The 286,812-nt window shown below is 46.7% G+C and overlaps 4 protein-coding genes, 4 long non-coding RNA genes and 1 pseudogene across 65 annotated transcripts; 5 read left to right on the top strand and 4 right to left on the bottom strand.

Moving 5' to 3' along the window:
* Positions 1-91,324: 91,324 nt before the first annotated feature.
* HIF1AN (hypoxia inducible factor 1 subunit alpha inhibitor) lies at positions 91,325-186,963 on the bottom strand. Of its 5 annotated transcripts, none has more exons than XM_077947345.1 (8): positions 186,771-186,963; positions 186,244-186,494; positions 182,126-182,274; positions 178,179-178,324; positions 177,231-177,337; positions 176,700-176,763; positions 176,005-176,141; positions 91,325-91,935 (listed from the first exon to the last, which is right to left on the bottom strand). In XM_077947345.1, the coding sequence occupies exons 1-8, from the start codon at positions 186,945-186,947 to the stop codon at positions 91,758-91,760; spliced, it is 1,209 nt and encodes a 402-aa protein (XP_077803471.1). In that variant the 5' UTR covers positions 186,948-186,963; the 3' UTR covers positions 91,325-91,757. The 5 variants fall into 5 exon arrangements, 4 of the variants coding, with proteins under 4 accessions (XP_077803471.1, XP_077803473.1, XP_015003440.1 ...); XM_015147954.3 differs by lacking the exon at positions 91,325-91,935 and adding an exon at positions 169,394-175,185 and having other exon boundaries at positions 176,031-176,141; XR_013398299.1 differs by lacking the exons at positions 91,325-91,935; positions 176,005-176,141 and adding an exon at positions 168,087-168,541 and having other exon boundaries at positions 176,516-176,763.
* Positions 126,341-127,237, top strand: LOC710595 (large ribosomal subunit protein eL8 pseudogene; annotated as a pseudogene). The gene has a single exon (XR_001447263.3). The product of XR_001447263.3 is annotated as a large ribosomal subunit protein eL8 pseudogene (transcript).
* LOC144331277 (uncharacterized) lies at positions 140,879-147,820 on the bottom strand. Its single transcript, XR_013398315.1, has 2 exons — positions 146,282-147,820; positions 140,879-143,623 (listed from the first exon to the last, which is right to left on the bottom strand). It is a non-coding gene; the product is annotated as an uncharacterized LOC144331277 (long non-coding RNA).
* On the top strand, positions 165,441-168,937 carry LOC144331288 (uncharacterized). The gene is made up of 2 exons (XR_013398326.1): positions 165,441-165,592; positions 168,781-168,937. It is a non-coding gene; the product is annotated as an uncharacterized LOC144331288 (long non-coding RNA).
* Positions 183,050-186,770, top strand: LOC144331298 (uncharacterized). Its single transcript, XR_013398336.1, has 2 exons — positions 183,050-183,752; positions 184,327-186,770. It is a non-coding gene; the product is annotated as an uncharacterized LOC144331298 (long non-coding RNA).
* A 6,379-nt stretch (positions 186,964-193,342) lies between the features above and the next one.
* NDUFB8 (NADH:ubiquinone oxidoreductase subunit B8) lies at positions 193,343-199,389 on the top strand. Of its 3 annotated transcripts, none has more exons than XM_077945298.1 (5): positions 193,343-193,376; positions 193,726-193,852; positions 196,163-196,262; positions 196,693-196,848; positions 199,201-199,389. In XM_077945298.1, the coding sequence occupies exons 2-5, from the start codon at positions 193,734-193,736 to the stop codon at positions 199,291-199,293; spliced, it is 468 nt and encodes a 155-aa protein (XP_077801424.1). In that variant the 5' UTR covers positions 193,343-193,376; positions 193,726-193,733; the 3' UTR covers positions 199,294-199,389.
* A 4,593-nt stretch (positions 199,390-203,982) lies between these two features.
* SEC31B (SEC31 homolog B, COPII coat complex component) lies at positions 203,983-238,178 on the top strand. 50 transcript variants are annotated; one of them, XM_077947261.1, is made up of 26 exons: positions 203,983-204,071; positions 206,903-206,989; positions 207,650-207,773; positions 214,865-215,060; positions 215,283-215,378; positions 216,332-216,472; positions 216,812-216,954; positions 218,255-218,354; positions 218,476-218,637; positions 219,179-219,313; positions 222,175-222,399; positions 224,689-224,763; positions 225,017-225,115; positions 225,473-225,572; positions 226,066-226,244; positions 226,474-226,600; positions 226,989-227,134; positions 227,837-228,010; positions 228,710-228,868; positions 233,942-234,119; positions 234,510-234,824; positions 235,069-235,127; positions 235,434-235,580; positions 235,869-235,985; positions 236,731-236,802; positions 237,033-238,178. In XM_077947261.1, exons 2-26 carry the CDS (start codon positions 206,911-206,913, stop codon positions 237,210-237,212), a joined length of 3,528 nt encoding a protein of 1,175 aa, XP_077803387.1. In that variant the 5' UTR covers positions 203,983-204,071; positions 206,903-206,910; the 3' UTR covers positions 237,213-238,178. The 50 variants fall into 50 exon arrangements, with proteins under 50 accessions (XP_077803387.1, XP_077803368.1, XP_077803377.1 ...); XM_077947242.1 differs by having other exon boundaries at positions 236,684-236,802; positions 238,007-238,178; XM_077947251.1 differs by having other exon boundaries at positions 236,684-236,802.
* On the bottom strand, positions 203,992-208,674 carry LOC144331264 (uncharacterized). Of its 2 annotated transcripts, none has more exons than XR_013398273.1 (2): positions 206,453-207,247; positions 203,992-206,277 (listed from the first exon to the last, which is right to left on the bottom strand). It is a non-coding gene; the product is annotated as an uncharacterized LOC144331264 (long non-coding RNA). The 2 variants fall into 2 exon arrangements; XR_013398274.1 differs by lacking the exon at positions 206,453-207,247 and adding an exon at positions 207,361-208,674 and having other exon boundaries at positions 205,261-206,277.
* An 818-nt stretch (positions 238,179-238,996) lies between the features above and the next one.
* WNT8B (Wnt family member 8B) lies at positions 238,997-264,698 on the bottom strand. Its single transcript, XM_077947288.1, has 6 exons — positions 264,471-264,698; positions 245,756-245,789; positions 244,820-244,958; positions 243,690-243,815; positions 242,761-242,903; positions 238,997-242,544 (listed from the first exon to the last, which is right to left on the bottom strand). The coding sequence occupies exons 1-6, from the start codon at positions 264,536-264,538 to the stop codon at positions 241,999-242,001; spliced, it is 1,056 nt and encodes a 351-aa protein (XP_077803414.1). The 5' UTR covers positions 264,539-264,698; the 3' UTR covers positions 238,997-241,998.
* Between the last annotated feature and the right edge of the window lie 22,114 nt (positions 264,699-286,812).

Below are 286,812 nucleotides of genomic sequence, written 5' to 3'. Positions count from 1 at the left end.
ATTTCCTTAAGGAATGGGGCAGAGGTGGAAGGAAGACTGTTTTTCCCTGTATCTCCTTTGGTATGTTTTGACTTTTGCACTAACCGCATGACTTACCTATTTACAGTGCAGGCTGAGCAAACCTGGCTAAAGGCCAGCTATGGCTTTTGAGCCACATGTGCACAAACTGATCCTTATAGGCTGTCCCTTTGAAGTAGGTGTTACTGACTCCATTATACAGATGAGGAAGCCGAAGCTCATTTGGATTAAAGTATGGCTGCTCAAGTTTATACAACTGGTTAACTAACTGGTTAGTGGTGAAGCTTCGATTTTAACCCAGGTCCCTCTAACTCACAGGCCAGAACACCACATTGCCTCTTCCTGGAAGAGGGGAGGAATCATGATGATAGTAGCATCACTGCCTTCAATGGCAGTATTCATAGAGAACTTGTTACCTTCCAGGCACTGAGATCAATATTTCAGGTCACATTATGAACCTTATGAGTTAGACACCATTATTATCCCATTTTACAGATGAGGAAGCTGAGGCAGAGTTACATTGGGCAGGAAGTGGTACAGCTCAGAGCCTTACCTGGGTATTGTAACTCCAAACTTACCTTGGTCCTTTAACCATTGCAATGCACATAGAGAACTCTATGTCCTTTTTTTGTATCCCACTGTGGGCTCATCCCCAAAATGCCCTGTCACACCTCTCTGGGGCCTGCCATGAGTGTACACTGATTTCTCTAGTGTGGACTTATGTACACATGTATTTGCCCAAACGCATATGTGCAGCACCGCAGCAGATGCCCTTGGGGGACAGACTTCCTGTGTCCTCTTCTGTAGTGAGGAGAAATGGATATCTAACCTCCAGCAATGCTCCTTTGGATTCCCTGTGACCCTCCCTTCCTACTTATACTCTTGTGCTGCCGCATGCCCAAGAGCAACCAGAGTTGTTAAATGAGAGTTCTTGGCTCCAGGGCCCCAGGCATTAACAACACCAAATGTTTATAGAGAAAATCTCTCTTTCTCTGTTTTTTTTTCTTTTTTTTTCCATTCTTGTCACCCAGGCTGGAGTGCAGTGGCACGATCTTGGCTCACTGCAACCTCCACCTCCTGGGTTCAAGTGATTATCCTGCCACATCCTCCCAAGTAGCTGGGATTACAGGCGCCCACCACCACGTCTGGCTACTTTTTGTATTTTTAGTAGAGATGGGGTTTCACCATGTTGGCCAGGCTGGTCTTGAACTCCTGACCTCAAATGATCCACCTGCCTCGGCCTCCCAAAGTGCTGGGATTACAGGCGTGAGCCACCATGCCCCTTCTAAGAAAAATCTCTTTTGATTATCTTAACACTCTGTAAGGAAAGAAGGACAGGATTAGTATTCCCTTTTTGTGGATGAGGCAGCTGTGGCTCACACATCACATCACATCACATCGTATCACATCACATCACATCACATCAAACACAAACACAAACATACATGCACACACATACTTGTAAGAAATAAAAATCTATTGTGTCTTGGCAACATGGATGGAACTGGAGGACATTATGTTAAGTGAAATAAGCCAGGAACAAAAACTTAAACATTACATGTTCTCCCTCACATGTGGAAGCTAAAAAAAGTTGATCTTATAGAAGTAAAAAGTAAAACAGAGATTACTAGAAGCTGGATAGGGAGGGGTTTGTTAAAGGATTCAAAATTCCAGCTAGATAAGAGGAATAAGTTCTAGTGCTCTATAGCACTGCAGGATGACCATATTCACAATAATATATATTTTCAAGCAGCCAGAAGAGAGGATATTGAATGCTTCCAATGCAAAGAAATGATAAATATTTGAGATGACAGATATACTAATTACCTTGATCTGGTCGCCATACATTGCATGTATATATCACTATTTATACCATAAATATGTACAATTATTATGTGTCAATTAAAAAAATAAAAAGAGCAAAACTAGAACAAAAAAAGTATGTGTTATGGTGAAAGTTAACTGAATCATCCCATTTTCTCATATCAATGCCTCCAAGTCCCTGTCCCAATGAAGGAACCATGGGGGAATCATTTACACAGGGGCCCTAAGCTGGAAATGGAGGGAGACAGAAACAGAAGCAAAGAGGTAATGGAAGAACCATGGTCTTTGAGCAAGAGCTCATCCCATTGGTGGCTTGGGTTCTATGGCTAAGACTGTGACTCAGTGTGGCTCAAGGTCTGGTGTAGCTTTCTGTGCATGAGGACATGTGTATACACCACTGGCTGTCAAGGCACCAAGTTCCTACACAGGTTTCCCTTCCATCACAACAACCTTGCCCTCCTGCCAAACCTGGTCAAAGAGCAAGTGAACAGGAAGGCCCAAAGATTCTCAATCTGCCCCCCAGCCCCCTCAGCCACAGGCCTAGATCCCTGGTACTAGCCCCTACCCTAAAGCATGCGTAAGGAAGGACAAGCAGGCAGATATCGAGGGGACGTTCCCCTCGCCCACCCACTACATGTGTTCATGCTTATGTTGGCAAAGCACATGCTCTGGCAGGATCTGGAATCTTGGAGGGTTGGGGGCAGCCAGAGGCAGTCTCAGATGTGGATGGCAAATCTGGCAACAGACTAACCAACCAGACCTCCCCTAAGGCCTCAAACATTACCTCTAAGAAATTTATTTAACACACTTTTTATTTATTTATTTATTTTTTTGAGACAGGAGTCTCGCTCTGTCTCCCAGGCTGGAGTGCAGTGGCGCAATCTCGGCTCACTGCAAGCTCCGCCTCCCGGGTTCACGCCATTCTCCTGCCTCAGCCTCCCGAGTAGCTGGGACTACAGGCGCCTGCCATCGCACCCGGCTAATTTTTTGTATTTTTAGTAGAGACGAGGTTTCACCATATGAGCCAGGATGATCTCGATCTCCTGACCGCGTGATCTGCCCGCCTCGGCCTCCCAAAGTGCTGGGATTACAGGCTTGCGCCACTGCGCCCGGCCTATTTAACACACACTTATGAGGTACTTGCTATGTACTTGACACTGTTCTAAGCACTTTAGATAAGTGTGCTAGTTTCCTATTGCTGCTGTAATAAGTTACCAAAAACTTAGTGTCTTCAAACAACACAGTTGTTATCACACCTTTCTTGAGTTCAGAAGTCTAAAATGGGTTGGCAGGGCTTTGTTCCTTCAGGGGGAGAATTTGTTTTCGTGGAGGCTAAAGCAACTCCTTCTTGGATGCTAATCTGCCACGCTGACTTCTGATTAACCGCAGTTCCAGAAAGCCACTAAGACTTCCAGTTTATTTATTGTTCTTTGTATAAAAGCAGGTACTTACTGTAAATTCTGCCCTTATGTCAAACAACCTTGATATTATCATATTTCAATTGTCCTATATATCCCTTCTGAATCATGCTTTCCTCATGGGCATATAAGCCCCGGGTCTGGGGGATAAAGGCACAGGGATCCACCATCTCTTCTCACTGCTGCCTGAGATACACACATGGCTTCTGTTCATAAGTCCCTATTACATGTTTTGTTCTAAGAAACTGGATTTCTTAACCTCTTTCCTTGTCTTCTCAACTTCCTCGGACTTTGGGGGTAGGTTTGAATAGACCTGCCTACCATGAAACAGTTTCTTTGCCTTTTCCATAGTCTAGAAGCTACCCACATTCCTTGGTTCATGACCACATCATTCCGGTCTCTGCTTTCGTTCTCACATCTCCTTTGACTCAGATATTCTTGTTTCCCTTATAAAGAATTTTTGTGATGACATTGGGCCCATCTGGATAATGCAGGATAATCTCCTCAAGATTTTAAAAATTAATCACAGCTGCAAAATCCCCTTTGCCATGAAGATAGCATATTCATAGGTTTTGGGGATTAGGATGTGGACATTTTGCAGGGGGAAGCCATTATTATGCTTACCACAGTAACTATTAACTCATCTAATCCTAATAATAACTCTATCAAGTAAGCACTATTACCATCCCCATCTTGCAAATAGGGAAGCTAAGAAGCCAGAGGTTAAGTCATTTTCCCAAGGTCACGGGCTTAGTACATGACAAAGCTACAATTTAATCTGCCTTCAGAGTCTATGAGCTTAACCACCATACTACAAGTATTCAGAAGCTGATAGAAACAAATGCTCTGTTTCTGCACCTGCAGACACCCTACATACTCAGACAACTCACACAATGTCTGTGTATTTTTTATACATATATACACATGCCTTTCATATATAGATATATTCTGCTCAAATATATGTGCTACAGACACATGAACAAAATACCTGGACACACATATCCACAAACATCCCTTCTGCTCACATACACTCACACTGTACACATGTACACATGCCCTGCACACACATATACACATTTATATATATTATCTCATGCAAGTCTATGCATAAATACATACTCTGTGGACACAACCAACATATTATATATTTTTCTTTCTTTTTCTTTTTTATTATGGCCTGTGACAGCCTTCTCAGGAGGTCTTGAGAACGTGTGCCACCATATTATATTTTGATACTATTTAAACATTCTGTGTTCACAACCACATAATGCCCTCTAATATATACACCTTGCACACACACACATACACACAGAATGAGGCAAACATATATCCTCTTTATAAATACACCTTGCAAAAAGATACACAATATGCCTGCAGTGGCATATATATCTGTACATGAATACACCATGCACACAGCAAATGTCTACGCTATCTAGACACGTATCTTAACCACACAGACATTCTGTGCATACACATGTATATCCCACATAGCGACTCGCTTGGTATACGTACATATTATGAACACACACCCTTCATCTCAAAACAGCATGCCCGCATACCCTATTTACATTCACTTTTACAAACCATGCATTGTTCTCAAGTACTATGCACATACATACAGATACCCCGGATACACATATCCAGCACACACACACATACACATACAAGCTTTAATAGATGTCACACACGAATCCCGCAATTATAGAAATGCATATCCTATTCGACAGGTCTAAATCCACGTTGAACTCTCTGCTTTAATCAGCGCTTCGCATGAAAGATAACCTCGTAAGTAGGCAGCCCTGTCTGAGGTTCTGAGGGCTTCCTCAGGCATTTCCCAGCGCTGGACCGTGTTGTGCCCATTTTCCCGGGGAGGAGGCCGAGGCGAGCGGGGGGCGGGGCTAGGCCGGGGCCGCCAACCCCGCCCCTTCCGCGGAAGAGGTGTGACCAGCCCCCGGCACGTATCCCTCAGCCTCCACAGAAAAGTAGTTCCAATCCCATGTTTGTTAACTAGGTTATCTAGGCTGTGGAAGATTTTAATGTTGAATTTTATAGCTTTACCACGCTCTGCCGTCCTTGTGAATATTGTAATATTGCATTTTTTACAAGTTACTCTTCTGTTAATGTTCCAGCTAGTAACTTTTATAATCCTCCTCAATGAAATTTTTTTGTATTCTTCCGCACCGTTAACCCCAATGGCGGCGCCTCGGCCCCTGGCAGGAGGCAGATACGAGATGAATTCCTCTTTAATCAGAAATAATAATAATAAAAACACACACGCGGCTCCGCTGCCTCTCGCTCCGGCTTCCCTCACTGCCGCTGCCGCCTGTCAGGGCTGCCTGTGGACCCTGTGGCCTAGGCCCCAGGCGGCTTCCGACAGACGGCGCGGGCGGTGGCTGGGGCGGGGCTGGGCTTCGGACCGCGGGGCGTCCTGGGCAGTCCCTCCCCGGCGCCCCTGCTCCCTGAAGCCGAATCTCTTCTTGACCTAGTTCTTCGGCCTCGGGCTCTCTTTCTCTCTCGCTCTCTCTCTCTCTCGTCCGTCTTCCTGCCTGTGTCCATCTGTCTGGGCCTCTTTGCATCTGTCTGCCATTCACTCTCCCAGGCCTGCCTTTATATCCGCTTCTTTCTCCTCGACCCCACTTCATTGGTCTCTGTCTCTGCCCTTCTCCACACCTTTCTCTGTTGTGGATCTCCTCTTTATCCTCCACGTTTCCAGTCTCTACATCCTCCCCTCCTTTTTTCTTCCCAGAAGACCCTAAGCCACTTGGGGTGGGGAATAGGGAGTCCCATGTGATGGGATGGTCCCTGGTGAGTGAAATGGGCTTTTGGACCAGGTTGTGGCTGGGCTGGGATTGGGGTATGTTTGGAACCGCTAGGTTAGGGGAGCATGAGAGAGGGTGGTGGTTCTGTGGCCATGCAAAGGGAAGAGGTCAGCTGGGGAGGGATTGGAGACCAAGGGTTGGGGGTGAAGGTTAAGTCAAAGGGGCCTAGTTTCTGGGGCCTGAGGAGAGAAAGCAGCTGGCCAAAGAAGGCCTGGTTTAGTGTCAGACAAACTCTTGCCCCGGGATTCCTTCTACCTAATAGGAAAGATCCACCATGGAGGTGGGTGGGGCAGTGGTGGGGGGCGAAGGAGGCTGTTACCTAGAAAGAGGGCTGCAGTTGGGGAGGAATGTTGATATAATGGAGTGGTGTACGCATGTTTTTGTGCTGGGGTGATGAGCCTGTCTTCATTGGTAGTAGCACAAAAAAACATGTTCCAAGATTACAGTAGACCTCACAAATGCCTTCATTCAGTCAACAAATATTTATCGAGCATCTACTATGTGCTAGGTCCTGTGATAGACCCAGGGAACACAATGATGAGTGAAAATATAGTTCTTGAACTCATGGAACTTATGGACTAGTGGAGGTGACAGACATTAAATAATCACACAAATGTATATTTGCAAACTGGAATCACTGCTAAGGATTGCTGAACTGGGAAAGAATATATTCCTGGGGCTTTCAGGGATCCTATAGGAGCGGGGAGAGGGGCTAGTAAATTGGACTCAGGTCCTGCTATGAGCTCCAGGGTCACATTCCTAGGCTTCTCACCTTCCTGCCAATATTCAAGCTCCCAAGAAGTGGGAGGGACTCCAGAGGGCTGAACTTCCCAACTGAAGTGAGATTTTATCAGCTTCTCTAAAAGACTCCATGCCACTAGATTTTCCTAGCAACTCCTAGATCTGACAGCTACAGGACTCTCCTTCCTCATCATGCTGAAGGGATGGCGATCCCAAACGTGAGAACAGAGGTGCCCAACATCTGGAAAGCGGAGCCCTAGCGCAGCCGAACATCTGGAGCGCTAATCGCAGGAGCCGCCGGCGGACCTGGACCTGGGGTCCTGGAAGGGGATGGGGAGTGGGAGGGCTCAGCTATCCGGGCACTCGATGCTCTTGCCCTCGCGCCCCCCAATATGGACCTGGCGGGGAATTTGTCTCAGCGCAATTCCGAGTGTCTTCGCCCCGCGCCGCCGCCAGTGCCCCTGCGTGTACCCCCGCCAGCGGAGTCCCAGGCCCTGTTTCCCAGTCCTACCTCCGCTGCGGGCAAGGAGCGTGCAGGTGAGGGGGATAGTGTTAAACGGGGACCCAGGGAAGGGAGAGGAAGAAGAACCAGAGGGGGAGAAGAGGGGGCGGGCGGGGCGGGGGCGATCGGCGCGCCTGTGCGGAGCGCGGAAGCTGCGAGCGCCCGCGACAGTAAAACATCTGTAATGTGCCATTCGCCGCTGCTCGCTGATTGCTCATGGATTAAAGATTAAAATCTCGGCTTTGGCAGATGGAGAGAGAGAGGAAACTCTTATGAGCACGTTTTGCATCTGCATTTCATTCTGCTCTGTTCCCTGCGCCACGCCTGGTAGCGCCTGCCCCACCCCGCCCACCCAGCTCCCGGTTCCCCCTGCGCGGCCAGGCTGGCCCGCACCCGTCGGGCCTGCGGACCTCTTCCCACCCTTCCTGTCGCTGCCAGCCCTGGGCTCCTGGCACCCTCGTCTTGTTCTCATCCGGAGTTCCCGCCTCTAATCTAGCGTTGGTCACTTCTCCGCTCCCTTCTAGACTCCAGGCAGGACGCGTGGAACCTTCCCAGAAATGGAGTACGCTCCATTCCAGGAGCTGGGGGCTCCACCCACATGCCTACCGTGCTAAGCAGGCTGCCTCCCGGGTGCGGAGGCTGGGGAGGGCTGGGGCGCAGAAGGTGGATGCAACAGTGGTATTCCAGGGTATGATGAAAAGTAATTGTGGCATAGCCAGGTGGGCTCACCTGGGCAATTGTTTCCCCTCTGCGTTTTTCACTCTGAGCTGCTGTGGAGGCAGGGGATGGGATAGGAGAGGGAACAGCGTCAGAAGGACTCCCAGGAGTTCACAACCCAGGGGTTGTGGCAGGAGGGTCCTGGAACAGGGCCTGTTCTGGTCTTCCGATAATCCCTGTAAATTAGCGTGGTCCTGGCTTACTGAGGAGTTGAAACACATGCTCAGGCACCTGGGGTAGATCCACTGGCTTCCTCATTTGCCCCTTCCTCCCAGAATATGTCCCTGGCATCGAACTTTGTTGGGGAGGGAAATCCAGGCAGAGAGAACTGGAGACAAAGGACTGTCAGAAAGACAGACGGGCATTAGAGACACAGAAAAAGGAACAAAAAGCTGCAGAGCAGCGTGGCAGATGTGAGCACCTGCATCTGATGGTGGGGGGAGAAGGCTGGGGCCATGGACAGACAGGGGCTCTGCCTGGCTTTCAGGCTCCAACTGGGAGGAGGAGGTTGATCTAGTGTGAGCAGAAGAAAAGCTGAAGAAGGATGAGCGAGAGGAGGGTCGCTGTGGCAGATGTAATTAATTACTGCATATTAAAATGTTTGTTTACAGATATGAACAGCGGCCGGAGGTCTGATGGTAATTAATTCACAGCATTTCCCAGCCCTCTTTGAGCCTGAACACCTCTGGGGGGCCTGGTGGAGGGGTGGACTGGGCTGGGTGAAGTGCTGGCTTGTTCTTACCCTCCCCTCACCAGAGACTGGAGTCCTGAATGATTATGCTAGAGGGAACCTCAGACATCATCTACTCAAGCCCCACGCCACCACACATGCTTGGAGAAATCGAGGCCGGAAAGGAGTTGTGATTAGTGATTTGCCCAGGACCACCAGCTAGTCAATGGCAGAACCAAGATCACAGTCAGCTTCCTGTCAAAGTGTTCGAGGCCAAAGGAATATTGAGGCCATGGTGAACTTGGGCAGAGATGATATAACAGAGAGAGCAGAGAGGGGAATTAGGGCTATAGAAAGGGCTTGAAAAGGGGGAGATCCATTAGGGCTCTTTCTGGAGAGAAGATAAGAGGTCCACTTATTCTGGAGAGGCGGGGTGGGGCAGCATGGTTATCAGAAGGTAGCTTCTCCCCACCTCTACACCAGGCCATGAGGAGAGAGGCAGAAGCTGTTAGCATCCTCAGCCTGAGGTTCTGATAGTCTGGCAAGCTTTGTGACCTTGGGAAAATAATGTGACCTCTCTGAACCTTCGTTTCTTTATCAAATGGACACTTCCCTTGTAGGGCAGTTAGGAAGCGTGCAAGGGTTACTAAGACTTTCACAGAGGAAACACGATAGTGGCACTTACCCCACTATAGCTGCCCCTGCTCCCACTTCTTCACTCACACACAGTCACCCTCAATAGCAGAGGCACAAGCCAAAGTCATAAATATCCCTCAGCTGATTCACTAATTCACGAAGAAGTGGCTGGGGTCACTGACTGGAGAATGCAGTGCCCGTCTGTCTTTCTGTGCAGGAGTGGGAATGCAAGATGAAGAGGAGACTTGCCTGTTTCGTAGGAGCCCACAGGATTCACAGCTATGAAGAGAGAATCAATGGTGAAGGCACAAAAGGAATGTCAGTCAAGTGAGGGGTACAGATAGGAGTGGGGGCCGAGGGGAGCCTGGAGAAGCTGGGCCCCAGGCTAGGCCACAAAGGATGGGTGGGAATAGGGTAGGAGTAGAGGAGGAGGAAGTTCTGTTGCAGAGCTGGGCATAGCCAGGGTTTCCTAAGTAGAAGGCAAGGGAAGCCTGCCTGCCCTGCTTAAGCCCTGGAGCCCAGGGCAAGCCCACATAGGCCTCTTATTTGGTGGGGCTGAGTAGGAGGACTCCTCATTTTCTCCTATAGGCTCTGCTTTTTTCATACCAACTCTGGGGCTGGTGGTAGAACAGACAAATTTCCCCTCATATCTCAAGACCAAGAAATGGAGTAGCAGGCTGGGGGAGAGGGACAGGAGAGCAGATCTTGGGAGAAGGAAGAGCTGGGGTGAGCAGAAAGCCAGCTGTAGAAGAATGAATGAGGGCATCTGAGACCAATGGGGCACTTACTCTCTGAAGGGGCTGGGCTGGAGGAAGATGAGAACTAGAGGGCTATGTATTTGTCTGGGGCTTTGAAGGACAGGGGGTGTGTGTGTGCATGTACAGGAGGGCACAAGTGTTCATGCGTTCTTGGGCCGGTGGCCATCACTACAAGGATGTGCTGGCAGGCATGAACGTGCATGTGAGTGTGTGTGGATGTGTGCTCCTGGTGTCTGAGTGTCCATGTGTGAGGAAATGCAGAGGGGCTACTTGTGCACATGTGGGCTTTTCTCCTACAGCCAGCACTCCTCCCCACACCCCTGCAGCTTCTGCAAGGTGAAGTGGAAGGAGACCCAGGGTGCCGGGATGGAGAGGGGTCACCTTCACCTTCTGGCCTGGTCTGCCCCCAGGGCCCTTTCTGTCTCTCTAGCCTTCCTCTCAGCCGGCTGGATCAGCTCCAGGGCCTGGAGTCCGGGTGGGAGGCGGCAACGCTCCTTCAAACAGCCTTTCTGCTCTAGCTTGTGTTTTATGGGGGTGGGAGAGGGTGTTTACTATAAACGGACACAAAAATACAAAACAAGCCCAGGAGACACAGATTCGCAAAAAGACAGGAAAACCCACCTGTCACCTCACACTTGGGGAAGCCCCTCTACATGTTGCTTTCTTTCCTGTCTAATTTCTATGTCAACACGTAGAAAACAGAAGTGGAATAGTGTAGCTCCAACTGTGGGCTGCCTCTTCCCCCGCCCTGAGCCTGCCCGGCGCACCTCTTTCCCCCATCCTTGTCACCCACAACGGCCGGACAGAAGCTCCTCCCGCCCTAGGCCACATGGGAGGGCTCGGTGGCTACTTGTTGGGCAAGGACCAGCGGCTGGGGCGTCCCAGGACGGCTGGGCTGGCAGCGGGCACGCGAGACGCGGCGCCCAGGAGGAGCCGCGGGAGGGCAGAAGCGGAGGGAGGCGGGGCGGAGCTGTCGCTTCCCATCAGGCGCAGGATTGTTCCCGACACGCGCAGGCCCCGCGGCGTTTCTGTGTCAGGGAGTTTTGCCGGCGCCGTGACCCATACGAGGGGGGTCGGACTGCGCACGGGAAGCGGCCAAGAGTGACCAGCGCGGCCGGCCGCATCATCACCACCTGGCCGGGTCACTGCTTCCCTCTCCTGCCGGGAGCGCCGCGGAGGGAGGAGATCCTGGGGGATGGGGGAGCGGGGTGAGGGTTTCTCCCGGTGTCACTGTCCCCCAACCCTCAGGGAAGGGCAAGCGGGAGAAGCATTTCCCATACAGAGGAGGTGTGGAGAGACAGGAGAAATCAGCACCCTGGGCCTCAGTTTCTTCCCTTCGAAATTGGGGAGGGGGAGGTCCGTGGTCCTGAAATGAGAATGCTTTGCTCCCTGAGAAGTGGCTGGGGTCACCGACTGGAGAATGCAGTGCCTGCTGGTGGGCAAGTCCCCTCAAGAAGCACGAGTAGGCATCTCCCCTCGGTCAACCCCAAAACCAGAGCTGCTCAAATAGGACTGGAGCCTGGACTTCCATGGAGAGATCTGAGGGACCTGGAAGGCTGGGGTGGGGGTGTCTATGCAAATCAGATGATAATTGGGGTGTGAGTGGCCAAGTTTCCAGAGCTGGGATGGGGTGGAGGAGGGGCTGCAGGGAGGGAGGGGCAGGCTCCTGACCTCTTCCCCCAACCCACTGGTCCCATCTGAAGTCTGCCGGCTCCCATCTTCCGCACTTAATGATTTTGACGGGCCCCACCCGCGCACCATCGGGGCCTTTGTGTCTGCCAGACCAATGGCCCCTCTCCTGGGCCTACCCATCAGTCACCCGGAGCTCCAGCTGTTCCCAGCCTTTAGAGCAACCTCGGCCATCACCACTACAAATTGGCTCTCAACAGCCGCTTGGAGACCCCCTTCTCTGCCATTGTCTCGGGACAAATGGCCCTTCCCCTGCACAGCGCCCCACAGGCCCAGCCTAGGCTTCCTGCTGCTTCTGGGATGGGAGGGAGCCCACCAGGTTCCTCCCGGAAGCCTCCTCCTCCCCAAAACCCAGTAATCTAGCCAGTCTGGACCAGCACACTGTCGCACTGCCTAGACACTCCATATCCTTTCCTCAGTCAGTTCTGATTTAGGAGCCCCAAGACTGAATCTCCTTCTTTTTCCCTCACAGAACAAGGGCTGAAGAAGTCTAACTACATAAAGATGCTCCTTGACTTATAATGAGGTTACATCAGATAAACCAATCACAAATTGAAAATATCATAAGTTGAAAATGCATTTAATATACCTAGCCAAGTGTATGAAACTTACTTTAACCTAGCTTGCCTTAAACGGGCTCAGAACACTTGCATTAGCTTACAGTGTAAGGGCAAAGTCATCTAACACAAAGCCTGTTTTATAATAAAGTGTTTCATATCTCATGCAATTTACTGAATATTGTACTCAAAGTGAAAAACAAAATGATTGTATGGGTACTCGAAACATGATTTCTACTGAATGTGTATCATTTTCACATCACAATAAAGGTAAAAAAAAATTGTATTGGCTGGGCGCGGTGGCTCACGCCTGTAATCTCAGCCCTTTGGGAGGCCAAGGCGGGCAGATCACCTGAGGTCAGGAGTTTGAGACCAGCCTGACCAACATGGAGAAACTCTGCCTCTACTTAAAAAATGCAAAATGAGCAGGGCATGGTGGAGCATGCCTGTAATCCCAGCTACTCGGGAGGCTGAGGCAGGAGAATTGCTTGAACCCGGGAGGCAGAGTTTGTGGTGAGCCGGGATCATGCTATTGCACTCCAGCCTGGGCAACAAGAGTGAGACTCCACCTCAAAAACTATTATATTAATAAGTCAAGCCAGCATGAGTTGGGGGCTTGTGTACTTGTTGACTGAGGCTCAAGTAAAGGGTAAAAGAGGAGAGAGGGAAGGATTGGTGGAGGAGGGCCTGGGAACAGGGGGCCAGAGTTCCCAGGAGCCACCATGGCCTAGCACAGAGCCAAGAAAATTACATGCCTAGTTTTCTGATTGCATTAAAATCATGAGAATGAGGGGTCTAGAAGTCATACATTAAGGCATAGAATTAGAAGGGGCTTTAGAGACTGGCACAGGCATCCCCAAAGTGAATCTGATACAATTAGCTGGAACCATGTTACACAAGCAAGCTCTTTCATGTACTGGCTCAATGGCTTTCTTGGCACTCTCGCCATCGCCAAACTCTACCCCATTCTCCCCTTCCTTCTCCTTTCTTCCCCCCCTTGCAGGATCTCTGCTCAAACTTTCTCCTTACTCTGCCTCCTCTTTTGGTCTCTTTCTCTCTCACATTTCTACCTTTCCCCTCCAGCACTGGCTTGCCCAGGGTGTGCTAAGGAGTAGGCCTGAGAGGAGACAGCAGTGGGGTCTTTAGCTTTGGGGCTAGAAGACAGACAGAGCAAGACATACCCCATGGAGTCTGCCCTCAGTCAAAATGCCTATCTTGGCATCTGTCCCAGTGTCAGTGCCAGGGCAGCAGAAGAGTTAAAATGGTGTGGTTTGGGATGAGGATGGAAGTGGGCCTGTCTGGGTGTCTGTGTGAGAGGAGGCTTGAATGTCAAGATCTGGCTGAGATTTTGAGTCTCTGGCTGCCTGTATGAGAATATCAGTGTGTATATATTGTGTGTGTCCCTGCTGAGGCTTAAGCCTGTATGTAGCTGGTCTTTCTCCAATGGACATCAGTTAGAGTTCTGGGAAAGGGAGCTGGGTGCATCTCTTTAGATCTTAAGGAGCGGTGAGTGGGCTGGGGGCTGGGCTGTACTGAGGTGGGCTCAGGCCCAGCTGGATTGGGCTGGTGTGGGGAGAGCCTGTTGTGGCAGTGGTGAATGGGCCTATCTGGTTAGGGGAATGGTGGAGAAAGGATGGGGCGTGAGTGGGGGTGGAAAATGGAATTGCCAGCCCGGAATGAATGGATGGTGGAGTTTCTCTTTTGTAACCGGGAATAATTAAGATAGATGTGCGGATGGATTAGCTGTCCTGCAAGGTCAGGAGCGCATTGCCGGATCACTCTATTATTTTGCTGCGCCACAGCTACCCAGCTAACGCCTTTTTCATGATATTTTGAACATCCACACAGAAAAAACCAAGTAAGTGCACGAGAGATACAAATGGATCGTTTGGTGGAGAAATCCGTCTTCGTCACCGCCGCCAGGCTGGGATTAATGCGATTGAAGGCTCCTCCAGGCTCCGCCAGGGAGACGGCTCAGGAAAGCAAGAGAAATTGGTTTGTACCCCTGGGAGCACGATTGATGGACCAGGCCTGCCAGTCTGGGCTGGGCCACTGTGTTCTCAGGCTGGACTGGGGGTGGGGAAATGGGTCTGGGGCCTGGCCTTGGCCTGGGTGGTGCCTTGCCCTGCCAGAGAAGCCTAGACTGGCCTAGAACCCTCAGGAATTCGCTTTGGAGGCTGTGGATGGAATGACAAGGGCAGTCTCAGACTCTGATGCCCCAGCTGGGCTGAGGGACTTTGGGAAAAGAACATGAATGGAGAACCCTATTCCCCAGTGACACCCCTCTTTCTGAGTGGCCAAGGATAGGCTCCAAATGCCTACCAGGATGCAGGACCTCAGGGAGACAGTCTGGACCCAAGGAAGATGTGACCCATCTACTCTCAGAGCCAACATTTACTGAGCGTGGGCCACATGCCGGCACTGCAATGAACACAAATGATGTCTGTCCTCACGAAGCTTGTAGTCTAACTGGGAGGACAAACATTGAACAAGTCATCCCTGCCTGGGTGATAGGGCTGTGATAGGAGCTGATGGAGAACTCTTCATCGGCCTGATGGAGAGGACAGAATCTACCCTGAGGGAGGTCAAATGACTCATCCAAGGTTATACAGCTAGTGAATGGCACAGCGAGGACTAGAAAGAAAGTCCTTAGGTCCTTAGCCTAAAAGTTACTGCAGAATCCTACTAACATGATGGAGGAGACAAGGTCTTCAGTCTCCAACCATGGTAGATATGTAAGCCTCATTTGGGGAAGCAGGACAGGGAAGCAGTGCACACTTATGTACCAGGAGGTATGCACATGTGTGGGCACACACAAACACACACACATTCACATACATGGAGTGAAGATGGCCTCAGTGAGATAATCAGAGAAAGTATGGACCTTTTTTTTTTTTTAAGGTAGAGTTTCACTCTTGTTGCCCAGGCTGGAGTTCAATGGCACAACCTCAGCTCACCACAACCTCCACCTCCCAGGTTCAAGCGATTCTCCTGCCTCAGCCTCCTGAGTAGCTGGGATTACAGGTGCCCATAACCACGCCCAGCTAATTTTGTATTTTTAGTAGAGACGGGGTTTCTCCATGTTGGTAAGGCTGGTCTCGAACTCTCTGCCTCAGGTGATCTGCCCGCCTCGGCCTCCCAAAGTGCTGGGATTACAAGCGTGAGCCACCATGTCTGGCCTGTTTTTGTTTTTACTTATTAAATATATATGGTAAGAAAGAATTTAAAGATTATACTCAAGTGAAAATTAAGTCCCCTCTCACTCTTCACTTTCGGTCCCTTAATTTTCCCTCTCAGAAGCAACTGCTAGTATCCTTTATGTATGTGTGTATGTATCTTTTTTTTTTTTTTTTTTTTTGAGATGGAGTTTCGCTCTTGTTGTCCAGATTAGAGCTCATTGGTGCCACCTTGGCTCACTGCAACCTCCGCCTCCCGGGTTCAAGTGATTCTCCTGCCTCAACCTCCAGAGTTGCTGGGATTACAGGCACCCTCCACCATGCCGGGATAATTCTTCTTTTGCATTTTTAATAGAGATGGAGTTTCACCACGTTGGCGAGGATGGTCTCGAACTCCTGACCTGAGGTGATCCACTCGCCTCGGCCTCCCGAAGTGCTGGGATTAGAGGTGTGAGGCACTGTGCCCAGCTGTGTGTGTGTATCTTTGTAGGAATATTCTCTATATTGGGCCAGACGCAGTGGCTCGCGCCTGTAATCCTAGCATTTTGGGAGGTCAAGGCAGTGGGATTGCTTGAGCTCAGGAGTTGGAGACCAGCCTGGTCAACATGTGAAACCTCATTTCTACAAAAAATACAAAATTAGCTGGGCGTGGTGGCCTGTGTCTATACTCCCAGCTGCTTGGAAGACTGAGGTGGGAGAATGGCTTAAGCCCAGGAGGTGAAGGTTGCAGTGATTGTACCACTGCACTCCAGCCGGGGCGACAGAGCCAGAGACTGTATCAAAAAAATAAAAAATAAAAAATGAAAATTAAAAAAAGAGAAAGGCAGAAAGGAAGAAAAAGGAAATATTCTCTACGTTCACAAATGATAGCAAACTGCAGACTTTGTTCTGCATATTTTTGTTTAATTTAAAAAATTATTTTGGAGATTATTAGAGATTTTTAAAATCTCCCTTTTTCTTTTTTACCAGCAGTGTAGTATTCCACTGCGAGGATGTCCTGTCACTTATTTAACCAGTCCGGACATGCGTTTAAATTGTTAACTAGTCTTCTACTGTTGCCATAGTGATTATCCTTGAAGTCGAATGGCTAGGTTGAAGAGAATGTGTAAGAGGGAGTTTTGGCTTGGGTTTGAAGGGAGAGAGATAAGAGGAGTAAGAGGAGACGGAGAGGGCAGAGGGGCCAGGGTGATGGTGGGCATAGTGGAGACAGCGAGGGGCTCTGAGCCAGGGAGGCTGGAGGCTTGTGTCTCAGTCTTGGTTCTGTTCTTTACCACTCCCGTGTTCTTTACTTGTTCTGTGATCTTGAGAAAATTACTGCATTTATCTGAACCTCTTTTTTTTTTTTTTTTTGTAAAATGGGGAGAACAGGCCGGGTGCGGTGGCTCATGCCTATAATCCCAGCACTTTGGGAGGCCGGGAGGGGTGGATCACGAGGTCAGGAGATCAAGACCATCCTGACTAACATGGTGAAACCCCGTCTCTACTAAAAATACAGAAAATAAGCTGGGCGTCGTGGCGGGCACCTGTAGTCCCAGCTACACAGGAGGCTGAGGCAGGAGAATGGTGTGAAACTGGGAGGTGGAGCTTGCAGTGAGCCGAGACTGCACTCCAGCCTGGGTGACAGAGCGAGACTCTATTTCAAAAAAAAAAAAAAAAAGGTGGGGGGGAGAACAATACAAACCTCACTGATTCATTGTGAGGTTTGAAAATAATTTCCATGATTATATATAGAAAAATAGATGGACTTACTCTATAATAAAAGCAGCAATTCTGGATAGTGGTATCTGAAATGTTCTATTTTTTCTTTTATATCATCTGCATTAGCTGTGTTGTCTAAAATTTCTACAGTATAAATGCATTATTTTCACAATCGGAAAGAAATAATATGGACTCCAGATGATTCTGGTGGGGCAGGGGGAGAGGTAGAGGTAGGAGCCAACGTAGGCTGAAATATTTGGTCAAGATTACTTAGCAGAGACTGCAGGGATGGGTTGGATTTACAGAAGAATAGAGTTGGCTAGAAAGACCACATCACTGGAGGACATAAGCAAGCAAAAGTGTGGAGATGACAAAGCATCAGTGGGCAAAGTCGTCCAGTTGAGCAGCAGCAGAGTCTTCTCGTTCGTTTCACAAGCATCTACCAAGCACAGATTCTGGCCAGGCACTGTGCTCTGCCCTGGAGCTGTTTTGTGTTATGGTGATCATAACAGAAGCTTTGTGGAGCTTATGACAATTGGAGACATTCACAGAGAGGTATAAATTGCTCCTGTGAAATGTCGACAGGAGTGGCTTGGGCCTTCTGAGAGCCTCGAGTACAGTGTGGCCTAGTTAGGAAGGTGAAGAAAGCATTCCTAGAGGAAGTCCTCGGTGAATTAAACCAAGATTGGAAGGACAAATAGGTGTCAACCAAGCAAAGATGAAAGATAAGCCTGTTTCAAGAAGAGGGGGCAGCAAAGTGGATGGCTCAGTTGCAGAGGAAGCCTGGTGAGTAAAAGGGATGAGGTCAGAGGGCGAAGGGAAAGGGTCCGGAGGCATTGGCAGACCAGGCAGTCGAGGTCCTCGTGGCTTGTAAGAATTTTGGACGTGAGAGCAGTGGGAGTCATGGAAGAGTTTAAGTCCAGAGGGACATGATCGGGCTTGTGTTTTGAGCAGTCCCTGCTGGCAGCAGAGTGGAGATAACGTAAATCAGTGAGGAGAGCCCTGGGAATGGAGGATGATAATGCAAATGAGGGGAGTGATGATGAAGATGGAAGGAAAAGGAAGGGATTAGCAGAAAAGAAGTGGGAGAAGAGGCTGGAGAGATATAGCGGGGCGTTGCTGTAAGTCCCAGCTGAAGAGTTTAATCACCAGTTAGATACCTGGAGCCATCGATAGTGATATTCTAACAACCTCCATTCATAGAGTAGAGTGTCCATCTATGCTGGACCATGCACAACTATTTTTTGCATGCTTATTTCATTTAATACTTGTGGCTACCCTATGAGGATGGTACTATTACTCTCATTTGGTGGGTGGATTAAGCAACTTGATCCGGGTCACCGACCACTAAGAGGTAGACCTGGGATTTACACCTTGCATTCTGGTTGCAGAGTATAACCACCAAGCTACACTGTCACGGGAGCTTTTCAGCAGAAAAAGGATGTGAGCAGGGTTGTGACTTTGGTGGTAGTGAGCAAGATGAATGGGTTTGGGCAGAAGTGAGATCAGGGAGTCTGGGTCATGGTGAGACCAAAGGAGTGGGCAGGAAGGGATGGATGTGGAGGCCATTGTAAATAGATGGGATTGAAGATGTGTATTAGTTATCTATACATAGGATTGAAGATGTGTATTATCTATTGCTGCTGTAAAAATTTACCACAAACTTTGTGGCTTAAAACAACAGCTATTTTTTTTTAATCTTATTTCTATAGGTTGAAAGTCTTGGCAGGCATAACTGATTTCTCTTAGTCTTACAAGGCTAAAATCAAGGTGTCAGCCTGTCTGAGCTCTTCTCTGAGGCTCTGGGGAAAGAATCTGCTTCCACTCTCATTCTTGTTGGCAGAATTCAGTTCTTTGCTGTAATAGGACTCGGGTCCCTGTTTCCTTGCTGGCTGTCAGGTGGGGGTCATTTTCCTAAAAATCACTCTCTGGTGCCTGCATGTGGCCCCTCTGTCTTCCAAGCCAGCAACAGTGCATTATTTTCGTGCTTTGAATACCTCCAGTTGCCTCTGTCAGCAGCCAGAGAAAACATTCTGCTCTGAAAGGGCTCCTGTGATTAGACTAGACCTACCCGGATTATCTCCCTTTTGCCATGTAACATAATCAGGGGAACAACACAAGGAGGCAAAAGTTGTGGGGTCATCTTAAAATTCTCTGTAACCATAAGACCACTTGTCTTACACGTCTTGGAAAGCTGAGTGGGGAGGGATGTCAGAAGGGGTGGTGTGGACACAAGATGGCCCTGAGGTTTGGAAACGGAATAATTGGGGACCCAGAAGTGTTGGTTTGGGAGACTGGGAAAGATAATGAGGTGGGTTTCGAGGTGGACACATAGAGCAGTTAGAATTGGGAATTGTACTCGGGCGTGGTGGCTCAGGCCTGTAATCCTAGCACTTTGGGAGGCTGAGGCAGGCAGATCACAAGGTCAGGAGATTGAGACCATCCTGGCCAACATGGTGAAACCCCATCTCTACTAAAAATACAAAAATTAGCTGGACATGGTGGCGGGTGCCTGTAGGCCCAGCTACTCAGGAGGCTGAGGCAGGAGAATTGCTTGAACCTGGAAGGCGGAGGTTGCAGTGAGCTGAGATCGCGCCACTGCACTCCAGCTTGACGACAGAGCAAGATTCTGTCTCAAAAAAAAAAAGGAAAAGAAAAAGAAATGGGAATTGCCTGTCAGCAGAGTGTTGATATTGCATTCTTTTCTACTTTGTTATTGAGATACGCCACACAGACAGGAAAGAACACCAATCTGAGTGTACAGCTCAGTGAGCTCTCCCATATGTGGACACCTGTGCCAGTACCCTCAGATCAAGATTTCCAGCTTGCCTCAGCCAAGTTCCCTGTGCTCCTTCCCAGCCATGGTTCCCCATGGGTGACCACTATTCTGACCACTATCGATTGCCATAAATTTGTTTGGCCTGGCTTGAGTTTCATATACACAGAACCATACAGTATATTCTCATCAAATATTAATAATTTATTGGGTGCCAGGTATTGTGCCAGGCTCTGCAGATGCAACAAGATAGACAAAGTCCCAGCCCTCATGGAAGTTCTGCCCAGAAGGAAGACATCACTACTGTTGGAGGCAACAGGATGACCCAGGGGGAGAGTGTGGACAAAGAAGAAAGATCTTAAAGGTGAAACTGGGAGAAATGCTTAAGTATGGGGTGGGAGTGGGGCAGGGTGATCGGAGGATGGAGGGAAGCTGGAGTGTACAGCAGTGCAGAGACCGAAGAGAGAGCACTTCAAGAGGGAGGGGCCCTCAACAGTGTCGCATGCTGCTGAGAGGTTAATCAACACATATTTATGGAGCACCTGCTTTGTACAAGGTTAGGGATGGAGTGGAATAGAGAGTGGCATAAAACTCCCTGTAATAAGGATCTCTAACATGCCTATAGAGATAAGAGAAGACCCTGGCAGAGGGTGGAGGGGGGTGTGTGTGGAAACACTATAAAATTCAAATATGATCATGTCATCGCCCTGCTTAAAACTCTCCTATGGTTTCCCACTGCCACTGGGACTAAGATCAAAACTTCACCATGGCCTCCCCGGCCCTTGTGGTCTGACCTTTGTCAACTTCTGTAGGTTTTGGCCCTTACCTTTCTCCCTGTTACTGTGACTTCCAGGCATCCTGGCTGCCTCTTTTCTCCTTGTTCTGCTCCCTCCTGCCCCAGGGCCTTTGCATGCATCATTTCTTTTGCCTAAAATACTCTTCTTCTCCCTGCTACCCCTCCGAGAGACCTAGTTAACTATGCCCACCATTATTCACATCTCAGGTCAACTATCATCTACTTAGAGACAGCTTCCCTGATTTTCCTGCTTGAAATAGTTCCCTATGTTTTGCACTCCCATGGCCTGCTTTACTGACACTTACCATGGTGGGTCATTAAATATCTGCTTGATTACTGTATCAGTGTTTCCCTCTCTCATGTATCAGAGACTTTCAAGAGAGCAGGAACCTCATCTGCTCACGATGGTCGTGATTCCCCAGCAGCTAGCTTAGCGAGGGCTCGACAAGTAATTGCCGAAGGAATGTGTTTATGAATTTGAAGTCAGAAGGTCTGTCTTTGAGCTCTGGCTATGTGACCTTGGATATGTAACTTTCTTTTCTTCCCTGGGACTCAGTTTCATCATCCATAAAGCGAAGGGATAGACTCTCAAAGGGTTTCTCTGGCTTGATGTCCTTGGATTCAAAGACTTACACTCATAAGAATGTCACTGGGCTGCCTGCCAGCACATTAGCATTGATATTACTAAGTGCTGAGTAAGAAGGTGCAAAACATCTAGTACTTTTAGAGACAGGACAGAGCAGTGTGATCTAGGATGTTCAGAGAAGACTTCCTGGAAGAGGTAGGTAGGAATGAATTAACAGATGGAGACAATAGAGATTTTTAAGAACCAGAGAAGGGCTGGGGCACCAAATGTGACAAGAGGCAATAAGGAGACTGGCCTGGCTGGAGCCTGAGGGAAGGATCCAGCTCCCTTTAAATAGCAGGGGCCCGATGTATTAGTTTTCTGTTGCTGCAGTGACAATTTACCACAAATGTAGTGGCTTAAAACAACAAAATTTATTATCTTACAGTTCTGGAGGTCAGAGTACAAAGTTAGTCTCACTGGGCTAAAGTCAGGATGTTAACAGGGCCTGTTCCTTCTGCAGGCTGGAGGGGAGAATCTGTGTCTTTTCCAGTTTCTAAAGGTCGTCCTCATTTCTTGGCTTGTGGCCCTGAATCACATCACCTTTTTTCTTTGACTTCGACTTTGTTGCCTCCCTTGTGGTTATATTGTGCACACTCTGATAATCCAGGACAATCTCAACATCATTAACACAGTCACATCTGGAAAGTCCCTCTCATCATGTCTTGCCTGCCTTTCTTTCTTTCTTTCTTTCTTTCTTTCTTTCTTTCTTTCTTTCTTTCTTTCTTTCTTTCTTTCTTTCTTTCTTTCTTTGTTCTTTCCTTCCTTCCTTCCTTTCTCCTTCTTTCTTTCTCTTCCTTCCTTCTCTTTCTCTTTCTTTCTTTCTTTTCCTTCCTTCCCTTCCTCCCTTTCTCCCTCCCTCCCTCCCTCTTCCTTCCTTCCTTCCTTCCTTCCTTCCTTCCTTCCTTCCTTCCTTCCTTCCTTCTTTCCTTTCTGTCTTTCAGAAGGAGTCGCGCTCTGTTGCCCAGGCTGGAGTGCAGTGGCACGATCCTGGCTCACTGCAACCTCCACCTCCTGGGTTCAAGTGATTCTCATCCCTCAGCCACACAAGTAGCTAGAATTACAGGCATGTGCCACCATGCCTGGCTTTTTTTTTTTTTTTTGTATTTTTAGTAGAGACGAGGTTTCACCATATTGGCCAGGATGGTCTCAAACCCCTGACCTCAAGTGATCTGTCTGCCTTGGCTGCCCAAAGTGCTGAGATTATAGGCATGAGCCACCACGCCAGGCCAGTAAAGTCTCTTTTATCATGTAAGGTAAATATTCACAGGTTCTGGGCATTAGGATTAGGATAAGGACATCTTTGAGTGGCTATTTTTCAGCCTATCGCACCCTAGTAGTTATTCATGTGGTCTCCGGAGCCAGAATGTCTCAGTACAGGCATTGGCTTTGTCACTCATTCACTAACTCACTCATTCATGAAGACATAACGGGGTTAAATAACGTACCTAGGCCTAATCCTAGGATTCTAGCACTGATCACGGTGGGTCATAACTTACCCGGGCTTAATCTTAGGATCTCAACCCCTTTATGCCCCGGTTGTCTTATTTGTAAAATATGGAACTAGTAGGATTCACCTAATTTGTTTTGATTATTGATTGTTGTATGACATAGCACCCCAGATTTCAGTAGCTAAAACTGATTTTTTAAATGTTTTGTGAGTCTGGCGGTTGGCTGGGCTCAGCTGGGCATTTCTTCTGCTCTTTGTGGTGCTGGCTGAGTTCCCTCCCACAGCTGCATTCATGTGGAAACTCAGCTGGGATTGGAACATCCAAGAGGGCCCCACTGACATGCCTGGCAGTGGCTGCTGGCTGGAAAACCTTGGCACTCCTTCATGCCGCCTCTCATCCTGCAGGGCCTTTCTGTCTCCACTGCTTCTCCAGCTGAAGAGTTCAGACTTCTTACATGGTAGCTGGCCTCCAAGGAGGTGACTGTGGAAGCTGCGAGCTCTCTTAAGGCCTGAGCCCAGAAAGTGTCACTTCTGTTGCATTCTGTTGGTCAAAAAATCACATGGCCAGCCCAGATTCAAAGGGAGGGGAAATAGACTCCACCTCTTAAGCAAAGTAATATGTCACAAGTGGGATGCACCTACTATGGCAGTTGTAAGAATTCCATGAATTGAAACCTGTAAAAGAACTTAGAACAGTGCCAATTTCCTAGAAAGTGTTCAATAGTTTTTAAAAAGCTCAGGCTTGGCCAGACACGGTATCTCATGCCTGTAATCCCAGCACTTTGGGAAGCTGAGGTAGGCAGATCACAAGATTAGCAGTTCGAGCCTGGCCAACATGGTGAAACTTCATCTCGAAAAATACAAAAATTAGCCGGGTGTGGTGGCAGGCGCCTGTAGTTCCAGCTACTCGGGAGGCTGAGGCAGGAGAATTGCTCGAACCCGGGAGGTGGAGGTTGCAGTGAGCCCAGATGCCACTGTACTCCAGCTTGGGTGGCAGAGCAAGACTCTGCCTTGGAAAAAGAAAACACAAACTCAGGCTCAGCCAGGTGCAGGGTGTAGTGGCTCAGCACTTTGGGAGGCCAAGGTGGGTGGATCACCTGAGGTCAGGAGTTCGAGACCAGCCTGGCCAACGTATAAATCCCATCTCTACTAAAATATACAAAAATTAGCTGACCATTGCACTCCAGCCTGGGTGACAGGGCGAGACTCCATCCAAAAGAACAAAACAAAACAAAAAACAGAAACAAAAACAAAAAAACCTCAGGTTCTAGTGCTTGGCTGCCTAGATTCAAAACCCAGTTCCACAGCTTATGGTTTTGTGACCTTTGGCAAATTACTTCATGGTTCCAAGCCTCAGGGTCATCATCTGTAAATGAGATTAGTGGCAAAATTTACTTTAAAGGGTTGCTGAAAGGATGAAGTATAATCATATATGCAGGCTTGTAGCTCAGGTCCTGTCATACAGTTAGTACTCAATAAGCCTCAGCTTTTGATGCAGGTACCGTGCAAGCACTTTCTCATATATTCTTTTATTTTAGCCTATTGTTAACCCCATGTGGTTGAGATAGATAAATATTTATCTATGAAGAAATGGAGACCTGAAGTCTTCAGAAATTTGGGGAAGGAAGTCATATATGCTTAGGACTGGGGCCCAGGTTTGTGTACTCCTTCTGCTTTACTAATGATTTCAAGCTTTTTTGTTTTTTTGGAGAGAATCACCTCCCACCCTGACCCATCTTTTTCAAACAAACTTAATGTATAAAACTGAGAAGACAGTATTTTATTAGCACATATTATGAAGCCTCAAAATTTAGCTTTTTACTTATTAAGAAATAATGTCAATAAACACACATATTTGTCATGATGGTAGCTTCTAATGTGTTCGAATTCAATTCATAACAACATTTCTATGAACATATGATCTCTTATTTAAAGTTTCAAAAATATACCTATATAAAAGTTCAGGCCAGGCATGGTGGCCCACACCTGTAATCCCAGCATTTTGGGAGACCTAGGTGGGAGGATGGCTTGAGCCAAGGAGTTCCAGGCTGTAGTGAGCTATGATCGCACCACTGCACTCCAGCTGGGTGACAGAGCCAGACCGCATCTCTAAAACAAACAAACAAACAAGCAAACAAACAAACAAACTCTGTGGACCCTTTACATACTTTACATACTTCCAAGGAATTTTAAAGTTCCATGGATTCCAGGTTGGAGACCCCTTCATCAGACCACATCCTTCTATATGGGGGTGAAGGAGATGGACAATCTGGGTTCCAAGCAATGGAGGTCTTAACCTGGCTAAGGACTTTGGAGTCTTTTTGTAAGCAATGGGGTATCATTTAGTGTATTTTTTTAAATCCATTATCTATTGGACTTTTTTTTTTCTTTTTTTTTTGAGACAGAGTCTTGCTCTGTCTCCCAGGCTGGAGTACAGTGGTACAATCTAGGCTCACTGCAACCTCCGTTTCCCAGGCTCAAGCAATTCTCCTGCCTCAGCCTCCTGAGTAGCTGGGATTACAGGCACATGCCACCACACCCGGCTAATTTTTTTGCATTTTTAGTAGAGACAGGGTGTCACCATGTTGGCCAGACTGGTCTCAATCTTCTGACTTCAGGCAATCTGCCCACTTTGGCCTCCCAAAGTGCTGGGATTACAGGCATGAGCCACGACGCCAGGCCCTGGACTTTTGAGGATTGTGATCAAGAAGAATAAAGGCAGAGAAAAATAATAACTGCCAATATTTATTAAATGCCGACTGTGTACCAGGTACCATGCTCTTTGCTTATTTTATCTCATTGAGTTACAGGAAGTCAGTATTATCATTCCCATTTGACAGATGATGAAACTGAGGCTTAGGCAGAATAAGTAACTTATCAAGCTAGTAAACAACAAAGGTGGACTGCAAGTCAATGAGAAATCATTGAATTTTTTTTTTTTTGAGACTGGGTCTCACTAAGTTGCCCAGGCTGGAGTATAAAGGCTATTCACAGGCACAATCACTGCGCACTACTGCCTTAAACTTCTGGGCTCAAGTGATCCTCCTGCCTCAGCCTCCTATGTAGCTAGGACTACAGATGCACACCACCACACCCAGATAATTTAAAAATTTTTCATAGAGACAAGGTCTCAGTATTTTGCCCAGGCTGGTCTTGAACTCCTGGCCTCAAGTGATCCTCCTGTCTTGGCCCCAAAGTGTTGTGATTACAGGTGTAAGCCATCATGCCTGGCTGGAAATTTTTTAGGAGGAAGATATTGGTGATGTGGTGAGTGGGAGCAGAGGGGTTAGGAAAGGAAGAGGTGGTGGGAGGTGGGGGCCACAGATGTATATCCAGGAATGGTTGACAGCAAGGGGAAGGGAAATTAGGATAGAGGTCCAGAGGGTAAGGGTATAGAAGGAAAGCTTGTGGGGAGAGGGAAAGATGGGGAATGCAGGAGGAAGAGGAGGGTCACTGAAGGTGCATGTGGATGGAGCATTGCTTCTCCCTGTGTCCCTGCTTCTCCTGAATTCCCAAGGGTATTGACCCCAAGAGAGCCACAGGTGGAGATTCTCTCTGCACCAGGCCCTTCTATAGGAATGGCCCTGGCAGTCCCAGAGGTGGTGCTGCACGCTTAAAAGCAATGACCAGTGTGGGGCAGTTTTCCCGTCCCTTTCACACGCTCTATGCTCCAGACAAACTGGGCTGCTCTTTTCCCAAACATGCCTGGCACTACAGTGTAGAGGGAAGGGCATGACTTTTGGAGGCAACCAGTTCCAGGTTTGAGGCCAGACTGCTGCTTACTAACTGTGATGTTGGGCAAGTTATTTAACTTCCCTGAACTTCAGTTTCTCATCTATATACACGGAGATTACAACACCTATCTCTAAATATGTTGGGAACGGTTAATGAGATAATATGGATGAAAGCTGCCAGCGTATTCTCGGTACAGAGTAGATGCTCCTGAAATACTGGAGTCCTCCTTCTCTGCTCCTCTGTTCACGCACCTCTCTCCTCTGGCCAAGCTGTTCCTCCAGGCTCCACCTGTTGAAGCTCCGCCCAACACCTGCCCAGCTCCAGTGGCACTTCTTCCACCAATCCTGCCTCTGACCCTGCCAGCTTGCACAGATCTGTCCCTTCCTGGGACACTGGAACACTCTGTATTACTCACGAAGAACTTAAGGCACACTTATCACTTTGTAGTACAAGTTTTGGTTTTGGCTTTAACAAGCCTGTAATAAATATTTACAGAAAGAAGCAAAGGGTGTATTGGCTTGAGCTTTGGGAGAAAGAACAGAACCAGTTGTGCATCCCTATTCTTTTGTGGGATCTGGAAGGCCTCTGGCAGAAGCTGGGGGGACTGGTAATGACATTTAATTGGTTTTGGTGGGAAGCAGGCAGATCAATGACGTCCTTGATCAGTTGATCTGGCGGTGGAGTTGCAGGGGTGCAGTGTTAGGATCAGTGAAACTTTTAAGTCTGGGAGAATCAATGACAACTTTGGCTGAATTGAGGGTTCAGGAAGGCTCCATTATTGGGATAGGGTTACCACAGAAAGTCTATGTTCCTAGAAATTAACCAGAGTTTGATGCTGAATTCAGTCAAAGTTGAGAGCAGATTGGGGACTGGTTGAACCTCGGACTGGAGATGACACCACTTCTCCTTTTAAGGAAGAACCTGGAATCTCAGCCAGGGCTGAAGGCCATGCCCACTGGCCTCTCTGGGATGGGAGTAGAGGGATACAATATCTGGGACAATGGAAGAAAAGGAAGATAGCCAGTATGCCTGGGTCTTGGAGAAGTGACATCTGATTTCCCCACCCTGCCTCCTTCACATCCTCCTGGGCCACCTGGACCATCACCCACCATAGCCCAAACTCCCCAGGCCTCTCTCCTAGGACAGCATTTCTGTTTGTTCTCAGCATCTCCATGTCTTCCACTCACCAGTGTTTTAAGACTGACAACTGAGACCTAACTGGTCCATTACTATCTCTCAATCCTTTTTCCAGGGGAAAGTTTGTTTATTAATCCCTGATGCTGGTTTCCTCCAATGGAGATAAACAGCAGGAGAATGTTTTCCTCTGCCCTACTAACAGGACAATTTAAATACTGAATCAGGCGGGGCACAATGGGTCACGCCTGTAATCCCAGCACTTTGGGAGGCCAAGGTGTATGGATCACCTGAGGTCGGGAGTTCTAGACCAGCCTGGCCAACATGGCATAACTCTGTCTGTGCTAAAAATACAAAAATTAGCTGGGCGTGGTGGTGCACGCCTATAATCCCAGCTACTCAGGAGGCTGAGGCAGGAGAATCACTTCAACCCAGGAGGCGGAGGTTGCAGTGAGCTGAGATAGCGCCATTGCACTCCAGCCTGGGCTCCAGAGCGAGACTCTGTCTCTAATAAATAAATTAATTAAATTAAAATAAATAAATAAATACTAAATCATATAACCAATGCGCCACTTCTTACCGGCCTTTGAGTAAGCTCAGAGTCCAGTCAGGGAGATGAAACTCCATGACAATAAGCTGAGAGATATCTCAAGGCAGCTTAGGAGTAGAGGGCCAAATGTGGGGGAATCATAGCAATAATAATGTTTCCTCAGGATTTTCTGCTTTATAGAATAATTTCACTCCCATTATCTACATTTGACAGATGGGAAACTGAGGCTCAGAAAGGGGAAGTCACCTGCCAAGATCAGATAGCCAGTAAGTGACAAGACCGGGATTCAAATCCACACCACCTCTGAAGCCTAAGCACTCCCAGGAAGAAATGCAGGCGTTTCTGGGTGGTGGACAGATGGGATGGGGAGCTCAGCGGAAACTTGCAGAGGACGTAGCCTTTTTGGGTGGATAGGAATTCTTCTAGGGGAAAAGAGTGGAAGCAGGAAGCAGCAGGGGGCCTTGTCTGGGAGTCTTCAACCTGCTAGATCCCGTCTGTGACCTGTGGGCTCCGCAGCTTGGAGCTGCCCCTGGAAAAACCCTACCCTTACTGCAGAGGTCCTAGGCTGGGGAACAAGGGAGTCTCTCAGGCTCCCAGGCCTCTTCTGGAGCCCAGATTCTTCCCAGCTCTAGCCTCAGGTTGATCCCTACAGCAATTTGAGCCAAAGATGCCTTCAGCATCCCTGTGCCCCCCTCATAGCCCTGGGGGCCTGTCTGCACCCCTTGCCCATATCCTGAGACCCTGAGAAAAAACCTCAGCCATCCGTGCGGGTCTCCTCCCAGTAGGTCAGTGCTCCCCCCGCCATAGACAGGCTCCTGCGATGATGGATCACTGGCCCCAACGCACATATTATTATGAAATGGGTTTATTACACTCTAAATCTCTCACTAATGTGCCGCTGTTTAATCCCTTTATCCAATTCTCAGTCTCTCAGGCTCGGCCACAGCTCTCTCCACCCAGGAATAGGTCTGAATGGTTTATTGGATGATTTCTGACTTGGGGGAACTAGGGTGGGGGCTGTTTAGAGGAGGGGAGGAGGAGAGTGAGCCATGCAGCCTCCAAGAGAAGTTCAAGGGCTTGTCTGGGGTCTCAAACATGGCAACTTCCTGGGGCCCCTTCTGTCTATGTTTCTCTCTCTCTCTGACTCACACTTGCTGCCACCTCACTCCATCTCTGCCTCCTGGCTTTCAGTGTCTTGTCACCTCCTCTCTGGCTCTCTATCTCTTTTTGTCTCTCTGTCTTCTCTTGAAGCCAGACTGTGGTCAGTCCTCCCAATGGACACGGCATCCCCTACCTCTCCCATCCCACATCGAGCCCCCCTTTTCTGGAGGTTCCTTTCCTTCTGCTGGGTTTCTGTACTCCAAGTCACTTGTTCACCCCAGCCCCACTAGCCAGCTACTTTCGTCTTTGGGCACCTGCTCCTTGTGTGCCCCTCTGGCTTTCCTCTTCCACCCTCAGCCCCTCCCATCTGCCCTGCTCTCAGGCCCACACCCACCCCTGCTGACCCCAGCAGCCTGCGCCTCCTCTCTTCTGCCCTCAGTCTCATATGTCTCCCCACCCTGGCTGACTCTCAGCTCCGAAGGCCTCCTCTCTGCCCTCCTCGCCTGGCTTTGGCCCCCTCTGCACTGGCCTTCTCTCCCTCCCTCGGTCTCTATCTCTGTCTCCCCCAGTGTCTCTCCCCAAGCAGTCCCTCCCCACTCTGACACACCAGCCGGTAAGGCAGCCAAGGCTTCCTGCTGTCAGCTGGGGAATAGATAAAGATAAATGATATTATGTTAAATTCCACTTAATGACAAATTTTTAATTTTCTGAACATGGTCATTTTCTGGCTAGTGAATCAAGTGGAGGGAGCTAATTACATGAAGATCTGAACAAAAATAACTCCTAATTTTCAAGGATAATGGAAGAGAAATGTTGGAGATTAATGGCACTATTTATCTTTTTTAAATTTCTATCTTTCTCTGTGATAGCCGTGCTCCCCAAGGAAAATATTCATAAAATGAAATTGAAGTCGTAACTTAATAGGTTATTAAAATTTTTGAGTGCATATCACTTTCCTTCCGCAGCACTGTAAATTTAAATTGAAGTTTGCGGCTCCCCGAGTCACCAGCGGAGTTTTTTTTATGATGGCACAATAGAGAGAAACATGCATCTTTGTCAGGAGGTATTTGCTAGTCTAATTTTATGGCAGGCCGGATTATCAGACGGGAATGGCAGCGCCGGGGGAAGCTGACAAGCCCGCAGCCGGCAGCCATGTGTTTCCATTAGCGCCCCGAGCCGTCCGGGGCTTCTCTGGACTCTCATTTTCCACTTCAGTCTTTTATCTTGATTTAAAGTGAGGGCGCCCAATATTCAGGGCCTGTCATTTTTCTCTCACACACACTCTCACTCGCTCTTCCTCACTTCTCCCCTCCCACTTCCTCTGCTTGGGGCACGCTCCCTTTCATCTCTGGGGTCTCCAGCGTGGGCGCTGCCCTCCTTCTCTGTCCTCACCCAGCCCCACGGGCTCCTCCCTGGGAGAAGGAAGGCAGAAGAGGCAGGGGCCGGCAGGGCAGCCGCCAGAGTTAGTTATAAATTTGAGTGAAGCCTCCACCTGGTGGGCTCGTCAGTTGAACATTCAATGGGACACCCTGTGTGCAAGGGAGGGAGGGGGCTCTCCAGGCTCAAACCCATCAGGCCCCCTAATTGAGTGTTAATGGAGTTTTGAGGAGGAGGGGGCACAGCTGTTGGCCCAGGGGACCAGAGGGCAGTCGGAGTGATCGCCAGTCTCTCTTCCCCTCCCCGTCTCTGTTTCCATCCAGGTCTCTGTCCCTGGCTTTGTCTCTGGGTCTCAGAATCATAGACCTAGAGGGAAACTTAAAAAGAGCCCAGACCAACTCCCACGTTTTATAGATAAACAAACTGAGGTCCAGAGATGGGGAGTGTCTTGTCCAAGGTCCCATAGCTAACTAGTGGCAAAGAAAGCACAAGAAGTTGGATATCAGAGATGCTTGGATGGCTGAACTTCTCGTTGGGCCACACTGCCTCCCACAGCCTCTTTGTTCTCAGGTGGAAGCCAGTATCTTTGTGTCTGCCTTAGCTCCCACCCTGCTTTGCCTACTGCGGTGGTCACCAACATTCTCGAAGGCACTGGCCTTGACATCCAAGGCCATCTTTTACTCATGTCCTGTCTTCATTCCCATACCCTGTCGCTTACCAGGTCCTGCCATCTCTTTCTATCTCTCGCATCCTCTCCTTCACTCAGGTTCACCCACCCTGTTACATCAGTCCCCCACCTGCTCACTTGTTTCCATGCTCTCCCCTAACTCCTGTCCCATGGTGACCTCCCCTAAATACCCCAAATCCCCACATACTCTTCTGCCTGTGCTCAGAACCCCACTCTGCACCCTCCATCCCACACCTACAGAGTTGAGTTCCGTGTTCTCATTCAAGCCTCAAAGCCTGCAAGACCAGAGTCCACTGTCTCCCCTCTGTCCCCCTCACCCTTGCCCACCATATATCCATATAGGGTCAATTCTAGCCAGGGTGGCACCACTGCACCTTTGATCTTGGTGTCCCCACTAGGAATGTCCTCTTCCGTGGTTCCAACCACAATTCATCACCCATTTCAAACTACACCCTCGCTGGGCTCCCCTAGTCCACAGTGATCTTCCCTCCTCTCTGGCCTTTCCTGGCCCTTACCACCTAGGCATCCATCATCTGTGAACTCACGGCCTGGGACCATCACTGCACTTTCTGTGACTTGTATCATGCTGCACCAGGGACCCTATGTTTAGTTCACATACCTTATTCCAGTAATTGCAAATGCTCACCTGGGTCACATAGCATAATCCCTTATGTCCCCGATGCAACAGGGACCCCTGGATAAGACATTAGACAGGAAGTCTGTCTCATTCACTCACTCTGTCTGTCATTCATGTTGATGCTAGCAGAGATCTGAGACTTCAGTTCCCCATTTTATAGATGGAGAAACCAAGGCCCAGCCAGAGGGGTAGCATCCAGGGTTCTGCCTGAGTTGAGACTCACATCTGGTTCTCTGGCCTCACCATCCTGCTCCAAGGGTTCAGGTTGTCACTGTCACTCATGTGTAAGTTTGCAATAGTACTTGTCATCTCAGGGCCTTGGGTTTCTCCAGGATGGAGAAAAGCAATGCTGGACCATGATACCTTCTTCAAAGTGGGATCAGGAAATTGGGGAACCCTGTGGCAATGGCAGGACTTTTTAACAAAGCATCTGCTTCCCCTCTGGTCCTCCTCCACATCTGAGACTGTTCAGCCTCTGCCCATGTGTTCCCTGGCCTGGCCATTTCCAAGGGCTGTGACCCCTCCTCCTCCTCACCCACCACAATGGTGGTGGCCTCCCATTGTGTGGGGGGCCATGTTACAGGCATGTTGCAAGCGTGTGGCAGGCATGTCGCAGGCATGGCCATTTCCACTTGGCTGCCTATGCCACACAGGTCAGGTGGCGAGTGGCCCAGGCCGCCCCCACGCCGTGTTTAGCAGTGAAGCTGAGCGGAGGCGGTGCCTGGTTCCCCAGCCACAGTCTCTCGTTAGAAAGAAATTAAAAGCCACTCAATTTTGGCTAATATCCCTCTGAAGGCCTTTAACTCCACCTGTGACTAACCCATTCATAATCGCTCCGTTTTAGTGGCTCAGGCTGATGTAGCCTCAATTAATTTGGGAGGAGAGATAAACGGCCATTCCTCTTTGTCTCCCATCCCTTCCTCCCTTCCTGCCCTCTCTGTCGTCTCCCCCACAGCCTCTCTGTCTCTCTCCACCTCAGGCTCAGTTTTTCTTTCTCCCTTTCTGTGTCTCACCTTTCTCATCCTGATTGTGGGGGTCTGTTTCTCTCTCCTGGAATTTCTGTCTTTCCAACTCTTTCTGTGTCTCGTTCAAAGCCTGAGTTTTTTTTGTTGTTGTTGTTCTGTTTTGTTCTGCCTTTCACTCACTCTGTCTCTCACTCTTCCCAACTCTTTCTTTTTCTTCATCCATTTGTCTGTCTGTCCGGGCCTCTGTTCTTTTGTCTTTGTCTTCCTGCCCCGTTTCTCCGGGTCCCCTGCTTCTGGTCACTTTGTGCATTGCTCGCTCGGCTTCGGGGCTAGTTTCCATACCCACGGGTGCACTGTGTGTTTTGTCTTGCTCTGTTTCTGATACAGTTTTCCTGGCTGTCTCTCTCCTCATCTCTGTCTTCTTTCCCGTCTCTATCTCTTTGTCTCTGCCGCACCACCTCCGAATCTCTTTCAGCTGCCTTTAATTCCCCTCCCAACTTCTGTCTTAACCTTTCTCCCACACCTTCTCTCCTTCCTCCTTTTTCTCCCTTATTTCTCTCCTTCCTTTCCTTTTCTTCTGCCTCTATGTCTCCATTTGTCTCAGTTTCTGCTGTGTCTCCCTGAGTTTTTCTCTCTTATCTTCTTTTTCCTGTCACAGAAATGACTTTTCTCTCACCCCCTCCCCACAGCGCACGCACCTTTTTTCCTGGGGCCTCAACACCCCCCCACCCAGCCCACAAGTCCTTTTGTCTTCCCCTCCCCTCTCGATTATTATTAATGATAAAAGCTCAAACATCACATCAGTAATTTCTGAGTGAGTTTTGCAATGAAACTGGGGCCTTCTCAGCCCCTCCCGAGTCCCACAAATTTTACTTTTGTAATTTCACGCCTCTGGTTATCACCACGCTGCTCCGTCCCTCTCTGCCTCTCAGCTCTCCTCCCCTCCCCCCTCCCCCCCGGAGAGAGCACTTAAACTTGTTTTCATTCCCTTATTCTTTATTTTTTTAATGTCCATTCTCTCCGGAGTCAGTAATGTTCTTCCTCTCTTTCCTCTCCCATTTTCTGTTAATTCTGCGCCATCTGCCTTAGCATCTGTTAAAAATAAAATTTCCCTCACACAATGAGAGGCCTCCCTGCTCCTCCCCTCCCCCCTGCAGCCCCCCAGGTTTGGTGCCGGGGCCGTCAGATGCCACTTCCTCTCTTGGGATCCTCCCCCCTCCCCCCGTCCCTAGTCTGGTTTTCAGAGAAGAGACACAGCGCCGGGCAAGCAGGCGGCAGGGAGGGAGGGGGCTGCCCAGGGGGCCTGGAGCTGGAGGGGCAGCTGCAGAGGGAGCTAGAACTGGGGGGTGCAGAGGATGGAACCAGGCTCCACCCATTTGCCTTCGGGACCCTGCCCAGGCTGGAGCTTTGAGCTGCTGAGACAGAGCACCTGCACAGGTAGGTGACAACAGGTGGGGGAGAGGTTTGAGGAGACAGTCCTCACTCCCCAGGGAAGGAGTCCCTGATAAATCCATCAGCCCTTTTCTGAAAAATAATGCTGGAGTATGAGGCTGGGGTGGTGGGGGAAATGAATTGGGGGATGGGAGAACAGCCCCCAAGTCCCAGTAGCTGGCCTCAGTTTGGGCTAGATATGATGCTAGACAAGGTGTCCTTAAGATCGGCTGCCCAGGGTCCCCTCCCCATGTCTTCTGGGGGACTGTATCCCTGCTGCCCTAGGCTCAGCTTGGAGAAGGGAGGGTAAGGGAGTCAACTGATCCCCATACCCTGAAGACTTTAGGAGGCAGGACACTCTTGGGTTGAAGCCAGCTTCCCAGAAGATCTGAAAGGAGACTTGGGGTGTGTATGTTTGTGTGCTTGTGAGATTATGGTTTCCTGTCTCCAGTGATCTGTGTAGGTGTGTGTACAAAGTGTGTGCATGTGGACTGGGTTTTCACTGATTTTCTTTCTATGTCACATCATGTCTGGCTACAGCTGTTAAGTGTGGGTGTATTGTGGGTGTTATGGTGGGTGTGTAGCTATACCTCTCCATGAGATGGTGTGTGCCAGTGGCTATGTTGTGACTTTGTATCTCTGTGGGTATCTGTATAAATGGTGTCTTACAAAAAAAAAAAAACCTATCTTCCTGTGTATGTGACTGTGCGCAGTTGTTCTTATCTTATTATCTTGGTGTGTTTGTACGTGGAAGTGTTACATACCTTGTGTATCTGTGTATTTGTACATTACATCTCTTTTGTGATGTTGGGTGTCACTATTTCTCTATGTGAAACCTCTTTCCCTTGTGATGGGGTGCTCTGAATGTGACCAATGGCAGATAGGCGCTTGTGTGTGGCTTGCTTTACTTCTGAGTGAGATCGTGATTTTGGGAGTCTCTCTCTCTGTGGGAGGGTGATCCTGTGTGACCGTCTCTGGTGACATATGCACATTTGTGTATGTGTGTGTGCACATGTGGGCTGCATGCTTCCTTTTACTCAGTGCCACACAAATTTGTGGGCTCTGGAGGTGGGCTTGGTTGAGCCAGACATGGTTGGGATGAGGCATGTACAGTTATGGTGGTGGATCCAGGAAGGTGGACTAAGAGAAGATCACAAGTGGGAAACTGAGGCAACTCAGGAGTGGGATGGTGAAAAAGCACAGGCTCTAACACCAAACAGTTCTGAGTCCTATTATTATTATTATTATTATTATCATTATTGAGATGGAGTCTTGCTCTGTCACCCAGGCTGGAGTGCAATGATGCAATCTCAGCTCACTGCAAATTCCACCTCCTGGGTTCTAGCAATTCTCGTGTCTCAGCCTCCCCAGTAGCTGGGACTACAGGCGCTTGCCACCACACCTGGCTAATTTTTGTATTTTTAGTAGAGACAGGGTTTCACCCTATTGATCAGGCTGGGCTGGAACTCCTGGCCTCAGGTGACCCACCAGCCTCTGCCTCCCAAAGTGCTGGGATTACAGGTGTGAGCCACTGTGCCCAGCCCCTGAGTCTAATTCCTAGCTCTTCCCTTAACCAGGTCAGTGACAGCAAGTTACTTAAACTCATTGAGTCACAGTTTCTACATCTATGAGAATAATCATATTTATACCATAGAGTTGTGAGGAATAGAGAAAAAAATATGTCATACAACTAGCCTGCACCTAATGGTAGTAAAATAATAATAAAAAAGCAAACCATTATTAAGTGCTTACTATTACATGTTGGCTTCCTTTACTCCTCATATCCATTCTAGAAGGGTCCTTACTGTTTTAGAGATGAGGAAACTGAGGCACAGAACATAAATAACCAAGATCAGACAGCTAGTAATGACAGAGTACTTTCTCAGCAAATGATAGCTTTATTTGGAAAGTAGATGCTTCCAGCAACTCCTGCTAATATTATTCATGTGAGTACTGGGGAGATGAGTGTACATAAGACAGACAGCACTTTGTTCCCCCTTATAAAAGTGGTCTCTTCCCAGGTGATCTCAAACCCTGCACCCTAGAGGAGCTGATGGCTCCTGGGACTGTTTTGGAGACTGGACAAAAGAAGGAGGCTGAAGAGGATACGTCCTCATCTTCCTGGCTGCCTCTTGCCAGCCTTGATCAACACCAAAGACGCAGTAATCTCTCTCTGGCCCGAGGGGAGCAGCAACGTTTGTGAAACAGATTTTTACAAAATGTTTTGACCCTGCTCTCCCCTCCCCCCGCATCCCTGCCTGGCACCGTGTCACCTAATTAAATCAGCCTTCGCGGGCGTCTCCGCTCCCTGCTAATTGTGCCCTGGGCCGGCTTCCGGAGGAGGCTGCTGTCTCCATCCAAACACCGCCACCCGCTCCCCAACCCAACTCGCAACTCCACCCGCTCCCCACCCCAACTCCCAACTCCACCCGCTCCCCACCCCAACTCCCAAAGGCAGTGAAGGCTGAGTGTGTGTGTGTGTGGGCGCGTGTGGGTGTGTGTAGGGGAGGGGTTGCAGGAGGGATCCCTAGGGGGTCTCCTGCAGCGATTTCCGCGGTCCTCCCCTGCGGGCTTTCCTGCAATCCGGGAAACTGAGGCAACGGCTCCAGATCTTCTCGGCCCAGCTTCTGCCCAAGGACCAGGGCCCACATCTGAAATGACCCGGGGCCTCGGGGAGGCCAGCTGGAGCGTATCCGAGTAATTGTCTCCGCCAGATGCAGAGCCGAAGCAGGCTGCTCGGAAAATCCCGGATTTCTTTCCCTTTCACCGGCTGCACCGGACTCGCCGGAAGCCGGGCAATTTTATTTACAGATCCCAGCCCGACCGCGTGGGGAGGCTGGCCCGGGCTGGGAGAGCGCGGGCCGCCACCACCTCTGTCCAGGGTGCTGAACGCGCACGGGCCTGGACGGCTTTTCTGCGTCTGCCGGCATCATAGCAATGACGAAAAATAATTACAGGCGACTTTTATTGAACGATTACGTGAGCCAGGCAATGAGCTAAGCGCTTCCAACCTCTGTAGAATTAATTCTCACTGCAACCATAAGAAAGGAAGTTTTCCCATTTTACAGATGAGAAGACTGAGATTTAGGTTAAAGAGCTGGCATTGGGGATGGTCAAGGGAGACATTCACTTCATCTGTAGTGCCTGATTTCCTTTCTTTTCTTTTTTTACAAACAATAATATATTTATATATTAGTTGTGCATTAAAAATAAGTTTTTTTAAAAAGTGAATTTTTTAAACTGTGAAACATTCTTTTGGGCATATAACGATTCTTCAAAGAGAAAAGAGATTCATACACATTTTAAAAAGAGAAAGAGAAAGAAAAAGGCAATAGAATACGTCATTGGGTGGAACTTGTTTGGTTTCTTATTTGAACAAACCAAATGTTAAAAAAAAAAAGGAAATTTTGAATGTGAATTCGGTAATTGATATTAATGAATTCTTGCCAATTTTGTAGGTGTGATAGTGGTATTGTGGTTATGGTTGCTTGTTTTTTAAGTCTTTAGTCTTTTTTTTTTCTTTCTTAAAAAGAGCTGTTGGCCCATCGCGGTGGCTCCTGCCTGTAATCCCAGCACTTTGGGAGGCCGAGGCAGGCAGATCACCTTAGGTCAGGAGTTCGAGACCTGCCTGACCAACATGGAGAAACCCCATCTCTATTAAAAATACAAAATTAGCCGGGCATGATGGTGCATGTCTGTAATCCCAGCTACTCGGAAGGCTGAGGCAGGATAATAGATTGAAGCTGGTAGGCAGAGGTTGCAGTGAGCTGAGATTGCACCATTGCACTCCAGCTTGGGCAACAAGAGCGAAACTCCGTCTCAAAAAAAAAAAAAAAAAAAAAGGCTGTTAAGTGACTTGTCCAAGGTTACTTAAGAGCCTCTTTTCAACTACGCTGACAGCCTCCTAGCAGATTTGAGCAAGTCTACAGTCTGGTGTGTTATGGGGGCCTGTCTACAGGTTTTTGTGACTGTCTCTGTGTGGGTTGGTATGAGGTGCTGGTATTATATCTTTGTGGGAGGGAGACTGTGAGTAGCAAGTTTTGAGTGCTAACTATAGGCCAGCCTTTCTATAATAATATCTTACAGCATTTTAAACTCAGAACAATGCTGGGATGGAGGAATTACTATTCCAGTATTGCAGATGCAAGAACTGAGGCAGATAAAGTAATTGCTTGTGGTCTTACAGTTAGAAAGGAATGGAACTGGATCCCATGTATTTTCACTCCGTATCCTAATGGTCTTGCTAATTGATTAAGCCACAGTGGCCTTATAGCCTGTGTAAGAAGTGTGCCTGAATATGACTTCATCTAGTGGGTGGAAGTGAACAACTGTGTGTATGATCACAGCAGGGACTGTCTTCCTGTGATACACCGGGGTGGGAGATGCAGGGAATACAGATCTGTGGAAGGAAGATTGACTTTAAATAATCCAATTAGCCAGGCTCGGTGGCTCACACGTATAATCCAGCACCTTGGAAGGTCAAGGTGGGCAGATCACAAGAGGCCAGGAGTTTGAGATCTGCCTGGCTAACATGGAGAAACCCTGTCTCTACTAAAAATGCAAAAATTAGCTGGGTGTAGTGGCACACATCTGTAATCCCAGCTACTCGGGAGACTGAGGTGGGAGAATCACTTGAACCTGGGAGGTGGAGGCTGCAGCAAGCTGAGATCATACTGCTACACTCGAGCCTGGGCAACAGAAAGACTCTGTCTAAATAATAATAATAATAATAATAATAATAATAATAATAATAAACCAATCAATGGGAATGGGAATGATCAGATCCACTAAAGATTTACACGAACTGAATAATTTACCTTGTGGCAAAGTACAGCTAAATTTGCTTTTGAAGTTAGAATCTCCCTCTCTATAATGATAAAAGATACTGTCCATTAAGCACCCCCAAGCTTCTGTCTCCTTATCTGTAAAGACACAGAGAAACCATGCATATATAGCACACTGTCTGTGACAGAGTAAGGATTCAATAGAGTGACCTTTTTATTGAAGGAAGCATAATGTAATGCATGAAAACCAGAGCAGGGCATAATCTTGGTCTCAAAATTCACTAGCTGAGTGGCCTTAGGCAAGTGACTTCACTTCTGTGGACCTCACTTCCTTCTTCTGTTATAGCAAAATAATCGTACTTTAAAAGTTCATAAAACTTAAATGAGATAATATACAAAGTTCTTGGCATAGTGCCTAGCATATAGTAAGGGCCCAGTAAGTGTTCAGAGTTGCTACTTTGTACCAAGTGTTTTATATACATTCTCTCCAAGCCTACAAGCTATTTGATATTCCTGCTCAGGCTCTTTTTGTATTCCAAATGCATACTTGTTCCACTCACCCAGCTGCCTGTCTTTCCAAGAGTGACTTCCTCTATTTGAATGTTTCTGAGAGTCAGTGCAGAGAGCTTGGCACAGGGGGCTGAGGGGAAGACCGAGAGAGAAGGACTCTGGCCATAGGAAAAAGCACTATTGTGTGAGTTATGAGATTGGAGTTAACATCTTGAACTTGCCGTGAACTAATTGTATGACTTTGGTCAACTCATGATTTTCCTCTCAGAGGCTCAGCTATCCTACCTGTAAAATAAGGAGGGTAGACTAGACGAGCTATGATTTTTTTTTTTTTTTGAGACAGAGTCTTGCTCTGTTGCCCAGGCTAGAGTGCAATGGTGTGATCTTGGCTCACTGCAACCTCCGCCTCCCCGGCTCAAGTGATTCTCCTGCCTCAGCCTCCTGAGTAGCTGGCATTACAGGCAAGCACCACCGTGCCCGGCTAATTTTGTATTTTTAGTAGAGACGGTTTTACCATGTCAGCCAGGCTGGTCTTGAACTCCTGACCTCAGGTGACCCCACCTACCTCGGCCTCACAAAGTGCTGGGATTACAGACTAGAGCGACCGTGCCCGGCCTGATGAGCTATGATGTTGCAAGATTCTCTGGGTAACTGCATGTGTTCAAGAGATTTGAGGAGAATGTGAAAGTGACTGTGAATTCTGTTGGACTGTGAGAGTGTATGAAAGAAGAGTGTTGGGTGAGTTGTAGGGTTGTGGGTATGGTTTCAACAACATTAATGACAATGATTGAAAGGAACTCATGACTACACTTCCTTAAGATGAAGTGTATCAGTGTGAGACTGCACAGGAGTGAATATTGGGCACCTGGGCACATTTATGTAGGTGGGAGTGTGTAAGCATCAAATTCTGTGAATGTGCTGTGTGCAAGAATGTGGGTGTAATGGTGTGAAAATTATAAGACAAATTATGTGAGAATAAGAGGGTATGGGTGTGGTTGTAAGGGAAGTATATGGGTTGTGGGATTAGATGTGAATGTGTGAGTGCAGAGGTGACACATGTGTGAGGGATACTGACAGAGAGAGGGGAGTGGGGGAGGGTTCTGCAGAGCAGGCACCCCAGGCAGGAAGAACCTTAGACATTTTACCCTCCCCGCTTTCCTCCCCTTGTGGGGGCCTCTAGAGTGACCTATAGTGCACTGTTTCCACCACAGTTCTATGCCCTTCAGCCATGGTATCTGGTGCATTTTTTTCTTTTTTTCTTTTGAGATGAAGTCTCTCTCTGTTGCCCAGGCTGGAGTGCAATGGCGCTCCACCTGCACTCACTGCAAATTCTGCCTCCCAGGTTTGAGCAATTCTCCTGCCTCAGCCTCCTGAGTAGCTGGGATTACAGGTGCGTGCCACCATGCCCAGCTAATTTTTGTATTTTTAGTAGAGACGGTGTTTCACCATGTTGGCCAAGCTGGTCTCGAACTTCTGACCTCAGGTGATCCACCCACCTTGGCTTCCCAAAGTGCTGGGACCACAGGCATGAGCCACTGCATACAGCCCAGGGATACCTTTTGGGGAAAACCGAAGTTAACACTTGAGGTCCCACTGTGGGCAAACCCAGTGTAGCCTCCCTTTCTATCCTCTCCCTAACAGCCTTGGCCAGAGACTTCAGAGATAGTGGCAAGACTGACAATGGGAGAATATCCTTGGAGTTGGAGAGGCTGAAACAGACCTCATCCCCGCACTGAGGTGGTTAGGGAGGATTTGTTGGGAATATAACCCTTTCTTAAGAATATTCATGCAGGACTTCAGCTTATGAGGTAGAGATTTCTGACTATACAGAGAACACAGACAGATATACAATTACACCCGGAAACAAGGCTTACCTAGATCTTCATAATCACAGATGTGTCCACATACACATACACACACACACACACACAGAGAGAGAGAGAGAGAGAGAGAGAGAGAGAGAGGGAATTGCTCTGAATCACAGTTTTTGTTCTTGTTGTTTTGTCTTTCAAGAAAGTGCTCATTCATTTATGCCAGGGTGTTCGATCTTTTGACTTCCCTGGGCCACATTGGAAGAAGAAGAATTGTCTCAGGCCATACATAAAATACACTAACACTAGCTATAGCTGATGAGCTAAATATAAATATATATGTGTGTGTGTGTGTGTGTGTATATATGTGTGTGTATATATGTGTGTGTGTGTGTGTGTGTGTGTGTATACATATATATAATGCTTTAAGAAAGACTACAAAGTTGTGTTGGGGCATATTCAAAGCCATCCTGGGCTGCATGCGGCCCACGGGTAATGGGTTGGACAAGCTTGATTTAAGCAAAGGATAAAGGACTAATAATACCCTCTTTGGATAGGAATACACAGAGATACAACGTTTGGGGAAGGCAGTTTGACAGTGTGTGCCCAAATATAAAATATCCTTGTTGCCCCTGTGTCCTTAAGAAAGGGTCCCTGTGTCCAGCCTGAATCCAATAATTCCATTTCTAAGAATTTACCCTAAGGAGATAATTGTACAAGTGCAAGAAGATCTGTCTGCAAATACATTCATCTCAGGGTGTTTTAAATAGTGCAAAACTGTCTGAGCATGGTGGCTCACACCTGTAATCCCAGGATTTTGGGAGGTCAAGACAGGTGGATCACCTGAGGTCAGGAGTTCAAGACCAGCCTGGGCAACATGGTGAAACCTCATCTCTACTAAAAATACAAGGATTAGCCAGGCATGGTTGTGCACACCTATAATCCCAGCTGCTTAGAAGGCCGAGGCACGAGAATCGCTTGAACCTGGAAGGCAGACATCACAGTGAGCCAAGATTGTGCCATCGCACTCCAACCGGGCAACAAAGCAAGACTCCATCTCAAAAAATAAAATTAAATTTAAAACTTGCGGCTGGGCGCGGTGGCTCACGCCTGTAATCCCAGCACTTTGGGAGGCCGAGACGGGCAGATCACGAGGTCAGGAGATCGAGACCATCCTGGGTAACACGGTGAAACCCCGTCTCTACTAAAAATAGAAAAAATTAGCTGGGCATGGTGGTGGGCGCCTGTAGTCCCAGCTACTTGGGAGGCTGAGGCAGGAGAATGGTGTGAACCCAGGAGGCGGAGCTTGCAGTGAGCTGAGATCACGCCACTGCACTCCAGCCTGGGCGACAGAGCGAGACTCTGTCTCAAAAAAAAAAAAAAAAAAAAAAAAAAGTGCAAAACTGCGAACAACCTAAATGTTTGTCAACAGAAGACTGGCTTAGTACATAATGCAATGGACTATAATGCAACTACTGAAACAATCATATAGCTCTCTTTATTGAAAAGGAATGGTGTTCATGCTATATTATTGATTAAAACGGTAGATTATGGAATAGAACATAGAATATTAGTCTGTTTATATTGCACACCTTTATCCATGTTTATTTAAAGGCAGAAAGAGGTATCTGGTAGGATGGTCACTAAAATAGCAATAGTAGTTCTGTGACTCCAGTGGGCTTTATTTCTGGCTTTCCTTATATTTTCTGTATAGTTTACAGTTTTTACAGTGATGATGTGTCTTTCTTTTTTTTTTTTTTTTGAGATGGAGTTTCGCTCTTGTTGCCCAGTCTGGAGTGCAATGGCGCAATCTCGGCTCACTGCAAACTTCGCCTCCCAGTTTCAAGCAATTTCCCTGCCTCAGCCTCCTGAGTAGCTAGGATTACAGGCATGTGCCACCACACCCAGCTAATTTTTTCTATTTTCAGTAGTGACAGGGTTTCTCCATGTTGGTCAGGCCGGTCTCGAACTCTCAACCTCAGATGATCCGCCTGTCTTGGCCTCCCAAAGTGCTGGGATTACAGGCATGAGCCACTGCTCTTGGCAGTCTTTTTTTAAAGATAGAAAGAAAGAAAGTTGCTTTCTGGGTGCTGTGCCCTCTCTGTGCCAGTCTCTGCTTGGCACAGACAGCACAGCAATGAACAAGGCAGTGGTTCCTTAGGAACTGCCCAGGATTACACCTCCACAGCCAAGGTGCTGGGAGTCACAGTCACCTTGATGGTGGCATCCCAGATGCCCTACAACTACAAACTGTGTCCTCTTCCTCCTGCCTGCCCCTTGCCTGTGTTCAAATGATCTGTGTTCATTTTTTGGAACCACAGTGAGAAGATGGGGGTCACCTAGAGAATCTGTGGGCTTGGAGATAGGGGAGGGGGGCGGTTGGGCAAGACTGGGACAGCTTCGGAGACACCCTTTGGAGAGGAGAACTAGGGAGGCTTCTGTCCTTGGTGCCCCTATGTCCATAAGAAAGGTTCCCTGTGTCCAGCCTGAATCATTTTTTACTTTCTTGGTGAAAATAATCCTCCTGAAAGTGCCTGAAATCATTCTTCTCTGGGGACACACTCCTTAAAACCTTGGGGCTGTAAGTGATCCTAGAAGCCAAGGATTTCATTGTTCCCCACACTAGTCCCATTTTGGGGAGCTTTAGCCTCTGCTTAAATACCTCCACGGCAGGAAACTCACTCTCTCTTGAAGTAGGTCTCTTCTGTTTCAGACAGCTGTAATGATTAGAAAGTTCTTTCTTAAGTAAAGAGGCCAGGCCAGGCGAGATGGCTCACGCCGGTAATCCCAGCAGTTTGGGAGGCTGAGGCTGGTGCATTGCTTGAGTCCAGGAGTTCGTGACTAGCCTTGGCGACATGGCGAAACTTCATCTCTACAAAAAAATAGAAAAATTAGCTGGGCATGGTAAGTGTGTGTCTATAGCCCCAGCTATTCAGGAGGCTGAGGTGGGAGGATCCCTTGAGCCTGGGAGGCAGAGATTGCAGTGAGTCAAGATCATCCCACTGCACTCCAACCTAGATGACAGAGCAAGACCCTGTCTCAAAAAAAAAAAAAAAAAAAGAAGGAAAAGGAAAAGAACCTGAATCTGCCTCCTGGAAGGTGCCTGTTCCCTATCCCTGCAAAGGAGACGTTCTTCAAGGATCGTTGTTACTATGATCTGACTGTTTCTGTCTCCCCCAAATTTATAAGTTGTACATGCCGCTGACCTTCATGTCCACGGCCACAATCTCAGACTTCTCAGAGTTGCATTTTGCACCTTGTTATGTGGTTGATTAACTAGTGTAGGTCTTCCTTACTAGACTGGACTATTCCCTGAGGATAGGGTCTACATCTTATTTTTGTACCTCTAGCATCAGCTCAATGCGTGACACCTAGTAGACATGCAGGAAATAGTTGAATGAACGTGGAGTTGTTGAAGAGGTGGGGCATGACCTTTGTGAAAGGCAAATTCAGCCTTTTGTCAAAGTCAGTCTTGGAATGGGGGGTGGAGGGGCGAGAGGCATTCAACTTCATTTAATCTCAATGCTAGATGGTTGTGTGTCCTCCAGCAAGTTACTGGGTCTCTTAGAGCCTTAGTTTCCCATCTATGAAGTGAGGTACATAATAGTATTTGTCCCACATGGTTGTAATAACAAATCAAATGTAGCAATTAGTGTGAAGTGCCTGCCACAGTGCCTGCCACAGATTAAGTGCCATTACTATCAGTTTTATTGTTTTGGAGGGGGGAGTACACATGGAGTATTATTATTATATAGTAGCTAATTTCTATCAGCTAGTAAAAACTCTGCCCCATCCTTCAAGCCTCCAGCTCAAATGCCACCTCTCAAATGCCCAGACATCCTCAGGAAGTCATTCTCCACTCCCCTGTTGAATAGACAGCACTGTATGTGTTTCTCTTTCAGCACTCACCAGGAACTGCCATCATTTGGAGACATCAGTCCCCTCCTCGACAGTGAACTCCAGGAAGGCAAGGGTAGCCTGGTAGGATCAATCTCCCTTTGCCTGCAGTAGGTCTGACCTGTGGGAGAGGCTCAAAAATGTTGGGTGAACTTAGGGGAACTTCAGAGCTCCTGGAAATCTGAAAATGTATTGAAAATGGATGAATATGTGATAAAAATGGCCACTCTTCAAGGCACTGACTTGCCAATGAATTTCATGGGTGTCAGGGGCTAAAATACAATGTAAGTGATGCCACGATCTCAATCTATTTAGGGCATCCCTCCCCAACTTTTTTCTTTTTTCTTTTGTTTCAGATGGAGTCTTGCTCTGTTACCCAGGCTGGAGTGCAGTGGCCCGATCTTGACTCACTGCAAGCTCCACCTCTTGGGTTCACGCCATTCTTCTGCCTCAGTCTCCCAAGTAGCTGGGACTACAGGCACCCACCACCACACCCGGTTAATTCTTTTTTTTTTTTTTTTTTAGTAGAGACAGGGTTTCACTGTGTTAGCCAGGATGGGCTTGATCTCCTGACCTCGTGATCCACCCGCCTCAGCCTCCCAAAGTGCTGGGATTACAGGCGTGAGCCACCCGGCCCGGCCCCCTCCCCCTTTTTTAGGAAAGAAAGGGGCCAGGCACGGTGGCTTCTGCCTGTAATCCCAGTACTTTGGGAGACAGAGGCAGGCGGATCACCTGAGGTTGGGAGTTCAAGACCAGCCTGACCAACATGGAGAAACCCCGTCTCTACTAAAAATAAAAAAATTAGCCGGACATGGTGGTGCATGCCTGTAATCCCAGCTGCTCGGGAGGCTGAGGCAGGAGAATCGCTTGAACCCGGGAGGTGGGGGTGGCAGTGAGCCAAGATTGTGCCATTGCACTCCAGACTGGGCAACAAGAGCGAAGCTCCATAAGAAAAAAAAGAAGAAAGGAGAAAGAAAGAAAAGAAAGAAAGAAAGAAAAAAGAAAGAAAGAGAGAAAGAAAGAAAGAAGAAAAAGAAAGAAGAGAAAGAGAAAGAAAGAAAGAAGAAAGAAAGAGAAAGAAGAGAAAGAGAAAGAAAGAAAGAAGAAAGAAAGAAAGAAAGAAAGAAAGAAAGAAAGAAAGAAAGAAAGAAAGAAAGAAAGAAAGAAAGAAAGAAAGAAATTAGTCTGATGTTTGTCTGGAGATACCATTACCACAAAGGGGAGAGGTGTTCTCCTCTTCCCCTTCTTCCTCTCTCCTGCCTTACATGGTCCCTCTACAGATTCCCTAGACAGTGTTATCAGCCAGTATTTCTCTGTTCTGGTGCAGGCATGCTATAAGAGTGCATTTGCAGGGGCTAGCCTGAAACACTGTTTCCTCTGTCATGCTAGCCCATAGATATTAATTTACCTGAAGTGTGACTTAATGGGAGCACAACTAGGAGGGGTGGGAAAAACGACCCCCGAACTCGGAGAGAGCTATGATCGGGATTCTATTTCCCATGCGCTGGTGCACCCACCTGTGGCCTTTGTGCACAGGTATTCACTATGGACTCAGCAGAATGTTAATAATAACACTTAATAACAATACTCGTCACTTGTACTGCATTGAATGGTTTCTCAGATCACTTTTACATAGTCTCACTACTTTAATCCTCAGGGAGTGAGGTGTGTAGGGGCAGATATTGTTTCTACCTTGCAAATGGGGAAACTGAGGCCCACAGGACTTGCCCACAGCCACACAATTAAGGCAGAGCTGAGAGGTGAACCCACGTCTCAGGATGTTGCACAGACCTGGGCACTGGCACGTGTAGGTGTTACCTGCACACACCTGAGGGGGCTTTTTAAATTAAAAAAAATTTTTTTTTAATTTTGGAGAGCAGATCTTGCTATGTTGCCCGGACTGGTCTCGAACTCCTGGCTCAGGTGATTCGCCCGCCTCACGCCTTGCAAAGTACTGGGATTACAGGTGTGAGCCACCGCGCCGAGACCTGAGGGGCTTTTGAAGGCAGAGGCTCTAAAAGAGCTGAGGCTGAACTGTCCCAAGCCTCAGCTAGAACCTCACAATTAGGCCTTTTCTTGTGAACCCATGGAGCTGACCTTGGTGACCCCACCCAGGCCCCCGCCTCCCCATCGCTCTCTGGGGGTGCCGGGCTGCTCCTGCTGGGCAGAGGGGCCAGGCAGGGAGCCGGAGCCGGCGGCGTCGGGTGGGCCCGCACCCACAGGTGCGAGGAAGGCTCGGGTCTCCCGCCCATCCTCCGGGCCCGCACACCGAGGCTTGGGCCGCCCGCGGCCGCCCCCTGGTGGACGTCGGCGTGTCGGGCACGGCGGGGTCACCCGGCCCCGGCGGAGGTGGCGGCTCTCGAGGCTCTCTCGGGCGCCGGCTCCCCCGCCGCCTCCCCCGCTCCCTCCACTTTGGGGATAATTTAACATGTTTCACAGTAACTTTCCCGTAATGGCCGCGGAGCCTTTGGAAATGCAGCCTCCCGCTTTATCGGCGGCCGCGCTAATGGTTATCTCGCAGCCGTGCCCCCGGCGATCCTGTCAGGAGTAAATAGAAGCTGACACAGTCATTTGCTTAAATCTTCTCCACACTTTTGCCGCATTTCCCTCCAGAGGATACCCCTGAAACAACAATTATTTGAAATGTCACGCGTTTCTGCCCCTGGGCTACCAACAAATGAACATTAAATCTATTAGCAGGAAAAAAAAAAAATTAAATGTTTACTTTTCGGAAGGTGTGAGGGGCCTGAGTCAGGGAAGGGCCTAAGGAGAGTCAGGGACAGGGACAGAGGCAGAGACAGAGACAGGGACAGGGACAGAGGCAGAGACAGAGACAGGGACAGGGACAGGGACAGAGGGAGAGACAGAGACAGGGACAGAGGCAGAGACAGAGACAGGGACAGGGACAGGGACAGAGGGAGAAACAGAGACAGGGACAGGGACAGAGGGAGAGACAGAGACAGAGACAGGGACAGAGGGAGAGACAGAGACAGGGACAGGGACAGAGGCAGAGACAGGGACAGGGACAGGGACAGAGGGAGAGACAGAGACAGGGACAGGGACAGAGGGAGAGACAGAGACAGGGACAGGGACAGAGGCAGAGACAGGGACAGGGACAGGGACAGAGGGAGAGACAGAGACAGGGACAGGGACAGAGGGAGAGACAGAGACAGGGACAGGGACAGAGGCAGAGACAGGGACAGGGACAGGGACAGAGGGAGAGACAGAGACAGGGACAGGGACAGAGGGAGAGACAGGGACAGGGACAGAGGGAGAGACAGGGACAGGGACAGGGACAGAGGGAGAGACAGGGACAGGGACAGAGGGAGAGACAGGGACAGGGACAGAGGGAGAGATGGGACGGAGGGAGAGACAGACACAGGGACGGAGAGACAGGAACAGAGGGAGAGACAGGGACAGAGGGAGACACAGGAGACACAGAACAGGGACAGAGGGAGAGACAGAGACGGAGAGACAGGGACAGGGACAGAGGGAGCCACAGGACTGGGACAAAGGTAGAGACAGGGACGGAGGGAGAGACAGACAGAGTGAGAGACACTGATGGGGCACCAGAGGCAGAGAGGGAGGCAGACACCAGGCAGACAGCTCGGAGCAGGCGGACAGGGTGCCGGGAAAAGGGAGAGACAGACAAACAGGGATATACCCATAGATATATAGATATAATCCATCTCCGTATCTATCTATTTCTCTCTCAAATTTAGAGAGATGTGTGTATATATACGTGTGTGTATAGAGAGAGAGCCCAAAGACACATAAAACAAGACAAAGCAGAAACTGAAACCAAAAAAAGACCCTTGTGGAAAAACTGACTCCAAGAGAGAAGGGAGGAGGCCAAGGCAGATGCCCAGAGTATGAGACACCAAAAAAAGCAGAAAGAGGCACCCTCCATCCATAAATGGCAGCCCTCCCACCCCACATTTTTAAAAAGTAAAGTTCAAACCAGAACCCACAGCACGCTCTGCTAATGGTGCTCACCAGCTTAGGGGTCTCACTCCCGCAGCCTGGTTCCCTTTGGACCTTAGCGGGGCTTGCCTGGTCAGCCTATCCAGGAGGGGGAGATCTCACGCCCCTCATCACTGGTCCAGCAGCAGAATGGGTGGAAGGCGTGGAGACCCGGAAGCAGGAGATTTTGGGGACAGCAGAGCAGGTGTCGCAGCAAAGCAGATAGGCCACTGCTGGCCTCACAGCGTCTGGGGCCCCATGGCCATGCTGGCCCACGCTGCAGCTCAGTTTCTCCATCTGTACAGTGGGAAGCAGGTCCCTGAACTGCTGCAGGTGACCCCAGTGAGCCTGAAGTGTTCTAACAAGTGCAGGGGCTCAGTTGTCCTGCCATGGGCCCATGTGACAGTGGGGAGAAGTCACGCCTGGTCACGTGGAAGGATCTGGGGTGTGTGATCTTGTGCTTTGGTTCCCATAGGTCAGTGCCTCACTCATGCAGGTGTCTGTGGCCCTAGAGCACCCCCAGAGGGAAACCGCCCAGGGCGGGGCAGGAAGTTCTCTGGTCATGGAGGGCCATACCTGCCACCAGAACCAGGGCTCAGTGAGGGGCCTTTGAAGGGTTTGAGGGGCAAGCAGTGGAAGGGTCAGTGAGGGGGGTCAGAGAGAGTGTCCTGGGAGAGGAAGGACGGCTGGAAGAGCCAGTGGGTGGGTGGGGCTGCATGAGGGGGCTGGTGTGAGCTGTTCTCACCTCCTGACTCCTCCTCCCTTGGCGTCTCCCCCGCCAGGGGACATTTTCCGTGACATTTTCAGTTGAAATATAAATGGGTTGAATTTCATTGTGTGAAGTGGAGGGCTCTCTGGGTCCTGGGTCAGGCGCCTCTGGATCCCTTTCTCGCCCCCTCCTGAGGACATTGTGTCCAAGCTGGGGCTGCACCACCGGGACCTTTGTTATACGTTACTGGGTATGAACACTGGCTTCGTACACTCCATGCACCAATAACTCATGTTCAAACACAAAAGCAAGGCTGTGACTGCTCTTACATGACTGCTTTAAATTTGCACATTTTAGCTTCATATGAGCCCACACTCTGAGCTCTACATGCCAAGCACACTCAAGTGTACACACAGATGTTCACCTTCCACATTTGGACATCATCTTGCACACTCAGACACACATCCAAGATGTTCTTCCCCAGTCCTCCACCCTGACCATGCCCACCCCCATCCTCTCACTCCAAAAGAGAATGGCAAAGGGTACGTATGGCTGGGTCACTGAGGCTGTGTTCCTGTCTGCATGCAAAGTTGTACATGTGTGCCTGTGTGTGTGACTGACAAAGAAAATATGCATGTATTTCTGAGTCTTTGAATGTGGACATGTTGCTGCATACAAGAAGATTCTGTGTGTGTGCGTGCGTGTGTGTGTTGGAGGGTTGTGTGCTCGTGTGGTTGTGTGTGACTGAGAGTGTGCGGTGGGGGTGTGGGGGGGTGAGTGCTATTTAAATAAAAAAGAAAGGAAGTGAATCAGGGTCGTTTCCATTTTAATTGTAAAACAGATAAGCACTAAACACTTTGAAAAAGTAAATGACTTGAGAATAATTACTCTCTATTACCCAGCGTCCCAGGGGGGCAGTTGGAGGAGCCCAGATGGCTACAAAAATGGGATTTAGCAGAAAATTGAAGACATTATTCACCGTAACACATTATCAATTACCTTCATATCAATTACAATAACCTTACATTAGCGAGGGGCCCTGAGACCCTCAAGCCCTGAGACTGTGGAATCACTGCAGCCCCGTGGGGGAGGGGCGGGAGGAGGGGTAAGAGGATGGGAGGGGACTGGGAGGGTCCTGCCTCCTTCTCTCTCCAGGAGATGCTGCCTGCTCAGGTCTCATACCCCATTCCAGGTCTCCATTCCCCAAACTCCTCCCAGCCCCAGCACCCTGGGCTGGGGGGTCATGTGGAGGATGATGTCTGAGAGCAGGAGGTAAGCTGAGGAGGTGAAGGGCTGGAAGGAAAGAGATGGACAGAGAAAGTCTGAGGCCAGGAGGTGGAGGTGATGAGAGGCTGAGCAGGAGGGAAATGAAGGGATGGGAGGAAAATAGGGCATGGTCTAGATGGGTCCAAGAAATCTGAGAGGATGAGGAGACAGAAAATTCAAAAGAATAAGGGGGACAAGGTACTGAAAAATCACCTTTTAGAAATGCTGCACTTACTCTGTGGTTATTTCCTAAGCCACCCACCCCTCCTTCCCTCCCCGCTCCTCCTGAGCACTTGGGGCTTTTCTAGTCTTTCATGTCTCCCATCAGCCCCACGTCCTGCCCACTTAGTTTCTATGTGATTCTCTCCTCCTCCCACCCCAGATTATCTCTGATGAAGAGGATGAGGGGGTCCTCATGAGAATGGGCTGACTGTCACCTGCAGTGGGAACCTCAGAAGCAAGACAAAAGGAAGAACTTCCTCGAGGAAGACTCCAACATTGAATCCACGTGTCTAGGCTGTGACCATCAGTGGGGAAAGGAGCCCGAAGGCTCCACAAGGGCAGGGTCTGAGGAAGAGTGAGAACGAAGAGTGTAGTGATTCCAACCCTCACTGCTCCTTGCTCCCCTAGCCCCCACCAGCACACACACCACCCTTCACTGGCTTGTGAGAAACCAGCCAAGCCAGGCTCCAGATCTGTCCTGCCCAGTATGGTAGCCACTAACCACATGTGACTATTGAGCGGTTGAAATGTGGCTCATCCAAATGGAAATGTGCTATAAATGAAAAATACACACCAATTTTTAAAGATTTACTATGAAAAATGTAAAACGTATTAATTCTTTACAAAATATTGATTACACGTTAAGATGATATTAACTTGGCTATATTGTGTTTAAATAAAATATCTTATCAAAATTAAGCTGGGGCCAGGCACAGTGGCTCACACCTGTAATCCCAACACTTTGGGAGGCCCAGGCAGGAGAACTGCTTGAACCTAGAGTTCAAGACCAGCCTGGGCAACATAGCAAAACCCCATTTCTAAAACAAGTTTTAAAAATTAGCCAGGTGTGGCAGTGCGTGCCTGTAGTCCCAGCTACTCTGGAAGCTAAGGTGCGAAGATTGCTTGAGCCCAGGAGATTGAGGCTGCAGTGAGCTATGATTGCGCCACTGCACTCCAGCCTAGGTAACAGGGCAAGACTTGTCTCTAAAAACAAACAAAAAGTTGGCTTGATGGTCAACTGGCTACTCTGGAGGCTGAGGTGGGGGAATTACAGAATTGCTTGAGCCTAGGCGTTCAAAGCTGCAGTGCTCCATGATTGCACTTGTAAATAGCTACTGCACTCCAACCTGGGCAATATAGCAAGACCCTGTCTCTAAAAGAAAACATAAATAATGACATTTTTTTTGAGACAGAGTCTCACTCTGTTGCCCAGGCCGGAGTATAGTGGCACATTTTTGGCTCACTGCAACGTCCACCTCTTGAGTTCAGGTGATTCTCATGTCTCAGCCTCCTGAGTAGCTGGAATTACAGACATGTACCACCACACCTGCCTAATTTTTCCATTTCTAGTAGAGATGGGGTTTCACCATGTTGGCCAGGCTGATCTCAAGCTGGTCACTGCCTGGTCAGGATTACTCCTGACCTCAAGTAATCTGCCCACCTCAGCCTCCCAAAATGCTGGGATTATAGGCCTGAACCACCGCACCTGACCAATACATACGTTTTTAAAAAATAGGCTGGATGTGGTGGCTCATACCTATAGTTCCAGCACTTTGGGAGGCCCAGGCAGGAGGACTGCTTGAGCCCAGGAGTTCAAGACCAACTTGGGGTACAAAGCAAGACCCCATCTCTAGAATAAATAAATAAATAGGTTTTTGTTTGTTTGTTTGTTTGTTTGAGATGGAGTTTCACTCTGTCGCCCAGGCTGGAGTGCAGTGGCACCATCTCAGCTCATTGCAACCTCTGCCTCCCGGGTTCAAGCGATTCTCCTACCTCATCCTGCCTCAGCCTCCTGAGTAGCTGGGACTACAGGCACATGCCACCTGGCTAGTTTTTGTATTTTTACTAGAGACGGTTTCACCATGTTGGCCAAGATGGTCTCAATCTCCTGACCTCGTGATCCACCCATCTTGGCCTCCCAAAGTGCTGGGATTACAGGCATGAGCTACTGCGCCAGGCCTAAATAAATAGCTTTACCTATTTTTTTTTTTTACCTTTGTAAAAGGAAATGTAGTCACTATAAAATTTTCAATTGCATATGTGGCTCACGTTATATTTATATTGAACAGTGCTGGGCTAAAGCATCTGGCAAGGAAAGGGTTAAAGGGAGGAGCAAATTCTGGGTCTCCTCCCTGGGATTCACCCCAGTGGGGTTCCAGTTTTCCACTTCAGAGAAAGGAACTCCCCAAGGACCAAACTTTGTGAGATGGAGCTGAGGTAGGAATGCCAAGATCTACCTGTTCTTTTTCCTCTCCTGAAACCCAGCGCCAGATGTCAACCACCCAGGCCAGGATGTTCGTGGACACAGAAGCCCAGGAAGAACAGTCACAGCTTCCCACATACAGCTCTTCCCCACCCAATGCCCATCCCCCAATATGTGCACACAGAATTTTTTTTTTTTTTTTTTTTTGAGACGGAGTCTCGCTGTGTCGCCCAGGCTGGAGTGCAGTGGCATGATCTTGGCCCACTGCAAGCTCTGCCTCCCGAGTTCGTGCCTCAGCCTCCGGAGTAGCTGGGATTACAGGCGTCCACCACCACACCCGGCTAATGTTTTGTATTTTCAGTAGAGACAGGGTTTCACTGTATTAGCCAGGATGATCTCAATCTCCTGACCTCGTGATCCACCTGCCTCGGCCTCCCAAAGTGCTGGGATTACAGGTGTGAGCCACTGCGCCCAGCCTAGATTTTCAATCCTCACAAACTCACCTACACATTCCCACTTCTCCCACAGGGCATGCATGCATGCACACACTTCCTGCTTTTTTGCACAATCTCACATTCCCACAGGCCAGACACATGCACTCACACTGTCTGCCCTGTGACATCTTCATGTAGATACACATGCATTCACACATCCATGTGGACACGTGCTTCCCACCCCACACACAGAGCAGGGTAAGGAAGGCAGGCTGGGCAAAGTTGTCAACTTGATTCATGGTGTGTGTGTGTGTGTCCAGGAGAGTGAGAGCTAATAGTGTCCCCCTCCCCCAGGCTGGGCCCAGAGGACTAATTGCCAGTAATGAGCTAAAAGGAGCTCAGAGCCGGCCTCAGGCACCGGATGAAGATGTTTCCAGAGACCAGCCAGATCTGTCCTGCTGTTTTGTTGATAGAAAATCCTTCTCCCCCGGTGTCCCCTCTCTGTCTCTGTCTCCCCTCCTGTGGCTCCCTCTGGTTCCTGCAGCCTCTGAGGGGTCCAGCCATACCCCACCCACTGCCTCTCCCATCAGCCTCTCTGCCTCCTTCTCCCAGTCATCCTGCCCCATCATGGCATTTGCCCTCCATCCTGCCCCCTTCTCTTCTCCCTTGTGGGAACCTCTCAGGGTATCCATTGCTGAGCAAGCAGATTCCCAGAAGCATGCTCCAGGGCTAATGGGGAAGGTTGCAAGGAGGTTGATTGTAACTGATTCTAAGAAAAATCTGTCCCGTAAGGAGATCTGCTCAGTAGTAGAATGGGACAGAGCTGAGTTCCTTACTGTGGATATAGTCAAGCAGCGCCCATTGAGGATGCTGCAGAAAAGACTGCCCCACTGGAAAGGTATTGCACAGAATGACCCAGGGGCCTCTTCCTGGGATTATTGTAGTTACTCATAAATTATTAATACGAACTTCACTAGTATTAATTATTATAGTTACCATAGGTTAAGTACCTATAAAATGCGAGGTACTTTACATTTTTAGTTAGCTCTCTTCATCCTCACAAAACCCCTGCAAGGTAGATGTTATTATCCTCATTTTACAGAGGAGTAAACTGAGGCTCAGAGAGGTTACACTAAATGGTGAAATCACATGGTTAGTCACAGAGCTGGAATGTGAACCTAGTCTGTCTGACCATAATGTCCATGCCATTTCCACTAACACTCATTCATTCATTCTCTCAACAAACATTCACTCATCAAATAGAGATCTTAAGATGTTGCAAGTAAAGACTGAAAGTGATAGGCATCCTTAAACTAAAAGGAAAGTGATAGGCATCCTTAAACTAAAAGGTGTGATGGTGGCAACCAGTGTCTCAGTTTAGAATTGGAAGAAGAAAAATCTCCACGAGAAGCTCCCTCCACCTTCCCTAGGTGGTTGTATGTGTCTGGTGTACACACTTGCTCGCGTGTGTCTACAAGGCAGGCATATCTGGATGTATGTGAATCCACATGGGGACACTCAAAGAGCCAGCAGCTCTGGGGGAGAGCTTGGGAGCATGATAGCCTGGTCTCCCAGCCTGATGGTTACTGGGGCAAATGTGTTTCTAGGGCAACCCAGTCCCTGCTTTTGGCACATCCGAGTCATTCAGTGAGGGCCAGGCCCAGGTCAGAGGGACTCTGGGGGCAACAGGATCTGAGGCCCTGTATGTACTCTTCAGTTCCCCTTTCTCCACCCTCACCCCTATATTAGAAGCAGAGGTGGGCAGAGGAAGGAAGGAGAGAAAAGTAGGGACAATGGCTAGTGTAGGAGAGGGCAGGGATAGCACCCAGAGATTTGGAAGCTCTTTATGATGCAAATACGTGTAAAAGCTCTGCATTGCCTCCCCTGAGAAAGAAGCCTAAAATTGAAGTCTAATTATAATGAATGATTGTTAATGAGTTGTCTAAACATAATAGATGGAAAGAATTAAACACCCAGAAGAAACAGGGTTTCATTAATGCACAATAAAGAAACCACAAGTGGGGTGAGCAGAGCCCTCCCCTGTCACGGAAAACATTGCCTCTCCTCTATATGGGCCTGACAGGTGGGAGCAAGGCCAGGCCCCCAAAATTGGGAAGCTTGGGATCTTTAGGTGACCCTGAATGCTGGGGGCACTCTCTGCAAGGGTGGGCACTGCCTGAGCCCACACCTGCTTGGGTGTGCCTCTGCATGGGTGCCCACTTTAGGCATGCTCTCTGCAGCCTCTGAGAGTTTGGTCATAGCAGGTGGGTGTGGACGTGAGTGAGTATGTCTGTTTCTATAGTAGGCTCCAGTCGATGGTGCCATGTGGAATCTTGGAAAGGCATGCCCCTTCCAGGTCAAGAGCAGCCTTTGGGCTTTGGTGTTCCTGCCCCTGCACCTTGGCAACCTGGGAGGAAAAACAGCTAGGAGAGGACACACACACCTGTATACACATGTGTGTACAATTCTGAAGGTCACATTCACCTGAACTCAGAAAGCCAGAAGGAAGAACAGTAGAGATTATCTAGTCCGAACCAGACCACCATGCAGATGAAGCCCCTGAAGCCCAGAGAAGGAAGGTGGCAAGTCCAAGCACACACAGCTCAGAGCCGGACCTCATACACCTCCAGTTTGCTCTAGTTTTTAGAATGGCCATTTCTCACGCATGCATGGTTTGGAGTAAGGCCACACACACAATAAGATACTGATCTACATAAACACATATCACACACCGGCAAGACAGGCCCCAGGCTCTCCTGGGTAAGGCATGAACATTTGGGGGTTCCTGGGGAGGCAACAGAAGCCATGCTTCTGTAGGGAGAGGCTGGGCAATGCCAAGTGGTCCCAGGGTGGCACATTGTGCAGGAACACACATAGCATGGGCTGATGCAGGGCAGAGCCTGAGAGCTGGAGAGAAGCGGGCTTTGATTGACAGGTTAATGAAGCACTTTATACTGGTGGTGTAACTGCAGAGGCAGGCTGTGAGTAGGCTCGCACACACACACCCACACACAAACATGCACACCCTGACACACAGGCGACACCCAGCAGGGCAGGAGCAAAGCTGGCCAACCTCCCGAGTGGCCTCCGCACACCCAGCAGGACACCCTCAAAACACTACCACCCTTTACTTCCCTTGGTTCTTGTGGGTTTGGTGTAATTCTGGAGTCACATTGATTTAGTCACATTGATTAGGTTGTGCATGGATGGGGAAGTGGGAGAACCAAGGGCACCCAGTTCTCTGTACTCCCTGTTGGGGTGACCTCCTCCACGGAGGGATAAGGAGAAGACTCCCTCCAACACTGAGCCCAAATACCCAGGCCCAAATACCATCTCCTTGCTGGAGTTGGGGGTTGTGTGGGCATGGGAGTTATTCTGGATGGACATGCAGGTCTTTAGCCCATCTTGTCTAGACCCACCCCAGGCAGGGCAGCCTACCCTCCCCACACCTTCGCCCTTCTTATGACCCCACCCCCCTTGGAGCCAACACTGATTGGCTGCCATGTAGGCAGTGCTGGCCAACCAGCCCCCGCAGCGCCAGGAAAAGTTAATTTGGAGTTCTGGTCTCCTCCCAGGATGCATTTGGGCGGCCGCCCATAATGAGATGCATAATTGCGGAGGCCTGCCAACAAAAGCAGGCTGGATTTAATTGAGTCAACGCATGGCCATTAATAATCTGACGGCAGTCCTCCCCTACCCCCACCTCACCCCCGCCCGCCATCATCCAGTGCTTTGCAGCCCCCAGTTAACTGGGCTCCCATCCCAGGCTGGTCTCCTGTTCCAGGGAAGCAGGTCTGACCATTCCCCAGCCTGGCCCAGTACATAGAGGCTGAATGGAGAACCCAAACTCTCCTAGAATATCTCATGGTAAACCTGCCCGCCTTCTAACCAAGAACACTACCTTGGTCTGCACCTGTACCCAACCAAACCCTTTCCCCATTCAGTCATTACACAATGATGTCCTAAGCCCCTACCATGTGCCAGGCACTGAGCTTGGATCTGGGGAATACAACAGCCAACACAGATATGGCCAACCCCATGGAGTTTAGTGTCACCATCAATTGTCTTGTTACACCCTTTTCATGTTCCTGACACTCATACCTGTCCCTATGTGCCCATATCCACACCCACAACTCCACATACCAGCCCTCACACCACATCTCTACTTGCCTGCTCCCTATACCTGCCCTCATGCCCGGCCCCATACTCGTCCTTTTTGACTCATTCAGATCCTACCCACAATATACCCTTTCCCATATTCCTGTCCTCAGCATCTATTCTCCCATACATGTCCCCAGAACTCCTGCCTATCCTCATATGCACGATTCCCATAGAGAGCCCTGTCCACTTCCCCTCCCCACATCAGCTTCCCTCCAGGGAGTTCACACTGGGACAGGCTTTCAGGGACCCTGCCAGGCCTGCTTCCCTGGCATCCTCTCCTGCCATTCCCAACCACCACCACCCCGACCTGATCCCCTTCATCAGCCCACCTACCATCACAGGCCCCCAAACCTCATCCACCCTCTCCAAGTGGGCTGATTTCCTTGAGGTGAGCCTGCATCTGTATAATGGGAGAGTATTTGTAAAGGTCTCATGGGCTTGCTGAGATGATGATTTTATGAGATACTGCGGGTCACGGGCTTAGCACAGAGCCTGGCACGCATGAGCAATCCCCAGTGTTAGCTGTTGACTTTAGCTGGGAGGAAATAATGGGGTAAACTCCCCACACCAGCCTCCGGACTGCCTAAACCTCTCAGTGACCTTCAGGATGATCTGTTTTTCACAGGATTTGCTTGAAACTCAAATGAGAGGAAAACACCTCCGGAGAAAGCCTGCTTGTTTGTGTTCTCACCTATCCCCACTCACCCCGCTCCCATACCTTATATGCCTGTTTGTCCACTACTCTCCCTCAAAGTGGGTCTGGAGTGTGTGGAAGGAGGGAACTGGACAACATTCTCCTACCCACGGCTTTCCTTCAGTAAATCTCTCCTAAGGTAGAGCCAAGTTAATCTGGCTTTGGAATGGGGTGTGAGTGGGGTCTTGGGGCCCTGGGAGCCGAAATTTCTTATGAAAGGACAAGAAGAAGGCTCCCCTTCCCACAGATTCCTCCGTTTACACTGGAAAGTCAAGGAGTCAAAGGAAGATGGGAAAAAGGCCATCTCTTGGGGAGAGGAGGTGGCACAGGAGAGCTAGGTGTAAGCCAGGTACTCTCATCTGCCCCTCTAACCTCCCTGGTTGGGGGTAGGGGGCGTCTGGGCCTGGACGCTGGGGAAAGGAAGATGCCCTCCGTCCCACTCCCTGAGCCTCTCCTTCCAAACCAGGGTCCTGCCAGCGGGCTTCCAGGAGGAGGTGTCAGGGCTGCGCTCTCTGGGGCCGACAGGCGGGAGCGCGCGGGCACGCGACTCCTCTGAGAATCCCTGTCACCGCCGAAATCGCCGAAATTGGCTGCAACTAGTAAAGATGCCAGGAATTTGCACCTTGCTCTGTGACCTAAAGCAAAAATGACATGAACATTGACAAATTTGACAAGGAAATTTGTGCAAAAAACAACTTCTATTTGGCTAGCCAAGCAGCAAATATGCCGGATGATACGCTTTATTAAGCAATCCATTTCTCAGCAATAGCGGCGCCATCTGCAAAGGTTACCGCGCATCAGGCTCGGCACAGAATTTCATCTGCGTCTGCAGTCGGGGCCGCACGCGGACACATTTTTCATGTACATGCGATTCCGGATGCAAATGGAATCCGTGATGAAGGAGGTGACCTTCCGGGCGGAGCCGCGCGAGCTAAAGTCACGCGCAGGCCCGCAGGGAGCGGGCGGGGCAGGCGACCGTGAGACACTGCGTGGACCTGGGGCTGAGGCTGGACGGCCAGGGGGTGAGGGAGGGGTCAGAAGCGAGGGTCGTTGGGGGACAGATCACAGATCTTTGGGTCTTTTCGTTGGAGGTCTGGAAGGAATTTAGGAGGGCATTGGCCCAACCCTCTCACAGATGTGGAAACTGAGGCCCAGCACGGGAAATGGTCTTGGCCAAGGTCATACAGGTTAGTAACGGTAGGACTGAAGCTAGGCCCAGGGAACCTTGACTTTCAGTCCAGCTGGCAGGGAGGACTCAAGACTGCAGTGGTTTACATATCTGGGTTCAATTGTTTCATTACTGCTAACTGTATAACTTTTGAGCAAATCAATAAATCTTTCTGCGCCTTCGTTTGGTGTTCTGTAAAATGGAGATATGTTATTGCCCACCTCATAGACTGGTTATGAGGATTGAGTTAATACGCATAGTAATAAAATAATAATAATGTGTGGCCAGGCATGGTGGTTCACGCCTGTGATTCAGCACTTCGGGAGGCCAAGGCAGGAGGATCACTTGAGGTCAGGAGTTCGAGACCAGCCTGGTCAACATGGTGAAACTCCATCTCTACTAGAAATACAAAAATTAGCCAGGCGTGGTGGAACATGCCTGTAATCCCAGCTGCTCCGGAGGCTGAGGATCCCGAGTGTGAGAATCTCTTAAACCCAGGAGATGGAGGTTGCAGTGAGCCAAGATCTCACTACTGCACTCCAGCCTGGGCAACAGAGCAAGACTCTGTCTCAAAACAAGCAAACAAACAAACAAACAAACACATAATGTGGTGCCTTGTTCTTGGGTTAGTCCAGGCCCTTTTCTAGGTAATCTTATGAAAAACAGGCAATCCTAAAAGCTGACTTGCAAGGGGAAGGCACTAAATGGAAACCTCTTGTGGAGGCAGAATGGGTATAGGTGGGGAGAAATGGGTGAGTCACAATAGAATGGTGGCAGATGCCTTATCTCTCTTAGAGGGAATTCCCCTGCTGCCTTCTCTGCTCCCTCCACCCCCTGTTTATTTTACCCCATTTTATAGCCACCTCCCCATGAAAAGAAATAAATTTCATCTTCGTTTCTTATTCCCAGTCCTGTTCAGTTGTTCACATCTTCTCCAATTTGGCTTGTGGTCCATTGGGACCCCAAGGTCTGTCTGTCTTTCATGATTCCCTATCATGCTTGTGCTCTCAGTTATTGCTCATTCTTTTTGGTTTTCTATTGAGTGAGGGATCACTCAGGGAGGTGCTGTGCTTCTCACTGATAAAGTCACCCCATGATGAAGTCCCCTTCTCCCACCATGAGTGACCTAACCCCCACACCGTTGGTAACAATTTCTGATTTCAGAAAAAATTCCACTTCTCTCACTGGTCTACATTATTCACTCTCATGATTTTCCTTTTCTTTAAAGTCCCTCCACCGCCTTCCCAACTAAGACTAGTGCACTGATGGTACATATAGAAATTATGGTGTTAATTTTGCTCTCTGGTGGTCCCCTCACCCCCACCACCTCAGCTGAGGGTCCCTCTCTACAGTTCTTAAAACTCCTAGGGAGGGTTCAAGAACCAGTCCCCACACCTCGACCCCAGTGTTTTTGGAATGGACAAGGTTTACTGCTCACCGGGTGTGGTTCCCCTGTGCCTCTCGCACCCTGTCTCCCCACCATCCTCCATACAATTCTCAAGCCCACAGCACTGCCCCCCAAGGCCCATAATTTTGGGGAAAGTTTGGAGTATGACAGACCTGGCCTCCAAGGTAGGCTTCCAAACCTAGCAACACTGTGATCATAAGCCCATCACTTAACCTCTCCGAACCTCACTTTTCTCATCTGCATAATGGGGGATATTGATAGTAACAACCTCTAAGGTTTTTGGAAGGATTCCATGACATAAAATATGATAAATCAATTATTAAATGAATGGATTTCTTTTTTTCTTTTTCTCTTTTTTTATTTTTTAATTTTATATATATATATATATATATATATATATATATATTTTTTTTTTTTTTTTTTTTTTTTTGAGACAGAGTTTCACTCTGTCGCCCGGGCTGGAGTGCAGTGGCGTGATCTCGGCTCATTGCAATCTCCACCTCCCGGGTTCACGCCATTCTCCTGCCTCAGCCTCCCGAGTAGCTGGGACTACAGGCGCCAGCCACCAGGCCTGGCTAATTTTTTGTATTTTTAGTAGAGACGGGGTTTCACGGTGTTGGCCGGGATGGTCTCGATCTCCTGACCTCGTGATCCGCCCGCCTCGGCCTCCCAAAGTGCTGGGATTACAGGCGTGAGCTACTGCGCCCGGCCAGATTTCTTCTATCTCCATTTGGCTTCCCCTACTCTCAGCGGCTGCTCAATCTCTCCATCCCTTTGCTACCCTCCACCCCATACATGTTTTTGTTTTGTTTTGTTTTTTGCTTTTTCCCAAAGGGCCTGGTTTTCAACCAAATGAAGATCCAATACTACTCCAAGTCCTCACCCTGGGACTCAGCCTGGATTATACAACAGAAGTCAGAGCTATGTTTCTTGGGTTTTTTTTAACTTTCATTGAGCACCTACAAAGTGTTAGCTGAGATGAGCTCTCATCTATTTCCACCTCTACCTCCAAAGTAGCTGCAGGCACAGGTCAGCCACGCCAGGAGGTGGCATTGGAGTGCCCTACCCTCTCCAAGTACCCTCAAGCATGGCAGCTGAGGTCTTGACCCTGGTAAGAGATGATGGGGCTGGAAACCACCAGAAAACATTCTAGAGGTAGAAGGAGGGCCCTTCCGCAGCCTTCGATCTCCTGCTGTTCTTTCCTCTCCATCTTCTTTCCACCCCCCACAAACCCCCCGCCTCTAGGGTTCGCATCCAGCTCGAGGATTCCTTGACCGCCCTATGCAGCAGTTCCGAGGGTCAGAGAACCTCAAGCCCACCTCGGGGGCAGATGCAGGAGGTGCCCGCAGAGCAGAACAGCCCTTCCGCGGCACCTCTTAGGTAGGGAACCCCCGAACCCCCGCCCCAGCGCCCTGCAGTTTCTCACCCGTCCAGGAGGCCGGTGGGGCGGGGCCTGGGGCGAGGGGCGGGGCCACGGCTCTGCCCGCCCCTTCGCCCGCCGCTGCGCCCCGCCCCCCGCGGCCCTATCCTGCCTGCCCGCCCCTTCCCCTGGCCCGGGCACGCTACAGTAATCCAGAATGTGTATTTCTGCAGATGATTAAATCAATACAATCCTGACAGGACTTGTTGGAACATGCTTCTTTATTTTGCGCAATTCCTTCCCCGCGTCGCCGGCATTTATCACCCGCTCGGCTGTCAGCGCCGAGATTGTGCGGGGTGAGGGCGGGGCGGGGTGGGGGAGGGACGCGCCGCCGGGTGGGGGCCGGGACCCGAGGCGGGCCGAGCGGTCCCGCCGCCACCCTGCACCCACGCCGAAGAATAAACTTAGGGGTCGAGCTGCGCCCCCAACCCACGCACTGCCCGCGCCAGTCTCCCTGTGTCCGGGTGGGTGGGGTCGGAGGACAGGGAGACTTGGGATAGGGCTGGGAGGCTGGGGAGGCCGCAGAGGCAGGAGGCCGAGGGCCGCACCCGTACACCTCTTTACACGCCGAGCCCCCACTCGAGGTCACAGCTCCGGCGAAAGAGGCTCCTGCGAAGCCTCTCACCCTCCTCTGACCTTGGTCCCTGCAGCTGGGGACCCTTGGAGGTGGGATGGGGGAGAGGGGAATGCGGCTCCACTGCCCTGGGGATCGGTGGACCTCGGCTCGCTGGCCAGGGAGAGAAGGGTGGGGGTTTGAGGCAGGAAGGGGAGGAGGAGGGTAAAGAAGAGCAGGGGGATGCGGAGGACAACTCGGAGGAAGCAGGGGAGGAGGGAGGGGAGCAGAAAAGAGAAGAGGAAGGCTGGAGGGCGATGAAGAGGAGGAGGGGAGGCAGGAGAGGAGGAGGACGGGGAGGAAGGCTCGGAGGCGGTGGCGGCCGGTGACAGGTGCCTCGCGGTGGCGGCCCTCGGCAGACGTGATTGCCGCGGTGGCTGCGCGCCGGAGCGTGACTTTACAACTAATCCTGTTTGTAAGTTATTATTTATCTTCAGGAAAGTTTGTCAAACTTGGGCTTTGATTTTTCGCCCTGATTTCCCTCTTGTGGCGCGCTCTCGCACGCGCTCCCATATAATTTATGACTGCCTCTGGTCCTGATGACAGATTATTAAAAGTAGAATTAGTTTTTCGCGCAGAATTTTTCCACTGGGAATTGGGAAGGCAGCGCTCTCCGCGGAAGGTCTCCGGCGAGGTCTCCATTACTAATAGAAGTTTTTTGATGGGGTGAGGAGACTAATGATTTGAATTTACTGTGGCAGCAGTCACGTGGGCGGGAAGGCATCAGCCGAAGAGACAAGAGGTTAACTTTCTCCCTGTGGAGAGGTTTATTGGATTGTTTAGCAGCAGAAGGATAATGTTTTTGTCATAGACTGCTGGTGCCGCGCTGCAGTGCGGTGGCCGCCAGCGCCGGGAGAGGGGAGAGGGGAGAGGGGAGAGAGGGGGAGAGGGGGAGCCGAGGAGACCGCAAGAGGCGGACAGACGGACGGACGCAGCCCGGGCGAGCCGGGGAGCTGCAGGGGCAACCGCACCGAGACACAGCGAGGCGGGGGAGGGTGACAGAGGCAGAAGGACTCCAGAGAGACCGAGACGCAGAGTGACAGACAGGAAGACAAGAGCCCCAAGAAACACGGCAGAGAGAAAGAGGGGAGGGCTGGGGGATCGACAACCAGGGGGCAGAACCACAGAGTGACAGGAAGGAGTGCAGGGGCGGGAGGGCCGCTCCCAGCTGCCGGGGACAAGAGAGAAGGCCCGGGAGGAAGACGGGGGCCCGGGGGCGTCCAGGGCCGCCGTCGAGCCCCCGGGTGGAGGGCGATGGTAACCCCAGGGCCGGGCTGCTTCCACCCGGGCTATCTGCCTGGGTTTCTGGGAGGCGCAGGCCGCGGTGGCGTCACCAGCCCGACTGGGGTGGGCCAGGCGGGACCCGCGGGAGGGGGCTGGGGGGGGGGGCGCGCGGCGACGGCGGTGGCGGCGCGTTCACCTGGCCGTGCGCTCGGAACTTGTACTCCCAGCATGCCTCGACAACATGGGAACCGGAGGGGAGTCGCTGCGCAGCTGAGAGCCTCGGCTTAATCTTATGCACCATTAAGCACTCAGCAGCAAGCCCGTCCTGTTCATATACATCATCCACGCTTAATAAACATAATGATGACATAAGATGTAATTCTAGATGAATTTTCATTTTATAGGGAAATGGAGAATTCCTGTAGAAGGGAAAAAAAGTAAATTATCTGGGAAGTGCAAAATAAATGATGTTGCTCCCAGAGATGAATAGAGGTGTTAGAGAGAGAGAGGGAGAGAAGGAGGAAGGAGGCAGGGAGGGAGAGAGCGAGGGGAGAGAGAGAAAGAGAGACACAGAGACCAGGAGAGATAGAGTCACACAGAGAGACAGAGACCGGGCAGAGAACGCCACGCGGGTGTGGGGGTGGGGCAGGCTGCGGCGACGTGGGGGAGGAACCCGGAGGGCTGGAGGCGGCAGGCGTCTGGGTGGGAGCCGCGGGGGGCCGGGGCCAGCGTTTGGCGGAGTGGCCGAGGGCTGGGGGCGGCAGCGGCCCGGGCCGAGGCGAGGGTGACGGTGACGAACGGGGCCGGGCCGGGCGGCTCATTCATCAAGGGAAGGATCAGGGGCCCACGGAGTCACTTACGGGCGGAAATTGAATTCTGATGAAAGCGCGGAGAGGCGAGGGCGGGGGAGCGAGGACCAGGCTGGGGCAGAGTTCCCAGACTTGCTAAAGGGGAGGGAGAAGGGCCTGCAGAGACTTTCCAGATTGAAGTCCAGGCCTCCTTCCTGTCTGGAACCCACCCGACCCCCACCCACACGCCCAGTCATCTCGCAGGGTTGTCCTGCCCAGCTTGGGAAAGTGGTGAGGCCTGAGGGTGAGGCCAAATCTAGTGGAAGCCCACTCCCTGTGGATTTTGACTGCCAGGTGCCCTGGTCTGACCAGGGGATGGCTGTGGGAACGGGAGATGAGGTCAGAGAAATGAAGGGGGCTCTTCGGTGAGAGAATTAGAGGGAAGGAGGGGTAAGAATAGTTAATGGAGATTTGGTGGTGGGACTTCAATGAGTCAGGGAGGGGCAGGGCAGCTACATGGAGGGGATGCCAAAGGGTCAGGGAAGTTAATGGAGGAAGCCAGTGAGAGGGTCTTAGGGGCTAGAGGGATATGGTGGAGGGTTGGGTGAAGGGCTTGGGGAGTCCCTGGTGGGACTCTGTGTAGCTACTATGGAAGGCTGGCCCAGGAGAAGAGAAGTGGGGCTGTCAGCATATTAACTGCAGAGACTTCCCCTATTAAGAGGGAAGCACCTTGTAAATGAAAACAGCAGCCTGGATAACACTGACAGGGGTCCCTGGAGGGATGATGGGGAACCCCCCAGGACAGCATGGGGCAGTCAGTTCCATCCAGCATCTCCCCCTGTGAATGGGAACCTCTCAGCTGGCAGGAAGACCCCAAGCTTCTCCTACTAAGGGAATGAGGTGGGCAGTTTCTGCTGCCCCAGGCAGAGAAAGAAGATAAAGACAGGAGCCATGGAGAACTGGGGCTGGAGTTTAATTCTGCTGGGTTGGGCGAGGGAGAGGGGCTCTGAACAGGAGCCTCCCCGCCATGGGGCATATGTGTCCAAATCCACCCTAACTCTCCACACGCTCTGTAGTCCGCCATCAGCTGGTCCACAAAGCCTTTGCGAACTGATCCCTCCCCTCACTCAGGGGCACTCAAAGCCTGGTGCCCAAAGAGAATGGAGCCCAGCGGGTCTGATCTGCAGCAGGTAGAGAAGGAACAAGAAATTCCTTTTGCAGAGGCAGACAAACCATGCTCCAGGAGTCACTGCTGCTGGTAGTCATGGTGAGGTCCAGCGTGAAAGCCTTAGAGAAAATGGCATTAAATCTGGCTTGATAGACCTTAGGACCCCAACCCGCAGAAAATGGGATGGAGTAAGGCTAATGGTGGCATCTGAGGTAGAAGAAAGAGCATGGACAAAACAAGGAGAGAACCATCCATGTTCCTATTTGCTTGGGTGGGGCTCAGGAGGGATATGGAGGGGCTGGGGGAAGCATCATTGAGAATCAAGGACAGAAAAGCAGGTTGCAGGGGAAGGGAGGATCCTAAGGTGACGGGCTTGTTCTGTCTGATAGCAGAAGGAATACAGACTTTATTGTTTGAGGAGTGGGGAGCCATAGATGGTTTCTGAACTGTGGGAGCAGAAGTTACCTTTGTGGTTTGGGCTGATTACACTGATAGCAGAATGCAGGAGGAAAAAAGGATAAGTGGGGGGTCACAACCAGGATGACACTTTGCCCATGTGCCTGGATGTCCCACCTCCTGGAGGACATCAAAGAGGTGTGACAGAAGAAGCCTTCTCCAAGGAGGCCTCCTGCTCTTCATCACTTCAACTCCTGGGTTCCTTTCCCTCAGGATTTCAGCTCTGAGTGGTTCTCTCCTCCAGACCTTCAGCAAACAACTGGAACCTCTGCTAGCCGCCCCATGTTTCCTGCAGTGACATGTTGAGAGGGTGGTGGGCTTAAGACCTGTGGATATGTGTGTGAGGGCATTATTGTAATGATGGGACTTATTGGTTCTGTCCTATCCAGCTGAGTGGTCAACTGGAAGAAGGTGGGGAGTAGAAGGTGGTGAGACTGGTGAAGGTGGTGGAAGTGGGGAAGGTGGTGGGAATAGTGGAGGTGGTGGGAGTGGTGGAGGTGGTGGGAGTGAGGAAGGTGGTGTGAGTGGGGAAGGTGCTGGGGGTGGTGGGAGTGATGGAAGTGATGGGAGTGGTGGAAGTTGTGGGATTGGTCAAGGTGGTGGGAGTGGGGAACGTGGTGGGAATAGTGGAGATGGTGGGAGTGGTGGACGTGGTAGGAGTGGTGGAGGTGGTGGGAGTGAGGAAGGTAGTGGAAGTGGGGAAGGTGGTGGGAGTGGGGAAGGTGGTGGGAGTGGTGGAGATGGTGGGAGTGGGGAAGGTGGTGGGAGTGGTGGAGGTGGTGGGAGTGGTAGAGGTGGTGGGAGTAGTGGAGGTAGTGGGAGTGGTCAATGAGGCGGGATTGGTCAAGGTAGTGGGAGTGGTGAAGGTGATGAGCACCGAATGCTCATTTCTTTTCCAACTAATCCAAATAAGAGCAGTCTGCAGTTATGTTCTGGGCTCCTTGCCAAAGTGACCCTCACGTCGTGGCCATTTGGCACTAGGAGGGGGTGCAGCTTTGAGGGTGTGGCGCCTTGAAGGGGTCTCTTGCCTGCCCATTTGGGAGTATGTTTGTTCAAGCTCATACAGGGAGCCGGAGTGTCAGCTGGCTGGTCAGCCACCTGGCTGGTCCTCACAGCGACAGAGGGCACTCTCAGGGAAGGAGTGGAGGAGATGATTCCTCCAACCCTGCAGTGCCAGTGCCATCAGCTGCGGGGATATGAAGGTGGGTAACATGCACCCCTCAGAAAGGAACAGGTCTTTGCAATACAGCTAAGTACTCTATGCTGGGCAACCTGAGAAAGTACACAAACACCCGCAATCTCCCCTTCTCTTCTGTCTTTACCCATATCATCTATGTAACTATCCACCTTAGACATGTACAACACACCCAACACAGAAAGCTAGACATGTGGACAATTCCACACGTATGCATAGGCAGGGACTCATAAGTAAATCCACACATAGCCATTTGTGTTTGCCGTTACAATGTGTCTGTATGAATCATTGCTTGAATGATCACAGAGTATGATTATATATCACAATATCACGAGTACGCAAATTCACAAGTACACGCAGGAACATGAATATAAATGTATACAGGGGTTCATTTACATATACATGAACGTATGCCTCATGCCCTGTTCATGTACCCCAGGGATTCTTTTTTTTTTTTTTTTTTTTGAGACGGAGTCTCGCTCTGTCACCCAGGCTGGAGTGCAGTGGCCCGGATCTCAGCTCACTGCAAGCTCCGCCTCCCGGGTTCACGCCATTCTCCGGCCTCAGCCTCCCGAGTAGCTGGGACTACAGGCGCCCGCCACCTTGCCCGGCTAAGTTTTTTTTTTTTGTATTTTTAGTAGAGACGGGGTTTCACTGTGTTAGCCAGGATGGTCTCGATCTCCTGACCTCGTGATCCACCCGTCTCGGCCTCCCAAAGTGCTGGGATTACAGGCTTGAGCCACCGCGCCCGGCCCCTCCCCAGGGATTCTTTTTAAAAAGAGAGGAACACAATGGGGCAAGTACGGGTGGGGAATATGGTGGGGGGAGCATTTGAAATTGCAAGAACGACAGAGAAGTAATGAGCTGAAAAACCCAGGCCCAGTGTCTGCCTGCCCCCCACCCCTCAGTAGGCCCTCCGTGAAGGGCCCAGTGCTGCCGTCCCCTCACCTCCCTTGGAGCCCGAGTTTTAATTTGGGCAGTGTAATTTTGGTGCGAACGGTTGGGCGCCTTTCGTTGGGAAATTGGGAGGAATGCAAACAAGATTTCACTTCATTAAACAGGGGCAAACAGTAGAGAAATTGCACTTACTTATGGAAATGACTTTTAAACATGCACAGCATTTACTGGCACTGCCCGCGCTGAAATTCTTCGAGGATTATACATGTGAATAATTCACTGTGGGCCAATTAGAACCCACTCTGTCCCTAACCCTCCCCAGCCCCCATCCCACCCCATTTTGATGATGGCCCAGCCTCCTGCCTCCTCCAGCTCCCCCCTTTCCCTCTCATTCCTAGTCTTGCACTTCAGAACTCCTGATGAGAAGTAGGCTGTCACACACACTTTTAAGAGACACCTCAAACTTGGTGACACACAGGTATGATAACACCTCAAACATGTTCAAATACACACAGACACACAACGTGCAAACTCACAGGGTGAAACACTGTGATGCCTCGACATGGCCACACGCAGATACATTGTGATGACTCAAACATGTCAATACACACAACAAACATGTCAATATGACTCAACAATGATTAGAAACAGGCTTTGGAACACCTCAAACATGGCAATACACATTGTGACAATTTAAACATGATCCAGGCGCGTGATAAACACTGTCATATAAATACATCTGTGTTTATGTGTACTCATACAGGGTCATGATCGAAACACAATGATTCACAGACACACATTGTAACAACGTAAACATCTGATAACTCAAACACAATGCATATACATTGTGCCAACTCAAACAGAGACACACTAGGTTGTTAAAACACAAAGGTATGGACATTCGAAGATAACTCATGACAACTCAAACTTTCAGTCATACACAGACACATTGTGATCATTCAAAACCGGTAATACCATCATAATTTGGGGACAATTGAGAAAAGGGAACACAATTATACACATTTCATCAACTCAAAACTGATTATACACTTTGATATCCCTGAGAACTAAAACCTGGCAACATATATGAGCAAGGCAAATACAAGGATATACTCACGGTGACAGTTTAAACGTAATGACCAACTCACATTCTGCCTCCTGAAACATGCTGGCTCATAAGAATACATGGCAACTCAAACATGGCAACACACATCAGGGCTATTCAAACATGGTAAGACAGATTTAGGCATGCATTTCCTCAACTCAGACATCAGGGTAATTATAGTGTCACCCACACGTTTTGAAAAAAATGGTACACACAGAGCACATTATGAAAATCCCAACATGGGCTAGGCGTGGTGGCTCATGCCTGTAATCTCAGCACTTTGGGAGGCCAAGGTGGGCCAATCACCTGAGGTCAGGAGTTCAAGACCAGCCTGGCCAACATGGCGAAACCCCATCTCTACTAAAAATAACAAAAAATTAGCCAGTCGTGGTGGTGCACACCTGTAATCCCAGCTACTTGAGAATTGCTTGAACCCGGGAGGCAGAGGTTGCAGTGAGCCGAGATTGCGCCATTGCACTGCAGCCTGGGCAACAAGAGTGAAACTCCATCTCAAAAAAAAAAAAAAAAATTCCAACAGGATGATATTCATACTGTGACATATTAAATATTCACTTATTTGCATGTTATATGAAGGCAAACATAGGGACACAATTTCTGTGGCAATTCAACTATGTTGACACATAGGTGAGGGTGAGATACATTCACAGGTTATGACACATGAAGGCAATCTTGAAACAAAATACTCAGCATTGACACAAAAATAAACTGAAACAGCAAATGCAAACATACTTTAACCCTTGGACTTGCAAATGATCCAATGATACACAAATGACGATCAGAAACTCTGAGACATAATGATGCTCATAACTGATACATAGTAACACTTATACACAAGTGCCCTGCCACTGCCACACCCTCACTGACAGACACACCTTGATCCCTAAACTCCCCAACACCAACCAAACCCCTAGTCACTTAATCTAATTAAGAGTATAGAAGCTGTCTTAGTAAAAACAAGGCACTAGACACCAAGCATGAGAGTAGGGCTGAAGAAGGAGTAGAGAGAAATAGGGTGTCATCTGGAAACCCAAGACAGAACTCACATGGAGAAGGAACGTTTTAAGAATAATAATGGTGGCAAGGCGCGGTGGCTTACACCTGTAATCCCAGCACTTTGGGAGGCCGATGCAGGTGGATCACCTGAGGTCAGGAGTTCAAGACCAGCCTGGCCAACGTGGTGAAACCCCATCTCTACTAAAAATACAAAACTTAGCTGGGCATGGTAGTGCACACCTGTAATCCCAGCTACTTGGGAAGCTGAGGCAGAATTGCTTGAACCTGGGAGGCGGAGGTTGCAGTGAGCCGAGATCACGCCATTGCACTCTAGCCTGGGCAACAGAGTGAGACTACGTCTCAAAAAAAAAAAAAAAAAAGATGGCAGTTGGTGATACCTAGAGTGCTTGCCCTGGAGTCTTACACTCCTTGAGGATTCATAGCGACAGCTCAGGGAAGGGACAGACTTCTCTACACCCACAACACAGGGAAGAAGAACCCACCAGGACTCTGCTCCATGAACTCACATAGGGCCCTGGGCCAGTCTGTGACAGTCTTAGGGGTGGGTGGGCACTGTGGAGGAGGTGAGGGTTTGGGCGGTTGGTCCACACCTGGAACTTTGATATAACTTCCTGAGAGGTCCCTTAGTGACCCTGACCAGCATCCAGGGTTTGGGGAACAGTTTCATGTACTGGGTGGTCTCTCCCTGTCAATTGGCCCCAACATTTTCATTACCTGGTGGTCTTCATACTACGGAAGTCCTTTCAAGGTGTCATGATATTTGACCTACTCCAGAATAGATTGGGGGCAGTGCCCAATATACCTCACACAGATGTTGACCAGTAAAGAGGCTCCTGTTCCAGCTAGAAGCCTCTTGGACCCACTGAGTTTGCTTCAGGAGTCAGTGAGGGTGTCAGCGTCAGAGAATGCACCTTGTGTATCCACATGTCAGTGTTAGTGTGTGTTTAGCCATGAACATCAGCATGCGTTGGCATAGGTATACCGCTTAGAATCAATGTCCCTTGGGTCCAGGTCTGTCCAGGTGACATTTTGAATATTCATGTGTTGGAGGGAGCACCTCGTTGTTTGTATCTGTGCGTCTTATACAGGTCCCTGGAAGTAACTGGGCACAAGTTTGATGGTCTCACTGTGTATGTTTCTGCTGTTTTAACGGTGTGTGTGTGGCTGTCATCTCAGAGGTAAATGCATGTGTCACCATGTGTGTTTTATTGCTATGTTAGAATATTACAATATGTGCCCGGGAGTGAGTCGGCAGGTTGTGGTTGTCATGTGGTGGGTGGTGCAGTTCCCTCTGCTGGGACTTCAAGACCAGTAAGAACAACAGCAACGAAACAATCAGATTACTGCACAGTGCCACAACAGGTCGCCCACCATGGGGCTGGGGATTGCTGACCTCTCAGAGTACCAACTTCTATTAGGAGTCTTGCTTCCAGGAGCAGTCAGCTCTTTTTGGCCACTCCCATTTCACAGAAGGAGGCATTGAGGATAAATGGCCAGCAAGGTCATGCTGAGTCTGGGGAGGGGAAAGGGGGTAAAGGCCTCTGGAGGCAGAGAGAGGAACAGAGAGAAGGTGGAGGCACCAGACCTTGTCCGCCCCTTGCCACCCATGACAGAGAGCACCTGGGGCCACAGCTGCTCTGCTGCCTTCCCCCACCCTGTCTGCCTCTCCCTCCACCAACCCCCAGCCCACCCCCAGCCTCCTCCCCTCCCTCAGTCCCAGTCCTAGCCTCCCTCCTCCATCCCCTCCCCACTTTCTCCCTTGCTCTCTCTCTCTCTCCAACGGGCACATGTCAGAGAACATTATGTGCACCGCGAATTTGCATAATTCAAGAAGCATCAAATTAAATTTGCATAATTCCTTTGATTACACTTGTTATTAAATGTAAGTGACATTGATTTACAAAATGGCCCAATATAAGGTTAATAGCAAATGTCACCTTCCAACAGGGTGAGTGTGTGTGTGTGAGTGTGCGCGGCAGGGGCAGGGGATTGCAGGAGGATGGACCTGAGTCCTCGCATTTCTTTTCCGCCAGGCTCAGCGCCTCCCTGCGTACCCTTCCTGTCCTTCTCCTCAGCTGCTCCAGGCCCTCGGTCTCTCCTCTCCAGGTTCTGAGTCCTAACATAAGGGGAACAACTGAGGGTACAACCCCCTTTCTTCCCCTTTCTTCCAGGGCTGGATCCAGTGAACTTAGGTTGCAGAATCAAAGGGAAAGGTTCTGAGCTGCAGCGTTACGGGAATTAGGGACCAGAAGCTATGAAATATGCGGGTGCTTTGGAATGTGCCCCAAAGACAAATATCTTTGGGTAAGTCACTGAACAGATGTGGTGTTCTCACTCAACTTCTGATGTGAGTGAGAACAGGAGACTCGGTAGGGGCTGGGCGGCAGAACATGTGTGGACTGAGTTCGCCAGGCTCCAGGCACAGGCAGTGAGGACCTACTGAGGGTAGTGTGGACACACCCTCTGGGCAACAAAGAGACCCAAGTGCAAGGCCACGAGGACTTGGGAGCCCAGCAGGGAGCTAAGACTGGGGATGGGGGTCGGGGGATCCTCAGCTTGGTGTCTGAGTCACCATGGCTTTGAAGCCCAGAAAAGGAGAAGGATGGAAATGCCATTCGCCTGCCCCACAGAGAGACAACAGGCTCTGCAAGATGTCAGCGAGGGTGCTCAGGACCCAGAGGAGGAAATAGAGCCTCTGTGACAACTGTGAAGTGCAAGGACACAGAAGTACACATAGCAGGACACAGACCCACTCCCACCACCAACACACAACACCTGCACATGTGCACTCACCCCCTGCAGATACACATAACCCAGCATGGGCCCGGGTGTGTGTACACATGGTTGTGGGTGTTACAGCCACATGAACACAGAGGAGACATAAGGACCCAAGTATACTTGTGGACTATATTACACATTTAGACACATGGATGGCTGGTCACTAAAGCACGTGAAATTGGAAACTCACAGACACAGAAACACACATAGAGCACTTTCGAGTCCATGACAGAGAACTTGGACAGGCATGTTCTCTGCCTTAAGAAGGGGCTCTCCTCCCCAGGGGGTGTTCCCATTGCCTCCCAGAACCTGGAGGAGTTGGAGTGGAGAGGATTGTGGGAGAAGTGTTTGGAGGGGTCTTACTCTGTCTCTGGGCCACCACCTTTGTGGGAGCAACTGAAGAATCTCAGTGTCCCTGCAGAACCTCCTCTGGAGCTGCCCCCCGCCACCCCTTGCTGAAGGGTACCTTCCCTCATCCTTAATCTGTCACTGTGTGTGTGTGTGTGTGTGTGTGTGTGTGTGTGTGTGTGTGTGTGTGTTGGGGCAGGGGCAGTGCCTTGCCATTCATCCTCTCCCTGGGTGAGAATATCGACAAGGCGGTAACTAATCATTAAACCCACTGGCCCCTTTAAACAAGGAAGGAGAATTATGAGCAGGACTGTAGGGGACAGGGACCCCCTCATAGGCCCTCTGAGGGGGAGGCGGGATCAGGACTGAGCTCTGAGCACACTTGAGAGCCAAACTCAATAATCATTGCCTCAAGCAGGGGAGAACTGAGGAGCTCAAACCTGGGGGTAGGATGTGGAACAGCATCTACACTCAAACCCACAGACACACGTGGAATCCAGGTGCAACATTCACACATGAACACACATATACAGGGACCTACAGATGCATATACCTTGTGGACACCCACAAATAAACATATAATGCACAGGACAGACACAGGTTACACACTCCTCCCATGAAGCCCCCACCTTCTACCAGCACACACACAGATTCACATATTCTTTTTTTTTTTTTTTTTTTTTTTTAGAGACAGGGTCTTGCTGTGTTGCCAGGTTGGAAAGCAGTAGTACAGTCTTGGTTCACTGCAACCTCTGCCCGCTAGGCTCAAGCAATCCTCTTACCTCAGCCTCCTGAGTAGCTGGGACTACAGGCACCCGCCACCACGCCCAGCTAATGTTTGTATTTTTTGTAGAGATGGAGTTTCGCCATGTTGCCCAGGCTGGCCTTGAACTTCTGGGCTCAAGTGATCCAGTCTCGGCCTCCCGAAGTGTTGGGATTATAGGCGTGAGCCACTGCACCCAACCAGATTCATATATTCTTGCAGTGTAATAATCTTAATGGTCAAGAACGACAGTCCTAGGGTGAAACGAATCTTCGTTCAAATCCTAATTCTACCATTTCCCAGCTGAGAGGCCTTTAGATACTTACTAAATCATTCAGAACTCCTATTTCCTTATCTGTTAAGTGGGGATAATAATAGTGCCTACCCTGGGGAGCTGTTGTGAGTATTAAATGAGATAAGAAATGCAAAGTGCCTGGCATATAGTAAGTGGCAGGTGCTTAACATTTATCATCTCAGCCAGGCGCAGTAGCTCACGCCTGTAATCCCAGCACTTTGGGAGGCCAAGGCAGATCACTTGAGGTCAGGGGTTCGAGACATGCCTGGCCAACATGGTAAAACCCTGTCTCTACTAAAAACACAGAAATTAGCCAGGCATGGTGGGGCATGCCTGTAGTCCCAGCTGCCTGGGAGGCTGAGGCAGGAGACTCACTTGAACCCAGGAGGCGGAGCTTGCAGTGAGCCAAGATTGCACCACTGCACTCCAGCCTGGGCAACAGAGTAAGACTCCATCTCAAAACAAACAAACAAACAAACAAAAAATTTATCATCTCATAGATGATCTTAGCTGCTGTTGGTGATGTTGCTATTTCCAATCCTGAGTATTTACTGAGTACCTTCTACATCCCAGGCACCAGTGCAGGCCCTGGGGACACAGTAATAACCCAGACTGACAGTCCAGGGGACTAAAGGACTGAGGAGAAGCCTCACGCCCCTCACCCACCCCCACTGCTGGGCAGGTGCAACAGACCTGGGAGGTCTGCGGAAGGCTGGGCTGGGCATTGTTTTGTCATCTGCCTGGGCCGTTGCTGCTTTCCACTCTCCACCCTCAAAGAAGATTCGCCTGGCACTAAAAACTACTCCCCCTTTCTCTGAACTGTCTCTTCCACCCCCATGTTATTCATTTCCTGACTTGCAAACTCTGAGTTCTGACATGCGTATCACCCCCATCCCACCACCGTGTTTTTGTTTTGGTTTTTACTATTGATTGTCACAGACCGCCCAGGTCCATGCAGGAGGACGGAGTGGAGAGTGCGTGCACACATGGAGAGCACACATTCCTGTCTTTGGGTTCTTTGCCCAGAGTAGCCTCCCCTCACATCCCCCTGCCCTAACCAGGTGGGGCCACTGCTGCCGGTCTCCTAATTAGCAAATCCACAGGCTCCTCTTGGTATTTCTTCTCTTCGACCTCTGCGGCATTTGGCAGCAGCTCCACCCCTCCTCCTTGAAAGTGTCTCCTTTCTTGATTTCCATGACATTGCACCTCCCTGCTTCCCCTCCTCCATCTCTGAAGTTCCTGATCTGGCCTTCCACAGACCTCTGCTTTCTCCCAACCCCTAAATCTAACTCTGCCTAACCATTCTTCCCTCAAACTTCTTCCCTCTCCTCTCTGCCTTTTCACAAGCACTGTCAATCCCAACTCGACCCATCATCTCTCTGGAAATAAATACCCAGTTGAGATTTCTAACCCCCAACTCTATCTCCCAAATGACAAGCCTAAATTTCCACCTGCCTGTTTCAGCTGGTACATCAAATTCCCCATATGCTAGACTGAACAGGTTCATTTCTTTGGCAAACATTTTTCCAGCACATATTATGTCCAGACACTGTGCCAGGCACTGAGGATACTAAGTGAAGGATGCAGTCCCTGCCCTCAGAGAGCTTAGAGTCTATGAGGCTCCCCTCCTCCTGACCTTCCTCTTCATCCCTTCCTCCTTCCATCCTTCCAATTATGGAGCCTCTGAATCATCTACTCCTTTTGCCCCCAAAGCCCATGCCCTTGACACGTGTTATGTTTTCCCCACTTCCTGCTCATCCAATCAACTGCCAGATCCTGGAAGATCTTTGTCCTTAGTGCCACTGGCCCAAATCAGGTCCCCTCATTTCTTGCCTACTGAGTGGTTTCCTCGACACCCGTCTCTAGGATGTAGCTTGTCCCATGACCCCTACTAAATCTATCTGTCCAATCACAGCTCTGATGATAAGTTGAACTGTGTGCTCCCCCTCCCAATTTGTTGAAGACCTAACCTCTGGTACCTGTGAATGTGACCTTTTCTGGAAACAGGGGCTTTGCAGATGTAATTCTGATGCAGGCTCAGATGAAGTCTACTGACATAGGGTGGGCTCTTAATCCAATATAACTGGTGTCCTTATAAGGACACTAGTGTCATGCAAAGGCACAGACACACAGACACAGAGGGAAGACAGCCATGTGAGGACAGAGGAATGTCTGGGGCTACTAGAAGCCGGAAGAGGCAAGGAAGGGTCCTCCCCTAAAGACTCTGAGGGAGCATGGCCCTCTGATACCTTGATTTTTTTCTTTTTCTTTAAGACAGAGCCTCATTCTGTCACCCAGGCTGGAGTGCAGTGGCGTGAACTCAGCTCACTGCAGCCTCCACTTCCCAGGTTCAAGCGATTTTCCTGTCTCAGCCTCCTGAGTAGCTGGAATTACAGACATGTGCCACCAAGCCTGGCTAATTTTTTGTACTTTTAGTAGAGATGGGTTTCACCATGTTTCCCAGGCTGGTCTCAAATTCCTGGCCTTACCTGATCCGCCTGCCTCAGCCTCGCAAAGTGCTGGGATTACAGGTGTGAGCCACTGCACCTGGCCCATACCTTGATTTTTGACGTTGAGCCCCCAGAACTGTGAGAGGATAATTTTCTGTTGTTTTAAGGCACTCGGTTTGTGGCTGTTTGTTACAGTGGCCGCAGGAAACTAATACAATGACACAGTCAAACTTGGAAATCTTCAGTGGCTCCCAATGTGTATTAATATTGGGATAACCGTTATCTCTTCAAAGCATTATTCTCATATATGATTTAATTCCATTTTTACCACAATCCTAAGAAGTAGCATTTTTATTATTTCATCCTTTTTTTTTTTTTTTTTTTTAGATGGAGTCTTGCTCTGTCACCCAGGCTGGAGTGCAGTGGCATGATCTTGGCTCACTACAACCTCTGCCTCCCAGGTGTAAGCTGTTCTCCTGCCTCAGCCTCCCGGGTAGCTGGGACTATAGGCGCCTGCCACCACACCCAGCTAATGTTTGTATTTTTAGTAGCGACAGGGTTTCACCATGTTGGCCAGGCTGGTCTCGATCTCTTGACCTCGTGATCCACCCGCCTCAGCCTCCCAAAGTGCTGGGATTACAGGCGTGAGCCACCTTGCCCTCTGGCTATTTCATCCTGTCTTACAAATGAGGAAACTAGACACAGCCTAAATAAGTTACCAGGATCATACACTTTGGGCTGAGGTCTCAAACTCTGTCCCCTTAACCTGTAGGCAATTTTGTCTCCAGTCAAGGCTGGCCACAAACTTATCATTCTGGCTCCATTTCCAGTTCCTTTTCTGCTCATAGTCTAAGCTTTGGCCAAACAGGTCTATTTGCTGTTTTTTCAAGGAGCGGGCTGAATGCCACCTCCCTAATGATCATCTAATGAGAAGCAACCCTCTTCTGTGATTCCTTTCCTACTGTATGTCAGCCTTTCCTGACCCATCTCTGACTGCCCCACACAGCTTAGTGTAGCACCAGGCATGCATCTTCTAGAAAGGAGTTTCACACTGACTCACTGCTCTTTCGCTTGAGGAAGCCGACGTTCCATGTGTCCAGGGCGTGGGCTTTGGACAGACCCACTTTGGATCCAGGCTGTAAGCGCTATTTGGTGGCCAGAGTCTCAGGTTACTGGTCTGTAAAATGGGGATGATAACAATCCTTACCTCATAGACTTGTGAAGAAAAGAACTGACATGTTGTAGTAGACATAGTAGACATCCAGTATTGTTGGCCAAACTCCCCTGGGAATGGTGGTCTCTCCTTTTGGAAGCCAATATGTGGTCTCAGAGAGTCTCCTAATCCTACCTCACCCCTAGCTACCTGAACACCTGACCTGTGGGGACCAATCTGGGTCCTTCTCTGGGATCCCTTACAAAGGAACTGAGGGGAGAGTTGAACCTTCCCTGGTGATGGCAGCTGCAGGTGAAACCCCAGAGAGAGAGCATCCTGGTGTCCATCCGGGTCCTACTCTGAATGTTCCAGAAGCTCAATGCCATCTCTGCCCTTCCTACTCCTTGACTATTTGTATCTACACTTGATTACCTGAGATGTTCCCATTTCTTCTAGTAGATACCCCTCTTTGCCTAAACTAATTCAAACTGGGTTGCTATGGCTTGTAACCAAATGAGTCCTGACAGATACAACATATAAGGAAGGGGCTGGCACATAGTAGGGGCCCAATAATTGTTCATTCCCTCCCCTAGGGAAGAAACAATGGGATCCCTAGCCCCAGAGAGAGTGTCCTTTGGGGCTGTCCCAAAGAGGAGCAGGACCTCTGCTCAGTTCTCACCTCCAGAAGATGAGTGGACAGCCTGGTGAGGGCCTGAGGCTCAAAAGGCTGCAGGTCTTCAATCACCGTGAAATTATAAATATTTCACCTGGTGGGGTGCGGCGACTCATGCCTGTAATCCCAGCCCTTTGGGAGGCTGAGGTGGGAGGATCACTTGAGGTCAGGAGTTCGAGGCTGGCCAACATGGCAAAACAACATCTCTCCTAAAAATACAAAAATTAGGTGAGCGTGGTGGCACATGCGTGTAGTCCCAGCTGCTGGGGAGGCTGAACCACAAGAATGGCTTGAGCCCTTGAGACGGAGGTTGCAGTGAGCTGAAATCACACCACTGCACTCCAGCCTGGTGGCAGAGCGAGACTCCATCTCAACTAATATTAATAATAATAAAATAAAACAAACATTTTATCCATATGTTTTGATCACTAGCAAAAATAATTTATGAGCAATAGCAAACAAGCTGACCTAAATTTTAAAGACAGAGAAAAACTTATAAAACTAAAAATGGGGGTTGGCATGAATAGGTAAAGATAGAAGATTTTTTAAATTGTCAGGAGGTGATCACCTTGGGTAGAAATGGAATCATGATAGATGATTTAAAACCTAGGATCACTAGGCGGACGTCTCCCAGTTGGGTCACAGGCAGGGGAGGCCGTGTGAACCTCTGCGTCGTGCTAGCCGCCCCTCCACAATGCTCTGCTCCAAAGAAAGCCTGGCATTGACTGGAGAGTGAAGCCGCCTGTGTCTAGTGACAGATCCACCATGGTCTTATGTTAGAAAGCAGCCTTTGCTTGAAGGCAGGTATTAAAAGTAATTGCCCCTGAAAAAGGGAGTTGCTAAGGTTGCGACGATGGGGTAATTTTCACATTTTACTCCGTGTACTTCTCTGTATTGTAATCGTTTACTTTGAGCATATATTACAGTGTAATTTTAAAAGATTTAGAAAAAGCAGAAAGTGATCTTACTGTGGGTGCACGCATGAGTGCTGTTGGGGTGCACGCATGGTTTTGTGTCATCCTGCCAAAGTCCTTCTTGGGGACCTTGGTGAGCTGAGCTCACCCTCCTTCTGCTCCTTTCCCAGCCGCAGCTCAGTGGGCTCATCTTCCTGGATACAAATGACCCGGTGTTTAGCTGCGAGGACTGCCTGCTGCAGCAGAGGCCTCCGGACCAAGGGGGGCGGGGAGGCTCCGTCTGCTTCCCATATGGGGACATTGTCTGTCCCTGCCTGAGGGCCACCTCCCTCCTGCCTCACATTGTCCCCTTGCTGTCTCCTGCTGGCCCAAGCCCCGGCCTGCATCTTCCCTTTTCATTAGCCTCCTAGTGGTAGCCCCGGGCAGGACACAGGGGGCTGGGATGCTGCTCGCTCTTCTCCAGCCCTGAGCCCCTGGCCAGCTCACCCTGGACTCTTCCCAGCCTGGAGTCTCAGCCTCACATGTACACACGGGATGTACATGGAGGAAACCCTACTCTGGGCAGGGCCTCTGGTCACATGGGTGCCTCTGCTGGCCCTGGATCAGGCCCCGGGGGAGAGGTGGGGAGAAGGCCACAGTTGTCTCCCATTCTCCTTGCAAAACCCCCACACTTTATTAATCTGGGCCTGGTGGGAATGAGGCTGGGGTTCCTCACTGTCATTCAGGGCTGGAGGCTGCCACTCTGGGGGCAAATCCAGAGAGCATGAGGATAGGAGGAGGCCACCCCCAGTTCCGGCAATGCTCTGACCCTGCAGGGGAGGGTCTTTGGGGTTTGTCTTGAGAGAGAAATTTCTACAAAGCCTCCTTCCAGATATTCAAGGACAGACCACCTAACAGGGTACAGTGTCCAGGAGAAATCAAAAGACACTCAAATGGCTCAGCTAAGCTCTCGTCTCCCCCACTTCCCCCACTTCCCCCACTTCCCCCACTTAGAACCTCACTTGAGCAGCCAGAGCTTCTCTTATCAGATGGTGCACTTCCCACTTCTTCAGGGTTCTCTCCTCTATCCACCACTCAAGGCCCAGGCCGAGCCTCCCTGTTCCAGAAGCTTCCCTCTAGTCCACCCTGTCCTCCTGAACTGCTCCAGCACTTCTTACTGAAACAGGGTCCAAGAATCAGCATTTCTAACAAGTTCCCAGATGACGCTGATGTGACAGGTCCAGGACCATGCTTTGAGAACTACGGGTTTGGACCATTTCCTGGGGGTGGGGAATCTTCTGGGGGCGGGGGCAGGTGGAAGAGGTGAAGGAGGTTTGAGGAGCCCTGATACAAAGGCAGAGAAAACCTAATCCACATATCCAGCTACACAGGTACTCAGGGTGTCTGATGCTTAGTGAAAAGAACATGGAAGTTAAAGTCAAGAGGCCTGGCTTCTCTACCACTCATTGGCTCCCCAGCTGCCAGGTTTTATACAGATCATTGACCTCTTTTAGCCTGAGCTTCTTCATCTATAAGTGGGGATAATATTAATGCTGACTCAGAGGTTACTGAAAAGATCTAAGAGGATAATACTTTAAGAGTGTTATGCAAACTCTAGGAGCTTGACAGGTATTTGTTTACAAGGTGGGGGATTAATTTGTATTTCTCAAACACACAGTGTTTAGAATCTGTCACATGGTGTTTTTAAGTGCTTTGTAAATATTTAATGAATATTTATAAAATTCACAAGAATCCTATGCAGGAGGAGCTATTTTTATTCTTCCCATTTTATAGATGGGAACACCATGGTTAAGTAACTTGCTGGAAATCACACAGCTAGCAAATGGCACAGCTTGGTGTTGACCTCAGTTGCCACAGAGTGTGCGCCTAGCCACCACTCTGTGCTGCCCAGCTACGTGTTGGCTTATACATTCATCAGTATGTGCGTGTTTGCAAATGTGTACACGTTATCTAAGTTTCTAAGAGGTTCTAGTGTGTATAAGTGCTTACAAAAGTGTGTGCAAAATATGTATAATCTAATGGCAATAGTAATAGAAATCAGTTATTGAACACTTACTTTTTGCCAGGCGCTATGCTAACCATGACTACCATTGACTCCTCACAGCCCGACATGGTAGATTATATTATTATTCTCATTTGCCTGTTGAAAGATGCTGAGCAAGGTTAACTAATTATTCAAGGTCACACCTCCAGAGATGAGTGGAGCAGGGAGATTTAACTGGATGCTAACAGAGACTTATGCTTAACTCTTAGGCTGCACTGAATGTGTCTTTCTGTTCAGCATGGGGATATTGTATGTAAGGGTACGTTTGCATGTAAGTATCTATCTGTCTCTCTGTCCATTTGTCCATCCATCCATTCATCCAACCATTCATTTACCCACCCTCACGTATCTATCATTGGCAGCTGAGGCCGTTGCCCTGGGTCAAGTTCTTACTGAAGAAGAAGTAAGAGAGGGAGCTGCAGCCCCTTTCAGCTGACTCAAACTTCCTGGGATGTGTTCCCTTGAGTCCAGAGTGCCTGTAAGGGACACAACCTTGCCCAGGTGTGAAGGGGGAGATGTCTCACACAAAAGGGTGGATGCATTCTTTTTCTCACTCTTACCACACTAGACCAGTGGGCAGGGACAAGGTGGGCACAGAGGGACCTTGTATACTCCTCAGAAGGCAAATTGGGGCTGATCCTATATCTATCCATGTTGGGCGCTCACCCAGTGGGCCAAAATCACTGGAATCCAGACTAGTTTGTATCTTCAAGAGTGATTTCCTTTATGTTTCTCCTTAGTTTTTTTTTTAAATTAAATTAAATTAAATTAAATTAAATTTTATTTTATTACTCTGTCACCTGGACTGGAGTGCAATGGTGCGATCTTGGCTCTCAGCAACCTCCACCTCCTGGGTTCAAGCAATTCTCCTGCCTCAGCCTCCTGAGTAGCCGGGATTACAGGCACGCACCACCACACCCAGCTAATTTTTGTATTTTTAGTAGAGACAGAGTTTCACCATGTTGGCCAGGCTGGCCTCGAGCTCCTGACCTCAAGTGATCCACCCGCCTCGGCCTCCCAAAGTGCTGGGATTACAGGTATGAGCCACTGCACCCAGCTTCTTAGTATTTATTAACTGTGGGGTTTTTTGGTCGGGGGTTGCTAAATCTGGCTTTAAACAGAAAGAAAGCTGAATAACTGAGCTAAGTTAATGTTTCAAGGGAGATGAGACTAGTAGGCAAAAGAATGAAAAGATTTGGGAGATAAGAGGGCACAGACTGGTGTGACTAATAAGTTTCTTTTTGGAGTAGGGGCCAAGTTACCTGGATGTGATGGGGTAAATATTATTTTCTATCTCGAAGAAAAATGTGTGATGTTTATACTGTCTCAGAACAAATAGGCCTGTGACTGATGGATAGTTTACCATTTATGTAGCTGGTTTCATGTACTTTTGACAGCTCAATCAGGATTCCAACAGTTATAAAAAATGATATTCTTCTAGGAAGTTGCAGGAGGGGAGCACGTGCCCTCGCCCCCCCCCCGTGCCCACCGGGCACTGTGCCTCTGAGTGAGGAGAACACATGGATGTATGGAGCAGTACAGGGAGCGAGAAGAGGCCACCAGGTGTCCCCAGAGTTTCCCAGGTTGGATATAGGGTGCCTCATTTCCCCAGGGCTGCTTGGGGACTATTTGGCTGGATCGAGGCTTGGAGGCCATTTGGGAAGGTCATTGAGTCCTTACTGTTCCTAGGACTGGCCAGGAGGAAGAAACTCTCATCAGGAACCCAGGAGCCCAAGAGATTCGGACCTGGATGGAGACTGGCCTTGAGACCACATGGAGGCTTTGGGCCTGAGTGCACTCCTCCATCTGGGATCCAGCCTGTGTCTAAGCCACTATCCCTGCTGAGGACAAGGTGAAGAGCTGTGGCCATCTTGGCCCTCAGGTGGAGGCAGGAAAAATGACAGTAGCCAGAGCAGGAGGGTGGAAGGTAGGAGGTAGTATTTTGCCACTGTGTCCATGCCCAAGGGAATTTTGGCTGTGGGTTTACCCGCTTTAAAGATGTTTCAGTGCAGGAAAGCCCAGATTTGTACCAAAGATCAGTTAGCAGCTGATGGGGTGGTAAAGTGGAAAGACAGAAAGTTCTCAGCTGGGTTTGGAGGTTTTGCCCATACTGGGGCAGGTGACTGGCCTGAGAGGCACCCAGAGCTGCCACAGACCTGCCACCAGAGATGTCTTCAAGCCTCTGGCTTATGACTTTGAAAGGATCAGTGAGACCTTCAAGGTCACTTTCAAGAAAGCCACCTCAAGGTGTAACTGGCTTTGTCACATGGACATAGGAGCCTTCCTTAAGGGCAAGGCTGTTCACATACTTTTTCTTTTTGCATTACTCACAACCTAAGCAAGCTCTGGAGTCAGGCTACCTGGGTTCAAATCCACTCTCCGGGCCGGGCGCAGTGGCTCAAGCCTGTAATCCCAGCACTTTGGGAGGCCGAGACGGGCGGATCACGAGGTCGGGAGATCGAGACCATCCTGGCTAACACGGTGAAACCCCGTCTCTACTAAAAAAATACAAAAAACTAGCCGGGCGACGTGGTGGGCGCCTGTAGTCCCAGCTACTCGGGAGGCTGAGGCAGGAGAATGGCGTAAACCCGGGAGGCGGAGCTTGCAGTGAGCTGAGATCCGGCCACTGCACTCTAGCCTGGGCAGCAGAGTGAGACTCCGTCTCAAAAAAAAAAAAAAAAAAAAGAAGGCCGGGCGCGGTGGCTCAAGCCTGTAATCCCAGCACTTTGGGAGGCCGAGACGGGCGGATCACGAGGTCAGGAGATCGAGACCATCCTGGCTAACACGGTGAAACCCCGTCTCTATTAAGAAATACAAAAAAAACTAGCCGGGCGAGGTGGCGGGCGCCTGTAGTCCCAGCTACTCGGGAGGCTGAGGCCGGAGAATGGCGTGAACCGGGGAGGCGGAGCTTGCAGCGAGCTGAGATCCGGCCACCGCACTCCAGCCTGGGTGACAGAGCGAGACTCCGTCTCAAAAAAAAAAAAAAAAAAAAAAAAAAAATCCACTCTCCTCCACTTATTGGCTCTGTGATCTTAACTGGCAAGTCACTTAACTTCTTTGAGCCCAATTTCTTCATTTGCAAAATGGCTATACATTGAAACAATCTCATAGTATTGTTGTAAAGATTGAATAAAATAACGTACTAAATAAAATAACATATCTAGTACGGTGTTTGGCACATTGCAAACACTCACTAAATGATCATTGTTTCTCCTATTCCCTCTTTTTCATAATTACCATTCTGTTACTCAGACTACATGATAGGCATAACGACATGTATTTATTTTAAAATGTATACCAAAGTAGTGATGTATACTATATGTATACTAAAGTAGTTATTGAGGGTACAGCATTAGATGTTGAGTACAGTATTATCTAGCATTTGTTAGGCACCTACTCTATGCTAAAGCTACATTAAAATATTCAAATACATTATTTCATTCAGGAAGGTCCTCGCCTTCATGAAGCTAACAGTTTAGATTTTTTTTTTTAAGGATGGGGTCTCACTCTGTTGCCCAGGCTGGAGTGCAGTGGTATGATCAGAGCTCACTGCAGCCTCAAACTCCTGGGCTCAAGCAATCCTCCCACCTCAGCTTCAGCCTACCAAGTATCTTTGACTACAGGTGTGCACTATCTCACCTGGCTAATTTATTTCAATTTTAGTTTTTAGAGATGGGGTCTTGAACTCCTGGGTTCAAGCAATCCTCCTGCCTCAACCTCCCAAGTGGCTGGGATTATAAGCATGAGCCACTGTGGCCAGCCATAAATTTAACAGTTTAAAAGGAGCTTTCTGGCCAGGTGCAGTGGCTCACGCTTGTAATCCCAGCACTTTGGGAGGCCAAGGTGGGTGGAGCACCTGAAGTCAGGAGTTTGAGACAAGCCTGGTCAACATGGTGAAATCCCGCCTCTACCGAAAATTTAAAATAAAAAAAAAAATAGCTAGGTGTAGTGGTAAGTGCCTGTAATCCCAATTACTCAGGAGGCTGAGGCAGAAGGATCACCTGAACCCTGGAGGTGGAGGTTGCAGTGAGCCGAGATTGTGTCACTGCACTCCGGCCTGGGTGACAGAGCGAGACTCCATCTCAAAAAAAAAAAAAAAAAAAAAAAAAGAGCTTTACTATATTATTCAATGTTGTCCTCACAGGAATTCCTTGAGGAAGATATTGTTGCCCCCATTCTACAGATAGAGAAATTGAGGCAGGGAGGTCAGATCAGACATGTGGGACTTAGATTCAAACACCCAGCTCTATGGCTCAAAGCGCATGCTCCTTCTGCTGTGCCATGCTGCTGCCTCACCTCCACATTGCTAAATACGCACAAATTAATTGTCATGTCTATAGAAGTGTGGGTCTGTAGAAGGGTGTGTGGTCCTGTGTGTCTGGACACATTTCTATGACTGAATGTCTTATGTTAGTAGGTGTGGGTGATTTGTGTAATTATATTTCTGAATCTTATGCCCAAGGGAGACTGTTTATGTGACTTTGTAGGATTGCGTGGGTAAGTGCAAATGCGGTTTGATTATGGGTTGATGTAGCTATGTGTGTAGGTGTGCTGTGTGTCTGTTCAGATGGCTGTGTGGTTATGGATGGCTCAGGTTAGTGGAGGGTGGCACTGGCCTATGGGACTCTTTTGACTTACCTTTTAAAGGAGGGGAGAGAGGTGCTGGGAGGTGGGAGGGCGTGGTCTGCTATAGGGACCCTTGCTGGAGGGGGCATCCACCGGGCCTGGGCCTGGCCCTTGGTGACTGACTACACTGCCCAGTGCTGGGTTTCAGGCCGAGAGATGGAGAAGCTCATTTCCCCTTAAACACCGTAGATTAAGGGCCCGCAGTGGGCACGGGCGGGAGGGCGCCGTGTCGCTCATGTTACAAATCAATTCATTACCGGCACTCACAGTTGCCTCCGATCTTCAAGGATCGGGGGGTTTGATGAAGAGGATTCATTTCAAGAAATAAACCTTTTAAATTAACCACGAGATGAGGGAAATTTCTTTATTTAAAAAATGCTCAGGGCCCGCCGGCTTTGTTTTCTCTCTTATTAGCATTGTTATTAATAACCCCACCCTCCCTCTCTAGGGGATAGTCCACTCTGCCTTGGGAGACAGTGAGCCACTGGGATGGGGGACAGGCCTCCTGCCCGGGCACCTTGGCCAGGTCTGTCTATTCCACCAAGGTCTCTGATGTCCAACGGTGGGACCCCAACCAGGCTCTGTGCCCCAGATAGACTCCCAGGCAGGTGGCCAGGAACATGCCATATGACCTTTGGTAAGTCACTTGACCCCTCTTTCCTCAATAGCTAAGTGACCATAGAATCATCACTTTCTACAGCTGGACCTTAAAGTTAGGAGTTTAGCTCTTGTTTGTTATCAATGAGCAAACAGGTCCAGAGAAGGGTGGTGGCTGACCCTAGGTCACACACAAGCTTCTTAGCAGAGATGCATTCGATACCAGCCTAATTCCTGATCTAGTTTCTACCTGGAAACAAGCATTTGGACTCATGATGTGTAAATTACAAAGCACCTTGAAACAATTTGTAAGCATGTCCTACCCTATTGGGTCATCTGAGGAGAGTTTAATAAAACAACTACTATTTACAAAGGTATGGGCAAGTATTAGGAAAAGTATAAGTGATGGTACAGTATCTCGGGGCTAGTAACGGTGGGAAGCCATGGCCAAACCAGGGCTAAAAGGGACAAAGATTAATGGATAAAAGTTACCAGAACCAGGAGAGAGGTCTGTATGGAGACTTCTAGAGAGCTGTGGCCTTTATTGGGGAAATCCAGCTAATCTGCAACCACCTGGAAGGGAAGGAGCCAAAGAAGCTCCCTTCCAGTGAATCCCTTTTGGCCAGTCCCAAGGGAGTGTCAGCTGATGCGGACCGTGCAGGCCAGCCTCCCAGGGCCACAGGAGGGTGGAAATGGGTGGGAACGGATCTGGAAGGGCAGACCACCCGCCAGCGGCAATGCGTCCTGCCAGTCAATGGCAGAGAAAGGATGTGCCCTCAGGACTCCTGATTCTAAGGGTCTCCTAAATCCAATCCACAGTCTTTTATGCCATGCTGCTCTGCCCAGTGATATCTGGTCAAATGAAATGCTAGGTCTGAAGGTGTAACTTAGGGCGAGCAGTGGCTGTCCCTCTCTGTGGCAAACAAGCATCTAGTTCCAGGAGGAACTAGAACCAAATACTGGCATCCAGTAATGACAGGTGACAACATCTCACCTCTCAGGGGGTATGTCTACATCAGAGCAGGGACTTTGGGAAACCCAAGGCTTTCACCCAGTGGACCATAGGATCCCTTCTACAGACCCACTCTGCAGACAAAGTCTGCCCTAAAATAGTCTGTAGATCACAGAGCAAGAATGGGGATCAGGTAGAGCAGATGCCACCCCTCTACCCGCCGCCACACACACACACACACAGGGAGGCTGCCTGAGTCCATCCAAGCTGCTGCCACAAAATCCTTGAGACTGGGTTATTTAATTATTTATTAATTTAATTTATTATTATTGCTATTTTTGAGATAGAGTGTCTCTCCATCACCCAGGCTGGAGTGCAGTAGTGCAATCTCAGCTCACTGCAACCTCCGCCTCCCAGTTTCAAGTGATTCTCCTGCCTCAGCCTCCTGAGTAGCTGAGATTACAGGCACCCACTGCCACACCCAGCTAATTTTTGTATTTTTAGTAGAGAATGGGGTTTCACCATGTTGGCCAGGCTGGTCTCCAACTCCTGGCCTCAAGTGATCCACCCACTTTGGCTTCTCAAAGTGCTGGGATTACAGGCGTGAGCCATCACACCCGGCCCCAAGACTGGGTAATTTATAAACAACAGAAATACTCTTCGTTCTGGAGGCTGGGGAGTTCAAGATCAAGGCGCCGGCAGAGTGAAAGTCTAGTAAAGTCCTGCTCTCTCCCACTCTCTCCTTCCTGTGCCTCTTGCTGCATCCTCACTCGGCGGAAGAAGAAAAGAGACAAACAGCTCCCTCATGTCCTTTCATAAGCCCGTGCGTTCATGAGGGGAGAGACTTAGTGATCTAATCACTTGCCCCACTTCTTTATTTTTATTTTTATATATATATATATATATATTTTTTTTTTTTTTTGAGAAGGAATCTCACTCTGTCACCAGGCTGGAGTATAGTGGCGGGATCTCAGCTCACTGCAACCTCCACCTCCCAGGTTCAAGCAACTCCTGCCTCAGCCTCCTGAGTAGCTGGAACTACAGGCACGTGCCACTACGCATGGCTAATTTTTGTATTTTTAGTAGAGACAGGGTTTCACCATGTTGGCCACGGTGGTCTTGATCTCTTGGCCTCGTGATCTGCCTGCCTCAGCCTCCCAAGGTGCTGGGATTACAGGCGTGAACCACCGTGCCAGGCCAGGCCCCACTTCTTAATACCAGCACATTGGGTACTAGGTTCCAACATAGGAATTCAGGGGGACACCAACATTCAGGCCATAACAGAGGGAGAACAGTGGGGCCCCGAGAGAGCACTGCCTACCACCTTCTGTGGGGTCACTGCTTGATGTGGGATGGGTTGGGGACCTCAGGGAAACCCAGATTAGGGTCTCCTTTACTTGTCACCCCTCAAAAAGGAAAGCTAGACTGATAGATTCAGGTCATGGGAAAATGGAGAGACAATGGGGCCTGGAAAGGTGGAGAGCTCAGAGTCCTGGAGTGCCCAGAGTCTGTAACACCAGGGAATTGGGGGTTCTGCAACCTGGGAGAAAGGATGGGAGCTGCCGGGGGCAGCATATAACCAGGCGATTTAAATTCTGCCTTCCAACTTCCATCCCAACTGGTACTGGCAGAGTCATTTCTGGGGTGGGGATTTGTATTCCTCCTTAGTACAGGGCTCTCCCAGGCCAAGACCACATTTGTCATCCTCAGACTAGGGGTCTCTGGGAGTGGGGCCTTAGCTCATCCTCTTTGTGGCCTCCTAAACTCAGCCCAGAGTTCTGGTCTCAAGTGGGGGTTTCAGTTCAGATGTGGCCTCTCCACCTCCCCACCTAAGAAGATACAAACCCCAAAGTCTCCCTCTGCCTTCCTAGTCCCCTCCTAGCTCCTCTCCCCCTGCAGACTGGGGCAAGGAAGGAGGGGAGAAGAAAAAGGCCTTCCCAGCCTAGGCATAGACCTGCCCAGGTGTGTAGGGGGGACCAGCTCACCATCTCATTAACGTGGAATTGTTTTTAGGTTAATAATCTTGCGTTAATTTTCCCTTAAAATATTGTCTTTGACCGTTAAATGCTCACACTGTTATAAAAAGAACGTAATAAATGATCTTGAAGCAAATTCTCCTGCCAAATGTCATAATTTATTTGCATAATTAGCTCTTAATTTTAATTCAATATGCAAATCCACGCTTCCTTTCCATTGCAGCCGCCTGTTTCCCAGTCGGGCGGCCATGAATTTACTGTGATGCTCCCTCCACGGCTGTCAGAGGTGGGGGTGGGGAGGCAGGCACCTTCTGGGGCTGGTGCCTGGAGAAGGGGCTCAGACACATAGATTCAGTTGGACAAGTCTGTGGGCCCCACTACATGGGCCCCACAGATGGGCCTGTGTGGACACCAGCGTACTACATACTGATGCAGAGACCCAGAGATGAAGGTAGGTGAACCCAGACTGACAGGCCAACACATCAAGCAACTCATGGGCACTCACTGAGACACATATAGGCAGAAACACTGCCACGCATGAACGCAGATCCCCATGAGGTCACATGACTTCATGGACACAGACATACAGATATACCCACAAACAAACGCAGACAGAGGCCCAGCCAATGAGCAGAGATGCATGGGCAGCCCAGACGTGTATCCTGGCAGACACAAACACTCACAGTAGAAAGATGCCTGGGCCCAGGTACAGGTGTGTGGGGCCATACAGCTGCTGAAGTCACACATCTATATGGGCACACACATAAAAAGACACGTTATCCCAGGTAGGAACTTAACAACACTACAGAAAAGCCTCGGCATGCCACGTGGACACCCACACGCACTTTAGGACTTGGCCTTCAAGCCTCCATAGCAACATTTTTGAGGCATTGTGGGGCTCATGGAAGGAGCACAGAACACAGAGTCAGGGTATCCGGTTCTAGAACCAGCTCCACTTTTCACTTGCTGTGGGACCTTAAGCAAGTCACTTCATTTTTTGTTCAATAATAGCTTTATTTTTATTTATTTATTTACTTACTTATTTTTGAGATGGGATCTCTCTCTGTCACCCAGGCTGGAGTGTAGTGGCATGATCTTGGCTCACTGCAAGCTCCACCTCCCTGGTTCACACCATTCTCCTGACTCAGCCTCCTGAGCCGCTGGGACCACAGGCAACCGCCACCACGCCTGACTAGTTTTTTGTATTTTTAGTAGAGATGGGGTTTCACCGTGTTAGCTAGGATGGTCTCGATCTCCTGACCTCGTGATCAGCCCACCTTGCCTCCCAAAGTGCTGGGATTTCAGGCAAATAGCTTTATTAAGATCTAACTCACATACCATACAATTCACCTATTTAATGTGTGCAAGTCAATGGTTTTTAGTATATTCACAGGGTCATGCAACCATCACCACAATAAATTTTAGAACATTTTAATCACCCCCAGAAATCCCATTCTCATCACCAGTCATTCCCTTTTTCCCCCCAACACCCTCTGTCCCAGCCCTAAGCAACCACTAATTGATTTTCTGTCTCTATTTATTTGCATTACATATAAAGGGAATCATGCAATATGTGATTTTTGGGTGACTGGCTTCTCTCACTTAACATGTTTTCAATAGTGATCTGTGTTGCAGCATGAATCAGTATTTCATTCCTTTTTATGGCAATGGACTAATATTCCATTTTATGGATATACAACATTTTATGTATGCATTTGTCAGTTGATGGACATTTGAGTGGTTTTCACTTTTTGGCAATCACGAATAACACTGCTATGAACATCCCTGTACAAGTTTTGGTGTGGACCTATGTTTTTTTTTTGTTGTTGTTGTTGTTGTTGTTTTGGTTTTTTTTGTTTTTTTTTGAGACGGAGTCTCGCTCTGTCGCCCAGGCTGGAGTGCAGTGGCCGGATCTCAGCTCACTGCAAGCTCCGCCTCCCGGGTTCACGCCATTCTCCTGCCTCAGCCTCCTGAGTAGCTGGGACTACAGGTGCCCGCCACCTCGCCCGGCTAGTTTTTTGTATTTTTTAGTAGAGACGGGGTTTCACCGTGTTAGCCAGAATGGTCTCGATCTCCTGACCTTGTGATCCGCCCGTCTCGGCCTCACAAAGTGCTAGGATTACAGGCTTGAGCCACCGCGCCCGGCCGGACCTATGTTTTTATTTCTCTTGAGTCTATTCACGAGAGTAGAAGTTCATCTTCGAGTTTGGTTTTCCCATCGAAAAAATAAAAGGGCTCATTCTAATGAAACCCTCACAGGCTTCTCCACAGCCTTTGTTTATGATTAACATGGCATTCTCAAGTTGAGATCATGGCCCTTCTCACTCAGCCACACACAGATGCGGGTATACTTGCATGCATGCACACACACACACACACACACATGCACACATGCACATGCACAAGGACACACCACATAGTCACACACTCAGTCACCAACACAGCCACCTAACCCATAGCCCATTGCCCCAAAGGCACAGATGTACCCAAGGTGACCTAAACACTCACAGGGACCCGATGCAGGGTTGCCTAGAGAAAAAGAAGGAAACAGTTTGAGAGACTGTGATAGCTACATGGAAGAACGTCCTTTCACCGCGAAGGCGGGGACAGAGTCTGGAGTTTGGGAGGAAGAATAAGATGGGGAGAAAAAGCTGAGTGAGAGGGCGAGGTGTTAGGAGATAGGGGCGCTCTGGGACAGGGGCTGTGCGGCTGGATCGAGGTCTGGTTCGAACACCAGGACACTTGTGTCCTGCTTCACCATCTGCTTCTGCCCTACCCTCGCCCTGACCAGGGTATCCTTTGTCTCCCTGCTCCCTCTCCCTGAAGGAAACATGACCCCTCCCCATTTTCGCCCCCCTCCCCCACAAGCTAAGGAGACAAAAGGGATCCTTTTCCAGGATAATTAAGCCTCAAAGACTGCGGCTCCTCCCAGGAAACTGATCGGGTTTGCCCTGGGAGAGCCCTTGAGTGTGGGAGGGGAGGGAAAGGGATGTGGGGGCACACAGAGGGATGACCAGAACACAGGAAAGTCAGCTCTGAGACTGCCAGGCAGACGGTACTCCTGTGGCCATATATTGTCTGTTGCAAAAGTTGGAATTTTATTTCCCTTTCTTAAGACAGGGGTCATGTGATTAGCAACAGATTCGAATCCACTGTCTCCCACAATCACAGAAATCCTGGGGTGGACAAGCGGAAGATGCGTGTGTGCCTGTGTGGATTTGTGTTGAAGTTGTTGCTACGTCTCTGTGTAAGTATGAATGTGTGTCTGTCCCCCACCCTCTCGGTCCCCCACCCCCACCCACGCCCCCCTGCCGAAGACTTGCAGTGCGGCCTCAGCGGAGTTTCTAACCTGGAGTGATCGCCTTCCTGATTTGCCACTTTAGTACTCTTGTTAATGAATTTTTAATCTTCTTAATGACATTAAACACGGAAAGTAATTAAGGAAAACAAGTTTGAAACTGCTGACTTCAACCCTTTATTCACAACTATTTAATGTAGAATTAATTTGATTTTGCCCATTATTCAAATGAACGCGCTACCTTCTCCCTGGCCCCAGGCCTGTCCCCTTGCCCCCCATCCCGAATGCCCTGAGACCCCCTGTTGTGATCACCCAGTTGTTATTGACCCAAGTGGGTGCTGGTTTCTCTGCACCGTGTCTGTGCTGAGGGCTGGAGGTGGTGACTAGGCCAAACTTCTGGATGGTGAGGAAGGCAGAGTGGCTTCTGGAAGAGGCCAGGAGGATTGAAGGGACTCAGGAGGGAGCCAGGAAAACAGAGCTCCTTCCCCACCCTGAGTCCATCTCGGATTTCCACTCTGGATACTCCATCAATAGCTCCTGCGTGCTCTGTGACCTGTGCACTCAAGTGTTTGGATGTTGGAAGCCTTGGGTATTCAGATGCTTGGACATTTGATATTAGAATACATAAATCTGTAGAATTCAAAATAATCAGGTGTTTGGAGGCTCAGTGCTGGGGTGGGTACCTGAATGGTCAGGTTCCATGATGTCCATTTGGCAGAATCTTAGACCAAAAGAAAGAAGCTTCCACCTCTAAACCCTGGTTCAGGACGCTGTCTGGATGAAGCTAAAATGGGAGATTATAGCTGCTTGAAGCTGAGTTTGAAACCGATCCAGGTCCTGGAAGCAGAAACCAGGTCCCAGGACAGAGCCAGCACATCCCTGAGCCAGAGGGTTTGGCTGCCACCTTCCAGAAAGGGTCCTGAAGCTGCCTAGGGACCCTGGATAGAAGGGGAGGCAGGGTCTAAAGGGGCCCTGGGGCTATCGATGCCTGGGCCTTCTTCACACCTGAAGGCAGTGGAGCAGGTGGCTCTTCTCTAGGGCAACGTGCTCACAGCTGGGTGGCGGAGCTGGAAGAACAGGTGCAGGAGGTCTCCCCAGCCTCTGGATTCATGCCCCAAGAGGCCTCTCCATTTTAGCCTTGGGTCCTGGACCCCATTTTGTGTGGGAGTACGCACGTACCTGTGTGGTGGCTAGGACAGCAGGCAGCAGAGGGAAATGGGAACAGCGCCGCACTCAGCCTCAGGTGGATCTGACTTAAATCCTGACTTTGGGTAAGTCCCTGACCTCTCCTTTCTTCCTCACTGAAGTGGGGTGACAGATTCTCGCCCCAAGGAGTTGTTGCGATTAGTAAATTAGATGCCACAGGTGCAATCCTAGCGCAGCACCTGGCATGCTGTGGGCCTGCCCATCAATCCCTGCCCTATCACTCCCAAGCCCCACCCGCGGGGAGAAAAGGAGACCCCAGGAATGTGCCGGAGAAGGAAAACAGAGGGCTTCTGGAGCGGGGGACCAAAAGAGGGTCTGGGAAAGATATGGACTTGCCTGGAGTGGGGAAGGGAGAGCTGATGGGAGGGGAGTTAGCATTGGAGAGCTGCCTCCCCCATCCTTGAATGGCCTCAGAAATGTTCCTTTCAGTCATTCCCCTGAATTATATCCCCAGGAGGGGTTTTCTCCCTCCCTCGCTCCCCGTTACCTCTTCCTCCTGCCTCTTCTCTCTAAACAAGCCTCCCCCAAGTCACTTCACTCATCTCAGCTCCTGGAAGAAAAGCAGCCCTAGCCCTTGGCCCCCACCCTCACGCTGCTCTGAGCCATGACCAGCCCGAGCTGATGCGAGAGTCTCCCTCGCCCCTTCCTCCCATTCCAGGGACTTTATGGGCTGAGACACTGCTGGCTCGCTCACTTCTCCCTCTCTCCCGCTCCTCTTTCCATCATTCTCTGTGTCTCTTCCTCCCTCTTTCTTTCTTCCCCTGCCATGGCTGGCCTTGCTCCTTCCTGCCTGTCTTTCTCCATCTCTGTGTCTGTCTTTGCCTCTTGGTCTTTCTCACTTTCTTGAAAGGCCATGGACTCTAGAACATTCCTAGCTACAACTACCCAGGGCACACTCTCAGGAAAGGAAAAACAACTGGACCCAGCAGGTGACAGTGGGAGGAACTAATCCTTGTGGGAGGGGCCCACCTCGAGATGGCCCTGGGGTAGGGGGAGTCCTTAAACTGGCCTGCAGTTCAGCCCAAGGGAGGCCAGAACTGGTGTGACAGGGATCTCCTGTCTCCCAAATATTTTGCCACCTCCCCTCCTTGTTGACATCCTGGAAGGGCCAGGAGAATTCTGAAGAAGAGGACTTGACCAGGTTAGCACGCTCACCTCACCCTTATCTCTACACACCCACCCCAACTCTCCCAACAAAGACCCACACTCTCTCACACACAACACACACAAACAGACCACGTGGTGCCTCGCTTACACACAGACACAAATATGCACCAGCACAGACACACATGGATGCAGATGCACACTCACAAATACACACAGCTCCCCCCAACACATAGATCGTACACACACACGTGCACAGATGCACACGCACACACACATATACACGCACAGATCCCACAGGCGCCCAAAAGCACAGGGCAATGATTAATGTCCCCTCAGAAAAAGAAATTATATTGAATAAATTAAACTACTGTGGCAGCAAATTGAAAAATAAGGATGTAAATGAGGTTTGAATACTTAATATCGAAGACAAGGGGGGAATGAGAAGGGATCGCTGGGTCCCCTGAGAGGGGAAAGGATGGTCCCTCCTGCCCCCCAATTCAACTCTGGCTCCTGTCCAGAGACCTCAGAGCTGGGGCAGGGCTAGTGCTGGGGCTCAGTCAGCACCAGGAGCCCTCCCTGCAGGGCCACTGCAGACAAAATTCCAGAACCTCTGGAAAGACTCAACAAGAGAGGATGTGGAAGAGGAGGTGAGACCACCTGGCATCACCTCAAAACCTAACCCTGACGCTCCCAGCACACAAAGGGACACTGCTTTCAGGCCCAACACGTAGTCCTTCCAAGGCCCATCTTGAGAGAAGGCCCTCTTGACTCATCTCTCCCCAGGCCCCTGCCCACCCCACGATACTCAAAGGCACCTGAACACCTGTGCCTCACTCAGCCCTCCACAATCAATCTCAAAGCTGCACGCACTCCCAGAACTCACCTGCCTCCTCACATCCCCAGTGTATCCTAACCCAGACCCACCCTACACACCCCACAGACATTCGACCCACGTGCCCACCAACACCCCAATGCCACCCTGGCACAGTCCCACCCACACCAAGTACCCCCAAACCCTGGGGACACACATGCTTTCACACACACACACACACACACACACACACTTTCCTTGCAGCAGCACATCATGACGTAGTCCTTGACACACCCCCCTACATACAAACCATCACACACACACACACACACACACACACACACACACACACACACAGAGTGGGGTAGCCCACCCTGAGTCCCAATCCCCTCAGAACTGTGGGAGGGATGGGTGAGACAGCTGGGGGAGGCTTCTCTTTAAGCTTTAATAAGCAGTACTCCCTGCACACACACACACACACACACACACACACACACACACACACACACACGGACGGACTGGTGGAGCACTTCCGCTCAGCCTCCATCTCTGTTTCTCTCTGCCTCCACCTCTGTTGCCGGCTCAGTTTCCCTCACTCTGCCTGTCAACTGCTTTCTCAATGTCGCCTTTGTCTCGGACACCCCAATATATCCCCGCCTCCCCCTCCTCCCCATCGGTCGCCGGCCCCGGCTGCTACCCACAGCCCCGCGCCCCCTAACCTGCAGCCCCCCACCCCCTTCCCCTCCTCCGCATCGCTCGCTGTCGTCTCTGTTCATATATATTTAGTATTTATTTACAAGGCTGGGTTTTTTCCCTGGGCGGGAAGCCAGCCGTGCACAGAAATCCTTAAGATGCTATAAAGCTGGTGAGGTATAAAATGGAAAGTGGTTAGTGCGCTGTTTGGAGATACCTCACCGGCGGCCGCCCCGCCGCCCCGCCGCCCGCTGTAAATCTCCCGGAGTTTAGCGCGCTTGTTGGTATCTGGCCGCCAGTGAGGGGCCGGGCGGGGGCCGGCCGGGGCGGGGCGCCCCCAGAGCCAAGAGCTCCCCCAGCGCCGGGACCCCTCAGCAGAGGCCCGGGAAGCGCCGCCCTCAAAGGGACAGGGGCTAAGGGGGCTGGGAAGTCCCTTTCCGGGGAAACAAAGGCTCCCGCCGGGCCACTTCTGAACTTTGCCAAGGGGACCGAAAACCTTGAGCCTGGAGGTCCCTCATCAGCGGAGGTGCCGGGCAGGAGGTCACCGAAGGACAGGGCAGAGCCTAGGCAAGAGCCTGCCGAGATTTTGCCTAGGTTAGGAACCAAGGTTCTGCCACTGATAAGCGGGGCGAGCTCACGCAAGTTATTTCACCTCCCCGAGCCTCGGTTTCCTCTTCCTCAATGAGATCATGATCGTTCCTACTCATAAGGGTGAAGAGAAGAGTAAATGAGTGCATCCGGTAAAGGATTTAGCACAGTGCCTGGTACGCAGTAGTGCTCAATAAATACCAACTAGTGTTCTTTGTGCCTATGTGCTCAGTTAGCACTTGGTTCCTCCAGAGATTTGCTCAGCTGCCTCAGTCAGCTAGCCATGGCTTCCATCCATCCATCCATCCATCCATCCATCCATCCATCCATCCATCCAGTGACTTTCAACTGTGTGGTTCTGGGCTCTGTAACAGAATTTTGCAGGAGGCAACAGGGGACCCCAAGTCTGGACGGGGCAGTCAATCTAGACCAAAAGGGTGAAAGAGCCACTTCTGGATCAAGTAGCTTTTCAGGGCAGCTGGGAGGAAAGGGCTGGCCCGGTGCATCTGCCTGCCCATCAGTGACCTTGGCAGTCCTTTGAGTTCCCGTGGTCTGAGAGTCACAGGAGAAGCAGGCCCAATCTGCGAGGATCAGCGAGACTGGGAACCCCCAGAGGGCAGCTCTCATCTCCCGCTCATCCCCCGCCCCACCAGCAGAGCCCAGAGCTGGCTCTCAGGAGCTGTCAGTAAGTGCCCCTTGATTGATGAGTTGGGAAGGCTGAACTCTGCCACACTCCCCTCTCGCTCTGGAGGGATGACACACCTGTCATACAGCCTGCACACGCACGTCCCAGCTCACCTGGACACATGTCAGGAGGGCCAGGAGTAATGACAGGGAACTCTTAGGTGGTCACTGTCCAGAACAGGAAGCTCAGAAGAGCCAAGTCTGTGTCACATAGCCACGTCCTAGTGAGTTTAGTTGTATTAGTTCATTCACTCACTCCTTCATTCACGTATTCAACAGGTGTTTACTGAGGATCCTGGGCTAGGGGCTGAGGGGGACACAAACGAATATTATTTGGTCCTGGCTCTCAAGAAGTTTATAGTACAGGACAGCTGTAAGGCAGACATACAAGCAATATCAGTATTAGGAAAGCCATGTCAGGAGCCAGGAAAGCTGCAGAGAGGGCCTATAAGGTTCCCAGAAAAGAGAAACCACTGCTGAGTGGGGGGAGAATAATAATAGCAATAATAATTATAGTAGCCAGCAGGCACCTTGCACACGTTTATAGGTAATATTCAGAAAATGGCTTTGCTTGAGTCAGGACTTGCAGAAGATTAAAGTATTGACTGGCAGAGAGGAGTTGGGGTGTTGGAAGGTGATGCCATTCCAAAAAGAGATAGTCACAGGCACAGGAAGGACATGAGTGAATGCTCGTAAGTGGGAAGTCGCTGCGTGGGGAATGTTCAGGGGAACCACTCTGAGTCCAATTTGGCTGGCAAATATAAGCATGGAGGGGAGTAATGGGAAGGCTTGGAGAGAGGGGTGGGCAGGAGCCAGATAACAAAGCGCCCTGAATATCAGAGTAAGGAGTTTGTACTTTCTATAGCAGGCAATGGGGAGCCGTTGAGGGTGTTTGAGCAGGGGAGTGACATGATCAGAGCTGTGCTTAAGGAGAGTTATTCTGGCAGCAGTGTGTGGAACAACTGGAGACAGTAAAACTGAAAGGCAGAGGAGGACGCCTGACCTGGTGCCTGGTGCGGTAGGCACTCAATAGCAGTTTGTTGGCTGAATTGAAGTGACCCAGGAGAGCCATAATAAGGACCTTCATGGGGGTAGTGGTGACGGTGAGGCAAAGGTAGGTGCAAAAGGCATCAGGAAGTATCTCTGAAATTTGTTAATTGATGGAAGGTAGGAATGAGGACCAGGAAGGAGATAGAGGCTCCAAGAGTTCTGTGAGGGTCAATAGTGAGTGATAGGGCTATTAACAAAGTAGGGGAGTCACAAGTTGTTGCTGGTTTTAGGAGAGACTTATGAGCTCGCTTTCCCACAGTTAGCCTTGCACTGCCTGAATTGTGGGCTTAGAGCTCAAGAGAAGCTTGGAATTAGAGGTAGATGTTTCTATCACCTGCTGAAGGGGCTGGAGTATGAAATCTCCTGAGAGTCTGCAGGGAGGCGACAGCAGAGAGCTGAAGCTGAAGCTTTGCACTCTATCCATACCTGGGGGAGTGTGTGGGAAGCAAAAGAGACAGAGAAGGAGTGTGAGAGCTGAGAGACAAGTGGGCGAGAGCAAAGGGCGAGGCAGCCAAGGGAGGAGTGAGCTTTTGGGGGTGACAGTATTCCCAAGGGTACCCATGGGATGGGGCTTGAGAATCAGATGTAGGGTCTGTTGGTCAGGAGGCTGGATAGGAGGCCGGGGCAACCTTGTGCAGGGAACTATGGGTGGAGTGGAGGCAGGAAGGCATTCCTGAGAGCAGGAGACAGCCCAGGGCATAGCATTCATAGACACTCCATCGCCTGCCCACTGCTCAGACCAGGCCCCAGACTTGCCGTTTCCCCAGAGGCCCTCCTGTCCCTCTCTTAGATGGAGTGGCTGCCAAGCTGGCCTGGAGAGGAAGGTGGGGATCAGTGAGATGGACTGCTTTCTGTGTTGGGATCACCAAGACCCTGAGATTTCAGGACATCTGGGGGCTCGCCGAGTTCATGCTATTTATTTGGCTGCAGACCATGCAACCACACTCTTCTCTGATGCAGTCTACACCCGTGTCCAGTCGTCCCCTGGACATGCTTGGCTATCTTCTTCCGTGGTGTCCTTGGCCATACTCCAAGCATTTGGGCTGGTGGTGCTGAGGCCTGCAGGATCCCAGGACCCTGGGATAGAGGATGTGGCTGGGAAGCAGGGAGCAGAGGAGACAGGACCCAGAACCTTGCTTCCCATTCAGGAGAAGCCAGGCACGGGAGGTGGTATGGGCCCCCACCCTCCCGGAGGGGACCTGCAGTCCTAAATGCCCCCGCGCCTTCTCCATATTGTGGGAAAAGCTGCCGCATCCATCACTGTCAGGCACTGAGTTTGAATAAATTTGAATGCACTGAGCCGTGGGCTGCAGTTTCTATAATATCACTTTCCAGTTTGAATATTTCACTTACTTTTTTTTTTTTAATTTCTTTTTATCCAACAGTTTCTCCTCCTTTTCATCTACCCCTGCTGCAGCCAAGCCCAGGATATAGAGAGAGGACAGTGCCTCGAGGGTTCCTGAGATGGGAAGAGGCCAGGCATTTGACAGCTTTGGCATCTCTGTCCTCCCACCCACTGGGGCCCCTACTCAGCACATGTGCTCCCTGGACCCAGAGCCTGATCTCCCCCAGCTTGTGTAGATGGGGAAACAGCAGCCAGAGAATGAGCCGCCCTCACACTCCACCCCTTCAGCATGGCCTCTTCCCTACAGGGGCCTGAGCCCCTCACCTACCTACCCTCCATCACATGGGTGCGTACACACATCATCTGATATATTGATTTTTCCCTAGATGATAATAGTAGATTGTAATTTCCCACCAGGAAGTTTGCTCCTAAGTCTCTCCAGCCACTGTCCTGCCTTCCTTTGTAAATAATGACCCCAGTTCTAGACCCTTTCTACCATCTCCCTGCAGCTCTCCATCCATCAGTGTGGTACCACCAATACAGCCATGCCTTCTAGATGAGGGCTGCTGGGAGGGAGGAAGGACTAAAGTCCTGATGGCGCACCCCAGAGAACCACCCCCAGGTCCTGGCCATGAGCCCCATGATTTGCTAGATCTTGCTAGTGCCATCTCCACTCCCTTTCCAGAGCTCAGGGACTCGGGAGAGCCAAGGAGCAAGTAAGGAATGAGACTATCCAGGAACAAACCAAGTCAGGATTGCATCTGAAGTGGAGTCCAGATGGGGATGGGGAGGTAAGGAAGTTCAGAAGGGTCTCCTGGGAATCCTTTGAGTCTGTGAATATCTTTCCTTAGGGAGGTCTGGCCACACTGCCCCTTAGACCATCCATAAGACATGGCTACTACACTGACAATCTCTAGAGGGCAGTGACCCTCCATGAGGCTCCTGGTGACACTGACCAACAGTGAGAACACTCTGCTACATGGGGTACACTGACCAGCCAGCTGACACTGAACTATCTAAAAAAGACTCACAACATTGACCCTATGGGGATCCTTGACCTCCTTGATCTCCTCCAAGGAGACACCAACTATCTAGGCTATCTCCCATGGAGACACTATTCGTAGAACATGCCCCCTTCCTCCTGCCAGAAACAGCACTCACTTCAAATACTGACAGTCTCCCACAATGCCTGTGTCTACCACATGGAAGGGATGTATGGTAGAAGGTGGGAGGTGGGGGATGAGAGGAAGCAGAGGGCCTCAGTGGTCAGGGACCTTCTGGAGGTGATGATGCAGCTCCCTGCTGTGTGCCTGATCCTCTGTGCTCACAGTTAGGCCATGGAAGGGCAAGAGACAGGGAGGAAATGACCAACCTTTGAGAAGCTCATAGTTCAGCTCTCTAGCTGAAATTGTCATTAAGAGTAATATTTATGTCAGGCGCAGTGGCTCACGCCTGTAATTCCAGCACTTTGGGAAGCCAAGGCGGGTGGATCACCTGAGATCAGGAGTTCGAGACCAGCCTGGTTAACATGGTGGAACCCCATCTCTACTAAAAATACAAAAATTAGCCAGACATGGTGGCAGGTGCCTGTAATCCCAGCTACTCAGGAGGCTGAGGCAGGAAAATCACTTGAACCTAGATAGTGAAGGTTGCAGTGAGCTGAGATTGCACCACTGTGCTATAGCCTAGGCAACAGAGCGAGACTCCATGAAAAAAAAGTAATATTTATCTCTACTTTACATTTTGCCATATTCAAAGGGGTTTGAGGGGATTAAGAAATGCACGCACGCGTGTACACATATACAAACATCACTCAAACAGTGAAAGAAGAAGAGAGAGGACATTTGGAAACCATTTAAAGGCAGGAGGGAGATAAATGGACTGGAGATCTGGTGGGAGAGAATGTGTACAGTTGGTGTGGCCCCCGCAGGCTGCGGCCATGCTGTAACTGGCCCACCTCTCAGAGAGCTCACGCACTGTGGGTTCAGGTAGTTAGGGAAGGCTTTCTGGAGGAGATGGAACCAGTCTGGGGACTTAACAGATGGCAGAAGTCTTAAACAGGAAAAAAAAAAACCCAGCAGGAACAGCATTCTAGCGGCAGGACCAGAGTAAACCAAGTCAGAGAAATGAATGGAAGGTGAACACATGGCCAGTGCCGGGTCAGGAAGGGGCTGGCAATGGATTGGTGAGTTTGGGGTAGGGTGAGCAGGTGGGAGAGATACAATATATTCAGGGGACAGTGAAGAGGTGAGAGAGAAACTGAAGGCCACTGATGGAGAGGCTAGGAGTGGTTGATGTGCTGAGAGCACTTAGGAGGTACATCAGACTAGCTTGGCCCCACCGCAATATTTCCTAATTCTAATTCAGGCCCTGCAGCACCCCTTTCTTGCAGCACCCTCACCCTCCATGAGCTCAAATTCAGCATCCCAGCAAAGACAGAACTCACCAGAGGAAAGGAGCTACACAAAACAGGGGCCCCTGGAGGAGGAGGCACCCCTATGAGGGTGGGGGCCAAGCTCCCCTCCCCCCAGGGTGCCCCGGCGGGGCCTGCAGCGGGAGAGAATGTGGTGTGAAGGCAGAGGCTCTCCTGCCGCACCATGACAGATGATTGACTCGAAACAATATCTAAGGCGATCAGGATAAAGTGCTGGCCATTTCAAGGCTCAGCAGAATTCAGATTCTAATTAGACTTCTCACCACATTCCAAATAAAAATGGTTCCCCTGGTATCCTCTTTGCCTATCAGGTGTCTCTCCCTGATCGCTGGAACAAAACGCATAAAGAAAGTGATTAAAGCCATAACAAAGGCATAAAATTGGAATTATCGCTGCCACCACATCTGGGAGCACGGAGTGTCACCACACCACCCCCTCCTCCCCAAACCCACACACAGGCAGAAGTGCTGTCCCATCACAGCTCCTGGCTGGGCACCCTGCAATGCGAGCCATCAGATGGGTGAGGAGATGGAGGCCTGGGGGCTCCAGGGTGGGTGCTTGGGATGGAACTAGGGGGTCTAAGGAGTCAGGGATTGAGATCAGGAGGTGAGTGATGTGGGTAAAAATGAGGGGCTCCAGGCCTGAGGAACAAGGGGGTGAGTGGACCAAGGAGTGGGGGGTAGGACAGGATAATGGTCACCGTCTCTAGTGTCTAGAGATTTACTAGTGGGGAGGGGCCTTGGGGCTCTTGCCTTGATGACCTCGCCACTCCCAGGACATGCGCACGTAAACACACACACACACACACACACACACACACACACACACACAGGCTCATGGCATGCTATAAATATTCCCAAGCATTCCACATGGTGCCTATCTCTGTTGTCAATGCCAACAGACCAAAAGTCCCCCAACTGACCTACTGCCCTTCCGAGTAGGCCGGAAAAAGGGACTGAAAACCAGCCCTGACCACTGGACCCAGGGTTGGTTTTCCGTCCCCGTTTCCAGCCGACTTCCAATAGGGGGCACCTACCTCTAGAGTCTACTAAGTACCCAACATGTGCGTGCACAGCCAGCAGGCAATCCAGAGACCTCAGTCTCCTACAACATACATTCACGTGCACACACACAGACACACCAGACACACACCATGCCTATAACAATACCCTCACACAGTGCACACACACTCTGAAAACATATCACAAAGGCCCCCCATCTCAGTGGGGCGCCCTGGCCAGAGGGGTGTCTCTGGCCTCTCCAGCTCTCCCGCCTCCCTACTGCAGCCCCCATGTGCCCCCTCACAGCCAGCCTGGTACCTGGTACCGGGCAGCCTTGTTCCCTGCGTGGGGTGGGTAGACGGGCGGGAGGTCCAGAGGAGGGTGAAGGAGTGGGAGCAGGGCTCTGAGCAGGGACGATATAAAATTAAAAGGTAAAAAGCAGGAACGCAAATGGAGGGTGCTTTCAGCTTTCACATTATTAATGACTCTTCAAAAAATCGGCGAGTTTTCCAATCTTCTCTGAGAAGCGCTTGAAGGAGCTCACAGATGAAACTGACCTTCAAAATGTTCTTTGGTCTTTAGTTAAGAAATTCGCTCGCCATTATGGCATCATTAGGGAAACAAGGATAAAATTACTCCATGGTTAATGACCTATAGTATCTCCCCACCAAAATTTGTTTCAGATCTAATAAAACTGTGCTTAACACACTCGGATGAGTTATGAGGACTGTTCTGCAGGGTATTAAAATGTGGAAAATAGATTTTCCGAAGCTGGGGGGACTGGACTTTTTGAATCAGATAGCAGAATGGAATTTTCTGGGCAATAAATTCTTCCATGTCTCAATTTCATCTCGAGCTCTCTCTCTCCTGCCTGCCTCTGCCCCTCTCTCTCCCTCATACTCCCCCCCCACTCTCTCTCTCTCTCTCTGTCTCTCTCTCTCTCTGTCTGTGTCTCTCATCTTTTCCTAAAATACTGAAGCAACATAGAAACCTTTTGAATTTGAAGCCTACATAAACTTTGAGAAAATCATAGTGGCAAAGGCCATCTGCATGTGACAGTGGAAGGCTGCGTGCATGCACACATTTTCACGGGTCCTGCCTGTCGCATAAGAGTGGAGGCAAGGAGGCAGCCTTCCTCACCACCTCACCCAAGTGCCTCTATTCACACTCAAGGAGGGAGTGCCACCTTCCAGCTCTCTACTGCTGGCCAGGCTGGCCGATCTCACCCTCAACCCCCAAATCACAGGGCGTACCCTTTCTAATGAACCTTCCTAATATAGCCCTTCCCCCACCCGGGCCTCAGCACACACCAAGGCCAGGTGTCAGCCTGTATGAAGGCACACCTGTCCTTGTCCACCCCAAACTTCATGGTAATGAGAGGGGGGTTGGCTGCACTGGCCTCGTGAAGGGTCAGAGCTGCCCTGTTTTGCACGCGTGTGTGCCCATGAGCACATGTTAGCACCATTGATGGGGCACACACTGGTGCCCTGGCCAGCCAGGCTGGAGGCTAAGACCTGAGCCCTGGGCCCAAGCAGTGGCTGAAGGTTTTCGGGGGCTGGATACTGCCGCGGAGAGAGGTGGCTGGCGAGGTAATGGCATTTTGCTCTCTTTAAACTTTAATCTTTCCTATTAATTCCCTGCAACTGGAGAATGTGTGAGAGTTAATGTTCCGTGAACGTGTTTCGCACTCGGCAGTCTCTTCGAGCTAATTACCTTCAGGTGCTAAATGGAGGGAAATTGCAATCCATTTGGATGTGAAAAAATTTCGCCTTCCCGTCCCCTGTGAGACATCCTTTTTCCTGAGTGCTGCAGAAAGAATGCTCTCTGGGTGGGAGTTTTTTTCCTAATGTTTTTTTTCTTCGGCCCTCTCCCCCGCCCCCTTTCTCCAAGAGTCTAGGTTTTGCAGGACAGTGGTGGTTGGAGACTGGAGGAGGCTGGGCCTAAGCTCAAGGTCCTCATCTAGGGTGGAGGCCAGGTGGGAAGGGACTTCATGCAGGGGAGACACCCCGGCTGAGAATCTCACCCCCGCCCCTTGGAGGCCCTGGAGTGGAAGTGTATTTACACGCTTAATAACACGCTTATTACCAATGTTTCTCAGCTGCTAGGTTTTGAATACAGATATAATAGAATTTTACAAGCCACATAAAAGCTGTCCTTCTCTTGGACCCTTAACTGGGGTGGCTGGTAGGGTGGAGGACAGGGAATGGAGAGTGGACAGAGGGGGGCACTTGAGGAAGGAAGGAATGAAAATGGGCCAGAGAACCAGAGAAGAAAAAGAAAGGTATGGGAAGAAGGGCCTATGAATGGGGCTGTATGAAGATGAGAGTGAGGAGGGATGGGTCAGAACTTCTGTCTCTACACCACAGGATACTTGCAGCACCAAGGAAGAAGGCACTAAGGTCAGGGAGTCTACTCTCAAAGCCGTTTAGGTCTCAAGAGAGCACGCCCACCCTAGAGAAGCACCTATGCCTCCAGCCCCATCCTTGACCTGTGATCTCAGATCTCAACCTGAACAAAGCCTTACAAAAAAAGATCTAATTTTACCACCTCCCTCTGTCCTGGGTCCAACCCACTAGCCCTTGCAAAACCCCGTTCTTTAACCTAAGTTGAGTTAGGGAACTGCCCAAACAGAATATTTTGCTTCTTGTGAACTCGGGAGGCGGAGCTTGCAGTGAGCCGAGATCGTGCCACTGCACTCCAGCCTGGGCAACAGAGCAAGACTCTGTCTCAAAATATATATATATACACACACACACACACACACACACACACACACACACACACACATATATAAAACAAACAAAAAAAAACTTCCGTAGACTTATTATCACCTAGCTTCAACAATTATCAACACATAGCTGATCTTAATTTATCTATATCCCCCCGCACTCTCCCCCAAGATTATTTGGAAGCAAATTGCAGATTTCAAATCAGTTCATCCACAAATATTTCAGTATATATTTCCAAAAGTTAAGGACTCTTAACATAACCACAATACTATCATCTCACCTAATAAAAATTAACTATAATTTCTTACTCTCATCAAATATCCATTTGGTGTTCAAATTTCCCTGAATCAGGTTCTGATCAAGATCCATAAATTGTATGTGGTAGATATGGCTCTTAGGTTTCTTTTATTCCATAGTTTACACTTTCTTTTTTTTTTCTTCTTGCAATTTACTAAAGAAACTGTAGGCCATTTGTCCTATGGAATTTTGTTCATTTTGGGTTTTGCCAGTTGCACCCCTGTGGTATCTTTTAACATGTTTCTCTCTCCCTTTGAATTGGTAGCTTCTAGAGTTATTTGGCTTCAGGTTTGATTTTTTTTTGGCAAGAATATTTTACAGGTGGTGTGAACTTCCTATTGCATCATGTCAGGACCACATAATTTCTTGTTGTCTTTCTTTTCATAATATTAAGACTAATCAGTGGGTTCAGTTGCTGTCAACCTGATCTATCCATTATAAAATTCCCTTCAGCTTTTTTTTCCCTCCACTAGCTTTCTATTTCATGGTTTTGCAGCCATTTACTATCATTGACTAAATTATTATTTCATTAGAGGTTGTTGGATTCATTTTTGAATTGTTTATGTTCCCCAAATTTTTATTTAGGAAAATTTTAAACCTACAGAACTATTCATTGTTTCAGTGAACACCCATATACTCTGCCACAGATTTGCTGCTTTGTAACTATTTCCCACATTTTCTCTATCTCCTCCTTTCTCTTTCTGAAACATTTGTGTTAGTTGCTGACATAAGGAGGTTCACCACTAAATTCTTCAGCATTTGTCTTTTAAGAACAAAGACATTTTTCTATACTGCACAGTGCAATGATCACTTTCAGGAAATGTAACAATTATCTGATATACAGACCATATTCCAAACCCTTCAATTATCAAAATAATGTCCTTTATAGCAACCCTCCACCTCATTCCAAGATCTTGCATTGCATTGATTTATTTTGTCTCTTTTGTCTCTTGAATCTCCTTTGCTCTGAAATAGTTCTTTGGGGTGTTTGTTTGTTTGTTTGTTTGTTTGTTTGTTTTTGTCTTTCATGAACTTGTTAGTTTTGGAAAATCTAGGCAGAATGTCCTGTAGTTTAGATTTGTCTGATGTTTCCTCATGATTCAGTTCAGGCTGAAGATTCCAGGCTGGGATACACATCAGTGACGTGTCCTTCTCAGCACATCACATCAGGGACACGTGACGTCAGTTTCTGCCATTATTGGCGATGATAAGTTTGATCATTTTAAGGTGGTATCTAGATGTATCCATTGTAAAGGCACCCTTTCCCCTTCATAATTAATACATGATCTGTGGGGGAAACTTTGACACTGTGAATATCCTGTTCTCTGAGCATCTTTCATCCAGTGATTTTAGCATCACTGATAACATTGCCTGGATCAATTACGACTACGGTGGTTACAAAATGGTGTATTTTCTAACTCTATAATTACTTCTACCTTTATTAGTTGGCAGTTTTCTGTAGTGGTCTTTATTTTTAATAAGAGACTGTTCCCATATAGAATGTCTTGATAAGAATGTGGAGGCCACGCTAGTTAGGACTAGGCTGGACTGCAGTCCCTGGGGATACCATGCCCATCCAAGTAGTGCCACCGAACAGCAGCCTAAGCACACCTGTGACCCCAGGGACACATCCCCACAGGGCCAGGTAGCACTATGGTCTATAAGGGACTCCACCCTGTATAACCAGATACAGAAATGGTTTCCTGGAAAACCACCTGCAGGATCATATATATCCATGGTCTCTGAGGAATATCACCCACAGGAACAGGTAAACCCATGGCACATGGAGAATACAGAAAGAATGCAGGATCAGGTGCACCGAAAGTCCACAAGGAACACCACCCTACAGGATCAAGTATGGCCAGTGTCTTCAGAGAGCCCTGCCCTCTAGATGCAGCTCCAGAATACAAAATTCTGATTTCTTGCCCTGATTCCCTGGACGGTTCTCACAACACAATTTTGATCCTAGAGTAGTTTACCAGTTGCCTGGTCCAACATTGTTAATGGAACCCTTTGGTGTAGCTCCTTCCTCTCGTCTAGTAGAAGTCCCAGATACCTGCTAGGCAGGGAAAGGCAAGGTCAGAGCTTTTCAGCTACTCATCTGGGATGAGACAAGACAGTCCTACCCAATGAATGACAGGCAGGTTCAGTATCTGCTCTACCTGCTCTATCTGCTGAGCTATCACCATTATTGGAGCCCTTGGGCCACCATGAACCAGAGCTTCTGAATTTGCAGGTGTATGAATTGCTAGAAGAAGACCCTTTCTTCCTTAACTAAGCCACGTTAATAAAGCAATAAATGACAGAAAGTAACTGGAGCTAGCTTAAGCATAAAGGGTTACATACTGAGAATATCCAAGAGTATCTCACACATTTGGGCTTGAAAAGGACAGAAGCCACGGCAGCTCTCCATCTCTAGAAGCCAAAGCCCATTGGCCGTCTCCTTCATGATGCTTTTATTTTATTTTATTTTATTTTATTTTGAGACAGAGTCTCGCTCTGTCATCCAGGCTGGAGTGCAGTGGTGCAATCCCGGCCCACTGCAACCTCTGCCTCTTGGGTTCAAACAATTATCCTGCCTCAGCCTCCCAAGTAGCTGGGATTGCAGGCATATGCCACTACACCTGGCTACTAATTTTTGTATTTTTAGTAGAGACGGGGTTTCATCATATTAGCCAGATTGGTCTTGAACTCCTGACCGCAAGTGATGCGACCGCCTCGGCCTCCCAAAGTGCTGGGATTACAGGCGTGAGCCACCACAACCAGCCCTTGATGCTATTAATGTGACTCTGTTGCACGCATCCCAGACTCTGGTCCCATCAGCTCAAATTCCCAACTCCCAAGAGCAGAAACCTGATTAGCTCACTTTGTGTGAGGCCTTGCTTCAGTCAACTGTGACCAAATACAGCTCCAGGAGATCCACCCCTGTGGGTAGGGAGAGTAGCTCCCAAAGATGCTGGACAGATACCCCAAGAGGTGCATGCCACAGAAATAAACTCACAAACTCTCTAAAGGATGGGAAGATAAAAACTCTTGAGAAGAACAACTCCATCATAAAGGGCAAGACCTTGGCCCCAGAGCAAGCTGGCTGGAGTTGAAGGATGGGGCCAAGAAGGCCACATGCCAAGTCCCATGGATCAATCACAGTGTAATAGGTCTGGAGGCACAATAATATCCAAGGGGAGGTGTGTCCAGAAGTTACAATTCTGAGTGTCTGTAGATGTCTGGTTAGGTTGAGGCTGTAACACCACATTCTGATCCAACTTCAGAAGTGAGGACTTTTGTGGATGGTAAGCCTCACCCAGGTTCCTACCACCTTATTTTCTGGCCACTTGATCTACTAAAAGGAAATATACCAAACTCTCCATTTTGACTCCAAATCCCAGAGCCCCTTAGGTCCCTCCCTCTCACAGAAGTGAGTTTGAGAGAAACACCCAGGACACATCCAAGCTGTTGGATATTTTTGAGCCCCATGGAGAATTCAGTTCTTTCCCAGCCCAGTTTGTCACCCTTGCCCACTATTGGGGAACTCTGGTTAGTGGTTTTTTCTTCTGATCCCTCCACTTCACTAAGTTCAAAAACTAAAGGTTTACAATAAACATGTGCCTAAATTGTACAACAATTATAAGCTATACATGGTAAGTGTAGCATGTTTATTTCCAGCAATGCCTTGTTTTGGTGTTCACAACATGGGCTGAGCACACCCTATCGAGGCAGGCACAGTCAATCCAGATGCAGTCAGAGCAGGAAGCTGTCCCTCAGCTCCCTGGCCATAGCAGAAGAGTCTGCACTGGCTGGACCCAAGCTCTGGCAGGATCTCTCCAGCATGCTGATCTGTAAACCTCCTTTTAGATTACTCCTTTTACCAATAAGTCATGTCCTGGTTTATCCCTGTTAATGCCTTTGCTCTTAAATTCTTGTCTGACATCAACATTGCTGGCCTAGCTTCCCTTTGGTTAATATTTGCCTAGCATATCTTGTTTTCATATCTTCATTTTCAACCTTTCTGTGGCTTTATGGTTTATGTAAGCCCTTTGTGAATAGCCTCAACCTGGAATTTTTTTTAAGAAAAATCTGATTTGAGAGTCTCTTTAAATGGGCAAGTTTTATATGTCTACATTTATTGTGATTCATACATTTGGACTTACTTCTGTCATCTTATTTTGTGTTTTATATTTACTATGCTTTTTCTTTTTCTTTTCTTCTTTTCCCTCTTTGTTTTTCCCTCTTTCATGCTTTCTACAGCATTGATCAAGTTTTCTTTATTCTCTCTGTTCTTTATTTTCTTGTCTACTGGTATGGAAGTTAAATACTCTATTTCTTGAGAAATAAGAGTTACCTTTAACTTTTGTTTTAGATGGAGTCTTGCTCTGTCGCCAGGCTGGAGTGCAGTGGCATGATCTCAGCTCACTGCAACCTCTGCCTCCTGGGTTCAAGCAATTCTCCTGCCTCAGCCTCCCAAGTAGATGGGACTGCAGGCTCACGCCACGACACCCAGCTAATTGTTTTGTATTTTTAGTAGAGACGGGGTTTCACCATGTTGGTCAGGATGGTCTCAATCTCTTGACCTCATGATCCACCCACGTCAGCCTCCCAAAGTGCTGGTATTACAGGCATGAGCCACCACGCCCAGCCACCTTTAACTTTTAAAAAATATGTACATTTAACTTAATAAAGACTAAGTAATTAGTAAAGAAGACTAATTTTTACTTAATAAAGTCAATCTATATTTCTGTTCTTTTAAGTAGTAGAAGGATCTTAGAATGTAAGCCAACTTTTTTCATCTTTCATGTTATTTATCAGTATTTTAGTCCCATCTTATTTTTATACTTTCAAAATAGTCATTATTATTAGATTTACATACATATTTACCAATTTCTTTGCATATCACTGCTTCTAATAACCCAAATATTCCTTTTGTGTCGATTTCCTTCTTGCTGAAGTACGTCTTTTAGAAATTCTCTTAGCAAGAATCTGTGAAAAACAAACTCTCATTTGAATCTGAAAAGTATCTTTTTTTTTCAACTTTTCTATTGAATGGTAATTATATGGGTATAGAGCTGTAAGTTGATAGTTATTTTTCTTCAGCATTTTGAGTCTTGAACTCCTGGACTCAAGCAATCCTCCCGCCTCAGTCTCACAAAGCACTGGGATTACAGGTGTGAGCCACTGTGCCTAGCCAACTCTCTTTCTTATAGTGGCTTATTTCTTCTCTTTCTTTGTAGTGTTTGTGAACTCATCTCCAGCAGAACTTGATTTCTGTGGGACACTTGCATACCCTTAGCTATGGAGGAGGCATTATAATGAGCAGTTTGCCTCTGCTGAAACCCCATGAGTTCACCAATAAATAAACTGGTGACCAGTAAATAAACTGGTCACCATTTCTGGACCAGTTTATTTATTATTTTCTTGAATTAAGGTTTCCACAGCTTGTATGTAGTGCAAAATCGTACTCTATACCCATGTTTGTCACAGGCTTGGGGTTGTTATCTCTCAAAGAAGACTCTTTTTTCACCCTTAGGCCCAGAAAGATGACAAGCTACTCCACTGAATCTGCATTTGTGGGTTAAGTTTGCTGATTCCTGTTACATGGACAGGCAATACCCATGGCTTCTAAATTAATGAAGGGAACTCAGTTCCAGCTCCCCAATCATACAGAGGCCTGGGGACTGCTCTTCAGTCTTCATCACTATTCAAGTTTAGCCCTTATGACATATTATTGACTCTAAGACCTTTCTGAGCTCCCCTCTAGAACACTGGCTTTGAGTCTTCTTCTTCTTCTTTTTTTTTTTTATGTTACACGGGGTCTCACTCTGTCACCAGGTTGGAGTGCAGTGGCAAGATCTCGGCTCACTGCAACCTCCACCTCCCAGATTCAAGCGATTCTCCTGCCTCAGCCTCTCGAGTAGCTGGGACTACAGGTGCACGCCACCATGCCGGCTAATTTTTGTATTTTCAGTAGAAATGGGGTTTCACCATGTTGGCCAGGATGGTCTTTAAGTCTTGACCTTGTGATCTGCCCACCTCGGCCTCCCAAATTTCTGGGATTACAGGCATGAGCCACCGCGTCCTGCCGGCTTTGAGTCTTCTTCTCATTCCTGGCACTTAAGGACTTTCATTTATTGCTTTAAGTGTGGTCACATACTGTTCAATTGTTATTTTTATACATTTTTAATGTATCATATATAATTGTTATAAAGTTTCTATTTCTAGAGGGTGATGTCATATCACATCAATTAAGTCTGCCACATCGCCTGAAATCTCATATTTTTGTGTGTCTTTTGTGGACTTTTGTGGATGGACTTTTTTTTTTTTTTTTGGAGACAGAGTCTTGCTCTATTGCCCAGGCTGGAGTACAGTGGAGCAATCTCACCTCAATTCAACCTCTGCCTCCTGAGTTCAAGTAATTCTCATACTTCAGCCTCCCGAGTAACTGGGAGTACAGGCGCACGCCACCATGCCCAGCTAAGTTTTTTTTTGTATTTTTAGTAGAGACAGGGTTTCACCATGTTGGCCAGGATGGTCTCGAACTCCTGGCCTCCCAGAAAAGTCACCACCTGCTGAAGTCCCCTATACAGTCTGGAAGGTGGAAGTGGCAGCTGTAAAAGCGTCATTTTGAGCGTCAGCATTGTTATCAAGAAGGACCCTAGCACTTGTTCCTCCTCTGTACCATCTTGAATGTCTCTCCCACTACATTATAATTCTTTTAAGGTTTTAAGGACAAAGTGTTTTCTATTCTTTTTTTTTTTTTTTTTTTTTTTTGAGACAGAGTCTTGCTCTATTGCCCAGGCTGGAGTACAGTGGAGAAATCTCAACTCACTGCAACCTCTGCCTCCTGAGTTCAAGTAACTCTCATACTTCAGCCTCCCGAGTAACTGGGAGCACAGGTGCACACCACCATGCCCAGCTAATTTTTTTTTTTTTTTTTGTATTTTTAGTAGAGACAGGGTTTTACCATGTTGGCCAGGATGGTCTTGAACTCCTGGCCTCAAGTGACCCACCTGCCTCAGCCTCCCAATGTGCTGGGATTACAGACATAAGCCACTGTGTCCAGACTTCTATTCATATTTTTATTCCACTCAAGTACCTAGCACAGTTGTCTGAACTGAGTAGGTCCTCACTAAATGTTGCTATTCTTCATATCGTTGTTATTTTTACTATTTCCAATCTCAATGTTTAAGAATGACAGAAAACCAGATTCTGTATCTGCTATGAGCATTTAAAGTACACAGGTTACTCAGCCTTTGGCACTGCTCATCTGAATTTCATTATTCATGAACAACATCCTCCTCAATCACCTTCAAGGACAAGTTGCCATCTATTAGACCAATGTTTCTCAAAATACATGTTACAATCCATTAGCACATCATGAAATCAACTTAATGAAATAGAATAAAATAGAAAATAAAAGACCAGAATGCATCACATACACAAGTATAGGTACTGTTCAATAAAACTTTTGTTTCCGGTATGTGTGTATGTGTATATATGCTAAGTCATCATGCAGAATGTATTTTGGGCTGTGGGTCAGAGAAAAATGTTTGACAGTAATAATTAGACCATAGTCCACTTTTCCCTGAGATGCCCATTTAACCAACCATCCATTTCTAGTAGGCCCATCTTCAAGCAAAGATTACTTGCAAAGCCAGGAAAACTTAAGGTATGTCTTTTCCTTAGGTTTGCAAAGTTCTTAGAGTACATCAAGCCCTAAAGCACATGGAGGATCCCACAAAGGTCCACACTGGCCTGGATTGGAAGCCCTACAAGTAGTCAAGGATATTCACTGAGTTCTGTGATTCCCAAATATTCCTCACGCTCCATGCTCCCGTTCTTCGCCTTCCTCAGCTCCATGGACAGGCCTTTCAGCTGATGTTCAGCAGGTCTTTGAGACCCTTAAATGATGCTTCCTCAGGGTCTTGACCCCTAGACAGCTCTTTGAATGTGGCTCTCAAGGCTGCCATATAATAATCCACCTGGGAGGACACTGGGCAATTGCTCCCAGGAATGTAGCTCCCAGAAAAGTCACTACCTGCAGAAGTCCCCTATACAGTCTGGAAGGTGGAAGTATCAGCTGTAAAAGCGTCATTTTGAACATCAGCATTGTTATCAAGAGGACCCCAGCACTTGTTTCTCCTCTGTACCATCTTGAATGTCTGCAAAGCACACAGGGACTCAAGGCCTTTAATATACAATAAACTCTGATATTAAGGATTTGAGCCTCATTTAACTCCCATATTCAGTATATTCCAAGGTTATCCCAGAATAAAAGGAAGCCTATTATCTCCCTTTTAAAAAATCAATTATACAGATATTTGTTGAGCTCCTACTATGTATCAGACACTTTCACATGCATGAACTCATTCAATCATAAGAGCAACTCTATGAAGTTATGATTAGCCCATTTTACAAATAAGGAGTGAGAGGGTCAAAGGGGTTAGTCGAGAAACATGCTAGAAGCCACCTAGCTGGTTAGTGGTGGCTAGGATGGGATTTGAACTTGTTTGGTAGACTTTTGGCTTCAGCACTTAACTGTGATCCCATACAGCCCTTCAATAAAGAGGCCTCCCTTCAATAAGAGGCCTCCCGGCCAGTAAGGACATAGACCCCAGGACCACCTCACGCAGAACCAGTGCTATCTCTGCATGACTGACCTAAAAAGTGAAATCAAGGCCGGACACAGTGGCTCACACCTGTAATCCCAGCATTTTGGGAGACCGAGATGGGTGGATCACTTGATGTCAGGAGTTCGAGACCAGCCTGGCCAACATGATGAAACCCCATCTCTACTAAAAATACAACAACAATAAAAAAGTGAAATGATTACAACGTGAATGCCTCCTCCCTGGCTGGCTCACTGTGTGTCCTTGGGCAAGTCACTTACCTCTCTGAGCCTCAGATTCCTCATCTGTACAAATAATTGAACTATCTCCCTTAGAGGGCTACTGTAAGGAAGACATAAGAGCATGATGAGAAAGTCTTTTATAAAGCATAAAGTTCTATGCCAGTGAAATTGCTTATTACAAAAAGCCATAGAACTAGCTGGGCACGGTGACTCATGCCTGTAATCCCAGCAGTTTGGGAGGCCGAGGCGGGCAGAGGGTAGATCACGAGGTCAAGAGATCGAGACTATCCTGGACAACATAGTGAAACCCTGTCTCTACTAAAAATACAAAAATTAGCTGGGTGTAGTGGCATGTACCTGTAGTCCCAGCTACTCGGGAGGCTGAGGCAGGAGAATTGCTTGAACCTGGGAGGAAGAGGCTGCAGTGAGCCGAAATCTCCCCACTGCACTCCAGCCTGGTGACAGAACAAGACTCCATCTCAAAAAAAAAAAGAAAAAAAAAAGCATAGAACTAATTAGCTGAAAGTGCCTGTATTTTCCTTGTTAAATTGGGAGCCCCTTCATTGAACATCATTGCGCTTAGGATAAAACTCAAAATGTCAGCTTGACCTTTGAGGCCTGAGACTTTAAGACCTTTGACTTTTTGTCCATTGCCCCTTCCTCTTTGTGTTCCAACTTTATTGGCCCCTCTGCTCCTGCCTCAGGACCTTTGCATTTGCTGTTTTCTCTGCCTTCAACATTTCCCACCTCTACCCACAATCTCCACTCTTCGCTCCCACTTTGTCTGACTAAATTCTTAAGTGAAGGGTGGCAGATTAATTTCCTCTGGTTGGCCTTACATGGCTAGATTAGGGCACCCTAATACACACTCTCATAGCATATCTTGTGCTTTTCTTCCATAGTACTTCACAATATATTTCCTTGGCATGAACAGTGGGAGTGGCTACTGTGGTTTAGTATGTGTCTTCCCCATCTCCAGCTTTTGTCAGAGCACATAGCACAAAGTAAGGGCTCCATAGATATTTGTTGAACACACTTGCTCATTAATGAGAGTCAGGGGATATTCATTCAGGATTTATTCATAATTTATCACCTATTAAATGTGCAACACAAGATGATTATGCTATAACCACTCCTGGATTGGCATTTCTGCCCCTGCCTGAGGCCTGCTATGATTTGAGTGTGCCCCCCAAAGTCCATGTGTTAGGAATCTGATCCCTGGCTGGGCACAGTGCCTCATGTCTGTAATCCCAGCATTCTGGGAGGCCAAGGCAGGTGAATCACCTGAGGTCAGGAGTTCGAGACCAGTCTGGCCAACATGGTGAAACCCCGTCTCTACTAAAAATACAAAAATTAGCCAGGCATTGTGGCAGGCACCTGGAATCCCAGCTACTCAGGAGGCTGAGGCAGGAGAATTGCTTGAACCTAGGAGGTGGAGGTTGCAGTGAGCACAGATCATGCCATTGCACCCCAGCCTGGGCAACAGAGTTAAACTCCATCTCAAAAAAAAAAAAAAGAAACGAAAAGAAATTTGATTCCCAATGAAGTAATCTTGCAGGGTGGGACCTAATGGGAGATGTTTGGGTCAGGGGGGTACCACCTTCATGAATGAATTTTTTATTTTTTATTTATTTTTAATTTTTTTTCTTTTTTGGGATGGAGTCTCGCTCTGTCACCCAGGCTGGAGTACAGTGGCCGGACCTCAGCTCACTGCAAGCTCCGCCTCCTGGGTTTATGCCATTCTCCTGCCTCAGCCTCCCGAGTAGCTGGGACCACAGACGCCTGCCACCACGCCCCGATAGTTTTTTGTATTTTTTATTAGAGATGGGGTTTCACTGTGTTAGCCAGGATGGTCTCGATCTCCTGACCTCATGATCCGCCTGTCTCGGCCTCCCAAAGTGCTGGGATTACAGACTTGAGCCACCGCGCCCGGCCATGAATGAATTTAATGCTGTTATTGTAGGACTGGGTTTGTTATAAAAAGCTGAGTTCAGCCCCCTTTTCTCTCTCAACCTCTCTTTGCCCTTCTGCCATGAGATGAGTAGCAAGAAGGTCCTTGCAAGATGCTAACCCCTCAGTTTTGGACTTCCTAGACTCCAGAATTGCAAGCCAATAAATTTCTGTTTATTATGGATTACCCAGTCTGTGGTATTCTGCCGTAGTAGCAGAAAATGAACTAAGACAAAGCTTGGTCCATATAATGTGCTATGGTCTAAACGTGTGTGTCCCCAGTGCAATGGTATTAAGAATAGGGCCTTTAGAAGGTGATTACCTCATGAATGGGATTGGTCTCCTTATAAAAGAGGTTGAAGGGAGGTGCCCTGTCCCTTCTGCCATGTGAGAATACCTCAAGAAGGCACCATCTCTGAAGCAGAAAGCAAGTTCTCACCAAACACCAAACCTGCTGGCACCTTGATCTTGGACTCCCCATCCTCCAGAACTGTGAGTAATAAATTCCCATTGTTTTTAAATTACCCAGGCTAAGGTATTTTGCTGTAGCAGTCCAGAAGGACTGGACTAAGATGGGATGTAAATAGATATTACATAAGAAAAGCGTTCTGTGGTTAGATAATCTGGGAAACAGAAGGCTAAACAAATGTAAACAGGATTTTAACTTTTATAAACCATAGGACGTCTTAGAGCAATGCCTGGGTCCCTGGTTGGTAACAATGCAAAGCAGCCTAGCCAGGATACACACAGTGGAAGAAATAAACCTCCCTTACCTTAAACTGCTGAGAATGGGGGTTGTGACAGCCACATAACTCAGTCTATTCTGACGTATGTATCATTTATATAGAGTATTTTCACTGTCGGAAAATCTATAGAAATAGGAAGCCATAAGGTTTCTAGGATCCTGTGAAGAATACATCCTTTAGGAGAACTGAGGAGGTGGGTGGCCGGATGAGCTGCACTTGCTCATTAATGAGAGTCAGGGGATATTATTCATTCTGATCCACACATGACCAAGGAGACAGAACTACATATAGCAGACAAAATATGATGGGTTGTAACTTAGAGGGACTTTCGAATGAGAAGAGGTTTAATCATTGATTAATACATTAAATGAACAACATTTATTGAGCACCTACTACATGATAAACCCTGTTAGGTGCTGGGAACACATGGGGCTCATACATGGGTTTTCAGGGCTCACAGTCCAGAGAGGGGAGGCATACAAGTAATGAGTTAATTTCAGTCTAGAGTTTTAAGAGCTAAAAGGCACCCAACACAGAGAAAAGGCACTCAACACAAATGAGGGATTGGGAGAGCTTCCTAGAAGAGGTGACATCTGAGCTGTGATCCAGAGGATAACTAAAAGTAGCCCAGAGCCATGCGCAGTCCTTTACGCCTGTAATCTCAGCACTTTGGGAGGCCAAGGCGGGTGGATCACCTGAGGTCAGGAGTTTGAGACTAGCCTGGTCAACATGGCGAAACCCCATCTCTACTAAAAATACAAAAATTAGCCGGGTGTGGTGGTGCAAGCCTGTAGTCCCAGCTACTTGGGAGGCTGAGGCAGGAGAATTGCTTGAACCTGGGAGGTGGAGGTTGCAGTGAGCCCAGATGGTGCCGCCGCACTCCAGCATGGGTGACAGAGCAAGACTTTGTCTCAAAAAAAAAAAAAAAAGAAAAGAAAAAAAAAAAGGTAGCCTGGTGGAAAAAAAAAAAAAAAGGTGAGAAGGAAGGGTATTTTGAGCAAAAGGAACAACTTTCTGGAGCTGAAGAACCTGTTCCAGACCACAGAAGGGATCCAGCAGGAGACTTGAGCTCCAGGGAGCGCAGGGCTGGAGCTGAAGAACCTGCTCCAGACCACAGAAGGGATCCAGCAGGAGACTGGGAGCTCCAGGGAGCGCAGTGTTGTCTGCAGGGCACCAGGCAGAGGCCAGAGCAGACACAAATACCAGCTGGGGCCTGAAGTCAAGCTCTCCCGGAAAACTCGCGTGGAACTCTGGACAGGACGTGTGCTTCGGGTGACAGGATATAATAGGGCAGCGAGAAATGGCCTCAGGGTGAGAGCAGGGCCTTTTCTTCTAAGGATGAAGAGTTACCCAGGAGGCTAAGCCTGCTCATGCCTTGTCTCTGCTTCCTCACCAGGAGACACAGGCTCGGGGGCTTGGCAGCTCTGAGGTGGAGGGGTGCACAGCTGCCCAGAGGACAGATACTCAGAGGTGGGGGTGGCGTACAGCTAAGAAGGAGGTCTGGGGAAAAAGAACAGGAGCTCCCCAAGCCCAGCCATGGTGCCAACCCGAATCTGCCAAGCTTGATTCACTCAGGGTTGAGGTGAGAGATTGAAACGGGAAGGCTGGCCCATAAGCCTTGGTAGTCAAGCTGGTTGGTGGTTCAGCTGTTAGTATGTTGGGGTTATGAGTCCAAGCACTGAAAGTGTAGCTTTGTCGTTTTCCTTTAATTTTGTAATTAAGATTAAAAAATTCCAACCAGATTCAGTTGAAATGAAAGAAGCCAGGACTGAACTAAAGGGAGGCCACTGGTGATTGTGATCAGATGTCTGGAATCGATATAGAAGACAGGACCGACGTGTCCCAGCTGAGTGTAAGCTTCCCCAAACACCCCAAATCCCTCTAGGAACGTCCTCTCACCTCAGGAAACTGCTAAGAATGAGCCAGTTGGTTTTTGAGGAACACTTTTCTGACTGTAGGAAAATGTTTTCCAACTTCCAAGCCTTTACTTGTCCTCTGCATACTTGCTTGCGTTGGTTGTTCATTGATAAAATAAATATTATAAACAATATAGTGTAATGCACAAAAGCATAGATTTTGGAATCAGCCACAAGAAACTCGCCACTACCATCTAGTAGCTATGAGACCTTGGGAAAGTTATGGAATTTCATTAAGCTTCAGTTTCCTTGTCTATAAAATAGGATGATCATACTTTCTTCAGGTGATGATTAACTTAGATATTTATAGAAGCCAGCATGGGCAGCATGGCAAAACCTAGTCTCTACAAAAAAATTAGCCAGGCTGATAGTGTGTACCTGTAGTCCCAGCTACCCAGGAGGTTAAGGTGGGAGGATCACTTGAGTCTGGGAAGTCAAGGGTACAGTGAGCTGTGATAACAACACTGCACTCCAGCCTGGGCAACAGAATGAGACCTAGTCTCAAAAAAAAAAAAAAAAAAAAAAGAAAGACAGATTTGGTGGCTCACATCTGTAATCTCAGTACTTTGAGAGGCCAAGGCAGGTGGATTGCTTGAACCCAGGAGTTCAAAACCAGCCTGGGCAACAGAGCAAGACTCTGTCTCAAAAACAAACAAACAAACAAAAACAAAACAAAACAAAAACAGCCTGGGCAATATGATGAGACCCTATCTCTACAAAAAATACAAAAATTAGCTGGGCATGGTGGTGCATGCCTATGGTCCTAGCTACTCAGGAGGCTGAGGTAGGAGGATCATTTGAGCCCAGGAGGTCAAGGTTGCAGTGAGCCATGATTGCACCACTGCACTCCAGTCTAGGTGAGACAGCAAGACCCCGTCTCTCTTTTTTTTCCCTAAAGATACATATAGAAGCATTTAGCATGGTGCCTGGCACAGACTAGTTTTAGTTATTATTATTGATATTATTAAATAAGTTTTAGTTATTATTATTGATATTATTAAAACAGAACTTTTAAAACAACCTGCACATACCTGGTTCACTGGCTTAAGTGACACCATCAATCCTCTGTTACACATACTGACTTAACACTTGTGGCTCATCAAACGTTCATGGGCTGGGACGCCGTGCACTTGTGCTCCCCCATTTGGTTGAATTGCATGCGTACTCAGAGTCATTTGTTTTTAACTCAGCCAGCTGCACATACTATTCTTATATAATTTAACTAAATGTTACATAAACCAATAAAATACAAGTGCAAAACTAATGTTGCTGTTTGGAAAGATTCCATAACAGCAAGTTGCTTAAAGTTTTTGTTATCAAATTATGTATTGGTGAGACAACTGGAAAAGATGAGGAATAATCATTTAAAAAAAAAAAAAAAAAAAAACACCTCGGAATTTGCACTCATATTGGTTCTCAAATACTTTCCAATTTCCCAATCCATGTTAAAGAAATCAAAGCTGAAAATGGCAGTCAGCACATTCTGGGTGTAGCTCATTAAAGAAAGATGAGGCTGGGTGTGATGGCTCACGCCTGTAATCCCAGCACTTTGGGAGGCCGAGGCAGGTGGATCACCTAAGGTCAGGAGTTCGAGACAGCCTGGCCAACATGGTGAAACCTCGTCTCTACTAAAAATACAAAAATTAGCCTGCTGTGTTGGTGGGCGCCTGTCATCCCAGCTACTTGGGATGCTGAGGCAGGAGAATCGCTTGAATCCAGGAGGCGGAGATTGCAGTGAGCCGAGATAGTGCTACCGCACTCCAGCCTGGGCAACACAGTGAAACTCTGTCAAAAAAAAATAAAAGAAGGAAAGAAGGAAAGGAAGAAAGGAAGGAAGGAAGAAAGGAAGAAAAGGAGAAAGAGAGAAAGAGAGAAAGAAGAAAGAAAGAAAGAAAGAAAGAAAGAAAGAAAGAAAGAAAGAAAGAAAGAAAGAAAGAAAGAAAGAAAGAAAGAAAGGAAGGAAAAAGAGAGAGAGAGAGAGGAAGGAAGGAAGAAAGGAAGGAGAAGAAAGAAAGAGAGAGAGAAAGAAAGAAAGAAAGAAAGAAAGAAAGAGAAAGAAAAAGAAAGAAAGAAAGAGAAAGAAAGAGAAAGAAAGAAAGAAAGAAAGAAAGAAAGAAAGAAAGAAAGAAAGAAAGAAAGAAAGAAAGAAAGAAAGAAAGAGAAAGAGAAAGAGAGAGAGAAAAGAAAGATGATGGTGAAATGCCAATCAGTGCGTCCATACACAAAGAAAGGTCTTGGTCCTACATGTACAAAGTGGACAGCAAATATTCCTTTATTTGTCTTAAGCTAAAATAAAAAAAATTATGGTATGTAAAGGCAAACTGTGAAATGATCCCAGCCCTCCAGAAACGTAGGGTTTAGGGAGGGAATCTGATAAGAAAGTTACTGATCTCAGTGGATTATAATGGAGGTTAATGGGACAGAGGGGAAGGGTGCCTAACTAGAGCAATGCTGTAGAGGATTCCTGGATGGACTGGCCCCTAAACTGGCTCTGCTCTCCCTCACATCAATCCCACAGCTCCTTTCAAATCTTCCTGCAGCACAAAAACTTAAGACTTGCCTTCTAGCTTTGTCCAATGGCCCTCTCAATTTCAGATCCCCCTCTTTTTTTTTAAAGACAGCGTCTCGTTGTTTCACCCAGGGTGGGGTGCAATGGCGCAAACACAGCTCGCTGCAGCCTCAACTTCCTGGGCTCAAGTGATCCTTTTGCCTCTGCCTCCCATATAGCTGGGACCACAGGCAGACGCCACCACGCCTGGCTAATTTTGTTTTATTTATTTATTTATTTATTTATTTATTTATTTATGTAGAGATGTGGGTCTCACCACCACGCCTGGCTAATTTTGTTTTATTTATTTATTTATTTATTTATTTATTTATTTATGTAGAGATGTGGGTCTCACTTTTTGCCCAGGCTGGTCTTGAACTCCTGGTCTCAGGCAATCCTCCTGCCTTGGCCTCCCAAAATGCTGAGCATACATGTGTAATCTCACGCCTGTAATCTTACGCCCACATCCCAATATTGATGTAATTAATCTCCAAGAGTGTTAGAGGGGAAATAGCTGCTTTCCCTGGCATTAAAGAGGAGCCTCAAGGATCACAGAATGCTTTTGGGAATTTCCATATATGCATTACTTCAACGTTTTTTGATTTTTTTTGTTTGTTTATTTGTTTTGGTTTGGTTTGGTTTTGGCGTTTTTTGTTTGTTTGTTTGTTTGTTTTTTGAGATAGAATCTTGCTCTGTCACCCAGGCTGGAGTACAGTGGTGTAATCTCAGCTCACCGCAACCTCCACCTCCTGGATTCAAGCAATTCTCCTACCTCAGCCTCCCAAGTAGCTGGGATTACAGGCATGCACCACCATGCCCAGCTAATTTCTGTATTTTGGTAGAGACGGAGTTTCACCATGTTGGCCAAGCTGATCTTGAACTCCTTGCCTCAAGTGATCCACATGCTTCAGCCTCCCAAAGTGTTCAGATTACAGGCGTGAGCCACCACACCCGGCCTTTTTGATTCTTGATATACTATTTCGGCTGTGCTCCATCTCTCAGGGTGAGGTTTATGAAGAACTTGTGCAAAACAAATTGTACTAATTTTCTTTGATTGTTTCTTAAAATTAATCTTTTTATTTTGAGGTAATTTTAGATTCATGTACAGTTGCAGGAAATAAAACAATACCCTTTGCATAGTTTCACCTGTCTAATGGTAACATCTTACAAAACTGGAGCACAGTATCACAAGCAGGATATTGATATCAATAACAGCCAAGGTACAGAACATTTCCATCACCTCCAGGATCACTCCTGTTGCCATTTTGTAGCCACACCTTCTTCTGCCTAGCCCTCACTCCCTTAGCCACTGGCAACCACTAATCTGTTCTCCATTTTTATAATTTTGTCATTTCAAGAATATCACCTAAATGAAACCATACAATATGTAATATTTTTTATTTTTTGAGACAGTCTCACTCTGTCACCCAGGCTGGAGTGCGGTGGCACCATCTCAGCTCACTGCAACCTTAACTTGGGTTTAAGCAATTCTGGTGCCTCAGTTGCCCAAGCAGCTGGGACTACAGGTGCACACCACCACGCCCGGCTAGTTTTTTGTATTTTTAGTAGAGACGGGGTTTTGCCATGTTGCCCAGGCTGGTCTCAAACTCCTGGCCTCAAGTGATCCGCCTGCCTCGGCCTCCCAAAGTGCTGAGATTACAGGTGTGAGCCACCACACCCTGCCAATGTGAAACCTTCTGAGACTGGCTTTTTTCACTCAGCATAATTCTGTGGAGTATCTAGGTCTAGGTCACTGCATGTACTATTACTTCATTCCTCTTTATTACTGGGTAGTATTCCTTGGCATGAATGTCCCATCATGCACCATTCACCCACTGAGGGATATCAGGATTGTTTCCGGTTTGGGGTTATGATTAATAAAGCTGCTATGAAAATTGTGTACATGGCTCTCTCCTCCCGCCGCCCAAGATGCCGAAAGGAAAGAAGGCCAAGGGAAAGAAGGTGGCTCCGGCCCCTGCTGTGGTGAAAAAGCAGGAGGCCAAGAAAGTGGTGAATCCCCTGTTTGAGAAAAGACCTAAGAATTTTGGCATTGGACAGGACATCCAGCCCAAAAGAGACCTCACCCGCTTTGTGAAATGGCCTCGCTATATCAGGTTGCAGCGGCAGAGAGCCATCCTCTATAAGCGGCTGAAAGTGCCTCCTGCTATTAACCAGTTCACCCAGGCCCTGGACCGCCAAACAGCTACTCAGCTGCTTAAGCTGGCCCACAAGTACAGACCAGAGACAAAACAAGAGAAGAAGCAGAGGCTGTTGGCCCGGGCCGAGAAGAAAGCTGCTGGCCAAGAGGATGTCCCCACTAAAAGACCACCTGTCCTTCGAGCAGGAGTTAACACCGTCACCACCTTGGTGGAGAACAAGAAGGCTCAGCTGGTGGTGATCTCACATGACGTGGATCCCATCGAGCTGGTTGTCTTCTTGCCTGCCCTGTGTCGTAAAATGGGGGTCCCTTACTGCATTATCAAGGGGAAGGCCAGACTGGGCCGTCTGATCCACAGGAAGACCTGCACCACTGTCGCCTTCACACAGGTGAACTCGGAAGACAAAGGCGCTTTGGCTAAGCTGGTGGAAGCTATCAGGACCAATTACAACGACAGATACGATGAGATCCGCCGTCACTGGGGCGGCAATGTCCTGGGTCCCAAGTCTGTGGCTCGTATCGCCAAGCTCGAAAAGGCAAAGGCTAAAGAACTTGCCACTAAGCTGGGTTAAATGTACACTGTTGAGTTTTCTGTACATAAAAATAATTAAAATTCAAATTTTCCTTCAAAAAAAAAAAAAGAAAATTGTGTACATGTTTTGTGAGGACATCATTATAAACATCTAGGAGTATACTTGCTGGATCCTATGATAAGTGTATGTTTAATTTTTTTTTATGAAACTGCCAAACTATTTTCCAAAGTGCCTATACCGTTTGACATCCCCACCAGCAATGTGTCAGTGACCATCCTGCGTTCTCACCAGCATTTGGGATTGTCACTCAAATTTTTTTTCTGTTTTTAAGAGATGGGGGTCGGCCGGGCGCGGTGGCTCAAGCCTGTAATCCCAGCACTTTGGGAGGCCGAGACGGGCGGATCACGAGGTCAGGAGATCGAGACCATCCTGGTTAACACGGTGAAACCCTGTCTCTACTAAAAAATACAAAAAAAACTAGCCGGCCGAGGTGGCGGACGCCTGTAGTCCCAGCTACTCGGGAGGCGGAGGCAGGAGAATGGCGTGAACCAGGGAGGCGGAGCTTGCAGTGAGCTGAGATCCGGCCACTGCACTCCAGCCTGGGTGACAGCGCGAGACTCCGTCTCAAAAAAAAAAAAAAAAAAGAGATGGGGGTCTTGCTATATTGTTCAGGCTGGAGAAGTGGCTATTCACAGGTACACAGGTGTGTATGATATCTCACTGGGTTGTTTTTTTTATTAACTATCCTAATGGCTAATGTTACTGAACACCTTTTCATGTGATTATTTGCCATATGTGTATATCCTCTTCAGAGAAATGTCTCTTCATGTCTTTTGCCCATCCTCTAGTTGGATTATTGGTTTTTGTTTTACTGTTGAGTTTTAAATGGTCATTTTAAATTTATTTATTTATTTATTTATTTATCTATTTATTTTTTGAGAGGGGGTCTCACTCTGTTGCCCAGGCTGGAGTGCAGTGGGCGTGATCATGGTTCACTGCAACCTCCACCTCGCAGGCTCAAGTGATCCTCCCACCTCAGCCTCCCAAGTAGCTGGAACTACAGGTATGCACCACCAGAGCTGGCTAATTTTTAAAACTTTTTGTAGAGATGAGGTCTCACTATATTTCCCAGGCTGGTCTCAGGCAATTCACCCATCTCAGCCTACCAATGTGTTGGGATTACAGGTATGAGCCACTGTGCCTGGTCTAAATATTCTTTATATATTCTAGATATTAGTCCTTTGTTGGACATGTGATTTGCTAATATTTTATCTCAGTCTCTAGTTTGTCTTTTTATCCTCTTAACAGAGTCTTTCACAGAGCTAAAATATTAAAATTGATAAAGTCCAATTTATCAATTTTTCCTTATATGGATCATGCTTTTATTTTTTTTTTTTAATTTTAATATCTTCATGACATTCTCTTTGTTTTTTTTTTGTTTGTTTGTTTTTTAGAGATAGGGTCTCACAGTGTTGACAAGGATGGTCTCAAACTCCTGACCTCAAGCAATCCTCCCATCTCGGTTTCCCTAAGCACTAGAATTACAGGCATGAACCACCATGCCCAGTTTCTGGCTCATACTTGTGGTATCAGGTCTAAGATTTCTTCGCCTAGTCCTAGATCCTGATGATTTTTGCCTATGTTCTTTACTAAATGTTTTATAATTTTATATTTTACATTTGTGCATCTGAGTCTGTGATTCCATTTTTTTGTTGTTGTTTGGTTTTTGTTTATTTGTTGGTTTTGAGATGGAGTTTTGCTTTGTCACCAGGCTGGAGTACAGTGGTGCAGTCTCGGCTCACTGCAACCTCCAACTCCCTGGTTCAAGCAGTTCTCCTGCCTCAGCCTCCTGAGTAGCTGGGATTACAGGCACACGCTACCATGCCCAGCTAATTTTTGTATTTTTAGTAGAGACTTGGTTTCACCATGTTGGCCAGAATGGTGTTGATCTCCTGACCTCGTGATCCGCCCGCCTTGGCCTCCCAAAGTTCTGAGATTACAGGTGTGAGCCACCAAAGTTCTGAGATTACAGGCGTGAGCCACCGTGCCTGGCCTGTGATTCATTTTGAGTTAAACTGTGAATAAGGTGTGAGACCTTAGGTTGAAGTTGTTTTCCTTTTTTGGTGGGGGTGGGGGCTGAGGCAGGGGCAGAGGGTAGCTATAGATATCCACTTGCTCCAGCACCATTTGTTGAAAAGACCATCTTTCTTCCATTGAGTTATTTTTGTACTTTTGCCAAAAATCAGCTGGGCATATTTGTGTGGCTGTATTTCTGGATTCTCTATTCCGTTTCATTAATCTATGTGTATATACCTCTACCAATCTCTTGGTTACTATAGCTTTGTTCTTCTTTTTCAAAACTGTTTTTAGCTATTTTAGCTCCTTTGCCTTTAACAGATAAATTTTAGGATAATCTTATCTATATTTGCAAAACATCTTGCTTTGATTTTCATAGGAATTTTGTTAGACCTGTATATCAACTTGGGAAGAATCAACATCTTTATTGTATTGAGTCTTCCTTTTTTTTTTTTTTTTTTTTTGAGGCAGCGTCTCACTCTGTCACCCAGGCTGGTGTGCAGTGACATGATCATCACAGCTCACTGCAGCCTGGAACTCTTGGGCTCCGATGATCTTTCCACTTCAGCCTCCTGAGTAGCTATGACTGCAGGTGTGCATCACCATGCCTGGCTAATTTCTTTTCTATTTTTTTGTAGAGATGGAGTTTTGCCATGTTGCCCAAGCTAGTCTCGAACTCCTGAACTAAAGCGATCCACCTACCTCAGATTCCCAAAGTGATGGGATTACAGGGGTGAGTCTTCCCATCTGTAAATATGCTATGTCTCTTCATTTATTTATTAGATCTTCTTTTATTTATTTCATCAGCATTTTGCAGTTTTCAGTATACAAATTCTGCATGTTTTGTTATATTTACACCTGAGTATTTTATTTTTGAGTGATTATAAATAGTGTTTGATTTTTAATTTCAGTGTCCATGTGTTCATTGCTAGTATGCAGAAATACAATTGATTTTTTGTATATTTATCTTGTATTCTTCAAACTTGCTGAACTCATTTTTTAGTTCTAGAACTTTTTTTGTAGATTCCTTTGGATTTTCTAAGTAGAAAAGAATGTCTTCTTTTCTGATGTGTATGCTTTTTTTTTTTTTTTTTTTTTTTTTTCTCAAAGAATCTTGCCAGGCTGGAGTTCAGTGACATGTTCTCAGCTCACTGCAACATCCACCTCCCAAGTTCAAGCGATTCTCGTGCCTCAGTCTCCCGAGTAGCTGGGACTACAGGCATTTGCCATTACGCCCGGCTAATTTTTGTACTTTTGGTAGAGACAGGGTTTTGCCATGTTGGCCAGGTTGGTCTTGAATTCCTGGCCTCAAGTGATCTACTCGCCTTGGCCTCCCCAAGTACTGGGATTACAGCCACTGTGCCTGGCCTGATCTGTATGCTTTTTATTTCCTTTTCTTGTATTATGGTACTGGCTTAGATGTTCCAATTCGATTTTGTCAAATGCTTTTTCTGCATCAACTGATATGATTATGTGTTCTTCTTCTTTAGTCTGTTAATAGGGTAGAGTACATTAGTTGATTTTTGAATATTGGATCAGCCTTTCGTCCTTGGAATAAACTCCAACTACTCATGGTATCTAATTTTTATTATATATTGCTGGATTCTATTTGCTAGTATTTTCTTGAGTGTTTCTACATTTATTTTCATGAAGAATATTGGTCTGTAATTTTCTTTTTTTTCTTTTTTCCATACCATCTTTGTCTGATGGTATCTGGGTAATATTAGTTTTGTAAAATTAATTGGAAAGTGTTCCCTCCTCTTCTGTTTTCTGGAAGAGATTGCACAACGTTGTTGTTCCTTCTTCTTTAAACATTTGTTAGAATTCTCCAGTAAAACCATATAGGCCTAGAGATTTCCTTTTTGGGGAGTTTTTAAATTATGAATTCAATTCCTTAATAGAGGGCTATTCAAATTATCTATTTCCTATGGGGAGAGTTGGGGTAGTTTGTATTTTTAAAGAAATTTGTCCAGTTCATCTAAATTGCCAATATTTATATGTGTAGTTTTTCATAGTATTCCATTATCCATTTGATGCCTGCAGCGTCTGTAGTGATATCTCTTGTTTTATTCTCGATATTGGTAATTTGTGTCTTCATTCTTTATTTCTTTGTCAGTCTTGCTAGAGGATTATTAGTATTATTGATCTTTCAAAGAACTAGCTCTTTGTTTCACTGATTTTCTCTATTATTTTTATATTTCCAATTTCATTGACTTTTGCTCTTGTCTTTATTGTTTCCTTCCTCTGCTTGCTTTGGATTTCCTTTGTTCTTCTTTTTCTAGATTCATGAAGTAGAAGCTTAGATTGTTGATTTGAAATTTTCTTATTTTCTTTTCTTTTTTTTTCCTTTTTTTTTTTTTTTTTTTTTTTTGAGGTAGAGTCTCGCTCTGTTGCCCAGGCTGGAGTGCAGTGGCACTATCTCGGCTCACTGCAAGCTCCGCCTCCCAGGTTCACACCATTCTCCTGCCTCAGCCTCCTGAGTAGCTGGGACTACAGTCACCCGCCACCACGCCCAGCTAATTTTTTGTATTTTTAGTAGAGACAGGGTTTCACCACGTTAGCCAGGATGGTCTCGATCTCCTGACCGCGTGATCCTCCTGCCTTGGCCTCCCAAAGTGCTGGGATTACAGGCATGAGCCACTGTGCCCAGCCTGAAATTTTCTTTTCTAATGCATAAATTTGGTGCTATAAATTTTCCTGTCACAACTGCTTTAGCTATGACTTACACATTTTGAGATGCTGTATTATCATTTTTATTCAGTTCAGTGTATCTTTGTGACTTTTTGACCCATGGATTATTTACAAGTGTGTTGTTTTGTTTCCAAGTGTTTGAATATTTTCTTGTTATATTTCTATTATTAATTCAATTTTTTACAAATTCCATTTGTGGTCAAAGAACACACTCCATATGATTTCAATTCTTTTAAATTTGCTGAGTTTGCTTAATGGCTCAGCATATGCTCTATCTTGGCATATGTCCTATGGGCACTTGGAAAAAAAATGTGTATTTTGCTGTTGTTGAATGGAGTGCTTTATAAACATCAATGAGACCCTAATAGTTGATGGTATAGTTGAGTTATTTTGGTTTTCTATCTATTTAGTTCTATCAATTGCTGAGGGTATGTTGAAGTCCTCAACTATGTATTTGTCTGTTTCTTCCTTCAGTTCTATCAGGTTTTGCTTCACATATTTTGCAACTCTGTTGCTTGGTGCATGGACATTTAGGATTGTTGTGTCTTCTTGATGGATTGACACTGTTATAATTACATCATGTCCCTCTCCATCTCTGGTAATTTCCTTTGCTCTAAGGTAGACTTTATCTGATATTAATGTAGCCATTCCTATTTTGATTAACATTTGTATGATATATCTTTTTCCATCCTTTTGCTTTCAATCTGCTTATATAGTTATATTTGAAGTAAGTTTCTTATAGGCAGCATATAGTTGGATCATGAATATCAATCAATTCTGCCAATCTATGTTTTTTAGTTTATGTATATAGGCCATTTATATTTAATGTAATTATCAATATGTTAGGGCCTAAGTCTGCACATTTTTTTTTGTTTGTTGCTCTTTCTGTTTTATATTTGTTTTCTTTTTCCTGCCTTTCTGGGGTTACTTGAACATTTTTTAGAATTCTACTTTTATTTTTCTGTATTGTTTTTGAGTGTATCACTTCGTATAGCTTTTGTAACAGTGCCTTTAAGTATCTATATATACATATATAGCTTATCACAGTCTATTGGTCATTATAATTTTACCAGTTCAAATGAACTATAGAAACTTTACCTCCCTTTATATCCCTTTATCCTCATCTATGTATAATTGCCTTACATATTGCCCCTGAGTACATCAGATAGTGTTATAATTTTTGCTTCAATAGTCAAACACAATTTAGAAAATTTAAGAGGAGAAGGAAAGTTTATGTATTTATCCAGTTTTAGCTTACTGTGTTCTTTCTTCCTTCCTGATGTTCCAATTTTTTTTTATCATTTCCTTTCTATTTAGAAAACTTCCTTTAGCCATTTTTAGGGTGAATCTACTGGTAATGCATTCTCTTACTTTTCCTTCATCTGAGAATGTCTTCATTTTCCTCTCATTTCCCTTTTTTTCTTTCTAATGGATGAACCTACATGGATTCGTCATTATCACCCAAAGTCCATCATTTACATTAGAGTTCAGTCTTAATATTGTGCATTCTATGGGCTTGAAGAAATATATAATGACATGTATCTACTATTATAGTATTACATACAGTATTTTCACTGCCTTCAAAATTCTCTGTGGTCTGCCTATTTATCCCTCCCTCCCGCAAACCTTTGGCAACCAGTGATCTTTTCACACTTTCCACAGATTTGCCTTTTCCAGAATGTCATATAGTTGAAATTTTATAGTATGTAGTCTTTCAAACTGACTTCTTTCACTTAGTAATATGCATTTAAGTTTTCTTCCTATCTTTTCATAGCTTGATCGATTATTTCTTTTTAGTGCTGAATAATATTTCATTGTCTAGATATACCATAGGTTATCTATCCATTCACCTACTGAAGTACATCTTGTTTACTTCCAACTTTTGTCAACTATGAATAAAACTGCCATAAACATTTGATATAGGTTTTTGTATATTTCAGCTCCTTTGGGTACACAGCGAGGAATGTGATTGCTGGATTGTATGGTATTGGAGTGTTCAATTTTCTAAGATACTGCCAAACTATCTTCCAAAGTGGCTCTATCCCCTTTATTTCTGAAAGATATTTTTGCTGAATATTTTAGGTTGACATTTCTTTTATTTCAGAAAAATGTGTCACCACTGTGTTCTTCTGGCCTCTATGGCTTCTGATGAGAAATCCACTATCATTGAAATTGTCTTTTTCCTATAGGTAAGGTGTCATTTCATTTTTGCTGCTTTCAATATTTTTTTCCGCATCTTCATTGTCAGAAGTTGGACATGATGGTCTTAGTACAGACTTGCATTTGTCTTGTTTGGGGTTCACACAACTTCTTGAATCTGTTGATTCATATATTTTGCCAAATTTGGGGAAATTATGCCATTTTTTCTTTGAGTACTTTTTCAGCCCTGCTCTCTTTCCCATTTCTTCTGAAACTCCAATGATACAACTGTTAGATCTTTTATCATAGTCCTGCAGTCTATTTTCAGTGTATTTTCTCTCTGTTGTCCAGATTGGGTAATTTATATTGTTCCATTTTCCAGTTTTCTGATTCTTTCCTTTTTCCTTTTCATTCTGCTTTTGAGTCCATCCATCGAAGTTTTTACTTCTGCTATTATATTTTACAATTCAATTTTTCTATTGTTTATCCTTTATATATTCTGTTTGTTTGATGAGATTATTTTTTCATTTGTTTCAAAGGTGTTCATAATTGTTTTATAAGCATTTTCATGGTGGTTGTTTTAAAATGTTTGTCAGATAATTCTAACATCTTTGGCATCTATTGATTGTCTTTTTCCATTCATTTTGAGATCTTCCTGGTTCTTGGTATGATGAGTGATTTTTTATTGAAACTTGGATGTTTTGGGTATGTTATGAGACTCTTGATCTTATTTAAACTTTCTTTTTCAGCTGGGTTCCTCTGACATTGCTCTAGCAGGTGAGGGGGGTGATCACAGTCTTATCACTGCAAAGTAGAGAAGAAGTCCAGATTTCCCATTTGGCCTCTCTTCTTGTTACTGCTGGACAGAGGTAGGAGTTCCAGCTCCCCACCAATGTCTCCACTGATACTTCCCTAGCTGCGAGGGATAGCAGTGCCTTGTTACTGCTACCCATATGGCCTCCATTGACACCAAGGGTGTGTGTGTAAATTCCTGACTCTACTAGGCCTCCTCTGTGATGTAGAGGGAGGGGTGCCTCATCACTGCTGGGTAGGAGTAGAGTCCAGGCTTCTCACATGGTCTCTACTGACTTTTGTTCCCACCAGCAGAGATGAACATCCAGGCTCTCTACTTGGCCTTCCCTGAATACCCTGCAGAGAGTTGGCATGCCTTACTACAGCCTGGTGAGGGTAGAAGTTAAGGCTCACCACTTAATCACTCAGCCTTTGCTGGCCTGAATGGGAATGGGGCTACAGGTTTTTCTGTGGTGTTTGACTGGAGTAGAGTGATTATTGTCTAAAAATACTCTCCCTAGGCTACCCACTTTCTAGCCCTTTGACTAGAGGGAGAAGGCTTTTTGTTGAGGCTTTTATTCTGAAGGGGTGGGGTGGAGTCTGTACTCAGCATTTCCAGCTTGCTGGCTTATTTTTCTCCAAGTCTGGGATACATGAGGTGAGGTAAAAACAAAACACAGGAAACTCACCACCATGCTGTTCCTTAGATTCCAAGGTCTCTGGCTGGTCTGCTTTCTTCTCTACATGTTTCAGAGTCTTCTTATGTTTGCTTTATATATATTGTCCAGGGTTTTTAGTTGTACTTAGTGGGAAGACTAGAGAAAGTATGTCTACTCCATCTTCCCAGGATGGAAACCTCTTTTTGATCATTTTCATGCCAATCATTCTGCTGATGCTTCAGGACATAGCAGGCACTGTGTAGGGTGAGCAGAAATAAACAGGTCATGGCTCCTGTAAGCCAGGACCTCACTACTCAGTGGGACAGACAGCCATATCTCATATAGCTTGACACTTGATCATGATTAAGAGCATGGCTTGGAATCAGACAGGACTGAGTCCCAATTCCAGCTCTGATACTTTCAAGCTCTGTGACCCTGAATAAGTTAGTTAATCTCTCTGAACTTCAGTCTCCTAACTTACAAAATACGGGAGAGATTAGTCTAATGTCTTTTTTTTTTTTTTTTTTTTTTTTTGAGACGGAGTCTCGCTCTGTCGCCGGGCTGGAGTGCAGTGGCCGGACCTCAGCTCACTGCAAGCTCCGCCTCCCGGGTTCACGCCATTCTCCTGCCTCAGCCTCCCGAGTAGCTGGGACTACAGGCGCCCGCCACCTCGCCCGGCTAGTTTTTTGTATTTTTAGTAGAGACGGGGTTTCACCGTATTAGCCAGGATGGTCTCGATCTCCTGACCTCGTGATCCGCCCGTCTCGGCCTCCCAAAGTGCTGGGATTACAGGCTTGAGCCACCGCGCCTGGCCAATGTCTTTTTTTTTTTTTTTAAGACAGATTCTTACTCTGTCACCAGGCTGGAGTGCAGAAGCACGATCTCGGTTCACTGCAACCTCCGCCTCCTGGGTTCAAGCGATTCTCCTACCTCAGCCTCCTGAGTAGCTGGGACTACAGGTGCATGCCACCATGCCCAGCTAATTTTTCTATTTTTAGTAGAGACAGGGTTTCACCATGTTGGCCAGGATGGTCTCGATCTCTTGACCTCATGACCTGCCTGCCTCAGCCTCCCAAAGTGCTGGTATTATAGGCATGAGCCACCGCGCGTGGCCCAATTAGCCAAATTTCATAGATTGTTGGTGGATTAAATTAAATGAAATAGTGCATTTAAATCACTTTGCATGGTGTCAGCACATGGCAAGTGCTTAGTAAATATTAGTTGTTGCTCTTAAAAGGCAAGCTGGGCCAACTGTAATAATTTTTTTCAGCCTTGTCCATTGCAGACAGAGGTGTCCCCATGACTTACTTTGTGCCTACCGCTTCTCTCTTCTCTTTGATCAACTGTGGGAGCCTTTTCCACCTGTCTCTTCAGAGGGGTTAAGATGAACGGGTACACAGGATGAGGGGCAAAAGAATGTTCACTTTTTGTTTTTATTCATTCATTCCTTTATTTATTCATGCATTATTGCATCAAATCGTTATAGAACACTAACCCTGTGCTTGGCACCATAAAGGGAGCTTAAAATCTAGCAGAATAGGCAGCAAAGTAATGATAATTCTGGCAGACTCTAAGTGCCAAGAAGGATACAATCAAAACACTCTGAGCTCAGAAAGAGGAGAAATCACATTTGAGTAGAAGAATCACAGAAGGATTCTTGGAGAAAGGGGCATCTGAGTTGCACTTCAATAGATAGACATGGAGAATGGGCATGGGATGAGCAAAAACTTAGAGACAGAAAAGCAAAGGTTATCTCCTTAGAAAACAAACAGTGAAGTTTGGCTATATGTGTATTTGTAAGGGAGAGAATGAGAGGAGGCTGGAAGGTATGCTGGGGCTACTATTTAGAGCTTTGAATATAAGGTGTATAAGTCAGGATTAGAGTTGACTACAAGCAGTCAAATAACAATAGCTTAGACACATAAGGGTTTATGTTTCTCCGGCATAATAAGTTCAGAGTTTGACAATCTGGGATTCATATGGCAGCTGTACTGTCACCAGGAACCCAGACTCTGTAGATCCTCAACAAGTGCTTCCATTTTCCATCATGGTCCAAGATGGAGCTGGAGCTCCAGCACACCAGGCAGGCAGAAAAAATAAAGGGAAGACAGGCAATCTGTCCAGCTATCTACCTCCTTTATGGAATTTTTATAGAATCCTCCAGGAAGTGGTACCTAACAACTTACATTTATATCTTATTGGCTGGAATTTAACCACATGGGCATTTATCTGCAAGGGATGCTGAGAAATAGTTCTTAAAAATCTGGGCATATTGCTTCCCTAGATATGATACGAGTTCTGTTACCAAAGATGAAAAAGAGAATGGATACTGAATTGGCAACTGGAAAGCTCTGCAACATCAGAGTAAGGAGTTTAGACTTAATTCAGTAGGAAGTGGGAACCCTGTGGTGGATTGTTTAGCAGAAAACAGGTAAAATGCAAGTTGTTGACTTGAAAGATTAGTCTTGGAGTGTGAAGAACAGATTGCAGTAGAAAGAGATTAGAGGCAAAGAGAGCAGTTAGAAGGCAATGTCACTGGTCAAGGAGAGAAGTGATGAAGATATGCAATAGAAAGTGAAGGGGACAGAGGGGAGACATATTTCAGGAGTGTATTATTAGATTGGCAGCTGATTGGATGTGAGGGTGGTAAAGTAAACCATAGATTGATTTTTCAATGGAAAACTTCAGACAGTTGACCAATAGACATGGAATTGAATGGTAGGGCCATTTCTGTAAAGAGGGAAACCAGTAGACAAGCTTATCTGAGGCAAGGTGATGAGCTTGATTTGGAACAAAAGGCTTGGGCAAAACATTTATGTCAATGGTTCTCAAAATGTGGTCCCCAGACAAACAACATCAATATCACCTAGGGATTTGTTAAAAATGAAAATTCATAGATTAGATGCCAGTCCTACTAAATCAGAAACTGTGGGGTCAGGGCCCAGCAATCAGCGTGTTTTAACAAATATAGATTGTATATCCATATATTAAAACAATAAACAATAGGATATTAAATAGAGATGTTTAAAACATTCCATTTACAACAGCATCGAAAATATTAAATATTGGGCAGGCACAGAGGCTCATGCCTGTAATCCCAGCACTTTGGGAGGTTGAGGCGGGTGGATCACTTGAGCCCAGGAATTCGAGACCAGCCTGGCGGTGAAACCCTGTGTCTACTAAAAATACAAAAATTAGCTGGGCATGGTGGCAGACACCTGTAATCCCAGCTACTCAGGAGGCTGAGATAGGAGAATTGCTTGAGCCTGGGAGGCAGAGGTTGCAGTGAGCCAAGAACGGGCCCCTGCACTCCAGCTTGGGTGACAGAACAAGACTCTGTCTCAAAAAAAGAAAAAATTAAATATTTAGGGATTAATTTAATCAATAATGTGAAAGACCTGTATCCTGAAAACCATAAAACATTGCTGAGAGAAAGTAAAGAGACTCAAATAAATGGAGAAATATGTTCATGCATTGGAAGACTCAATATTGCTAAGGTGCCGATAATCACTAAATTGATCTACAGATTCAGTGCAATCTCAAAATCCCAGCAGGCTTTGTTTTTATTCGTAGAACTTGACAAATGGATTCTAAGGTGTATATGGAAATGCAAAAACAACTTTGAAAAATAAAGTTGAGATTATAGAGATACTGCAATGCAGTATGATATTGGTATAAAGACAGACAAACAAATCAGTGGAACAGAATAGAGCCCAGAAATTAAAATCACACATAGATGATCAACTGATTCTTGAAAAAGTATCAAGGCAATTCAATTAAGGAAGGATAGTCTTTTCAACAAATGATGCTGAAACAACTGAATAGACATGTGCAAACACAATGAAACAAAATAAACCTCAACCCTTACCTCATACTGTATACTAAAATTAACTAGAAAAGTATCATAGACCTAATATGAGGGCTAAAACCATTAAACTTCTATAAGAAAACATAGGAGAAAATCTTAGTGATGGGTTTGGCAAAGATTTCTTAAATGTGACCCCAGGCTGGGTGTGGTGGTTCATGACTGTAATCCCAGCACTTTGGGAAGCTGAGGCAGGTCAATCACTTGAGGCCAGGAGTTTGAGACCAGCCTGGTCAACATGGTGAAACTCTGCCTCTACTAAAAATACCAAAGAAAAAAAAAAAAAAAAAAAAATATATATATATATATATAGCCAGATGTGGTGGCACACACCTGTAGTTCCAGCTACTTGGGAGGCTGAGGCAGGAGAATCGCTTGAACCTGGGGGGCAGTGGCTGCAGTGAGCTGAGATCACACCAATGCACTCCAGCCTGGGTGACAGTGAGACTCCGTCTCAAAGAAAAAAAAAAAAAAAAAAGAAAAGAAAAGAAAAAGAAAAGTGACCCCAAAAAGCACAAACTTTAAAAAAACCAATAAATTGGATTTAAATTTTAAAATGTTTGCTCTTCAAAAGATATTGTTTAAAAAAATGAAAAAGTAGCTGAGTACAGTGGCTCACACTTGTAATCCCAGCACTTTGGGAGGCCGAGGTGAGTGGATCACTTGAGGTCAGGAGTTCGAGACCAGCCTGGCCAAGAAGGTGAAAACTCATCTCTACTAAAAATATATAAATTAGCTGGGGGTGGCACATGCCTATAGTCCCAACTACTCAGGAGTCTGAAGCAGGAGAATCACTTGAACCCAGGAGGTGGAGGTTGCTGTGAGCTGAGATTGCACCACTGCACTCCAGCCTGGGCAACAGGGGGAGACTCTGTCAAAAAAAAGAGAGAGAGAGAGAGAGAGGGAGGGAGGGAGGGAGGGAGGGAGGGAGAGAGAGAGAGAGAGAGAGAGAGACAGAAAGAAAGAAAGAAAGAAAGAAAGAAAGAAAGAAAGAAAGAAAGAAAGAAAGAAAGAAAGAAAGAAAGAAAGAAAGAAAGAAAGAAAGAAAGAAAGAAAGAAAAAGAAGAAAGAAAAAAGAAAAGAAAAGAAAGAAGGAAAGAAAAGGTAAGCCACATACGGGGAAAAATTATTTGCAAAACATATATCCAATGAAGCACTTGTGTTCTAGAATACATAAGGAACACATTGAAAAAGTACAAAGACAACAATCCAATTTTTTAAATAAGCAAAAGATATGAATACTTAACCTAAGAAGACAAATGAATGGCAAATAAGCACCTGAAAAGCTACTCAATATTATTGCTCATTAAGAAAATGCAAAGATATACCACTACATCCCCACTGGAATGGCTAAAGTTTAAGACTGAGATGTTGGCAAGAATGTGGAGCAATTGAAATTTCATACACTGTTGGTGAGTGTATAAATGGTACAACCAGTATGGAAACCAGTCTGGCAGATTCTCATAGAGCTAAACATATACTGACTGTATGACCTAGCCATTCCCCTCCCAAGAGAAATAAAAGTACAAAGATTTTGACATGAATATTCTTAGCAGCTTTATTTGTAATAGCCCCAAACTGGAAACAACTCAAGTGTCCATCAACAGGTGAACAGGAAAACAAATTGTTGTATATTCACACAATAGATAACTACTTAGTAATAAAAAGGAATGAACTATTGATACCTGTAACAATGTGGATTAATCTCAAAATAACTATACTGAATAGAATAAGCCAGAAACAATACATAGTATACATATGATTCCATTTACATAAAATCCTAGAAAATATAAATTAACCTATAGTGAAAGAAACAGGTTAATGGTTGCCTGGAGATGGGTTTGGATGTTGAGGGGAGGAAAGAAGGGATTACAAAGGAGAACAAGGAGATTCCGAGGGGATGGTGGTAGTGCTCACTATTTGGATTGTGGTGTTGTTTTCATGGATGAACTCATATGTCAAAACTTATCAAATTGCTTATTTTAAAGATATGCAGTTCGTTGTATATCAATGATATGTTAATAATGCTGTAAAAAATACTCCTTGACCCTGCCCTAGGTCTACTGAATCACTCTGCAAGTAGGGCCCAGCAATCTGTGTTTTGACAAACACTCCAGGTGATTCTGATACACAGTAAAGTCTGAGAACCACAAACTCCCAGCAGATGGTTGAAATAAGGCTCTGGACTAGAGTACAAACTTGAGAGTTACCTGGTTGGAGGTCAAAGGTTGAAGTTGTAGGAAGAGGGGATTTAGAGAGTAAAGAACAGAAAGCAAGAGGTGGAGACTTAGAGAAAACCCACCCTCAGGAGATGGGAGGAGAAGGAGGAACAGGTGACAGAAACAAGGAAGTAGCAGGCTGGGGTTAGGGGAAGGAATGTAACAGATGCCAAAGAAGGGACTTCAAGATACAGAGTGACCAATAGTGACGATACCAACAGGATACCTTCTATTTGCATAACTGCTTTCTAGTTTCCAAATAGTTTTCATGTTCATTAGTGCATTAACCATGTCAGGGTGAGCAGACAGACATGGAAGCTGTTGTGCCTGGTAGGCCCCACAGTCAACAGGAAAGAGCCAGGATTAGGAGTCAGAGAGACCTGGGTGGAATCTGGTTCCTTTACTTACTCATGTGTACATTTCATCAAGTTTCTTGAACTGAGTCTCTCTTTCTCTATGTTCAAAATGGAGATAAATTCTACCCACTAACAAGGTAGAATCCTTATGGTATGTAAAATACCTGCACCAGATACTGACAAAGTTGTTAGTGTCTTTACGCTCTCCACCTCCACCTCAACCTCATGATTCCTCATCTTACATATAAAAAAACAAGAGGCCCAGTCGGGGTAAGTGATGTACCCAAGGTCAGAGGACTGGTAGGCACTCCATGTTTGAAAGCACATTCTTGACTTGGAATCCATGAACCAACTGGGCAGGTCCATGGTGGGCCTTGCGGGTTCTGTGAAACTCCTAAAGTCACGTGCGGACTAGGTAAGAATGTGATTTATTTTCTGAGCAAGTGTCCATTATCTACAATGGCATCTCCAGAAGGCCAGGATCTAAAAAGGTTAAGAACATCTGCTCAGAGGTTGGCTGTGTTTATTTTTCTAAGTTTCTTGATTTACACCTTCCCATATTCTCAGCCACCCATCTTCCTATCATACATCTTCTTCCAGAATGTAGTCTCACTCCCTCTCTGCTGACTGACCAGTCTGCAAACCAGGGAACTTGCTTCATGGTCTCAACACAGATCATTCATTCACTCCCCAAGCAACTGCTGATCACCAGTTCTACACTGGCACAGGGAAAAGGCAGATGAAGATGCTCCTTTGAAGGATCTTACAGACTGGTAGAGGAGATAGGGCAGGGACAGAGATAAAAGGCAGCCTGTGGCCAGAAACATGAGAGAAGGAGCACAAGTGAAGGTCACTTGGGAAGACCGCATTTGGACTGCTCCCAGCATGGACCCCTGGGAATCTCTCTATCCACAGGTCTGTCCATTCAGAAATGGGCAACCTTCAGCTTCAGCTTCATTCTTCGAACCATCACAACCTGCCTACCACCAACTACTTTGAGGAAGTGCTCATCTCCAAGTCAGCTACCAGGAACCTCTTGCCCTCTTCAGCAGACTCTGCCACCTTTCTCTTTCTTGCTTGCTGGCACCTCCTCGGGTCTCCTTCTTCCCTTGGCTTTCATGCCAACAGCAGCTCCAGGTTTCCTCCTCTTCTCTGAGGACTCTTCTATTTCTCTCACATGCCCCTTAATGACTGTGCTTGCCACAGCTCCATCCACAACCCACACCTCCTTCTTCCCACACACTCACCCAGGCTCAGGGCTCCCCTGACCACACTGGCACTTCTTTTTTCCATTCAGACCTCTGAGGTCAGCTCGGAACATCTACATCCCCTGTTGGAAGTTCCTCAAGAATCTCAATCTCAACTCGTCTGCAATGAACTCACCAAATCTCCCTGCCCCAAATCTATCTGTGTATTCCCAGAGGCAGCCACCCAAACCAGAAACCCAGGGGTCATTGTGAATGCCATCTTTTCATCACCCCTTTCATCTAAGCAATCGCTAAGTCTTGTGAGTTTTCCCTCTTGAGAGCTTTACAACCGGCCTGGTCTACGGCTTCTGCCTTAGCTTTGGCCTTCATTGTCTCTGCAGTACCCTGCAGTAGACTTTAAACTCCTCCTTCCAGTGGTCTCCTCCTGCCCCAGTCAGATCTGTTACAGTGAATAACAGTAGCAAATCTTCACTAAGGGCTTATCACATGCCAGCCTGACCTATACAATCTCACTTCATTCTTGCAACAACCCTAAGAGGCAGGCACTATTATTATTCCCATTTCACAGATGAGGCGATCAAGGCACAGAAAGGTTAAGTAACTTGTTAGCAACACAGCTAGTAAGTGGCGGTGCCAGGATTATTCCATAACGCAAATCTTAATTATGTCATATATTGTCCTAAAATCCTTTATGGGCTTCCCATCCCAGACCTATCCACCTCTCCTGTGCCATCTTTATCTCTGGGTTTTAGTACATACTGGTCTTTCTGCCAGAAACTCCCTTTTCTGCCTGTCTCCCCTCCTGACTTTTTGTGGCCTGTGTAACCCCTACTCATTTTTCTAACCTCAGTCCAGACATTGTCTCACACTGAAACCTTCTTTGATGCTCTGCTCTCTCCAGTTTAGGTCGGTGCCTGTGGTGAACACTACAATGTGCCACTCAGATCCCCTTCAATGAGGGACTTATCACCAGTTGCTGAGAGTGCTAGCAGACAGGCCTCAGCCATCAGCTCCCATAGGAGAATGGCTTCAGCAGAAGAAAGCTCCCTGGCCCAAGGTTACACCCACTTCCTGGGTGCACTCATATCCCTGACCCATGAGTGTCGGGGTATAAAAGCTGAGCCCTCTGGCCACAACTTGGAAGAAGCTGAAGGGCCATTCCAGCTCCAGAGTGCCCCAGAGGGCTGGCCTTGGCTCAACCTGACTCCATCCACTCCCTTCCACAGGTTCTTACCTCCAGAGCTCCCTGCACATTAATATCCATCTCAGAATCTGCTTCCTTGTGAAGCCCCCAGTGCTCACATCCCCCCAGCTAGGCTCTGAGCTCCCTGAAGACTCTGATCCAGGGCTGCGGTGCTACCAGAGAAAGGCGCAGTCCCCCATGAGCCCTAGCCCCAGGGGTAGCTCTTTAAACATGGGGTAATACATGACAAAGCTTCTGCCTTCATCGATTCACCTGCTCACGGCTTCTTAATCAGATCTCCAGGTGGCCTTGGACTTCCTGGCCCCAGGTAAGTCATTAATTTGGTGACTCTTGCTGTCCTCCAGTACTCCCAAACTCCACCCCCAGTAATCACCAAACTAGACTGTTGAATCTGTGAGGTTTCAACACCCTGTCACACACTGTGACCACTCTGAAAACAAGTTACTCACACTAACACCGCTTTCAACTGTCATAATACGAACACCCAAAGCATGAGCACTCTCGGACCTCACATCCTTGAATTCCAAATTCCAAATCCCAATCCTTGATCCTCACATCAAAGAAATAGCACTGTGTCTTAGAAAAGGCATGACTTTAGAAGCAAATGAATCAGAGTTCAATTTCTGGATCTTCCACTTATTGGCAGAGACCTTGGGTAAGAAACTACCTGGCTGGGCATGGTGGCTCACACCTGTAATCCTAGCACTTTGGAAGGCTGAGGTGGGTGGATCACCTGAGGTAAGGAGTTCGGGACCAGCCTGACCAACATGGCAAAACCCCATCTACTAAAAATACAAAAATTAGCCAGGCATAGTGGCGCACATCTGTTGTCCCAGCTATTTGGGAGGTAGAGATTGTAGTGAGCCAAGATTGGGCCACTGCATTCCAACCTGGGCAACAAAGTGAGACTCTGCCTCAAAAGAAAAGAAAAGAAAAGAAAAGAAAAGAAAAGAAAAGAAAGAAGGAAGGAAGGAAGGAAAAGAAAGGAAGGAAGGGGAGAGAGAGAGAGAGAAAGAAAGGAAGGAAGGAAGGAAGGAAGGAAGGAAGGAAGGAAGGAAGGAAGGAAGGAAGGAAGGAAGGAAGGAAGGAACTTTAGCTACCTGCAGCCTTCATCTCATCTGTGGAAGGGATGCTATGACACTCCCTTCTCATGAGGGTTTGGTTTGTTTTTCATCAAGACACCATCTATAAGACCCTCAGCACATAGAGGCCACTTGGTACCTGTTAGCTCTTTTCCTCTAAACTTGAGAATCCTGAGTCCACAGAGCCAAAAGAATAATAAAAATGGTAACTCTTGCTTTTATAGTACTGACTTTCTGCCAGGGATTGTTCTAAGCACTCTATTCTAACTCAGTCCTCTCAACAATCCTGCAAGGTACACACTAGTATTAACCTCATTTTGCACTTGAGGAAATGGGACACAGAGAAGTTAAGTAGAATGTGGCCTTGAGAGTCACATTCAAGGAGCTGTCTAGGGGTCAAGACCCTGAGGAAGCATCATTTAAGGGTCTCAAAGGTCTGCTAAACATCAGCTGAAAGGCCTGTCCAGGGAGCTGAAGAAGGTAAAGAATGGGAGCCTGGAGCACGGGAAATATTTGTGAATCACAGAACTCAGTAGTTTGCCTGAGGTCACACAGCTAGAAAGAGGTCGAATTAGAACTTGGGCAGTCTGGCTCCAGCGTCTGTGCTCTAGGTGTGGGAGGGACCTCATCTGTGAAATGAGATCGACTCATCTGTAAATGGGAATAATAATAGTGCCTGCCTCTTAGGGTTGTTGTAAGAATGAAGTGAGATTGTACAGGTCAGGCTGGCATGTGATAACCCCCCAGTGAAGATTCACTACTGTTATTCACTATACCCTGCACATAGTAGGTTATAAGGAAACTTGTTGATGTTGAGGAGGAGGAGGAGGAGGAAGGGCAGGGCAAGGGAGGAAGGAAGATGCCACTGTCTAGGCAGGTAATGAAGAAGGTTGAGGGAATAGGTTGGGGCCATGACCCAAAGGACACTCCGGGGCTTGCTTGGACACACTGGGGCCCAGGGGAGTGTGGAACTCAGAATATGAAAGAGTCTTGGGGGTGAGCTGTCCACGAGCCTGGAGGAGCCTGGAACTCTGACCAGGGCAGGGTGGAAAGCACAAGACATGGCCATGAACTTGTTGGTACTGATGTCAACCTTGGTTGTCGGTATGCATGTATAAAAGGGCGTGTTTGGTGCCTGTGGGTCTGAGTTGGAGCCTCTTGTAGGGGAACCAAGGAAGACTTCTTGGAACAGGTGACTTTTAAATGCGGCTTTAAAAGCTGTGTTAATATAATGTGGATGGTGGTGAAGCAGGAAACTGCTGGCTGTCAGGGAAGGTGGCCAGTCCTGAAGGTCTTGTGGGCAGTGGGAGTAGGGGAATTGGAAGGGGTGAGTTGGGCCCATATGGTGCAGAGCTCAGAATCTCACACTGAACCATCTTTGCCAGTGGGGCACTTGCTTGGAATAATGCTTCAGAAAGAATAGCCAGGCAACAGGAGATGGGGGGCAAAGATGAGGAGGGAAGCTGTGACAGCCAGGAGGAATCCCCTGGGGTCACCCTTTGCCTGCATGCTTGTGAAGTCATCTGCGACATTCCCCTGGTCCCCTGACAGATTATCTGGGTGAAAGGAGAAGGGGACCACCAAAGAGTCATCAGTCCCTTGGGGTCTCCTGTTCTTGGACAGCACGTAACTCTCATCATCTTGCTGCAGTGGAAGTGGGACCTGGAGATGGACAGTGCAGGGAGAGTGCTGATGGCATGAAGAGAGGGCGGAGTTAGAGGAGGAAAGTGAGCCCAAATGCATGGCATACAATGCCTTGTCCTATGAACACTTCTTGATCAATTGACTAAGAGAAAGACAGAAACGCCCAAAGAGAGATACATACAAAGGGAAGAAGAAAAAGAGAAGATACCTTCAGAAAAAGAATTTGTCTTATTTCTCATTTGTCTCCCATGGCACCAGCCAGTGCCTTGTACAGAGTAGGAGCTTGATATTTTTTGTTTAATTGAGAAACTCAGAGATTCATAAAGTGGCCAAGAACTGAGATGAACACAAAAACGGGGAGAACCAAGTTTTTTTGTGGGGGTTGGTGGTCCTCCTACCCTTGCGGCCATCTGTTTGCCATCATTTCCATGCCCCATAACAAAAATGCAAGTCCCGGCTGGGTGCAGTGGCTCACACTTATAATCCCAGCACTTTGGGAGGCCAAGGTGGGTGGATCACCTGAGGTCAGGAGCTCCAGACCACCCTGGCCAATATGGTGAAATCCTGTCTCTACTAAAAATACAAAAATTAGCTGGGTGCAGTGGCAGGTGCCTGTAGTCCCAGCTACTCGGGAGGCTGAGGCAGGAGAATCACTTGAACCCAGGAAACGGAGGTTGCAGTGAGCCAAGATGGTGCCACTGCACTCCAGCCTGGTGACAGAGCGAGAGTCCATCTCAAAAAAAAAAAAAAAAAAAAGCAAGTCCAAAGGCTGGACTCGAGCCTGAAAAGTGAACAGATCTCAAAGGATGACTTACTTCAGAGGTCTAACCCCAGGTCCTTGGAATCCTGGTAGGAAGGAAGAGGGGGTGGTCAGGGAAAGAACCCTAGGCCAGGACTTAGTTGATGGATTTGGGGGAAAGACTGCTTGGGCTCACCGGGCATGGGGTAGGGGGTGGAAGGAGGTATTCTGCCTTCCCGTGGTTCCCAGCCTTTCCCCTCACCATCCCAAATCCAGACCCTACTCAGAGGCAGCCTCTTTTTTTCTTTTTTTTTTTTTTTTTTGAGACGGAGTCTCGCTCTGTCGCCCAGGCTGGAGTGCCGTGGCCGGATCTCAGCTCACTGCAAGCTCCGCCTCCCGGGTTTACGCCATTCTCCGGCCTCAGCCTCCCGAGTAGCTGGGACTACAGGCGCCCGCCACTTCACCCGGCTAGTTTTTTGTATTTTTTAGTGGAGACGGGGTTTCACCGTGTTAGCCAGGATGGTCTCGATCTCCTGACCTCGTGATCCACCCGTCTCGGCCTCCCAAAGTGCTGGGATTACAGGCTTGAGCCACCGCGCCCGGCCCAGAGGCAGCCTCTGACACACAAGTAAATGCCTTATTATGGGAGGCAGAGCTGAGCCATGGGTATGGGGACTCTTAGAGACAGAAGCAGGTAGATGGGGGAGGAGGAGGCAGAGGGGGAGGGTAGGGGAGAGGGAAAAGGAAAAGAGAGGGGAAGGGGGAGAGAAGGGGGCAGAGAGAGGAGAGAGGGAGGAAGGGACAGAGACAGACACAGAGACAGAATGTTTTTCCCAAATTAGAAAATCACATAGTCAATAGAAACAAGTATATAACAGGTGCTAAACGTGAACATCAGGGGCTCGGAGTCTGATGATCTTTGCAACTGTCAGCTCCTCAGTTTACCTGTTTATCTCTCTGATTAATGTGGCCCCATGGCATCACCAGCACCTAGATTCCTTTCACATCTCTTCTCTGTCATCCTTGGCACATCAGCTTTTGAACTCAGGCTGAAACTCAGGGTGTCAAAAAGGCTGGAGCAACCCAACATATTACATCTTCACGTAGCAAAGTCGAGAATCCAGAAGGACGGAAGGGGCACATCCCTTCCATCTATCCCTTTTTAAGACTGAGGTAAAATTTCCCAAAAGGCTCTGTAATAGACTACCTCCCACATATCAATGGTCAGAATTGTATCATAGGCCAAGCGTGCTAGCTCACGCCTGTAATCCCCAGCACTTTGGGAGGCCGAGGCAGGTGGATCACCTGAGGTCAGGAGTTCAAGACCAGCCTGACCAACATGGAGAAACTGTGTTTCTACAAAAAATACAAATTTGGCCGGGCGCGGTGGCTCAAGCCTGTAATCCCAGCACTTTGGGAGGCCGAGACGGGTGGATCACGAGGTCAGGAGATGGAGACCATCCTGGCTAACACAGTGAAACCCCCTCTCTACTAAAAAATACAAAAAACTAGCCAGGCAAGGTGGCAGGCGCCTGTAGTCCCAGCTACTCGGGAGGCCGAGGCAGGAGAATGGCGTGAACCTGGGAGGCGGAGCTTGCAGTGAGCTGAGATCCAGCCACTGCACTCCAGCCTGGGCGACAGAGCGAGACTCCGTCTCAAAAAAAAAAAAAAAAAAAAATACAAATTTAGCTGAGTGTGGTGGTGCATACCTGTAATCCCAGCTACTCAAGAGGTTGAGGCAGGAGAATCGCTTGAACCCAGGAGGCAGAGGTTGCGGTGAGCCAAGATTGCACCATTGCACTCCACCCTGAGCAACAAGAGCGAAACTTCATATCAAAAAAAAAAAAAGGATTGTATCATATGTCCATTCCCAAATCATCCATCCAAGATGAATGGAGTTACCATGATTTTCCTAGAACAATTAAGAGTCCACCTCTTAGACAAGGGAAGGGTTCAACTTTCCCCAAAGCGTTGGACTTCAAACACACAAAAGCAGGTTCCTTAACAAAGAACGATGGAATGTAGGGCCTGGCTGCAGGGTAGGCCATCAGCAGAGCCAGCTCCATTCTGTGTCCTGAGCTATGCGTCCATCTTCTCTGTGCAACCAGCTGTCCATCTGTCTGTCTATCAATTCGTCTGCCTGTCTGTTGGTCTATCTGTCAGTCACTCCTCAGGACTGTCTGCCTGCCTGCCTATTCATGTCAGTCTGTGTGTCTATCTGTATATCTATTTATCTATGTCTCTATTTGTTTTTTAGTCTCTCTAGAAATAAATCTATCCACCAGTTGGTGTGTTTCATCAGTATGCCTATCTGTCGTTATCTATCCATCTTGAGTTTCCGTCCACTACTGCCCTTCTCTCCCTTACCTGTCCCATGTTTAACGAGTGGACAGGTCTTTTGTTTTCTTCCCCTCCCTGCACAGAATGGTCTGAAATAACTCATGAAACTCACTACCTTAGACAGAACACAGACCACAGGGGCCCTCATAGCAACAGCGATGGCAGCAAGTTGGTCAGAGTTACTATGTCTCACCTTCCCAGGCCCCACCAGAGGCTGAGCTGCCACGGTCTCTACCAGTGGTGATGAGGCCCTCCTATACCTGAGATCCCTGAGGGATTCTATAAATTCATTCATGCTTGGACAAATATTGATTGAGTACTATGTGCCAAGCCCTTTGTTAAGTGATGGCGATACGGAGATGAATAGGACAGGCATGATCCCCCCATGCATGTGCACACACAAGTCCTCAAATATACATTTGCAGACATACAGTGCCGCATCAGGTACTGCCAGCCTCTGCAAACATTTGTTGATCCTAGTATGTGGATGGCACTTAAGCCAGCGATGTTCAAAAACACATCTTACAAACACACACACACAGTGTTTAGTGCCCTGATGCCCCCATAGGAGGGCACAGGATTCCTTATTTCTCTTCCCCATCTACTCTTTTTGTTTGAGAGGGAGTCTCAGTCTCACTCAGGATGGAGTGCAGTGGCACGATCTCTGCTCACTACAACCTCCGCCTCTTGGGTTCAAGCGATTCTCCTGCCTCAGCCTCCTGAGTAGTTGGGATTACAGGCACCCACCACCACAGCTAATTTTTGTATTTTTAGAAGAGACAGGGTTTCACCATGTTGGCAAGCCTGGTCTTATGCTCCTGGCCTCAGGTGATCCACCCTCCTTGGCCTCCCAAAGTGCTGGGATTACAGGTGTGAGCCAGCACGCCCAGCCCCACGTCTTCTCTTGACTCCCTGCATGACCTTGAGTAATCATTTCTTGACCATGCAGTGTTCCCTTGTACAAAATGGTGCAACACCTGGCCCAGGGATCAAGGCCCCAACTCATTTCCCTGGACTTCTCAATTCACATTCCTTTACAGCATAAAAGTAACTTCCAAACTGTCGCGCACCGTGAACTTGCCTCTCTCCTTCCTCCTATCTCTGACCACCTGCCTCCTTCATGTCTCCAGAGGTTCTCCTCTGACAGTGCTCCTGGTTCTCTTTCCCTTTGGAGTATCTGGGAATGGGTCTCTGTCTTTGTGTGGTGTTTCAGTGTGAATATTGAGTGGCATGAGGGTAGAGTGCTTGAGTTCGTGTCTGAGTATATTTTTGAGCTGCTGTGTATTTGTATGTGTGTCTGCTGCGGGTCTCTGTGTGTTTTTATCCAAGTGTGCACACACGCGCGCGCTCGGCTCCCCTAATATGCTGAACGGGCCATTACGCCTCTTGCATGCGGGGCTGGGGGTGGATGGGTGGGGGGGCAGAGGGAGGCAGCAGGATTCTGTAAGAACATTAAATCCCAAATAAAGTAGAAAATATTTTTTAAAATTACCGACTTCCCGTTTTCTCCGAAATGGAGTGAAACGAGGCTGGTCCCGAGGCGGGGGCTCCGTAGGGCCAGCCACTGGAAAGGGGCAGCACTTTATTTTTTATTTTTGTAATAAGAGGAACTGAATTAGAAAAAACGGGGAAGGAAGAGCAGAGTCAGATTGTTAAAGGATTCAATGAGCTGTGGCCAATGTATTCGAAAGGTGCTTAAGGCAGCAGAGCCGCTCACCAAACACACACACGCACACACACACTGTCACACACACTCACACACAGCCACACCAAGGCACCACACACGCCATCACATTCACAACACTGAGACAAAGGCACATTCAGCCACACTCATGTTAGGACACACGCAGGGCACAAAGACACACAAACCCCATCCCTACATATCCCCCACACAGCCAACACACACTCCATCTAAGTCTCCAGGGCAACTCGGATGTACCCCAAGAGACACAAAGGAATCCAGTGCAAACAGTTACATACAATGATAAGGACACACACATTCACAAGCACACAAAGACTGACACTTACCACTTCAGGATCCACACCAATATATCCACATACTTCAATATAACTGCCAAACACACATCTGCACACCTCTCCACTCACAACAGACTCACGCAGACAGAGCTCACACTAACAGCCTTGTCCTCTCACCCAGACACCCACTGTGACTGACCCACAAAGTGCCCCAGGCCCCCAGACACACCCACACCATCACACACAGTCACCCAACACACCCACATTCAATTAACAATGACATTGCATACTCACACACTTACAGTTGGACATTTCCACCAACTGAAGCTTCACACCCATCCTGTGAAACAGACACCCTTATCTCGACTTAGAGACAAGCAACACAGCGCAGGGTGGGTAAAGGCCCTACCCGAAGCCACACATGAGCAGTAGGCCAAGCCAGGGCCCAGCCTCCTGCTTTACCATTTAAATTCCCACGCACAGAGAGCTGAATACACACACACACACACACACACACTGCCTTACTCACACATTCTCAGGCACTCAGCCTCACACACATTAATTTATGCAAGTCCAGTCCATATCCTGGACAGTAATACACACACACAGAGCCATCCCTTTCTACCTCTCTTCTGCTTTTCTGTTTCTCCAGCTGCTGCCCGATCCTGCCTGTCCAAGACAGACTGAGCTAAGGTAACGTTTTAGTGGCAGAGGGAGGTGGCATGGCCCAGACTCTTCCTCTCAGTTACACCTACGCGTGCCTCCCGCCCCACCAAAAAAACCCACTTCTAGCAGCTGACCCGGCCCCCTCCTCCAGGGCCTGGGAAAGGTGAGCTCTCGCTTCCCTCGCCCCACTCCTCCCACACATTCTAACCAAGGGGACATTAAAAAGTGCTGACAGGGCCAGGAGAGGCCACCTGCCTGCCCACCAGCCGGGCCACTTTCATCTCGGCCGCCTCCCGCCGCAGCCGCCCGCCCTGGCCTTCCCTCCCCCAGGCCCCTCTTTATTAATCTGGCCCTGTCTGGCCAGCCCTGGCCCGCCCGGTTGCCCCCATCTCCCCTCTCCCCTCCAGCTCTGCGGGGGAGGTTCCTACTCTCCAACATCCCAGGGCCACCAGGCAGAGGCTCCACTCCCTGCATTAATCATCCCGGGGCCATGAAGAGCACCCCCAGCATTCCAGGGGGAGCTCATTCAGCCCTGGATTTACAGCAGGAGATGGGGTCTCCCATGCCACCCACAGACGCTTCACACCCACCAAGTGTCACCCGGTTAGGGCACACATGCTGACAGTCATTCACACTGCACAGTAACACACACAACCACTCACCACCTCAGCCACGCGATGCTGTCATATCAAGTCATATCAAGTCACACACAAAACCACTATGACAGTCACACGTAATGACACCTACAACAGACTTACACTGACAACCATACAAGAACACAGCTACCCATGTGGTCAGTCACTTACAGCACATGGTTAACACATTCACACTCATGACACAATTCACCAACGTTGCACACACAGACACACAATCACTCAGGATGTTCGTTGCCCATAATGATAATTTGACAGTATCTGCTTCATAGCAGCACTTAATAACTTAATATTTATTGAATGATACAGTGGCAATACATTCACACACTAAGATACACACATATGTACCTTAGAGCTGAAATAGATATCACACAAAAAGTGGAGACAAGCCCTGCTAAGAATGTCCCAAGCAGAATGTGACTAGTCAGAAAAACAGACCAAAGAAGGAGACAGAATGAGAGGAACCCACCTCCGTCAGGGTTGGGGACAGGGCATTCAGTTACCCTTTGCAACTGGAGACATCTTTTTGAAACACAAATCTAATCCTAGAATAAAGCCCCAGCACTACTTAACAGCCTGCATAGCCCATCTGGTATGTGGCCCCTGCCTGCCCATCTGGCCATGGCTCCCAGAGCTCCAGCCATACCAGTCTTCTCTCATCCCTTCACCCCATCTCACTCCCCGCTGCCACTGGGGCTTTGCATGTGCTGCTGCTGGATCTGTTGGAACACTCTTCTCTCTTCTCCTAGTTTACCTTTAGCTTCAGCTGTGGGTCACTTTCTAACTAAGTTAAATCCCCCATTAGTGAGCCCTCTTTATCATAACGTTGATCTCTTCTTTGTGGCACTTCTCATGCATGTAGTTTTTCAGTCCCTACCACTAGACTGAAAGCCCTATGAAGGCAGACAGTGTCTGTTTTTGCTTCCCATTGACTCCTAGGACTTGTACCTAATAGTCTTAAGGGCAGACTGTGTACTGGGCACATAGTAAGTGCTCAGTAAATATCTGCTGTGTGAACGAATGAAAAACACAAATTACATTTTTAAAAAACACTAGAGGGAGAGCTTGGCTGGAAGTTAATAAGTCCTAGAATGCTAGGATTGGGAGGAATTGGGGGAATCCTGAGTTTTTGCTCCTGCTGTGTGACCTTGGGAGAGTCCCTTCACTTCTCTGGGCCTTTCTCATCTGTAAATGAAGAAATTGGGCTTTCAGAATGTGCTCTGTGGAGCTCTAAGGGTTCTTAGGAGCGTCTAGGGCTGCTATGGGTGAAGGTTAGAGCAAGGGTAAATTTCAGCCAACGTATTTCTGCTTTTATCTGTGTGTGTGTGTGTGTGTGTGTGTGTGTGTGTGTGTGTGTGTGTGTGTGTGTGTGTGTGTGTGTGTGTCTGTCTGTCTGTGTGTACATTCAGAATTGAAGGTTCTAAGGTTAAAAATATCCTTGGAAACCCCTGGACTAGGTGAGTTCCCTTGCAGAATATTATAATGCAATAGAGGCAAAAATGGTTCCCAGTTAGATAGCACAGCACGAGCTGCTTTTTATCTGCAAAGTTATCTAAGTGGACCCCATATCTACAGATTCAACCGAGGAAAGGAGCAGTAAGAATTGAATGAGCCCAATTGGAGGAGGATTCCTAGAGGAGAGGAGTTTTCAACATCCTATGCAGATTCCTAACTCCAGTGACAGACTCAAAGAGACCAGGGAGCTGGTCAGGGAGGGAGTCAGGGCGCCACTTCTCAGAAGGGGCTGTGATCAAAGCAACAGCCAAGAAAAGGCTAGTCAGGCCTGAATAGGAGTGGCAGATGATGACTGGGGGAAGTGGGAGATGCAGGGTGGCCCACACGCTGTTTGAAAGCCCATATGCACCGAGGATGGCAAATAGGAAAAACTCTAAAGTCAGGTCACCTTAAGGGAGCAGAGCTTTCTCCTAGGGAAGGGAATGCTGAGGGCAGAGGAGGCAGGGAATCCCCTGGAGCTAGATGAGCAAGGACACAGGCTATTTTTCTCCGTGTTCCTGAGGCCAGGGCAGAGGAAATAGCCTCAAACTTGGGGTCAAGTGTGTGTGTTGCAGGGAGGTGGAAGTCAGAGAATAGAGCCTGGAGAAATCCACTACTTTGGACCTGAGGTTGGCTGAGGTTGGGGATGGTTCCCTGTGAACCCTAGTTCAGGGAAACGCTCTTCTCCTGCTCGCTTCCCCTCTGTGGGCCTCAGTGTTTCTGCCTCCCCCGCCCTCCCCACTGCGATGTACACACCCTCTTCAACTTGCTTCCTGAACTATGGTTCTGTCCACTCTCCTTGAACTCCCAAATTCCTCCTGCCCCTCAGGCATCTTCACCCTCAGCAGCTCCACTGTTCCTGGCTTCCACTCTGCTACTCTGTCAGCTCCTGGGCCTCTTCCCTGCATCTGGCAGCGCTGGCAATGCCCTCTCCTAGTTCTCCAACCTCTGGCTGACTCTCCCAGCAGCTCTCTCCTCACTCCCTCCCTATGCAGAAGGGGCCCAGCCAGGCTTAGGATGCAGGTTTGCAGGGCTTTACCCCTCCGCTTTTTCCTATGACAAATTCATCTACAAGCAGGACTTCAAATTCCACTAGCAACCCCACAGGAACGACCCTCCAAGGGGCCCTATTTTATATGTGTATTGAGTGTCAGGGGTACTCAATAAATGTGGAATAATGATTCCCAAATCGGTACTTTGGTCCTAACTTCCAACTGGCATCTCTAGCCCCTCAGTGGACAGCTCCCAGACTCCCCAGCATCACCTGAAATTCACTGTGATCACCTTGAGTCCCCGACCAGCCCACCTTTCCCAGAATTCCCTCCCAGATCATACACCTGCTAGGGCCAGCCCAGCCCACTCGCCACTCCTTCGTCTTCACACTTGAGAGTTTTCCTTCAAATGTGCATCAGTGTGGCCTTTTATCTGCACTCTCCAACCCCAAACCCCAGACCAGTCCAGGTGCCTTTACCGCCTTTAGGGTTTGTTCCCACTCCCCAAATGGGCCCCCTCTTTCTCCCTCTCCAACCCAACCTCTTCCCTGGCTGCATGAGTAATCTCCCCAAATACATCATGTCCCTCATCCAGAACCCCATGGCTCTCCATTGCCCCTGCTTACTGTCCAGATCCCTCAGCCTACCTCACCCCCACCCTCCCCTCCAGGAAGCCTTGCCCCCTCCTAAGTCTGATTCTTTCCAGCCCCTCACAGACCTCCAAGCTCATTTCCATACCTTTTCCAGCTGCTCCAATAGCTGGAGCTGCAACTCTTCTGAGGAGTTAAATCCCAAGCATCCTTTCCAGCTGAACTTCTCCTCCACATTCTCAACTGGGTATGAATGACCACTTTTAACACTCCTGGCTCCTACCACCAAAAGTGAGTAACTCCCTGCTGTCCCCACCCTATTCCTCCCTCTCCCCACCCCCCCCCAAAAAAGTCAGTAGCTCCTCCAGGCCACTGTTACAGCAAAAATGTCCCTTTTGAGAACCACTGGTTGGATGCTACTCTCTCGCCTTTCCCCATAGGACCCTCTCTAAAGGACTAATATGCCTCAGGACTTTCTTTCACCTGCCTCTAAGTCCTTAGCTTCTGGCTGGAGCCTGTAAGGAGTGATGATGATGAGGAGGAGGAGGATGAGGATGATGATGATGCTAGCAATGGCAGCACCCTCTTAAGCAGCACTTTCTTTGTACGAGATACTGTTTCAAATCCTCTACATATATTCATTCATTATCATTACAAACCTATGAGATAGTGTTACTATTATCCCTGTTTTTCAGATGAGAAAATTGAGGGAGAAATTAAGTAACTTGCCCAAGGTCACCCACCTAGTAAGTAGCTGATGAAAAGGCATAGCAGAAAGCTAGATTTTGAAGCCACTTCTCAGAAGGGACTGTGATCAAAGCAACAGAAAAAAAGCCGTTCGAAAATCAACTGTCACCAACTGGCTGTGTGACCTTGGCCAAGTTACTTCCCCTCCCTGAACCTCAATCTCCTCATTTGTATAACGGTAAAACAGCACCTAGTTCACGGTGGTTTAGAGAGGATTTGTGAATATAGCACGCTCCTTGGCATGAAGCAAGCACTCCCTTTCTGTACCTCCTCCTGTCCTTCCCTCCACTCAGAGCCTACCTCAGATACTTAAAAATCATGACAATGACAATGCCTTGCATTTGAACTCAGGCCCTTGAGTCCAGGGTTCAGGCTCTTGACCCCACACACCACATGGCTGTCCACACTCGTCCATCGGGCCCTCCTGGGCCGGGCTCTGGCAGCTGTCCCTCCCTTCCCCAGGCAGGCCCTTCACTGTCCTCATCGTGTCCTGGCCCCTAGGCCCCTCAGCCTGGTACTGAGCCTGTCATTTGTAATCGGGTCAGACCATGGCTTGCTTGCTCCACTCTCGTCTTGCTCACACTCTCAAGTGTGAAGACGAAGGAGTGGCGAGTGGGCTGGGCTGGCCCTAGCAGGTGTATGATCTGGGAGGGAATTCTGGGAAAGGTGGGCTGGTCGGGGACTCAAGGTGATCACAGTGAATTTCAGGTGATGCTGCATCTGCATCCAGATGCAGCATCAGCCTCGCCCAGGGCAAATCCCAGCCCAGCTGTGCTGCACCTCAGCCCTACCAGGCAGCACATCACACACCTAGATTGCTCCTTTGACTCCCAAATTCTTAACAGCACTTCCAACCCTCCCTCTGTGTCCGTTCAGCCCAGCCTCACCCTGGCCACCCTTACCTGAAGAAGCCAACCTCAACCTTTATTCTTACTTTTAGGAGATCAAAACCTGGGTCCAGGTTGAACCCCATGACTTCCCCTCCTTCTCCCCATTTCTCTGAGGCTATATTTCTCTTCCCTTCCCCCAGCTGTCCCCCCTTCCCCTTCTGGAATTCAGCTCCTTCAAGTGTCTGCTCTCTCTGGTAGCTTCCATCTTCCCTTCTCCCGTGGCCCCCTTCTCCTATGTCCTTTGTCTACAGATTTGCTCCTCTCCCCCGGCTAACAAAGCGTTGCTGCAGTTTTCTTTTCAAAATACCAACTTGTCTCCAGTCCTCTGTGTACTTCTCAAAGGATAACCTATAGCTGTTTACACTTGCTCTGCCCCCATTTCCTCTCTACCAACTCACCCTCTAACCCCTACCATTCTGCTGACCTCTTCATCTCCAACTCTGATGACCTTCACTAGGGCCTCACTCCTGTCTCCTGCACTCAAACTCCTCTTCAGAGCTGACCCTGGTTCCCACCCCTCCTGTGTCCTTCTTCCTCCCTCCCTCTCACTGAACTCCGCCCTCAGTTCCACTCCTACTTACCTGGGAAATGCCTCTCGGGCACGTTCACACCTACTCCCTAAACCCTCTTTTCTCTCCTTTTCTCCTTGGGTGTTCTCATCTGCCCAATCCTCACTAACTCTACGAAGCTGAGCCCAACCCTGTTTCTTTCCTCTGGGTTCCAGCCTCATACCACCTGTTGTAGCCAGATACTTCCTGTTGCAGCCAGACCCCTCTGCCCTACGCGTTCACTGTGCTCCAACAATGGTCAGAGCTGTCCTCTTCATGTCTTCACTGCCCTCCAAACCTCAGGAAATTCAGGCTTCTGTAGCTTTGCTCCCCTGTAGACCAACATGTCAGTGTTTCAACCACATATATGTATTTTGGAGACAGTCTTGCTCTGTCGCCCAGGCTGGAGTGCAGTGGCGCAATCTCGGCTCACTGCAACCTCCACCTCCCAGGTTCAAGCAATTCTCGTGCCTCAGCCTCCCAAGTAGCTGGGATTACAGGTATGCATCACCACACCTGGCTAATTTTTGTATTTTTAGTACAGACAGGGTTTCATCATGTTGGCCAGGCTGGTTTCAAACTCCAGGCCACAAGTGATCTGCCTGCCTTGGCTTCCCAAAGTGCTGGGATTACAGGTGTGAGAAACCACACCCGGCCCCAATATATTTTTTCTTCATTTTCATAAATTCATAATTGGGGGGGGGGGAAGATAAATTTTCCCCATTTAAAGATGCAGCTCTAGCTTCCCTCCTTCAAGGGGCGTTCTTTTGTAGGCTCCTAACCACCTCTCAGCTCCCAGGTGTTCACCATCAAAGCTCACCACCCACCGCTTGACTCTGCTGTCTCTCTCCCTTCTCTAGGCAATGCATGAGTCTCTGTCTCCATACCAGGTGCTGGGATCCTCAGAGGCTTACGAAGCTAGGCCTTCACTTAAGGTGTCTACTCCCCAAAACCAAGCTGGGGAAGACGGCATCAGACAGCATGTAAGTTCTCTCCCAGCTCCAATATTCAAGGATTTGGAATTCGAGGGTTCCTTCTAGAATGTTCCCCTGGGAAGGCCTTCAGAGTGTCTTCAGTTAGCAGACATCCACATGTTCGTGAGCTGCTGACAAGCGTGCCCCCCTTTTGGGGAGTTGAGGCCCAAGAGAAACCAGGAGGATCATAAGATACTCTGTGTGGATGTAGGGGTGAGGGAAGTGTCCTGGAGACGAACTCCCTTGAAAATCTCCAATATGCTAACCTACACACACACACACACACACACACACACACACACACACGTCACCTAAACACCCCCCCCCCCCACACACACACACACACACGTCACCTAAACCCCCTGGAGGCAGAAACGTTCCCCTAGAAGCCCTTAAGGGGCATACTCTTCCCCTCTTTCTCCAAAAAAGGGAATAGTCAGTATCCTGGGGCTCGGTGCCTCACCACAAACCACAAAGCATGGCTGCCCCCATGGGGCTTCACTGAGTATGGCAGCCTCAATTACCCGTCCTCCTGCCCCCATCAGGACAGAACCAACCTCCATCTCCAGCTCTGCAAGAAAAGGCTAATGGACTCCGCCGTCCCTCCAGTTCTTTCCCCTCTCCCAGTCCTCTCAGTAGGCTGAGTCCACTCCCTGCAGCAATCCATCACCCTCAATATGGCCATCCACCCACACGCGCACCTCCCCGCTCCTGAGCAGCACCCACACACCTGGACGGTCCTCGGTTCATCCCGCCCCAGGTCTCCAACGCCCATCTGGAGCTTCCAGGGTGCGCCCCAATTCCAGCCCCGGCCGCCTCCTCCAGCCACCCAGGCCAGAGCTGCCATAAGAGCAAGCCCATGTCCTCAGCAGCCCCGCTCCGGGCGCTGAGGACGAGACATCATATCTAAACCGAGGGCCATGGACCTCAGACTCACCTGGGAAACTGGTTACAAATACAAATTCCTGGGCCCCATCCAGAACTGCCGAATTATTCTGGCGGTGGAACCCGAAACCCGCCCTGCCTGCAGCCCCTCCGGCGAGCCCACCGCGGTCCAGACCCAGGGCCCCGTCCGACCCCCAACCACTCGCCCCAGGACCCCCGAGCGTGGCCGCCACTCCGCTTTGAACAGCGAAGGAACTCGAGACAAAGCCGAGCTGAGCTGCGGACAGCCCACGGCCAGTAGGTGGAGGGTCGGGGACCCCAGGCTCTTCCGCGGCCCCACAGACCCTTACGTCAGAAGAGCAGCGCCCCCCGCCCCCCTCCCCGCGCCAGGGCAGACAGGAGGCCACGTGCGAAGTCACTCAGGCCGGAACACGTGGTCCCAGCAGAAGCCACATCTGGATTCTACGCGTCCTGGGCCACGGGCGAGGTTCTTCCACACCACAGGCGTCTTCTTGCCACCCAGGAGACCTGGGCCGGCAGCGCCCCTGCAGAGCGGGGCCCACGGGCTCCCCGCAGTGGGGAGTGCGAGAAACGCAACTGCGGCCTCGCCGCGCACTCCGCTCCCGCCATTGGCTCAGGAGCCCTGCGTGGAGCAAGGGCGCCACGCTGCGGCCGCAACAGGGACGGCACATCCCAGGGGAGGGCGCGGGAACTAGTGCAAGAGGTCCAAATTTCCAGGTTCCCTCCCACCTCAATGACTCGTTTTATAGCCGCCGCCTCAGGCTGACCTATACCCTAGACCCCTTCTAACTAATCGCTAATTATTCCCTGACCTCAGTAAGGCCAGGGATGAGAGTCACAGGCCAATGCCTCTGGGCAGCCATAGGAAGTGAGGAAATGCAAGACCCCAAATTTTCCCCTAAATCCTAGAAATATACTCCAGATAAAAGTCTTGGCCTGGGTTCAGATTATAGACTCCTGTCCTTCATTCCAGAAATTTCAGCACCACAGAATTACTGGCAAGTTTCTGACAGTACTCAGGCCCACTGCCATGGTGGCTTCCTGTCAAAAATATTCTCATCTGTCACTGACCTTAGCAGGGGAAAAGACCTCAGAATTGGACCCAGTGCTCCAGAGGTGCCCTGACCATCTCAGAAAGCAGTGCAGTAACACCTCCCTTGATCTGGCTACTCCGTTTGGTTAATGCAATTCATGACTGTGTTAGGATTTTAGCAGTCACATCACACAGCTGACTCATATTGAGCTTGCAGTCAACTAAACCCCCCAGGTCTTTTCTTCATGAACTGCTGTCAAGCTGGGCCAGCCCCCACACCCGGTACTTATGTCATTGATTTTGTTTTAACCTAAGTGCAGGACTCTACATTTATCCCTGTTAAGTTTAATCTTGTTGGTTCCAGCCCAGTGTTCCAGCCTGTTGAAATCGTTTTGAATCCTGATTCTTTCATGCAAAGTATTAACTGCCCCTCCTAGCTCTATCACCTGCAAACTTGATGAGCCTGCTGCTTCGGTCAGTTGTCAATAAAAATGTCAGACAGGACACAGGCCCAGACTGAGTCCTAAGGCATACTGCTGGAGACTTCCCTCTAGTCTAGGCTGACATGGATCACTGGGTCTGGCTCTTCACCAAGCTTCCTAGCCATTTGGTTCAGATGCTTCTGCCACTACAGATAACATGAGAGGCTTTGCTGGAAATTTCCCTTGCCCAGGTTGTGGCCCCCATATCAAGCTTAGGCCTTCTTTCTACCCTCCACACCCCACCACCACTTGTTTACTCGTAACTTTAGGGGATCAGATTTCCAATGGTGCCCCCTCCTGTATGACTTAGTATTTCTGAGCTTCAGCATCACCTTGGCTGTGCCTTTGCTATTTCATATCCCATGATCCTATGCCTCCTCTGAGACTTCATTCTCTTAAATTCTCTCTCCTGCCACCCGCTGCCTATAAATGTGCAGTGGCCTCCATTGCCTAAAAAGCGCTCTACTAGCTGCCTCCTTAAACTGTGGTTGGCTTCTGCCTCTGTCCTTTTCTTGAAAATCCAAATAATTCCAAACTCACCTTCTGTGTCTCCTAAACCTTTAGCAATCTGGGCTGCCAATCTCTCAGCTAAGCAACCACACTGCCCAAGCAGTGGGCAGTGATGGTGGAGATGGAAGCAGAAGATTCACAACCACATCGCAAAGATCAGATATGGGGGCTGCATAAAGCAGAGAGCCCAGGACCCCTCACAGATCAAAGTCAGGCTGCGGTCAAACTAAGCAGGTGACCGGAATGTTCACAAGGACTGAGACATGAGGTCAGAGCCTAGGCAAAGTGCCTGGTCACAGACAAGAGCAGTGAACACTGAGAAACCTGAGCCTGGGAACTTCTTACACATTTGCTATAGGGGTTGGAATCAGTCCTGGAGCCAGATCAGGTGGGAAGACAGCCTGGCTGGAGGGGGAAACGATATGCAGAGAGAGGCAGGGCTTTTCCTGAGCCCTTATTCTAGGCTACCCAGCATCAGTTGTTAGCAACTCCAGAGTGCCTCAAGTTCAGGGTCATACACTCAAATGTCTATGTGGGCCAGACAGGTCATGTGAGTGAGATGTAGGGTACAACAGTGAAGAGTGGAGATTGACAAACTGAAAGGAACACAGCAAAGGGGGCAGTTGCTCTTCAGCTCCAGCCAATTGTTGTCCTATGGGAAAGGCAATTTCATTACTGCCAGATCTGATTTTCCAGGGAAGCGAGAAATCTTTTTAGGTGCATGTTTCTGATCTTTGATGCTGTCAATTTTTTAAAACTTTCGAAAACTTGTATTGGCAAACAAAACCATGTCTGTGGCCCTAACTGGACTAGTGGTGGCCATCTTTTAACGGCTGCTAGTTACCTGGTACTTGTAGAGGCTAAGTGACTTGGGTATGTGGTAATATTACATTTAGAACCCACTCTCTAAGTTTCTTAATATCAATGAGAGTGACTTTTGGGTTATATAGAAACAATTTATATTCATAAATTACTTTGGTTAAAAAAAATATTCAAGGCCAGGCACAGTGGCTCATGCCTGTAATCCCAGAATTTTGGGAGGCCGAGGCAGGACTGCTTAAGACCAGGTGTTCAAGATCAGCCTGGGCAATAAAGTGAGGCCCGTTTCTACAAAAAATAAACAATTAGCCAGGTATGGTGGCATGTGCCTGTGATCTTTGGGAGGCTGAGGCAGGAGGATCACTTGAGTCCAGGAGGTTGAGGCTGCAGTGAACCATGTTTGTGCCACTGCACTCTAGCCTGCGTGAAAAAGCAAGGCCCTGTCTCAAAAAAGAACAAACTATTCACCTCTTCAAAGTTACAAATCCAAAATCCTCTCTCTTTTCTAAGTTTTTAAGTTCTGCTAACAAATCTTATTATTGTACTTATAAAACAAAAAGTTTAATGTTTGATCCAACTTACTACTAAACTCCTTAAAACACTTAAATGGCATTTATATGATTAATGTATTTGATTTCCTTAAGTACTTAATTTATCTGACCAAGACAAAACCTGATCAAGTACTTATATCTCCAATAAATTAAGTTGATAAATACAGGAAATCTTAAGTCGTTCTAAAGGCTCTAAAGTTACAGAGAGATTTGGTAATGACTGCACCACTGTACTCCAGCCTGGGCGACAGGGCAAGACCCTGGCTCTAAAAAAATTTTGTTAAAAAAAAAAAAAAAAAAAAAGAAACTTGGCAAAATTTCCACTTAAAATTTGAGTATAAATACACTTTTTAGTTGGCATTACAAAGCAAATGTGTTACTCTCACAAATGCTCTTCCATATGTCAAGGACTTAAAATACAAACTGCATAGGCCCTTATAGCAAATAGTAATGATGTGGGGGTTTGATGTTTTTACACACCTGTTCTTCATCCTAAGTCCTCCATCATTAAAAGATGCACACCTACCAAGGAAACAACTGATGCCACTGCACGTATTTTGGAGGTTATCTTCTCAGATGACTGAGATTGCAGAACTACCAGAAATGTTGGTTGGGCCACTGACTAGACTGTGAAAGGACCCAGAAAGCGCTATTTGTGGCCTCATAAAGCCCTATCACACGGCCTCCATTACATAAAAAGGCAGTCAGCCAGCTCATATCCCTGAGTTTGACGCTATTCAGGGCCTAACTGCACTTTCTCACAGAGGTCTAGAATCCCATCTAGGCTGTCAGATACCTTGTCTCAGTGGCAAATTTCCTTGGCTCTCGAAACACAAAATGTTTTCTCATCTTGATGATTTCTGCTTTTTATTTCTAGGTGAACCACCGCTCTTAGAGTTTTTGTTTTTTCAAGAGATGGGGTGTCACTATGCTGCCTAGGCTGATCTCAAACTCCTGGCCTCAAGCTATCCTCCTGCCTCAGCCTCCCAAAGAGTTGGGATTACAGGTGTGCACCGCTGTGCCCAGCAACTCTTAAGTTTTTAAAATGAAACCTGGTTGAATGCAGTATTGCTCTAACAACTTTGACTTCTGGTCACAATTCCTAAGGTTCTCCTGACAGAACACTGGTCTCCTCACCCTTAGTTGAGAGTCTTGTCCTCTGCTCCTCATTGCCTCTCGTCGTTCAGTTTTCCCCTCTAGAACACCCATCTTCTTTCTTGAGACTTTCACCTCTTAGCATCACCCTTTCTGCACTGCACCCCCATGCCAACAATTCCTAGAGGTCCCTACTCCGTCTCCAATACTGTGGAGTCCTGCTCCCTTCTCCATGATTATTCCCCATTCACACTCATGCTCCCTCTTAGAGAACTGATCTCTCCTCAGAAAAGGGAAATCTGATGCTACTTGTTCACACTAAGACATGCACAGTTGAGTCCTCCTGTTTATGCTGGGTAAACGATGCTTCCTAAGAAATGGAGGAAAAGAAACTAACATTTATTGGGCACTTTACTAGGCACTAAGCTCTGAATTAACTGTTTCACTTGAGTTGTCTCATTCATTCTCAATAGCCACATAAGAGGACCTATTAAGAAATCCAGGGCTGGGCGTGGTAGCTCACGCCTGTAATCCCAGCACTTTGGAAGACCAAGGCGGGAGGATCACCTGAGGTCAGAAGTTCGAGACCAGCCTGACCAACATGGAGAAACCTCATCTCTACTAAAAATACAAAATTAGCCAGGCATGGTGGCGCATGCCTGTAGTTCCAGCTACTTGGGAGGCTGAGGCAGGAGAATTGCTTGAAATTGGAGGGGGTGGAGGTTGCAGTGAGCCAAGATCACGCCACTGCACTCCAGCGTGGGCAACAAGAGCAAAACTCTGTCTTAAAAAAAAAAAAAAACAACAAAAAACAAAACTCCCGAAACCCCCACTCCCAACATCTCAACAACTAAAATTTATACAGTGCTCAGTTTACATAGTATTTCCACACACATTGTCAAGTCGCCATATTATTAACCAATTTTTTAAAATGAGGGGACCGAAGCATAGCGAGATGAACACCCCCAAAGGCACCCAGCCTGTGCAAAGTCCATCAACATTCTCACTTAGGTTCACTGGCCAGAAGCTTGTGTTCTCTCCACTCAGCCACACTGTGTCCTCCACAGACATCCTCCTGCCCCATTTCCTTTATTCTTCTGGGAATCAGTTGGCAAACCAGAACCAAGGTCTCTGTTCCTGTTCCTCAAGACCCTGCCCTATTAAACCCTTTCTGTCCCCAGCCCAGCACTTCATGGACCTTCAGTTCCTTCCACAACTTTATCTTTCCCATCTTGCTTTTCCTGCCCCAGTCATCTCTTTGATTTGACTTCAAGCACCGTATCTTGAGAGTCAGGGTAGGATCAGAAAAGGCCTGCTGCTGTAGTTTCTCTCCAGACACTAATGAAACACTTTTCAGAGACACTTAGTCTTTATAATAAAACATTTTCTTGAGTGCTTGAGCCAGGTGTTTTAAAAACATTATCACAAGCCCTCATAACAATGCTACAAGCTATGTGCTATTTCCTACCCCTCAAAGGGGAAGAGGTGGAGACCCAGAGACATTGACTTACCTATGGTTAGAATTAGCAAGTGGCAAATTGTGATTCAAACCCAGGAGTCACCTCCAAAGCTTCTGTTCTTGTCAGTGCATCACACAAACCCTTGTGAGAACAATGACCATGCAGACTGTAAAGTAGGTGGGGTTTTGTTCAAATAATATGATCAAAAATTCACAATTCAAAAACTTGGAGGCAACGTTCTTAAACCCATGGTCCTAACTCTAGACTAGCATGGCAGCCTCTGTGACTATCTCTACCCGTCAGTAACCTCTGACTCTTACTAGTATGGCAGCCTCTGTGACAATCTCCTTGTCTCCTGCATCCCTGCGCACATCCCAGGGTCTCCTTCATGCCTTCTGACTGTGCTGCTGGCTCACACAAACCTTCAATGCCTCTTTAGGAACTGTCCTTTTATCTCCTTGGGGAGCAGCAGCTCCAATGTCTTATTTTCACCCATTATGTTTCAGGTATTTTTAATATTGTTAAAAATATTTTTGGAAGGTCGTACCCCAGTGATGGCATAGGTGATAGTGTCCTTGTAAGCATCAGAGGTTACTGACAGGGGTAGGAACTGGTAACACGAGCATGAGTTGATGCTTATACCTCTGCTCTGCTCAGGAGCTGACAACTAGATATGCCCTGAGACTAGAAATACGACCTTAGTCAGAAAGCCACAGGGGGAAGAGAGAGACTGAGACACAGAAAGACTGAGCCCTTGCTATGGACCAGTCACTCTGCTAAGCCTTACCCTGACAATGTAAATGATGTCTTCTCCATACATACAAACAAGTCAAGTTTCGGGCAGTTTGTCATTTGCCCAAAGTCATGCAGAATGGCAGATCCAGGTATGCAGACTCCATTCTCAACCACTACACTGTATCACACTATATATATTCAAGAGGTAACAAAAACCTGGCCCAGGCTTGGCTTAGATGATGGGTTAAGGAGCAGAGCTTTCCTGATATTCTGACCTCAATGACCAAGTGAATAGGTTTTAAGTAAACTGAATGAAACGGCAAAATTAGCAAAATTAGAGCCAAAGAGGTTTCCAAGGCCCAGAGCCAATTATCTAGAAGGAAAGAGGTGACTGCAAGGTGACTACAGAATGGCCTGTAGCCCAGAGGGATGGCTTGGCACAAGCTAAAGAGGTATCTTCTTCACCCACAAGGTTAGGGACCAGGGTCTGAGGCAAGAGGATCTCAGTATTTATAGAGAACTGCAGGGAGGCTTGGCTTATAGTGAGGAGGAGAGGTGGCTGGGGGTGGGGATGGACCCAAGAGAAGATTAATGGGATCATGAAAGGGGCTGGGAATTCCAGCCAGCCATAATACATCTCAAGCTGAAGTCTGAGTAACTTGATTCAACATGTCTTCCAAGTAGGGTCTGATAGGGTGGTTCCAGAGGCCAGAACACAGATGAGAACGGTGGAGGGCTACAAATGAGCAAGTCCAATCTACGTCCACTCCAGGACAAATCTGAGCCAGCAACCAAGACTTTCAGATTTCTGTGACTAACCAAGCGGTTTTCTTTTTGGGATCTACTGTCTCACCCATTCCCTGTTGTACAACAAAACTGTTAGGCATTGGGAAGCAGTGTTTGTTTTGGACTGTTGGGCTAGAAGAAAGAGAAGCTAAGGGGGAAACCCCCCAACTCCTGGTTAATTATTCATCTTCCAGATATCAGCTTGGACTTACCACTTTCTGCAGGAAGCCTACCATAACTGGACATGGTGCAATGCTTCTCCTCTATATACCATAATTCTAATTGCCTGCCTGTCTCCCCCACTGATCTGAGAGCACCACACAGGGAAGAACTAATACAGTGCCTGGAACAGAAGTGTTCAACAAATGGTAGCTAAACATCCCACTCATATTTTTCTGAATTTTCTGATTGCCCTTCTCCCCTAGAACAATCTTAACACACTCGTAAATTTTTTTTTTTTTTTTTTGAGAGGGAGTCTCACTGTTGTCACCCAGGCTGGAGTGCAATGACGCGATCTCAGCTCACTGCAACCTCCGCCTCCCGGGTTCAAGTGATTCTCCTGTCTCAGCCTCCCAAGTAGCTGGGATTACAGGTACCCACCATCACGTCTGGCTAATTTTTGTATTTTTAGTAGAGACAGGGTTTCACCATGTTGGCCAAGCTGGTCTCAAACTCCTGACCTCAGGTGATCCACCCGCCTCAGCCTCCCAAAGTGCTGGGATTACAGGTGTGAGGTAATCCTCCCAGGCATCTGATCCATACTTGTAATTTTTTTTAATTTTTCAAAAAAAAATTATTGAGATGGGATCTCCCTATGCTGCCCAGGCTGGTTCGAACTCCTAGGCTCAAGTGATCCTCCTGCCTCAGCCTCCCGAAGTGCTGGGATTACAGGCGTGAGCTACTGCACCTGGCCAACACTTACAATTTAAATACACGGAAAGGCATGGACTAAAACTGAATCAAGTGGGGCCTGATTTGACTGCTATTGCATTTCATGGTGTGAGGGGACAACAGCTTCTCCAGGTGTAACAAGGACTCATTTGGCTCCACGGCCTCTCACACAGTGCAAGGGGAGCTCAGACCTGAAACCTTCTCACCCAAGGCCCTGGGCTGGTAGTACAGCAGTAAAGTCTGGCTGCCCAGGCAGAAGACGCATCAGACACTTCCTGTTTTTCTTCCTTTAGGGTGAGTTTAGGTACTAGACTCTTCTGTCTACCCTCAACTCAATATGGTTTATCTGAGGTATTTCTTGTTTTTCCCTGTGCTTTTCTTGAGAGAGAAAGAACCACTGGAAATCTGCTTAGAGATCACTGAAACCAAGTTCCTGAATAAATCACATAATAAATATAACCACCACCACAGCCATTTATTAAGTGCTTGCCAGGCACTGTGCTAAAGCTTTACAAACATTGTTTCCGTTACTCCAACAACCCTGAGGTAGATATTTTCAACATGCCTCCCTCCACCCATGTCATTATAGTTGAGGAAACTGAGGCTCAGAGAGGTTAAGTAAATCAACCAAGGTCAAACCCAGCTGGAAAGCAGTGAAGCTATAAATTCGAACCAACTATATCTGACTCCAAAATCCATGCCTTTAAACACTGTCCTAGATTGTTTACCATTGAAAGTTAAAGCCACATGCTCCTTCCCAAAATATGAGAGAATAGATTTTAAGTAGGAAAGCAGGGGGGGAGCCCATATGTAAACCGTTTAATCAGCTATGGGACTCAAACTCTTTGAGGAATGTAGAGATAGTCTGGGTAGAAGCTGACCACTGGGTCCTCTCATCTCTCCAGCTGCCAGGGCCTTTCTCATTAAGATCTCTACTCCTCACACCTGACTACGCAATACACTGTTTCCCTTTCAGCAACTACTGGGATGCAGAGGTCAGGCACATTTGGTGACACAGAGCCAAAGACACCTGAGAGAAATTAGGAGACATTCAAAAAAGTCCATCACCCCTGAGCTACTGGTCCCTAAGGCACACAGATGCATTTAGATGGAAATCCTCCAAGAAGGGGACATGTTACATATGTCATGTTTGATGCCCATCACCACCCTGCAAAGGGGATATTGGTATCTCCTTCGGACAGCTCAGTTCTTCCCCACTAGCTTCCCAGGCCTGGTGCCATTCTCACAAAGTCTCTGCAGCAACCACTGCACCTCTCCCCTCAACTGGCTCTCTACTACTCTCTAGGTGCCCACCCCTAACCCATCTCCAGAGGCCTCACTAACCACAGGCCCACAGGCCTCAAAACTTTCAGTTTCTGAGGTTTTGCCCAACAGAAATGCCCTCAAAGTGCTCAGCAAGGCTCCATTCATCCATGACCTATGAGGATTAAACCGAGATGGCTGAAGACAAGCAGAAGGGGCTACCACAGTGAGACAAGCTGAACCAGGATGTACAGAACTGACAACAGAAGGGCAAGAACACACAGCAGACACAAAACAAGAGGAGCAGCCATGGGCAAAATAAACAGAGCTGTCAAAAATCAGAAAAGGGAGATGGCCCTAAGATGAACAGGGATGACCAGAGAGGGATCCTAAAGACAAGTCTATTCAACACTTGCAGCCATGGAGTTTCTGAGGGAAGGACAACTGTTTAGGAAAAAGGGTCTTGGTAAGGAGGCCGCAGGCAGGGGACAGCTGAATAAGGGAAACTGCAGGCAGCTCTCAGAGGGACACTGGAATATCCCCTTAGAGCCAGCAGTTTGAGAAGACATCAGTGAAGTATGCAGGGAGTGGAAGACAAGCAGCTGGAGGTCTCAAAGGGGAGTAAGACACCAGCTGAAAGGCCAGACTATGGAGCCCCGAGCTACTTCTAGGCATACCTCATCATCTACCCCATCTGGGTCAAACTGGTCCCTGAGGGTCATTCCCTGCAGCCGCTGCTAAATTCTGTACGAGATTTTGAAGGGTGGAAGACCCAGAGGTAGGGAACCTACTGAGAGGTGAGACACAGCCCCATTTTTGGGAAGTTCCCATTCTGAAAGAGAGAACCACCAACCCCCAGTCCTTGATCCTTGAGGGATCCTCTCATCTAAGGCACTCACTGCATTCAAGTCACAAAACTGAGGAACAAATACTAGTGTAAATTAATACTGTCCTTGAAGTTTGAAAGGACAGCAGAAAATGAGAAGTAACACGGAGACATGGGAAGAGCCAAGGTGGGCTGCTCCACACCTGAAGACTCATCCTATTACTGAACCTCAGCACTGTTCACACATCTGGGCCAAAGGCCTCAAAGCCCTCCACACAGCCACAGCTGCACTGATGTGGGGTTGTGGGGACATCAATGTTGCTAGGAAGCGTACAGAGGCCCTCTAAGGTGAGCCCAGAGGCTTTCAGGAGCCTGGGTAGAGCTTTGCTCTCTACTGGTTTCCTCCTCTCTCAACAGTCCCTAATCTTGTCCACACAGGGTGCACAATATACATGGGTGGCCTTATAACCTCTGGTTGCTTCATGTAATTTCTTCTGCAACTAAGCAGAAGCTCCTGGGATTTGATAAGGACGAGTTTTTCCTCATGCCCTACAGTTGCTGGAATGTGACAAATACTTGTCACAGGTGAGCTATCAGGGGTGTTGACTATTACAAAAACATTTTCCACAAATGGCAAACACATGTCAAAACTTTTTCATTGTTATTCTTTGCCTTATAGCTTGTACTTGACATCCATCTATTTCTATCTTTGTTGGCTCATGCCCAAAGATGTCTGTTCCTATATCCATCTCAAGCTGGCGACTGGGTCCCGAGTTTTTGTTATGAAATACAAGCTCTGCCCACTTGTGGCAATACTCAAAGAGGATGTAGCCCAGGAGTCTCTGGGGGCAGAGGGAGGGAGTGTCTCCCCATGCTGGGCTGGCCCACTGATAAGGATCCTTCCCCTCTCTGTCTCCTAACAGATTCAGATTAATGATCGCTCATTCCTAATTGTCAAATTTCTTTTCCTTCATCCTGTGTCTAATCACCAGTGACAGAAACCATTACGCAAATGAGAGCAGACGACTTCCCCCAACTGTTCACGTTGGTAAAAACCTTGTAATTTAGAGCTCTGATTTGTAGGGGAAGCTGGTCTCCCCCAGGCATCCTGGGCATCTGCTCAACTGATGCCCAGAACAGCCCCTCCTCCATCCCCAGAACTCCAACCCCCCAACAAATATTTGACTTTATAAAACACTAGTTTTCTCTGTACCTGCTGGTGTGAGTAGATAAGCCTGCAGCGTGGCTGACCTCTATACACGCTCAAACCCCCACCTTCCCTTGCTGTATGTGTGTCCCACACTGCCAGCTAGGATGGAGGTAAACAACTACAGCAGAAATGTTTCCTCTGTGGCAAGCAGAATTTGAGCCTAAACATCCCTCATCAAGGGAAACCTCATCCTTTCCTTGGGGGGAAGCAGCAGCAGCAGAATATGAACCAAGACTCTTAGTGCTATCTAGAACTACAGTTTCAGTTCTATAGATGCAAAAGCATGCTGGGAGGAGTTATGGGTCTATTCAAGGACACACAAGTAATGCAATTAGAGACAGAACTCAGTTCCCCCCACAGCTTCTTCTAGTACTAACTCATAATATGGCTTCCCAGGCAGTTTTTCCAAGACGTTGTTAGCAGGAGACCAGAAGAACTTTTACCCTCAACTGTATATTCTGCACCATCTTGGGCTGGATCTGCCTTCAGATACTGCCCAGTGGGGTGGTATCTTGAGGACAGAACCTGTGGTACAAGGAGGGAGGTAAGGAAGGAAAATCAACAGTTTGGTTGAAAGGAAGGAGCAAGGGGTTTGCAGCCAAACAGTGCTAAGTTACAACTGATTGTCACTAATCACCTAATCTCTCTGAGTCCATTTCCTCGTCTGTAAGTGAGAATACCTACCTTGCAGGATAGTGAGGAACAAAGATAAAAGCACTAGGCACGTATTAGATGTCTAAAAATCAGGATCACTCTTGTGTTACCCAAGGATCAAGGCCAATCCTGTGAAGGTTCCAAGATGAGCCTTCTCCCTCCCACCCCTCGGCCACCTTAGGTGAGACCTGTGTCAGCACAGAACCCAGCAAGGACCAGCTGAGTGCATGCCTCCTTGACATATCACCCACACCTTTGAGGGCTGAGCCAGGAATACAGCAGACCTGCTGAGAACGAAAACAATCTACTATCTTTCCAAGTGTGACTGTGGCACCATTCCTGTGCTCCTCTTTCCCAAAAGAAGTGGAGGGATGGAGATCACTACAATCACATTTCCCAGCATTGACTATATTTGAAAGAGCTACACTTCAGAAGATACCATGTCTTCACATCCACACGGCATCAGAGAACCCCAGAATGGGGTACTAAAAATAAACACCCCTCCCCAAAAAACACACTCAGGCATGCACACGCATACACACACATCCTCTCAGTTAGTTCATCAGTGCACTATAAACTGAGCTTCGGGGGTGAGAGCCAGAGCTCAGATGCTGGAAGTAAACCTTTGGCAAAAAAAAAGGAAAAAGAAAAGAAAAGAAAACCAGAGACCTTCCAACTCCTCTTCCCTTCCAGAGAGAAAAGGAAGACAGGAGCAGAGGTGAGGAGACACAGGGCCACCACACTGCCCAATCCCAGAGGCCCCACTCCCACTGAATAGATGAGAATGATCGCCCTTCAAGTTGTGCAATCACAGCTGCCCACCTGTAAGCTGCAGCTCTGAGAGGGGTTCCCATGAGTAGCTCCTAACAGAAAAGGAAATTCAACTTCCATGCTCTACCAGTTGCCCTGACTACTGAGGGTGTTGTGGCACATTACAATGGGGTCTGGCAGAGGAGCTGGCTTTAAGAGGCAAGCCTATGTGTTTGCCCGTGCCCTGAGGTGGATCACAGGTAGTGAGTGAGCTGCCTGGGCTTGACCCCATTTCATCTATTCAGCCAGGAAGCTCAACAGGAGTAAAGGATATGGCCTGGGCAGGGAGCACTGTAGGGCCTGGAGGCTCTAGCCAGTTAGCCTCGGGCAGGCTGCAGTGAGACCTGGCTAACATATGATGGCTAAAATCCAAGTATAAAAGCTTAGGATAGGTCAGGCAGTACTTCCCGGGGGCTCACACTGTACTGTCCCACTGGAAAAGGTAAGCAGTGGAGAACCTTGGTAAGTAGGGAGGCTGGCCAGTGTGGATACACACACACACACACACACACACACACACAAACACACAGAGGCTTGCACCCGTAGTGTGGATACACACACAGACACACACACACACACACACACACACAGAGGCTTGCACCCCTAGAACCTAGAGAAGCCACAGCTAGGAGAACTCCCTTGGTACCCAGCACAGGGGCAAGAGCTGGTGCTGAAAGAGAGAAATTGTATGTGTCTGTAATTTGGAACTTATGCACAATCATTGGTTCTTATGTCCCAAGATCCTTTTATGTATGGCTTGAGCTTGTAGGCCCAGTTGGAACCCTATCTAATCCTCTCTCACAGGAAGGCTATCTAGGCTCTCAAAGGCAAGCCTCCCCTCTCTTTCACCCCATTAGTCCCAGTAGCCATTCCCACACCACCTAGAGCATGACTATACAAAAACTGTCAGGAGGCAGACTGACCTAATGGTCAGACTAGCTCTGGCCCTGCAGCCCAGATGCAGTGGGGAGTCCAAGAGCATCTCCTCTCTCTCTCCCAGGCTGAGGCACTGAGGTTGCAGGAGATAGGGCTGAGAGCCAGAAGTGACAGCCTGACCCAAAAGGAACAGGGAACAGATACATACATGCGTGTGCATGCACACACACGCACACACATTCCAAAGTGGACAGACTAACATACACACAGACGTGATGACAACCAAAAGCTGGGACTCCACACACTGAATGCAGGACTTTAGGCGGGGGGGGCAGAGACAGAAGGTGCTGGGGCACAAGAGGCAAGGGTATGAAGTTCCTCCAAATAGGAGTGGAGTGTCAACTGCCCTGCCTCGCCCCGAACACCTGCCTCCTGGGCCATGGCAAGAGTCCAGTCCATTAAGTGCAGCGTGCAATACTAGCGCTTGGAGTCTCCTGTCCTCATCAATGAAGCGGTGTGGACGGGATAGCAGTCACCTGGCAGGAGGCCTTGACCCCTGGCAGGCTAGTTGTATCGGCCCTTGATCATTGTGTTCAACAAGGGCCCCACCTGTAAAGAAACATTAGGAGCCAATCAGAACTGGCTGTTCCCTGGCCCTGGAATTGGACAGGGTGTGTCTGGAGATATCAGATGTCCAGCCAAGGACAGAGACAATGTTTTCATACAATCTTGTGAATCCTCTAATCACCTATCTTCCTGAAGGCCAACCCAGTATTCTGGGACATAACCTTTTCCTCAGGGGTCCATCTTGTACTATTATTCTTCCCTCTCACAACACCCTGTCTCTTACTGTAATCAGCCCCAAACGGACAGAAATGGTCAGAGGAGCTAATAATCCCCACACATCCAAGAGCGTCTGCATGTTTCTCCAGAATGTTAACTGCCTCCATATCCTCAAAAAACTATCACCTGCAATTGGGGCTGATGCTATCTCCCAACACCAGAGGTGTCTGTGGATGCTGAGCTTACCTGCAAGAGGGAGGCAAGAACCCTACAAATACAAACCTCCCCCATTTACCCAAAGGGCCACTGGCACACCTGTGTGGGAAGCAGGTCTCTCAACATTACCTACAGCAGCCCTGGCACAGCTGGGAAAGTGCAAGGAGATGCTTTAGTGCTCGCTTCCTGTTCCAGAAGAATCCCCTCAGGGGGTCCCCAGATGGCGCACAAGCCCCATGGGGAACATTACTACTAGCATGGAACTAATTATAATTGATCCGCCAGTCAAGCCCAGCTATCACCAGAAAACAAGAATTTTTCTGAACATACCCATAACCCCTATGGAGACAAGAGGACACCAGATACTGAAACACAGAAGCTGTAAAGAACGTCACTCCGATCCTGACTTTCCTTGGTCAACCAACCCACTGAGCCACCTTGGGGCGGTCACATACCTCTTGTGGGTTCCCCAAGGCCTCTCCAAGCATCTTCTCAATGTTTCTCATTATGGCCACTTTCTGATGGGCTTTGAGAGGATATTCAATTCTCTTAGGGGTGGGAGCCCCCTACAAAGGAAGCAGTAGCTCAGGAAATGCCTTCAGCAGCAGGCGTCAGTGTCACTCTACCGTTCTTAGTACCATCCTCCCTTCTAAGAAACCCAATTCTTGCTGGGCACGGTGGCTTAGGCCTGTAATCCCAGCACTTTGGGAGGCTAAGGCGGGTGGATCACTTGAGGTCAGGAGTTTGAGACCAGTCTGGCCAACATGGTGAAACCCCATCTCTACTAAAAATACAAAAATTAGCCGGGCATGGTGGCATGTGCCTGTAGTCCCAACTATTCAGGAGACTGAGGCAGGAGCATCACCTGAACCCAGGAGACAGAAGTTACAGTGAGCTGAGATCGCGCCACTGCACTCCAGCCTGGGTGACAGAGCAAGACTGTGTCTCAAAAAATATATTCAAAAAAAAGAAACCCAATTCAATCCTATCCCTCTTCATCTCTCCAGACACCTGAGAATCACTTCCAGGGATAATCAACCATCCCATCCAAAATCATTTATTATACCTACCTCACCCAAGAGCCAGTTCCATCTGGAAAAAACAAAAAAGCAAACCATATTCACCTTATACCAGAAGTTCACAGTGATGGTAATCCCCCCATTTAGTAATGACTCTATGTGATGCCACCTGCAAGAAAACAAACAGGCTTCTGTTTACTACTGATACTTTTCGGTGGGGGGTGAGGAGGTGGAGTATTGGGGCATGGGGGACAGGCTGAAAAACTAGGTAGAGTGCAGTTAAGGAAAACAGTGAAGATAATATCTTTACACTCATCTTGTGAAAAAACACACACTGGGGGGTTAGAGGTACTGGTGTTCAGTCTCTAAATACCAAAGAGCCAAGAACAATTTATCTAGGCTCAAGCCTCTGGAACCTTTTTGGACTTGAAGAATTCTCATCCTGTCCTAGAGATAGGGCTATCACTCCCCCCACTACCTCCCACAGGTTCAGTACGCTCACATCTGGATATGCCAACCTTCCTATGGACCACATAAAACCAATCATGCCATAACTCAGAAGGGACACAGACAAGGCTTTCCAGGGAATGGAAAAGAAAGCTCCCAAGAAGCCCCCAGCCCTAGCCCCCTTCTCACCAGTACATTGGGATGTAAAGAACATCACCAGGGCCAACCACTGTTTCGTAACCAACCACATTTTGGAAATTAGGGAACCTCTCGTAGTCGGGATTGTCAAAGTCCACCTAAGAGGTTCAAAAGAAAGAAAAAAAAATGTCAATCACCAAATCTTTATCAGTAAAACTACTATGTGCCAGTTTGGCAGTAAAAACAAACAAAAAAAGATGCCTTAAAAAAAGTCTTTAGAATTTATATCCAGCAGAAGACATAATGTACATTAAACTCTGAGAGAAAACAATACAAGACAGTCCATGTTTGAATGTTAAGTGACAAAGCAGCCTAGGCTTCAGTGCTCCTGAGATCAGACGACCCACAGCCGAGAATATGACAAATTAGGAATTATCATCCACCCAAACCTTCAGAAACTTTCTCCCAAAAACATATTCTAACCAGCAAAGACTCCTACATGAAGTAGCTAGACAGCTTTCTGAAGAAAGGAAAGGATATCTTTGGCTGGCCACAGTTAGATCCAGGAAATATATTAAACTACATAGCTCAGTTTTATTCACCCTTCTGCTTATCAAAAAGGATTTTTGATGCTTATCAAATAGAAATAGCATCCATGACAAAAGCAAACAATGATTAAATCCAATGGAGATATACACATTTTGTTCCATGAACTTATAAGCCAATCAAACAGAGTAACCAGAGTCCATCGGCATCAATGACAGGGTCTGTCCCGAGAATTAGCTCTGTGAGGCTAGTTATACTTACGAACATCTGGTGGCCACTCCAGGGAGCCTGGAATTTGTGAGCTACAATGAAATTATCCTCTTGGTGTGTTAAAGCAAGAATAGCCTGTAATCCAAACCTGGCATATCACTACGGGGAAGGGGAAACACATTCCAGCCTAGGCATTTCTAGAATCTAGAGTTCTATACCCTTCTCAAGACCACACAAGCTCACCTGGCTCTGTCTGTCACATGGGTGATGAACAGGGTATGGGTAGAGGCACTCAAACTGATCCGGAGGAAATAAGATGCATCGTTTGTAACCTTTTATTTGAGCAAAAAAGTTCTGCTGCTCATCATAATGAGCAGGTGTCACATTTCCTGTAAGAAGAAAGGCATTTTCTTATGCAGAGCAGTGGTTCTATTGCACGAGCTGGAATATAGGACGCAGTGCTAGAGAGAAATCCAGCCTGCCCTCCCAGCTAAGACTTCCAAATCAAAATTTAGGCAGAATCAGGGAAATTCCAATTACAACTCTCAGAAAATTAGGTGTTAAGCATGTATGGTAATAACTCTAGCAAACATCACTGGTTAAGGGTCCACTATCAGCTAAGTCAACTTCCCTAAATGAAGGCTGCTGCCCTTACTGGAAGCAAGAGCACATCAAAATGATACTCAAAAATCAGGTAGGGTAATCAACTGTGTATACGTGTACTCTTCTTGACTATGGCAAGAATTCAAGAGAAGCAAAACAGAAATGACTAGTATCAACAACATACATGTGAGGAGTTAACCAGTCATTCTAAGTTTAATGGTTATGTAGCTCTGTATTTACTTAGGGTAGCTCTGTGGAACTTAAAGACTCTCAACCTTTCCTCCCACTTCAATACACCTAAGGGATGCAACACTTGTTTTTTTAAGATACGGGGTTTCACCATGTTGCCCAGGCTGGTCTCCAACTTCTAGGCTCAAGGGACCTGTCCGCCTCACCCCCCAAAGTGTTAAGATTACAGGCGTGAGCCACCACATCCAGCCAAGACAACACTTCTTAGAGCAACATTGGGGCTCACTGGTGCAAGTGATTTTTGTTGGAGGGAAGAATATCAGACGACTGAAGAGAGTGTTGTATAATTTAAATATGGCACATTATTTTAAGTGCCAACTTGAATTGGTTGTGCCCTAGTGTATGTTCCATCTACTCCTTTATAACTAGTACCATGTCTGCTGTTTGGCCTTTGCATAGTCCATGAGTTGAACACACACACTTTTGCAGGGCACGGAATTTAGAAAATATTCCCCAGCTCTGTCTGAGTATGCCAAGACAGATGCTTTCTTAAGTGATGAAAGTCCACATGCATGCTCAAAGGAGACTTGCTCTCTCATCTCTACCTGAGGGATCCACTTTCATGCACCCTACCACAGGAAACGCAGGCAACAGAAAGACATAAGGGTCAAGTAAACTGCCGGGCACGGTGGCTTACGCCTGTAATGCCAGCACTTTGGGAGGTCGAGGCAGGTGGATCACGAGGTCAGGAGATCGAGACCATCCTGGCTAACACGGTGAAATCCCGTCTCTACTAAAAATATAAAAAAATTAGCCGGGCGTGGTGACGGGCGCCTATAGTCCTGGCTACTCGGGAGGCTGAGGCAGAAGAATGGCGTGAACCGGGAGGTGGAGGTTGCAGTGAGCCGAGATCATGCCACTGCACTCCAGCCTGGGCGACAGAGCAAGACTCTGTCTCAAAAAAAAAAAAAAAAAAAAAAAAAAAAGAGTCAAGTAAACCAGAACTGGCTCTTTCTTGGAAGGTCAACCAAAAGTTGGTTTCAAAGGGGCAGGTAAGACCAGCCACAATGGCTCACATCTGTAATCCCAACACTTTAGGGAGCCAAGGTGAGAGGATCACTTAGGGGGCCAAGGTGAGAGGGGGCCAGGAGTTCGATACCAGTCTGGGCAACATAGTGTGACCCCATCTCTCCAGAAAGAATACTTTAAAAATTAGCCAAGCATGGTGGCTTATGCCTGTAGTCCCAGCTACTTGGAAGGCTGAGGTGGGAGGATCGTTTGAGACTGGGAGGTCAAGGCTGCAGTGAGCCCTGATCATGCCACTGCACTCCAGCCTGGGTGACAGAGCGAGACACTGTCTCAATAAAAAATAAAAACAAAAACAAAAAAAGAGGCAGGTGGTGTCAATTCACAAGCCACATGGCTGGAAATCTTTATTAGTACCAGCAGCAAAAGATCCAAATCTGAAGAATGGACCATCAAACAAGAAGAAACCAAGGAGATCAGTGGTGAATGACAATAAATAACTTCTCTGCTTCCCTGTTCAACCCAGGTTATTCACCATTTACTAAGTACCTACCATGGGCATGGCACCGTGCTACTGCCAGAAATAAAAATAAGAATGAGACAATGACCCTGCCTCATAAAAAGCTCTCATTCTCCTGAGTGGAGTTTAAGGGTCTCTCCTTTCATTCAAAAGGGGGAAAAAAAACAAAAACACATTCACATACTTATTAGTGTATGCATACATTTATCTAGCAGAAAACACAAGCAACTAATAATATGCAGTACCTCCAGGGAAGAAACTGGGAGGCTAAAAGATAGAGGTGGAAGAGGTATTAATATTTATCACTATATACCTATTTACACGTTTTGAATTTGAACTCCACGAATATATTACCTATTTAAAAGATAAAACTTAATTTATACTAAAAAAATAAGTTTCTCCTCTTTTACTGGGATAAAAATTTTCTGAACATAGACAGATCTAGTAGAGAAAATGTACAGTAATGTGCCACATAATGACATTTTGGTCAACAACAGATCACATCTACGACAGCGCTCCCATAAGATTATAATGGAGCAGCCCTATACAGGTATACCATTATCTTTTTTTTTTTTTTGGCAATAAAAAAATTCCCAAACTACCATTTTTTATCCTTTATATATATTTTGTCTTTTGTCACCTTTTTCCTGCAGTATTTTGATACTGTACTTTTACTATACCTTTTCTATATTTAGGTATGTTTAGATACCCAAATACTTACCATTGTGTTACAGCTGCCTATAATATTCAGTACAGTAATACACTAACACCATGTACTACATGGTGTAGTCAGAGGCTATATCATATAGCCTAGGCATACAGCAGGCTACACAATCTAGGTTTGTGTAACTATACTCTGTGATGTTTGCACAATGATGAAGTCACCTAACAACACATTTCTCAGAACGTATCCCTGACATTAAGCATCACATGTCTATATTTCAGAGAGGTCCCTAATATCTCAGTATATGCACTCACATAACAGCTAAGGAAGGGAAAAGGGAACTTTTTAGAACACATGAAACTAGTTTAAAGACTTGACATAAGCCAGGTGTGGTGGCGCACGCCTGTAGTCCAGCTACTCGGGAGGCTGAGGCAGGAGAATCACTTGAACACGGGAGGCGGAGGTTGCAGTGAGCCGAGACCGTGCAATTGCACTCCAGCCTGGGCAACAGAGTGAGACTCCGTCTCAAAAGAAAAAAAAAGACTCAACATACATTATTTCATTTAATCTTCACAACTATTTACAAGACATTATCATGTTTCATTTCTTTCCACTTATTTTTTTTAGAGACAGGGCCTCACTCTATTGCCCAGGCTGCAGTGCAGTGGTGCAATCATAGTTCACTGCAGCTTCAAACTTCTGACCTCAAGCAATCCTCCTGCCTCAGCCTCCCAAAGTGCTGGGATTAAAGACAGAGTCTTGCTCTGTCACCAGGCTGGGGTGCAGTGGCTGATCTTGGCTCACTGCAACCTCTACTGCCCGGGTTCAAGCAATTCCCCTGTCTCAGCCTCCCAAGTAGCTGGGACTACAGGTGCATGCCATCATGCCCGGCTAATTTTTTATTTTTGTTTTTGTATTTTAATAGAGACGGGGTTTCACAATGTTGGCCGGGATGGTCTCCATCTCCTGACCTCATCATCCGCCCACCTCAGCCTCCCAAAGTGCTGGGTTTACAGGTGTGGGCCACGGCACCTAGCCCCTATTATGTTTCTTTTAGAGCTAAGTAGGCTGAGGTTTAAGAAAGTGAAATGGCTTGTTCAAAGTCATGGAGCTAATAAGCGGTGGAGACAAGATTAGAAATCAGGTTCATATGACTCCGAGCCATGCTGCTTTTGAAAGATTTCTTACCTTCCATGCCAATGAGCAGTAGGTTAGAGGTAAGCTGCCCCCAGCCACGCTTTCCCTGTTGCTTATTAATCCAGTTCCAGTTAAAACCCAAGAAGTCCATGACAATCTTCCTGCCCACAGTGTCATTGAGCGTTTGTTGCAGATACAACCTATGTTCCCCAAGAAGAAAATCCTATTAGTGCATGCACACGCAGCCCCTGGCAGGGCATCTCCACATCTGAAAATACAAGCCCAAATCCATACCAGCATCTCCCACAGAGAACAGATATAGTCAGGCAAATCTTAGCCAACATGGATTCTCATACAACTGAATTCTTATTTATCCTTCATTGAGTTATGTTTAACACCAAACTTTTTAATTTATTGTTTTGTTTTGTTTTATTTTAAGAAACAAGGTCTCACTATGTTGCCCAGATTGGTCTCAAACTCTTGGGCTCAAGCAATCCTTCTGCTTCTGCCTCCCAAAGTGCTGGGATTACAAGTGTGAGACACTGCAACTGGTCCCCAAACTTTTTTTTTAAAGAAGTGATGCTTAACCTTTTTTGGGTCACAGAATGACTCCTTTAAGAATCCAAAGAGTAGGAGGGTGAGATGAAAAATAAAACTTAAAAAAAAAAAAAAAGAATCTGAAGAAGAAGTCCCAGCTACTCAGGAGGCTGAGGCAGGAGAACCACTTGAACCTGGGAGGCAGAGGTTGCAGTGAGCTGAGATCGTGCCATTGCACTCCAGCCTGGGTGACAAGAGCAAGACTCCGTCTCAAAAAATATAAATACATAAATAAATGAAAGAATCCACGGAGGTTCCCCACAAAAATGCACATACACCCAGAACTTTCATATAATTTCAGATTCCTAGAAGCCTATCCATAGACCCTAGAATGATGACTCAGTCTTATACCAGAGACTTGCAGAGACTGAGACATCTCCTTTGGCCCTTGATGACCACTGTGGTAAATTGTATTACTGTTCACCAAGAGCTGGTTCCCTCAGTGTGGAAGTTTTCTTTCATATCCCCTTGAAGCCAGGCTTGCTTATTTAACCTGCTCTGGCCAAGGAAATGTCCACAGAAGTGACTTGTGCTGTTTCCAACTATAATTTAAGAACCAGTCACCACTATCACATCTCTTTCTCTCTGCCACAGCAACTCCCAATTCCAGATAGTAGCTGCTGGGGCAATCTGGGTGCCAGAAAGAATAAGATGATGTAAAGAACAATATGACATTACCCATGATCAACATGTAGTGAGAAATAAGCCTCTGTTGTTTCTAGCCCAAGCTCTGGCTTGAAGCCTAGTTTATCTTAACTGATTCAGCCATCTATCCTTTTGCAGCCCTCTACAGCTAAAGTAAGGGAGAGAGCTTATCAGGTAAAGGCCTCAGGCTCCTAACATACCTGAGGAAAGTCATAAGTTACTTAAGAGATACGAAAACCCAAACACACTTGAATAAGCCCGCAAGAGACATTTAATAAGTGTGAAAACCTAAAAAAAAGACAGAAGCATCTCTGTATCTCTGTCCTGGTCCTGAGATCATTACTTCAAAAGGCTCAAAGGGGCCAGGTGTGGTTTCTCACGCCTATAATCCCAGCACTTCGGGAGGCCAAGGGAGGTGGATTGCCTGAGCTCAGGAGTTCGAGACCAGCCTGGGCAACATGGCAAAACTTTATTTATTTAAATAAATAGTTTATTTTAAAAAACACAAAATTAGCTGGGCATGGTGGTGGCAGTGCATGCCTGTGGTCCCTGCTACTCGAGAGACTGACGTGGTAGGATCGCTTGAGCCTGGGAGGCGAAGGTTGCAGTAAGCTGAGATCACGCCACTGCACTCCAGCCTGGGTGACAGAGCAAGACCCTGTCTCAAAAAAAAAGGTTCAAAGGCATCTCACTGCCTAGCATCTCAATGTTTAAGGCATCTCACTGCCTAGAATCTAAATGTTTAAGGCAATGTTAATCAGAAATCTTTTTTTTTGAGATGGAGTCTCACTCTGTCACTCAGGCTGGAGTGCAGTGGCAAAATCTCGGCTCAATGCAACCTCTGCCTCCTGGCTTCAAGCAATTTTCCTGCCTCAGTCTCCCAAGTAGCTGAGACTACAGGCACGCGCCACCATGCCCGGCTAATTTTTGTATTTTTAGTGGACACGGGTTTTCACCATGTTAGCCAGGCTGGTCTCGAACTCCTGACCTCAGACATCTGCCCGCCTCAGCCTCCTAAAGGGCTGAGATTACAGGTGTGAGCTACCATGCCCAGCCTTAATAGGAAATCTTGATAAGTTGGAAACACTACCTTTGTAGGAACATGGAATCCTCAAGACTCAATGCAACTCTCCCCAAAGATAATAATTATATATTCACCCAAAAAATAAGCAAGTAACTTTGAAAGAGTCAGTGATACTCCCCAAATATGAATCTAAACATTATTACACCAGAATGGTAAATGCTCAAAATAGCTCAGAGGATCCTAATACATTTCACCCCATAATCACAACAACCTGTCCAACCATACATGAAGCTGGTCGGTGCTAAAGTCAGCTAATAGGGCAAAACTTCCAAACAATTAAAGATTTTCCTGGAAAACTCTTTAATCACCCATAAAGTACAAATTACACTCATTCTTACACAAAATGCTCTCACTATGGGAGGCAAGAAACTTCAAGTCACTGAAGAATCACAAGATTCACATATCTTACACTTAGTCTTGGGTATATGTTCATTCAATGGAATTACACACTCCAACAGCATCATTTAAATCAAACTTTTTCTCAAAGTTGGGTGTGTGTGTATGGAAGTGTGCACATGCACACTGTGTTAAATTTTAGAAAATTAATGCATGAGACAACTCAGCTGAACCAATATATTAAGACATCATGGACAGATCAATCACAGTTCATATCCTGGAAATTCTTCTGGTCAAAAATCCCATCATTATGACAACTGCTAAGTGTTAAGAAGAAGAAAAAAAGATATTTCATATCCATTCACGTAGCCACAGACTGCTGAAAAGGCGTCAGGAACAGGAGTGAGTGAAGCAAGAGACTAGAGAGGAAACCCAGGGTTGGACACCAAATGCGAGAGGGTCATTCACCATGAAGTACTCAGCGAAAGCAATTCCCCAGAGGCGGTGTTATAGCGTGGTACTGAATACTGTCTGGGACCTACATAAGAGGCTGTCCTCATAAGCAGGAATAAAAGCAAAGAGGAAGAATCACTCTCTTATGTGTCTTGTGTTTCTGTTGTGATAGGAAAAACAAATTTAATCTGATCTTCCCTAAGCTAGAGAATCCCGACCTTCTTTACTCCAAAATCACAACAAACTATACAACTTTTCAGGTTGAACTATGCCCAGTCATCACAATACTTAAGGACAATAGCTACAAACAGGCATTTTCAGAGCAAAATCCAGTGACAAACATTTTTGTTTGACCCCCTACAACTTTTTTTCTTTAAATCTGATTTAGTTGCTCACATTTAAAGTCAAAATATTTTAAATAAAAGTCCTGATTTTGAACTTCTCTTGAAAATCGGAATATCTTGCAACCCTAGAACTGCACTCCAAAACTGAAGCAAGCAAAGTCAAGTAATGACGTCTCACTATGGTTTTCTGTTTTAGTTTTTAATTTTGTAGAGACTAGCTCTCACCACGTTTCCCAGGTTGGTCTTGAACTCCCAGGCTCAAACAATTATCCTGCCTCCACCTCCCAAAGTGCTGGGATTACAGGCATGAACCACCCCACCCGGCCTTGGCTTCTCACTTTGAACAGGGCTTATGCCTTCAGCTTCATCACTGATTTCACACAGACAATATTACTCCTTTCATTCACCTGCCTGACCCTTCTAGGCAACTAACTCTCACTTTATGAGGAAGAAGATGGGAACCCAGAGATTCATAGCGGAAGTTTAATCATTCCCCCATCCCTCAAGCTACAGAACTAGCTGGCTGTGGCACCAAGAACCACTAAGAAATCAAACCCCTTAAAGGCTGGAAGACCAGACTACTCCTTCAACAGGAATCCAGAGATGGGAGAGGCCAATCTCTAACTGACCCAATTCTGCCACACCTTCAAGTATAGGAAAGAAAAATGACTGCCCTAAATCCAACAGAAAATTAAGATTTGGGAATTTACCTCTCTTCCCCTCCTCGCTGCTGTATATCCTGCAGTTTCTCAACGAACTCATGAAATTTCATTTCTTCCCTGTTGGACCTCGGCTTAAAGTTCTGGAAATTGGCCATCTTCTTCTCATCATAGTACAAGAACTTGTGGGTGCTGGCACTGTACACAGAGAAGTCTCCATTGCCAATATTCTCTTGCAAGTATTCAAGGTCCCATTTCAGGGCAGGATACACAAGATTTGTGTCGGTCAGAACCACAGGCTCCTAAATGAAAGCAACAGGTGAAAAACATCAAATAAAGTCATGCCAAGAAGTCGGTGGGTTCGCCTCCATGATCCCAACTACTTCTCAACTTCAGAATAATTTCTCCCGTTAATCAGCACGAACCCCTCAAGTTCCGTATCTCCTCGCCTTTCTCTCCATCTTCCCATATGCCCTAGTCTAGAGCCCTGCCAGTCTCCCAACTCTTTCACCATTCGCCTCTGACCTCTCAACCGGGTACCTTCCTCCTCTCCCTTTAGACGCGGCCCCGCCCCCCACCTCATTCTCAATAAGCTCCTCTGCCCGGGGGTCGCTCTGACTCAGACGCGGGATGGGCCTAGTCGGGAAGCTATAACTGCGCAACTGGGATTCATCCCAGGCGGGGCCGAGGGCTCCGGCCTCCTCCCGGGGCTCTCCAGAGCCAGAGGCCACGGCTTCCGCCGCTGTCGCCGCCATCTCCGCCGCCAGGGACGGCCCCCGCCGGAACCGGAAGCTCCGCCTATTCCGGACGGGAAAAAAAAAAAAAAAAAAAAAAAACCACACACACACACAACGGAAACCATAGAGATGAGCTGCGAGAGAGAGCGGTCCAGAGACATAAAGAACGCGGAGCCGAGGCCTGAGGGTGCGCCTCCTAATGGTAACATGCAGCTCTACATCGTAGGCTCCACTGCTGAAGAAATGGGGCTAGACACTAGTCCCACGGAATAGGGATGACCTGATAGAGCAAAACACAAAAAAATGTTGCCCCAGTGTACCCAAGTCTACACACGAGTCAAAGAAGGAAGCAAGTTCGGTTAGGCATTAAACTTTACACTCATGAATGGGGAGAAAAGCAAACTCTTGACCCACCTAAAGAAGTCAGAAGGAAAAGCAATGATCACATCGGTAGATGTAGAGCAAAGGCTGACTGAAGGCTTAGGCAAAAGATATACAGCAAGTTGAATTCTTTCAAAATCAAGAATGATTTTGTTTTGTTTAGCATCATTTGATTTTTCTGCCTATATCGCCATCTCTCCTACTTGAATATATGCTTGCTGTGAAACCTATGTTATCAGTGGCCAACCATGGACATCTCACATTTTCAAACAATCTATATTGATTATAAAAGGCCATATTAACTACCTCTATTGCTTGGACAGTTCTTACGGTTGGCTGTAAGAGGCCCAATTCTAAGATGTATACCAAGATTTGTACTCCATGATGTACACATCCTGTATACATTTCTCCCCTTCAAAGAAAACAGAACTGTGAATATGATAGAGCATCACTCCTGTGATTAGGTTAGCTTATATGACAAGGATGTAATTAAAGTCCCTAATCAGTTAACTTTGAGACAGTCAAAAAGGAGGTGATTTATCCTGATGGGCTTAATCTTATCACTCTAGCCCTTTAAATCAGTGCTAGAGGTCAGAGACAGAATCTAAGAGATTTGAAGCCACAGCACAGCTGTCCTGTTCACCTTGAAGGAGCAAACTGCCATACGGCAGGAAATGGCAGGTGGATTCCAGGAGCTGAAAAAGGCTCCTGGGTGACAGCCAACAAGAAAGTGGGCACCTTAATCCTACAAACACAAGTAACTGAATTCTGGCAACCAACCACTGAACTTGGGAAAGTACACACACAGAGTCTAAGATGAGATTGCCAACCCAGCCAACACCTTGATTTCAGCCTGATAAGACCCTGAGCTGAGGACTCAGCCAACCAGTACCTGGACTCATGGAATATGTGAGAAAATAAATTCGTGTTTTGGGCTGCTGAATTTATAGTAATTTGTTATGCAGTAATAGAAAAGAATGCAGTGGCTTAACTATGTAATTATGCTACATAGTAACCATGTTACACCAAACCGATAATAGGGCTACCTCTGTGGAAGGGTTTGAGGCTGCAGGTGGCAATCAAGGCTTTCATTTTATCTGCAGTGTTTGAAATTTTTTTTTTTTTTTTTTTTTTTTTTTTTTTTTTTTTTTTTGAGCTAGGGTCTCACTCCGTCACCCAGGCTGGGGTGCAGTGGTGCAATCTTGGTTCACTGTAATGTCCACCTCCCCAGCTCAAGCAATCCTCCTACCATAGCCTCCCAAGTAGCTGTGACTAAAGGCGCATGCCACCATGCCTGGCTAATTTTTTTTTCTTCTGTAGAGACAGGGTTTTGCCATGTTGCCCAGGTTGAATGTTTGAATTTTTACACGAATGTATTAATTCATAACCTTGGGAATTAAAAATAAATTAGGGCAGGCATGATGGCACATGCCTGTAATCTCAGGACTTTTCAAGGCTGAGGCAGGAGGATCATTTGAGCCTGGGTGTTCCAGGCAACATAGCAAGACCTCATCTCTACAAAAAATTTTAAAAATTAGCTCGGTGTGTTGATGCATGCCTGTAGTCCCAGCCACTAGGGACACTGAGGTAGGAGGATTGTTTGAGCCTGAGAGGTGGAGGCTGCAGTGAGCCATGATCATGCCACTGCACTCCAGCCTGGATGACAGAGCAAGACCCTGTCTTACTAAAAATAAAGAAATAAATTAAGATCAAGAAGATTAAAAGAACTAAAATCGGTAATGAAACAGGGATATTACTACTGACTTTACCCCCCCCCCAAAAAAAGCATATAAGGACATACTGTGAACAATTGTATGTCAAAAAATTAGAGAACCTAGATGAAATGAACAGATTCCTAGAAAGGCACAAGCTATAATAGCTGATTCAAGAAGAAATAGAAAATCTGAATAGACCTGTAACGAGAGATTGAATTAGGAATCAAAAACATCCCATAAAGAAAAGCCCAGAAACTGGGCATGGTGGCTTACATCTGTAATCCCAACACTTTGGGAGGCAGAGGCAAGCGAATAACTTGAGGCCATAAGGTCACAACCAGACTGGGCAACATGGCGAAACCCCATCTCTACAAAATCTCCCCGGCTGAAAAAAAAACAAAAATTAGCAGGCATGGTGGCACACCTGTAGTGCCAGCTCTTCAGGAAACTGAAATGGGAGCATCACTTGAGCCCAGAAGGTGGAGGTTGCAGTCAACTGAGATCGCACCACTGCACTCCACTGCACTCCAGCCTTTTGAGACAGAGCTAGGCTTTGTCTCAAAAGAAAAGAAAAGGCCGGGTGCAGTGGCTCATGTCTGTAATCCCAGAACTTTAGGAGGCTGAAGTGGGAGGGGGATCACCTGAGGTCAGGAGTTCGAGACTAGCCTGGCCAACATGGCAAAACCCCCATCGCTATCAAAAATACAAAAATTAGGCATGGTGGTGTGTGCCTGTAGTCCCAGCTACTTGGGAGGCTAAGGCAGAAGAATCACTTGAACTCAGGAGGCGGAGGTTGCAGTGAGTTGAGATCGTGCCACTGCACTCCAGCCTGGGCAACAGAGCAAGATTCGTCTCAAAAAAAAAAGAAAGAAAAAGAAAAAAAAAAAGCTCAAGACTGGATGGATTCACTGATGAATCCTACCAAACATTTTTTTTTAAGTTAACACTGGTCTGGGCGCAGTGGCTCATGCCTGTAATCTCAGTACTCTGAGAGGCTGAGGCAGGCGGATCACGAGGTCAGGATATCGAGACCATCCTGGCTAACACAGTAAAACCCCGTCTCTACTAAAAATACAAAAAAATTGGCCGGGCGTGGTGGTGGGTACCTGTAGTCCCAGCTACTCAGGGGGCCGAGGCAGGAGAATGGCGTGAACCTGGGAGGCAGGGCTTGCAGTGAGCCGAGATCGGGCCACTGCATTCCAACCTGGGCGACAGAGTGAGACTCCGTCTCATTAAAAAAAAAAAAGATAGAAAGGAAAAGAAAAGAAAAAAGAAAACTATAGACCAATATTTCTTATGAATATAGATGCAAAAATCCTAACAGAATACTAGCAAACTCAGTCTAACACCACATAAAAAGAATTATAGGCCAGGCACGGTGGCTCGCACCTGTAATCCCAGCACTTTGGGAGGCCTAGGCAGGCAGATCACGAGGTCAGGAGATCGAGACCATCCTGGCTAACATGGTGAAACCCCGTCTCTACTAAAAATACAAAAATTAGCTGGGCGTGGTGGTGGGCACCTGTAGTCCCAGCAACTTGGGAGGCTGAGGCAGAATGGTGTGAACCCAGGAGGCGGAGCTTGCAGTGAGCTGAGATCACACCACTGCACTCCAGCCTGGGCGACAGAGCGAGACTCTGTCTCAAAAAAAAAGAATTATATACTATGACCAAGTGGGATTTATTCTAGGAGTGCAAGGTCAGTTCAACATCTGAAAATGATCAATATAACACACCATGTAGTAATCAATATTTTATTGATTAATCATTTGTAATCAACATAATACACTATATTAGTAAAAGAAAAAAAAACCCTACATGATCATCTCAATAGACACAGAAAAAACTTTTGACAAACTCCAACACCCTTTCATGATGAACACAGGGTTCCAAATGATACTGTAAGAAAGTTATAAAACCTATGAGTCAGAGAAAATATTTATGAATTGTGTATCTGATCAGATACAATCGTATCTAGAATACATAAAGAAAACTTAACAACTCAACAATAAAAAGACAAACCAATTTAAAAATGAACAAAGGGTTTGAACAGACATTCCGCCATGGCCAATAAGCACATGGAAAGATGCTCAGCATTATTAGTCATCAGGGTATTGCAAATGAAAACTGCAATGAAGTACCATTCATGGGCACTCACATGGTGATACTAAAAAAAGACAATAAGTGTTGGTAAAGATGTGGAGAAACTGGAACCCTCACACACTGCTAGTGGGGATGTAACATGTCACAGCTGCTTTGAAAAACAATTTGGCAGTTCTTCAAAAGTTAAACTTTTGACCATAGAGTTACCCTATGACCCAGCAATTCTACTCCTAGGCATATAACCAAAAGAATAAAAAACATACATCCAGACAAAAACTTATACAAGAATGTTCATAGCAGCATTATTCATAATAGCCAAACAAGCAGAAACAACTCAAAGGTCCATTAACCAATAAATGTATAAATAAAATGTTGTACTGTACATTCATATGATGGAATATTATACAGCCCAAAAAGGAATGAAGTACTGGTATTTGCTACAACACAGACAAACTTTGAAAACATTATCCTAAGTGAAAGAAAATGGACACAAAAGGCCACATATAAAATGATCCATTTATATAAACTATTCTGAATAAGCAAATCCATAGAAACAGAAAGTGAATTAGTGGTTGCCAGCAGGTAGAAGTAGAGGCAACGTGCTAATGTGTATGGGTTTTTTCGGAAGCGATAAAAATGTTTTAGATAGTGATGATTGCACAACTTTGTAAATGTACTAAAAATAACTTTATCGTACACTTTAAAAGGGTTTTTTTGTTTGTTTTTTGTTTTTGTTTGTTTGGTTTTTGTTTTCGAGACAGAGTCTCACCGTGTCGCCCAGGCCGGAGTGCAGTCGTGTGATCTCAGCTCATTACAACCTCTGTCTCTCGTGCTCAAGTGATTCTCCTGCCTCAGCCTCCTGATTAGCTGGGATTACAAGCGTGCACCACCATGCCCGGCTATTTTTGTAGTTTTACTAGAGATGGGTTTTTGTCGTGTTGGCCAGATTGGTCTTGAACTCCTGACCTCAAGTGATCTTCCCACCTTGGCCTCCCAAAGTGCTGGGATTACAGGCGTGAGCCACTGCACCCAGCCTAAAAGGATGAATTTATGGTATGTAAATAATATCTTAATAAAAATAAATTAGATCAACTCTGTTTCTTGACCTAAATCGGATCAGGATTTGCTATTGGTTGAATGCAGATGTTGTCCAATTATTTTGAATCATCATCAACTAATGATGCTCATTTACAAGACAGCAAGTTGCTGTGTAGTCCTTCCCAAAATTTATATATTAAATAGTATATATCAGTATTTGTCTACTTTTTATTTTTATAACTTAAAAAAAAGAAAAGGGATAAAGTCTCACTATGTCACCCAGGCTGGTCTCAGGCCATTCTCCAACCTAGACCTCCCGAAGTGTTGGGATTACAGATGTGAGCCACAGCTCCCAGCCTATATGCATTTTTATTGCTCTGATCTATACTTGAGAATGTTTATAATAATAGGTTCTGCTCCAAAACAGTGGCCACCTGAAAAGTCATTGGAAATACGTGCATATTTATAATGTGTAAGTTATTCAAATCCCAAGTGAAAACAGTCGTATGCAAACATAATAATGCCTCCAATTCTTCTGTTGAGTTAGAGTTTGTTCATTATGGGCTGGTTTGAAATTTGTTTTATCCAAGTCCTACCAACTCTGAGGCTTTAAGCTATCTATGGAGAGCTGCCTCTGGTGATAGGTTTAATTTTACATTTGTTGGGTTGAGGCGACTAAGACATGCACATGGAAACACGGACTGAAACTAAGGAGCCAATTCAGGGCCGATATGTGTGTTGCACTGGCGTCTAAGTGAAGATCAACCCATTTGGAGAACCAACAGGTGAATTTGAAGAATGATCATGTTTGGGGATGGGAGGAAGTGCCCGTGAAGGACAGGAAAGCAAGCAGCCAGAGAAGAGAGTCAAACAGGCTCATTTCACTAGTACAGCTCCTGCAGGAGGTGGTTAAGCTGTCTACCTGAGTTGCTCAGGTTCCGAGTTCCCATCATCCCTGGATGGGTCTAAGTCAGCTCGGGGAGAAAAAGGACACAACATTCTGAAATGTCAAAGACCTGCCTGGTTTACTCTTCTTCCCGGTTATCCCTCCCAGCCTCTATCCAGCCCTTGGCTTCCCAACTCCGTATTTAAACCCCGCCCACGTTGAACCCTTCGACTTTTCTTCACTCCCGGCTTCCTCCGTCACATTTGGCCCGGCTCAGCCGCCGTGACAGGTCTTTGCGCATGTGCAGAAGGGAAACGTGAAGAAGGTGAAGATGGCGGTGGCCAGGGCCGGGGTCCTGGGAGTTCAGTGGCTGCAAAGGGCATCCCGGAACGTGGTGCCGCTGGGCGCACGGACAGGTCCGCGAGAATGGGAGAGACCTCATTGTGGGAAGGGGGTGCCTGAGGTTTGGTGTATCGGGAGGGGGGATCGTGGATGCCGCGGCGGCAGACTCCGGGTAGGGAGCGGAGGTGGCGTTGATATCCAGAAAATGGGGTGGAGGGTCGCGCTGATCCTGCGAAGTCCCGATCTCGGATCTCTGCAGCCCCTGTGACTTGAAGCCTTCGGAGCGGCCGGAGAGCGGGCTCGCTTCTGACCTGTTCTGTTCTGCGCTTTAGCCTCCCGCATGACCAAGGACATGTTGCCAGGGCCCTATCCTAGGACCCCAGAAGAACGGGCCGCCGCCGCCAAGAAGTATAATATGCTTGTGGAAGACTACGAGCCTTACCCGGATGAGGGCATGGGGTGAGACAGAGAGGGTCTGCTCGCACCCAAGTAGTGATGGGAGAAGGCCGGCTGGGTTGGGTGGCTTGACTGTGACCCTTTCTCCCGAACCTTCTCGTGACCTCTCAGAGTCAATGGAGTGGGTGCTTTTCTCTGTGGAGGGAGGTGGGAGGGGGTGGGTGAGCAGCTGCAGCTGAGAGGACTTCAATTTTCTCCTTGGCTCAGGCTGTTTCCTTAAATGAGGAAGCCGAGGTTTTAATGGCTCCCTCGAGGACCCCCGAATAGCAGGAACCTTCCTTGGCTCTATCCAGAGCGTGGAGTTTCATTTAGATTGAGCATCTGCTGGGCTCAGGTGCTGTCATCCAGGCATGTGACCAGGCTGGAGCTGGACTCCTATCATGAGAACCTTATTTGTAAACGAGTACTCTATATTTATGTGTATGTCTCTTTAAAAAAAAAAATTTTTTTTTCTGTTAGTGCTGTGGAAATCGTAGCAACTATTAAGCAGATTAAACAACCAGCCCCCTTACTTACTCCAGTTGATGTTATCCTATCCCTTCCACACTCTTCCGTATCTGTACCCACATAACATCCCAGTGGTTAATTATCTGAAGTGATTATCATCACCTTTATTTCCTGTCCTAACATCACTCTTTCAATCTTGGTTTCAGCAACTTCTATTCTTCTTACTATACACTCATTTTCTGTAGCATATGCCTAGTTGTCATCATTTCCTGTTTTGTTTTGTTTTTTATGTTGTGAACAAGAGCATTCTTGTTCGAAGTCAGTGTCAGATGAACCTGGATTTGTTGGGGGAAAACCCAGCTTAGCAAGAGGTCTCATGAGGTATTTAAGACATGGAGATGACTGCCAGCTGGGTGGTCAAGAACACAGTTATTATGAGAAGAATGGTTTTCTAATTCGTACTCTTTTTGTTTTTATTCCAATTAGCTGGGTGACTTTGGATTCAGACTCTAAACTTTAATTTTTCATTTTCTGTCTAATGAAAATCAGAGTACAGTCATGTGTCATTTAACAACAGGGATACATTCTGAGAAATGTGTTTTTAGGTGATCTCATTGTATGAACATCAGAGAGTGTACTTACAGAAACCTAGATAGTATAGCCTGCTACACACCACAGCTTTATGGTATGGCCTATTGCTCTTAGGCCACAAACCTGTACAGCATGTTGTTGTACTAAATACTGTGGGCAGTTGTAACACAATGGTATTTGTGTATCTAAACATAGAAAAGGGACATAAAAATATGCTATAAAAGGTAAAAAATGGGCCAGGCACTGTGGCTCACACCTGTAATCCCAGCACTTTGGGAGGCCAAGGCAGGCGGATCACGAGATCAGGAGATCAAGACTAGCCTGGCCAACATGGCGAAACCCTGTCTTTACTAAAAATACAAAAATTAGCCGGGCGTGGTGGTGGGCACCTGTAATCCCAGCTACTTGGGAGGCTGAGGCAGGAGAATTGCTTGAACCCGGTAGGTGGAGGTTGCAGCGAGCTGAGATTGTGCCATTGCACTCCAGCCTAGGCGACAAGAGCAAGACTCCATCTCAAAAAAGAAAAGAAGATAAAAAATGGTACACATTTATAGGGCAGCTTTATTATAAACTTACGGGACCCCCTTTGTATATGTGGTCCGTCGTTGACCGAAGTGTTATGTGGCAGGTGACTGTAATTGATTGCTAAATTCCCTTTCATCTATAATATTACATGATTGTGTGACTTTTTTTCTTTTTATTGAAAGAAGTTTGGGGAAGCTGGTTTTTTGTTTTGTTTTGTTTTTTTGAGACAGTTTCACTCTTGTTGCCTAGGCTGGAGCGCAATGGCGCGATCTCGGCTCACTGCAACCTCAACCTCTCGGGTTCAAGTGATTCTCCTGCCTCAGCCTCCTGAGTAGCTGAGATTATGGGCATCTGCCACCACACCCAGCTAATTTTTGTATTTTTAGTAAAGATGAGGTTTCGCCATGTTGACCAGTCTGGTCTTGAATTCCTGACCTTAGGTGATCTGCCCACTTCGGCCTCCCAAAGTGCTGGGATTACAGGCATAAGCCACCACACCTGGCCCTGGGAAAGCTTATATACATTAAAATATTTCAGAGCTTGCCATGAACTTTTAAATACAATTTGGACTTCTATGGTTAGTTCTGTGCTTAGTGACTAGAACTCGAGCTCTTGTCTTGAGATTTAGTTCCTTTGTCCTTAGGTGAGGCAGTTATCTCTGTCACTTGGTTTCTCATCTATAAGATGAGGAGACTCTGAATTGTCTGAGGCTGCTCACAGCCCCTTCCAGAAGTTCCTGCTGTCTCTCAGGTATGGCGACTACCCGAAGCTCCCTGACCGTTCACAGCATGAGAGGGATCCATGGTATAGCTGGGACCAACCGGACCTGAGGTTGAACTGGGGTGAACCGGTGAGAGAACCATATCTCATTTGACCTTCCTTCTCCCTTTGTCTTCTTGGAGATTCTTTAGCTCAGATGGCACTTCTTTGACCAAGTAACACTAAGCTTTTCTGCTCAAGGAAGCAAGGTTCAGTGATGTGAGATCTGAGGTTGCATGTGGCACACTGAATGGGACATCTGGGAATCATGAAACTCTGTACTGTGAAAGTTGTGCACTTCCATGATTGAGCTGTCCCTATTCAGCAGAACCTAGAAGAACCTAGACAGAGGCCAGCATCCAATCCTGTAGGGCAGTGTGCCTCAGACCTGGTTCTCAGCATGTTGCCCCAGGGCAGTAGAATGCTTCTGTCTAACCTTGTATCAGGCTCTGATCACTGGGGACTTGCCTGCATTTTGCAGGAAGAGTAGTATGTGACAGCTATTTGTCTTTCTGTCTCAGATGCACTGGCACATAGACATGTACACCAGGAACCGTGTGGATACATCCCCCACACCTGTTTCTTGGAATGTCATGTGTATGCACCTCTTCGGTTTCCTGGCTTTCATGACATTCATGTTCTGGGTGGGGGACGTGTACCCTTCCTACCAGCCTGTGGTGAGTATCCGAGAAGTGCTCCCTTAGGCATGTTTGCTTAGCCCCATTTCCTGAGGGAGTGAAGTCTCTGGGATAGGAATCCAACCAATACCAAGCTTGGCTTCCTGGAGTCTTAGGAGATAGGAAGATAGAAGGGCCTTGACCCACTGGCCTGCCACAAGTACCAGAGCACTTCTCCACCCCTACTTCTTGGACCAGTCTCAGTGAGTAGATACACTTGAAGACTAGATGAGCAATGAGTGTATGGAAACCAGCTAGTCTCCAGAGTTGCCATTTGGGGATTATATTTATCAACAATATTTCATTAAGTGATCTTTACAGTAGAGTTAAGGAATCTTGAGCTAAAATCTTACCCTTTGCTGGACATGTGAAGGGCACTTCCTGTAGTATATTGGAAGCAATTAAGTGTCCACTACAGGCATAGACTTACATTTTGGAGAATGTAAAGGACGTAGAAATGAATTATCTAGCTTTAAGGAAGGTTAGTTAAGAAAATTTAGATAAGTTACATGAGCAACATTTGAACAGATATGTGGGAATTCTGTACAATTTATGTGTATATATGTGTATAGTGAATGTATGTGATAGTATATGAGTTAGTGTCAAGGAGAAGGGCTACCTAGATGCTAACACACACACACACACACACACACACACACAGGCTTTGGGTGGTGGAAAGTTGGAGAAAACATTTAGGGCAAGAGAAAACAATGAAGGAGGCCAGGCATGGTGACCTGTGCATGTAATCTCGGCACATTGGGAGGCTGAAGCGGGCAGATTGCTTGAGCTCAGGAGTTCAAGACCATCCTGGGCAACATGGTGAAACCCCGTCTCTACAAAGTATACAAAAAAATTAGCCAGGCATGGTGGTGCATGCCTGTAATCCCAGCTACTTGGGAGGCTGGGGCACAGGAATCCTTTGAACTTGGGAGGCGGAGGTTGCAGTAAGCTGAAATCACACTACTGCCCTCCAGCCTGGGCAAGAGAGAAAGACTGTCTAAAAAAAAAGAAAAAAGAAAAAGAAAACAATGAAGGAAAAGGAGGGTGAATGAGTTAGCTAGAATAGAATAGATGTATAAAATGGTTCCTAAATAACCAGCTGCATTGGTTGGTTTCCTGGAGACTTGCTAAAAATCCAGATTCCCAGGCCCCGCTTCTTGGTGGTCCTAATTCAGTAGCATCGCAGTAGGGTTCTAAAAGCCATATTTTTAATAAGCTCCCAGGTAATTCTGATGTGCACCTAGATTTGGAAATCACTGTGTTAAAAAGTATTGTGAGATAAGTTGAGCAGTTAGGTTGGGCAGCTTTTATGTCATTGCTAAGGGATTTGGACTTGATGGTGTAATAAAGCATTAATTTGACAAATATTTATGGAGCCTCTACTATGTACCAGGTGCAAACTGTGCTAGCGGTTGGGGATACAGTGATGACTTGGTCTGCCTCTAGGTGGCAGGGAACCATTCTGGGTTTTCGAACAGAAGAGTGACATAATGAATGCTGAGTTCTTAGGATGATTAATCTGGGAGTAGTCTCCAGGATGTATTAGAAGGAGAGAAACTGAAAGCAGGGAGGCTGCTGTGTTTGCAGTTGGCTGCCCAGTGCTACCTCTGCAGAGACAATCAGTGTCCTGAAGGTAGCTGGTATGTCTGTGTGCACTGACACGAGCCTTCCTACCAAGCCCCAGGGGCTCCATGCTGGAGAATGCACGTAGGGCTAGAGTGAGCACTAACTTGACTTCAGGAGAGCAAGAAACACAGTGTGGCTCTTCCATTTTTCAGTTCTGTAAGCATATCACCCTTTTCTCCTCCCCTTGAGCTGACAGCTGTTTGTTGGTAAAGCCAGCAGCCCCTAAAGCACGTTCCAGCCTTGTCTCCTCTGTGCTTTCCCCCACCACTGCTCCTGCACGCCTCATTTGCTGGGCCACTTTAGTGGTGGAACCATTAGAGGCTGAGTGACTTAAAGGAGATTGAGTCTGTCTCGACCCCGAGAGAGAGTGGGATGGATGGATGCATCGTCTCATTTAGAAAGCGTTGCCTCTGACTCTGACACTCTCTCTTTTCTATTTCTTTACCTCCCTCCCTCTCTTCCTCCCTTCCCCTCCTTTCCCTATTCCCTTCCCTCCCCCTTTCTCCTTCCCCCTCACAGTATAGGCACCACTTCTCTTACAATTTAGGCTTTCTCTCTGCCTTGGCCTGAGTGAGGAAGAGGATTGCTGTTCCTGCTGTCCTAGCCCAGCTGGGTCTGACTAGAGGCTACTGCCTACCCATTTACCATGCATGATTGTTAACTCAGTGGGGTGTAGCCAGGTATTGACTGAATGTATGTTCTTGCTGACCTGTGTTTTTTCCTTAGGGACCAAAGCAGTATCCTTACAATAATCTGTACCTGGAACGAGGCGGCGATCCCTCCAAAGAACCTGAGCTGGTGGTTCACTATGAGATCTGAGGAGGCTTCGTGGGCTTTTGTGTCCTCTTAACTAGGACTCCCTTATTCCTAGAAATTTAATCTTAATGAAATCCCTAATAAAACTCAGTGCTGTGGTATTTGTGCCTCATTTTCCCAGGAATAGTCACTGCCCTGAGGAACCGCATCCTTTTCCCTTTTTTTCTGCTTGATGTCTGCCCTCTTCCCTGTTTTCTTATTCTGAAATTTAAAGGATAGGAGGGTGGGGTGGATGGGGGCTTAGGCACAAAATATTAATTTGTTAATTTCACTTGGGTTATGAAGGTACTTAAGGGTTTTAGCCATGTGGAGGTGTTAAGGTTCGCTCCTTTTCCCATTTATAGGGTCAAGGAAGAAATGTTCCTAACTTCCTAAGTTGAAACAAGATTTATTTCCCATAAAAAACCTTTCTAGTGTAGGTCTGGTAGCTCATGCCTATTATCCCAACACTTTGGGAGGCTGAGGCGGAAGGATTGCTTGAAGCTCAGGACTTTGAGATTAGCCTGGGCAACATGACGAGACCCCATCTCTGCAAAAAAAATTTTCAAAAAATTCGCTGGGCACAGCAGTGTGTGCCTGTGGTCCCAGCTGTGCAGGAGGATGAGGAGGGAGGATCATTTGAGCCCAGGAGGGTGCAGTGAGCCATATTTGCAACACTGCTCCAGCCTGGGCAACAGAGCAAGACCCTGTCTCGAAAAAAACCTTGGCATGGCGTGGGTGCTCAGCCTGTAATCCCAGCACTTTGGGAGGCCGAGGCGGGTGAAACACTTGAGGCCAGGAGTTGAAGACCAGCCTGACTAACATAGCAAAACCCCATCTCTACTAAGAATACAAAACACTAGCTAAGCTTGGTGGTGCATGCTTGTAATCCCAGCTACTCCGGAGGCTGAGGCAGGAGAATCGCTTGAACCCAGGAGGTGGAGGTTGTGGTGAGATGGCGCCACTGCACTCCAGCCTGGGCGGCAGAGCCAGCCAGACTGTCTCAAAAAAAATCTCCTTAATAATAGTGGTTAGTTGGAAAAAATTGTGCTCTAACGTGTTTCAAGTGTATTACAGGACTGATAAGTGTTTTTGTCCTGTCTGCCTAAGGCTGTGACTGCCTCTGATCTTATTTCTGTTTTAAGAAGAATATTCCTTATTCCAAAGCAGCTTCTGAATCATAGCTTCTTAATAAGTCGACATTACCTGTGTTTATGAATTAGAGGACAGGCAGTGAGTTACTACTGAACATGTTCACAGCTTTGATTACTTTTAATGACTCATCCATACTCCTATGACAGCCTTAGAGAAAAACTATGTTTTTCAGAGTCTATCTCGTTCATCTGTTTTTTGTTTTATTTAGAGATAGGATCTTCCTCTGTTCCCCAGGTTGAAGTGCAGTAGCACAATCATAGCTCCCTGTAACCTCAAACCCCTGGGCTTAAGGGATCCTCCTTGCTCAGCCTCCCTAGTAGGTAGGATTACTGGTATGTATGACTCCTAAGTTTCTTATTTTTTGTTAAGATGGGATCTTGCTATGTTGCCCAGGCTGGCTCAAACTCCTGGCCTCAAGCAGTCCTCCTGCCTCACCTTCCTAAAGTACTGGGAATACAGGCAGGAGCCACTGTACCCAGCCCTCATGCATCCATTTAAGTGAACCAACCCGTATTCCTTTGGGGACATTTTCTTAAGTTACAGTATATGCCAGAAAACCTGTCCCATAAAAAAGCATACATTTAATGGGACCAAAAGAAGCAAATTCTTTCAAATTAGATGTGGAGTCCTAGCTGTGCAGGCAGTGAGAGACCTTTTGTGAGGTCAGGGAGTGGATACTTGTGGAATGCTATTCTTTGAAGGTCCCCACTGGCTTTTTATGTGTCTCCATTCTCTATAGCATTTGATAATCATTTCCTTAACAAACACCTGTGTGTCTAATATGTATCAAACACTGATAAGCCCTGGAGATATAAAACTGAGCAAGACAAAGTAATCGCCTTCAAATATTACATTGGAGACCAGCAGTTATAATACAAAGCAAAAATAATTCTTTATCATTACTACTATTGAGACAGGGTCTCACTCTGTTGCCCAGGCTGCAGTGTAGTGGTGTGATCACAGCTCACTGCACCTCTACCTCCCAGGCCCAAGTGGTCCTCTCATTGTAGCCTCCCAAGCAGCTGGGACCACAGGCATGCACCACCACACCTGGCTAATTTTTGTATTTTTTTGTAGAGACAGGGTTTCACCATGTTGCCCAGGCTGTTCTTAAACTTCTGGGCTCAAGCAGTCCACCTGCCTTGGCCTCCCAAAGTGTTGGGATTATGGGTGTAGACCACTATGCCAGGCCAAAAAGAATTTTTTTCTTTTTTTTTCTTTCTTTTTTTTTTTTTTTTTTTTTTTTTGAGACATGGTCTCACTCTGTCACCCAGGCTGGAGTGCAGTGGCATGATCTTAGCTCATTGCAACCTCTGCCTCCCAGGTTCAAGTGATTCTTGTGCCTCAGCCTCCCAAATAGCTGGGATTACAGGTGCACACCACCATGCCCAGCTAATTTTTTTTGTATTTTTTGGTAGCGATGTAGTTTGACCATATTGGCCAGGCTGGTCTTGAACTCCTGACCTCAGGTGATCTGCCCACCTCAGCTTCCCAAAGTGTTAGGATTACAGGCATGAGCCACCACTCCCAGCAAGAATTCTTAAGAGGTGTGAGCTGAGAAAGTGCACTTTTAATTTTGTTTAATCATGTCCTACCCAAAACTGACCTTAAGCTTCTGTTTCAAATTTCTTTAGGAGTATTCCATCAGTAACTCTTCTGCCTCCTCCTCTTAGATTTAGTTTTCAACCCTGTTTACTTTTCTTCGGGCTTCATTCCCTGTTGTGTCAGCTAAGAAGTTCAGGAAATACTTGAGTACTTGGTAGGAAGCATGGGCTAGGCACAGATAATGTACAGAATTACCTTGTGTCTGACTTCAAAATTGCCAAATCCACATGAAAGGGAACTGGAGTTGTGTCACGAGTTGGGTCCCATCGTGATAACTGGCCCCAATCTTTGGAGGTGTATCGGGCAGGAATGCAGAGAATTCATGCATTAAGCAGAAGTTTCTAAGATCTAAAGCTGCTTACAGAACTTTTTTTTTTGGAGATGGAGTCTCTGTCACCCAGGCTGAGGTACAGTGGCACGATCTCAGCTCACTGCAACCTCTGCCTCCAGGATTCAAGCTATTCTCACGCCTCAGCCTCCCAAGTAGCTGGGACTACAGGCGAGCACTACCATGCCTGGCTAATTTTTATATTTTTGGTAGCGACGGAGTTTCACCATGTTGACCAGACTGGTCTCAAACTCCTGACCTTAGGTGATATGCACACCTTGGCCTCCCAAAGTGCTGAGATTACAGGTGTGATCCACAGAACATTTTTATTTGGAAGTGGCACAGTTTCTTCAACATAAAAAATACATGATTGGCTGGGTGTGGTGGTTCATGCCTGTAATCCCAGCACTTTGGGAGGCCGAGGTGGGTGGATTGCAAGGTCAGGAGATGGAGACCATCCTGGCTAACACGGTGAAACCCCGTCTCTACTAAAAATACAAAAAATTAGCTGGGCGTTGTGGTGTGCGCCTGTAGTCCCAGCTACTCGGGAGTCTGAGGTAGGAGAATCACTTGAACCTGGGAGGCGGAGGTTGGCGTGAGCCGCGATCGCGCCACTGCACACCAGCCAGGGCGATAGAGTGATAATCTGTCTCAAATAAATAAATAAAATTTTCTTAAAAATTTAAAAAGATCTTTTCAGGCCCCCTCCTCACCTGAAGTTCTCTGGCTCTATTAAAAGACCACCATAGTTTTTGTAGTCTCCCAGGCTCTAAAGACTTTATCAGTCAGGAGAGCCTGTCCAGCTCTCCTTTACAATCATCACTACTATGTTAATCCAGGCTTTCATCACCTAGTACGTGGATTGTTCTATTCGTCTCCTAATTTGAGTCCCTGCCTCCAGCTCTGCTCTCTCTAAGGGGTTCCATATTGCTAGCCTCAAAACATAATCTTTATGTTATTGCATCCCTCCCTGTAATTTTCAGTAACTCTGATCTGCAGAATTGAATTGGAACACCACAATCCGCATCCAATCCCCGCCTGCATTCACGGTATGGAAAATTCCAGGGTGCCTATTAGCCGGTTTGGCTGCTTCCTCCTTGCTGGAGTATCACCTGTGTTCTTGCAGCTCCAGAGGATAACACCCCTCCTATGTTCCTGAAATATTTCAGGAAGCCCCTGGCCCTGTAGTCTCACCCTCCACACACTTAGCAGCCCTTAATTCAACCAAATTTTGGGGCCAGTTCTGCTGGGCTGCAGTGCAACACTCACTGCCATTTACAGCCTCGATTGCTTTTTACGTTTTCAACTAAATGGATTCCACTGAGGGCTCCTGGGGCTAGGGTCGGGTCTTGTCCCCCTTCAATACATAGATAATGAGTTAGTATTTCCCGTTTTCAGAGACTGGCCCTAGAGCCTGGCTCAAACTGCATAGACCAGAACTTACTGGTCCAGATCTGACCCACTGCGCAATCACAGGGTAGGAGAGGGAGGTCCGGTTAAAACCTATAATCCTGTTTGTAAACGTTCTCCGTGGGTCTGTCTGGGTCTCGGGCTCGGCGCCCCTGGAGCGTGTTTTCGGCGGTGCTCTGCCAGGTCCGCTCCGCTTTTGGCCCTCCGCAGCCGCCGTCCACAGCGCCCGGCTGCGCGCGAGAGCGCTGCCAGAGGACCGGCTCCGGCTGCCGCGCTTGACCCTTGCCAGGGGTCCGACGCACAGGTTGGTTTCCCCTGCTGGTCTGGGGTCCCTGGGAGCAGAGATTGCGCTGGGGACCCGGAACACTGCTCCTTTCTTGGCAGAGGGCCGAGAGGAGCCCCCTTGCTGCGGAGACCCCCGGCCCGCACTAGCCCTGCCCGCGGGTCCGGGCGCCGGGGCCTCCACTACGCCTACCCTTGAATTGGATCCGGCTCTACTGCCCTTGCCGCACGGGAGCCCCCAGCCTGACGAGGGTCTCCCTGTTCAGCGCTGCCTCGCGCCTTCCCATCCGCCTTGGTCCTGACCTGGCCCGGCCAAGCCCACCCGGTGTCGCTGCGTTTGGGCTAGGCGGGAAGGCCTGTCATTGCTGACCCTGGCGCGCCTCTCTTCGGCGACAGCGGGAAAGAAGCTGTGCTGATCGTCCTCCCTAAGGACTGGGCTGCCAAGGGTAGCTGGTGCCCTCCTGCACGGCAGGTCTGTCCAGCATTTCATTGGTCATCTCCGCCTCACGCCCCCATGGCCAATCTGACCCCAGGAGGGGCCCTTTTTTGTGAATAGATGCCTCTGAACAATATGAATTAAGAGCCCATTTTTCCCAGTTCCTAGACTGTCCGCGATTAAAACACTTTCTAGAGTTTAGCTGCGACTAGCACAATGGTTAGAAATACGGGATGGTTAGAAATACGGGCTCTGATGGGGGTTCACATCCCAGCCTAGCCAGTTGTCGTCTCTGGAAAATAGGGTAATCGTAGTACTTACCTAATAGGACCACTGAGAGAATTAAATGAGATATGCACAGCTGCTTATCGCAGCTCCTATTTTTGTTATTAGGGGATCTTTTCTCAGAAACATTAAGATGGCTGTGACCAGCAGGTGGCACTGGTGACTTGGAGTGTTGAGCTGGTAACAGGATACCTGATAGTAGCCACAAGTGTTTAAAAGTCCCTTGGAAATCTTGGCGTAATGGGCAGGCTTAAACTTTCTTCACGCTGGAAAGTACGTTAGAGATTTAGTAATACTATCTCCTGTTTTTGTAGGTGAGACTGATCTGACTGTAGCTTACTCAAGCAGGTCACAGTAGGTCCCAAGCTTTCTCCCTAAGTTCAGTGTAATTTTAAAAAATCCTTTCTACCTCTTTGCTAGCCTGTTGGGATAGGACCTTGAATATATATTGGAATTAGATCAGAAATCACAGAGTTAAAATGGATGTCCAGATTCGAGCTTTTACCATGTGCCAGACGTTCGTTTGGAAACTAGTTACAACATGGTGAACAAAAGCAGACACAGTGCCAGCTCTCGTGGAGCTTGCGTATTAGTGGAAGAGACCGACAATGTCAATGTAAATAAAATGTGTCATTATAAATTGCTAGGAAGAAAAAAATTGAGACTTTTTGTGATTGTATAGTTCCCTTATTTGGGGAAGTGAGAAGCTGAGCCCAGAAAAATATAAGGAGCCAGCCATGTAGAAAGTGAAGGGAAGAGCATTCAGAGTATAGGGAACAGCATTTGCAAAGGCTCTAAGGAAGGAAAATGTCAGGAAATTAAAGGCTAGTGTGGCTCAAGCACAATTAATAAGGAGAAAATTATCAAAAGATGAAGTTGAAGTGGTAGGCTGGAGCCTTTGGGCAGGGCTCAAAGAAATTTGAATTTTATTCTGTGTGTGATAGAAATCGTTGAAAGATCTTAAGCATGGAATGCCAAAACCCTATGTTTTATTTTAGAGGTTTACTCCTGCCGCTGTGTAAAGAACAAATTGGGTAATGGCTTAAGTAGAAAGGGGGATAGCTAGTTGGGAGACTGTTGCAGTACTCCAGGTGAGAGATGATATCATCAAAAGGCTGTTGGCAGTGAAAAATAAGAGAAAAGCAGACAGATTAAGATATACTTTGGAGGTAAAATCAGGGAGACTAAATGATGGATTAGAGGAGAATGAGGGAGAAGGAGGGATCAAGAGGGATTTTCAGGCTTCTGGGTTGAGCAATTGGGTAGATAGTGGAACCATTTACCAAGATGAAGAAAACTGGAGGAAGAACAGAAGAGACTGTGACTTTGCTCCTTTCTGAAAAAACAAAAAACCCAGAGGAGATGGTAGAATAGAGAATTCCATTTTAGGTAGACTAAAATGGGAGTTCCCCACCCCCATTAGGTAGCTACTATATCCAAGTGAAATATTTGATTAGAAATTGCATATAAGCAGCTGATCACTTGAGGTCAGAAGTTTGAGACCAGCCTGGCCACCATGGTAAAACCACGTCTCTACTAAAAATACAAAAATTAGCCAGGCATAGTGGCACATGCCTGTAATCCCAGCCACTCGGGAGGCTGAGGCAGGAGAATCACTTGAACCCAGGAGGCAGAGGTTGCAGTGACCTGAGATTGTGGCACTGCACTCCAGCCTGGGCGACAGAGCAAGACTCTGTCTTAAAAAAAAAAAAGAAGAAGAAGAAGAAATTGCATATAAGAACTTGGAGCTTGGAGGAGAGATTTGTGATAGTGATATAAATTTGGGGATCATCAGCATATGGATGCTATTTAAAGCCAAGGAAATGGACAAAAATCACTGAGAGATTGTCCGGTTTGGTGGTTATCACCACTGGACCTGTGGTAGCCATTGTGGTTGAGTATCTTTTGAGGTTTAAAGTATTACATTTCAGTAATTGGGTGAATGAACTATCTTTAGATCTGCAGATGGTCATGTATTTGTCACTCTGTGTTGCCCTGAAATGCCCTATCCTGTGGTGTAGAAAGACAAACAAGAACTCTTGTCCACAGATGCTCCCTGGATCTGGCTGTTAAGTTTGCTGGTTTCTATTTTCAGTGGGCTGAGGGCCATGTCAGTTTTCTGCCACCTACAGGATAGACCATGAAGCTGAAGGAACTTGAGCGGCCAGCTGTCCAGGCATGGAGCCCAGCCAGCCAATACCCTTTGTATCTGGCCACAGGTATGGTGACACTGTGGATTAGGATCCACTGGGAGTACATAGGTTGAGGGGAAACTTAGTATCTAGAATTATTTATTTTGCATCAGAGAAAGCTCTCAGATCATAGAAAGATAGGGTGACTCACAGCATAAGCAAGGGGATATTAGGTGTTTTGGGTACCTGAGGGCTGCCTAGGACTATGGCTCAAGGTTAGGTACATCATGTTTTCTTTCTTTTTGTTTTTTTTTTTTTTGAAGCAGAGTCTCACTCTGTCACCCAGGCTGGAGTGCAGTGGCGCGATCTTGGCTCACTGCAAGCTCCACCTCCCGGGTTCACGCCATTCTCCTGCCTCAGCCTCTCAAGTAGCTGGGACTACAGGTGCCCGCCACCACGCCTGGCTAATTTTTTTGTATTTTTAGTAGAAACAGAGTTTCACCGTGTTAGCCAGGATGGTCTCAGTCTCCTGACCTTGTGATCCGCCCACCTCGGCGTCCCAAACTGCTGGGATTACAGGTGTGAGCCACCGTGCCTGGCCAATGTTTTCTTGCTTTTGTGGAGTTACCTTTGAGAAAGGGTATACCCAGCCCTCTTCTGTTCCTTCTCCTCTTCACTCCTTAACCCTCTTATACCTGAAATCCATGCATATATTGTTGCTTATACGCTGCCTTTTCTTGTGCCTAGGAACATCTGCCCAACAGCTAGATTCCTCCTTCAGCACAAATGGCACATTGGAAATATTTGAGGTTGATTTCAGGGACCCTTCTCTGGACTTGAAACACAAAGGAGTCCTTTCTGCCTCGAGCAGGTATTGTCTGACCTATACAGGGTAGATCCTGACGAAGATACTGATGAGGAATCCTGGGAGCAGTGTGTGTTTCTCAGGGCTCCTGAGGAGCCAAGTGAGGGAAGAACGAGCTTTGCCAAGTTGGAGAGAAGTTAACTCTGGGCTTATTTTGCAAAAGGATTTAAAAAACAACCACCCCCACCTTTCCGGTCAGCAGCAATAGCAGTGTCAGGCTGAATGCATGTGATAGAGATGCCTCAGACAAGCCTGGACCCACGTGTACCTGGCATATCTTTGAACCCAGAGATATTGGGTCCTTCCTCCCTTGGCTCTTGTGAAGATAACAACCTTACACAATATCACCCTCTCTGCCAACAAGGAAGAGAACGAATGATCCTCTCCTCATTGCTTTTAGACACTGATTGGTTCTCATGGATTTCATGGCTCTTGCAGGCTTCCAGCGCTAGGTACTATCATTCATTGAGCACATGTATACATGCCAGACCCTGTGCTAGGGGCTGTGTACATTTTATTTATTCCTCATAATAAGTGATAAGTACCATATTTCCATTTTACATAGAAGGGAGCTGAAACTCTGAGAAGCTAGGATTTAAGTCAAGGCCTATTTGAGTCCAAAGCCTACCTTCTTTCCATTATTCTGCCCTTCTTTTAAAGATCTTATAAAGGTGGGGCTTACAGTCTGAAGCGATGGTCTCCAAATTTTTATATCATCAGAAAAAATGTGAATATTCATTATACTCAAGGTATATATTCAATATAAATGTATACATGTATTACTATACTGTTTTTGTTTTTGTTTTTGTTTGGAACAGGATCTCACTCTGTCACCCAGGCTGGATTGCAGTGGCACAATCAGGACTCACTGCAACCACCTCCTGGGCTCAAGCAATCCTCCCGCCTCAGTCCCCTGAGTAGCTGGGACTGCAGGCACATGCCACCACACCCAGCTAATTTTTTATATTTTTAGAAGAGATGGGGTTTTGCCATGTTGCCCAGGCTGGTCTTGAACTCCTGAGCCCAAGCGATCAGCCTGCTCGGCCTCCCAAAGTGCTGGGACTACAGGTGTGAGCCACTGAGCCAGCTGGCTCTACTATTTTTTATTTATTTATTTTTTGAGACGGAGTCTCACTTTCTCGCCCAGTCTGGAGTGCAGTGGTGCAGTCTCAGATCACTGCAACCTCCGTCTCCCAGGTTCAAGCGATTCTCCCGCCTCAGTCTCCTGAGTAACTGGGACTGCAGGTGCGCGCCACCACACCTGGCTAATTTTTTTTTATACTATCAATAACGTATAATTTCTATTAATTTTTTTTTATATTTGAGGTTACTGGTCTAGAAGGCAACATTCCGTCTGATGATTGATGAACTCCTTGTGCGTTTCTTGGTCCCGCTAAGAGAGTTAAAATATTTAGGCGGAAGTACCCTCTTTCTTTTCATAGTTAAAACCTCATAAGGAAAAGTTAGTTGTTGTTTGCCCTTTCTTGAGCTCCTGCATCACTTTATGACAGCATCTCTTATTTTGCAGTTTTTTTTTTTTTTTTTAACATCTCTTTGTATTTCCAGTACCTGTATCCTTTGAAGAGCAGGCACTTGAGGATTTACTGATGATGATTAGATACTCTTAGCCCCTAACCAAGCATTTCAGAAGGGGCCCTTCAAAGGGGTGAGCTAATTCAAGATGTTTATATGCTGGAGCTTAAAAAAGGGGTTCAACCTGAGAAAGCTAATAGGAAAAGGAAAAAGGGTAAGGGGGCCGGGCGCGGTGGCTCACGCCTGTAATCCCAGCACTTTGGGAGGCCGAGGCGGGCGGATCACAAGGTCAGGAGATCGAGACCACGGTGAAACCCCGTCTCTACTAAAAATACAAAAAATTAGCCGGGCGCGGTTGTGGGCGCCTGTAGTCCCAGCTACTCGGGAGGCTGAGGCAGGAGAATGGCGTGAACCCGGGAGGCGGAGCTTGCAGTGAGCCGAGATCGCGCCACTGCACTCCAGCCTGGGCGACAGAGGGAGACTCTGTCTCAAAAAAAAAAAAAAAAAAAGGGTAAGGGGGCACTAGGCAAGGGTCCTAATCCTCAACAAGCAAAGCAACAGCTTCAGCATAGTAGTAGCTCCTTAGGGTCAAGGGTACTTAAGAAAGAGGCAGTATAATCTTAGGAACTGAATTTTGAGATCCATGTGGGTAGAGATTTTAATGGTTTTTTGTTTTGTTTTGTTTTGTTTTCTGGAGATAGAGTTTCACTCTGTCACCCAGGCTGGAGTGCAGTGGCTCAATCTTGGCTCATTGCAACCTCCACCTCCTGCGTTCAAGCAATTCTCCTGCAGCCTCCCGAGTACCTGGGATTACAGGTGCGCGCCACCATGCCCAGCTAATTTTTGTATTATTAGTAGAGATGGGGTTTCACCATGTTAGCCAGGCTGGTCTTGAACTCCTGACCTCAGGTGATCTAACCACCTCAGCCTCCCAAAGTGCTGGGATTACAGGCGTGAACCACCATGCCTGGCCGAGATTTTAATGTTTTACTCATTGCTCTATCTCCAGCACTTAGAGCAGTGCCTGGCGTTATATTTAATAAATATTTGTATTTAATAAATATTTGTTATATGAATGAGTGATATTATAAACTTTTGGGTTACCAGCCAGGTGCGGTGGCTCACGCCTGTAATCCTAGCACTTTGGGAGGCTGAGATGGGCAGATCGCTTGAGGCCAGGAGTTCAAGACCAGCCTGGCCAACATGGTGAAACCCCCTCTGTACTAAAAATACAAAAATCAGCTGGGCGTGGTGGCACACACCTGTAATCCCAGCTATTCGGGAGTCTGAGGCACCAGCATCGCTTGCACGTGGGAGGCAGAGGTTACAATGAGCTGAGTACCACTGTACTCCAGCCTGGGCGACAGAGCAAGACCCTGCCTCAAAAAAATAGAAGAAGAAGAAACTTCTGGGTTACCAGACAGCATTCAAATCCAGCACTTCAGTTACAGTTAGTCTTCAGTTAGTCTTAGTGTCTTAAGAGTTTTTCAAGCTGTTAGTTTGAATTTGGGAGTCATGAACTTTACCTCATACTCCTACTCCACTCTGTAGGAATTTGGGGCCAGTAACCAGAATAAATAGTACAGTTAACCCTATTTATAATATTTTATCTCTGCTTTCTTTTCCCACCTCTATAACTGTGTTGGAAGATTGAATCACATTCCCAAAGACCTAAATCCCAAAGGGATTACCTTTGACACAGCCCTGTTGGGGGCTTTCTGAAGCAATCATCTTAGACACCCCAGGGTCTAAGACACCCACTTCATTCTGTTCCAGTCTAGGTTAGGTCACATGCTCAACAGTCAGTATCATAAACTATTGACCAGGATGATCAGGGAAGATAGAGGGCCGCTCATCCTTTGCTTTCTGTCTTCCTCTCTCTTTTTTTCTGTGTCTTCTTCTGCATAGTGTGGCATAAGGCACAGTTGTATGGGGCTGTAGCATTGGCCATAATACTAATAGAGCTGTGTGACTTGGGCAAATCAAGTCAGTTATCTCAGGTTCCTTCACTTATGTATAAAGAAGAGATTGTACAAGATGACTTCTAAGAAACTAGCTGAGATCTGAATTCAGGTTTCATGTTCAGTCTCTTATTCCCTTTTATTTTCTAGTAGTCTTCCTCCTTTTTCCATTTTTAAACCTCTTCCTGTATCTCTTTGTTATCAACTAAACATATACCTTTCAAAATCTTCCTCATTCTCTGCCTGCCCTTTTCTCCAAACCCATGCCTCAACCAAATTTGGATCCTGAAGATCCCCTTATCCTCAATCTATGATGCATCAGAGAAATATTATCTACCTAGAAATATTTGACTGAAAGAAAAATGTTCTGAAACACTGGTATGGGAGATAAGGGACAGCATCAACTATAAATAGGCTGAAGAGAGTGCATGGATAAATGCCTCTGGATGCAGTCAGAATCAATATGGATTAGCATGTGCAGTGAAGCAAACAGTGTTTGGTTTGTTAGATGAATTTCACTCAAAAAGAAAGTTTTCTGGGAGAATATCACACTGTTTTATATCATTGACTGAGGACATAGCTGCTGTGGGTAAATGAGGTGAGAGGCCAGCGTGTGGTCTGCTGTACCTTACCTCTCTATACACTGAGTTTCTAGCTCTCTGGAGTGGCCCCCATAACCTCTGGAAGAACCATTGTCAAGTAACATGGAGAAAGTAGAGGATCTATTTTCTGTCATTCTACCTTTATCTCAATTCTAGCTACTTGGGGAGCACTGTGTCCTCTCTTTGAGGGCCTTCTGTAAGGGACAATGTCAAGCAGAAAAAAAAAATCATTTGTGTACTTCTCTCAGTTTTCCTTTTCTCGAGACTTGCTTTCTTTCTAGAGGCATTAAGATAGTAGAGCATGGGTTAGTTGTTGGAGAGACCTGAGTTTATATCCCAGCTCTGCTACTTGCTGTCCTCTTGGACACTTTATCTAACTTCTCTAAACTTTTTTTTTCTACTGTAAACTGAGAATTCATAGTAGATGTGTAGTAGTTTGTTGTATAATAGGCATTCAGAGAAGTAGCTTGCCTCTCAAACAGCCAATGCTCCATTCATTCTCCAGCTTGGAGTACTGCCTTAACCACTCTGTTTGACTTCTAGGGAGGCTTGAGTTTCCCACGTTATTTTGGCTTGAATGTGGACAAACTCTTTTCACTTTAGTTCACTAACATGAAGCTGGGATTTTTTATTTTAAAGAAACTTAATAAGAAAATGAAAGAATCAAAACCAAAGGAATGAATAAATCATGGAAACAATTTATACAGCAGATATTTCTTTCTTTTTTAAAAAAAAAAATAGACATAGGGTCTTGCTATATTGACCAGGCTGGCTTCCATCTCCTGGGCACAAGTGATCCTCCTGCCCCGGCCTCCTGAGTAGCTGGGATTATAGATGTGAGGCACTGTGCCCAACTAGACCACCTTTTTGTTTTTTAACTTTTTGTTTTTAAAAAATCCAAACTTACCAGAAAGTTGCGGAATAGTACACACCCACCCATCTCTTGTTCCGTTTCATTTGCAGAGTAGAGATGATGGACACTCCCTGAGCACCCTGAACCATCAAGTCGCCTTCCTCGCGTAACTTCACCTAGGTGTTAAGCCCATTCTCCCAGGTTGCTCTCTATCACACCCTATTCAGGCGCCAGCTTTACCCTCACTAGTGAGGTGGTTAACCACAGAAATGTGCTTTCCACATGCATACAGAAAATCATTTTGTCACACCCTGTGTGTGACAAACTGAAGTAACTGCCACTCTGAAGTAACTGCCCTCTTCTCCAACCCTTTGGTGACTCCCCCTTGAGGTCTCAGGTGCCTTTTACTCTGTTCTGTGTGTCATGTGTTCTGACCGTGCTGAGGTCGCTGCACCCTCTGCATCTCCATGTGGGTCTTTCACTGGACATACCCTCTGCTGGTTCCTGTGTGACCTACTGTGGGCTTCTCTAGCTACTCAGTTGACATGCCCTCTACCCCTGCTGAGCTCCAGTCCCTGGGTGACATGGCAGTCTCTTGAACCTATATGGAAAAACATCCTTCTGCTATATTAAGATCACTGCAACCTTAGAAAACAGCCTTTCTGGCGGTAGCCTCTTAGCTAGCATTGTGTAGGCTCTGCTGTTTTGCTTCAGATGCTGACCTGGTCCGAGCTGGTGCCCCACACTTTGCTTCTGACCAGTTGGCTCTGCTCCAGTGACTGGCCTAACAAGTTCCTGCCTATCACCCACTCAGTTGCTTTGCTGACTGTTCTTAGGGAATATTTCTTTGCAGTTGGAGATCTTGTAACCTCATTTGGCTTGATATCTGGCTTCTCCAAAGGGCTGTGGAAATGTCCCTGGCTAGCAGCTGTGACATGACAGACAGACCACCTATGAGGCTTCAGGGATTTCATATGCCTTCCGTAGGGGCTTTGCAGGGGGCCCAAACTTTCTAGAAGGGGTCCAGGGATCCAAAGGGATCTTTTTCTCTGGGGCAAGACATTGGCATTATTTTGTTAGAAGCATCCTCAGAAAGCCAGAAAAGTATTTCCTGAATGGGAGCGTATCCTTGCATGCCTCTGTCTTCAGGGCTGGCCGTTTGCAGCCACATTGCCACTCCAGTGGGCCAGCCACATGGGAGAGGCATGGGGTGGGGAGGCCGTTGGGTCTTTTCTCACTTCCAGTTTGAGAGTGAATTGTTGGTCTAGGGAGCCTGCTTCTAATAGTTACAGAAGAGTTTGGATCTTTCTCTCAATAGGAGACAGTGTTTTATGATGTTAAGAGCTCAGGCTCTGGAATAAGATGGGCCTAACTTTGAACCTTGACCCTGCTACTTCCTAGCATTTATCCTAAAATGGAGATAAAATTACTAGCTCTGTGTACAGAAATTTTATAACTTTTTTGTGCTTCAGTTTTCTCAATTGAAAATGGAAATAATAGTAATGCTTCATGAGGTTGTTAAATATTCAGTCAGCTAATACATCTAAAGCACTTAAAACAGTGTCTGATACATAGGAAGTATTCAATCAGTGTAAGTGGTTGCTATTATTACCTGACTATTTGAGTTGTGAGGATTATGTGAAGTAATCTATTTGAAGTATATATCACAGGGCCTATATTACCCCAATGTTAACTTAAAAATGTACGTGTGTGTGTGTGTGTGTGTGTGTGTGTAGATATATACACACACCTCCACACAACTCAGAGGCAGTGGAGTATATATCACAGGGCCCATATAACCCCAATGTTAACTTAAAAATGTACATATATATGTGTATGTGTGTGTGTGTGTGTGTGTGTGTATATATATATATGTGTGTGTGTGTGTGTATATACACACACACCTCCACACAACTCAGAGGCAGTGGCTTCCAGGCTTCTAGTGTAACATAAATGAAACATTTTTTCAGAGAAAGGGCAGGACTGGGTGGAGGATACCTCCCTTCTGTCTGGGAAATGAAGGATACAGGCAAGTTCCAGCTAGGGGTGGGGCTGCCTGCATAATGGCAGAAGCTGACAGAGATGCCCATCCTGTGCTTACTGACATGAACCTAAGTTTGTACTGATGCCAGTTCCTCCTCTTTATAGGTTTCACAAGCTGATCTGGGGGAGCTTTGGCAGTGGGCTTCTGGAAAGCTCCGGGGTTATTGCAGGCGGCGGGGACAATGGCATGCTTATTCTATACAATGTGACCCACATCCTGTCTTCGGGGAAGGAGCCTGTGATTGCCCAGAAACAGAAGCACACGGGGGCTGTCAGAGCCCTCGACTTTAATCCTTTCCAGGTACTACAGGTACTACATTTCGGTTAGTCAAACATGGCCAAGCCAGGGAGCAACAGATCTGAGTGGAAGCATTCACATGTGGCCTCCGGTCTGTAACTCTGATCCCTTTCCAGGCTGTTTCAGGGGAGGCTTTTGATAGCCCCAAATTTGGGCTTCTTTCCTCCTTTCTTGCTCTACTTCTTCCTAGGGTGGTGTGTCTCCAAACACCTTTTATTCATACAGGGCAACCTCCTGGCTTCAGGGGCCAGCGATTCTGAAGTCTTCATTTGGGATCTGAATAACTTGAATGTGCCAATGACCCTGGGATCCAAGTCACAGGTGAGCAGCGCCTCCACCACCCAACCCTGGCTGCTGCTTAGAGTGTGCAGCTGATTTTCCTAGGTAAAGTCTTGTGTTCTGGAGCCAGTTGGAGCGCACGAGATTTCAAGCTTTACCACTGGAGGGCAATAAAGCTCCATAGACTAACATGCTACCAGCCAGATAAGAGCTAGGATGGCCGGTGGGTGGACGGTGTATATGGGGTGGTTGGTTTGTGCTCATTACTTGTTCTAGGAGTTTCTGGGAGGCAGATGAAAGGTGAGGAGAGCAAAAGATACCACAAGAAAGGATGGGAGTGCTGTCAGCTTTCGCAGAGTTGGGTAGGGCATTGGGCCCAGCAAAGACGGAGCAAGAGTAGGTCCCCATACATACCATTGTCCTTTTTATGGGGAGGGTCAGCTTTATTCTCCCTGTATGTGGCTCTCCCATGCAGTTGGGGGGTCTGGTCTTGTGTCTTGGAGAGCCTGTCTGTCAGTCTGTAACTGGGCCCATCTTTTTGCTTCCTGGCCTTTTCCCTGTCTTGTGCTTACAGTATAGTGAGGTAAGTTGTTTCAATTTGATAACATCTTATGGTTTTTCTCTCGGCCTCACTCTCTGTGGGGGTCTTGGATATCTATGTTTTCCTCTCTCCCTCATCTTCCTCCTTCTCTCCCTCTCTTTTTGTCTTAGACAAGAGGGCTGTTTTTTAAAATCTTGACTCTATCCTCTTAGTAAAACCTTGGGTAGGAGTAAAACTTAGATGTGCCTTCCATCCCTTCTGCTTCTACACTGATACCTTAAAGGATCCTCCCTGGAAAATTCAACTCCCAGCTTCCCAACACTGTCTTAGTTTGGGTAGCCCCATGTCTATTCTTGGACTTGCTGTGGGTGGCTGGGAGCAGTGGAACAGCAGATGTCACTTTGTCCAGGGGGTGACAAGTTGTCATCTTTCTGTCCCCATCCTGCCTTAGCAGCCCCCAGAGGACGTCAAGGCACTGTCTTGGAACCGGCAAGCCCAACACATTCTGTCTTCTGCTCACCCCAGTGGCAAGGCAGTTGTGTGGGATCTCAGGAAGAATGAACCTATCATCAAAGTCAGTGATCACAGCAATAGGGTGAGTAGTGGAGGCCAGAACACAGGCTTGGGCTCTGGCTTCTCTCTCCTGCCTAGCAGTTATAGCTGCTCTGCCCAGGCCAGAGTCCTGCTTTCAGCTGTCGGACATGTGGAGTCAGCCACTTAGCACATTTCCTATTGAGAGTAAAAACTTAGGGAAGCTAAACAAAGCTGATCTGGAAGCTTCTACTGTTCCTTACTTATTCCTGGCCATCACTCTCTGATGCCTGTGGTGTTCCCAGTCACAGAAGAGACACAAAACTTGCTCTCAGAGTGGTCCCATTTCAACTGGGCAAAAGAGTCAGGTTACAGCACCCATTGGGATATGCTTTGTTCGCAGATGCACTGCTCAGGCCTGGCCTGGCATCCTGACATAGCCACCCAGTTAGTGCTGTGCTCAGAGGATGATCGTCTTCCTGTGATTCAGCTGTGGGACTTGCGCTTTGCCTCCTCGCCCCTGAAGGTGCTGGAGAGCCACAGCAGGTAGCATCTCAGACGTCATCCATATCCTTGAGGGGATGGTGGACATAACTGGCCTGGGTAGGAGGCAATGTATGCCTCACTTTAGCTACTAAACATCCTTCCTGGCTTTAAAGCCATTCCGGTGAACGTATAGTCACCCAATACTAACTAGAGCCCTAACTAAGAGGAGGCCCTTAGTCCCTGAGGTTCTGGAGAGGAGGCTGAGATTCCATCTAAATTCCAAAGATGGGAATGGGGTCATGAGAAATACTGGAACCAGTGTTTAGTCTCCAGGCTCTGGTATGAGGCTAACGTCATTTCCTTAGGTGATGAGCTTTCCTCCTCCAGGATTTTTTCATAAAAATAACTTGACTCCTATCCTGTGAACAGGCCTCCACAATCTGTTCTTTCTTTTCTTTTTTTTTTTTTGAGACGGAGTCTTGCTCTGTCCCCAAGGCTGGAGTGCAGTGGCGTGATCTCAGCTTACCGCAGCCTCCGCTCACGGGTTCGTGCCTTTCTCCTGCCTCAGCCTCCCAAGTAGCTGGGACTACAGGCGCCCGCCACTAAACCCGGCTAATTTTTTTTGTATTTTTATTAGAGACAGGGTTTCACTGTGTTAGCCACGATGGTCTCGAACTCCTGACCTCGTGATCCGGCCGCCTCAGCCTCCCAAAGTGCTGGGATTACAAGCGTGAGCCATCGCGCCCAGCCCCACAATCTGTTCTTTCTAACCAAAGGACCATGCTGCCTTTATATATCCTTGGGGACTTCTATGTTTTTAGACCAGTTCTTGCTCTATCACCCAGGCTGGTGTGCAGTGGCGTGATCAAGCCTTGCTGTGACCCCAATTTCCTGGGCTCAAGTGATCCTCCCCCCTCAGCCTCCCAAAGTGTTGGGATTACAGGCATGAGCCACTGTGCCTGGCCTCCTTGGGGACTTTTGATGGTTAGGTCTTTACTACCTCCTGGGCTGAAAACACTCATAGGGATGAGTGTTTGTGTGATTCATAGTGGTTCATAATCTCTACTCTCTAATTAGTGAAAAGAAGCAGGCCATCCTGCAGTGATCTAAGAGAGGCAGAGTGGTGCAGTGCATAGTGCACAGGCTCTGAGGTTTGATTTGGGTTCTGACTCTGTAACTGTTGGAAAGTTACTTAATTTTTCAAAACCTCATTTTCTTAATTTGTAAGATAATATCAGACCATGCATGTTATAGGGCATGGAGTCTGATATGCCCTATAAAATGTATCAAAGACATATAAGGCAGCCTACTCATAGTAGGCATTCAACAAATGCTAGTTCCTCTTTCCCTACCTTTTTAGGGGGATCTTGTCAGTGTCATGGAGCCAGGCTGATGCTGAACTGCTGCTCACTAGTGCTAAGGACAGCCAGATCTTGTGCTTGAACCTGGAGAGCAGTGAGGTAGGCTGGCCCTTCTGTAGGCATGCTGGGATGGGAGAGAGAGGGTAGAAGAATCTCAGCTGCAGCCATGTGTTTTAGGTGTCATGGACTGTCCCTAATGGTGTGTGTTCCCTAATATTAGGTGGTATATAAGCTACCAACACAGAGCAGCTGGTGCTTTGAAGTGCAGTGGTGCCCTCGGGACCCTTCAGTGTTCTCTGCTGCCTCCTTTGACGGCTGGATCAGTTTGTACTCTGTGATGGGTAGGAGCTGGGAAGTCCAGCACATGAGACTGGCTGACAAGGTTTGAAGGGCTTGGGAGAGAATGCTGGAGGGAAGGGGCTGTCTCTATTTGTGGGAGAGAGACATATGGCCTGAGAAGCAGGGACTATTGAAGATTGGGAGAACAGGGCCCAGGGTTTGGGAGGACTGCACCTTTGCTCTGGTGCCCATCTTCCTGAAAGGATGTCAGTTTCTGCCACAATGTGAAGAAGGCCTTCACCTTGACTCTTGTTATTGGATGGGCCCTGTAATATTTCAGGGACAGTGGGACCCCTTTGCTGGGACAGTTATTTCAAGAGTATGACTCTTATCTTTCTCCTATAGATCCATTTTGTGCCACACTCCATTGTAGACTTTGAATGTAGTAGTCTTTCCAAGAGCCTACTTGCATGGGAGTCCCACCCTCACTACCACTTACTTCCCCATCCTCTGGAATATGGGAGTCTGACCTTTCTAGGTCAAATTGGGTGTCTCAAGGATTCCTCTCAAAATGGAGTTTGTAGGTGGAGGGCCTGACTAAACTGCCACTTTAGGATGGTGATGCAGGTGTCTTTTCCCCCCAGATCTCGTCTTCCTTCAGCAAAGGCCAGCCTCTCCCACCACTGCAGGTGCCAGAGCAAGTGGCACAAGCATCACTGATACCTCCCCTGAAAAAACCCCCCAAATGGATTAGAAGACCAACAGGTGTTTCATTTGCTGTAAGTGTAATGGATGTATAGGGGTGTGTGTGTGTGTGTGTGTGTGTGCGCGTGTGTGTGTGGCCTACCATGTGCCCAGCATGGAGCTAAGTTTTGTAGGAGACGTATTCTCACTGCCTCTGTCTCAGAATGGATCCCACTTTATCTCTCAAGGAGAAAGTTACTATAGTTTCCCTCTCTTCACTTCACCCATTCTGTATTTTCTGCCAGTCCTGTCTAAAAGGAGTTGACTGCCTTAGAACTCTCGGCTGTGGAGAAATAGCCTGAGATTCCATCTCAGTTTTCTCTAACCCTTACATATCTGAACTGGTAGTAAGGAACTACAAAGAAGGAAAAAAAAACAGATTTTATTCTGTCATTTATCTGTTCAAAACCTTTGAGCCTCCCATTGCTTTATAGACAAGGCTAAATGTGCACAGGGCTCCACTTACCTTTCCATTTCCATCTCATTCTCGTTTGTTCTCTATGCTCCAGTTACATATGACTCCTTTTTGTTTTGTAAATAACTCCTCAACTCTTCCTGCCTCTGCTTGTATCCTAACCTTCAGCTTCTCTCCTGGGCCCACTGAATGCTACCACAGCCTTTCAAGGCCCCTCTCTTAAATACTGTCTCCTCCTTGATGCATGTCTGTAACCCAAGTCAAAATTAACCTCTCTCTATAATCCCACAGACTTATACTTTGGTAATGATACATTCTAACTATACTAAAGTTATTTATATACATATATGCATATTACCCTACTAAGTAATAGACTCCTTAAGGGTAGGGACTATGTCTTGCTGATTTTTATATCCCCAAAGCGGTGCTTCACAAACTGTTAATGTGCATCCACATCACTTGGGGATCTTATTAAAATTCAGAAACTGGTTCACTGAGTCGGGAGTAAGGCCCAAGATTGTGATTTTTCAGCAAGCTCCCAGTTGATGCCCTTGCAGCTGGTCTGAGGACTAGCACTTTGAATGGCAAGGCCCTGAAGCACTTGGGACAGTGTTTAAATATTAGGCTTGAATTGAAAACAGATGTATAAAAGTAGAAGTTCTTGTTTTCAAAGCCAACAGTTTTATTGGGGAGGCAAGACTAACACATTCAATAGGCTGTGAGCTTAAAAAGAAAAAGAAGTGGGGAGGTAAAGAATTCTGAGGTCAAGAGGCCTGAATTCTTATCGTAGCTCTGTCATTTATTAGCTAGGTAACCTTGAACAATTCATTTAACCTCTCAGGACTTAACTGTTCTTATCGGTAAAACAGGGATAGTGATGCCTGCCCAGAAAATTAACATGAACCACAAATAAGAATATATGTACACACTTTGTAAAACGAGCAAGTACTATACAAATCAAAAGTTAAAATGGTTTTGCTTAGCACTAATCTGTGGCATAGATTTTGTGCTGCAGAAGTCAAGGTAAATAAGGATTCTGACTGGGCGAGTTCATTAGGAGGTGGATATTGGGCAAAGAAATGGTGAATAGTTAGGGAGTAAAGCAATAGTTAACAACCCCAAATAATCTGTACAACAAACCCCCCATGACACAAGTTTACCATGTAAGAAACATGCACATTTACTGCATTGGATTGAAATTTTTTTTTTAACCCAAAGTAAAAGTTTAAAAAAAAAAAGTTATTGACCAGCCACCGTGGCTTATTCTTGTAACCCCAGCACTTTAGGAGGCTGAGGCGGGTGGATCACCTGAGGTCGGGAGTTTGAGACCAGCCTGACCAACATGGAGAAACCCTGTCTCTACTAAAAATACAAAAGTAGCTGGACGTGGTGGCACATGCCTATAATCCCAGCTGCTTGGGAGGCTGAAGCAGGAGAATCGAGTGAATCCTGGAGGCAGAGGTTGTGGTGAGCTGAGATTGCGCCATTGCACTCCAGCCTAGGCATCAAGAGCGAAACTCCGTCTCAAAAAAAAAAAAAAAAGTTATCAACCTTGGATACACATTGGAATAACCTGAATAATTCAAAAAATACTGATGCCTAGTCCCACCCCAAGAGTTTCTGATTGTATTGTCTGGGGTATGGCCTGGCAAGTCTGGATTGTTCTCCACGTGGTTTTAATATGCAGCCAATGTTGAGAACTGCTAGAGTAAAAAGGGTTTTTCTAAGGTCCTGTTTGTGCCAGATGCTTTATATAAGGCATCTAATTTGGTGAGAAGGATACTCTAGGTGGGGATGTTGTGGGTAAAGGCACAGAAGCAGGAACACATCAGGCATTTTAGGGATGTGGAGCAATGTAATAAACAAGCAGGGAGAGAGATGCTGGGAAAGATAGGTTTGGCCCTGATTTTGCAGAAGTTTGTGCACTGCAGGCAAGGGAGCTTAAGCTCTTTTCTGTGGCCTTGTGTAACCACACAAGCTCCTGAATAGCAGCAGGGTGGTACAAGCAATAGGGGGATAGTCTAAGGCTTAATTAGAGGAGGGAAAAGAACAGAAGGCTTTTAGTAATCTGGGTGTACTAGCACTGGGAATGGGATGGAGGGCACCTGCATGAAAGACAGTGAACAAGAAGAGGTAGGACCTTGTCGTTGCTTGAGTATAAGGGGTATGAAGATTTTGCTAATGCTGAGATATTTAGCCCAGGTGACTGGGAGAATGGTGGTACCAGGACAGGTTAGCAGAAGGTGAGTACTGTGTGGTTAAGTTTGAAGCGGGTGGTCCTAAGAGTACAGAAGTGGTTTTGGTAGGGAGACGCATCAATACTAAATTACTGATCCTATTCCACCCCCGCCAGGAACTCTCTTATTTCATTGATTTCCTAGCCTAGGGTCAGCCATTAGATAGCCTTCTCTGTGAACCTGACTTAGTGTTACTTTTTGGCTTGAAGGTATAACCTTTACCCTTCTTGCTTTTCCTCACCAGTTTGGAGGGAAGCTGGTTACTTTTGGCCTCCCCAGCACAAGGCTGGTGCCACAGCCTTGCCCCCGCCTAGTCTTCATCAGTCAAGTCACCACAGAATCTGAATTCCTGATGCGATCAACGGAGCTGCAGGAGGCCCTGGAATCAGGAAATCTACTGAATTACTGTCAGAACAAGAGCCAGCAAGCTTTACTGCAAAGTGAGAAGATGCTGTGGCAGTTCCTGAAGGTAGGAAGCCTGAAGACTAGCTGCTCAGAAGTGTCTCCCCAAAGCCTGGAACTTCAACCTGTGTCAACTGCAGGAGAGGCACAAGCACACTGATTACAGAGGCCTTAACTCCCATTAGTTTTTTCCTCACACTGTACCTACCACTGGGACACAAAACCTTCACTCTTTACCAGAGGCTCAAAGGCCATTTGGGAAGTGGCTAGGAAAGATGGGAAATACACGAGATGTTTTCCTTTATTGCTACTATTGCTGGTGTTCTAGGTACTTTATCAGAGCCAAGGCAAAGACCTTCATGGTATCATGCCAAAGGGCAGGTAAGGTAATGGGAAAGAAGAAAAAGGAAAGAGAAAAAGAAGAGAAAGGAAGATTAGTTAGAAGGACACATTGTCATAAGAACGCTTTGAGTTGTTTTCAAGTAACCCAAGGCAAGTCCTTGAAGTGGGTCCTAGGGTTCAGGTGCCACTCTACGCTGGAGGCGTGGGTTCAGTTCCAGTTCTCATTTAATTTCAAGTTTCCTGACACCAGGAGGAGCGCTATACCTATCAAAGGAAATGAGCAAGTGAGAGATCTGAAGGAAGAAATGGAAATAGCTGACTGGTCAGTCAGTGGGATGATTGTGCAAATTTTTGGAATTGTGTAGAAGAAAGCAAAAAGGATTGGGCCTGTACCAGGGCATCTGAGAGGGACTTGAAATTTGAGCTATAGGCATAGCAGAACTACATGAAGGTGGACATCAGGAAGTTAGGAAAGAGAAAGAGTATTTGAGAAAGATCTTGACTATATAGTGAAGCTAGAGAATGATGTGGGAAGAAAAGAATAAGAAGTGATGCTTTTGTCGTAAGCAGGGTATAAGTTCCAGGAATGGTGAGATGGGAAAGAGAGGGAGTGGTCAGGAGTTCAACCTTTATTCTGCTAAACAAAGGAGAGAGTTGTACCTATAGGACAGAGGGACCTATAAGACAGGGCATTCTGGGTGTTTTTGTTTTTGTTTTTTTGAGACAGAGTTTCACTCTTATCACTCAGGCTGGAGTGCAATGGTACAATCTTGGCTTACTGCAACCTTTGCCTCCCGGGTTCAAGCAATTCTGCTGCCTCAGCCTCCCAAATAGCTGGGATTACAGGCACCTGTCACCACGCCCCGCTAATTTTTGTATTTTTAGTAGAGACGGGGTTTCACCATGTTGGCCAGGCTAGTCTCGAACTCCTTAACTCAGGTGATCAGCCCACCTCAGCCTCCCAAAGTGCTGGGATTATAGGCATGAGCCACTGCTCCCAGCCAGGCATTCTGGTTTAAAAGCTACCCAAGAGCTGTCCATCCTGATGGTTCCTGGTTGGGTGTGGTGAACATTTCTAAGGAAGGGCATGGAAGGAGAAGGGTGCCCAGAGAGACTATGAGAAAGGTATGGTTAGAAATCATGGTTCAGTGTGGAATAAATTAAGGGCCTGGGATAGCTAACCAAGATTGCGGGGGCTTCAGAAAGGCTTGCTCCTTGGTATTTGGGAGATTGAATGGGAAGCTGACTTTGTTTACTGTATCCGTGCAACTTCTACCAGAGGTCTTCTCAAAGAAACATTTAGACTCACAAGACTACTGTAGGCTACACTTGGCAGCAGTCTCCTCGGAAGGATATGGGATGGGGACTGCAGCAGGGTAGCATCAGGCAGGTGTCTTCTGTGGGAGTCCTTTCAGCAGTCATGCAGTAATTCTGAGTTCTCTTCTTCAGCCCCCCAGAGATAGCTCAGGTGCAAGGAGTGAAAATATACATCAGGCAGGTACGTAAGTTGCCCTGACTTAGAAGCTTCTTGCCCACAAGAGCCAATATGTCTTGTACTAATTCTAAAAGCATAGCTTCCAGAGTCCCTGCAAGGAATCTGTCCAGTTACAAGAGCCACTGCAATCAGGGAAACACATAGCATGTTGTCCACATTAATTATTTCTAGATTACATAGTTCTAGTCCAGATGCAAGTTACCAATCACAGGCATATTGCCTAGGAACAGCTGATACTTTACTCTCACCAGACTACCAGGGTAATAGTGCTAGGAAGACAATGAAAGGTCAAATTCTCATGCGCAAGGGGCAGGGGGCTATGTTAACACTGCCCATAGCCCATCAGTAAGTTAGATCCGGGGGGGAAAGGGAAAGATGGCACTGGACTGCTGAGGGCACTTCTAGTAGTACAAAGAACTATATTTGGAGGTATATTGGGACAGATGCCCAGCTTCGTGTAGGAAGAGCATCATTTATATTCATTTAATGGAATCTTTTCTGTGTTCTATGGTTTCTTAGGTGACCTTAGAGCAAGACTCCAGAATGAAATTCCTAAAGCTTTTAGGATACAGTAAAGATGAGCTTCAGAAGAAGGTAAGCTGCTTTTCACATCAGAAACATGTACTTGTTGAAGAGAATGTTGCCAGACTAAACCATCTCAGAATACCTCTTCCTGGCCTTATTGCATATGTGAGCATTTAACATCCTGGAGTTTGTTTTTTTCTCAGAAAAAATAGATCAGGGATCTTAGAGAGTCCGGTCGGTGGGGTATGGTGGCAGGAAAAGAGGATAATGCTTATTTGATCTTTCGCTGGAAAGGGCTGTTTTCATAGGTCTCTCCCTGCAGGTGGCCACATGGTTGAAGAGTGACGTGGGGCTAGGTGAGGGTCCTCAGCCCAAAGGAAATGACCTCAACAGTGACAGACAGCAGGCCTTCTGCAGTCAGGTGTGGTAGGAGCCCAGTCAGCCTGACCTAGGGTTACACAGGAAACCTGCCTTTTGGGTGTCTTTCCCTTCCTGGCCCTTTTCATTGCTCTCTGTAAGTGCTTAGCATTTGTACAAGTCTTCAGACTCCTCACTCTCTTAGAACCAGAGTGAGACACAGAGTCCCTAAGCTTTTGGGCTGGAAGTGGAGAGCTGTGTCTTAACCGTGAACTATGGCCCTTCCCAAACCTTACCTGGCTATATTTTTGGTTTTACCCATTAACGACCAAATAGTAGAACTCTCAGAGCTACTAAGCCAGCTCTCTGTCTGTCTTCTGGGTTCATCCCTAGGTAGTCACCTCTGTCCTTCCTCATACAGGCCTCCAAACACACCACAGAGGAAGCCTCTGCTTCCTCAGCCTTCTTTGATGAGCTGGTACCTCAGAACATGACTCCTTGGGAGATCCCCATCACAAAAGGTACCCTGACCCTGAGGGAGAGAGTCCCTGCTTAGGACTAGGTGGGCCCGGAGGTTTTGGACTTGAGAGAGTCCCTTCTTGTCCCCTGCCTCATGTCTTCCTCCCACCATCTCAAATGCTGAGTGAGTCGCCTACCAGTTAGAGCTCTCTCTGGCTGTAGATTTTCATGGATAGGTCCTTCCTATGGAAGGCCTTCTACCAACAGATTTTCTTCTATCCTTCTTGCTGAAAGGACTGTGGCCCTGCCCACTGTGATCAAGCACACCTCACACTGTGCTACTGCCACATCAGTTCCCTCCCTTGTCTTGGGCCCTGTCTTTAGACCTGGGCACCAAAATACATTTTATTGCCAAGGAATGAAGCTTGAGGGTTTAGTCTGGAGCCAAGCACGCTGAGTGATATAGAGATATAGAGGATGTGCTGTGGGCCCTGCAGGGGGCAGGAAGCTAGGGTTTGAGAGCAACTAATACAGAGGGGATGCTTCTGCCTGCAGATGTTGATGGACTCCTAAGCCAGGCTCTCCTGCTTGGGGAACTGGGTCCGGCTGTGGAGCTGTGTCTAAAGGAGGAGCGCTTTGCTGATGCCATTATCCTGGCCCAGGCTGGGGGTGCAGATCTGCTGAAGCAAACACAGGAGCGCTACTTGGCCAAGAAGAAAACCAAAATCTCCTCGGTAACTGCCCGTCGTGCAGGAGAGGAAGGGAGGGGATTACTTGGACCTTGTGAGGTGGATACCCACACCTTGGGACCCGTGTTTGAGTATCTGCCTGCCTCTCTCTACTCTACCACCCCTACCTCACCCTCGCCCCTACTCAGTGCTCTAACAGGAGGCCTGTGCAGGACTCCTGCTGCCTATGCTGGATGGATGGCTGATGGCCTCTTTCCCTCTCTGCCTATTACAGCTTCTAGCCTGTGTTGTGCAAAAGAATTGGAAGGATGTGGTGTGTACCTGTAGCTTGAAGAACTGGAGAGAGGCACTGGCTTTGCTACTGACATACTCAAGCACAGAGAAATTCCCTGAGCTCTGTGGTAGGTGTGGTCCCAGGCTTCAGGATGAAATGGTGTGACTCCAGCATGGAGTCAAAGGATGCATGCAGGAGGGAGGTGGAGGAGCAGCTGAGCTCTGGGAGGCCAGGCAATGTTGTCAGGGCTAGAATCTGGCTCAGCCAGGAGGCAGGGACCACAGCGCATGCCCCTACTTTCAGAGGGGATCCTTTGTTGTCCTGGTTTACTTTGTCTTGTCACACCATGATATGAGAACTTCCCCTTCTCTGTACAGCAAGGTGAGTCTCAGTGTTGTCTCAAAGCCACTGCAGCTACTTGTCCCAGGCTCATGGTCCTCTCACTGTTTCCAAACAGGAGAAGGAGAGGCACACAGGCCAGCTGTGCCATTAATGAAATTTCCCTCTCTCTGCAGACATGCTGGGAACTCGCATGGAACAGGAGGGCGGCAGGGCACTAACCTCTGAAGCCAGACTCTGTTATGTGTGCTCAGGGAGTGTGGAGCGGCTGGTGGAGTGCTGGGCAAAATGCCATCAGGCTTTGTCCCCCATGGCTCTGCAGGTACCCCTTCTCTGCAGGGTACTGGCCACTCCATATCAGGCCCTTAGGAAGCTAGTGGTGGAGATGTGCAGAGCTAGCAGAGGCGGATCCTCTGGGACAGGCTGGAACCACGGCGTTAGGGAGGAGCGAAGGGTCCTGAATGTCTGGGATCTTCTCCTCTTCCCTCAGAGGAGACTAAGCAGCAGCTGCTTCAGTGTTAGTCTTTATAATTTTTTTCCTATTTCAGGTTTGGTTTTACAGATGTATTCAGTATTTGAGTAATTGTGACTTGGGCCTTCTATTAGCTACTGTAGAAAATTCTGTGGATTTAAACTGCCAGGTGTTCTGTAAGTGACCACAGAAAGTGGGGGTCACAGACTCATGGAGAGATAAAAGTCGTACCTGAAACAGTTAGTATAACAGAGTCTGTGGTTGGTGACGTATAAGCAGAAAGGGTAAAAAAGCAAAAGGAAGAGGTAGAGATGTACCGAAATCTAAGACCACATGGGTCCAGTTAAATCCAATCCTAACAGCTTGGGAGGTGAGGCCAAGTGACCCTTCTCTGTCACGGTTCTTACATGTCATCATCTGCTGCCTTCACCTAGGTATGGCCAGGTGCCCTCTTCTCTACCCATAGTAGGAGATCCCTGAATAAGCTACCTGGACTTAGAGAGCAGGATATGCTTCAATGAAGGCTTACCACCCTCATCCTTGTCCTTACAGGACCTGATGGAGAAGGCGATGGTTCTTAACAGGAGCTTGGAGCTACTGCGGGGTCCTCATGGGGTGAGCCCAGGCCCTGCCACAACCTACAGGGTCACTCAGTATGCCAACCTCCTGGCAGCCCAGGGCAGCCTAGCCACTGCCATGAGCTTTCTACCCCGTGACTGTGCTCAGGTAAGTGGGGCCATGTGGAGAGAGCAAACCTTTCCATTCAGTCATCTAACATTGAGCACTTCTGTGTTCCAGGCACTATGCTAATGCTGAAGCTTCTAGGATAGATAAGATGGAATCCCTTAAGCACCTCACAATCTACTGGGGGAAGATCAGATGTTGATGACTTATAGCGCCGTAACAGAAGCTTATACTGAGCACTGTGGGAGTCCAGGGAAGGGACTGATTTTTGCCTGGAGAAGTCAAGGAAGGCTTCCCAATGGTTAAAACAGCTGAGCTAGACCTTCAAAGAGAAGTAGCTTACCAGCAGATATAGAGCATTCTAAGCAGAAAGAATAGCAAGGAGGGAGGCATGCAAGTGTTTGGCAGGGATTCGGGAACCTTGAGTCATTTCTAAGGGGGCTAGAGTATAGAGCGGGATTGTCCAAGGGTCAGAATACAGTCGTGGGTGCTTAGTTTCTGTTTCTGGTTGGGCCAGTAAAGCCCCTTCCTCATCCCTGTTTTCCACTTATCACGAGAGTCAGAAAGCAAAAACCATGACTTCAGGCTGCTAAAAACCTAAAACAACAAAACAGAACAACAACAACAAAATAAGACAGGTTGGACAAGCTTGGTGTAGAGGGTCAGCTGAAATTTGACTGCTACCGGGGGCCTTGATTGTTTTAATTTCTTGACACAACTGTTCCTCATTAAAACTTATAGCCACCAGTTCAGCAGCTAAGAGATCGGCTTTTTCATGCTCAAGGTTCTGCTGTCTTGGGCCAACAGTCTCCCCCTTTCCCCTACCCCCGGATTGTTGTGGGAGCTATCCCCCACTCTAAAGAGACATCTTACAGATTGGGATCCCAGCCTTCTCACCAGGTAAGACCTTACTTGTTAATTCATTTGTTCATTCAACAATATTTATGTGCCAAGCGTGGTTCTGGGCACTTGGAATATATTGTGAACAAAACTGATGAAAATTCCCAACTTCCGTAGAACGTAGATTCAGTTCTTTTTATAATAAATGACTGTTTATTGAACTACTAGGCTGTTAGGACATAAAGGTGCAAAAATCGTGATACTTGCCCTCAAGTAGCTCATAGTCTAGTGGAAAGATAGATATGTAAAAAATAGCTACAGTAGGCCTGGCACAGTGGCTCATGCCTCTAATCCCAACTTTGGGAGGCCAGAGTGGGCAGATCACGAGGTCTGGAGTTCGAGACCATCCTGGCCAACATGGTGAAACCCCATCTCTACTGAAAATACAAAAAAATGAGTTGGGTGTGGTGGCATGCGCCTGTAGTCCCAGCTACTTGGGAGACTGAGGCAGGAGTATTGCTTGAACCCGGGAGGCGGAGGTTGAAGTGAGCCCAGATCGTATCACTGCACTCCAGCCTGGGCGACAGAGCGAGACTCTGTCTCAAAAAAAAAAAAAAAAAAAAATTAGCTACAGTAAAATTCATAAATACCATGATTGGAGTATGGCAAGAGGCCATAAGATCACACAGATGAAAGCAGTTTACTCTGTATGGTGGGGTTGCGGGGGCAGTCCAGGGAGTGTTTCAGAACGAGTCTGAGGTTTGATCAGAGTCTCAAATATTAAAAGTTTTTAGGCAAAGGAATGAGCAAGTGAAGACTGTTTCAGGCACAGAGAATAGCATGTACAAAGGCACTGAAGCAAGAGTAAGCTGAGGCCTTTTGAGGATTACTAATATTTAATTGGGGCTGCAACACAGGTGTTTATGAAGTTAGATGAAGCTGGAACAACAGGTTCCGGAGTCAGATCACTAAGGACCTAGCATTCTGTGCTAAAGAACTTAAACTTGACAGGGAGGAGCTATTGAACAGTTTTGGGAAGAGGAGTGACATAATTAGCTGTATGTTAGGAAGGGCCAGTCTGGAGGGAGTTAGGCTATAGTATGGGATGATGAAGACATGAAATAACTAAAGCTGGCCAGTGAGGTTGGATTTGAAATACTTAGTACTTAGTAGATAGAACTGACAGAATTGCTGATAGTTTGGAGAGGTGTGTGTGTGGTTGGGGGACTGAGGGAGAGGAAAGAGGTTCTGGCCAAAGTGCCCGGGGGGATTGGGTACTGTTAAGATGTGAGGCCAGAAGTTTACTAGACGAGCTGGGGAACAGAATCCAGGGAGGTTTGGATACAGAGTTATCTGGCGGAAGCTCTGATGGCTCATCTTGTCCCACCTTCAATCCCCACCCTAATTCCTTTTCTTTTTTCCCTCCCTTTCCTCTGTCCCTTTCTTTCCTCACTTGTCTCCCCTTTTCCCCTTCCCCTCCTCTCTTCTCCTCTCTCTCTCCCTCTCCCCATCTCTTTTCATTTAAAAATAACTATAGATTCACAGGAGGTGGCAAAGAGATGTACTGGGGTGTCTCCTGCGTCCCAGCAACACCCCGCCCCATGTCAGCATCTCACACGACCACAGTACAGTATCAAAACCAAGAAATTGCCATTAGTACAATCCATGGATTCAGATTTCAGTCAGTCTCCACCAGTTTTACATATTGTTATATGTGTGTTTATGCAGTTTTGTCACATTGTGGTGTGTAACCACCACCAAAATCAAGATACTCAATTTTACCATCACCATAAAACTCTCTTGTGTTACCTTTTTTTTTTTTTTTTTCTGAGACAGAGTCTTGCTCTGTCGCCCAGGCTGGAGTATAGTGGCACGATCTCAGCTCACTGCAAGCTCCGCCTCCCGGGTTCACACCATTCTCCTGCCTCAGCCTCCCGAGTAGCTGGGACTACAGGCGCCCACCACCACGCCCGGCTAATTTTTTGTATTTTTAGTAGAGTTGGGGTTTCACCATGTTAGCCAGGATAGTCTCAATCTCCTGAGTGCTGGGATTACAGGCATGAGCCACCACACCCAACCATCTCTTGTGTTACCTCTTTTATAGCTGCACTTATCCCGCGTCCCTCATCCTTGGCTTCACCAATATGTTCTCCAGCTCTATAATTGTTATTTAATGATTGTTACATAAATAGAATCATGCAGTATGTATCCTTTGGAGATTGGCTTTTTTCCCTTAGCATAACTTCTTTGAGATTCATTCAAGTTGTTCTGTGTACCAGTAGTTCACTCATTCTTATTGCAGAGTAGTATTCCATGGCGTGAATGTACCATGGTTTTAATTTTTTTTTTTTTTTTTTTTGAGATGGAATCTCGCTCTGTTGCCCAGGTTGGAGTGCAGTGGCGCTATCTTGGCTCACTGCAAGCTCCGCCTTCCGGGTTCATGCCATTCTCCTGCCTCAGCCTCCTGAGTAGCTGGGACTGCAGGTGCCCGCCACCACGCCCGGAGAATGTTTTGTATTTTTAGTGGTGACAGGGTTTCACCGTGTTAGCCAGGATGGTCTTGATCTCCTGACCTTGTGATCTGCCCACCTTGGCCTCCCAAAGTGCTGGGATTATAGGCGTGAGCCACTGCACCTGGCCTCGGTTTTAATTTTTTTAGCGATTCAAACTTTGAAGGACATTTGGGTAGTTTCCAATTTGGGGGTATTATGAGTAAAGCTGCCATGAGTATTCAAATACAAGTTCCTAAATGACGTCTTTACTAGGTTCAGTCTTTCAGTCCATGAACGTGGCATGTTTCTCCAATGCTCTCTCTATCAGTGTTTTACAATTTTTATCACACCAATCCTGTACATATTTTGTCCAATTTATACTTAAGTATTTAATTGTTTTATTATCACCTGTCCGCTCATGCCTACTAAGTATTTAATTTTGTCTTCAGCAGTTTAAAATCTAATTTATTGGTTTCCACTTGTTCATTGAGTATATAGAAATGCAGTTGATTTTTATGTGTTGATCTGGTTATACCCTGTGACCTTCCTGAATAGTTGTAGAAGTTTTTTGTGGATTCCATGGGGTTTTCTATTAGACAGTCATGCTGTCTGCAAATCTGCAAATAGATAGTTTTCTTTCTTTTCAATCTATATGCATTTAATTTCTTTCTCATGCCTTATTGTAGTGACTAGGACTTCCAGTCTCTGTTAAATAAGAATAGTGAAAATGAGCCAGGCGCGGTGGCTCACACCTGTAATCCCAGCACTTTGGGAAGCTGAGGCGGGTGGATCACCTGAGGTCAGGAGTTGAGACCAGCCTGACCAACATGGTGAGACCCCATCTCTACTAAAATATAAAATTAACCGGGCATGGTGTTGAATGCCTGTAATCCCAGCTACTCAGGAGGCAAGGCTGGAGAGTCGCTTGAACCCGGGAGGTGGAGCAGTGAGCTGAGATTGTGTAGTTGCACTCCAGCCTGGGCAACAAGAGCAAAACTCTGTCTCAAAAAAAATAAATAGTTAACGTGAATGTTCTTGCCTTGTTTCCAGTCTTAGAGGAAAAACATTCAATATTTCAGCATTAAGTATGATGTTAGCTTTAGGTTTTTCATAGATGCTCTTTATGAGACTAAGGACATTTCCCTCTATTCCTTGTGTCTTAGTCCATTTTGTGCCACTATAACAGAATACCACAGACTGGGAAATTATTTATAAAGAACAGAAATTTATTTCTTATGGTTCTGGAGTCCAAGATCAAGGCACCAGCAGGTATGGTTCCACTCTCAGTTCCAAGATGGTGCCTTGCTGCTGTGTCCTCACATGGCAGGCAGCAGATGTGCAAGAGAAAGCAAACCTACTCCTGCAAATCCTTTTTATGGTGGCATTAATCCGTTAATGAGGGCAGAGCCCTCATGACCTAAACACTTCCAAAAAGTCCCACCTCCCAACACTGTTGCATTGAGGATTCAGTTTTCAACACATGACTTCGGGGAACGTATTCATTCAGATCATAACACCTTGTGAACTAGATCATGAATCGGTGTTGAATTTTGTCAAATGTTTTTTCTGCATCATTTCTGTGATCATATTATTTTCATTCTTTAGTTTGTTGGTATAGGGGATTAAATTGATTGGTTTTTAAATATATTGGATCAGCTTTGCATGACCTGGAATCAATCCCACTTTCTTGTGGAATATTATTTTTTATATACATTATTTGATTTTGCTAAAATTTTATTGAGGATTTTTGTGTCTAAGTTCATGAGAAATATTGATGTATAGTTTTATTTTCTGCTATCTTTTTCTGGTGTTGGCATCAGGGTAATACTGGCCTCATGAAATTAGTTAGGAAGTGTTCCTTCTATCTTCTGGAAGAGATTACGTAAACTTTGTATTAATTCTTTGACTGTTTGGTGAAATTTTCCAGTGAAACCATCTAGGCCTGGAGATTTCTTTTCTGGGAGCTTTTAAATTACAAATCCGGCCGGGCGTGGTGGCTCAAGCCTGTAATCCCAGCACACGAGGTCAGGAAATCGAGACCATCCTGGCTAACACCGTGAAACCCCGTCTCTACTAAAAAATACAAAAAACTAGCCGGGGTGGCGGGCGCCTGTGGTCCCAGCTACTCAGGAGGCTGAGGCAGGAGAATGGCGTGAACCCCGGGGGCGGAGCTTGCAGCAAGCCCAGATCGGAGCACTGCACTCCAGCCTGGGGCACAGAGCAAGACTCTGTCTCAAAAATAAATAAATAAATAAATTACAAATCCAGTTTCTTTAATGATTATAGGACTATCCAGATCTTCTTTCATTGTGACTGAGTTTTGGTAGTTTGTGGTTCTTGAGGAATGGGTCCATTTCTGATTAAGTTGTCAGATATTTATGAATGTAAAGTTATCTGTAGTATTCGTTTATCTTTCTAATGGCTTCAGAGTCTGTTATAATATTCCCTGTTTCATCTCTGATGATGATTTATATCTTCTCTCTTTTTATCTTTATCAGTTTTTAGATGTTTATCAATTTTATTGAATTTTTTCCTCAAAGAACTAGTTTTTGTTTCGTTAATTTTCCCTATTATTTTTCTGTTTTCTATTATTTACTTTTCTCTTTCCTTTCCAAGAGCTGATGTTTTTTTCTCTTCATAGGTTCCAACTCCATCTCCAAGGCCAAGAGTTTTCACCCCTCAGTCATCACCAGCGATGCCCTTGGCACCTTCCCATCCTAGCCCTTATCAGGGCCCCAGGATGCAGAATATAAGTGACTACAGGGCATCTGGGTCCCAGGCCATCCAGCCTTTGCCTTTGGGCCCTGGGGTAAGGCCTGGTGAGTGAGTCACTGAAGATCTGTTTGGGCAGAGCACAGAGGTCTCAGGAAAGCAACTGGCATGGCCAGCATGGATTTGGGAAGCTGTATGTCTGTCTAGTGAGAGGAGCTTGGAAGTTGAAGTCTGAATTCCTAATGCTATCACTGGCTTCGTACCTTTGGCAATATACCAAAGTGTTGTGTTGCTTTATATCAACCCTATGGGATTGTTTTGAAGGTCAAATAAGGAATACAGTTAAAAGTATTTTGTAAATTATAGATTTCCATATACATGTATTAATCATTTATTATTATTAATTTTTTATTGCTATCCTGTTTCTCCTTGATATGCTCTGAGATGCTCCTGAATTGAAGTTTAGTGACAAATGACCTATTTCTGTTCTACCTCAGCTTCATCTCAGCCACAGCTATTAGGAGGGCAAAGGGTGCAAGCTCCTAACCCGGTGGGATTCCCTGGGACATGGCCTCTTCCTGGTTCCCCTCTACTCATGGCATGCCCAGACATCACGCAACCTGGCTCTACCTCCCTGTCTGAGACTCCTAGACTGTTCCCTCTGCTTCCTCTGAGACCACCAGGTCCCAGCCACATGGTCTCCCATGCCCCAGCCCCTCCTGTGAGCTTCCCTGTGCCATACCCTCCAGGGGGCCCAGTTGCCCCATGCTCTAGTGTCCTCCCAACCACTGGCATCTTGACTCCTCACCCAGGTCAGTCTTCCTTCCATGAATCCCTCTTCTGGGTTATTGCCTCCCCTACCCCTCCAACTACTTTGGTAGTCTTTCTTCAAGTCAGAGGCTAGGGCCCTGTGGGGTGGAGGGTGGCCAGGAGTGTAGATAGTCTGCAGAGGGAGGTATGGTGGATTCCAACTCAAAGATGCTTCCAGCCTTCAGATCAAAAATTTCCAGTGTTTTTCGTTATGCCCCTAAAAACCTCTATCTTTTTATCCTATAGGACCTCAAGATTCCTGGAAAGAAGCTCCAGCCCCTGGGGGAAACCTCCAGAGGAACAAGGTCAATGCATCTGTCCCCACCCACTCCCTCGCACATTCACCAATGACCATGTTCTAATTCCTTAGAGGATTCAGTCAGTCCTTCCCCTTCTCAGACTGTCCCCACCCTCCTCCCACTTACTCTTCTTTCCTCAGGACCCTCCTCTTTCTCTTTCCCTCTTACACACATACACCAGTCTCGTCACTTCCCAGTTTCCCATACTCACTCCTCTGCCTCCTTGTTCACTATCATTCCTGCCACTCCCCAAAACCAGAGCCATGGAGTCTCTCAGCTCAGACTCATGTGTCTTTCCTTCTGTCTCTTTAGCTGCCAGAGACATTTATGGCCCCAGCACCAATTACTGCTCCAGTTATGAGCCTCACCCCTGAGCTTCAAGGGATTCTTCCCTTACAGCCCCCTGTCTCCGGTGTGAGTCATGCTCCCCCAGGGGCTCCAGGAGAACTCAGCTTGCAGGTAACAGGAACAATGTATTCCCCTCCCTTGAGAAACCTTCCAGCCCTCCTTGGGTGCAAGTCATGGTAGATGGGCCTCATTCTTCAAGGCAGAGACCATCTCTGAGCTGAGGGAAACTGGGGACAGGTACCAGGTGTCCTTACTGCAGAGAAAGGGAGGCTGCTCATCTCCCCACCTCTGCTCTGATGGGAACAGTATGACTGTGAGTCACTGGGGACTAGTCCTTAGGGAAGCCATGAGAAGGACAGATTGCCCCTCTGGCCTTTCTCCCTGCTTCTTTATCAGCAGCTTCAGCACCTGCCACCTGAGAAGATGGAAAGGAAGGAGCTGCCCCCAGAGCATCAGTCCTTGAAGAGCAGCTTTGAGGCACTTCTCCAACGTTGCTCCCTGTCTGCAACTGACTTAGTGAGTCTGAACCTTCTCCACAGTGCCCTCCTCGCACCCCTCGCTGGTTCCAGGACCCCTCAGCTGTGGACCAGTTCCTTGTGTGACTCTCTTCTCACTGCCCTGAACATGCTGTCTCTATCTTGTACTTAATTAATGTCCATGTGGAGCTGGTGAGAGACTTCGAGTCTGGTCTGAAGTCTAGCTCTTTGGCAGTAGGACCCAGCAGCATTGAGACCTAAAGGCAGCAGGGGTACTGGAAGGAGGGTGGAGCCAGGAGTAAGGAAGTCTGCCATTCCCTTGCTGGCTGTGTCGGCTTGAGCAAGTTGCTTACCCTTCTTGGGCCTTCATTCCCTCCTCTGTGAAATGAAGCCATTCTAGCTCTAATATGCTGTGATTCTTTTTTTTTTTTTTTTTTTTTGAGATGGAGTCTCGCTCTGATGCCCAGGCTGGAGTGTAGCCGTGCGATCTCAGCTCACTGCAAGCTCCGCCTTCCGGGTTCACGCCATTCTCCTGGCTCAGCCTCCCAAGTAGCTGGGATTACAGGCACCCACCACCACGCCTGGCTAATTTTTTGTATTTTTAATGGAGATGGGGTTTCACCGTGTTAGCCAGGATGGTCTCAATCCGCCCACCTCGGCCTCCCGAGGTGCTGGGATTACAGGTGTGAGCCACTGCGCCCGGCCTAATATGCTGTGATTCTTTATGGCCCTGTGTAGGTGTTAGCCTTAGGGGCAGGGGTTGGAATCCATTTCTTTCCCTGCAGAAGACAAAAAGGAAGTTGGAAGAGGCAGCCCAGCGTCTGGAGTGTCTATATGAGAAGCTCTGTGAGGGGACAGTAAGTACACCTACCTGTGCTCCCACTGCCTCCTACCCTTCCACCATGACCATGGCCAAAGGAAGCCCAGTGTCTTTTCTTCCCATAGGTCTCACTGACCTGGGTTCCCCACAAAATATGTGCATCTTGCCTGGACTGGGCCCAGAACTTAAGTCTTCTCTTATCCCTTCCATGCTGCCAGGGTAGGGACTAGGTTGGGCTCGCTAACCTAAGGGTCATTCCCTCCACAGCTCTCACCTCATGTCGTGGCTGGGCTCCATGAGGTTGCCCGATGCGTGGATGCAGGAAGCTTTGAGCAGGGCCTCACAGTGCATGCCCAGGTGGCGGGCTGCAGCAGCTTCAGCGAAGTGTCCAGCTTCATGCCTATCTTGAAGGCAGTCCTCATCATTGCTCATAAGCTGCTGGTCTAAACCAGGCAGCCTCTCTTGCTAGGAGGCCTCTTCTGCTGTTACTTAACTCCTCCCTGCAGAAGAGGGGACTTTTGCAACAGATTCTGTTTGTTTTTCCTGACTCTTTTCCTTGCTGCCAGGTATGTGATGCTGTAGGCTTGACTCCAAACCAGCTGAGTGCCTGCTTTTTACTCCTTTATGCCTGGCCTTCTAGGATCTGTCCAAGACACTCCAGGCCTGGAGGCAGGGCATAGAGTCAGTTCTTCACCCTCCCTAATACTACACTCTGTAAGGACCTGGGGCAGAATATCTTCTCCCCCAGGGATCTTCTGTTTACGTGGCTTCTGAGAGGGTGAACAGGATTGTTACTTTTAAGTCTACCTCTGCTGTGACCCATCATATGGGTCTTTTGTTTCTCCCTTCTGTGGTTTATGAGCCTGCCCTTACCTTTTCCCTGTCTCTGACTTCATATTTCCAGGTCTGTATTTCTCTGTAGTCCAGGGTATGGGGTAGAGCTGACTGCTGTTCACCCTTTGAACAAGTCATGGATGTGAGGATGGGTGCTGAGGAGAACCAAGAGAGGAAACTTTGGCGCTGTTAAAATGGAATTTCTCATGTGCCAGCATTATTAAGGGTGGGCTAGGTTGGATGGAAGGTGAAAGGGGTGAACTGCCTTTTGCTGGAAGCTGTCTTAGGCTGTGAGATAGGAGCAGGGGAACCACAGCCTATGGGGAACTGCCCTTGACTATGTTGGAGCCTTAGCCCAAGGCCATTCCTTCTGTGATGATAAAGCCCATTTCTGTATTCTCTTCCAGCACTGCTCCTCAGGGGTTGGGGGCCCTTCTACCTGGCAGCCACCACATGTCCCAGGGCTACCTTCTCTGGCTGGATTTGCATTTGTGGCACTGTGTTTGGATTTGCATTTGTGGCACTGTGTTTGATGCAGTGATGTACTTAATGGTGCAATAAAGCTGCTTTGATTTGGTTTCCTCTGTCATCTCCCAGTCATTGTCTCCTCTGGGTTCTATTTTGCCATTACCTTCCTAGTCCTCTTTATTCTTGCTTCCTGCACCCTAGTAAGGCAGGGGAGAGGCTTAGGGAGAGATAAATCAAGAAAGTTAAAGGAAGGTGTCCAGCCCCACTGAATTAGGTTCTCTCCTTGCAGCATTTGTGGTCACTCTGCTGGGTGTGTTGGGGGCGGGGGGGTTGTCTCTCTTCATCCGTGCCTGGTGTTCAGTTCCAGGGTTTTCCGCACCCCACTTCAGGGCTGAGCTCAGCTATACAAAGGGACTGGGTGTGAAGCCAGGGGATACTAGCCCTAATCCTGTTGTAGATCCCATCATGTCTGTGGGCTAGATGTGTGTGTGTTTGGGAGGGAGGGATTGTTAGGCAGTATTTGTTTGTAAAGCCACTTGCTCTTCAGATAATACTTGCACTAACTTCTATTGATGAAGCAGTGTGAGCCCCAGCAAAGTCCTTTCCCAAAGTGTCTTTGAAGCCAAGAGCCCATTGAAGGGAAGAAAGGCCGGGAGAGGGGATTAGTTTGTTCAGCAGCTGTGAATTTCAGTGGGAGGTTGATGAACTCCGAAGTCTTTGTTTAAATTAAAGTGGGGGAGAAAAAAGCCGCTGCTGGAGCGAGAGCCCCACTTGGGGCCCTGAACTAACACAAGGAGAAGTCTGAGCTGCAGGGAGCTGTGTACTGACTGCGAAGACTTTTCCCAAACACTTTCGGAAAAGGTGTTGTGAGAAGACAAGGGGGCGGAGTGGCGGATTAGCATGTGAAATGAAGTTTTCATTGACTCCAGTGGGGGTAGAAGGCTATTTTAATGGCATTTTGTTCTCCTATTTTCTCTTCTTGAGCTCTTTAGATATATTGTTTTGCTAAGACAGGCTTTCTTCCCCCTTCTTTCCAGTCTGAGGATTGCCTCTATGGGAGCCAACATAAATATTTCTCCTCCAGGAATGCGGGTTAATTAAAAGGAAATGAATGAGTGGAAGCATCCAATCCAGACCTACAATAGGCGAGTGCCCTGGCCTGCCCTCCCCTCCCACCACCGCCAGCACCACCAGCGCCGAAGACGACCCGGTCTCTGTCTTTGCCCTAACCTGCTGCTAAGGCCAGTTGAGACTGCGATTCTTTTCAAAAAGAAAAAGCTCTGCCTGTGTGTAGGCTCACAGGCCAGGGACAGGAAGGAGACAGTGTTTTGCCCACCCCAACCAATTTCCTTGTCACTTCTCAGGACCTCCCTCTGTTTCTGTCTTCTGACTGAGACAGATGGGCTCCTGAAGAGCACACGAGAGGTGGGAAGGGGCCTGTGCTCTGCACTCACCCCACAGTAACTTACTAGTTGGGGGAAGAAGCCAGTCATCTTTCTCAGCATCAGTTTAAATCTGTAAAACAAAAGGTTTGACTAGCTGACCTCAAAGATGTCTTCCCAAGCACCATTTCTGGAGTTGCCTACTTTGTAAAGGGACCACAGCCCTGGCGATTGAGTATAAGATGAGAACTTAAACTCCATGATGCAGCAATGGCGGTAGTTGTTCACCACTGTCTCCACTCTGGTGTTTGTTGAATGAACAAATGAACAAGTGGATATTGCAAAAGGAAGGGAAAAGCATACAGATCCAAGGCAGCTCAGTCATGTTTTCTTGATAGAACTGGAATGAATCTGGTATCCATTTGGGGATATAAAACAATAGCCTATGAAATAATGTTCTGGCAGCATGACATATTTAGAGTGCTGACCTGCAGTTATCAAATATGAAGCACAATAGTTCTCCTGCTTTTATGCTAAGAGACTTCCTGGAGAATGCAGCTTTACTTTACAACATTGTACTTTTAAATTTTCTAGCTGCCTTGCCAAACTTTCTTCATGTACATTATCAAGCAATTCTGCAAAGTGGGACAGGTAGGTTAGTATATGCTACTTCTTGGTTAAGGAGAAAAGGTGAGTTGGGAGGCTCAGATAAAAGTGGAGGGAAGCCGTGAAGGGCCTTTTGCTGATAGAGCTGGAAATGAAGCACTAGGAACCCCTGAAAGGAAGTGTATCCCCGGTCAGGAAGGGGAAACTCTCTCAGTAAGTGTTGGCAAGACCAGAAGGTATGTGGGTGAGGCCAGGGGTTTGGGATCTGACCTGGCTATTGCTTTAGTTTGGATTACGGGAACCCTTGACTCTTACAGGTGAGCCCCTAGAGTCTTGGCTTTTGTTACTTGGAGCCAGTCACACTGCTTTCTCCTACTCTGGGAGAGGAAGGTTGGGGTCATCTAACATCTGACCAGTTCTGCTCTAGAAGAGCTGCCCAGCCCCAGACCTGGGACTGTCCTAGGGCAAGGAAGCTGGCTGGGGAGCTCCTTGGGCTACAGAGGGTCTGTCAGGGATTGGTTCTTCCCTACCCAAGGTCTTGCTCTGTTTCATAAACAAGTCCCTGCTGTGCTCCTCTCTGAAAATAAAACCAGAAGACTCAAGTACCGCAAGCAGCAAGCTCATGGCTATTGAGTGAATGTATTAGAAGATTTATATAGATGATTTACTAATCCTTGGCAGCTTAGCCTCAATCCAGATAACTGCTTGGGCGACCAGGGAAGTGAGGCTCTAGGGAGGATGGTATCCTGCCAAGAGGGGAGGGAGGAGAGAGCCCACAGGTTGTATCTGTTACCACATCCCACCCCAATATCCTCAAGAATAAGTGCAGTACCTAGAAAAAGAGCACATATCACAATGACTGCAATAAATTAAGGTTCAAGGTGCTGAACTTCCCATTAGCAACAGTTTCATTGCAGGAAGTTTACTCATCAAAGGAAGATATCCAGTGCTGTGAATCCTGCCTGTTTGAGAACCAGGTTAGTGATAAGGAAGGGTCTCAGTTTCTCCTTCTTATGACCTGCCCCTAGAGGTGCAGACGAGGATCTGAACAGGAAAGTGGCTTTATTTACCTCAGTCTTGGCTCAGAGGAACAAAGATCCTTTGGGGAAGAAGAGGTAAAGTTGGTTGCTAGGAGGAAGTAGGTCAGGAGAAGGTAGAAGGTACCTCTAAAGGGTAGAAAATGACTGTAATCTACCCTTAACGTATTTCCTAGACCTTTGGGGTATGTATCTAGAGTCCCTTGGGTGATTGTCTAGGAATGTCATTGCCCCACTAGTAAATTCTATCATGACATGATACCACAAGGATGAGTAGCACCCTTGGTGTTCAAATCAGCACTCCAGAGGAGCTCCCTCTTCCTCCATCTTCAACCTCTGCCTCTAGGAACCAACCCCAAAGACATGCTTTGCCGGGGCCAGTTTCCTCAGTTTTTCTGGGAAAGAAAGGAGAGGGAGAAGAGGAGAGAAAGCATTCAAGATTCCTGGGGAGTCTGGGTCAGCAGGTAGCAGGGGAGGAGCTGTGCAGAAGAGAGGGGCAGCAGTGGGCAAAAGGGCAAAGCTTTGGCTTTACCTGGGCCCTGCGTGTCTGAGAAGGGTTCTTCCAGCGCCTAAGGCTTGATAGGCTAGGTCAGACATTAGGGTTGCTAAGAAAGGGGAGGAGGAACACCTGTTCTCATCCTAATCCAAGGAAGATCAGCAGCTCAAAGCCTGAGTTCTCAGTCAGACCAAGGTGTGGCTGCGAGGAGGCTTCAAACAGCGCCCTAGGAGAGCACAGAGGAATTGGGGAAACAGGCTGGAAAGTGGCAAGCTGCGGAGAATTTGCAGTCTCTCCTTCTCAGGATCCCTAGGTCTGGAGCGGGTTCCCCTTTCCCTAGGTTCCACAATTACTGGGGTCTCTAAAAGAAGCCAAGAACCGGTGGGAAAAGGAGGGGGCAGAGGAAACGCTTAGGGTTTTCTCCCGGGTTTGTGCGCAGCGCCCCCCCGCGGCCGCTCTGCGCGGCTGCAGAAGTACTTGGTGACCCGCCGGCGGCACTGCTCGCAGCGGACTGCGCAGCACCAGTGGAACTTGCAGTTGCAGCTGGACACGGTCTCGGCCCGGCGCTCCTCCACCGCCAGCCCGCAGTCCCCGCAGAGCCGGCGGCAGCTGCGGCGTTCCCAGCGACCCAGGGCCCGCCCGCGCCTCAGGCACTCTCGGCCTTCGGTGCCCAGCAGTCCTAGCGTTTTGTTCTCCAGGCAGTAGTCCGGGGAGTCCTCCAGGTGCACCAGCTCCCGGGTGGAGATGGAGCGAAAGGTGTCGGCGATGGCGCCGCGGCCGGCAGCGCTGTTGCCAGCACCCTGCAGCAGGTCCACCTTGAGTGCTGCGTGGTACTTCTCCTTCAGGTGCGCGCCCACCTCGCGGAACTCGGGCAGCTGCAGCCAACAGGTCTGCGTGGTGCAGCTGCCAGACACGCCGTGGCACTTGCACGTACGTTTCATGGTGCCCTTCACTGCCTGGGGAGAGAGCTAGGAGTGAGAGACCCGAGATTAAGCGCGTGGCGAGTTTAACTGCCCCTGCGGGAGTTGCGAGGACTCTAGTTAGTCTACTGGACCAGCCCACTTGGTACCTTATTTTGCCAGTCTTTTAAATGAACGCAAGAGTTGTCCACACCTGGAGCTCGTAGTGGATGGAGCCAGCAGCTGCCTATTCCCAAGGGCGGCGGGACTCACCTTGCGGCCAGCCTCGTTGTTGTGCAGGTTCATGGCTGCCCGTGCATCCTGTCCTGTTTCCAGGGCATCGACAAACTGCTTGGAAATCGCCTCTCCGAAGCCCACATTGTCACTGCAGCCTCCCCACAGCCAGCCTTGGCCCCCTGGAAAAGTGCAGGGGGAGGACAGGTCATTAAGCAAGCGGGCGCAGAGCCTCCTGGGCTGCTGTTTCTAACTGGGTTCGGGGTGGGGGGTCCAGGATAGGAGAGGATTAAGGTTGGGCGAGTACCCTGTATCCAGATCGGTTGCCGTCTATATTTGTTTTTGCCACCTTTACACGCCCACTTCCAGGTGTAGCCAATCCCCTGCTCAGAGCTCAATGACGTAAGTAGTTGCCGAGTGGATTCTTTGCAAGGCGCCAGGACACTCCTCTGCCAACAGTGCCTCTACCCATGGGCAGAGGGTGCATGTGCCCTGCTGGTGATTGAGGGTCCAGAAGGGACAAAATGGTGCCAAAAAGATGAGGAAAGCTCAAGCATTGAGTGGGAAAGAGGGGTACAATTGAAATATGGAACAATGATGTTGGAAATTGGTCAGGAGGGCACAGGATTGGAGACGGTACTGGAGGTAAAGAGTGGAAAGTAGACGGGGATAGGCAACACGAAGGAAGTTCCCCTTGTGTTTGAGAGAAGCAACAGAGGAATCCCCAGAGTGTTGCTTCTTTATTATTATGTTTAAATTAAGGAAACTACTCAATGGGACAAGAAGGTCCTAAGCTACATTTAGCCTGGCTTGTCATTGTAGGGCTTGGGATCAAACTCGTTCACCCATCTTCCGCATGATTTTCTTCATATTTAGAAAAATACAGCTCTTCTTCACCCCCACTAGGCTTTTCATTCTTTATGTGAATTGAGCTGGCCTATGGTACCCATCCCCACATTACTACTCACCCAGTTGCCCATTGCGGGAGTCATCACAGCCACAGTTATCAAAATCTCCAAGGCTGCAGTTTCTAGTCAGGGTGTACATGACTCCAGCAGAACTGATGGCATGCACAAATGCTGTCTCCCGATTAGCTAGCAGGAACCAAAAATCCAGAGTTAGAGGGAGGGGTTGCAGCTTAAAGAAATACCAGACATGCTACCTTTCTTTAATAACCATCATTATATCCTCTTTCCCTAGCTCCATCCTATTTCCCCATCTTTATTATTATTTTTTAACTTTTATTTTTTGCAGAGAGAGGGTCTCACTATGTTGCCCAGGCTTGTCTGGAACTCTGGGCTCAGTCTTCCTACTGCGTCCTCCCGAAGAGCTTGGGATTACAAACTTGAGCCACTGTGCCTGGCCTTCCCATCTTTACAGTGTATCTTACCCTCTTCCATGGTCTGCTCCATCCCTGGAATTAGCCCTACTCTTCTCACCTCCTGTCATTTCAGGTCACACATTTTATGACCAGGTGACTAGGGTACTGTTGACACACATGATTGTAAATGATTTAGGTTGGAAAGAGCCTGAGGAAGAAATGGGGAGGGAGATGAATCTGAAGGCTAGGTTGTAAAGAACCCATCCCCAATTCCTCCTGGAACACTGGGGTCTAAGAGTCATGTGCAGTTAGTCTTGAAAAGGACCTCTGATTGGCAGCTCTTTCATTTACTGGCATGGCCACTCTTTATCTTATCTTCTCCATGGGAATCTGGCCTCCAAGTCACTCTCCACTTGCCCAGTACCTCTCTGCTAAGGAAGGGGCTAAGGGGTATGAGAAATTGTGACCCCTGCCTACCTCCTGATATTACTTACATTGTGAGGAGACCTTTAGCCAACTGGGAGGCCAAGGATGGTATGGGATTGGGAGTAAGGCAATATCCATTTGTTGAGCAATGAGAGTGTTGAGAAAGAAAGAAAAAACTCTATAGGTGGGAAAAAGGAAGTAGAAAAGGAAAAGAGAAGATCCTGGAGAGGGAGATGACCTAAGAGAAGAGAGCAGGTGAGGAATAAGTGTGTCGAGGAGACAAGGGACTATCCCTGGGGCTCTAACCTGTGACCAGGGGGTCCAGGGAGCTGTGGCTGAAGCTTTTCTTACCACTGCGAAGCCCACCATGGCTGGACAGCTGCAGAGCTCTCTCAGGGCAGTTCCAGCGGTCCCAGGCAAACTGATACTTGCATTCTTCAATACCACTCTGGGCACCAGCTGCCACACTGCTGGAGTAAATCAGGTAAGCCTGTAGGGACATAGGGGTAAAAACTCAGACTGAACTTAGGAGGAATTTACCCTAAACTGACCAAACACCTCCCTTCCTGCTCACTCTCCCATCCCTCCAAAATAATGATGGAGTAAGCACTTTAAATATGCTGTCTCATTTGTCATCACAGATAACCTGTGAAATAGGCACTATTTTATAGATTAGGAAACCGAGGCTCAGGGAATGAGCTAAAGTGACTTCCCCAAAGTTGCAGAGCTAGCAAATGGCAGAACTAGAAATGAAACCAGTTTTATCAGACTCTAGTCCCTGTCATCCTTTATTCACCTTTATTCATTAAACTATCCTGCCTCTCCAAAATGAGCCCAAATCACACAATTCATGAAATTTAAGCAGTTCTCATCACATGACCATCTTAGAAAATAACATTTTGGAACTGAAAATGCCCATGAATGTAAAGATCATGTAGTACAATTCCAGCATTTTAAACATGGGAAACTGCATCCCACCATGGGGCACTGAGAAGGATGTGTGGCTTTGCAGCCTGACACCTATAAAAGGCTGTTGACTTTTATGGCTCTGGAAATTCTAGCCATAAATTCAGAATTAGTGCTCCTGAGTTCTTATCTTGGCTCTGACAATGGCTTGCTATGTGGTTTTAGATGTGTCCCTAACACCCTCTGGGTCTCAGTCTTTCTATCTGTAATATATATAGCATAACAAAAGATGTGGATATGATGAAAAATCTGCATTTATCATCTTTAGTCAACAGGCTAAGATTAGTGAAATCTGTATCAATTAAAGGAATTTGTTCTTACTTTTGGACCAGTCATCAGGAAATTGTTCACTGACCTATAAGAGAAAAAACAAAAACAGAATATAATGCAGAGACACCAACTTGTTTCTGCTTCCAAGAGTGGTAAGAATTACTTCAGCACATGTAATTAATAGGAAGAAAGGGCAACTAGTTTTACCCAGGAAACACTGTGCATAACAAACCTACTAAAGATAATTTACAGCCAGGTGGGGTGGCTCATGCCTGTATTCCCAGCACTTTGGGAGGCTGAAGCAGGCGGATCACTTGAGGTCGGGAGTTCGAGACCAGCCTGGCCAAACATGGCGAAACCCCGTCTCTGCTAAAAATACAAAAATTAGCAGGGCACGGTGGTGGACACCTGTAGTCCCAGCTACTCAGGAGGCTGAGGCATGAGAATCACTTGAACCTGGGAGGTGGATGTAGCAGTGAGCCGAGATCATGCCACTGCACTCCAGCCTGGGCAACAGAGCAAAATTCCATTTAAACACACACACACACACACACACACACACACACACACACACAACTTAGTAGAAAAGAACATTAATAAAAGTAGTATAATTTCCTTGCATTTTTAAAGCCAGGTAAAATTTCTAGTACCATAAACTTGATAGTAATGGTTGCTGATTATTCTGCCATGAAGTGGGGAGAGAGCTAGCATTAACTCCTGACTATGTTCCTTATGCTCTACTCTCAGTATTTTACATGTTGATCTTGTTAAATCCTTACTGTCTCAGGCATTATTATCTCTATTTTGCAAATAGGAAATCTGAGACTCCAAAAAAGTTAAACATGTGTTCAGGCTCACCCAGCTAGTAAGTGAGTGAAGCAGGATTTGAATCCAAGTTCATCTGACTCTATGGGATGTTAGAAGGATACTTCTCTAATTAGGAAGAAGTAAACAGTGGAATCTCTCTAGGGATTGAGTCATAATTAAACTCTAAAAATAAGTCATCTGACTTGGGAAAATGGCTTGGCTGCCCCTTTTAAAGCTAAAAATGGGCTGGGTGCAGTGGCTCACGCCCGTAATCCTACCACTTTGGGAGGCTGAGGTGGGTGGATCACCTGAATCCAAGAGTTCAAGACCAGCCTAGGCATCATGGCGAAACCCAATCTCTACTTAAAAAAAAAAAAATAGCTAGGCATGGTGGTATATGCTTATTATCCCAGCTACTCAGGTGGCTGAGGCACAAGAATCACTTGAATACTGGAGGCAGAGGCTGCAATGAGCTGAGATTGCGCCACTGCACTCCAGTCTGGGTGACAGAGTGAGATTCTGTCTCAGAAAAAAAAAAAAAAAAACTAAACTAAACTAAAAATGAACTTGCCATATGACTCAGCAATTGCACTCTTGGGCATTTATCCCAGAGAAATGAAGACTTATTTTCACTCAGAAAGTTGTACCTAGATGCTCATAGCCACTTTATTCATAATAGTCAAAAATTGGAAACTACCCAATGTCCTTCAAAGGGTGAATGGTTTAGAAAACTGTGCTACATTCATACCATGGAATATTAACAATAAAAGGGACTGGTCTGTTGATACATGCAACAACTTGGATGAACCTGAAGGAAGTTACGGATGATTAAAGTCAATCTCAGAAGGATACGTACTGCATGATTATATTTACATAACAATAGTGAAATAATATACATTATATAATTATAGAGCTGGAGGACAGATTAGTGGTTGCCAAGGATTTGGGATGGGGGATGGATGTGGCTATAAAGAGTAACACGAGAAAGTCTTGGGGGGATGGCCAAATGTCTTGACTATGGTTATACAAGGCTACACATGCCAAAATTGCATAAAGCCACACACATGAGTACATGTACAAACAAGTGCATGTAAAAATGGTGAAGTCTGAATAAGCTTCATGGATACTGTACTAACACTGTAAGGTGTTCACACTGGGGAAGGTTGGGGCAAGCGTACATGCGACTTCCCTGTACATTTCTTCCCTGCACAAGTCTTGCAAATCTATAATTATCTAAAAATAAAAAGTTAAATATGTATGTACATACACACATGATCTGCAGGGCTAGAGACTTGGAGAATGACTTCAGTATAGGCATTTGAAAATCAGAATCTATTATCTTTCTTTTTCCATTATAATGTGAGGAAGTAATGCGGGAATTATTATGTATTGTTCCATGAAATCTGGTGTACCCCTGCAATTCTGAAGGTCAATAAGATGCTGAACATCACCAGAAAGGGGATTGGAAATGAAATAGACCAAGAAAGTTTAGTCTCTTGACAGGCCAAAAGAGCTTGACTGACTCTCTTCATACAAAACACATACAACACCAAAAATGTGAGTAGTTTTTGAAAACCAGTATTAACAAACTAAGAGGCTGCCATACGAGAAGATGAAAAAGATTCTAAACGAGTTGTAATAGAATTTTAGAAAATCAAAATTACTATGAAGTCTAGCAAAACTAAGGCCTATTTTTTTTTTTTTTTTAGACAGAGTCTCACTCTGTTGCCCAGGCTACAGTGCAGTGGTGTGATCTCGGCTCACTGCAAACTCTGCCTCCCAGGTTCACGCCATTCTCCTGCCTCAGCCTCCCGAGTAGCTGGGACTATAGGCACCCACCACCATGCCCGGCTAATTTTTTTTTTTTTTTTTTTGTATTTTAGTAGAGACGGGGTTTCACCGTGTTAACCAGGCTGGTCTTGATCTCGTGACCTCGTGATCCTCGGCCTCCCAAAGTACTGGGATTACATGTGTGAGCCACCGCGCCTGGCCACTAAGGCCTACTTTTTAAAGCTTGGTAGTCAACGTTAAGTCAACTGAAAAGAAGCACTGGTCGGTCAGATGTAGTAGTACCAGCAAAACACAAAATAAAATTCAGATGACTTAAATGAATTCACAATTTCCAAAGCCATTATAGGTTTGGAGATGAATTTCTGATCCTTAAAGACATGTCAGAGGAGTCAGTGAAGCCGCTTTGCCTTGGGGAAAGGGGCCTGAGCTTGTTCTGACTCAGAAAGGCATTTTTTATGTTAGGAATAATGTTCAAAGATTTGGACATTACCAAGCCTGACATAGCTAGTTCCCATTTTCCTTAAGACAGAAATTATCAGGAAAGAAAACAAAACAGCAAAGCAAATTGAGTGACAAAACGCTTTGCCATAGTCAGGGTGAAGAGTCTTCCTGTGAAAGGAGTCTAAATCAGAACTACAGGGAGTGATAGACAGAGATTCTAGAGAATTATTTCCTGGAAGATTCTACAATATGCAAAGATCTGTATGATGTCCTGGTCTAGCCCAACTGATCAATGAATGAGACTTAATTGAGCACCTGTCATGGAACAACACTATAGGCCTTATTTGGACAACATTCCTTTAAAGTGATACGTGTTTTTGTTTTGTTTTGCTTTGTTTTGTTTTTCTGAGACAGAGTCTCGCTCTATCTTGCCTAGGCTGGAGTGCAGTTGTGCGATGTCAGCTCACTGCAGACTCCGCCTCCTGGGACTTGTGTTTTTTTGTTTGTTTGTTTTTTGAGACGGAGTCTTGTTCTGTCTTGCCCAGACTAGAGTGCAGTGGCATGATCTCGGCTCACTGCAGCCTCCGCCTCCCAAGTTCAAGTGATTCTCCTGTCTTGGACTCCCAAGTAGCTGGGATTACAGGCGTGTGCCACTATGCCTGGCTAATTTTGTAATTTTAGTAGAGACGGGGTTTCACCATGTTGGCCAGGCTGGTCTCGAACTCCCAACCTCAGGTGATCTGCCCACCTCACATCCCAAAGTGCTGGGATTACAGGCATGAGCCACTGTGCTGGGCCGACTTGTGTTGTTAACCTCCGAGTTATTTGCAGACATATTTGAACCTTATGGCTGGCTTATTCATATCCAAAATATCCTATATTAAGAAAAGACTCGTCTGGGTGCGGTGGTTCACGCCTGTAATCCCGGCACTTTGGGAGGCCAAGGTGGGCAGATCTCGAGGTCAGGAGTTTGAGATCAGCCTGACCAACATGGTGAAACCCCATCTCTGCTAAAAGTACAAAAATTAGCCGGGCATAGTGACGCATGCCTGTAATCCCAGCTACTTAGGAGGCTGATGAAGGAGAATCACTCGAACCCAGGAGGTGGAGGTTACAGTGAGCCGAGATTGCACCACTGCACTCCAGCCTGGGCGACAGAGCGAGACTCCATCTCAAGAAAAAGAAAAGAAAAGACCGTCCTGTAGTGAGTACCAAAGGAGGAGGATCTTGTTCTTGGTCAATGAAACAATGGCATGGTTTCCTTTTGGAAGTAAAATATAGATTTCAGAAAATATAGTGAGTTGTGAGAAGATGCAAAGAGAACCAGAAAGGAAGGAATTTAAGTGTTTGTATGGGTGCCACCTAGGGACAGTTATGTGATTGAAGGAAAGATGCTAACAAACATTGAAGATGTAAATTTGTTTTAAGATATAAATTTTAATAAATGGAGGCTGCTATGTAGACAGAACATGCTAAAACCATTATACTCCCAGATGAAGGTACAAGCTTCCCATTTCCCATGAGGTTGTACAGTTGCTGACACTATTACCCAGATTCAGGACCATTCAAAGAGTTCATGCCTTCCTGAACCCTCCCACCTCTTCTCAGATGTTTGCTTGAACTCTAGGCTTGCATATCCAACTGTATTCTTGGCATCTCTCCTTCAGTGTTTAATATGCATCTCAAACTTAACATGTCCAAAACTGAACTCCTGATCCTTGCTGCCACCACCCAAGCCTACCCCTTCTGTAGTCTTCTCCATCTAAGTAAAGGACTGTTCCTCCTAGTTACTCAGACAAAAATCATAATGAGTCACTTTTCTTTTTTTTCTTTTCTTTTTTTTTGAGACAGAATCTTGCTCTGTCGCACAGGCTAGAGTGCAGTGGCGCCATCTTGGCTCATTACAACCTCTGCCTCTCGGGTTCAAGCAATTCTTGTGCCTCAGCCTCCCAAGAAGCTGGGATTACAGGCATGCGCAACCATGTCCAGTTAAGTTTTGTATTTTTAGTAGAGATGGGGTTTGGCCACATTGGCCAGGCTGGTCTCGAACTCCTGACCTCACGCAATCTGCCCACTTCAGCCTCCCAAAGTGCTGGGATTACAGGCATGAGCCACCGTGCCCAGCCAAGAGTCATCTTTGACTCCTTTCTTTCTCTCACATCCTGTTTCAGTCTGTTCTCAAATCATGCTAGCTCCAACTCAAAATATATCCAGCATCTAACCAGTTCTCAACACCTTCGCTGTTGTCACCCTGGCTCAAGCTGTCATCTCTTCTCTGGATTACAGTAAAAGCCATCTGATTGACCTCCCTGCTTCTGCCTTTATTCTCCCAAATTCTATTTTCAAAATGAGTGGTCTGTTTAAAGATTGATACCTTTAAAATACAGATCAAATGTTGCCACCTTCTGCTCAAAATCCTCTAATAATTTCCTATCTCACACCAAACAGAAGTCAAATTCTTACCGTGGTTTATAAGCCCCTACACAATCTGGCCTCCATTTATGCCTCTGACCTGATCTCCTGCTTTCCCCTCACTACTCTTCGCCAGCTGTGCTGGTCTCCTTGTTGTTTCTCTCACCCACCAGGCACTCTCCAGCCTCGGGGTCATTGCATGTTCTCTGTTCCTGGAATCCTGGAATGCTTTGTACTCAGATATCTACATAGTTTGTTCCTTCACCTACATCAGCCTTTTAATCACATGTGTCCTTCTCCCTGAGGCTTTCCTTCATCATCCTGTTTAAAATTGCAACTCCATCTCCCCCATCCCCTTTCTCTGCTTATGAACACTATATGCTTTACATATATATTTATTTACTGTTTGCCTCCTCCCACTAGGCTGTAAGCTTTATTAAGGCAAGTTTTTTTTGTTTGTTGATTGCTCTATTTTGTTCATCAAATATTACCAGTGCCTTGAACAATGTCTGGCAATAATACGCATTTAATAATGTTTATTAAATATATTTTAATGTTTGTTGAATGAACGAATGCAGGAACCCACATTTAGGGGTGGTAGTAGGAAGAAATATCGTCTGAGAAAACTCTAAAGGAGCTGCTATCTAGAGAGAGAGGGGGACTTCCTCATTTATGTGCATGGTTCTAACAATCATGATTAAGTGATGTCTCCCAAAGCCTTAATTTCAGCCCTGACTGCTTTCTTGAGATCCAGAGCTGCATTTCCACATGAAAGTTAGATTTCTCTACTGGGAATGTTTCAAATTGTGAAGACGGTTTATCTAAAAGCTAACTCATCTTTCCTACCAAACTAGCTACTTCTCCTGACTTTTATTATTATTATTATTATTATTATTATTATTATTATTATTAATGGAACCACCATTTTGCCAAGTCTCTACCAATTTGCTGTCATCATCCAATAGGTTACCAGGACTTACGTGTATTGTGCCTCTCATACTTTTTGCTCATCAGCTCCCTCTTTTCTACTCTTACTGTCACAGTCTTAGCTGTGATCTCCCACCTAGACCACCATAGAAGTTCTGACTTCTCTGCTTACATTGTTTACCCCCATTCCAATCCAGGTATAGTCTTCAGCTAGACCAGTCTTCTGAAAGACTGATTCTGATGTCATTCTTCTGCTCAAGAATCTTCCACAGTTCTCCAACTTTTGGTACTCAAGACCCTCCATAATCTGACTACATAACCTTTCCAGTCTCATTTCCCATTAAATATCCCTACTTGTCCAATCCTCTATTCAGGCTGAACCAGTTGCTATTCCTGGGCCTCCATGCATTCATGCCTCTGTACCTTTGTTCGGCTGTTCTGCTAAATCTCACCTATTCTTAGTCTTTGCAGCCAGTGGCTCTGGGGCAACTGGATATACACATACAAAAGGATTAAGTTGGATTGTTATTGCACAACATACATTTATTTAACATTGCAACTCCCCATCCCCTTTAATTAACTCAAAATGTATCACATACTTAAGTGTAACTGCAAAAACTATAAAACTCTTAGAACAAAGGATGCGTGTAAATTTTTGTGACATGGGGTTCGGCAGTGGTGTTATAGCTGTGATACCAAAAGCACAAGTGACAAAATAAAGCACAGATAAATTGAACTTCTTCAACATTAAAAACGTTTGCACTTCTGAAAACACCATCAAGAAAGCAAAAAGATAGCTCACAGAATGGGAGAAAATATTGGCAACGCAGTGGCTAGTGCCTGTAATACCAGCACTCTGGGAGGCTGAGGCGGGCAGATCACTTAAGGTCAGGAGTTTGAGACCAGCCTGGGTAACATGGTGAAACCCTGTCTCCACCAAAAAGTACAAAAATTAGCCAGGTATGGTGGTGCACGCCTGTATCCCCCGCTACTCGGGAAGCTGGCAGGAGAATCGATTGAACCTGAGAGGCGGAGGTTGCAATGAGCCAAGAATGTGCCACTGCACTCTAGCCTGGGCAACAGAGCAAGACTCCATCCCAAAAATAAATAAATAAATAAATAAATAAAATTTTAAAAAAATCAGCAAGGGACTTGAATAGACATTTCTCCAGAGAAAATACACAAATAGCCAATATGCACATGAAAAGATGCACAATATCACTAGTCATCAGGGAAATATGAATTAAAAACATGACAAGGATTTGCACCCACAAATATAGCTAAAATAAAAAAGACAACTGTTGGTGAGGATGTGGAGAAATCATACATTGCTGGTGATATTGTAAAATTGTGCAGACACTTTGGAAAATAGTCTGCCAATTCTTCAAAAGGTTAAATATGAAGTTACCATATAAGCCAGCAATTCCACTCCTAGGTATATACTCATGAGAATTGAAAACATATGTCCAACAAAACTTGTACATTTATTTTCATAGCAGCATTATTCATAATAGCCAAAAAAAAAAAAAAAAAGTCTATCAACTGAGGGGGGGATAAATAGAATGTTTTTGTTTTCTTTTCTTTTTTTTTTTTTTTTTGAGACGGAGTCTCACTCCGTTGCCAAGGCTAGAGTGCAGTGGCGTGATCTTGGCTCACTGCAACCTCTGCCTCCTAGGTTCAAGCAATTCTGCCTCAGCCTCCCAAGTAGCTGGGATTACAGGCGTCCACCACCATGCCTGGCTAATTTTTGTATCTTTAGTAGAGCTGGGGTTTCACCATGTTGGCCAGGCTGGTCTCGAATGCCTGACCTCAGGGGATCCACTTGCCTCAGCCTCCCAAAGTGCTCAGACTACAGGCGTGAGCCACCACGCCCAGCCCTTTATTTTCTTTTGTCTTTTTTTTTTTTTAATGTAAACAGGGTCTTTCTCTGTCACCCAAGCTGAAGTGCAGGGGTGCCATCATAGCTCACTGCAGCCTTGAACTCCTAGGTGCAAGTGATCCTCCTGCTTCAGCCTCCTGAGTAACTGGGACTACAGGTACACATCACTGTGCTAGGCTAATTGTTTAATTTTTTGTAGACAGGATCTCACTGTATTGTCCAGGCTGGTCTCAAACCGCTGGCTTCAAGCACTCGTCCTGCCTCAGCCTCCCAAAGTGCAAGATTACAGGCATGAGCCACCATGCCCAACCCATAATAGAATATGTTTTGATCATAGAAAGGAATGAAGTACTGGATACATGCTACAACATGGATGAACCTTGAAAATATCATTCTGAGTGAAAGAAGCCAGACACAAAAGGTCATAAATAATATGATTCTATTTATATCAAATATCCAGCGTAATTAATCTCATGGAAACTGACAAGATTCACAGTTTCCAGGGACTGAAGGGAGGAGGAATGGGGAGTGAATGCTAATGAATAAAGTGTTTCTTTTTGGAGTGATTAAAATGTTCTAAAATGGATTGTGGTGAAGGTTGCACAAATCCATGAATTGGCTAAAAAAATCATTGATTTGTTAAAGGGTGCCTTTTATAGTATGTAGATTATATCTCAATAAAGCTATTATTTTAAAATCTCACTTATTCTTGAATAAGTACCAGTGCAAAAGCTACAACCAGCACGCCTTGAAGCCTCACAGCAAGTTCTCTCTGTTTCATATGAAGATTTCCCTTTCCTCCTTTATACTTGACTATAAGTATGGGCTGCCTTAATTATCTCTGTATACCTCCCAGTTCCTAATCTACTACTTTGAACATAGTAAGTGCCTATAAAAGTGAATTGAATACAAGGATTTTGAAATAAAAAAGATAGATCATCAGATGCAGCAGATAATGTAAGGAGAAAAAGAACTGCAAAAAGATTTTGAGAAATATAAGAAGTCTGTGGCAAGCCAGTGCTTCCACTAATTTTTTAATGTAGTGAGCAGATGACTGTGCTACATGAGCAGATGATCATACTACAAGAGTAATAGAGAGTGAACACTGAGCATATGTACACAGAGGTTAGTGCTATAATCAAACCTTTAGCAAAGTTAATCTGACACACTTAGTGCTGTGTATAATTGTTGCTGTGCTTCATAGTAATTAGGCATAAGTGATAAGCGATTTACATAAATCACTGTGGTTAGTTGTGCTTTTACACTGCCAAGTCAAAATTTTACAATTGTTTCTTCTCCTTGTGTTAGCAGTCCAGTATACATGTGTGTATACGATACAATATAAAGTTTAATCATATCATGTAATAATAACTAGCATTTATCAACTATGTGAGGAACTCTTCTAAGTGTTTTACCTGTATCATCTTTTTAAATTTTCAGAGCAACTCCATGGGGTGGATACTCTACTTTTCATGAGTGTCTATTCCATGCATACCAAGTACTTTTATTTATTTATTTATTTATTTATTTATTTATTTATTTATTTTGAGAGAGGGTCTTGCTTTGTTGTCCAGACTCAAGAAATCTTCCCACCTCAGCCTCCCAAGTAGCTGGGACTACAGGCACATTCCTCCATGCTGGCTAATTTTTTTATTTTTAGTAGAGATGGGGTTTCATCATGTTGGCCAAGCTGGTCTTGAACTCCTGACCTCAAATGATCCACCCATGTTGGCCTCCCGAAGTGCTGGGACGACAGAGGTGAGCCACCGCACCCGGCGTATTTTTATTTTGTATTTTTCGTAGAGACAGGGTCTCGTTGTGTTGCCAGGACTGACCATGTACTTTTAAGTGTTTTACATATTTTAAGTTCATATAATGATCACAATTATATGAGGTAGAAATTATTATATCTTTCATTTTACAGAAACAGAGACTGAAACATAGAGTGGCCACCCAGCCTCATACAGCTAGGTAAGTGGTGAAGCCAGGACTGGAGCCTAGGCAGTCCTACTCTAGAGCATGCACTCTACCTGCTGTGCTTTTCTGCAGCCCATATTTCCCTTGCTCTTATTCCCACTGTCTAATCCAGGACTCCTAATTCCTGAAAAATCCTTGGTAAATATTTCTGAGCGGCCTAAGTGATGTTTTGCACACACTCATGAATACACTCAGTTAACTATCACATCGTCTCTGCTAATTTTTTATCCTTTCATTGCACCAGCCTACTGCTTCTATGTCCACAAAAGAACCACATCTGCCAGGGCACAGGCCCTGCTTTGTCTGGGTAGCGTGACATCCCCCGGGCACATTTTCTAGGCACTGTTGTTGTTGCTCACACTGGGTTCTGTGTATAAAAGAGTAGGGAGAAACAAATACTAAAGGACACTGTAGGCAGAGGTGGGGAGGGGATATAGCGTATGGCTTCATGACAGGGATATGTTTTGAGAAATGTGTCATTAGGTGATTTTGTCACTGTGCAGACATCATAGAATGTACTTACACACACCTAGATAGATAGCCTACTACACACCCATGCTTTATGGTAGAGCCTATTGCTCTTAGGCTACAAACCTATACAGCATGTTATTGTACTGACTACTGTGGGCAATTATAACATGATGGTAATTATTTGTGTATCTAAACAAAACATAGTCCGGGCGTGGTGGCTCACGCCTGTAATCCCAGCACTTTGGGAGACTGAGGCGGGCAGATCACCTGAGGTTGGGAGTTCGAGACCATCCTGGCTAACACAGTGAAACCCCATCTCTACTAAAAATACAAAAATTAGCTGGGCATGGTGGTTTGCACTTGTAGTCCCAGCTACTTGGGAGGCTGAGGCAGGAGAGTCGCTTGAACCTGGGAGGCAGAGGTTGCAGTCAGCCGAGATTGCACCACTGCACTCCAGCCTAGGTGACAGAGTAAGACTCTGTCTCAAAAAATAAAATAAAATAAAAAATAAAAAACAAACGTTCCGAATATGAATCAGCAGAATTTTATGTTTTCCTCTTACCACCCAGGACTTTCATCTTAGTGCCCTGTGATCTTGTTTTGTTCTGCCTCTCATCACTTTCCCCACAAATCTTTATGTAATATTTCTGACTTCTCCCCAACCTTTAATCCCATCTCTTAATGTCCATAAAATATCTCTGAGTCATCAGCTGGGCATGGTGGCTCACGCCTGTAATCTCAGCATTTTAGGGGGACAAAGTGGGTCAATTGCTTGAGCCCAGGAGTTTGAAATCAGCCTGGGCAACATAGTGAGACTGTGTCTCTACAAAAAATAAAAATAAAAATCATAATAAAGATGGAGAAATGGGATGGAGCTCAGAAAAGAGGATATAACGATGACATTTTTAAAAGGCAGTGAGACCCTGTCTCTACAAAAAATACAAAATTTAGCCAGGTATGGTGGCACACACCTACAGTCCCAGCTACTTGGGAGGCTGAAGTGGGAGGATCACTTGAGCTAGGGAGGTCGAGGCTGCAGTGAGCCAGGATTGTGCACTCCAGCCTGGCTGACAGAGTGAGATCCTGTCTTTAAAAAAGTGTCTCTGAGTCATGAGGCTCAATTTGGTCTACTTTAGGAGAGAGATGTCTGATTACTGAAATTGGAGTGCTGGCCCAGGGGAAAGGAGAAATGGTAGTGAATGAATGTGAACTGTAGATCTTCTCTATCTGAAGATTTAGCACAGAAGGCATATAGGGCAAAGGATTAAAGGCTAAGGGGAGGATATGGAGTAGGGAAGCTGCCTGGGGCTATAGCTGGCAGGTGCTCCAGTGATGCAGCTTTCTCTTAGAATGAATTCTGACAGCAGCTTTTCACTCCATAGAACTCTCAAGATGCCATGGGCTGCGGAGAGCCCAAAGATAGCTCTTCTGAGTGAGTTTCCTTGTGACTGTCTCTGTTCCACAGCATCCACATGTCTGACCTGTAGAACACACGTGCACGAGCAGACACAAAGGTATGTTCACACATGTGCCCCCACACACAGTTACATAGAAAGTAGGTCTTACTAATAACTGAAATAATATCCCATTGGTCCCCAAATTTTCTTCACTACTCTTATCTGATAATACCTGAGGGTATTTGAAATCGGAACTATTCACTGTACAATTTGAGAGAGTTAAGTTTAAAATGCAAATATTTTTCAAGGGTGAAAAGCATGACTAATTCTTACCCATTCCAAAGTATTGAAATCAGGCTTTCCTATTTAACTAGGGGAAGGGATTAGGAGGGAGAAGTTACAAGGTATCTGAAGTCTTAAAGGGAAGAGAAGTATTCAGACTTTCAAAATCAGATTTCCTCTTACTTAAAAATACGTCAAGAGGGAACAAAGCTGGTGTCAGTGGAGGGATCTATTTAAGTATGGCAATAGAACACAAGCCAGATTGCAGAGAGTGAAGAGTTATGACATGAAAGCAGCTAGTGCTGACTCGTTGGAGGAGGACGGCATTGAAAGAAAAAAAAGAAAGGGGAAATGATTGCAGTGGAGATTGGGGCCAAAGGAAGGTATTTTTCAAGATGAGTATAGAAAGAAAACTTCAGGAATGCGTAGCTTTTGGTCATATTCCCATAATTATTTCACCAAATTAAAGTCCATTTCTTTCTTCAGAGGCAGTTCAGCCCTGTAAAGCATTCTAAAAATGTTTTTTATAAATGTGAATTTTTTATATAATAATGCAGTGCCCTAAAATATGAAAAGAGAAAACCAGTCTTGTAAGCCAATTGACAAAAAAAATTTTTTTAAAGTTAAACAGGTGTGATAGTCTTAACAGTAGTCCTTATATTAAAATGTATATTAAAATCCCACATTATCGCAAATCCAGCCCTTGCCAAATGATTGTTGGCAAAGGCCATGTCATAGCCCACAGGACAACTCTATACCATGGATCTTTGCAAAAGAAGCTCAGGCAGATTCCTTCACAAGTGAAGCACAAATGTTCGGGGGATCATCTTTTTGCCTGCAACTGATATGTCATTTGCATTCCAGGATATTTTATAGAGTGATAGGCTATCTTCTCTGTCCTCATTTCCTTCCTTCTTTATGTATTGTAGTAAGCGCTGCTGAGAAACGCTAAGCTACAGAAAAGCACTTCAGCACTTAGCATCTAAATGAGGACTGTGGCAGGGATAAGCTATACTCACGCTCCTTTCCTTGGTCTCTAAGTGAGAGCTGCTAAGGAACAGCTCAAGCCACCATTCCCAGAAAGCCTGGGATCACAGGAACTTTTTCCGCAGTCATTATGGAGGCAGAGAATTCCGTTTTGTTTTCTGATCTTGTTGCCTTGGTCCCTGCAGTATAGACTCTAGAAAACATTTGTGTTCTCAGTTGCATCGATGGAAACAATATCAGTTTATATCAGTATCAAGAAGGTAGGTGTACATGGTAACTCTAAGAATTATCCTGTAAAACAACTAGGTGAACAGTTTAAGGTTGGAAAATTGATAGGCTTTGGCACTTTAGTGCCACTTTTACTGCTTAATGGAATTAAATCCAAATAGATGGTAAAATGTTCTCTCCTCAATCTGATCCAACCATCAATTTCTACTGCCTTTGCTAATCAACCACAGCTCCAATAGAAATAAACTCAAACATGTATTTGAATGACTTATTCCCTTTTGCCAATTTGTGTTCTTGATCTTCTCCCAAGGGCAATGGGAGAAATGTACAATGTTCCCCAAACTTCATTCTAATTACTGGCCTGGGTCTCTCAGACAGAGGACACATAATCCTTTTGCTATCCCTCTTTTTCCTATTTTGAACCATGGTGGTACTTAGAAGATTTAGACTAAGAGAATATGCAGTTAAAAATGCTACAGAAAGTATAGGTAAAACGTGATTGGTCAGAGATTGATAATGGTTGAAGCTGAGTTATTGGGATTTGTTATATATGCTGTTCTCAACCTTTGTAAACACATGATTTTCCCTTAATGTAAAAATTTTAAAACAAACCCAATTATTCTGAAAAGCAATAATCTACGGAATCTGGGCTCCACCAGATGCCTTGGATTAAGGTGAGGAAATACCAGACAGGATAATGTGGACAATCTATTGGTTCACTACTTAGTGTCCTGGATATTGGTAAGGAATGGAACCTTCGAAGTGTGGTATGATAAACCTAGAGAACCTGACTACAGAAAAAGGACTGAGATTTAGAGCAGCAAAAGGTAATTGCCATTTTGAATGAAGGGGGAAATTCCTCCTAATGTAGGATGGTGTCAGTTTGGCCTGAAGAGTGTAAGAATTTCATCTATGGAGCTGCATAGAAAGACTGACCTATTGGCCCCCTTATAGGGTCTTATTGGGACTACTGGAATATAGCCCCATAATGTGCTGGTACCATAGGATGCTGAAGTTGCGAAAACAACCTATTTTTAAAAAGCGAGTTTGGACTGGTCAGATGATGGTGAATTTAAATGATCCCCTTATGATCTGATTTTCTCTTGGCGTGGAGAAAACTCTAACCTAAGAAGCATACAGAGAAATGAAGTGATCAATAACAGGGGCTTACAATAAAGATTGAGAAAAACAAACCATAAAAGTTTGGCTTATAATGAGACTGAAGCGTCTGTCCACAGTGGATGGTAGTTTGCGTTGAGAGGTCCTGGGAGTGCAGGTATATTTCAAGTGGGAGGCAGTGGGGAATGTTATTTATGTGACCCAAGCTCAGGGTTTCCCCCAGCTGTTAACCCAGCCTGATCTTTTACTGAGTTAAAAAAAAAAATCCACTTTCTGAAAAATAAAGATTTATCCTAAGAAAAATTATATTGACTTTGTTCTCTAAACCATATGAATTCTCCCCCACTTTTCTGATGAAAATAGACAAGCATCATTGGAGCCCAGAAAAAAAGGAATTTTATTAATAGTCCCAAGAGATAATAGTATCACCCGACATAGAGCAGCATTAAACCAATTTTCCCAGCTGGGAAAAAGGAAAAAAAAAAAAAAGGAATATATTTCCATGGAAGGAGAGGGTTTGGATTAAAACTCCTTTTCTTCTGGTCCTTTTTTAATGCCCCATTTGTCACTATGTAGTAGCACACAAAGGAGATCCTTCTTTGTGTCATATTGTCATCCACCAAAAACTAAAACTAAAACGAAGATGCATCTTAGAGCATCCTTGTTGTCACTCACACAAACTGGTCTCATAACAAGAGCTGTAATGAAGTGTCTTTTACCAGGATCCTCACAGCCTTTGTTGTTATTAATAATTATAATAATAATAGTGATTGTCTTTCATGACAAGAGAAATAGAGATTCTGGAAGGAAACACATAGGGCTCAAGTTGTGGAGGCCTTCAATGATAAACCTGGGAATTAAACTTCTCTGGTTATGTCTCAGAGCCCTCAGACCTTCCTACAGTGCAACTGCTGATCTAGCCCACCTCAGAGCTACTCCACAAATCCCAGCTTTTTTTTTTTTTAATGGATCAGGCACTTTTTTTTTTTTTTTTTTTTAATGAACCAAGGATGCTATTAAGTGACTCTTTTATACTGGCATTTTTTTTTTCCAGATTCCAAAGCAGTTCCTCACACTTTACTTTTTATTTCTCTAACTTTGGATATTCCCAGCCTCTTTGAGGATGAGAATCCTCCCCTACCGTGACAGTTTTAGTGGATCCTCACTTGATCATATATGGTTTTTTTAAATCTGTTAGTGGGAAAAACTCAATATGGCAAAATCTTATGACAGAACCTCAGTATGAATTCAGTAATTTTTAAATGAGTTTGTATTTTATTGTTCATAATATACACCTAAGAGTAGTAGCACATAGTGTGGAGATCAGGAGTTTCAGCTTTATGCAATGCTTGGTGAGAATATGGATTCAAAGACCCTCCTCCAATAACTGATTCCTTTGCCAATCAGGAGTCCCACATGTCATCATCAGATGAGATTTCAAGAGCCAGAGAAAGGTTATTCTAAAACATGCATGTAGAGGACCAAAAGATGATGTTTTTCAAAAGCTGCCTTAAAATCCAAAGATTTTAGACAAATTCTTGCCCTACTGCAGAAGAGAAATGGACCCTGTTTAAATTCCTGCTGCAGACCTTTGGAAAGAAGTAGAGGTGGTGACTTCTGTTGAAGAATGAGAGCAGAGCTCTAGTTTACTTCTGTGTCCCGGGGCATCCTTCTGATTTGGTGACTGAGTTAGGTGGGGAGAGAGTGAGAAATGAACAGAACTGGGTAAGACTCACTGTCATGATGACATATCATTTGGAGTAAAATGGGGCCAACCAGTTAAGGTAAAACACTTTCTAGGCCTGCTCATTCCAGATGAGTAAGTGCATTGGAAGGAAAATCGAATTGGTTCATCTCTGGCCACCAGTATAATCATCATCATCATCTGCTTGGCTTATCATGCATTCTCAGTCTCTTTCTTTGGAGCCATAAGGATTAAGACAAACAAATTCAAAGAAAAGAATTTTCTCAAGTTACTAAAAGACAGTTCTCCTTGAAAGTGTCCCAATTATAAAAAATTGTGGCAAATACTTTTCAAAGATATCATCTTGGACTGATTTACCTAGTAAAACTGCATATTATAGGTGAATGCCATCATTATTCTCTCCTTTTCAAGCCCAGGAATTTCTGTTGATGGACTCTTTTAGGCAGTAATTTCAGGCAGCCCTACAATTGAACAGCCGAGCAGAAATTGTGGTTCTCTATTTATTAAATGCTTTTGAGGTCCTTACATAAAAGGTTGATAATGAAGTATTAAGAGAAACATTTCAAAGGCTATGGTTGGTCAAATTTCTCTGCATGGCATAAAGGGGAAGATGACCTTATGCAAAACCCTGATAGTTTCATTAGAAGCATAATCAAGATTTAATGTTAAATTTAAAAATCACTTTTCAAATCCCACCACAAACAGATTCTTGGTGAAGTACAAATGTTTAATTTAAATTGGGGCTTATAGGAAAAAGCAATTACAATCTAATTGTGTTATAAAGGAGATTTGTACATTTTCTCCTCAAAGTCAGGCAGGGCGAGAAGGGGTTCTTAAACCCTGTTTTTTGTTTGTTTTTTTTTTTTTAAATTAGAACTTTCTTTCACGTCTCTTTTTCCTTTTTTCTTTTTGAATCCAGACACTTGAATTTGGACAGACAAGCAACCCAGCCACCTTTCAGTGTGGCTGTGTCAGTATCGGAATGAAATGAACATGACCCCCTCCAGCAGGGAAGGGAACACACAGTAAAGGTATTTTTTATAGAACAATTCTTCACACCGCCCTGGTGACTAGGGAAAGGAATCTCGTGTTTCTCTTTTGCTGATACTGAATCAGCTGAAGAATACCATGAACATCAGTAGAAGTGCTCTGAAATAGTCTCCTCTCCCTTTTGTCTTTTTGTTCTCATGAAGGGGAGAGAAGAGAGACTTTTTTTTTGAACGTTGAAATATTTAATTAAAACGCCAATTAAACATGGACTAATTGGTGGTTCTGCTTATAATCAGAAATGTTGCAGATTATTGTATTAACTTGCAAATAGTTTTATGAAGTTGGCATACTTCTTATCAACACTCCAATAAAGACAGCTACACTCATTTACGATAAAAATATGTTTTCAATTCTCAAAGGAAGCTTATCTCAGCAAAGAAATTTCTTTTCTTGCTTCCTCAACAGTTTATGTAGCAATTGGATTTATATCTTTGTTAAATAGCTGGTCAAAATGAGAACTGGTGAAGAGACAGACTGAGCTCGTATCTGAACTGGAGGGAAACTCCAAACACCCTAGCAACCTGCATTCTGTATGTTATTGTGTACTGGTGTATTTGCTTATGAACAGATGCATGTATAGATAGTTTATGTGGTTTCCAAGAGCTAAATGAGAATGGAGATGATATTCTTTAGCATTTGTGTTTATAATTTACAAAGCACTTTCATATACATTGTCTGATTTTCTGAACCATTTAGAATTTTTTGTAAATTGAACAAATTAAATAAATTTCTCAAGACCTTTAGATTTCTAAAATATCTGGTTTCAAACATGTTTGTTAACCCAATGCCCGCTTAGTGGTTCAAATAAAATTTTTTATGTCTAGGAAATGACAATTTGAGCAATTACTTAGAATATCCTGAAAAAAAATAAAGTCAGAAAGTGCAAAGTAAGATCCCATTGAATTTTGTCTCCAGACTTTACCTCAAGATCAGATTCAACACACGGTAGAACTTGCTTTGAACTACCTTCCTCCTCTCTACAATGCTGACATCAGGATTTCGTGAAAAAGGCTGCTGTCCATTTTCCCTCAAATCACTTTGGGGGAATATTTGTGGAATAGCAATTTATAAAAATAGGAACCCCCCTTCCCATCATTTAGTCCTTTATTGGTAGGGGTCCTAAAGGTTCACTAAAATCAGCCATAAATTTAGGAAGAGCCCTACCCCATAGAACAGTTTTTCCTAGGAGAGATCTCAAGGCTTCCTACATTTCCGGAAATGAAATGAGCTTTACCCAACATATTACATACACTTACCTATTCCCAGCTCCAGGTAAGAGTCCAGGTTACTTACCAGCTGTGGCTGAGTTGGAGGACACAGGTGAAAAAAGAGATGTACACAGAAGGCTTTGAAAGAAACATAATCCTCTGGAGTAACAGCTAGAGAAAATTCCAAAAAACTGGGAGATGGGTAAGCAAGGTGGAGAAATATTCTCCTCGGTGGCAGTGGGATGGAATTCTCAAAGCCCAACTTCCTTGGTGTGTAAGCGATCCCAAACAGAGTTAAGGGGAGGTGAAATGGAGCTGCCAAACGTCCAAAGACGAGATTATCTACTTAATTAAAGTTTTTTTTCCCCTCTAAGTCCTTCAGCCAATCAGAACTCAAGTGCCAGAGAAAGATTGAGTCGATCAAAAGAACACTCCAGGATCCTCCCAGACAAATGCAGAAGAAGGGGACCAGGAGAAAGAGGACAAAGAAAGAAGCGGGGGGAAGAGACATAGCAAATCCCCTCCACACAATCAGTGCGTGGAGTCTCTTTCCTCCCTCTTGCCTATCCCCTCCCATCACACCACAACCTTTCCCCACCTATGCACACTTACACACAGACACGCACACATACACACACAACACACACACACACAGAGCCCGGTCCCCAGAAGGGATCCAGAAGGGACTGTGCTTTACTGGTTGTCCTTTGTAGCACTTTGAGACTGAATTTGCATTCAGGATAGCTTTTTTTTTTTCCCCCCCAGAAAAAAATACACTAGGTGCAGGTGAACCTCCGCCCTCTGATTTGAGAATGTGGGGATGCAGTCCTACCATCTAGTGTGTTTTGTCTCTAAGTCAGAAAGGCTAGAAACTTCAGGAAGCCTGATGGTTGTTTCTTCCTTTCAACTTTTTCATCACACAATTACTTACCGAATACCTATTTTATTCTCGACACCACCCTAGGCATTGTGGAAATTTTTAAAAATCAAAACATAATTTCTGTCCTAACGACATTTACAGCCTAGTAAGGTGACAATAAAATAATGCAGTTTAATAAAGTATTAAATAGCTACAAATTGCCTATTATAGTGTAGGCTTATTTAGGGGAGGTTTTCTGAAGAAGGTAGAATTTGAGTTTTGAAGAAGGGAAGAGATTTCAATAGGCACACAAAGGTGACCTCAAAATCCCTACTTTCTTAAACTCGGGTGGTGGAGCCAGGAGGGCACCCAAGCCCTTGCTCATACTTCTCTGGGACTCTGCTCCTTCTGTTCTCTAGAGGAGGGTGGCCTCAGCCACAGCGCTGGGGATCCTCAAAAGGCTCCAGACTGGTATCTATGTGGCCATATAGCCCCATCTTTAAAAAAAAAAGTCAATTGACTTTTGTGGGTACATAATAGGTATATATATATTTTTGGAGTACATGTTCATGAGATATTTTGATACAGGCATACAATGAATGCATGATAATCACATCAGGGTAAATGGGTATCCATCACCTCAAGCATTAGTCCTTTGTGTTACAAACAAGCTAATTATACTCTTAGTTACCATGTACAATGACATTATTATTGACGATAGTCAGCCTGTTGTGCTATTGAATACTAGGTCTTCTTCATTCTTTCTATTTTCACACCTTCTATTTTAGCATCCACATCACCTTTCTTAAGGTCTCCCTGAGACAATAGTCTTTGTTCTCTTCTTTTATTCTCGTTTCTCTTGCTCCAAAACCCTCTCTGGCTAGACTGAACGAGAAAATAGACAATTAATACACAAATTCACTTTCTCTATTACCCAGGCCAGATGATTTAGGGGGTCTTCACCTCAGTATCTTAACTGTGTAATTTTGTTGTCCACGTGGAATCTTCTAGACCAAGTCTTTATTTGGAACTCCAAACCTTATTGTGAGATGAGCTTGGTCAGTTGTGGCTCCTACACAAACAACTTTAGGTCCTTCTCTCTCTTCTTTCAGAAAGGGAGCAGTAGAGTCTATTTCAGGCTAAGAGTCAGGTCCTAGGAAGATAAGGAGCAATGACTCCTGGATTTCAGCCTTGACTTCTTCCCTGACCACAGTTTTTGCCATTTACTTGACTAGAGAACTCCTAGGGGATGCAAAAATTCATTGGGAGGTAGAGCAGATTTGGGCAGTTTTTGTGTGAAAAGGGAGAGCTAATTTAAAACGAGTTCATTGAGACACTGTCCCATCCCCTCAGAATTTCTTCCACAAAGGAAAAAGTTAAGACTTTTATTTTGTGTATTTATTTATTTATTTATTTATTCATTCATTCATTTATTTTTAGAGACAGGGTCTCGCTATGCTGTCCAGGCTGGTCTCATACTCTTGGCTTGGCGAGATCATCCTGCCTTGGTCTTCCAATGTGTTGGGATTACAGGCGTGAGCCACCATGCTTGGCCTGCTTTTATTGTTTTCCACAAAATCAATACATTCTTATAATAAAAACTTAAACATGACAGAGATAAAGAGTGCAAATCCCCTTTCATGATCTGCCTTCTCCCCTCTAGGATAACAGCAGTTAAGTTTTAGATGGTCTTTCAAGAGGTTTTATATACATATGTAAATGTGTATATAAACGTTTTCCACAAAAATGAGATTATATAAATTATATTTTGCTAATTGCTTTTCTTATTTAGTAATACACAACTTTCTACGTTAGGGTCTAAAGATCTCTTGGCCGGGCGCAGTAGCTCACGCCTGTAATCCCAGCACTTTGGGAGGCCAAGGCAGGCGATCACAAGGTCAGGAGTTCGAGACCAGCCTGACCAACATTGTGAAACCTTGTCTCTACTAAAAATACAAAAATTAGCTGGACATGGTGGCGTGCACCTGTAGTCCCAGCTATTCAGGAGGCTGAGGCAGGAGAATCACTTGAACCTGGGAGGCAGAGGTTGCAGTGAGCCGAGATCGCACCACTGCACTCTAGCCTGGGCAACAGAGCAAGACTTGGTCTCAAAAAAAAAAATCTCTCTTACTCTCAATTTTTTAAAGATCGGGATAGTATAAATTGTCAGGTGTACAAGTAATCTTATTTTGCTCAATATTTGGGAAGCTTTCCCTCTAATAAAGGAACTGACAGTTTTTTTTTTCCTTTTTTTTTATTCTTCCAGTGTTTAAAAGGTAACTTTTTCAACACCTGTGAAAAGAAGGGAACAAAAAAAGGCAATGTTTTAATTTATTTTAATTTGGATTTAAATATTACTATTTTAATCACCTTGATACAGGAGAATAGAGTCTTTATCTCAATGGTTGAGGTACAATGAATTATAAATAAATTTATGAGTTCCACCAGGTTTTGTTTTCAAATTTATAACCCTTTCATTATTTTCAGATCCTAAGTCTGGAATTTTCTCTTGGTGCCCTCAAATCAGGGGCCCCATGTAAAAATGAACTACATTTGCATTTTTCCTCTAAAATGTAACTATATTACATTATTTGATTTACTATTATAAATAATTAAAGATCAGATATTCTTAGATCTCTTGGGACTTTTCTTTTTTTCTTTTTTGAGAGAGTCTTGCTTTGTCACCCAGGCTGGAGTGCAGTGGCGCCATCTCAGCTCGCTGCAACCTCCTGGGTTCAAGCAATTCTCCCTGCATCAGCCTCCCAAGTAGCTGGGATTACAGGCGCCCACCACCACGCCCAGCTAATTTTTGTAGTTTTAGTAGAGATGGGGTTTCACCACGTTGGCTAGGTTGGTCTTGAACTCCTGACCTCAGGTGATCCTCCCGCCTCAGCCTCCTAAAGTGCTGGGATTACAGGCAAGAGCCACCGTGACCAGCCTCTCCTGGGATTTTATTTTATTTTATTTTTTTGAGATGGAGTCTAGCTTTGTCGCCCAGACTGGAGTGCAGTGGCGCGATCTCGGCTCACTGCAGTCTCCGCCTCTCTCCTGGGATTTTATACTAGAAACTAGTATATTGAAGTATTTTACAACCAAATTTCTTTCTTTTTTTTTTTTTTTTTTTTTTGAGACGGAGTCTCCCTGTTGTCACCTGAGCTGGAGTGCAGTGGCATCTCAGCTCACTGCAACTTCTGCCTCTTGGGTTCCAGTGATTCTTCTGCCTCAGCCTCCCAAGTAGCTGAAATTACAGGCACCTGCCACCACACCCAGCTAATTTTTGTATGTTTAGTAGAAACGGGGTTTCACCATGTTGGCCAGGCTGGTCTCCAACTCCTGACCTCAGGTAATCCACCCGCCTCACCCTCCCAAAGCTCTGGGATTACAGGCATGAGCCACTGCACCTGGCCTTACAACCAAATTTCTTAATATTCTTCTATCCTAGTTCATCTTCCAAAGGTGTTTGCTTAGTGTTATTCTTTCAGACATAAAAATGTGAAAATTAAGGCAGAGGGCAGAAAAGCAATATACTGAGTACCCTTAGTGATAGTACTGTTTTAAGTTATTATTATTTATGCCCTGACACTTAATTCTCTATTTAAAACTTTGATAGTGGCACATTTGCTTTGTTGTACTTTTCCCTAAGAAAACATGGATGCGTGAATGTGTCTATTGGCAAAAATGTAACAGCCTATGATGTGTCAGGCCCTGTGTAAGACTCTGAATCATAGTGATAGAGGAGGCTGCCACCATATCGATAGTTTCCTGGAAGAACAGACTAGTAAACATTCAAAATTGCCAAGGGAGAGAGATGCATGGCGTGCCTTGGGAGCGTGGAGGCGGTGTACCCAAAGGAACAGGGGGAGAGGCAGAGAGACTTCCTAGAAGATGCGGAGACTTGGTTAAGTCTTTAAAAAATGAAATAAGGTTCATCAGTAGTGAAAAAAAGGAAGGGGGTTTCATATAGAGGGAATAACAAAAGGTATTACAAATGTGTGAAGCAACAGGATACATTGGAGAACTATTATTAGCCCGTTGTGGCTGGAGCATGTGGAACATGGAGGGAGAAGAAAGGCAGGTCGGGCACAGTGGCTCACGCCTGTAATCCCAGCACTTTAGGAGGCCGAGGCAGTCAGCTCACCTGAGGTCGGGAGTTCGAGACCAGCCTGACCAACATGGTGAAACCCTGTCTCTACTAAAAATACAAAAATTAGCCGGGTATGGTGGCAGGTGCCTGTAATCCCAGCTGCTCAGGAGACTGAGGCAGGAGAATCGCTTGAACCTGGGAGGCGGAGGTTGCAGTGAGCCAAGATCGTGCTATTGCACTCCAGCCTGGGGGACAGAGCAAGACTCCTCATTAAAAAAAAAAGAAGGAGGAGGAGGAGGAGGAGAAGGAGGAGGAGGAGGAGGAGGAGAAGGAGAAGAAGATTTGCTTGATGCTTCATACTAAGTATTCAAGATTCATTTGCTAATATTTAATCTATTATTCTCTAGAGTATTTTTTAAATGGGTTATTAAAGTTGATTTGAGGACAATTAACATTTAGGTAAATGTGTCATTTTAAATTTAACTGGGCATTAAAAAAACCTTTCTATAAACAAAATAGACTAATGGAAATAGGAATATCTTTAATATGTGTGTTTTTTTTTTTTTTTTTTTTTTTTTTTTTTTTTTTTTTTTTTTTTTTTTTTGAGACAGAGTCTCGCTCTGTCGCCCAGGCTGGAGTGCAGTGGCCGGATCTCAGCTCACTGCAAGCTCCGCCTCCCGGGTTTACGCCATTCTCCTGCCTCAGCCTCCCGAGTAGCTGGGACTACAGGCGCCCACCACCTCGCCCGGCTAGTTTTTTGTATTTTTAGTAGAGACGGGGTTTCACCATATTAGCCAGGATGGTCTCGATCTCCTGACCTCGTGATCCGCCCGTCTCGGCCTCCCAAAGTGCTGGGATTACAGGCGTGAGCCACCGTGCCCGGCCAATATGTGTGTTAAAAGTAAATATTTTTGGGCCGGGCACGGTGGCTCACGCCTGCAATCCCAGCACTTTGGGAGGCCGAGGCGGGTGGATTACCAACATAGTGAAACCTCGTCTTTAGTAAAAATACAAAAATTAGTTGGGCATGGTGGCAGGTGCCTGTAATCCCGCTACTCAGGAGGCTGAGAGGCAGGAGAATTGCCTGAACCCAGGCGGCAGAGGCTGCAGTGAGCTGAGATCGCGCCACTGCTCTCCAGCCTGGGTGATAGAATGAGACTCCGTCTCAAAAAACAAAACAAAACGGCCGGGCGCGGTGGCTCACGCCTGTAATCCCAGCACTTTGGGAGGCCGGGACGGGCGGATCTCGAGGTCAGGAGATCGAGACCATCCTGGCTAACATGGTGAAACCCCGTCTCTAATAAAAATACAAAAAACTAGCCGGGTGTGGTGGCGGGCGCCTGTAGTCCCAGCTACTTGGGAGGCTGAGGCAGGAGAATGGCGAGAACCCAGGAGGCGGAGCTTGCAGTGAGCCGAGATCGGGCCACCGCACTCCAGCCTGGGCGACTGAGCAAGACTTCGTCTCAAAAACAAAACAAAACAAAACAAAACAATAGCAACAACAAAAAAAAGGTAAATATTTGTAATATATAAAGAGCTATAACAAACCATTAGAATAAAAAATGTCCAATTTTAAAATGGCAAATTCATATGGATAGGCTCTTTAAAAGCCAGAAATAAAAAATACCCAAGAAGCAGATGAAAATATTTACCTTGGCAGGGAGTGGTGGCTCACGCCTGTAATCCCAGCCCGTTGGGAGGCCGAGGTGGGAGGATCACATGAGATCAGGAGTTTGAGGCCAGCCTGGCCAAGATGGAAAAACCCTGTTTCTACTAAAAATACAAAAAATTAGCTGGGCGTGGTGGTGGCTGCCTGTAATCCCAGCTACTCGGGAGACTGAGGCAGGAGAATCACTTGAACCCCGGAGGGTGGAAGTTGCAGTGAGACAAAATTGTGCCACTGCACTCCAGCCTAGGTGACAGAGTGAGGCATTGTCTCTTAAAAAAAAAAAAAAAAAAAAAAAAAGGGCCGGGCGCGGTGGCTCACGCCTGTAATCCCAGCACTTTGGGAGGCCGAGGCGGTCGGATCACAAGGTCAGGAGATCGAGACCACGGTGAAACCCCATCTCTACTAAAAATACAAAAAATTAGCCGGGCGCGGTTGTGGGCGCCTGTAGTCCCAGCTACTCGGGAGGCTGAGGCAGGAGAATGGCGTGAACCCGGGAGGCGGAGCTTGCAGTGAGCTGAGATCGCGCCACTGCACTCCAGCCTGGGCGACAGAGCGAGACTCCGTCTCAAAAAAAAAAAAAAAAAAGAAAATATTTACCTTTACTGATTATAAAAGGAGGAGTAAAATAACGAGACATCACCTAACTCATCAAATTGGCAAAGATTTTTTAAAAATAAGATCCAATATTGTTTTGTCAAATGGCCATTTTATATACTGCTAGTAGGAGTGTGAATTAATCCAATGCTTTTGAGATGAATTTGATAACAAGAATTTAAAACTTTAATCATATTAATACACTTTGGCCCAATAATTCCACCTTTAGGAATTTATTTTAAGAAAGTAATCATATGGGCCGGGCGCGGTGGCTCAAGCCTATAATCCCAGCACTTTGGGAGGCCGAGACGGGCGGATCACGAGGTCAGGAGATCGAGACCATCCTGGCTAACACGGTGAAACCCCGTCTCTACTAAAAAATACAAAAAACTAGCCGGTCGAGGTGGCGGGCGCCTGTAGTCCCAGCTACTCGGGAGGCTGAGGCAGGAGAATGGCGGGAACCCGGGAGGCGGAGCTTGCAGTGAGCCGAGATCTGGTCACTGCGCTCCAGCCTGGGCGACAGAGCAAGACTCCGTCTCAAAAAAAAAAAAAAAAAAAGAAAGTAATCATATGATGTTTATAAAGATTGTACACAAGGTTATTTACTGAATTATTACAACTAATAGCAGAGTGCTTTTGGAGTGTCTGCCCAGCTCATAATCATGTTTATGGGCTATCTTACCTCCAGTGGGGGGCCTCTGGCAGTAATTTTGTACCACATGACCTCAGCCCTGACCACAAATGATGTAACTAAGGGGGTAACTAAGTGGGTACTCTCCCCAGCTGAGCAAATCAGGTTTCCTTCCCTGGAAATTTGGACGAGAGAGAGAATGACAGAGAGGAAAATAGTATCTCTGTTAAGTTGGGCTTCTCACTGATTCCTGAATATTCCACGTTTTGTTTTTTTTTTTTTTCAAAAGAAGAATAGGCCGGGCGCGGTGGCTCAAGCCTGTAATCCCAGCACTTTGGTAGGCCGAGACGGGTGGATCACGAGGTCAGGAGATCGAGACCATCCTGGCTAATACGGTGAAACCCCGTCTCTACTAAAAAATACAAAAAACTAGCTGGGCGAGGTGGCGGGCGCCTGTAGTCCCAGCTACTCGGGAGGCTGAGGCAGGAGAATGGCGGGAACCCGGGAGGCGGAGCTTGCAGTGAGCTGAGATCCGGCCACTGCACTCCAGCCGGGGTGACAGAGCGAGACTCCATCTCAAAAAAAAAAAAAAAAAAGAAGAAGAATAGTGAGAGTAGAAAGGAGAAAGGAGAAGCATGAGATAGCAAAATGCGCTCTAAAATAGATGACAAGGAGAAAAAGATTTAGAGAATCTAGAAGCCCTAGAGTAGTAGATAGAAGCCAAGTGTGTCTTTGCACAACCAAAAAGGACTGCATCAACTTCAGTAAGTGACACCTGGCTGAGACAGTTTAATGTTGAATAACATAACTTGTGGCAACGATCCTCTTTCATGGTAAGTGACCTCTACTCAGAAGTATCTTTTGTTGTAAGGAAAGTCTAGGCAGGGGCTGGGCGTGGTGGCTCACATCTGTAATCCCAGCACTTTGGGAGGCCGAGGTAGGTGGATCACCTGAGGTCAGGAGTTTGAGACCAGCCTGGCCAACAAGGTGAAATCCCATCTCTACTAAAAAAATATAAAAATTAGCCAGGTGTGGTGGCTCACTCCTGTAACTCCTGTCATCCCAGCTACTTGGGAAGCTGAGGCATGAGAATTGCTTGAGCCCAAAAGGCGGAGTTTGCAGTGAGTCACGATTGTGCCACTGCACTCCAGCCTGGGTGATACAGTGAGACTCTGCCTCAAAAAAATAAATAAATAAAAATAAAGTCTAGGCAGGAAGTAATCAGTGACTGAGAGGTCCTGGTTAACCCATTCCTTTTTACTTTGCTATTCCATTTCCACTGGCTTTTCAAGGATGCCAAGATTGGAAGAAATACACTATGCCTGAGAAAAAACAACTTGATATAGAAAACTAATGTGGAAGATGTACTCGTGTCCTAGGGCTGCCGCTGTATCATGAAGCATTGCAAAATGGGAAGCTTAAAACAACCAAAATGTATTCTCTCACAGTTTAGAGAGCAGAAGTTCAAAATTAAGATGTCAGCAGGATTGGTTCATCTTTGGGGGCTCAGAGAAAGAATCTGTTCCAAGCCTTTCTCTTAGCGTCTGGTGTTGCTGGCGATCCACAGCATTTCTTGGCTTGTGGACACATCGCTCTACTCTCAGCCTCTGTCATCACACGGTGTTCTCTCCTTCTTTCTCTCCTCCTCCTCCTCCTTTGTGGCTGTCTTCTTCTTTCCTCTCCTTCTTCTTCCTTTCTTCTTCCTTCTTCCATCTTCTTCTTCTTCCTCATCGTTAAAATTTTTATTTATTTATTTTTAGAGACAGGGTCTCGCTTGTCTCCTAGGCTGGAGTGCAGTGGTGCAGTCATAGCTCACTGCAGCCCTAAACTCCTAGGAACAAGTGATCCTCCTGCCACAGCCTCCTGAGTAGCTAGGACTACAGGTGCACGCCACCACACCTGGCTAATTCTTATATTTTTTTAGAGACAAGCTCTCACTATGTTGCCCAGGGTGGTCTCAAACTCCTGGCCTCAAGCGATCCTCCCATCTTGGCCCCCCAAAGTATTGGGATTACAGGTGTGAGCCACTGCCCCTGGCCTCTTTTCTTCTTAGAAGGACACCATTTGTGTTGGATTAAGAGCCCACACTACTCCAGCATGACCTCATGTTAAATTGACTAGTTACATCTGCCACAACAACTCTATTTCCAAATAAAGTCACATGCTGAGGTACTAGAGCTTAGGGCTTCAGTATATCTTTTGGGAGGACATAACTCAACCATAACATATAGGACATATACCTTTAAACATTTCACTCTAAAAACTCCAACAGGCCGGGCATAGTGGCTCACGCCTGTAATCCCAGCACTGGGAGGCCAAAGCGGGTGGAAAACTTGAGTTCAGGAGTTTGAGACCAGCCTAATCAATATGGCAAAACTCTGTGTCTACCAAAAATACAAAAGTTAGTCTGGCATGGTGACTCACGCCTGTAGTCACAGCTACTTGGGAGGCTGAGGTGGGAGGTTCTCTGGAGCCTGGGAAGTCAAGGCTGCAGTGAGCCAAGATTACACCACTGTACTCCAGCCTGGGAAACAGGGTGAGACCCTATCTCAAAACAACAACAACAACAACAACAACAACAACAACCAAAATACCCCCCAAAACCCTGCCGCAAACCTTGTACTCACATTCAGATGTTGTATAATCTCAGATTTTATCACTTTGGAACCTTTTATCTGGGTGGTCAAATCGCACACAACAGATGATGGAAAGTTCTGTGATGCCAGAGCCTGCATTCTATGTATTGAACCCTTTCTTATTGAGCCATTTGAGTTATTTTGAGGGGAACTCATCAATTATTTACTGGAGGGGCAGGTGCTTGACTGATGAAGGGAGAGTGAAATTGATGGGCCAGCTGTTCTATGTACAGACTTTTAATCAATAACCCCCACATCTCATTTGCTCCCTCTGTTGTATCTGGGGCCTCCAGCTAAAAGCTCCTCCTGGATCCTGTGGACTACCCAGTGCCCTTGGCTGACACCCCCTCCACACAAACCCTAGGCAGTAGCTGCTTCTTCCTGGCTTCATTACCCTTTCTTTATCTCTAACTTCAAAAAGTTGGTTGAAATCTTCATTTGCTGATGGGCCCCTTCATTTTTTTGACCACTGTAAGTTTTATTTATTTCTATGTTATTTGTCATCATTATAATAGGGTGGGGTTCCAGTAGTGAGAGGGAGAACTGTATGTGTTCACTTGGCCACCTAAAACTTGTGAATATATATACTTAAAATGTTAATAAATATTACCAAATTGCCTTTCCTTTTCAATTTTTATATTTCTGTATTCTTTTTCTTCTTTTGTTGCATTGACTAAACTTGAATATAATGTTGGTGATAGTAATGGGCCTCCTGATCTTATACTATTTTGGTGGAAATGCTTCTAATATTTCATCATTAAATATGATATTTTAGAGGCCATTATCCTTATTGAAATGACTCTGAAGCAGAAAGCAGAAAACAGCATGTTTTCACTTATTAGTGAGCGCTAATAGTGAGTGCCCATAGACACACAGAGTGGAATAATAGACACTGAAGACTCCAAAAGGTGGGAGGGTGATGAGCCTGGTCCTGAAATTGTACTTTCCAATTGTTGCTAGCACAATTTATTTTTTAATATTCACTTTGTATTCAGAAACATTACTCACTTTAATTCTAACATTTTGTGGGATATTCTTTTGCATTTTTTATATTGACATACGGGATCTGAAAATAGTGACTGTCTCTTCCTTTTATTTGTTGTTCAATTTTACTGTGTCAACTAAAACCTCTAGTTCAATAGAATAGAAATGATGATAGTGGCAACTTGTGTCTTGTTCATGAAATGGAATAATTTTAGCGTTTCACCATGAAAGAAGATATATGACATGAAATTGTGATAGCCAGTCTCTATATGGCTCCAGATGATCTTTGTCTAATGATATTCACATCCCATATCTGAAGAGGGCTGACCTGTGTAATAGGATATTGCAGAAATGGTCGTGTGTGACTTCTCAGGCTAGGTTATAAAAGATATTGTTTCCATCTTGCTCTCTCTTGGTTTGCCTGCTCTGGGAAGCCAGCTGCTGTGTGGAGGACACTCAAGCAGCTCTACAGAAAGGTCACCGCAGCAAGGAGGCCTCCTACTGGCAACCAACATCAATTTGCCAGCTCTGAGTCAGCCACCTTGAAAGAGGATCCTCCAGCCCCAGTCAAACCTTCAGATGACTGCAGTACTGGTCAATGTTCTGGACTGCAACATCATGGGAAATACTAAACTGGAAGCACTCAGCTAAGCTGCCCGAATTTCTCACCCATAGAAACTGTGTGAGATCATAAATGTGTTTAAGTGTGTTAAGCTATCAAATTTTGGGGTCATTTGTTAGGCTTCAGTGGATAACTAATACAAAGAGCTTTGTAGAGGTTTTATCAGATTGAGGAAGTTCACATCTATGTCTAGTTTTATAAAAGATTTTTAAAATAATGAATTCACTTTGGGAGGTCAAGGTGGGAGGATCACTTGAAGCCAGGAATTTGAGACCAGCCATCTCTTTAGAGTAAGACCCTCTCTTTAGAAAAAGCTAAAATTGGCCGGGTGTGGTGTCTAACGCCTGTAATCTCAGCACTTTGGGAGGCCAAGGCGGGCAGATCATGAGTTCAAGAGATCAAAACCACCCTGGGCAACATGGTGAAACCCCCGTCTCTACTAAAAAATACAAAAATTAGCTGGGCGTGGAGGTACATGCCTGTAGTCCCAGCTACTCGGGAGTCTGATGCAGGAGAATCACTTGAACCTGGAAGGCGGAGGTTGCAGTGAGCTGAGAATGTGCCACCACTGCATTCCAGCCTGGCGACAGAGTGAGACTTCAACTCAAAAAAAGAAAAAACTAAAATTAATTAATTAATTATTTTTTAAACAATGAATTGATGTTGCATTTTATCATATGCATTGTATCCAGGTAGTAAATAAACATATTATCTTTCATTAATATGCAAATATTTTGAATTATGCTGGTGAATTTTCCAATGCTAAACCAACCTTGAATTCCTAAGATAAACCCAACTTGGTCATAAAGTATTGTCAGTTTTGAACATTATTAAATTTAGTTTTCTAACACTTTATTAGGATTTTGCATCTATATTGCTGAGTGACTATGACCTATAATTTTCCTTATTCATAAAGTTTTTGTCAAGTTTTATAAGAATTCTGTTAGTTTCACAAAATTAATTGGGAGTGATTTATCCTTTTCTGTACTCTGAATTGATTTGTATACATTGAATCATTTGGCCCTTGAATGTATGTGAGAACTCACTGGTGGAATCACCTGGGCTTGATTTTTAGCTATTGCTTTAATGCCTTGTTATAGGATTATTCAGGGTTTTTCTTTCTTCTTGAGTCAGTCTTGGTAAATTATATTTTTTCCTGGAAGGTGGTTCATTTGATAAAAGTTTTCATACACGCTGGCTTATAGTTGTTTATAATACACCCCATCTCTATTGAAAAAATACAAAATTAGCCAGGTGTGGTGGCACATGACTGTAATCCCAGCTACTTGGGAGGCTAAGGCAGGAGAATTGCTTGAACCTGAGAGGTGGAGGTTGCAGTGAGCCGAGATTGCACCATTGCACTCCAGCCTGGGCAACAAGAGAACAAGAGTGAAACTCCATCTCAAAAATAAAGAAAAAAGAATTCATAGTAGTAACTCAAATAAATGTATTGAACAATTCCCACAACCCTAAAAAGGGGTTTACATGAATGAAGTCGTTTAATCTCACGACTCTTTGAGGGATGCAATATCATTGCCCTCATTTATGAGTGAAGCAATCAAGGTTTAGAGAAGCAAGGTAAGGTGCCCAGATTTACACAGTAGGTAAGTGGCAGAGGCAGGATTTGAACCTAGGTGTGTCTGACTCTAGAGCTTGTTCTAATCACAGTGCTATACTGTTCAACAAAACTGAGGTCTCGTCATAACTTTGGCTAGTGCAGTCTATGGGATCCTCAGTTCTATTTACTTTTTCCCCACCTAAACTTTAAGATTTACCCCTAAAGCCCACTTTTCCTTTTTTTCTTTTCTTTTTTTTTTTTTTTTTTTTTTTTTTTTTGAGACAGGGGTTCACTCTGTTGCGCAGGCTGGGGTGCAATGGTGCAACCTTGGCTCACTGCAGCCTCGACCTCCAGGTCTCAAGCAATCTTCCCACCTCAGCCTCCCAAGTAGCTGGGATTACAGGCATGCACCACCACACCCCACTAATTTTTGTAGTTTTTAGGTAGAGACCATGGTGGCAGGTCTCCCTGTGTTGCTGAGGCTGGTCTCAAACTCCTGGGCTCTAGTGATCTCCCCTTTGGCCTCCTAAAGTGGTTGGATTACGGGCATGAGCCACCGCAGCTGGCCCAAAGCCCACTTTTTTAGTCTTAATAGTTTCTCACTAAAGTACGCTTTTGGCCAGGTGCGGTGGCTCACGTCTATAATCCCAGCACTTTGGAAGGCTGAGGTGGGTGGATCGATTGAAGCCAGGAGTTCAAGACCAACCTGGCCAACCCAGTAAAATCCTATCTCTACTAAAAATACAAAAATTAGCCCGGTGTGTGGTGTGCACCTGTAATCCCAGCTACTTGAGAGGCTGAGACACGAGAATCACTTGAACCTGGGAGATGGAGGTTTCAGTAAGCCAAGATCATGCCACTGCACTCCAGCCTGGGTGAAGGGTGAGACTCCGTCTAAAAAAAAACAAAGTATGCTTTTAATGGTTATTCATTCAACCTCTTCTGGGTCACTGGAATTTCAGACCCTGTACCTGTACCCTGCTTTGCGTGGAGTGGCCAAACCACAGGTGGGCCAGCAATGTTGGGTAGCTTTTCTAGGAGCTACAACCTTTAAGATGTTTCAAAACTTCTTCTCATTTGAACCTACAGGTTGTTGAGAAGGTCCAAGCATTTTCACAAAAGGCCATTATGAAAACACATGTAGAATCTACAGATAAATAGTTTGGTTTTGTTTTTTATGTTTGAGATGGAGTCTTGCTCTGCCACCCAGGTTGGAGTGCAGTGGTGAGATCTTGGCTCACTGCAACCTCTGCCTCCTGGGTTCAAGCGATTCTCCTGCCTCAGCCTCCCAAAGTGTTGGGATTAAAGGCGTGAGCCACTGTGCCTGGCCAGATAAAGAAATTTAATAAGAGGTAGGTGACATAGGACTGCTCTTTTTAAGTAGGTACTTACACGTTGAGTTTTTCTTATGTAGGCTATTTCAAGCAGTAATATTTGGGTTGAATACTGGGCTTCACAAATGAAACTTGAGACTGAGAACTTTGACAAGGACCAGAGACAACAGCAATGTGAGATATCATGAGAAGTACAATTATTGTTGAGAAGGCCTAGTACATTTATTATTGACCATAGTAAGGCAATTTAGTTATTCCACTGAGCACCAGACAAATGAGAAGAGACAGGACAGAAATTGCTTTGGGAAGGATTAGGTTGGATATTAGGAGGACCATTCTGACAACTAAGTGTTATTAGACGCTGGGCTTCATTTTATTGTCAGAAAAATGGTGGAATCTTCTCTGAAAACATTTAAGGAGAGAACTGACTGCTCTCAGACCGGGCGTGGTGGCTCAAGCCTGTAATCCCAGCACTTTGGGAGGCCGAAGCGGGCGGATCACGAGGTCAGGAGATCGAGACCATCCTGGTTAACACGGTGAAACCCCGTCTCTACTAAAAAATACAAAAAACTAGCCGGGCGAGGTGGCGGGCGCCTGTAGTCCCATCTACTTGGGAGGCTGAGGCAGGAGAATGGCGTGAACTCGGGAGACGGAGCTTGCAGTGAGCTGAGATCCGGCCACTGCACTCCAGCCTGGGTGACAGAGCGAGACTCTGTCTCAAAAAAAAAAAAAAAGAACTGACTGCTCTCTTTCCAGACTGCTTGAAGGTCACCCATTCATTCATTCAACGAACATGTGAGTGCCTGTGATGTGCTAGACACTGCTCTATGCACTAAGGATACAGCTGTGAAGAAGAAAGAAACTAATTCTTGTTGTCTTGAAGGTGGTGGTTGGGAGATGGAGATAGATAATGAACAAACGACAAAACAACTTCAGATAATATATGCTATGAAATTATAATGACTAGGGACTGACTACAGGCCTACTTCAGATGCCGTCACAGAAGTCATTTCTGAGAAGGTGATATATGAGGGGAGGCCTGAAAGATAGGAAGGTGCATTAGGCATAGATCCAAGGAAGAACATTCCGAGTGAAAGAACAGTAAACACAAAGGTCTAGAGGCAGGAACAAGTTAGGCAGGTTTTTGGAGCCAAAAAATTTATATGGCTGAAGATGGTAAGCAAAGAGTGGAGGGTAGCTGGAGATAAGGTCAGAGAGGTAGAATAAGCTAGATCAGGAAGTGCCTACCAGATGTTTGTTGGTTGGTTGGTTGATTTATTTACTTGTTGAGATAGAGTCTCGCTCTGACACTGAGGCTGTAGTGAAGTGGCGTGATCGGTTCACTGCAACCTCTGCCTCCCGGGTTCAAGTGATTCTCCTGCATTGGCCTCCCAAGTAGCTGGGATTACAGGTGCCCGCCACCACGCCCAGCTAATTTTTTTTTTTTTTTTTTTTTTTTTTTTTGAGACGGAGTCTCGCTGTGTAGCCCAGGCTGCAGTGCAGTGGCACAATCTTGGCTCACTGCAACCTCCACCTCCCAGGTTCAAGCGATTCTCCTGTCTCGGCCTCCTGAGTAGCTAGGATTACAGGCATGTGCCACCATACCCAGCTAATTTTTTTTTTTTTTTTTTTTTGTATTTTAGTAGAGATGGAGTTTCACCCTGTTGGCCAGGATGGTCTTGATCTCCTGACCTCCTGATCCGCCCACCTCAGCCTCCCAAAGTGCCGGAATTACAGGTGTGACCCACTACATCTGGCCTGTTTTTTTTTTTTTTCATAGAGACGGGGTTTAGCCATGTTGGCCAGGCTGGTCTCGAACTCCTGACTTCAGATGATCTGCCTGCCTCAGCCTCCCGAAGTGCTAGGATTACAGACATGAGCCACCATGCCTGGCCTCTACCAGATATTTGGATTGTATTCTAAGAGCAATTGGAAACCATAGGAGGGTTTTAAGCAGAAGAACATCGCAATCATGATATGCTTTATATTTTAGAAAAAAAAATCCTGGATGCTGCATGAAGAGTGGATTAGAGGAGTGATAGAAAAGAAACAGAGAGGCCAGGCACAGTGGCTCACACCTGTAATCCCAGCACTTTGGGAGGCCAAGGCTGGTGGATCACTCGAGGTCAGGAGTTCAAGAACAGCCTGGCCAACATGGTGAAGCCCTGTCTCTAATATAAATACAAAAATTAGCTGGGTGTGGTGGTGCACGCCTGTAATCCCAGCTGCTCAGGAAGCTGAGGCAGGAGAATCGCCTGAACCCAGGGACAGAGGTTGCAGTGAGCCGAGGCCTCCCTACTGCACTCTAGCCTAGGTGACAGAGTGAGACTCCATTTCAAAAAAAAAAAGAAAAGAAGGAGAGAGAACCATTTAGGAAGCTAGTGTGGTACTCCAGGGGAAAGATTTCATTGCGTTTTCTACAATTTTATTTTATTTCATTTTATTTTTTGAGATGGAGTCTTACTCTCATCCAGGCTAGAGTGCAATGGCACAATCTCGGCTCACTGCAACCTCCTCCTCCAGGGTTCAAGTGATCCTTCTACCCCAGCCTCCAGAGCAGCTGGGATTACAGACATGCGCCACCATGCCCAGCTAATTTTTGTATTTTTAGTAGAGACGGGGTTTCACCATATTCGCCAGGGTGGTCTCGAACTCCTGACCTCAGCTTATCTGCCCGCCTTAGCCTCCCAAAGAGCAGGGATTATAGTGAGAACCCCATCTCTATTTTAAAAATTTAAAAATAATGAAAATAAATCAGGCCGGGCGCGGTGGCTCACGCCTGTAATCCCAGCACTTTGGGAGGCCGAGGCGGGCAGATCACAAGGTCAGGAGATCGAGACCACCTTGGCTAACATGGTGAAACCCCGTCTCTACTAAAAAAATACAAAAAATTAGCCGGGCGAGGTGGCGGGCGCCTGTAGTCCCAGCTACTCGGGAGGCTGAGACAGGAGAATGGCGGGAACCCGCGAGGCGGAGCTTGTAGTGAGCCGTGATCGCGCCACTGCACTCCAGCCTGGGCGATGAGCAAGACTCCATCTCAAAAAAAAAAAAAAAAAAAAGGCCGGGCGCGGTGGCTCAAGCCTGTAATCCCAGCACTTTGGGAGGCCGAGACGGGCGGATCACGAGGTCAGGAGATCGAGACCATCCTGGCTAACACGGTGAAACCCCGTCTCTTGCCGGGCGCGGTGGCTCAAGCCTGTAATCCCAGCACTTTGGGAGGCCGAGACGGGCGGATCACGAGGCCAGGAGATCGAGAGACGATCCCGGCTAACACGGTGAAACCCCGTCTCTACTAAAAAATACAAAAAAACTAGCCGGGCGAGGTGGCGGGCGCCTGTAGTCCCAGCTACTCGGGAGGCTGAGGCAGGAGAACGGCGTAAACCCGGGAGGCGGAGCTTGCAGTGAGCTGAGATCCGGCCACTGCACTCCAGCCTGGGTGACAGAGCAAGACTCCGTCTCAAAAAAAAAAAAAAAGAAAGAAAGAAACCCCGTCTCTACTAAAAAATACAAAAAACTAGCCGGGCGAGGTGGCTGGCGCCTGTAGTCCCAGCTACTAGGGAGGCTGAGGCAGGAGAATGGCGTGAACCCGGGAGGCGGAGCTTGCATTGAGCTGAGATCCGGCCACTGCACTCCAGCCTGGGCTACAGAGCGAGACTCCGTCTCAAAAAAAAAAAAAAAAAAAAAAAGAAAAAAGAAAATAAATCAAATAAAACTGCTGTGAATATTTAGTACAAGTGTTTAATGGATCTATGTCTTCATTTATTTGGGATACATACTTAGAAATGGAATGGCTGGGAGCATAGTAGGTGTATCCTTAACGTTTTAAGAAGCTGCCAAAATTTCCAAACTGGTTGTACCATTTTACATTTCTACCAGCACTGTATGAAAGTTCTAGTTGCAGCCAGGTGCAGTGGCTCACACCCGTAATCCCAGCACTTTGGGAGGCCAAGGCAGGAGGATTGCTTAAGCCCAGGAGTTTTTGTTTTGTTTTGTTTTGTATTTTAGATGGAGTCTCGCTCTGCCGCGTAGGCTGGAAGGCAGTGGTGTGATCTCAGCTCACTGCAACCTCCACCTCCTGGCTCAAGTGATTCTCTTGCCTCAGCCTCCCAAGTAGCTGGGACTACGGCATGTACCACCACACCCAGGTAATTTTTTGTAATTTTAATAGAGATGGGGTTTCACCTTGTTGGCCAGGCTGGTCTCTACCTCCTGACCTCAGATTATTCACCTGCCTCAACCTCCCAAAGCGCTGGGGTTACAGGTGTGATCCACCGTGTCCACCTGAGCGCAGGAGTTTGAAACAGCCTGGGCAACATAGTAAGACTCTGTCTCTAAAAAACAGAAAAGAAGAAGGTTCTGGTTGCTTCCCATTCTTGCCAACACACTCATCTGGATTATGGTTCTTGCAGTAAGTATGTAGTAGTATCACTGAGGTTTTAATTTGCGTTTCTCTACTGGCTAATGAGGTTGAACATCTTTTTCTGTGCTTATTTGCTATTCATATATCTTCCTTTTTTTTTTTTTTTTTTTTTTTTTTTGAGACAGAGTCTCTCTCTGTTGCCCAGGCTGGAGTGCAGTGGTGCGATCTCGGCTCACTGCAAGCTCCGCCTCCCGGGTTCACACCATTCTCCTGCCTCAGCCTCCTGAGTAGTTGGGACTACAGGCACCCATCACCACTTCTTTTCTGTTTTTTAGAGACAGAGTCTTACTATGTTGCCCAGCTAGTTTTTTTGTGTGTGTTTTTAGTAGACATGGGGTTTTACCATGTTAGCCAGGATGGTCTCAATCTCCTGACCTCGTGATCCGCCCGCCTCGGCCTCCCAAAGTGCTGGGATTACAGGTTTGAGCCACCACGCCTGGCCTGCTATCCATATATCTTCTTGGGTGAGTTTTCCATTCAAATAGTTTCCCCATTTTAAAAATTGGGTTGTTTGTTTCATTATTACTGAATTTTCAGAGCTCTCTCTATATTCTGGATACAGGTCCTTTATCAGATACAAGACCCCTTTAGGGGTCTGTCAGCTGTCCTGTTGCTTCCTTTGATTTTTCCCATGCAGATGCTGAAATGGTACACTACTTGTGGGTATTGAGTTATTTCTGTATTCTCCCAGTCTATTGCTTGTCTTTTTTCTTTTCTTAACATCTTTCAAAGAGCAAAACCTCATAATTTTGAGGAATTTTAAGTTATTGGGTTTTTTTTTCTTATATGAAATCTTGGGTTGAGCAAAAACTTATTAGATACTATTATGAATATAAAATATTCTCCTGGCCAGGCGCGGTGGCTCACGCCTGTAATCCCAGCACTTTGGGAGGCCGAGGCGGGTGGATCACCTGAGGTCAGGAGTTCGAGACCAGCCTGACCAATATGGTGAAACCCCATCTCTACTAAAAATACAAAAATTAGCTGGGCATGGTGGTGCGTGCCTGTAATCTCAGCTTCTCAGGAGGCTGAGACAGGAGAATTGCTTGAACCCAGGAGGCAGAGGTTGCAGCGAGCCGAGATCAAACCACTGCACTCCAGCCTGGGTGACAGAGTGAGACTGTGTCTCAAAAAAAAAACAAAAACAAAAACAAGAGACAAAAAAGGACGTTTTTGGCTGGGCATGTTGGCTTAGGCCTGGAATCCCAGCACTGCTGAGGTGGGAGGATCGCTTGAGCCCAGGAGTTTCAGACCAGCCTGGGAAACACAGTAAGACCTCATCTCTACAAAAAAATAAAAACTAAAAAAAAATTTTTAAAAGAAAGGACATTTTCTTTTCCTGAAGTATAGCACACTCCAGAAAAGCTATGCTGGAAGCACAGCAAGTGTAAGCTGAGGCACCAGAAGATCTTACTCCATTCTGTGAATAGTTATTGAGCACCTGTTGCATGCTCAGGAACTGTTAGGCTCTGGAGACAAGAGTCAAAATAGGACACAATTCTTATCCTCAAGGTGATTCAGTTGAATAAACAGGCAATTGGCTGTACAGTGAGAGCGCAGAGGAAGGGAGGGGTGCAGTTAAGGGGTGAAGATGGAGATTGCAGCAGTGAGGCCGGTAAAGAGATCTGGGGATGAAGCTGGGAAGACTGGCATGGTGGGGTGCCAATCACTATTTTCTTCTTAGTTCTCTTTATTAGTTGCTCCTGATTGCTACTGTGAGAGAGTATTTATAACTGCGGACTCTTCCTGCTTTACATAAACTTTGACACATTATATCCCTGAGTGTTCTGATAGCTGTAATCATGACTTTCCAATGGACAGTTATGTATCTGATATAGGGGAGCCCAATAAAACCCAGCTAGGAATTAAAGATATTTTTGTATTTTTTCTTAAAGAGGGTTCCTCAAATTGTATAAGCTTCAGGACCCATAAAATCTCAATCAGCCCGAAGATATAGAGGATGATCATGATGCATATTATTCTCTGCATCTTTCATGTTTATTTTTGCAACTAGCTACGGGATGCCTTTCTAGAAAATGGGGGTTCGAGTTTTAATCAGTGAAACAACTTCAGACCATTGAATGAATTTTTAAACTTTTTTTTAGTGTAGGTGAAAATAAAAAGCTAAAATTAGGCCGGATGTGGTGGCTCACACCTATAATCCCAGCACTTTGGGAGACCAAGGCGGGTGGATCACTTGAGGTCAGGAGTTCAAGACCGGCCTGACCAACATGATGAAACCCCATCTCTACTAAAAATACAAAAGTTAGCCGGGCGTGGTGACGGGTGCCTGTAATCCCAGCTACTTGGGAGGCTGAGGCAGGAGAATCACTTGAACCCAGGAGGTGGAGGTTGCAGTGAACCAAGGCTGTGCCACTGTACTCCAGCCTAGGCGACAGAGTGATACTGTCTTAAAAAAATAAAATAAAAAGTTGGCCAGGCATGCTGGCTCACACCTGTAATCCCAGCACTTGGGGAGGCTGAGGTGGGCGGATCACCTGAGGTCAGGAATTCCAGACTAGCCTGGCCAACATGGTGAAGCTCTGTCTCTACTAAAAATAAAACATTAGCTGGGTGTGGTGGTGTGCACCTGTAGTCCCAGCTACTCAGGAGGCTGAGGTGGGAGAATCACTTGAACCCAGAAGGCGGAGGTTGCAGTGAGCTGAGATCACACTCCAGCCTGGGTGACAAGAATGAAACTCCGTCTCAAAAAACAAACAAACAAACAAATGAGAAATAGAAAGTGAAAAAGAAGGAACATTTAAAAAACAAAAAAGAGCTGGATGTGGTGGCTCACACCTGTAATCCCAGCATTTTGGGAGGCTGAGGCAGGAGAATCACTTGAGCACTGGAGTTTGAGACCAGCCTGGGCAACATAGGGAGACCACATCTCCCTCCCTATGTGGTCTCCCTATGTAGCTAGTAGCTAGGATTACAGGCACATGCCACCACGCCCAGCTAACTTTTGTATTCTTAGTAAGGACGGAATTTCACCATGTTGGCCAGGCCGTCTTGAACGCTTGACCTCAGGTGATC

Source organism: Macaca mulatta, chromosome 9 (genome assembly GCF_049350105.2).
Source record: "Macaca mulatta isolate MMU2019108-1 chromosome 9, T2T-MMU8v2.0, whole genome shotgun sequence".
In the NCBI taxonomy this organism is placed as follows: Eukaryota; Metazoa; Chordata; class Mammalia; order Primates; family Cercopithecidae; genus Macaca; species Macaca mulatta.
This window is presented reverse-complemented; position numbering and strand designations above follow the sequence as displayed.

What these genes read in the sequence shown, in the direction of transcription:
- HIF1AN (XM_077947345.1), bottom strand. Translation starts at nt 186,947, where the DNA reads ATGGCGGCGACAGCGGCGGAAGCCGTGGCCTCTGGCTCTGGAGAGCCC. An exon ending in CTTTACATCCCAATGTACTG is followed by an intron (nt 176,764 to 177,230) that starts GTGAGAAGGGGG and finishes GTTTTCTTGCAG; the next exon opens with GTGGCATCACATAGAGTCAT. An exon ending in CTGTGAACTTCTGGTATAAG is followed by an intron (nt 176,142 to 176,699) that starts GTGAATATGGTT and finishes CTTCCTTTGTAG; the next exon opens with GGGGCTCCCACCCCTAAGAG.
- NDUFB8 (XM_077945297.1), top strand. Translation starts at nt 193,383, where the DNA reads ATGGCGGTGGCCAGGGCCGGGGTCCTGGGAGTTCAGTGGCTGCAAAGG. An exon ending in GCCGCTGGGCGCACGGACAG is followed by an intron (nt 193,468 to 193,725) that starts GTCCGCGAGAAT and finishes TCTGCGCTTTAG; the next exon opens with CCTCCCGCATGACCAAGGAC. An exon ending in ACCCTTCCTACCAGCCTGTG is followed by an intron (nt 196,849 to 198,993) that starts GTGAGTATCCGA and finishes TCCCCCTCACAG; the next exon opens with TATAGGCACCACTTCTCTTA.
- SEC31B (XM_015147937.3), top strand. Translation starts at nt 206,911, where the DNA reads ATGAAGCTGAAGGAACTTGAGCGGCCAGCTGTCCAGGCATGGAGCCCA. An exon ending in GTCCTTTCTGCCTCGAGCAG is followed by an intron (nt 207,774 to 214,864) that starts GTATTGTCTGAC and finishes TCCTCTTTATAG; the next exon opens with GTTTCACAAGCTGATCTGGG. An exon ending in AGAAGCTCTGTGAGGGGACA is followed by an intron (nt 236,803 to 238,006) that starts GTAAGTACACCT and finishes ATTCTCTTCCAG; the next exon opens with CACTGCTCCTCAGGGGTTGG.
- WNT8B (XM_077947288.1), bottom strand. Translation starts at nt 264,538, where the DNA reads ATGTTTCTTTCAAAGCCTTCTGTGTACATCTCTTTTTTCACCTGTGTC. An exon ending in CTCCAACTCAGCCACAGCTG is followed by an intron (nt 245,790 to 264,470) that starts GTAAGTAACCTG and finishes TTTCTCTTATAG; the next exon opens with GTCAGTGAACAATTTCCTGA. An exon ending in CTCCCGCAATGGGCAACTGG is followed by an intron (nt 242,904 to 243,689) that starts GTGAGTAGTAAT and finishes GCACTTTTCCAG; the next exon opens with GGGGCCAAGGCTGGCTGTGG.